A 288,358-nucleotide genomic window follows, 5' to 3' on the forward strand; every position below is an offset into this window, starting at 1 on the left:
AAGCTGCTTACTGACGGATAAACTGCTACCGTCAAACCACATTTATTACAGTCTTAAAGGGCCGATCATAAATCTGACTTGGCTAAAACTGACTTTAGCCATATGTGAAAGTGGAGTGAGCTGTCAGAGTCATGTAAGACATAGTGTTCATAGTAAGACATAGTAAGAATAAAAGGAATTTCCCCAATGAATCATACCATATCTTGAGTTACACACAATAAGATTCACTTGGAATTCAACTCCTTCCTTTGAGATCACCATTGCTACACTGTTACTTTTTATGCACATGAGATTTTTTTTATTTTCTTGCTATACGTTGCAAACACTGAAATATATTGATTTAGTTAGCCTCTATAGCTTTCATAGTATGTAAGCAACATATTTTATTCTCCGAATTCTTCCTGTATAAGATATATTGTTTCCACTATTGGCAGTTTTAAGGAAAATAATTATCTCTTTTTTGGGGTTGCCTGCTTGTATAATCTACTCTAAGTTTTCTTACACAAATTGTATTTTTAAAATTGGGAGGATATATCTACAGATACATGCGACACCAGTAAAGAATGCACTCTACATATATAATTGTAAAATGACACAATAATAGCAGCACTATATAATCAAGTACAGCAGAGCATAGATCCAAATTGATATACAAAACTGCACACACAAGTAATACAGACCCAGTTTGGTGCCTTGTTGTTGGGGGTTATTCTTTTTTAAAGAAACAGCTCTAGCTGCCACTTGTGTATAAACCCTAAAAGTTGGCTGGTGGACAAGGTGTTCACAAGTTTAGGATATGGTGATAATTATGGAGCAGATTCTGCACCAAAATCCTCATCAAATCACCTTCAACATCCAACACAAGTGAAAATGGTTTTTGTATCCCCACATGCACTAGGGAAAAAAAACATCTAGAAGAATGAGCAGGCAAAATTCCACACGGAAAAGTTGATGGACTAGCCCAATTGAATAGATCTAATTATCATATAGGAAGGTAGGAAGGTGGGCATATCTGAAGCACATGCATGGTGGCAATCCAAGCATCAGCCTCTAGTAAATACACGCCTATATTGACCATAGAAGGATGTGGAGCTGGTGCTGAGCACAGACTGAGATTGCCTGCAGTGGCATCGTTTTTACAAAACTTAAATGATTTGTAATTGTCCATATTGCCTCCTTCGCTGGATTCATTCACTTTTCCATCACATTATACACTGGTCATATCCAAGGGTTATAGTGATGGACTATAGTTAAAAGCGCCGGCCTCTCTGGTGGCTGGGATCGCAGCACTGTGCAGAGGCCAGTGCTTTATAGTCTGCAAGCACGACCACCGCTGCTGGACTGTAGGGTGGTCATAAACCCTGGGTACATGCAGTGTATAATGTGATGGAATAATGAATCCAGCCAGCAAAGGAGGCAATAAGGACAATCACAATACATTAGTAAGCGCCTTGTATTAACTTTCTGTACATGATAAATGTAATTTGCTGAAGTGAGACAACCCCTTTAATAAAATAAATAAACAGTTATAGATTAGGCAACCTACTATGAAGCAGCCCAAAAGAAATCTACCTGGTAGGGTAGGTTGTCAGTTCCTCTGGTGATCTAAATGTGGCCATATTGGGTTTGTATTGGTAACATACATCACACACAAATGGCATCTCTCTCACACCAAGGTTGGGTTCACATATAGACTTTTGATGTGGTTCTTTGAGCCAAAGCCAGAAGTAGATCTAGCAGGAAGGAGAAGTCTAAAGTGTCATATTTTTTATTTTATTTGCTAGTTTATTAGAGCCAGGCATGTATATATGAGTTAGTCTGTCAATGGTTGCCAAACGATCTGTAATTACCTTATAATAACAGCTTTCATTAATGTGCTCTGTCCCTTTCCACTGCTCCCTTAAAAGACAGTTGCTATGGCTTGTTTGTCTCTGGCTAGAATGACGGAGGGGCGGTCCTTCACACTGCATGCTTGCATTAGGCTTCAGAGTGAGGAGGCGTGTCTCTCAGTAATCCAATCTGATTGGCTGGCAGGGAGCTGCTGGCTACAGCAAGTGTGTATGGGAAGTGAGGGGAAGCAGTTTTGGCTTCAGAGAACTGGCAGAGGAGCCATCTTGAGAAGGTCCTCATATTGGAAATGTTTAAACAGCCGTAACTAGGTGAAAAACAGTGGTATGTGAAGAAACTAAAGATTGCTTTATGCATAATGCTGCTGCAGCAGTAACATATGCTAAAAAGTTTTGGGATGAAAACATGACGGTTACACTTTAAGTCTTTCCTTAAAGGGGCTATCCCACCATCTCATTTCCATGCCGTGGCTGCTCTCTCATGTTCGAAAAACTGCTCAGTCAGGGGGCGCTTACATTTCTATTGACTGACAGCAGGATCAGCGGTCTTCTGATCTACTGACTCCGCCTCCTTGCTTGGCGTGCTCGTTCCCGTGTGACCTGGAAATCATTCGCTCAAACGCCCCAGCTACAATTCTACTTCTGCCATCCATAACCTAGACTTACAAGCGCAGGAGAACTAACAAGCGCGCAGGCGCACAGAGTTCTCTGCAAAAAAGACACAGGATTAATCAAAGGAATCCATTGTGCAAGCGCGAAAATGGACAAGCCCGAGAGTCAGGTCGGGCTGCGTAGAAAAAAAAGTGGATAGCGCGCAAGCGCGGCCAATGCTCTGGTGTCACTGGGGTGGCCGTAACCTATAACAACCGGCAGTAAACAAGGCCACAAAAGAAGGTCAAATATATAAGAAGGGAGGACGAATCTCTAATAACTTCTATTTGGTAAGTTGATACTGTGTCACGGCTGGCGGTGGGAGAAACCCCCAGCCGTGCGGTGCCAGGAGATGGTGGGGTTACCCCTTGGCCGGGACCACAGAGTTAGGGAGCAGGTCACCTCCTATAGCGTCCCTAACGCTGACCCTGTCTCCTGTCTGTATGAGCCAACCTCGGTGGTAGGAGGGCTCATACGCCGGAACCTAAGAGTCCCTACAAGCCCTCAAGTCGGCCCTGAACTAGGGGACAGAGTAAGACGACCTGCTCCTCCTAGACACGGAGGAGCAGGAGTCTCAACGGCCAAGCAACACAGGGGGAACATCAACAGACATATGGAAATGACAGGTAAGTGAGACTAGTCCTGCACTTACCTGCCACAGACACACAAACCTGGAACCCATGAACAAGTGCTGATGTCCACAGCAACATAAAGGACACAGCACACACCAGACATACAAGGGAAACCAGGAAACCATAAGCAGCACTAACAAGATAACCCCGCACACACCTAGATAACACCATGAAACACAGAATAAACTGACAGAGGTTTATGACCAGAAGGATGGTCCTCACCAGGCAGATGGAGGAAACAGGAGGCTGCTCCAGCCAGCATGGCTGAGAGCAACCTACTGAAGCCTGCAGGAGTCTCAGGCTATATAGGCCGAAAGGCCACACCCACCAGTCAACCACACCCAGTGACAACACACACACTGGGAAGGGAGTTAACCCTTCCTACACCACAGAAGGGAAAACACCAACTTAAAGGGGAATAGCACACACACTCACTCACCTGTCACCGCTGGCAACGGCATGCGTGGCCACCGTGTCCTGCAGAACAACCAGCAGGCAGAGACCCTGCCACCACATGCACAACACCAGACGTTGCCGCGGACAACCGCAGGTGAAGGGAGGTGTCCAAGTGCATACAATCTCGTGCACAACAAACAGACAAGGAAGTGCACACAAACACAGACGAAGGACGTGCACACCAAAACACGTTGCCAAGGGCAACCGCACGCATGCCTGTTATTCGCGGCAACCGCACCTGAGGCAAACCACTAAGTGCCCCCAGCTGCGGTTGCGACAACACCAGACCGCGGATAACTGCATGCGGCTCCCAAGGAGTCACGACCATGACCAGGGGTCGTGACACTCCCTCCCCTCAAAGCCCCCCCCAACCGAAAAGGGAAGCTGGTGGGACCAAACAACAGGGAGGGGGGGGGGAGGGGCAATGCCTGATAACCACCAGTGTCTCCCTCCAGAGCTGCCGCCAACGGACCTGGACCGTACACAACAGTCCCAGGTCGCCAGCCAACAGAGCAGACTGGAAGAGAGAACACTGGAGGCACTGCCAGATAGATGCCCGTATCTCCCCCCGGAACTGCCGCCAACAGACCTGGACCGTACACAACAGTCCCCAGGTCGCCAGCCAACAAAGCAGTCCGGAGGAGGAACACAGGACACCAGACCGATGCCCGTATCTCCCCCCAGAACTGCCGCCAACAGACCAGACCGTACACAACAGTCCCCAGGTCGCCAGCCAACAAAGCAGTCTGGAGGAGGAAAACAGGACACCGCGTCCAACTCAGGAGGACGTTCCTACTCCAGGTCGCTGCCAGCAGACACTCCCCAACCAGCACACCTGCCGGAACACCGAAGGAATGCTGCCAGCAGACGACCAGAGATAGGAACCCTGAGAGGGACGAGGGGTCACCAACACGGACACGGTTAGCAAGGTGGCGGGGAAAAGCCACCAACCGCGCCGTTAACGGTGAACCCCGTAACGCTCTCCCTCCGGAGAACGCGCATGCACCCCAACGGTCAATGGATGCATGCTTCACCCTCTTTCGAGGGAAACCAGGTGAGGTGCCAGTTCTGGTCATACTGTCACGGCTGGCGGTGGGAGAAACCCCCAGCCGTGCGGTGCCAGGAGATGGTGGGGTTACCCCTTGGCCGGGACCACAGAGTTAGGGAGCAGGTCACCTCCTATAGCGTCCCTAACGCTGACCCTGTCTCCTGTCTGTATGAGCCAACCTCGGTGGTAGGAGGGCTCATACGCCGGAACCTAAGAGTCCCTACAAGCCCTCAAGTCGGCCCTGAACTAGGGGACAGAGTAAGACGACCTGCTCCTCCTAGACACGGAGGAGCAGGAGTCTCAACGGCCAAGCAACACAGGGGGAACATCAACAGACATATGGAAATGACAGGTAAGTGAGACTAGTCCTGCACTTACCTGCCACAGACACACAAACCTGGAACCCATGAACAAGTGCTGATGTCCACAGCAACATAAAGGACACAGCACACACCAGACATACAAGGGAAACCAGGAAACCATAAGCAGCACTAACAAGATAACCCCGCACACACCTAGATAACACCATGAAACACAGAATAAACTGACAGAGGTTTATGACCAGAAGGATGGTCCTCACCAGGCAGATGGAGGAAACAGGAGGCTGCTCCAGCCAGCATGGCTGAGAGCAACCTACTGAAGCCTGCAGGAGTCTCAGGCTATATAGGCCGAAAGGCCACACCCACCAGTCAACCACACCCAGTGACAACACACACACTGGGAAGGGAGTTAACCCTTCCTACACCACAGAAGGGAAAACACCAACTTAAAGGGGAATAGCACACACACTCACTCACCTGTCACCGCTGGCAACGGCATGCGTGGCCACCGTGTCCTGCAGAACAACCAGCAGGCAGAGACCCTGCCACCACATGCACAACACCAGACGTTGCCGCGGACAACCGCAGGTGAAGGGAGGTGTCCAAGTGCATACAACCACGTGCACAACAAACAGACAAGGAAGTGCACACAAACACAGACGAAGGACGTGCACACCAAAACACGTTGCCAAGGGCAACCGCACGCATGCCTGTTATTCGCGGCAACCGCACCTGAGGCAAACCACTAAGTGCCCCCAGCTGCGGTTGCGACAACACCAGACCGCGGATAACTGCATGCGGCTCCCAAGGAGTCACGACCATGACCAGGGGTCGTGACATACTGGTGTCAAAAACTACACAATTAGGCAGACTTCAAAAGATGGGATAAACCCTTTAATATTTTTCATTCAATTCTAACTGACTTCTGACTTTGGCTCAAAAAATTCATCACAATTTGCCACTAAAAGCTGTGTCTGACACCACCAACAGTGTCATTGAGTAACAGACCATTGTATTAGGTAAAGTTATCTCGGATAAGGGCATTTATACAGAGGGGAATAGACTGGATAGAGATCAGGAATAAGGAAGTTTATTCCCGATCACTGCAAATGTGTCCAAGCTTATATACAGCAATGACTGGTAATGTATGGGGATGAACAGCAGTTACAGTACTATCATTGTTTAAACATTTGTTCCCAATAATTGCCCCAATCCTCAGCCTCTGTAAAAGGATCTTAAGAAACAGTCAAATGAGTTTCCTGAGGTTTAATCCCATTTCGGCTTTGGAGCACAAGCAAGGCAACAATAAATAGATAAAATATAGAATAAAACATTTTATTTTTCATTGCTCTCCATAATCACCTCATGTTGTAAAAAAAAGCTGAACCTAGCCTCTCGCACCTGAAATTTAGAACTGCTAGTAGGACACATTGCAGGAGTGGTAGGGCGACAAGTTGCTCAGGTAAGTGGCAGATGTCAAAGCCTTGCAAATGTCTTCTTCTGCATGTCTGGCAACCGACCTACTCTGCCTCAGACAGTTGTATACTTCAGGTGGGAGTGTCTGTGTGCTTCATGAGTGGAGCTACGTAAGCTTTATTGGGTATGTACATTTTTAAACATCTTCTGACATGTCACATATTTTCTTTGGAGGCCTGGAGGCTGAGACCCTCACTGTACTACAGTGCACTATGCCACTTCCGCTAGCTGCTGTTCAGATTTCCAGTGGGTGCTTTTCAATCCTGTTAATTTTAACCTGAAAAGGTCAGCTTTGCTTGGAGAGACCAATATTTTTTGGTTGACAATCTGCCAAACAAGTGGCGCAGCACAGAAGAATATTGATCTTGCTTTGCTTGGAGAAACAGATCTCTCTGCGTGAAGCCAACGCAAGCTGAACACACAGCCCCTTCTATTTTAATGATCAGTGGGGGTGCATGAGCCGTGGCCCGTGACCATCAAAGATGTCAGAAGATGTTTCAAGCTGCATGTATCCTTTAAACAATTTCCTTTAAAACACAGATGTAAATTGTCAGTTCTGTTCACCTAATTCTTGTCAATTTGCTCAATTTCCTCAAAATCCAACATAATTAAAGGGGTTTTTGAAGTCTCTATATATCGATGACCTATCCTCAGAAAAACAAAAGGTCATCAATATCAGACCAATGTCGGTATGGCACTTAGCATCCCCACTATGAACTGTTCTCTGCAGCCTCCGTCACTGGAACTAGCACTTGTAACCCATTCACTTGAATAGGAGCTGATCTGCAGTAACCTGACATGGCTACTATACTTTGAGCAGCTGATCATTGGGGGTCCTGCATGTCGGGCTCCCACCCTTTAATATTGATGACCTATCCTGAGGATAGATCATCAATATCTGGAGCCCAGAATACTCCTTTAGTAATAGGAGCATATAGCACAGAGAAGCACATTTATGAAGACCGATAATTTAGACACCGGTCTTCGTCCCTCCTGCGGTGGCGGTTCATCCGCCCAAGTTATGTAAAAGTGTCGGCCTCTACATAACTTAGGTGTCTAAATCTACGCCGGCTCCCTATTCCTTGAAGTTTTTTCTCCAATGTACAACACTGAGGCCACAGGCTGCACAAATATTCACTCCAAACATCTAAGTGGGGTTGTTTCTGCTGCATGGGAAATTTCTGCGACAGAAACCTGCCATGTGTGAATATACCCTAACACCCCTGTCATGCCCTTTTCTACTGAGGTTGTACCCACTAGCTGTCAGCATAGCTGATCAGGTTTCATTGTGTATTTCGTTCAGGTATATTTTTAGGGGCAGCTGTTGCATGCCACATAGAGCAGCGCTCCTTAGTAATTATAGGTCTTGGAGGTAGGTTTGGTCCGGTAACACCAACTTTTCCACTGGAAATGTATTTCTGTTTCCTAGGGAACCAGATTGTGCATTGTGTGGGACTATTATTGTCTTTTCCGTGTCCATTGTTATCTAGTAAGCCTCATGGCATGGTCTTCATATAAATAGTATGGCTGGCTGTAACTTAGAAATGTGCTGCTATATGAAATCCATAGCTATTGCCATTACTGTAGATATGTTGAATAATCATTGAGTTTTCTGGATGTATATTAGTCCTGCATTAAACAATATTCCAGACAGTGCAGATATGTTTCTATATTCCATAGGTCATTTTAGTGAATCATTATATTATACTCTGCGCTGTATTTGATAGTAGACAAATAAATGCATTCTGTGCTGGAAATACGATGTACAGAGAAGATGGGATATGTAATGCAAAAATCTTTGATACACTGGGTATTTTACAAACAGTTCTGTGGGGGATTCAATGGTCTTTGATTTCTTTGCTGCATCAACGACCTGCCATATACAAGGCGAGACTGCGGCGGATAATCACTGCCCTCAGTGATGACGTCAGCATTGACTACATGTAACCAGTATGCATAGAGATTGGCTGCATCATTGTAGTCAAGTAAAAGAAAATATTTTTACCCATATGTAACATATACAGAGGTTTAACAGCAGGTTAGAGACCCCCTTTAAGTCATTTGTCCTAAACCAGAGAGAATGTTACAGTCCATAGTTTTGACAGTGTAATACATTTACATGATATATTAATTATTAATTCAGTGCAGGCGGAACTATCCTCTGGCTGTTATAAAACATAGAACAGCTGAAAAATATTATTTGAAGTCTGCATGGACGTGTGGGAATAATTGTTCAAGGATGCAGCCCGTAGTATTTTGCTTAATTTTTGACATTCTGAAATATCCAATGTTCTTTATTCATTTACAACCTACAGTATGAACACTATTTCAATATTAGGTCCAACAAATTCCGTGATTTCTTTATAATGGCTGGAGTATGAGTTTTCTGATATTACGTTAAAAAAAAATCCATGATATGTAAAAAAATCAAATCCTATGTGCCTGCAGCTGCCACTAGAGGGAGCTTACTACACCCTGTACACAATAGAATATGTACTAGAGGGAGCTTAGTGGGCAAAATAGACCATGCACATGTGGACATCATAAAGTAGAGACCCTCCCTCCTCCCCATCCCCTTTCAGCAAATGGCAACAAATCCGGCCCATCCATGTGGACACGGCCAAACGTTGATTTGAATAGTCATGTAATACTACATTTCCTCTACAGTGGATACTGCAGTGGACATGTATGCCCAGCTTCACTTGGTGATAACAGTTAATGGCCAGGGGTTTATGAAACCAATTACTTTATGACCAGGCTGGCTTCAACTGCAATAGGTTGTGTTAAGGGAGAGACCACCTGGTCTGGCTGCCACCTACAACCGAAACCCTGCCCACACACAGTGGCCTATGACCCGGCCATTTTGAAATAAACTTGTGTGGATGTTAGCCGCCAAGGGTTAGTTAAAGTTTCAGCCGTGAGTGACAGCTGAACAAAGTAATTTTATTTTATTTTTTTTAAATCTACCGTATTTTTCGCCGTATAAGACGCACTTTTTCTTCCCCCAAAATGGGGGGAAAATGCCCCTGCGTCTTATACGGCGAATGCAGCCAGTTTTACATCGCTGGCAGCGATGTAAAGCGAGCGGGGACTCTGGGAGGGACTGGGAGGAGGAGCTGGGGCCAGCAATAGCGGCGGGGCGGTGCAGTCACTGTACTAAAGGCCCGCCCCGCCGCTCCGGTGTACTAATAAAATATGTCATATTCAATTAATGGTTATTAAATATGCCCCTTTATGCCTAATAGTACCTTAAATCCTAAGCGCATCCGTACAATGCAAGCCGGGCGGGCGGCAGCGTAACTCCCTGATGTCACGTGCCTGCGCCGCCTACTTTATGAATGAAGCAGGCGGCGCAGGCAAGTGACGTCAGTGAGTGACGCGCCGCGCCGGCTGCCCGGCCTGCCGGCATTGTACTGAAGCGCTTAGGATTTAAGGTACTATTAGGAATAAAGATGCATATTTAATAACCATTAATTAAATCAGACATATTATATTAGTATACTGGAGCGCCGGGGGATCTGTGGATGGCACAGTTATGGGCTGGGAGGGTCTGTGGATGACACATGTATAACAGTGCCATCCACAGATCCCCCCCCTGTAACAGTGCCAGCCACAGATCCCCCCATAACAGTGTGTGTCATCCACAGTTCCCCCATAACAGTGTCCGTCATCCACAGTTGCCCCCATAACAGTGTCCGTCATCCACAGATCCCCCCATAACAGTGTCCGTCATCCACAGTTGCCCCCATAACAGTGTCCGTCATCCACAGATCCCCCCATAACAGTGTCCGTCATCCACAGATCCCCCCATAACAGTGTCCGTCATCCACAGATCCCCAGTAATAGTGCCATCCACAGACCACCTAGTTCCAAACCCACAGCACACCTTTTGGTTAAAAATATTTTTTTTCTTATTTTCCTCCCCAAAAACCTAGGTGCGTCTTATACGCCGGTGCGTCTTATACGGCGAAAAATACGGTACATAAAATTAATCCATCAGCCTGCATCTAATTCACTGCATGCATTATACAGGCTGCCACAAACAGTGGCCTGGATTATGCAGAAAGACAATTTTACACATTTTGGAAAGTAAAAAAATCGATAGACACTGCTTATCTCCAATAAAGCATGTTGCTTCTGTACAGCTGAATCACCCAGAAAGCTAAGACACTGGCTATGTCATTGACGGATGATTTAACTGGTGTATGAAATTAAGTGCAGATATAGCAGAGCTAAGTGTGTCAGTTCATCACAGCAGAGTTTATCATTTCACATAACTGATCATGATATCCTGTGCGTCGCCAGGGGGGGGGCAGAGGGGGCCACGGCCCCCCCTATATCACGCTATTCCCCCCCATGTGCCCCCCCAACTAAAATGCCCCCCCCCAACTGAGCGGCTGCAGCCGGGCACAGGGAGATGAGCGCTTCCATTGCACTCATCTCCATAGTCATCTGTCTGTGCTGCGAAGGTGCAGGGGAGGGAGAGGCGTGTCCCTTCCCCTTCCTCTGATAGGTTGCAGACACTAGGCCGTTTTTTTTTTTGTTTTTTTGTTCGTTTTTTTGTTCGTTTTTTTTTACAATAGTTTTACAGGCACATTAGGGGGGCTCTTGTTACTGGCACATTGGGGGGGCTTATTACTGGCACATGAGGGGGGCTTTATTACTGGCGCATGATGGGGGGCTTTATTACTGGTGCATGATGGGGGGCTTATTACTGGCACATGATGGGGGCTTATTACTGGCACATGATAGGGGGCTTATTACTGGCACATGATGGGGGCTTATTACTGGCACATGATGGGGGGTTTATTACTGGCACATGATGGGGGGCTTATTACTGGCACATGATGGGGGGCTTATTACTGGCACATGATGAGGGGCTTATTACTGACACATTATGGGGGGCTCTTGTTACTGGAACATTGGGGGGCTCTTGTTACTGGCACATGATGGGGGCTGGGCTCTTATTGCTGGCACATTGGGGGGCTCTTGTTACTGGCACGTTATTGGGGGCACATATTACTGGCACGTTATTTGTGGGCACTATAGGAGCATCTACTGAGACCACAAAGAAGGGGTATTTTATATGGGGGGCTCTGTACAGTAGCATTTTATACTGGGACACATTATAGTGGGTACTATGGGGAAGGGGGGAGAGGAGTACTATGGAGTCATCTACGGGGGGCACTAAGAAGGAGTATTTTATACTTGCAAATTATGGGGGACACTGAGGGCATCTACTGGGGTACGATATATGGGGCATTTTATACTGGTACACTATGGGGGCACTAGGAGGAAGGGGGAGAGGAGCACTATGGGGCATTTACTGGGGGCACTATATAGGGGGATTTTATACTGGCACATTATGGGGACATTAGCTCAACTGGAGGCATTACAAGGGGGTATTTTTTGCATTGTCAAATTATAAGGAGAATTATTTCTACTCGGGAAGGGGGGGCATTATGGTGGACTTTATTACTCCCCCATGGTATGACCCCCTAGTAGCAGAACCAGCCTCTCCCTGCTCTGCTATCCCTCTACCCCTTCTCCAAATCCTTATTAGGAAATCTAAGTAATTGTAAGTTTTCATGTGAAATATGTTTGTTATACACATATAGCATACACGGTGCCACACAATATACAGTATACCGCTACACTGTGCCACACAATATACAGTATACCTCTACACTGTGCCACACAATACACAGTATACCATTTGGCACCAGGAGACATATAGTTGTGGACTCTCATTGCAGTCTTTGGTGGCCTTTTGGCACCAGGAGTGGTGTGGAGTGGGCCCGACATGCATGTTGGTACCTGCATTCCTTGGATATAATGGAGGCCAATTTGGCACAAAAAATTACAGAAATTAAAGCAGGCCCAGCATGCATGTGGAATCTACACTCCCTGAATTGTATGGTAGCCGTCATGGCACATAACAGGTAGAATTTAGTGTTAGGAACCCGTCTTACAGAGATCGCCTTGACGTGCGGCAGACGGGCTCAAATAATTTTGTACAAAATTATTTGCCAAGCTTCTCTAATTTATAAGTATAGCACTTGCAATTATTATGCAATTTTGTACTTTATTTGGTTTGCAGAGAGCTGTTGCATTGCTTGCAACGTGCCCCTGCGCTTTGGGATGTGCTGACTGACCCCCTTTTTCTTTGCAGTTTCTACACTCTGCCACACAATGTATAGTATACCTCTACACTGTGTAGTCTGTTCTATAAGCACCCTTGTTCTGTGGCGGCAGACAGAAAATAATCTGGAAGTGCCCCTCCCAAGACCAGGCTCTAGATCCGCCACTGGACCGCTCACAGGAGTGTACATTTCTTGTAAACTGTAATCCGTTTCCTCTGACCTGCAGAAATCAGCGCTCGCTTAGTAACAACTAACAGGCAGTACCTGTAGGCTGTAGCCTGACCCTGTTACCGAAGCTAGCCGAGTGGTGTAAGGTTAAGGTACTAGTAGAGATAAGCGGCCGCTGAATCCTGATTTAAAGTTAAAGTTACTGCAGGATATGGATTACAGTTTAGAAATGTCAAATGTACACTCCTGTGAGTGGCGGGGAGGGAGATCTGTCGATGAAACTGTTATATGGAGGGGAATCTGTGGATGACTCTGTTATAATGAGGGAGATCTGTGGATGACACTGTTATAGGGAGGGGGATCTGTGGATGACACTGTTATAGGGAGGGGGATCTGTGGATGACACTGTTATAGGGAGGGGGATCTGTCTATGACACTGTTATAGGGAGGGGGATCTGTGGATAACACTGTTATAGGGAGGGGGATCTGTGGATGACACTGTTATGGGGTGGATCTGTGGATGACACTGTTATAGGGAGGGGGATCTGTGGATGACACTGTTATAGGGAGGGGGATCTGTGGATAACACTGTTATAGGGAGGGGGATCTGTGGATGACACTGTCATGGGGTGGATCTGTGGATGACACTGTTATAGGGAGGGGGATCTGTGGATGACACTGTTATGAAGGGTGAAATGGGGATGTCACTGTCATGGGGTGGATCTGTGGATTACACATATAGCATAAGATGCTATATACGGTATGTGTCATCCACAGATCCCACTCCCTATAAAAGTGTCATCCACAGGCAACTAGGACATGTTGAAATCTGAGTGATTGTTTTTTTTTTTTTTTTAAACCACAGACAGAACGACTTTTCTTCCCTGTTGTTGTTTTAGGTATTGGCCGGTAAAGTATCGCAGCATTTCTAAGCATACTTGTGTAAATGTATTGTTGTTATAGCTGCCCCCCCTACTTTTGTCCTGGCCCCCAGTGTGCCCCCCAAAATTTGAAAGCTAGAGACGCCACCGCCTGTGATGTTAAGTATAAAGACAACAACACGGGAGGCTCAGTTGCATATATTAAAACTTCATTTTTCTCAGCAATGCGGGCACATATGAACCTGGGACCAACACAGATGTCTTCAGCTGCCAAGCGCACATGCAACAGGTCAGCCAGTCTCATAGGTACAAATCTGCTGACAGATGTCCTTTAATATGTGCTTTCATGGGTAAGAAAATGGTTAAAGGTAACAACAAAGTAGACAATACAGTCATGACCAGTGGTCTTTTGCTGCATATTACAAGCAGGATTGTAGATATTAGCAGTAAAATATTTTTCTGTTTCAGCGCAGTGATTTTACAGGGAATGACATGGGGTGATATCACTCCATTAAGTCAGCGAAGCACATTACAGACTTATTTAATGCATGGCTTGACTTTTTGTTTCATTTAAATATGCTCCTTGGTTGAAATTCATACAAAATCAAATGTGGTTTTTGTGAATAGGTTTTGTGATATCAGGTGTGCCCTTAGTAAAATGTAATTAATTTTGACACAAGCTTGTGCCAGTTTAATACAGACGGTATCAAATAATACTGCTGAGCTGCAGCCCATAGATTTTTCTGGTAGCCTGAGAATTGTTTTACTAAGCCTGTATAAGGTCTAATGTGCAACATAGGTGCATAATGAATATATAGTTTGATGCTACCTATGTGAAATATGAATAGAAGTGTGAATTCTGTGTGATTTGTCACTCATTGTAGACATTTGCTTTATAGAACACCTGCCGCCTCTCCTGACATGTCTGTTTTAGTAATTACTTACTTGTTTTTATTTATAACTCTGTGTTTTGACATTTCCCTGCTATTCCTTCTAGAAGTCTATAAATGAACTGGACATTACCAGTTGGGGGTTGTCCCTGCACAATCTGACATGATCCAATTAGTGCTGCCAGTCTCAGGCTGTGCAGGAAGACACTTCCAACTTGTAACACCCGCTGGGACCTGCTGGCACATTTACACTCGCTGACGAGCAGGCAATTATCGGGAAGGAACTGTTCCTTCCTGATAATTTCCTGCTCCTCAGTGGAGGTGAAGAACTGCATTTAGATGCAGCAATCACCTCCACTGCCTGGGGTGAGTGATGTCTACTTGTATCGCTCATCCTCATGCTGGTTCATTGTTTCTGGACAGCAGATCGCTGTTCACACAGCACGATTTCCTGCCCAGAAATAAGATGCCTGCATGGGTGATGATTTCACCCAATGGATGAGCCTTTTGCTCGTTCATTGGGTGATTACTGGCACCTTTACACAGACTGATTATTGGGAACAAGCATTCATAGTAACATTCATTCCTAATAGTCAGCTCGACTATTGGGCCGTGTAAATCAGCTGTAAGAGAGTAATGGCTCAACAAAGAGTTATATGAAAAGATGCTACAGAATTATTGCTAGTGGGAGGGCATGGGCGATTATTTTTCAGCTGGCAATAAGTTATTTAACCCCAACTGGTGCAATGAGTTGCTTCTCATTTCTTAAACAACCATGTCAAAAGACACATCTCGTGGTCGTGGAAAAGATGTTAGTCTGTTTGAGAAGGGTCAAATCATTGGCATGCATCAAGCAGAGAAAACATCTAAGGAGATTGCAGAAACTACTAAAATTGGGTTAAGAACTGTCCAACGCATTATTTAAAAACAGGAAGGATAGTGGGGACCCATCGTATTCGAGGAAGAAATGTGGTGGGAAAAAAATCCTGAATGATCGGTGATCACTTAAACATTTGGTGAAATAAAATTTAAGAAAAATAACAGTAGTACTCAGGGCTATGTTTAATAGTGAAAGTAAGAGCATTTTCACACACACAATGCAAAGGGAACTCAAGGGATTGGGACTGAATAGCTGTGTAGCCGTAAGAAAACCACTAATCAGTGAGACAAACCAGAAAAAAAGACTTCAATTTGCTAGGGAGCATAAAGATTGGAGCAATGGAAGAAGGTTATGTGGTCTGATGAGTCCAAATTTACCCTGTTCCAGAGTGCCATCAGGGTAAGAAGAGAGGCAGATGAAGTGATGCACCCATCATGCCTAGTGCCTACTGTACAAGACTGTGGGGGCAGTGCTATGATCTGGGGTTGCTGCAGTTGGTCAGGTATAGGTTCAGCAACAGTATGTGCTCCAAGAATGAGGTCAGCCGACTACCTGAACATACTCAATGACCAGGTTATTTCATCAATGGATTTTTCCTTCCCTAATGGCATGGGGATATTCCAAGCTGACAATGCCAGGATTCATCGGGCTCAAATTGTGAAAGAGTGGTTCAGGGAGCATGAGACATAATTTTCACACATAGATTGGCCAGCACAGAGCTTGTCCTGGCCATAGATTGGCCAGCACAGAGTCCAGAGCCTAACTCCATTGAGAATGTTTGGGATGTGCTGGGGAAGGCTTTGTGCAGCAGTCAGACTCGATTGGATGAAAATAAATCTTGTGACATTGCAGAAGCTTATCGAAACAATGCCACAGCGAATGCGTGCCGTAATCAAAGCTAAAGGCGGTCGAACTAAATATTTTTGGTGGCGACTTTTTTTTTTCAGCTAAATGGTACTGAGCGGCAAGATGCACCCATGAACTAAAGAGGCGCTGTTCCAGAAAACAATTGCACCCTATTTTGTAATTCTGAACAATCCCTTTAAATGGTATTAGTGTACTGCGACTTATCAAGTGCAGTTAACCTGAGGCTGGAATTACACACTATGATATTGCAGATTATGGCACTGATCACAATCTGACTCCTGTTTACTCATGTCAAGCTCCACAATTGGTCCTGTCTGGTACAAACCTTTAACTTGTCAGACTAATTTTAATTAAGATGACAGTGATTATTATCAATTAGCGTTGATCGCTTCAGGTTATTTACACAAAGTGATTGCGGCTGGAATTAATCATGTCACATGCAAAACCGTAGTGTACGTAAACCCTCCATTTAATGTCCAGTATTACTGGGAGAATAAAATTCTATCTGGGGTAATCTGAACGGCCATTACTATGTCAATTAAAAAACGCAACAAGAAACCGTATCATACAGTCCTGATCAAAAGTTTAAGACCACTTGAAAAATGGCAAAAAAACATATTTAGCATGGCTGGATCTTAACAAGGTTCCAAGTAGAGCTTCAACATGCAACAAGAAGAAATGAGAGTGAGACAAAAAAAAATTTGAGCATTCAATTTAATGAAAATAACGATTAAACTGAAACAGGCTGTTTTTCAGCTGATCAAAATTTTAAAGGCCAAATCTGTGCAAAGATGTGGATTCATTGTCATTTTCTGTCAGGTAGTCACACGTTGTGATGGCAAAGGCAAAAAACCTCTCCCTTTTTGAACGTGGTCGGGTTGTTGAACTGCATAAGCAGGGTTTCTCACAGCGCGCCATCGCTGCTGAGGTGGGACGCAATAAGACAGTCATTTAGAATTTCTTAAATTCTTTTTATGGAACAAAAAATTCCATCAGCACTGAGCCGGAGGATCCAATTGGCTGTCCGTCAAGACACTGGACGATCTGTTTCACCCACCAGTTTACCATTAGGTATTATTCTGTAGCCATTGACATATTGCAGTGACCTACAACTACTACTTTCCCTCAACTTGCAACCCGTCCCCCAGGATGCCTCACCCATCCAAGAATTTGCCGGATTAATTGATCACTCTTAACATGTATGTCTGACAATGCCATGTTTCTGATTGTATCTGTAATTCAATCTATGCCTAGATACTTGGCCTGCGTGCCTGTACCTGTAACCCTGTTACTCCATGTTCTTTACTGAAAACCAATAAAAAGTTAAACAATAAAGACACTGGACGATCCTCGACCCAAATTAAGGCCCTTACTGGTGCTGACTGCAGCCCCATAACCATCAGACGGCATCTGAGACTGAAGGGCTTCAAAAACAAAAAACCTTGTCTCCTTGAACGCCACAGAACTGCTCTTTTGGACTTTGATAGAGAGCACCAAACATGGGACATTCAAAGGAGGAAGAAAGTTTTATTCTCTGATGAGAAAAAATGTAACCTTGATAGTCCTGATGGTTTCCAACGTTACTGGCATGACAAGAAGATCCCACCTGAGATGTTTTCTACGCGCCACAGTGGAGGGGGCGCCATATTGGTCTGGGGTGCTTTTTCCTTCAGTGGAACATTGGAGCTTCAGGAAGTGCAGGGGCGTCAAACGGCCGCTGGCTATGTCCAGATGTTGCAGAGAGCATTGACTGAGAGCCCTCGTCTGTGTGGTAACGACTGAGGGCCCTCATGACATTCCGCTTCCATATGTCTGCATGGCCGTTCCGCGCAAAAAAGATACAACATGTCCTATTCTTGTCCATTTTGCTGACAAGGATAGGCATTGTTACAATGGATCTGCAAATAAACGGATGCAATACGGATGTCATCCGTATTTTTTGCTGATCTGTGTTTTGCGGACTGCAAAATACATACGGTCATGTGCATGATCCCTTATTTTGCATGTAGCTGCCATGGCACCCTTACGCAGGTTTAAAAACCCTTGATGTTTGAGGGGTTGTCCAAGATTTTGACATTGATGGCGCTTCTTCAGGATGGTTCATCAGTATCTCATTGGCAGGCATCTGACTCCTGTCTTCCCTGCCAAACAGCTGTCTGAAGAGGCTGTGGCAGTCCGGTGAGTGCTGCAGACTCCTTCTAGGTCAGTGACATCATGTTCATCAGTCGCACGGTGCTGTACGTCGCAGTTTACCCCGCTTATCACCGCGGTCCCGGGCGCCACGTTCAGTGGTGATCTGTGGTCGGTGCTTCCCATTTCACCACTGCGATCCTGGGCTCTGTGTCTGTAGGTGGTATTGCCTTTGAGGATTCTGCTCCACAACTTCCACTCAGCCCTGGACACAGTATGAGGTCGGCCGGTTTCATATTATACTGCTCTAAGGGCGGAGCGCATCACTTCCAGGGCTGTGTGTGTTAGATCAGGTGACCTCGCTGACCAAAACTGGCTCGCCTGCAGGTATTTAAGTGGCTCAGCCCTCTTCCCAGATGCCCTAGTGTCAAGGTGCACTGTTGCTCCTGGTAACGACCCCGCCTGCCTGACTACGCGTGTACTTCTGGTACCTTCCCAGGTATCTCCTGGTTTGCCTGGACCAGCTGCCACTGACTCTGGGATTGCTCTGGAGTATCCCCTGGCAACTACCTTAACTGCTCAAGTCTATCCTCACTATCTGAGGCTCTAGTGAAAACCAGGTAGTTGCTTAGACATGCCACTCCAGAGTGTAGCCAGTCTGTGGCACAGTGGGTTCACACCCATTGATCTGTGACACACAGTCTATGTGCAGCTCAGTTCAATACACTGAATGACCCTAGGCTGCAATACCAAGCACAGCTACTATACAATGTACGGCATTGTGCTTGGTGTAAATTTAGACTAGAAGGTCTTGGTGAGCTGGCAGAGCACCATAGCGTCTTCAGACATCTGACTAGAGGTGTTGCCGGGAGGCGGACTGCCACCAATCAGATATTATGACCTATCCTGAGGATAAAGCCATAAATATAAACATTTTGGACAATCCCTTTAAAAATTGCATGTGCTTTTTTCCATCAGCTTGAAAACACAACAAAACTTTTTTTATAACCACTTTTTGTCTTTTATAACACTATGTATAAACTCAGCCTTATCTTCTCTATCAATTATGATGAATGATAGAAATAGGTTAGCAGATATTGATTCAATGTGCCTGAGCCACAGAATCAACCCATTAGTCTAAAAGTGAGGGTGGCCATACACTAGAGATTTTGGACACCCGAAAAGACGGATTGAGACAATTTTTTCGCCACCTATTGGGGTCTTTTCATGAAACTAGCTGATATTTTGCATTACATTTTTTCGGTTGTTGGGTGTTATATTTGAAAATCGTTCATTCCACATGACAGATATGCATCCTATTAAAGAGGTTGTCTGGGCTTTTACTGTTGACCTATCCTCAGGATAGGTCATCAATATCTTTGCGCTCAAATGGATATGGAGGTAAGTATGTTTTTTGTTATTTTTTTTGTTTATGGCCATTTCTGTGTAAATTGATTAATTATCACAAAGCACGAGGAAATTTGGCTTCACGGAGAATACAATTTTCTCTGAAATTCGGATCGAAGTCCACTTCGGATACTTCGATTCGCTGAACACTAACTGCTACCATAGAAGAACTGCTTGACTCACAAAAAATCCTCTATGTGTCACGACCCTTGGTCATGGTCGTGACTCCTTGGGAGCCGCATGCAGTTATCCGCGGTCTGGTGTTGTCGCAACCGCAGCTGGGGGCACTTAGTGGTTTGCCTCAGGTGCGGTTGCCGCGAATAACAGGCATGCGTGCGGTTGCCCTTGGCAACGTGTTTTGGTGTGCACGTCCTTCGTCTGTGTTTGTGTGCACTTCCTGGTTTGTTTGTTGTGCACAAGGTTGTATTGGTTGTATGCACTTGGACACCTCCTTTCACCTGCGGTTGTCCACGGCAACGTCTGGTGTTGTGCATGTGGTGGCAGGGTCTCTGCCTGCTGGTTGTTCTGCAGGACACGGTTGCCACGCATGCCGTTGCCAGCGGTGACAGGTGAGTGAGTGTGTGTGCTATTCCCCTTATATGTGTGTTTTCCCTTCTGTGTGCTGGAAGGGTTAACTTCCTTCCCAGTGTGTGTGATGTCACTGGGTGTGGTTGACTGGTGGGTGTGGCCTTTTGGCCTATATAGCCTGAGTCTCTTGCAGGCTTCAGTAGGTTGCTCTCAGCCATGCTGGCTGGAGCAGCCTCCTGTCTCCTCCATCTGCCTGGTGAGGACCATCCTTCTGGTCATAAAACCATTGTCAGTTAATACTATGTTTCACGGTGTTATCTAGGTGTGTGTGGGGTTATCTTGTTAGTGCAGCTTATGGTTTCCTGGTTTCCCGTGTAATGTCTGGTGTGTGCTGTGTCCTTTATGTTGCTGTGGACATCAGCACTTGTTCATGGGTTCCAGGTTTGTGTGTCTGTGGCAGGTAAGTGCAGGACTAGTCTCACTTACCTGTCATTTCCATATGTCTGTTGATGTTTCCCCTGTGTTGCTTGGCCGTTGAGACTCCTGCTCCCCCGTTCCTAGGAGGAGCAGGTCGTCTCACTCTGTCCCCTAGTACAGGGCCGACTTGAGGGCTCGTAGGGACTTTAAGGTTCCGGCGTATGAGTCCTCCTACCACCAAGGTCGGCTCATACAGATAGGAGACAGGGTCAGCGTTAGGGATGCAATAGGAGGTGACCTGCTCCCTAACTCTGTGGTCCCGGCCAAGGGGTAACCCTACCATCTCCTGGCACCGCACGGCTGGGGGTTTTCCCCACCGCCAGCCGTGACACTATGATTTAGATCTTTGTACTAATATACATTTATAGCCAATTCATGATAGAGTCCCTTTGACTTGTAAATTAATAAAATGCACTGACTGAAATCAGTCATGTAAAGCAATACGCGACCGTGAAAGCTTTTAGCTGTGTTCCCTAACATCCTCCCTCCATGATTTAATTTTCAGCGATTCGGATGCAAAAGCTAAAATACTCTGAAGTGCTTGATCTTTGAGATCCTGTTGAGTAAGAGTTTAATTCTCAATAGCGCAATTGTTTTCTTGTTAAAGTATAACATTACAAATAATAACCGTTAATAAAAGCAAAAACAAAGTTAATTCATTTACCGCACATTTTGTGTAATTGTGAAAATTATTTTATTGTTTAATTCATAAGACCAAAATCTGTGAAAGCATTACACACATATCTACAGTAAACATTGCCTTCTTGTCTCCAGCAATTACTTCACACTGAGAAGCTAATCACTCTATACTGTAAGGAAGATAACAATGAAATCTCTCATCATTTACAAAACAAGAAGTATAGCATCATTCTGCATGGAAGACTCTAGAAGCGCATGCTTGTCGAATATCTTAATCTAGAGAAAATACTTCAGATATACAGTAACAAGCTACCCCTGTTGAAATGGGAATCAGTATCAATCTTAAAGGGAGACTGTCAGCAGTTCTGATACAGCAAAACGGCTGACAGAGCTAGGTTAGGGTTGTCGCAAAGTGGGTAATCTTCTCTTCTATCATTTCCAGCAAATACAGATATCCACCTCAGTACATATGAGTCATTCAAAATATATCAAGTTGAGTCCAGCAAAAAGTAAGGCCCTTAAAAACACACTTTAATTCATATAGTTAAAAAATAACCCTAAAGTTTCCCAATACATTATTCTGATGGTCAGTTTGAAACCTGATTTACTATACATTAAGATGATATATACTATACACCAGGATGGTAGCTCAGAGATGCATAGGAACACTGGGGTGGAAAAAACTTTCCCTGTGATGACCCTATAGTGTCCCTTAGCCCAGAGACGGCCCCTAAAGGTGGAGACTCTCTGTCCTTGTACCTATTCTGCCAAAACCCCTAATTGGCCCTCATGGGTCCCTGTGCCTAAGGGCTAAGGGACACTGTAGGGTCATCACAGGGAAAGTTTTTTCCATCCCAGTGTTCCTATGCCGATGCATTTCGGAGCTACCATCCTGGTGTATAGTATATATCATCTTGGTGTATAGTAAATCAGGTTTCAAACTGACCATCATCGGAATAATGTATTGGGAAACTTTAAGGGTCTTACATTCTGCAGGACTTCATTTAATCTTCTCTTCTCTATTACTTGCTTTTATTATTAGCAGAAGTGAGAAAAAACAAGGGCATATCAGCTGCCCTGAAACGGGAGCCACAGATGGCTTGGCACCCGAGGATTGCAGCCACTATTAATCCCCTTCATGGAAACTTAACCCGTCAAGGAATTCACCACAAGGTATATTGATTGGCTTGACCCCACCGGTGTTTCAAAGATTTTTTTTTAAGATCGGGACATGAAATTTAAAATGATAATTTTCACAAGTTGTAATAGGAGAAAAAGTTCCCCAAATTTGGTTACATAATTTTTCCTGAGTTCGACAATACCTCTTATGTGGTCGTGAACTGTTTGAGTACACTTCAGGTTTTAGAAGAGAAAGAGCATTCCAGGCCTAGTTTGCTGATTTGTACAGTACTGGCCAACAACTGCAGAGACTCTGAGGTGAAATAGGAAAATAAACTCCCAAGAAGTGACTCCATTTTGGGCATTTTTATCCCACAAATATTTCGCAAAAATTAATGAACAGCAGATGGTGCAAAGTAAAATTTGCAATTTTTACACAGATATGCCATTTCAGGGCCCAAAATTTTGTGTTCAGCGTGTGCCAATGGGAAAAGCAAGCCTTCTTATTTTTATGATGTGTTTCCTGGTTTTAGAAACATCCTATGCGTGGCCCTTTTCATTTGACAAAATGTTCCAGAGTGTTCAGGACTCAGGAGTATAAGAGCACAATGCGCATTTTAAGGCCCAGTGTGGTGATTTACACTGCTTGTGCTGATAACTGTGGAAGCTCTGGGACAAAATAATAAATGGAATCCCTGAGAAGTGACCTTATTTTGGAAACGCTGCTGTGGGGTGGAGTGAGCCACAGGTGCCAAAGGTATTTTGATGCCACATGTATTTGCAGAAATTAATTTACAGCAGACCATGCAAAATGAAAATTATTCCACAGATATGGCATTTCAGTGCCCAATATGTTGTATCCAGCTGCTCATGCTATCTGAGATTTACACCACACTGCTTAAACACACTACTGGCTTTTGGAGTGCAGATTTTGTTGGAATGGTTTCCGGGCGTTACATCACATTTGCAGAGATTCTAAGATACCCCATACAGTGGAAACCTCCAATAGACATTTTAAAAACTACACCCCTCAATTTATTTATAACGGGATTGATTGAGCCTTTTGACACCACAAGTATTTTTCAGAAATTAATGAGCAGGGGACTGGGAAGGTCTGTTTCAGTGCAGTACAATACATGCTGTATTGTACTTAAAATACAAATGAACTCAAAGGCACAGGACTCTTTAACCACCTCCGGACCGCCTAACGCACATGTGCGTTCCGGAGGTGGCAGCGCTGCGCACAGTCACGCATATACGCGTCATCTCGCGAGACGCGAGATGACGTGAGTATGCGCCCGCGCAGTTCGCGCCGGCATTTCGTTCAGGACCATTTCGTCAGCAACCTGCCAGCCAATGATCGTGGCTGGCAGGTTGCTGATTTTTTAAAAAGCCAATCACAGAGCCATATAGCAGATCATATTTGTAAATATGATCTGTTATATGGCTGCCTGCTCCTCTGCTGGTTCTTTTCGTCGGTTGGATCCAGCAGAGGAGCAGGCTTCACAGTGAGTACACCAAACACTACACTATAGCCCCTGATCACCCCCCTGAACCCCAATTAACCCTTTGATCACCCCTATCAATCACAAGTGAAAAGAAAAAAGTGATCAGTGCAAACTGTCACTTTTTTTTTTCACTGTTATTGACCGTTAGGTTTTAGGTATAGTTTAGGTCCCTTGGTTAGGTAGTTAGCGATCAGTTAGCGCCCAGCCCACCGCACCGCAGTCCGTTATTCGCTGATTAGCGTATCGCTAATCAGCATTTGTACTTTTATAGTATCTGGAAGTGATCAAAACTGATCACGGTCAGATCTATAATTGTATTAGTGTCACTTTAGTTCGCCCTCCACCCAAAACGCAGTGTTTGCTCGATCAGGCCTGATCGGTCGCCCACACGTGCGTTCGCCCACACCCGCCCCACCGCAGTGACAAAAAAAAAAATTTTTTTTGATCACTGCACATTCACTTTACACGCACTGCGGCGATAAAAAAATCAGTTTTGATATTTTTTATCAACCGCAGCGGCCTCCGGTACTTCGCTAGCCTCCCCTTTGTAAGACAGGCTTGCTTTTTTTTTCTTGGGTAGTCTCAGGGAATACCCCTAAATTTAGTTGCCCACATGTCTAACAGGGGGTATTCCTCTGAAGAGGCCTACAGGTTTCTGACCCAGTCGGATGAGGAGTGGGAACCCTCATCTGATGAATCCAGCGGGTCAGAATACGAACCTGTAGAAAGCAGTGGCTCTCTGACCCAAAGTTCGGACGAGGAGGCTGAGGTCCCTGATACCACCAGGCGTACCCGGCCCCGTGTCGCTAGACCGCAGGTTGCGCAGGATCCGCTTCAAGAGCAGCAGAGTGGGGCTGGTGCTGTCGGATTACGTGGTGAGGCATACACCAGCAGCCCAGCCCTCCCTGGACCTAGTACCAGCACTGCCGTACAACCTGGTGAAGTAGCGAGCACCAGAAGGGCAGTTGAAGCTGGTACGGTGGCACGTGCAGTAGTGACCCCGTCGCAGCCACCGCAAAGACGTGCCCGTAGAGCCCCTAGAATCCCAGAGGTGCTGGCAAACCCTGATTGGCAGTCCCCAACTTCAGCCGCACCTGTAGTTTTCCCTTTCACTGCCCAGTCTGGAGTTCGGGTTGAGACGGCTCAGATCGGTTCGGCCCTGGGATTTTTTGAGCTGTTCTTGACTGCGGAGCTTTTAGACATAGTTGTGGCCGAAACAAACAGGTATGCCACACAATTTATCACCGCTAACCCGGGAAGCTTTTATGCCGAGCCTTTCCGGTGGAAACCAGTCCAAGTTTCCGAACTTAAAACTTTTCTGGGCCTCCTCCTCAACATGGGCCTGACAAAAAAGCATGAATTGCGGTCATATTGGTCCACGAACCCGATTCATCACATGCCCATGTTCTCTGCTGCCATGTCCAGGGCACGTTTTGAGGCCATCCTGCGGTTCCTGCACTTTAGTGACAACACCGCCTCCCGTCCCAGGGGCCACCCTGCTTTTGACCGGCTCCACAAAATTCGGCCCCTCATAGACCATTTCAACCAGAAATTTGCAGATATTTATACCCCAGAGCAAAACATCTGCATAGACGAGTCCCTGATACATTTTACCGGGCGCCTTGGCTTCAAACAATACATCCCAAGCAAGCGCGCCCGGTATGGGGTCAAATTGTATAAGCTCTGTGAAAGGGCCACAGGCTATACCCACAAATTTCGGGTCTATGAGGGAAAAGATCAGACCCTGGAGCCGGTCGGTTGCCCTGACTACCTGGGGAGCAGTGGGAAGACAGTTTGGGACTTGGTGTCACCCTTATTCGGCAAGGGGTACCATCTTTATGTGGACAATTTTTACACAAGTGTGGCCCTCTTTAGGCATTTGTTTCTAGAACGGATTGGCGTCTGTGGTACCGCGCGAACTAGTCGCGCGGGCTTCCCCCAACGGCTCGTTACCACCCGTCTTGCAAGGGGGCAGAGGGCCGCACTGTGTAACGAAGAACTGCTCGCGGTGAAATGGAGAGACAAGCGTGACGTTTACATGCTCTCCTCCATTCACGCAGACACGACAATACAAATTGAGCGAGCAACCCGTGTCATTGAAAAGCCCCTCTCAGTCCACGACTATAACCTCCACATGGGAGGGGTCGACTTCAATGACCAGATGTTGTCTCCGTATTTAGTTTCCCGATGCACCAGACGCTGGTATAAGAAGGTGTCTGTATATTTAATTCAATTGGCTCTGTACAATAGTTTTGTTCTCTACAGTAAGGCTGGGAGAACTGGATCCTTCCTCAAATTTCAGGAAGAGATCATCGAGAACCTCCTGTATCCAGGAGGTTCCGTGGCCCCAACCACCAGTGTAGTTAGCCGTCTACACGAGCGACATTTCCCCAATGTCGTTCCTGGTACCTCAACCCAACCGTCACCCCGAAAAAGATGTCGTGTCTGTACCAGGAGTGGAATAAGGCGTGACACCCGCTATTTCTGTCCTGACTGTCCGGACCACCCTGCCCTATGCTTTGGAGAGTGTTTCCGGAAGTACCACTCACAGGTACACTATTAGCATAGGGATCATCTCACCAGGATAGGCACACAGGGCTATTAGGGCCCATTCACTCACTGCTGCTGCAAACGTCTCCTTTCACATGGGACAAAGTGCATAACGCACTTCGCCACATCTTTGGGCGATTTGCGCTTTGCACATTGTCCCATGGGGAAGGAGAGGTTTGTTCTATAAAGGTAAAAAAAACCAAAAAAAAAACAGGTAAGCAAACAGGTTAATGTTTAGTTCCAAAAGTTAAAGTTACATGTTCTGTTCCAAAGTTAATAAAATTATTGCGTTGTGGCCTGGTTTTTTGTTTTTTTTTTGTTTTTTTACCTTCCAGGTGGACCAACCGATCGACCAGCTGCAGCACCGATGTGCATTCTGACAGAAGCATTGCGCTGCTGTCAGATTACACGCAAGTCGGTGTATGCGGCGCTGCAAGACGGGATTTTCTCCTCTGCAGTGACAGATACGTTTGCCGAGGCATACGAGCTGAGGAGGAGGCGGCGTTCCTATGCTTTGGCAAGCACTTTGTGTATATATATATATATATATATATAAATAAAAAAATCCCGGCAATGATTTATTCATCCACATCGATTGATGTGAATGGAGAAATCTGGTTTGCCAGGGCATACGAGCTAAGTGGGTATGGATGTAGGGCGGAGCTCCTATGTCCTGGCAGACACCTTTCCCCTCCATTTTTTTTTTTTTGGCAGAGATTTTTTCATCCACATTGATCGATGCGAATGAAGAAATCTCTGCCGTTCATTTTTTTCTTTCAGCCCAGAGGCTGAACGGAAAAAAAAATCTCATTACCTGTATGCTCAATATAAGGAGAATAGCAGAAACTCCTAATGCTGGCCATACATGTAATGATTGCGGAGACCCTCAAATGCCAGGGCAGTACAAACACCCCACAACTGACCCCATTTTGGAAAGAAGACACCCCAAGGTATTTGCTGAGGGGCATATTGAGTCCATGAAAGATTGAAATTTTTGTCCTAAGTTAGCGGAAAGTGAGACTTTGTGAGAAAAAAAAATAATAATCAATTTCCGCTAACTTATGCAAAAAAAATAAAAAATTCTATGAACTTGCCAGGCCCCTCATTGGATACCTTGGGGTGTCTTCTTTCCAAAGTGGGGTCACATGTGGGGTATTTATACTGCCCTGGCTTTTTAGGGGCCCTAAAGCGTGAGAAGAAGTCTGGGATCCAAATGTCTAAAAATGCCCTCCTAAAAGGAATTTGGGCCCCTTTGCGCATCTAGGCTGCAAAAAAGTGTCACACATCTGGTATCGCCGTACTCAGGAGAAGTTGGGGAATGTGTTTCGGGGTGTCATTTTACATATACCCATGCTGGGTGAGAAAAATATCTTGGTCAAATGCCAACTTTGTATAAAAAAATGGGAAAAGTTGTCTTTTGCCAAGATATTTCTCTCACCCAGCATGGGTATATGTAAAATGACACCCCAAAACACATTCCCCAACTTCTCCTGAGTACGGAGATACCAGATGTGTGACACTTTTTTGATGCCAAGGTGGGCAAAGGGGCACATATTCCAAAGTGCACCTTTCGGATTTCACCGGTCATTTTTTACAGATTTTGATTGCAAAGTACTTCTCACACATATGGGCCCCTAAATTGCCAGGGCAGTATAACTACGCCACAAGTGACCCCATTTTGGAAAGAAGACACCCCAAGGTATTCCGTGAGGGGCATGGCGAGTTCCTAGAATTTTTTATTTTTTGTCGCAAGTTAGTGGAATATGAGACTTTGTAAGGAAAAAAGAGAAAAAAAAAAATCATCATTTTCCGCTAACTTGTGACAAAAAATAAAAAATTCTAGGAACTCGCAGTGCCCCTCACGGAATACCTTGGGGTGTCTTCTTTCCAAAATGGGGTCACTTGTGGCGTAGTTATACTGCCCTGGCAATTTAGGGGCCCAAATGTGTGAGAAGTACCTTGCAATCAAAATGTGTAAAAAATGGCCTGCAAAATCCGAAAGGTGCACTTTGGAATATGTGCCCCTTTGCCCACCTTGGCAGCAAAAAAGTGTGACACATCTGGTATCTCCGTACTCAGGAGAAGTTGGGGAATGTGTTTTGGGGTGTTATTTTACATATACCCATGCTGGATGAGAGAAATATCTTGGCAAAAGACAACTTTTCCCATTTTTTTATACAAAGTTGGCATTTGACCAAGATATTTTTCTCACCCAGCATTGGTATATGTAAAATGACACCCCAAAACACATTCCCCAACTTCTCCTGAGTACGGCGATACCAGATGTGTCACACTTTTTTGCTGCCAAGGTGGGCAAAGGGGCACATATTCCAAAGTGCACCTTTTGGATTTCACCGGTCATTTTTTACACATTTTGATTGCAAAGTTCTTCTCACACATTTGGGCCCCTAAATTGCCAGGGCAGTATAACTACCCCACAAGTGACCCCATTTTGGAAAGAAGACACCCCAAGGTATTCCGTGAGGGGCATGGCGAGTTCCTAGAATTTTATATTTTTTGTCGCAAGTTAGTGGAATATGAGACTTTGTAAGAAAAAATAAAAAAAATAAAATCATCATCATTTTCCGCTAACTTGTGACAAAAAATAAAAAGTTCTATGAACTCACTATGCCCATCAGCGAATACCTTAGGGTGTCTACTTTCCGAAATGGGGTCATTTGTGGGGGTTTTCTACTGTTTGGGCATTGTAGAACCTCAGGAATCATGACAGGTGCTCAGAAAGTCAGAGCTGTTTCAAAAAGCGGAAATTCACATTTTTGTACCATAGTTTGTAAATGCTATAACTTTTACCCAAACCATTTTTTTTTTGCCCAAACATTTTTTTTTTATCAAAGACATGTAGAACAATAAATTTGGTGAAAAATTTATATATGGATGTCGTTTTTTTGGCAAAATTTTACAGCTGAAAGTGAAAAATGTCATTTTTTTGCAAAAAAATCGTTACATTTTGATTAATAACAAAAAAAGTAAAAATGCCAGCAGCAATGAAATACCACCAAATGAAAGCTCTATTAGTGAGAAGAAAAGGAGGTAAAATTCATTTGTATGGTAAGTTGCATGACCGAGCGATAAACGGTGAAAATAGTGTAGTGCCGAAGTGTAAAAAGTGCTCTGGTCATGAAGGGGGTTTCACCTAGCGGGGCTGAAGTGGTTAAATAACGTCAATTTTAGAGATTCATATAGTAATAGCTCACCGAACTTCAGTTTTCTTTATTACCAATCCCAATAAGCCTGTATATGAATGTACTGGCTGAATCCCATGTGGAGTTCCCTTGCCGGTTTGCAGAGTGTAGTCTCCTCTGTGGATGAAAAAGTAACATGCTTCCCTGGCTTCACAATATCAAATTATTGCCTAACACACTTCCATGCTTGCACCGATGATCTTCATACACTAGGCGGGTTCTCCTATGTGGGTATTCAGGAGGCAAAATACCAAAAACTTGTGCCATCTCAATATGGGCTATCCTCCTTTTTTATTTGTCATACTCACAAGATAAAAATGATTAAAAGCTTTATCATTAAAAGAATATTCCACTTTGCCCAACTGGTTTCGCCATGTGGCTTTCTCAAGGACTGCAGATTGTATTGTACTGCATTGAAACTGTGTACATTACACAGACAGTTGCCTATGAGACCCAATTTTGGGCCTGGTCCTCAAAGGCTTTCATACATGGCAGGCCTGGAGACTTTTTTTAAGGCTTCCAGGTGCCATGACAACCATCATTACCCTGCAATCTCATCGCAAGGAGCCGATGGAGTTAGCTAGGGAGCTCCATCTGTCTAACCCTCAGATGCTGCAGTCAGCATTGACCACTGCATCTATGGGGTTAATCCACTGGCCAATCACAGCACTGTACATGTATGGCGGAATGCATGAATGCTTTGTTCACTGCATTGTACATGTACTACTCTGGTACTTTACAAGTTAAACAAAAAAGTTCTGTTTTTGGTCCAGTAGCTTTCTTTTCTTGTCCAAGTGAACTTTAGCATGATGCAGACTTGCAGCAATGTTCTTTTTGAGAACAGTGACTTTCTGTTTGGAATCCTAGCATGCACTCCATTGTTGTTCATGGTCCTCCTGATAGTGGACTCATGAACATTAACATTAGCTAACGTGAGAAAGGGCTTTAGTTACTTAGAAGTAACCTTGGGTTCCTTTGAGACCTTGCGATCACACACCTTGCTCTTGGCATGATCGTTGTTGGCTGGCCACTCCTGAGGAAGATAATAATGGCCTTGAATTGCATCAATTTGTACATAATCGTACTGTGTTTTGGTGCAGTCTAAACTGTTTAAAGATGTTTTTGTACATCCTGATGAGCATCAACAACTCTTCTGAGGTCCTCAGACATCTCCTTTATTTGTGCTATGATACCCTTCCAAAAACATGTGTTGTGAAAATCAGACTTTAATAGATTCCTGTATTTAAATAAAACATTCACACCTGTCATGTCACTGATAGAAAACATCTAACCCTAAAGGCGCATTTACACTGCGCCGATCAGCAGACAATTGTTGGGAAGGAAGTGTTCCTTCCTGACAGTTGGCTGCTCGTTAGTGGAGGTGAAGCACATCATTTACATTCAGTGATCACCTAAATAGTATGAGGACAAGCGATTACCATAGCTCGTCATCATGCAGCTGCATTGTTTCTACTGCCCAGAAATAATGATTGAAGTGTCTGCACCTCAGATCACTTCACCCAATGAACAAGTGTTTAGCTTGTTCATCGGGTGATCTGTGGCTCTTAGATGCGTAGATTATTGGGAATGAGTGTTCATAGGAACGTTTATTCCCAATAACCTGCCCAACATTTAGTCAGTCTAAACAAGGCTTAATTTCACCTTCAAATTATCTGCTCTTTCTAAAGGATCACAGACCTTTGCCACTCACAGATGTGATATTGAATTATTTTTCTCAATAAATAAATGATAGTCTTATATTTTTGACTCATTTGCTTGATTTGGTTATCTTTATATACTTATAGAACTTGCGTGAAAATCTAAAATTTTAGGTCAAATGTATTCAGAAATATAGGGTTTACACTGCAGTGCACCACAGAGATGCCTATTTGCAACACAATGTGCCACGTGTATTTCTACTAACAGAATTTTAATTCATTTTTATACCAACTTGAAGCTCGTATACCATTAGTCAACCAGATGCAACTTTACATGGCTTAGACTAGTATAAGACAAGACACAAACTATGGGGCACATGTATTAAGACTGGCATTTTAGACACCGGTCTTAATAAAGGCCCATAGCTGGGAGAGGATCCGCCGAAGTTATGAAGAGGCATCTGCCTTTCCATAACTTCGACAAATCCAGCGCCAGTTTTAAATGTAAAACCGCTTCCTAGCTGTCTTACTGTCATTGTGACACTGTGACACTGTTACATTCCCGTGACAGCTGGCAGGAGATCGTGAGACTGGCAATACATGGTTTGATCTGACATGTTTTCTGTTTGGATCAAATCCCCAGTTGTGGCTATTATGGTAATTTAACCTTCTCTGTTTTTTGGTGTTTCTCCCACTATGCTGAAACAGGCGTAGAAAATGGTAAATGAGACAGGCCTGCCAGCCAGTCCCCTCTCCTGTCCACATCAAGCCCACAATTCTAGACCTGGCGTGAGCTGGAAGAAGTCATATATAGCGATCTAACTAACTAATTAACTAAGGTGTATTTCAGATGATTAAATTATCCCCTATGTTTAGACAAATATACAAAAAGACTCAACAAAGATATCTAGCATGGTGCACTTTAAGGTGCAGAATATTAACATATGCCATGCAAGTGATGTGTGCCAGATGTATGTTGGATTCTATGCACAGTGGATGCGTGTCCTTCTTGTTTTAGATTTTTTTTACCAGTTGTCATCCATATATTTCGACCAGTGACTGGGTGCAATTCCCAGAAAGGTGTTTAGGGCTTTCTGTTCCACTTAGTCCTAAAGGCCTCTCTAGTAATTAATACCCAGTCATCAGATAAGTGGATGACATCTGGGTAAAAATTCTAAAACAAGAGGTTTGCACGTTCATTGAGATTTACACCGGAAGATGTACAGAACAACACCCTGACTTTCTTGGACTGCTTGGTAATAGTTGGAGAGTGAAAATGGCTGGAAACAGGAGTCTACAGAAAACCTACATATGTATACTGACTAGTACCTGCTGTTTTACTCCCATCATCCTCTAAATCACATACTTGGGGTAATCAGAACTCTACACCACCAGACAGGGAAGATCTCAACCAACACAAATGCTAAAACACAGGAATTCAAACACCTGACAGAGGCTCAGTCTCAACATTTACATAGTAACATAGTATATAAGGCCGAAAAAATACATTTGTCTATCCAGTTCGACCTGTTATCCTGCAAGTTGATCCAGAGGAAGGCAAAAAAAAACAAAAAAAAAACTGTGAGATAGAAGCCAATTTTCCCCACTCAAGGGGGAAAAAATTATTTCCCGACTCCAATCAGGCAGAATAACTCCCTGGATCAACGACCCCTCTCTAGTAGCTATAGCCTGTAATATTATTACACTCCAGAAATACGTCCAGGCCCCTCTTGAATTCCTTTATTGTACTCACCATCACCACCTCCTCAGGCAGAGAGTTCCATAGTCTCACTGCTCTTACTGTAATGAATCCTCTTCTATGTTTGTGTACAAACCTTCTTTCCTCCAGACGCAGAAGATGTCCCCTCCTCACAGTGACAGTCCTGGGGAAAAAATAGATGATGGGAGAGATCTCTGTACTGACCCCTGATATATTTATACATATTAATTAGATCTCCCTTCAGTTGTCTTTTTTCTAAAGTGAATAACCCTAATGTTGATAATCTTTCAGGGTACTGTAGTTGCTCCATTCCCGTAATTACTTTCGTTGCCCTCCTCTGAACCCTCTCCAGCTCTGCTATGTCTGCCTTGTTCACAGGAGCCCAGAACTGTACGTAGTACTCCATGTGCGGTCTGACTAGTGATTTGTAAAGTGGTAGGACTATGTTCTCATCACGGGCATCTATGCCCCTTTTGATGCAACCCATTATCTTATTGGCCTTACCAGCAGCTGCCTGCTTATTTTGCTGTTTATTAAAATTCCTAGGTCCTTTTTCCATGTCAGTGTTACCAAGTGTTTTACCATTTAGTATCTACGGGTGATTTGCATTATTCCTTCCCATGTGCATAACTTTACATTATTTAAAAATCAAAAAGAGTAAATAAATTGCATCGAAACGGCACTGTGTGTACACAAATCAAAATGATCAGATCCAGCTATCAATGTGTTAGGGAAAGGATGTGCATTTGGTTTAAAATACACGGATAAAGTGAAAATAATCAAGCCCCTTTAACCCCTTAAGGACCGAGGACGTACCGGTACGCCCTATTTCCCGAGTCCTTAAGGACCGAGGACGTACCGGTACGTCCTGACTTAAAATCTGCATTCCGGCGCCGCAGGGGTTAATCGGAACGGGACGCCGGCTGAAATCATTCAGCCGGCATCCCGTAACAACGCAGGGGGGGGTCATTTGACCCCCCCGTGTCGGCGATCGCAGCAAACCGCAGGTCAATTCAGACCTGCGGTTTGCTGCGCTTTTTGCAGTTTCTGATCCCCGCGGTCCCTGACCGCGGGGATCAGAAACTTCTGAGTGCCTAAAATCAATATTGCGCACCCCCCCCTGCACCCCTGTATGATTTGATGGCGGCGGGAGGTGCAGGGGGGGTGTCGCAGGCAGTGGGGGCGTTGCGGGAGGCGGGCGGTGCGGCAGGCGGGATCGCGATCCCCCGCCCGCCTCCCATTGCATAATCGTTGGTGTACAGTGGGTATACCAGGGTGCCAGCACATTGCTGGCACCCTGGTATAAACGGCTGACATCGTTGATGCGATGTCAGCCGTTTAACCCTTTCCATACAGCGGTCCGTATGGACCGCTGTATGGAAAAGGTTAACAGCGCAAGGAGCTCCCTCCCTCTCCGATCGGGGGGCTGCTGTGCCTTTGCAGCCCCCCGATGGGAGAGGGAGAGAGCCCCCAGACAGCCCCCCGAAGCCCCGTCCTCACCCTTCCCCGGCTGCGAAGTTCTGACCATAACTGAGCAGACGGGGAAGGTTCCCATGGCAACAGGACGCCTGCTCAGGCGTCCTGCTGTCCATGGTGCTGAACAGATCTGTGCTGAAAGCATAGATCTGTTCAGACAAAGTGTAAGTAAAATACAGTACTGTACAATATATATTGTACTGTACTGTATTATACAGACATCAGACCCACTGGATCTTCAAGAACCAAGTGGGTCTGGGTCAAAAAATAAAAAGAATAAGTGAAAAAAGTTAAGAGAAAAAAAAAAACATTTATCACTGAATAAAAATTAAAAAAATAAAATAAACTACACATATTAGGTATCGCCGCGTCCGTAACGACCTGATCTATAAAACGGCCATGTTACTTTCCCCGCACAGTGAACGCCATAAAAATAAAAAAATAAAAACTATGAGAAAATTGAAATTTTGCCCACCTTACTTCCCAAAAAAGGTAATAAAAGTGATCAAAAAAGTCGCATGTACGCCAAAATAGTACCAATCAAACCGTCATCTCATCCCGCAAAAAATGAGACCCTACTCAAGATAATCGCCCAAAAACTGAAAAAACTATGGCTCTTAGACTATGGAAACACTAAAACATCATTTTTTTTGTTTCAAAAATAAAATCATTGTGTAAAACCTACATAAATAAAAATAAAGTATACATATTAGGTATTGCCGCGTCCGTATCGACCAGCTCTATATAAATATCACATGACCTAACCCCTCAGGTGACCACCATAAAAAATAAAAATAATAAATTGTGCAAAAAAAGCAATTTTTTGCCATCTTATGTCACAAAAAGTGTAATAGCAAGCGATCAAAAAGTCATATGCACCCCAAAATAGTGCCAATCAAACTGTCATCTCATCCCGCAAAAAATTAGACCCTACTCAAGATAATCGCCCAAAAACTGAAAAAACTATGGCTCTCAGACTATGGAGACACTAAACAATTTTTGGGTTTTAAAAATGAAGTTATTGTATAAAACTTACATAAATAAAAAAAATTGTATACATATTAGGTATCGCTGCGTCCGTGACAACCTGCTCTATAAAATTACCACGTGATCTAACCTGTCAGATGAATGTTGTAAATAACAAAAAAAAAAACGTGCCAAAAAAGCTATTTCTTGTTACCTTGCCGCACAAAAAGTGTAATATAGAGCAACCAAAAATCATATCTACCCTGAACTAGTACCAACAATACTGCCACCCTATTCCGTACTTTCTAAAATGGGGTCACTTTTTTGGAGTTTCTACTCTAGGGGTGCATCAGGGGGGCTTCAAATGGGACATGGTGTCAAAAAAACCAGTCCAGCAAAATCTGCCTTCCAAAAACCGTATGGCATTCCTTTCCTTCTGCGCCCTGCCGTGTGCCCATACAGCGGTCTACAACCACATATGAGGTGTTTCTGTAAACTACAGAATCGGGGCCATAAATAATGAGTTTTGTTTGGCTGTTAACCCTTGCTTTGTAACTGGAAAAAAAATATTAAAATGGAAAATCTTCCAAAAAAGTAAAATTTTGAAATTGTATCTCTATTTTCCATTAAATCTTGTGCAACACCTAAAGGGTTAACAAAGTTTGTAAAATCAGTTTGAATACCTTGAGGGGGTGTAGTTTCTTAGATGGGGTCACATTTATGGAGTTTCTACTCTAGGGGTGCATCAGGGGGCTTCAAATGGGACATGGTGTCAAAAAACCAGTCCAGCAAAATCTGCCTTCCAAAAACCGTATGGCATTCCTTTCCTTCTGCGCCCTGCCGTGTGCCCATACAGCGGTCTACAGCCACATATGAGGTGTTTCTGTAAACTACAGAATCAGGGCCATAAATAATGAGTTTTGTTTGGCTGTTAACTCTTGCTTTGTAACTGGAAAAAAAATATTAAAATGGAAAATCTGCCAAAAAAGTGAAATTTTGAAATTGTATCTCTATTTTCCATTAAATCTTGTGCAACACCTAAAAGGTTAACAAAGTTTGTAAAATCAGTTTTGAATACCTTGAGGGGTGTAGTTTCTTAGATGGGGTCACTTTTATGGAGTTTCTACTCTAGGGGTGCATCAGGGGGCTTCAAATGGGACATGGTGTCAAAAAAACTGTCCAGCAAAATCTGGCTTCCAAAAACCATACAGCGTACCTTTCACTCTACGCCCCGCTGTGTGGCCGTACAGTAGTTTACGGCCACATATGGGGTGTTTCTGTAAACGGCAGAGTCAGGGCAATAAAGATACAGTCTTGTTTGGCTGTTAACCCTTGCTTTGTTAGTGGAAAAAATGGGTTAGAATTGAAAATTAGGCAAAAAAATGAAATTCTCAAATTTCATCCCCATTTGCCAATAACTCTTGTGCAACACCTAAAGGGTTAACGAAGTTTGTAAAATCAGTTTTGAATACCTTGAGGGGTGTAATTTCTTAGATGGGGTCACTTTTATGGAGTTTCTACTCTAGGGGTGCATCAGGGGGCTTCAAATGGGACATGGTGTCAAAAAAACTGTCCAGCAAAATCTGGCTTCCAAAAACCATCCGGCGCACCTTTCACTCTACGCCCCGCTGTGTGGCCGTACAGTAGTTTACGGCCACATATGGGGTGTTTCTGTAAACGGCAGAGTCAGGGCAATAAAGATACAGTCTTGTTTGGCTGTTAACCCTTGCTTTGTTAGTGGAAAAAATGGGTTAAAATTGAAAATTAGGCAAAAAAATGAAATTCTCAAATTTCATCCCCATTTGCCAATAACTCTTGTGCAACACCTAAAGGGTTAACAGAGTTTGTAAAATCAGTTTTGAATACCTTGAGGGGTGTAGTTTATAGAATGGGGTCATTTTTGAGCGGTTTCTATTATGTAAGCCTTGCAAAGTGACTTCAGAGCTGTAGTGGTCCCTAAAAATTGGGTTTTTGTAAATTTCTGAAAAATTTCAAGATTTGCTTCTAAACTTCTAAGCCTTGTAACATCCCCAAAAAATAAAATATCATTCCCAAAATAATTCAAACATGAAGTAGACATATGGGGAATGTTAAGTCATCACAATTTTTGGGGGTATTACTATGTATTACAGAAGTAGAGAAACTGAAACTTTGAAATTTGCTAATTTTTCCAAATTTTTGGTAAATTAGGTATTTTATTATGCAAAAAAATTCATTTTTTTGACTTTATTTTACCAGTGTCATGAAGTACAATATGTGACGAAAAAACAATCTCAGAATGGCCTGTATAAGTAAAAGCGTTTTAAAGTTATCAGCACTTAAAGTGACACTGGTCAGATTTGCAAAAAATGGCCTGGTCCTTAAGGTGAAAATGAGCCTGGTCCTTAAGGGGTTAATGTATCTAATATATTAAATCAATAATACAGGTATAATCACCCTGTGTAGCTCTAGCCCAAACCCCAATACAAAAGTGAAGCAGCTCTACCAATGGTGTTCATAAAAATGTCTTCCCATTTTGTGTCTACGGCTCCTATATATCCTATTGTACCTTCATGACAGACTACAAATTCTCTGTGTAGTCTGTATTTGAAAACATGTATTACTCTATCATATATTCCTCTTCTAATGTTTGTAATTTGGGATGAAGAGGGTGCAGGTAGCAGAGAGGACCAAACTATTGTGCTCCTGGAGTTTGATCCAAAGAAAGGAAGATGCAACACCACCACTATGTTTAAATCTTCTTTATTTAAATTCCATACAAGATGAATATAGCAGGTGAGAGAATTAAAACTCAAATTGCAGCTTTCACGTCCTGTGACTCTTTGTCAAAGCCTTGCCTGTAATACTGGCAGAGCACCATTGTTTGATTTGCATTTACCACATATAGAATAGTAGTCTGGCGGCATTGGCAGTGATTTGTCCATTTGGATAACATACGCAGAGTTTGGCTGTAGTCATGTAGACACATAAGAGCTGTACATACAATGGTAGGATATTATTAATCAAAAATACTATTTGATATTCACTGGAACAGTAAAAATAATTCGCTGCAATGGTGTACAATGAATACCCACATGTTATGTATCATGTAAAGAAAACAGTAGTATATTATATTTAAAAATATATATTTATAGTATTTAAAAAGACTTTTTAGACTACAAAAATAGAAACTATTTGATTTTTACTGATATTTATTTGGAATTTATTATAATTCCATTTTAAATAGGCCAATGGTATTTAGACACAAAATACTATGATCCAAACTTATACAATGGAGCTCACAGTTTTTATTAATGTAACAAATGCTCATTTTCTAGGGGTTTTACATCTATTCTGTTCCATAACCATGAGGAAATCATCTGTTATTTGGTGGCATATTTTAGCTAAGATAAAACAACCTCTTTAGGGCTCATGCACTTGACCGTATGTATTTTGCGGTCTGCAAAAGTCCTGTAAAAATACAGATGATGTCTGTGTGACACCCACATTGCATCCATTTTTTTGCGGATCTATTGATATCAGAAGTGTTCTTTACACACACTACTTTTGACAAACACCACAGTCCTATTTTTGGCTATATAAGATGCACTGGACTATAAGATGTACCCAGGTTTAGATAACAGAAAATTAGAAAGAAAAAAAAAATTACGTCCTCTTTGATGGGAACACGGTTTACTCGTGTTTTACTGAAGTTGGGTTTATTGAAGAGGGTTTAAGGTCAATAAGTCCTAATTTATACCAGTTGCAATGGATTTTTCATCTGGGCGAAATTATATTGACAACAAGTCGGTCATATAATAAATGCCAATTAAAATCCATATTTACATTTGTACTAACAGGGAATAAAGTTTATGATTGTGTAGTTCCATAAATGTGCATTACAATGACAAGGTATTGCAATCAGTTGATGATTTTCGCATTTCCACGGAAACTGATGTTATACATCAAAAGCATAACATTTGCCTTTTGGCCTGTAATCAATGGTTATATTCAGCTACATTTAATGAAGAAAAAGCATGATTGCTTATGTTTCAGCTTTGTATTAACCCCTTTGTGACCAGCCTGTTTTGGATCATAGTGACCAAGCATTTTATTTTATTTTTCCAAGAGCTATAGCTTTTTTATTTGTCTAATGATATAGTTGTATGAGGGCTTGTTTTTTTTTCTGAACAAGTTGTAGTTTTTAATAGCACCATATTGGGGTACACATAATGTACCAACTAACTTTTATTAACTCTTTTGAGGGGGAGATTGGAATAACAGCAATACTTCCACTTTTACATTATAAGTTTTTGGTGTTCATTTTTCAGCAGAAATAACATAATAACTTGATTTTCTGTTCCAGTGCGTTTACAATGATATAAAATGCATATAGTTTTTTTTCTTTTTTACGTTTTACTACTTTTGCACCATGAAACCCTCTTTAAAAAAAAAAGTAAAATGTTTTTCAATGGCTACATCCCAAGACCCATAACTTTTTTTATTTTTATTTCTACGAAGCTGTGTGAGCGCTTGATTTTTGTAGGCTGACTTATAGTTTTCATTGGTATCATTTTGGAATACATAACACTTTTAGATTTTTTTTTATTCCTTTTTTTGTTTCACTTTTATTCTTTTTTTTGTGTCACTCATGAGCTAAAAGTAAGTGCTTGCCGGGAACCAGCATCATAATCATTGCAGCCCAGGCCTTGACAAGAGTCAAATCTACTTGAGAAAAGTCTCTCGGCAGGAGACTGCAGATGGGCGGGAGAGCAGGAGATTATGAATAACCAGGACTCTTCTCAGGTAGATTTGACTCTTTTCCAGGCCTGGGCTGCAATGATTATGATGCTGGTTCTCGGCAACCACTTACTTGTAGCTCATGACTGACACACCGCTGAAATCAGCGCGTCTGTCACTACTTTATGCTGCTCTGAGTGAGGGCAGCATAAAGTTAATGCCAGGTTCCCTTTAAAGGATGTAGTCCACTGCTTTTATTTTGATATTTATTGACCATTATTTGATCAGTTGGGGCCCGACACCCCGCACCCCTGCTGATCAGCTGTTCTGAAGTAGCTCCAGTGCAGAAACCACACAGCTTTTTCCATTGTGTAGAAGACGGAGCTAGTCACTGCCATGCTGCTTCCAGGGAACTGAATGGGAGCAGTACTGCAGTAACCCTCTTGTCCAAAATGGATGAAGCTCTGTAATCTTCATGCCAGAGTTCCAGAATAACTGATTGGCAATGGTATGTCAGATGCCCGTTGATCAAATGTTGATGGCCTATCCTGACATAGACCATCAGTTTAAAAGGACTGGACGTCCCTTTAAGTCTTTTGTACGCATTCATATTACAACTCTGTACAACTGTAACTGCTGTATAATAACTGTCATCCATGGGTCCATACTGTACAATTATACTGGTATGCCTCTGATTTTATGCAGATATTTTCACAGATTCATACACTCTTAGTACAAACAAAATGTGCTGTGCTCGATTAGATGACATATCTCAGTAATTTGGTGCCATGCCATGAGACAGTACCTATGGCTTTGTAGTACAAGGCCGCAGGAACGTCATGTGTCAGCAGATGCTTGCGTAAAGTTGTACTACACCACACGGTTACAGTTTGTATAGTTACAGTCCCACAAGTGGATGTTACACTATTGCATTGTGCTCCATTGGGTGCCTTTGTCAGAGATATTCTCTTCTAGGATATCCTTCTAAAGGAGAATATCTCAGTATTACAGCATACCACCATGCAGCATGTCGCAATTTATTTTTATATGGAACGCAACAGAAAACTCTCCTCCATGTAAAATCAAACGTATACAGAGGTATAGTCAGGTCCAATGCAGTCTATGTCCACCCAACTATGTTGCCTACAGCCCTGTACATATTGCAGTATTTTTTCAACAGCAGCCAAAGAAATAGTTACCAAAGACATAAAAGGAAAATTGGTAATAACCCTGGGTATACAAGCTTTGACCAGCTCCAAAATGTTCGGTGTTTTTTTGTGTTACATTTACTTTATTGCCATTTATACATTTCAAACCATAATCCATTTTAATCCATAGCAATTAACTGCAATGAAAGTGCAGTTCCTCAGCCATACCACGTGCTGCTACTCTTCTGCTGTATGTGTTACCATTATGTGAATACAAAAGTAGTAAGAATAAGAATAATTGTATATAAATATGCATTCTGCAGTTTCTTGTTTAATTAGATGCTGTGTCAGAGCAATAGGATTGGGTTCTGTATAAAGGATAACATGCTGAAATCTTTTAAAATGGTGACTAAATGCCAAGATTATTGCTGCTGTGGAGGCCCTCTCTTTATCAATGTAATATCTAAGGATATAAACATTAGGCTCATATTTGACAGCATGGTGTTAGCAGTAGTTGCTCCTTCCTGAGAGCTGAGTGGTAAAGGAATGCAGTGCATTTAGAAAGTCTTCAGACCCTTTCAAGTTTACACCTTGATTGGAGTCTACCTTTGGTAAATTAATTTGATTGAGCATGATTTGGAAAGACACATCTGTGTTTCTATAAGCTCTCGCAGCTGACACTGCATATCAGAGCAAAAATAAAGCCATGAAGAGGAAGGAACTGCCTGTAGAGCTCAGTGACAGAATTATCAGAAGGCAAAGAGCTAGAGAAGGGTTCAAAAACATTTCTGCAGCACTGAAAGTTCTAAAGAGCACGTTGGCCTCTATACGTCTTAAATGGAATAAGTTTGGAACAACCAGGACTGTTCTTAGAGCTGTCAATCCAACAAGTAACCAGGAAAGAAGGGCCTTTGTAAGAGATGTGACCAAGAACCCAATCGTCACTCTGGCTGAGCTCCTTGTGCACATGGGAGAAACTGACAGAAATAAGACTCTCCTCAGTAAAACACACTTGAAAGTCCACTGTCACGGTCCCTTCTGTGACAGATATCAGGAGATCAAGGAGACTGGCAGAGCGTGGAAGAATCTAACAGCCTCTTTGATTACTCTTTATTCAGTGTTTGTGACCTCATCCCCTGTTTTAGGTGTAGCTTAGTACTCATTACTCTACCCTATTTAGTGTTGCCCCACCCTTCTGATTGTGCGGTAGATAGCTTAATTTGGGTTTGGCTGAGCTGGTGTGAGGTCGTCTCTGGTGATCTGGTCAGTCCATCACTACAGATGCGTTTGTTTATGTTTTGTTTTCCCTTCCTTGCTTGTTGTTCCTTCATCAGGGAAGGAACGAGTTGCCTCAGCCCTGACAATATTCTTAGGGCTCTCTAGGATCTTCAGGGTCCCAGGTTACAGGGTATGGGCATTTCTACCTTCAAGGGGTGCCCATACAGTTAGGAGTCAGGGCCAGGAGTAGGGTTACTAGGAGGTGACCTTTTCCTGTCCCTAGTGTTGAGGCCTAGTGGCTTTCCCTTTCCCTCCTGGTTGTCAGTTTGGTGTTTCCTCCTATACCTCATCCATGACATCCACCTGGAGTTTGCAAAAAAAAGCACCTAAAAGATTCTCAGACTGGGAGAAACAAAAGCCACTGGTCTGTTGAAATCAAAATTGGTCTTTTTGGCCTCAATTTTAAGAGTCATATCTAGAGGAAACCAGGCACTGTTTATCACCTACCCAATATTATCCCTACAGTGAAGCATAGTGGAGGCAAGATCATGCTGTGGGGATATTTTTAAGCAGTTAAAAGGTGACTTTTCAGGGTTGAGGGAAAGCTGAATGGAGAAAAGTACAAATATATTGCTAATGAAAACCTGATCCAAAGTAAATTGAACCTCAGACTGGGCTGAAGTTTCCCCTTCCAACAAAACAATGATCCTTTGCACACATCCAGGAAAACACAGGAGTGGCTTTGAGTGGCCCAGTCACAGCCCTGACTTGAACCCGATAGAAATTTCGGAGGAGACCGGAAAATGGCTGTCTATTGACAGTCCCCATCCAATATGACAGAGCTTAAGAGGATCTGCAGAGAATAATGACAGAAAATCCCTGAATCCAAGGGGTGCAAACATTTGAACTGTCTGTTTTTATTGAGTGCAGAATGATAGCGAAAAACTAAATTTTTTTACATTTTTGCTCAGGGCCGCAACATTAGAAACAAACTCGGACTGGCGCACAGGGAAACCGGGGGAGCCACTGGTGGGTCACTGAGCATAGTGGGTCCCAAGTCCCTTAACCCTTGCATAAGTGGCACATGGCACAACATACTGACTGCAATACATACAGAGTACCTCTACAGGATATCAACCAGGCTAGATGTCCATATAAAAAACTGGGTAGATTATTTAAGAAACTAACTTGTTTATTATTATAGACACATCAGGTGGCTGAGATGACTTGTAGGTAAACAGTTAGGCTACAAAGCACCCTCTTTCTCCAGGGACCTGCCTTCTCAAAATCATTGAGGGATCCCACAATCAATCATCTTTAGCATCTTGTTGCTGTCTGTCGCTGTGCAAGCAGGTAGCATTTATATGTAGCTATACAGGGTGGGCCATTTATATGGATACACCTTAATAAAATGGGAATGGTTGGTGATATTAACTTCCTGTTTGTGGCACATTAGTATATGTGAGGGGGGAAACTTTTTAAGATGGGTGGTGACCATGGCGGCCATTTTGAAGTCGGACATTTTGAATCCAACTTTAGTTTTTTCAATAGTAAGAGGGTCATGTGACACGTCAAACTTATTGGGAATTTCACAAGAAAAACAATGGTGTGCTTGGTTTTAACGTAACCTTATTCTTTCATGAGTTATTTACAAGTTTCTGACCACTTATAAAATGTGTTCAATGTGCTGCCCATTGTGCATTGTGTTGGATTGTCTATGCAACCCTCTTCTCCCACTCTTCACACACTGATAGCAACACCGCAGGAAAAATGCTAGCACAGGCTTCCAGTATCCGTAGTTTCAGGTGCTGCACATTTCGTATCTTCACAGCAATTGCGGACAAGAATAGGCAGTTCTATGGGGGTTCCGGCCGGGTGTATTGCGGATCCGCAATACACTACGGACGTGTGAATGGGCCCTAAAGGTGGGCTTTTTCTTTAGGAATAGACACTGTAGGAAGGCACAAGGGTCCGTCATTGACGGAAGGTACGTGTCACCGAGGTTCCTTGGCCTCGGGGAGATAAGAACCGGTAATTTTGTGTGTCAGTGGCAGCTAGTGCTCGCTGACACTGTTTTACTTAGTGTGGCTGTAAAGCCAATCCGGGCCGGTTCTTATTGAGAGCAGCCAAAGAGCAGGGTGGGTGGCTGTTCCCCACGTTCCAGGCCAGGTTTTGGGCTGGGAATAAAAACCCAGCCAGCAGTCACAGCTGGGTGTGGATTACCCTGCATTTTCATAGTGGACCTGTGAATCACTCTGGTTTTTGGGTTCCAACCAGTTGGTAGCGTGCTGGAGAGCCGCACGCTGAAAATCAGGCACCCTAAAGCCTGCAGTGGGCGGCTGTGGATTGCCCTGGACAAACAGTCCGCCAGGTGACACATTTGTGCTGTGGACTTTATGTTGTGTGAATTAACACCAGGACTCTGCAAAGTGTTATTTTTGCTTTATTGCTTTTTTGTGTGAACAAAACACTGAACTTTTGCTTTATTACCGTGTTCTTGCCTCTGTCCTGCGTCCGCTTACCCTGCCTACCAGAGCAAATCCCTACAAAACATGCTGACCCACTAGGCTTTTATACAATAATTTGTAGAATAATCGAAGGGTTAAAGCGGAAATTCTTTTGAAATTGTGGCTATATTTCATTTACATTTTTATCAGCTAGGCAATATGGATATGTATAAGAGTATAAAAATGACATGAAGTGTATTAAAGAAGCTCTCCCACAAAAATCTTTATTCTCTGAAATGTACATGATGTAAACTGTAGTAAAGGTAGTTTTCTTACTAGTGACATTATTTGTGAGTGTTAATCTCCCTTCTGATCCTCAGCTGACTCTCTAAATAACATTTAGCATTTTATGTGTAGACAGGAAGTCAGTTTCTCTATGTATTCCTATGGGAGCCTCAATGTCAGTCTCATAGGAATGAATAGAGAAGTAACTGACTTCCTGTCCTGTGTCAGTTGGAGAGGCAGAGTGTTGATCACATGACACAGCTGAGGATCACAAGGGAGGTGATAACTCACAAATACAGTCACTGGTAAGAAGATTACCTTCACTACAGTTTACATCATGTACATTTCTAATAGATCACAGAATATATATTTTTGTGGTAGTGAGTGTGACTTTAAGTAAAACATGTTCATAGAAAAATGTTTTCTTACTCTACCTATAATTTTTTAAGCAAATGCTACAAATATTTTGCTATGCTTATATTGCTTTGCCTTTTATTTCAGACCAACAGCAATACGCATGGTCACCTTCCCAGCACTTCAATGAAGAAAAATATTCTCCCGCCCTTAGGAATATGAAAGGATTATCTGGTAGCAGGAATCAATCACAGTTATGCGCCAGTCATACTTGTGGCTTAGCATCTCCTGAGGATTGTGAACATGTGCATGATCATGGGCACCATGGGCAAGAAACTAGGCAATCATATCTACTTAGTCCTACAGAGAGCTGTCAAATGGACCACCACCGTTGCTCCCCAAGGAGTTCCATTCATTCCGAATGCATGATGATGCCTGTGATGATGAGCGATCACATGTCAAGTAGCACTTTTCCAAGAATGCACTATAATTCCCATTACGAAACCCGTGATGACTGTGCTGTCTCACATACTAGTAGTAGTAAAATTAACAGAATTCCTGCAAACTTACTGGATCAATTTGAAAAACAACTTCCTCTACACCGAGATGGATTTCACACGTTACAATATCAGAAGACATCCACCTCTACAGAACAAAGAACAGAAAGCCCAGGAAGAATACGTCACCTTGTTCATTCTGTACAGAAACTTTTTACAAAATCCCACTCTTTAGAAGGATCATCAAAAGGCAATGTAAATGGTACAAAAGGAGACAGTCGTGGAGATGACCACCATCATGGCCATTATTCAAAGCATAGCAAAAGGAGTAAAAGTAAGGAAAGAAAACCAGACAGCAAGCATAAGTCTGGGATGACAGGGTGGTGGAGTTCGGATGATAATTTGGACAGTGATAGCACTTACAGAAACCCTAGTGTAATGAATAGACATCATGTAGACCATATATCTCATTGTTATCCTGAATCTCTGCAGGGACACTTTGGAGATCTTTCCCTTAAAACTTCTAAAAGTAACAACGATATGAAATGTACAGCATGTGAAGGTCTTTCAATGACCCCAGAAGGAAAATATATGAAAAGGAGCTCCTGGTCGACACTTACCGTAAGTCAAGCAAAAGAAGCCTATCGAAAATCATCCCTTAATTTGGATAAACCTCTAGTCCATCAGGAAATAAAATCTTCCTTGAGACCATGCCATTACCTTCAGGTAAGGTACATAATGATGGGTGCCACTTTAATAGTTAATGCATGAATGACAGTTTTTTAAATATATTAGCTTCTTATACTTGAAAGACTTTAACCTTTGTGTGGTTAAATTTTCATGCAGGCATAGCATTATGAATTTATAGTGAGTTTTATAAAGGAACCCTTTATCATAGTGATGGCGAACCTATGGCACGGGTGCCAGAGGCTGCACTCAGAGCCCTCTCTGTGGGCACCCGCTCCTTGGTATGGTGTACTAGTATGCCTTAGACTTTTCCTGCCATTCATCAGCGCAGGGCTCACTATGAACAGCACAGGCAGCGCACTGAATGTAGGTAGGCTATTACAGCTACATGATAAAGTACATGGAAGATATACTATATTGGCATTCAGGTTAAAGTGCGTGTTGGCACTTTGAGATAAATAAGTGTGTTTTGGGTTGCCGTTTGGGCACTCGGTCTGTAAAAGGTTCGCCATAACTGCTTTATCATGTTTTTTTTTTTAAAGTTGAAGGATGGCATTTAAAATCATTGCAATGAAAAGTAATCTTTTTTTCTGTAAGCAAAGCTTGAACATTATTGGAAAATAGGAAATTTTACTTGTTAGGGTCCATTCACACGTCCGCAAAATTGGTCCACATCCGTTCCGCAATTTTTGCGAAACAGGTGCGGACCCATTCATTTTCAATGGGGCCGGAATGTGCTGTTCGCATCCGCATTTGCGGATCCGCACTTTCGGATCCGCACTTTCATTCCGCAAAAAAATTGCGGACAAGAAGAGGGATTTTCTATGAGAGTGTCGGCGATGTGCGGTCCACAAAATGCGGAACGCACATTGCCAGTGTCTATGTTCTGCGGATCTGCAATTTGCGGATCCGCAAAACACATAGGGACGTGTGAATAGACCCTTTGGCTGCTTTCACATCAGCGCTATAGCTTTCCATTCTTCTGCTCTGTTTTAGGAGCAGTAGAACAAAAATGACTGAAGTGCCGTATTCGGCACTTAACAGAAGTGAACGGAGCCTACATGCACGACTTTTGTCTCTGCTACAAAACTTTCTCCAGAACGTAAACGAACAAATCCCATTATGGTCAATGGGGTCCATAGGCTCTGTTCGCTTCTGTTAAGTGCTGAATCTGGCACTTCCATTATTTTTGTTCTTCTGCTCCTAAAACAGAGAAGAACGGAAAGCTTAAGCACTGATGTGAAAGCAGCCTTACATGAAATAACTTTTTGGCCAACCATTATATTGTTTCAAGTGGTTGTCCATTTTCTGGTTACCATTGACTAATGTGTATGTAAGATGATTATATGGTACTTATATTTTCTTTATTTCATAAGGTATTACCCCTTGTTTGTCAAGTTTTTTGTACTGTCCACACAGAGGTCTTGTCCATACAATGGCTGCTTATGGAAGGTCAAGTGACCAGGCGAGTCACCTCCATGTAATGTCTCCTTTATTCAAATACACTGTACCTGCCATCTGCACATGCACTGTTGGGAATTTAGTGCAGGTCCAGTGTGTTAGAAGAGTCATATGGAGGTAATTTGCCTGGTCACATGACCCTTCAGCATCCATCTTATGGACAGCAAAAAAAATGATTTTCTTTCCTAATAAGGGGGGCTTGGCTTATGAAATATAACACTTTCTTGAATTCCTATAGAGATGAATGGAGCGGCAGTGCACATGCTCCACTGCCGCCACATTCATACTGGAAGACACAGAACCCCTGTTCAGTAGGGGTCCAACCTTTGGGATACCCACTGATTTGAAAATTCCTAAGCTCATCTTCTGCCATCCAAGATGCCTGCACTGCTTCTCAGACTAACTTGTGCATATTGTGCATTTGATAGCCCAAGACACTCACTGCTGTCCTTGGATTGGCCAGCACTACTCACGTGAATTGGATTGGCCAACACTACTCACATGAATTGGATTGGCCAACACTACTCACATGAATTGGATTGGCCAACACTACTCACATGAATTGGATTGGCCAACACTACTCACATGAATTGGATTGGCCAGCACTACTCACATGAATTGGATCGGCCGACACTACTCACATGAATTGGATTGGCTGACACTACTCACATGAATTGGATTGGCCAACACTACTCACATGAATTGGATTGGCCAACACTACTCACATGAATTGGATTGGCCAGCACTGCTCACATGAATTGGATTGGCCGACACTACTCACATGAATTGGATTGGCCGACACTACTCACATGAATTGGATTGGCCGACACTACTCACATGAATTGGATTGGCCAGCACTGCTCACATGAAAAGTACTGGCCAATTCAAGAGCAGGGCGATAAGTAGGAAGTGTCTTGGGTTACCAATTGAACAGTTTAACTCAGATCTGAGAAGCAATGCAACCATCTTGGATGGCAGATGAAGAGCCCAGGAATTTATGGATCTGCAGCTAAAAATATGTAAAGGAGGGCACCAGGTAAGTGGTCTATTCATTCTCCAGTCAATTGTTTTCATGAACTTGGGGTCATTTAAACTTCTTACTAAATACATAAGTCTGAACCACAAAAAAGAACAAAACCAATGCAATATTGTAGTAAACTACTGTGTCATAGTTACAGTATTCGTTTTGACATATAATACTCAAATACACCCTTTTTATATTTATTCCTGTGAATGGATCTCTTATTCCAATACCAACAGAGAATTCACTTGATGCATGAAGAATGTTTATTTTATTTTTTAGAAGGCGGCAAGTGCCATGAGTTTAGATTTCGAAGTTTTTAAGTGTTACATGTATAAGTGTAAAAAAAAGGTATATCTTTTATCTTGATCTGGAGGACTGCTTTAAGTTAGAATTTTCTCACCTCCTGTGTGATGTCTATTGAAATCTTGTTAGGACAACAAGATCAGCGGTATCATCGTTTTTTTCTGCTGTGTTAGCTATTCCTAGATTATAGTGAATTCTTCCATACGCATGAGTCAGCTTTAGTAATTGACATTTAGACCAAAAATACATCATCGTTAAGAAAAGTAGAAGTAAGTCACGTTGTTTTTCTATGTACTCTCTGGCAATACAAGCTATTCAGGGAAAATGCATTCACTCCAGATGAGACAATGAATAGAAAAAATTACCTTTTTATGTGGCAGTAACGTTATACCAGTAGCACAGTTTGCTTGCATACAAACCGGAGGAGAATTACAGGATTTCATATAATAAAAAAGGCAGCATGCTCTTTTCCTTTTGCCAATAGGAATATTTAGCAAGTAAAATAAATGCAATAAATACATAAGAATATTGTGGAGACTTTTATGTTTCATCTCATAGATGTTTTACTTATTCTTTCCAATTGTAAAGTTCGAATTCTGAACAACTGTATAAATGCATAACCCATGTAAAGTTCAGCTTGTGAACCCCCATAAAGCTCAAATAAAGTAAAGGAAGCAGGAGTTCCAGAATGTAATATAAGCTGGCTTTATTCACCACGAGCACGCAGCGTTTCGACTCTGACAATGTGCCTTTCTCGAGCTGAATTGTTACTAGACTCTTTATTTGATGTGTTCCAAGGGATTGATCCCGTCCTTGCAGTAACGTGCATTAGGCATACAGCGTTGTGCAGGAGAGTGCCATATGCATTATTGGTGACTTTGTGCCTGTAAATAGTGGTCAGCGACTCGAGCTTCAGATCCAAGATCCAAAGTCGATTCATTCAAAAAGTCGTTTGAATGCTATACAGAGATTATTCTCTGTACAGCATTCAAATGTATGGGCTCCAGCGAGAGATATTCGTTATCACAGAAATTCTTGCGGGACTTCAGTGAATAACTTCAATTATTAAGCTTGAAAACCATTTTAAAACTTGGATCCGAAGTCGGCTTCAGTACCAAGGTACCAGCCGGTTATCGCGAGACTTCGGTGATAAAAAATGTCACCTTGCCTGAGCCCATACATTTAAATGCTGTACGGAGACAGATCTCTGTACAGCATTAAAACAAAGTTTTGAACTAATCGACTTCGGATCTTGGTTCCGAAGCTCTAGTCGCTCAACACTACCTGTAAAGCTCAGATTGTAAACCCCTGTAAATTGCTTATTTTATGAAGTTTTGTGTTGCTGATCTCCGGAGTAGAGCAATCATACTAAGATGTGAGGTCTAAGTACTAAGACCCCAGCTGATCAGGGAAAACAAGGAGAGAGAAGTGCTCACTCTTCTCATTGCAGAAGACGGGCTCAATAGAAAGTCTGTGGTCTATTGTCTCCTGCAGTGAGGACTCAAACAAAACAATAGCTGATCTTGGGTAGTGTTGAGCGCAAATATTCGAATTGCAAATTTTTTTCTCGAATATCGTAACTTTGAGATTTCGAGACTATTTCGAATATAATTCTATATATTCGCTTAATCGAATATTTGTTTTTTTTTTTCATCCGAAAATATGATTTCTCCCCTGCTTCTTGCTTGTGGGTCAATAAGCCATTGGCCCACAAGCAACTTAAGCAGGGGGGAATCATGTTTTCATGGAAAATAAAATGACCAATATTCTAAAAAACGAATACATAGCAATATAGCGAATATATTCGTTATTTAGAATTTTTGCATAATTTTTTTCCTATATGTACAGTTGTTCGCATACTCCTCCCCGACAAGCGTCCCCGTCATCATGAGAACGCCTGTGGGTTAGAAAATACCATCGGATCTGAGTTTTCCCTGAGATCGTGAAAGCTCAGACCCGATGGTATATTCTAACGCACAGGCGTTCCCATGGTTACGGGGACGCTTGTCGGGGAGCAGTATGCCAAAGTGGAATAACAGTACACATAAATTAGTCTATATGTGTATTTTACGAATATTTGTAATATTTCTCTAACTTCGTTTTTTAGAATATTCATAATATTCTAAAAGACGAAGTTAGAGCAATATTACGAAAATTCGTAAAATACACATATAGACTGCAATTTAGCTAATATAGTGCTATAGTAATTTTTTTAATAGTTTATATATTTTCCAAAACTGAAGTTCAGAAGAGGCAAAAAGAATTAGACTAAAAAAAAAAGATTATAGCACTATATTAGCTAAATTACAGTCTATATGTGTATTTTACGAATACTCGCAATATTCTAAAAGACGAAGTTAGAGCAATATTAGGAATATTCGTAAAATACACATATTAGCCTAGCCATAGTCAATGATAGGAACGTTGCCTTATACTGTCAAAAGAAAAATTGCAATACGCGAATAATTAAATCGTATATTATTTGCGATAAATGACGAATATTCAATCGAATATTCCCGAAATATCGCAAAATTGAATATGGCACCTCCCGCTCCTCACTAATCTTGGGGAGACCAACCACAAAAAACACAGTGGAGCATTATTTAAGAGTCTCAACACAGCAATCCAAAGTGCAAAGCTCCTTGGGAAACAGTAACATGCAAAATAACAGTGAAGCCCCAGTTATGGGTCTACAACACCATGAAAGCTAGAAATTTCTCCAGAAAAGGAAAACCAAGCAAAGTCGTGTCTCCATTATATAGATAACCAGATCCACCATATTAAGTGGCCCCTATGTCAAGATCCAGCTCTTTTACAAGCGTTAAGGATGTGACAGGGGAAAACCTAAGCCGGTTATCCATCCACAGGTGTTGCCCCTCATCAGTGTGGAGTAGGATTCTGGCTAACCGGGAGCAATGCCTTGGAGACTACTCAAACAAAACAATAGCTGATCTTGGGGAGACCAACCACTAAAAACACAGTGGAGCATCATTTAGGAGTCTCAAAACAGCAATCCAAAGTGCAAAGCTCCCTGGGAATCAGTGATATGCAAAATAACCATGGAGCCCCTGCAATGAGGAGAGAGAACACGTTATGCGAATGCTTCTCTCTCCTCGTTTTTAGTGATCAGTGGGTGTCTCAGCACTCAGACCTCCACCGAATAAAACCTTTGATAGGTTTTATGTGCTGTAGCTCCTTGCATAACCGTGTTGGTGTGGAGGAAAACTGTAAAGGGGATAAAAAAAATTAGCACTGTGGTCAGTGAGTCCTGGCAGTCAGACTACCAGTGATCAGAGAGTGATGACATATTCTAGTGAAAGGGGCAAACATATGATACATGGAAGGGGCCCAGTAGGTATCAATCTAAAAGCAGTTTTCTACTCTCTTTTAGGGCTCATGCACACGACCATATGCCCTCCGAGACATACGGTCCGTGATCGGGCCATATGTCCCGGAGCGGCATACATCGTGCGCACGGAAGCACACAGCATCATAGGTTATGATACTGTGCGCATCAGGCCACCGGGAGGGCTATTGTCCTGCACTCATATGACCATATGAGTGCAGGACAATAGGCCTGCGGATGGCCCGATGCGCACAGTATCATAGTAACCTATGATGCTGTGCGCACGATGTATGCCGCTCCGGGACATATAGCCCGCTCACAGACCGTATGTCTCAGAGGCCATACGGTCGTGTGCATGAGCCCTTAGGCTGAGATCCAGAGCAAATTCCAGATGTCAGCCAGACAACTAAACATAGACATTATACATATATATACTCACATTACACAAAAATATATTTACATACTACACATATACATACATATAACACATGTATACATACACATTGCACATACTACACACATACTGTACATCCACATTATAAGCATATAGCAGCTGTACTTCCCGCCTCTTGGCACTCTCTCTCCCTCCCTACTTTGTCTGGATAGAGCTGCTTCCCGGATCAAGTTGCAACAGTCAGTAAGAAGCTCTGGGTGTTATAACATTCCATGCAGACAGAAAGGAGCGATGGAAGGCAGAACTTCCAGAGACCCACATCATGTGCACCCCATACACATAATTGTTTGCTTCTGAATAAGGCAAGTGCCACAGTACCCCACCCCAACTATGCCCCTAAACAATAGGTCATTTACTGATTCAGAGCTGAAATCTCCCACTCTTCTGATCAAATAAAATCAGAACTGTAGATTGTGGTGTTTATTAAAAGTGAACATACCTTTAAAGGTGGCTTTAGAAACGCCCATAAAAATACACTATATGGACAAAAGTATTGCTGCATCTACACATCACACTTACAGGTACTTTTATGACATCCAGTTCTAAGTTTTTATGACAGCCACTCTCTTGGGAAGGTTTTCTACAAGACTTTGGAGTATGTCTGTAGGAATTTCTGCCGAGCCATCAAGAAGAGCATTTGTGAGGTTGGACACTGATGTTGAATGAGGGGGCCTTGGAATTGAGGTCAGGGATCTGTGCAGGCCTAACAAGTTGTTTCACACCATACTTGCCCTACCATGCCTTTTATTGACCTTGTGTTGTGCACTGGTGCACAGTCAGGCTGGAAAAGAAAAGCTCTTTTACCAAACTGCTCTCACAAATTTAGAAGCATACAATTGTCCAAAATGTCATGGCATGCTGAAAGATAGCCATTCCCTTCATTGGAACTAAGGAGCCTAGGCCAACTCTTGAATACAAATCCATAGCATTATCCCTCCACCAAACTCTACAGTTTGCACCATGCAGTAAGCATATAGCACTCTCAACCCAGACTCACCCATCAGACTGCCAGATAGAGAAGTGTGATTTTGTCATTCTACAATACTTGTTTCCACTGCTCCAAAGTCCACTGCTGGCATGCTTTAGACCACTCCTTCCAGCGCTTGGCATTGTGCCATGCCATGCCATGAAGCTCCCGGCTCATTTTTTTGTGCTGATGTCAATGCCAAAGAAGGTTTGGCATTAAGAAGTTATTGAGTCAGCAGAGTTTTGGTGACTTTTATGGATTATGTGCAACACAGCTTCGTAACTTTATGTGGTCTGCCACTTCATTTCTGAGTTGCTGTGGGTCATAAATGCATCCACTTTACAATAATACCACTTGCAGTTGATTATAGAATATCTAGAACGGAAGATATTTCACAAACTGAGTTGTTGCAGCGGTGACATCCTATTACAGTACTACACTGGAATTCAATGAGCTCTTCAGAAAAGACTGATTCTTTCACAAATATTTGTAAAGGCAGACTGCATGGCTGGGGGTTGATCTGTTGCAATGAGAGTTAAAGGAGTATTCTGGTTGTTAGAAGTTATCTCCTATCCACAGCGTAGCCGCTCCATTCATTTCGATGGGATTTATGGAGATAGTCGAATACAGCACTCAGCTATCTCCAGAATGCCGAGATCCAACGTTGTGTCACAGGGAATGGGTGGAACAGCTGCATGAATGTCCAACCAGCTGCTCCGTTCATTTCAGGGGGCTGCAGAGGGTACAGGGCCCCCGTTCTCATGATCAGATTGCTGATTTTATTGGAGTTCTATCCATGTGTGTATATGTATCAATAAAGGATTGAAGACTTTTATCTTTGATATGGTTTACACCATGTTCTCCACTTTTCAAAAAAGTGGGCAGTGTGTGACGGGGACTAGGTGGCCCAACACATTTATTATAATTTATACATGATAAATGTGAATTTAACCAGAAAACTCCAGTTCTTGGGCAGCATAATAACTGTGGCATATCTGACGCCACAGATTAAGACCAGCATATAAAATGCAAAGTTCTGTGGCCTGATTTAGCCCTCTCTTTATTCCACAATGTACTGTACTGTCTGAACTTTTTATTTGTACTCCTAGGAGTGTACAGGGACCTGCATTAAGCTTGGTTTTCTCCAGTTAATTTAGTTGCTTCAAATCAAATTTGTGGAGGCTGGAACATTTCCTGCTTTATTCGGCTCATCTATAATTATTATTTAGAATCTCTGTCTACTGGAATTAACAGGATACTTTTCCCTTTATGGACTGCACTTGTGATATCTGTTTGGGTTACATTAATTTGTAAAATAACAACTGCATAATTTTTGCCTTGAGGACATGTAATATGACTATACGTTTTCATGTCATATGAATTAAATTATATTTCCTTGTGTATAGCTTATTATTCCATAGTACTCACCTAGCCCATAAATATTTCCACAGTCTATATAAATAGAGATGAGCGAATCGAAGTTGACAAAGTGGATTTCGATCCGAATTTCAGCAAAAATTAGATTCGCACAGAAGTTGAATTTTCTACTAAAATGGCTGCTGCACATGTTAGGACATGGAGAAAGGAACTCTGGGAAGGCGGGATCACCCATAATGCCATGCATGCAGCCAATCAGCAGTCAGACAGCCCTGTGATGTCACAGACCTATAATTAGCCTCAGTCATCTTAGATTCTGCCATTTAGCAGTGTACTTAGTGCAGGGAGAGACATCTGCAGGCGCTAGGAACAGTGGTAGAAAAAAACTTCATTGTGTTGAAAAAAAACGATTTACAAGTGCAGGGAAAGATTATGCTGCACTGACTGGGGATCCAAATTGCCATTATACAGCTCTGTAATTTCAGCAAACCCTTCTTGTTAGGTTGTAAGTGCTGGCTGATACAGGCAAACGTGGTGCCTATATTCAAAAAAGGATCAAGGTCCTCCACAGGTAATTATAGACCAGTTAGTTTAACTTCTGTTGTGGGAAAAATGTTTTTTGCTGGAATCTTAAGGGACTATATACAGGAGTATGCGACTATAAATAAGATTATAAGTGATAACCAGCATGGGTTTACCAAGGACAGAAGTTGTCAGACTAACTTGTTTTGTTTTTATGAGGAGGTGCGTAGTAGCCTGGACAGAGGGGTGGCTGAGGATGTAGTGTTTCTGGATTTTGCAAAGGCTTTTGATACTGTCCCTCGTAGACGCTTAATAAGTAAAGTAAGGTCTATTGGCTTGGAAAGTATAGTTTGTAATTGGATTGAAAACTGGCTGAAGGACCGTGTCCAGAGAGTTGTGGTCAATGATTCCTATTCAGAATGGTCCTAGGTTATAAGTGGTGTACCCCAAGGTTCAGTGCTGGGCCCTTTATTATTTAATTTATTTATTAATGATATTGAGGATGGGATTAATAGCACCATATCTATTTTTGCAGATGACACTAAACTGTGTAGAACTGCACGGTCTATGGAAGATGTCCACAAACTACAAGCTGATGCACTGCAGCTGGAAAAAGTACAGAGACTAAAATGATAAGGGGCATGAAGGGTCTTAGTTATGAAGAAAGATTAAAATAATTGAATTTATTTAGTCTTGAGAAGAGATGTCTAAGGGGGGAAATGATTAACCTGTACAAGTATATAAATGTGCCATACAAAAAATAAGGCGAAAAGCTGTTCCATGTAAAATGTGCACTGCCTCCGACTGAAGAAGAAAAAGCGTCAAAGCTTCTTTACTGTAAGAACTGTGAATCTGTAGACCTCCTCAGGACGTGGTCACAGCGGGAACAGTGGATAGTTTCAAAAAGGATTTAGACGAATTCTTAAAAGTAAAAAACATAAATGCTTATTAATCTCACTTCCTTCTGGGATTCGTGTCCCCACCTATCCCTTGGTTGAACTTGATGGACGTTTGTCTTTTTTCAACCGTATTAACTATGTATGTAACTATGTAACTTATGTAGTGTAAAAGTGGAAAAAAATTAGGGCTTTTTTCCGTTCAGTGGTGCAGTTATATGTGGTAAAGCCCTTTTTGCGGTATGGACCAAATTACGTAGTGGTAAAAAAAATTTATGTGAAACTGGCTTTTTGGGGAAAATTGATGGCTGATTGTAGACTTTGTTCTGTATGAACCAAATTCCATTATCATTTCATTGGTGAATTTTTTTTTTCAAAATTGATGGGTGATTGTAGACCTCCTTTTGCTGTATGGACCGAATTACGTCGTCGTGGGTTATGCAGTAAAGGCGCTGATGACAACACACCAGCAGACTTTGCCTTTACCATCTATTTAAAATTAAATCAAGCAGCTTCAGTAAGTTGAAAATATTCATGTGTTTTTATCTGCTCTGTCTGCATTTGATCTCCACAGCACACAAGACATGACAGGAGAGCCTCTGCTTTAGAGTCCAAGTCCAGTTTCTTAAGATCAGGAGTTCCATCAGAATTGCGCGTAACATTCTTGCTCCCTGTGCAAAGCCATAACAAATGGACTCCGTAGGCATACACATCAGAGGAAGCTGAAGCTGGTTGCCCCAATTTTAATTCAGGAGCAGTAAACAGCGTGAAGCAAATAAAGGTGGCTGAACTCTGCTGCTCTGTATCTCTTGTGAAGTCAATGTCTCCAACTATGCCCCTCTCGTGATTTACAGAAAATACATTATTTTCATGTAGAGATACAAGAATTATGTTGGAGGCATGTAGTGAATGCAAGCCATGTGCGACCCCTCTAATCAATCTCACGCTGTTCTGCACCTTGTTTGCCTGGGCGAACGGAGTCACACGGGGGAGGAACTGCTCTGTGTCCTTCAGCTAAAAATCCTGGCTTTCTCCGCGACAACTGAAAATCGAGCAGAAACTGAACCAGCAGGTGGTGGCATACTTGGAGTGCACCCGGCCAGCCATCATTGAAGATCCGCTGGACTACTGGACAGCCAAACTTGATTTGTGGCCGCAACTAGCCGAGTTTGCCCTGGAAAAGCTGTCCTGCCCAGCCAGTAGTGTGGCATTAGAGCCGGTGTTTAGTGTGGCAGGGGCCATAGTTACCCCAAGGAAAACTCGCCTGTCCACCCTAAATGTGGAGAGACTGACCTTTGTCATGATGAATCAGGTGTGGATCAGCCAGGATTTCCTCCCACTAATGCCTGATGCATCAGACTAGATCATGCATGGTGCCACACCAACACTTTGACAAAAGAGACCGGTTTATTCTGGCTACCTGCCTCAGCTACTATTCTGATGCTGCTACCCGCCTGATGCCACACATCTGATGCCAAGTATTCCTTCTTTCACCCACCATCTTCAGCTGGTACTGGTATTACCACCTACCTCCACATTATGTCCCCTTGCCACTCTGTGGCCTTCTGATGCTTCTGCCCCCTCCACATTATCTCACCTTGCCACAATGTGGCCTCCTGATGCTGCTGCCTCCTCCACACTATGTCACCCTGCCACTCTGTGGCCTCCTGATGCTGCTGCCACCTCTACACTGTCACCTTGCCACTATGTGGTCTCCTGATGCTGCTACTACCTCCACAATATGTCACCTTGCCACTCTGTGGTATCCTTATGCTGTTGCCACCTCCACACTGTGTCACCTTGCCACTCTGTAATCTCCTGGTGCTGCCTCCACCTCCACACTATGTCACCTTGCAACTTTGTGGCCTCCTTATGCTGCTTCCACCTCCACACTCTGTCATTGTGCCACTCTTTGGCCCCCTGATGTTGTCGCCACCTACACACTCTGTCATTGTGCCACTCTGTGGCCTCCTGATGCTGCCGCCACCTCCAGACTTTGTCATTGAGCCATTGTCATTGGGCCACTCTGTGGTCTCCTCATCCTGCTTCCACCTCACCACTATGTCATAGGGCCACTCTGTGGACATCTCATGCTGTTCCCACCCACTTCATGACTGGGCCACTATTTAGCCTTTTTGGCTTGGCTGACATCATCATTTATTTGACCCTTCTTCTGATCTGTCAGAAGAAAGGAAAAATGAGACGCACAACGGATTCTCTCTGTGTAGCAGCTGTAAGGCCTGTATGGTCCACTCAGAATTGGCTTATGATTTGGTAGCCAAAAGCAGGAGTGGGTACAAAGCACAGAAGACATGCAAATATTGCGTTCACGTGTCATCTCTGTTTTGGATCCACTCCTGGTTTTATGGCATTAGCAGTACTGATAGATTGCTGACCGAATGAAGGCAGATGCTCCACAGACAAGATCCGTTTTTTGTGGGTTATTGTGATGACGGATCAGAGGAAGGGCAAAATAATCTGTGACGTCAACACAAACTTACTGCTGACACCCTCTCCACTCTGTCGGGGGGGGGGGGAGGGGGCTCTACTTGTATAAGCGTTTAATAGAACAGGTTCTAGAGACATCTATGTGACATCAGCTGACAACAGTGTAAAAGGAGTGAGCTTCTTCTTGGCGCTAACATTGACCTGTAAAGCTAAGTTTATACTTGAGTTATGTGGTCAATTTTGGCCCCGTGACTGCCCAAATAAGTGAAGTGTGCAGTGATTCTAAGAGCGACGCCTGTCATCTGCATGTCATACGTACTCACAGTATTATTTCACTACCAAAGCAGACTCCCTATGTGTGTTACTGCAATGCACAGTGTTCTACACTAGTGTTCCCCAACTCCAGTCCTCAGTGCCCACCTGCCGGCCATGTTTTCAGGGTTTCCTTAGTATTCAGCAGGTGATATAATTAGTGCCCGTGCATCAGGACTTACCTGTCATGGAACCATGAACCAGACGTACAACAAGAGATAAGTGGAAATAAGAAGGCTTTATTGAAAATCAAGCTGTAAGCAAAAGTCCAAACGGATGGCTAAACCGAAGCAGGGTCTTGCGTAGACAGAGGTCAGGAACCAGAAGGGTAGTCAGACGAAGCCTGGATCAGGAACCAGCAGGGTAGTCAGACGAAGCCAGGATCAGGAACCAACGGGGTAGTCAGACGAGGCCAGGATCAGGAACCAGAAGCAGCAGCAGTCTTAGAAGCATGTGAACACAGGAGGACCAAGCAAGGAACTGAAGCCACAGACCTCCTATATATATGAGCTAGGCATCCAGCTCCTCCCAGTGGGAAGGAGAAGCCGCAGGGTGGGAGGCTACAAGAAACCAAGATGGCCGCCAGCACATGTCAAACGAAGGAGAACAGTAAGAAGGTAAGACCATGACAGTACCTCCCCCTCAAGGGCCCCTCCTCCGCGGAGTAAGGAACGGTTTCTGAGGGAAGCGTGCGTGGAAGGCTCGGAGCAAAGCAGGAGCATGGACATCTGCGGAGGGAACCCAGGAACGCTCCTCTGGACCATAACCACGCCAATGGACCAAAAACTGCAACCGACTGCGGACCAGGCGTGAGTCCAGGATATTGCTCACCTCATATTCCTCACGATTGCCCACTTGGACCGGACGGGGCCGAGGAACCGAGGAAGTGAAACGATTACACACCAATGGCTTCAACAGGGAGACATGAAACACGTTGGAGATCCGCATGCCAGGAGGAAGCGCAAGGGCATAGGCTACCGGGTTTACCCTGCGAAGCACTCGGAAGGGACCAACAAAGCGAGGCGCCAGCTTGGGAGTGGGCACTCGAAGGTTGAGGTTGCGGGTGGACAACCATACACGGTCTCCGACCTGGTAGGAAGGAGCGGGCGCTCGTCTGCGATCAGCCTGGAGTCTCTGGCGCTGCGCAGAGACCTCAAGGGACCTCTGGATCTGTACCCAAGAAGCACGTAGGACGGAAAGGTGATCCTCCACAGCCGGAATATCCTGGGGAGAGAATACCTCCGGTAACACTGCAGGTTGGAACCCATAATTGGCCATGAAGGGAGACGTCCCAGAGGAAGAGTTCACCGCCGTGTTCCTGGCAAACTCAGCCCAAGGCAGGAGGTCAACCCAATTGTCTTGGTGATCGGAGACATAGCAACGAAGGAATTGCTCCAAGGCCTGATTGGATTGTTCTGCGGCCCCATTGGACTGAGGGTGGTAGGCCGAGGAGAAAGAGAGATGAATCCCCAACTGGGAGCAAAAGGCGCGCCAGAACCTGGACACAAACTGACTCCCCCGATCCGACACAATCTCCTTGGGCAAACCGTGCAACCGGAAGACCTCCCTGGCGAAAATCGTGGCCAACTCTTGTGCAGAGGGTAATTTCTTGAGAGGAACACAGTGGCACATTTTGGAAAACCGATCCACAATCATGAGAATGACCGTATGGCCTCGGGATGCAGGGAGGTCCATAATGAAATCCATCCCCAGGTGTGACCATGGGCGCTCCCCGGTGGCTATGGGTTGCAAAAGGCCCAACGGAAGGTGCCGAGGGGACTTACTCTGGGCACAAACGGAGCATGCCGCTACATATGCGGCGATGTCGGAACGTAGAGAAGGCCACCAGAACAGACGTGAAACAGCCCAGGACAGCTGATTCTTTCCAGGATGCCCCGCAGCCTTGGAGTTATGGTAGGTTCGCAACAACCGAGTGCGCAACTCCTCAGGCACAAAACACCTGCCGTTGGGTCTCCCAGAGGGAGCACCAGATTGAGCCGCCAAAATCTGCTCACCCAGGGGAGAGGTCAGGCTGGTGCGAATGGCGGCCAGGATCTGATTCGGAGGTATGACCGAAGTCGGAATCGACTCCTCCCCGGACAGCTCGGAGTACTGCCATGATAAGGCATCCGCTCTGATGTTCTTGGAACCGGGTAGGTAGGAGACCACGTAATTAAAACGTGACAAGAACAGAGCCCATCTGGCCTGACGTCTTGTCAATCTCTTGGCCTCAGAAAGGTAGGTCAGATTCTTGTGGTCCGTCAGGATGAGAACCGGAACCACCGAACCCTCGAGCAAGTGCCTCCATTCTTTAAGGGCCTGCACGATGGCCAATAACTCCCTGTCACCAATCTGATAGTTGCACTCCGCGGAAGACAGTTTCCGGGAGTAAAACCCACAAGGAAGCAGAGGACCCTCTGGTGTTCTACGCTGAGACAGAAGGGCGCCTACTCCCGTCTCAGACGCGTCCACCTCGAGGACAAAGGGCAACCCAGGGTTGGGATGCGACAGAATCGGAGCCGACACAAAGGCGGACTTTAGAGCCTCAAAAGCTCGGATGGCCTCGAGCGGCCAGACCTGGAAATTACTGCCCTTCCTGGTCAGATCCGTGAGAGGCTTGGCTAGCATGGAAAAGTCCCTGATGAACTTCCGATAATAATTGGCGAAGCCCAAAAAGCGCTGCAGGGCACGGAGACCACTGGGCTGGGGCCACTGTAAGACAGCCGAAACCTTCTCAGGATCCATGGAGAACCCCTCAGCGGAAATGATGTAACCTAAGAAGGTTACCTGGGATCGGTGAAATTCGCATTTCTCAAGCTTACCGAACAGCCTGTTCTCTCGTAACCGTTGCAACACTCGTCTGACATCCATAATGTGGGCCTCCATGGATTCAGAATATACCAAGATGTCATCCAAATAGACCACCACACACTGCTGCAACAGGTCACGGAAAACATCGTTGATGAATTCCTGGAAGACTGCGGGCGCATTGCACAACCCAAAGGGCATAACCAAGGATTCATAATGACCGGTCCTGGTGTTAAACGCGGTCTTCCACTCATCGCCCGCCTTGATCCTTACCAGGTTATATGCCGCCCTCAGGTCGAGTTTGGTAAAGACCGTGGCCCCTTTGAGGCGATCGAACAGCTCGGAAATCAAGGGTATCGGGTAAGCGTTCTTGATCGTGATGCGATTGAGACCCCTGTAATCGATGCAAGGCCTCAACTCACCGCCCTTCTTTTTCACAAAGAAAAATCCAGCCCCTGCCGGGGACGAGGATTTGCGAATGTGTCCGCGTGAAAGCGCCTCCCTCACGTACTCCTCCATGGCCTCATTCTCCGCTACCGACAGTGGATAGACTTTGCCACGAGGAGGAACGGCACCAGATTGTAACTCTATGGCACAATCGTATGGGCGGTGCGGAGGTAGGGCAACCGCGCGCACCTTATCGAATACATCCCGGTACTCTTCGTATTCAGGAGGCAACAGAGAGTCCGAGGAAGTACACAGCAACTTGACAGGCCCATGGATGCAACTAGCCCCACACTGCGGTGACCACGAGAGGATCTCGGCCGATCTCCAATCGAAAGTCGGATTATGCTTCTGGAGCCAGGGGTACCCCAAGACCACCGAGTAGTGTGGAGACGAAATCACCTGGAGACAGACCGACTCTCTGTGAACGGCACCAATGGCTATCCCCACTGGAAGGGTCTCATGAGTCACGTGTGGCGGCAGAAGGGGTCTGCCGTCTATCGCCTCAAGAGCCAGTGGGGAACCTCGAGGCTGCAGAGGAATGGAATTGGCGGCAGCGAACACACTATCAATGAACAAACCACCAGCACCAGAGTCCACCAACGCCTGGGTCGTCACCGAGCCCCCGACCCAGGAGAGGACAACAGTGATCAGTGGTTTGTCAACACGGGAAACCGGGGATGAGGAGACTCCACCCAAGATCTGCCCCCGACAGGATCTCAGGTGCGAGCGTTTCCCGGACGGTTCAGACATGCCAACCGAAAATGCCCACCGAGACCACAGTACATGCATCGGCCCTCGCGTCTCCGGAGTACCCTCTCCCCCTCGGACAGGCGAGCAAACCCCAGCTGCATGGGTTCACCCCCAGACAAGTCATCCCCAGGAGGCGTGGGAGGAGAGGGAGGCACGGGTGGGACAGCAAACGTAGGCGCCAATCTGTTAGAAGACCTCCGCAGGCTCTCCTTAAAGGAAGGTCTCTCCCTGAGTCTGGTGTCACTCGAAATCAGGAAAGAAATAAGAGACTCGAGCTCCACTGGTAGGTCCTTAGCTGCAACCTCATCCTTCAAAGCATCCGAGAGACCATGAGAGAAAGCAGCGACCAGAGCCTCATTATTCCAGCCCACCTCTGCTGCCAGGGTACGAAACTCAATGGCGTATTCAGCTACGGATCGTGAACCCTGTCTGATGGACATAAGGAGCTTCGCAGCAGAGGCAGCACGAGCCGGCACATCGAATACCTTCCGAAGAGAAGCAACAAAACCGGAAAACTCGGCAACCACCGGATTGTTGTTCTCCCATAAAGGGCTGGCCCAGGCCAAGGCCTTGTCCGAGAGCAGCGAGATCAAGAAGCCCACCTTTGATCTCTCAGTAGGAAAGGCATGTGGCAGCAACTCGAAATAAATGCCCACCTGGTTAAGGAAACCTCGGCACTGAGTTGGCTCTCCCCCAAAGCGCTGTGGAAGGGGGGCAGAACCGGTCATACCCCGAGACACCGCAGGCACAGCAACAGGTGTCGGGGTAGACTCTGGCGCAACAACCGGAGCGGCAGTAGGAGCGGGCCCAGGAGCGACAACCGACCCATCGGCAACGGAAGCGAAATGAGCCGTGTGTTCAAGCAGGGTTTGCAACGCCACAGCGAACCGACCCAACAGGTGATCCTGCTGATCAAGTCTGGCAACCAGCGTAGGTAGCGAGGATGGCCCTGTACCGTCAGAATTCATGGCTTGGTCCTAATGTCATGGAACCATGAACCAGACGTACAACAAGAGATAAGTGGAAATAAGAAGGCTTTATTGAAAATCAAGCTGTAAGCAAAAGTCCAAACGGATGGCTAAACCGAAGCAGGGTCTTGCGTAGACAGAGGTCAGGAACCAGAAGGGTAGTCAGACGAAGCCTGGATCAGGAACCAGCAGGGTAGTCAGACGAAGCCAGGATCAGGAACCAACGGGGTAGTCAGACGAGGCCAGGATCAGGAACCAGAAGCAGCAGCAGTCTTAGAAGCATGTGAACACAGGAGGACCAAGCAAGGAACTGAAGCCACAGACCTCCTATATATATATGAGCTAGGCATCCAGCTCCTCCCAGTGGGAAGGAGAAGCCGCAGGGTGGGAGGCTACAAGAAACCAAGATGGCCGCCAGCACATGTCAAACGAAGGAGAACAGTAAGAAGGTAAGACCATGACATTACCAGAGGTATTCATTCATGGGATAATCTCAAATCATGACTGGTAGTTGGGCCCTGAGGACTGGAGTTGGGGAACACTGTTCTACACCACTATAAAGGCTCTCTGCAGCCAGGAATTAGCATTTTTTTTATATATTCAGATCAAACCAAATTGTTTCAAAAAAAATTGGCGAACCGGCAAATCGAATGTTTCAAAAATTTCCTCATCTCTAACTACAACCCTAATTCCAAAATAGTTGGCACATTGTCTAAAATGTAAATACATGTAAGTAAAAACAGAATGCACTGATTTGCAAATCTCATTTTGTTAACAGTAGAACATAGAAAATATATATAAAATGTTGAAATTGAGATATATTACCATTTCATGGAAAAATTAACTCATTTATAACTTGATGGCAGCAACAAATCTCAAAAACGTTGGGATAGGGTCATGTCTACCACAGTGTAGCATCCGCTCATCTTTTATCAACATCTGGGAGGTGAGGAGACCAATTGCTGGAGTTTTGGGAGAATGTTGTTCCGTTCTGTTCTGATTTAGAATTCTAGTTGCTCAGCACTCCTTGCTATACCAGCCTTCGTGCAGTTTTCTGCAACAATTTAAAAATATATTACAGACTTTGGCATCACTGCCACAAGAATAGATGTGTCATCCAAGCAAAATTGGTTCCGCAGTTTTTTTTTTCTTCTTCTGTAGTATATTCTTGTGGTACCCAGCGAGTGTGATACTGCCAAAAAATTTATTACATAATTGCATCTATAGGATTGTAAAAAAATAAAAATAAAATTTTTAATAACTCTTACTATAGCAGGACACGAGGACTAGCTTACACTATAGGAAAGAATAGAACCTTGCACATCAGCTAATAATAATGAGCAATCCTTTATATAAGAGTGCCTGTTAATGTAATTGTTTGTCACATTTTCCCAGGTGCCTCAAGATGAATGGGGAGGGTATCCCTCTGGAAGTAAAGATGAGGAAATTCCATGTCGAAGAATGAGAAGTGGGAGTTATATAAAAGCCATGGAAGAGGATAGTGGAGATTCTGATACAAGCCCCAAAACATCCCCTAAAATATCAGCAAGACCTGAACCTTTATTGAAATCAATAGTACACCGATCGCATGGAGAGATCCAAAAGTAAGTCCTTTCATACCTGAAATACTGTTTCTATCATAGTCAAACAAAAATTATATTTTTGAAAAAAAGGTACAAAAAGTATTGTTAGCAATAATCTGGCATCTAGCAGTGAGGATATCTTATACTATTTATAATATCTTTTGATTTTCCTATAAATTCCACCAAACTTGGCATTTAACAATTGTATCAATTGTCCATGCTAGTGAGAACCTACAATTTATCGAGGGCTGAGTTATCGGGCTCTTACAGTTATATATATATAAAAAAAAAAACTGTATAAAGAAGCACCCCAGTAAAAAACAAATATGTGATATAGTGCTGCACAGGCTGTTATTAAAGGGAACCTGTTAAGTTGAACTTGGTGTTTATGCTGCAGGCAGCATGTTATACAGCAGGAAGATCTGCGCAGACTGATATACAGTGTTGTGAAAAAAGATTCAGTAAAACTTATATTTCATTCATTTAAATTCCTGCCAATTCTGGGCTTTAAAGTCCAGGAAGCAGTCCTATCAGTGATTGACAGATATCTCTGCATGCATACCGAAGTCATAGAGGAAAGGCTGTCAGTCACTGATGGGACCGCCTCCCTGACTTCAAAGCCCAGAATAGGCAGAAATTGGTGCACTACTTTTCATGATGACAGGTTCCTTTTATAGAATAATGAAGAGGCTGTGTATGCTTTGTGTATACCTGTTTTATTTAATGCGTAATTTATGGGTTGTCTGCCATCTTGATTCCTTCTCTCTATGATATGGTTCCCCTCATGCAGCCTACATTTCCCTTTATACCTCTGGTTTAGCCTCATCACAATCTACTTGTTCTGAGATGAGTGCGATCTAAGTGCAGAAGTGATATATCAGTGACATAGAGCTTCTGTACCCTAACCCACACTGCAGAGTCTTGGTGTATTCCAATATGAAGCAGCTTCAGCCTGTCTCCCCTGCCCCCTGCTTGTGATAGGTTTCAGGATCTCTGTTCTTACAAACAGGAGGCAGGGACAGCAGTGTAAAATTACATTTCATAAAAATACACTAGAGAGTCTGCACACAGCACTCACAGATATTCTAGACAGTGTGAGTGAGCGGAGTTTTATAACACGGCAGACAATCCTTGTATAGACTAATTTACTATATCACTGCATTCCAGGTCTTTTAGGACAAAAATGTTATCTTCAACAGCACTCTGCATCAGATACATACAGAGAAACAATGAGGGAGGGCTGAGCTTAGTTGCAAAGAGGAGAGCTGCCAAAAGGTATTTGATAAAAACCGATGGCCTAATCAATGTGTTGGATCTCCTTAAAGAGAAAAGACCTGTATAGGGACTTACTGTAAGTACTCCATGGTATGGAGATTTATGTTTCCTAAGGAACAGAATCCAACTCACTAGTGCGACCTTGTGTAAGTAGCTCCCCATAAATGATTTTCCATCTTAATAGACATATATAGAGAAAACAACCCAAATAAATATCCCCAAAGGGTGTTCTGTGCCTGTATCTCTGCAGTAAGAGGTCATATGTTCAAACCATGTGAGAGGATCGCTAAAGTAGCATATTAAAAATGCCGAATAGTGGGCCCAGAGGATGTGATGTCACAGGAGGAGTGATGTCAGGGGCATGCACTGTAGCAGTCTAGTAAATATTGTGGGAATGGGAAAGTATGTGTAAGTGATGTAGTGTGTTACAGACATGTGCAATAGTAATCAGTTAAACTAAGGGGAACTATGGGCATAGATATGTGGACATGCGCTACATATAATAGAGGAAAGAAATCAATCCATTAAAATTTATAGAAATGAATGACTGTTCAATTGTATATCTGTATTATTATGGGAAAGGCAATGCTACACAAAATATGCATATGTTGAATGATGGCATAACCACACAGAAATGGTACACAAATGGTTAGTGTATAGGAATTAGACATGCTATAATTGCTAGATGGAGGGGAGAAAGAAAAAGGAATGAGGAAGAGCAGAAAGGAGCAAAGGGGTAAAGTAAGGGGGAAAAAAGGAGAAGAGGGGGAAAGAAGAGTTAGAGGAAAAGGAAAGAGAAGGGTAAAAAAAAAGGGAGGGGGGAGGGGTTAATCGTTCTCACCCTCCAGCAATAGTATCCATTCAACGTGTCTGTAAAAAAATTAATCACAAGTTAATATGGAATCATATTCTCTATTTAACCATTTAGGTGACAGGTCATCCAATCAGGTCAGATTTTAACTCATAGGGAGCAACTTCCACAAGGGGATGCTAGCTAGAAGGTTCTCTTCCTTGTGAAATACCTATTTGCATATTCGTTCTCCTTGGAGCATTGCCAATAAGTCTCTATACCATGGAGTACTTAGAGTAAGGCCTCTTTCACACGGGCGAGTATTCCGCGCGGATGCGATGCGTGAGTTGAACGCATTGCACCCGCACTGAATACCGACCCATTCATTTCTATGGGGCTGTTCACATGAGCGGTGATTTTCACGCATCACTTATGCGTTGCGTGAAAATCGCAGCATGCTCCTCTTTGTGCGTTGTGGTGCAATAATCCACGCAACGCAGGCCCCATAGAAGTGAATGGGGTTGCGTGAAAACCGCGGTGCGATTTTCACGCACGGTTGCTAGGAGACGATCGGGATGGAGACCCGATCATTATTATTTTCCCTTATAACATGGTTATAAGGGAAAATAATAGCATTCTGAATACAGAATGCATAGTAAAATTGCGCTGGAAGGGTTAAAAAAAATATTTAAAAAAATTTAACTCACCTTAATCCACTTGCTCGCGTAGCCCGGCATCTCCTTCTGTCTTCATTTGAGCTTTGTGCAGTAACAAGGACCTTTGGTGACATCACAGTCATCACATGATCCATCACCATGGTAAAAGATCATGTGATGGATCATGTGATGACCGGAGTGACGTCATCACAGGTCCTGTTCATGTATTTAATGCTCACCCCAGGTCCTGTTCAGCAAAGGAGCCAGAACGAGATGCTGGCTACGCGAACAAGTGGATTAAGGTGAGTAAAATTTTTCAAATTTTTTTTTTAACCCTTCCAGCGCAATTTTACTATGCATTCTGTCGTCAGAATGCTATTATTTTCCCTTATAACCATGTTATAAAGGAAAATAATACAATCTACAGAACATCGATCCTAAGCCTGAACTTCTGTGAAGAAGTTCAGGTTTGGGTACCAAACCCGTGCGATTTTTCTCACGCGAGTGCAAAACGCATGACAATGTTTTGCACTCGCGCGGAAAAATCGCGGGTGTTCCCGTAACGCACCCGCACATTTTCCCGCAACGCCCGTGTGAAAGGGGCCTAAGGCCTCTTTCACACGAGCGTGACGGATGAGGTCCGGATGCGTTCAAGGTGCGCTTAGGATGCATTCAGGAAAACTCGCACCACTTTGCAGGCAAGTTCAGTCAGTTTTGTCTGCAATTGCGTTTAGTTGTTCAGTTTTTTCCGTGCAGGTGCAATGCGCTTTGATGCGTTTTTCACGCGCGTGATAAAAAACTGAATGTTTACAAGCAACATCTCTTAGCAACCATCAGTGAAAAACGCATTGCCTCCGTTTTTCACACAGCTCCATTCACTTCAATGGGGCCAGGGCTACATGAAAAACGCAGAATATAGAACATGCTGCGTTTTTCACACAACACAGAACTGATGCGTGAAAAAAAACGCTCATGTACACAGACTCATTGAAAATAATGGGTCAGGATTCAGTGCAGGTGCTATGCATTCACTTCACGCATCACACCTGCGCGGAAGACTCGCTCGTGTGAAAGGGGCCTAAGTCTCCTAACACTGGTGTCTTTAATGAGATCCAGCACCCTGCCTAAGCCGCATCGCACCCAGCCAGCCAAAATCCTACTCTTTACTGAAGAGGGGCAAGTACCCCAAAACAACTGTCTACAGATGGATATCTGGCTTCAAATTTTCTCTTGTCATATTCCAAAGCTTAACAAGTTGGATTTTGACTTATAGGGACCCACTTCCACAAAGTGATGCTAGCGAGATGTTTTTTTTCCTTGGGAGATACCTCTTTGCATAAATGATGATGTAATCCTAAACACCCAGGAAGTCAGCCTCACAGGGGAAACTGACTTCCTGTCTACACAGTGTAACAGCATCTGCTGTGCACCACTATTCCCCTGCTTACCACCGCGGTCCCAGGTGCTGTGTTCAGTGGTGATATGCTGCCAGTGCTTTCCATTCACTGCTGCAGTTATGGGCTCTGTCTGTGTAGGTACTGTTGTTCTGGGATCCGCTCCATAGTTTCCTTTCAGCCCTGGCCACAGCATACTTGCTGCTTGTTCCCTGCAGCACTTCCCTAAGGGCTGGCGCTCATGACTTCCTGTGCTTTATGGGCTAGGTCATGTGACCTCGTTGACCAATCCTATCCCTCCTGCACATATATAAGTGGCTCAGTCCCCTTCCTAGATGCCTCAGTGTCAAGGTCCTTGTGTCCTGCTAAGGTTCCTGATATCTGCTTATGTTCCTGTGTACCTGACTTGTACTTGTATTCCTGGACTCTACTACATGTTTGATCCCTGCCTGTTTGCCTTGACTCTCCTGTTGCTGATCCAGATTGTCTGACCTGTTCCTGTGCCACCTGCCCTGACCTGACCTATAGCCTGTTTGACTTTGCCTCTGTCTCATCCTTCGTTCCTGCACTGTTGCTCCTGGTTACACCTCAGCCTGTTGACAACGCCTGTATCTCTCATACCTTGCTCAGGCACCTCCTGGTAGCGACCTGGTGTTCCCCTTGTGAAAGTCTATCCCCACCATCAGAGGTACTGTGAAGATCGAGGGGTTCACTTAGACAACGCCCTTAGAGCAGGTAGGACACACAGAAGAGTAAGCTCTGGACTTGAAGTCAGAATGGGGAATGAGGTGTCACATGACACAGCTGACAATAAAGTATACAGAAAATACAGAATGTATGGAGGCAACTGAGCTGGGATGAAAAACACTGTTAAAATTTTGTTGGTCAGTTCATGTTATGGGGCAGATATATTAAGGTAGGTTTATTTTGCACCAAAATATAGTACCCTGCACTATTTTTACTTAGTGTCAAGTTTATGACCAGTATTTGGATAGCTAAATATGTCTAAAGCAGTGTGATTTAGTTTTAGAAAGTCATAGTTTATTTGGTGTAATTGAGTCTGAAGCGAAGATGAGACACAATACGCTGCACAATGCCTATTTGCAACGCAATGCACCACGAGGCTTTATATTAACTGAATTTTATACTTATGTAGTTTTTGACTACAAGATTTGCCAAAAATCTGTCAAAGACTCCCACAAAAGAAGAAGCTAATTAGGACTAAGCAAAAAAAAAATCTGTCTTCAAGAAAGTTGTGTCTACCATGTCACAAATGAAACAAAATGAAACAAACAGGTTCTGGAACAAATCAATACACTTTCCAATGTTGTCAAGTGCTCTTTTTAATCCCTATATAAATGAAAATGATACAACCTTCTAATATACTATGTCTCAATTTGTCACTATTTTCAAGGCACTTGTTTGGTCTCAGTCAGTGAAGCACTCAGTAGATCACCATCTTTTGACTATAGTGATAGTAATAACAAACAATAAAGATATAAAAAATTGATAATATTGAATAAACTACGCGGATCTGACATTGCTTCCCCATTAGTAAATGTTCTACAGCTTGGTATGATGCAAAGCAGATAGAACCATCCAAAGCAGTGGCTGGTCTCCATGTTGATGCAGCAGTGTCCCTTAAGGCCCCCCCATGCATTAGGGTATTGTCGGCCAAACCCACTGAGAACGACATGTTTGGCTGACAGACAAATCTGTGTTGGGAGCTTCTCAATCTCCCCCAAAAATTATTTCAGGGTACAGAAGGATCAGGCATAGTCAATATTTTTGCCTGATCCTCTTGTTCTCTGGCAGATACGCCGCTCTCAGAAGTGTCTGGCATTGTCTTTCTCCCCTCTCCCCATTGAATACACATATATGTTCGCCTGAACTAGTAGGTAGTCAGGAGAGATAGTTGTTGGCCAAACAGCTATTTGATTTGTATGGCTGCCTTTAATATAAGTTTCTCTCAGTTGGACATTTGGAAAGTCCTTTCCAACCTAGCCCCCAGTCTCAATTAGGTGCATGTTCTGATATAGAAAAAGTTAATTGGGGACTGTTACATTTAATTATAAACCAGAGACTGACTTTAATAAGTGCTCAGCAGTAGATAGGTTACTAATTTGTAGAATATAGGGTCTTTTTTATTAAATCATCCTCCCCAGAAAAGGAAGGAAAGGCATTAAGGCCACGTGACTGAAATTTAATTGGAATGAAATACTGTTTATCATCAGTAAACACATCGACCTTACAATGCATTAAGTGAATTACCCTTGCAATTGCATTAAGGAAACCACACAGGGCCCCAAGGAAGTGGGATTCAATTAGAAGGCTAATGGACACATGTAGGTAGCATAGGCCTGACTCCCCTTCAGTCTGCTCCAGAACAAACAATATGCAATATATGTAGTATGTGTGTGCAAAAATCACCCAGTACCAATACCATCATTCATTTGTACAAATGTCACTGAAAACCCCCCACACATAAAAGCATTTCTGGGGAGATTTATCAAACTGGTGTAAAGTAGAACTGGCTTAGTTGCCCATAGCAATCAATCAGATTCCACCTTTCATTTTTGACAACTCCTTTGGAAAATGAAAGGTGGAATCTGTTTGGCTGCTGTGGGCAACTAAGTCGTTTCTACTTTACACCCGTTTGATAAATCTCCTCCTTCCTCTTTAATGATTTGTTGGTCTCAAACGACCTCCGAAGACAAAATATCTATAACTTGTATGGATCAATTGGAATAGATAATTACAGTAAAAAAAATATCCTAAAACCAAGAGCATACATGCCATAGAGACAGCCCTTACAGCTTCTTATGGGGTACCACCGATTGGGTCTGTTTTCTTTTGTAGTGAGAATCTGTATAGAGGCACTGCATTGTTAGTAACAGGGTCAACTATCATGGAGGAAGAAAAGAACACTAGGCCCTAAACCTTGATGAAAAAATCCACCAAAATACCGGAGGCCCTATTTGATTTTCGAATTGGCATCCTTTTCAGAATGTGCAGTAGTTGACGTATTTTGGATGTCATTTACACTATATGACGTGCAACAACAACAAAAAAATATGCCATTCAGCTAAAAAAGAAACACGTATATAGCTTCACTACTACCCACTTCCCACTTAACAAAATCAAAAACTATTGTGAGAAAACAGAAGGATCAAAATGTAGATGCGTCATCTTGGCTGTGTGCATCAATAAGTGTCCTTTATTAAAAACATGTAATTTCCAGTTAAGAAGCCTACCTCGATTCAACATAGTGCACATACTCTATACAAATATAATGTCCATGTGTCCACATTAGTTTACAATGGCAATCTTTCATGAAATGGATTCATGGCATAATTAGTGGACACTGTCTTTCCCAGCTGTACAGTAGGATGGGAAACATGTGTATATAGTGTGAAGCATGTACAGGCGCAGATAGCCTCTTAGCTATCAACATCAAAAGCATAAAATAAATAAAGGTGAAAAAAAACTTCTGTAGTATAAAAATCTATATGCACACGTCAACAGGATCTTGTGAAAAGAACCCATCATATAAATGCGTTTCCTTCCTTCCCTCTCTCAGCTCATATGCATGGCATTATCATGAGAGCTAGCTACCAGGTAAAGCTAGTCTTTTGTATCATTATGGATTAAGGAAAAAACAAATATAAAGCATACAAAATCCTGGAAATAAGATCTCTTTGATTTATAAGGTCATTCATTCATTCATCTTAGTATTTAGAGAAGTGGGCTGGTAACAATTTACAGTACGAACATCTGCATACATCTACATATATTCATAAGATGTATCCATTATCTGAAATTATCTTGTCAGTGTAGCCAACATTCAAGCCGTCCGTAGAAATGTTATACCAAGCACATGATTCATCGCTACATAATGAATTAATGAAATATATAATTCTCTAGCATATTTAGAAATGGGAGTAGACTTTTTTTGTTTAATGTAAGTATATTTAAAGGGATTACGCCACTAATAACACCTTTGCCCTATCCACACTGTTGCTGAGCTCCCCATGAGAATGGAGCAGTGGTTTGCTTGTACATGTCCTCTCCATTCACTGCTATGGCACTGCCGAGTCCCATAGAAGTGAGCGGCAATGAGGACATACATGTGCACCACCCCTCTATTCTCATAGGCCAGTTTGGAGGCACTTGTTTGCTGGGAGTCTCAGAGGTTGGACCACTACCGGTCACTAATGCCCTCTTCTTGTGGCTAAGGAATAAGTGTTATTAGTTGCACAACCCTTTAATCTAAGTAATCAAGTTTATGTCTACCAAAAATAAAAAGCAAAACAAGGAAAACATTACAATACATATGATATTATTATATAATAGTGGATAGATTTAATTTAATAACCTATCTCCATTATATAGCACAATAACAAAACATAAAATGATGCCATGGCTTTTTCGGATTGCGGTTGGTATGCACAATTCTGTTTGGTATCATACATGAAACACGGCCCATTTAAATGAAGAGGGAACAGCAGTTTAAATGGGTCCAAGACTGGGAACCCTTTTTCATATGGCCAGGCAGAGTGCAGGAGTTAAGCCTCATTCACACGTCGGTGTTCTACATGTGTGTGAGGTATATGTTCTCCACGGATAGCACATAAACCCATTCATTTTAATGTGTGTATTCACACATCTTTTTTTATTCACCATGGTCCGTGTTTTTAACATGGAAGCATGCTCTATTTTGTCCGTGTTCGCAAATCCGTGTTTCATGGATTATTAGGAAGAGATTCTTTGAAAATTATTTTTCAGCTATGCAGTGTCAGTGAAACACGGATGACACATGGACAGCAAAAAATGGACACACGGACCACACACGGATCCTTCACGGGCATCTTTCACAGATTTAAGCATGGACAGTGGTACCATGCATGTAGTTAGCACGTAACACTTCTGGGCCAGCAGCGACTGAAAACAGAGAAAAAGCGAGCTTGGTGCTGGAACCAGAGTGCTGGTAGCAAGCTTTTTTTAACCCCTGCATCCTGCCTGGTTATATGAAAAGAGGTTCCTGGTCTCCAATAGCTCCTTTAAAGCCAGCCATACACATGACAGCTACATTATCTCACCTGACTCCATCATAAACACATATTCCATAGGTTTATTTCAGTGGAGAAGATTTAGACCACCTTTATGTTTTGTGCAGGTATTCATGGTAATATGTGTCTCCCGTGATAAGGACTATATAAAGGCTTTCTAGTCAGCCTTGCATTGCCTCTCCCCAATCCTAAAGGAAATTTGTACCTTTACATGCTTATCACCCACCAACAATTATTCACCTGTGAAACTATAAAGCAGGAAGAGCCAGGGGCCACTAGAAAGCTGTACCTGCTAGTACAGTACTAGTTCTGTAGGTCTTTAGATCAACCCCTTTATTTCCCACCACTGACCAGCTTTTGTGGTAGTGTGCCTTCTCACTATTATTTTGGTCTGCAATCCCATGCTCACCTTCTTTTAATAAACCTGGTCATATCATGGTCTCTGTATGTGTTCTGTATATCTATGTTACAACTAAACATTGAGAAACTACACCTGACAATTAGTGTCCTCTCAAAATATCATAAATTATGCTATGTAATCCCGCATGATGAAGTCTCCTAATGCAGCCCTGACACGTCTGGTGCTGTGTTTCACAATCTGATGAAAGATGGGTTTTTAACTTGTATGAAAAGAGCAATTTCTCATCCTTTATCTTGCAGCTGCCTAGCACTGCTGCTTCCTCTTCCTCAATCAATTATTACTGAATACGGTTCTGATTATGGTTCATTATCACTGTAGCCAAGGCCAACCATTTATATAAATCATTACTTTTTTGGAGTCTTAGTTGGAGATGTGTAGATACTATACAAGTACAAAGTATATGTTAGAGAGAATCTGTCACCAGTTTTATGCTGTCCTATCTGAGGGCAGCACAAAATGTGGACAGAGATCCTGATTACAGTGAAGGGTCACTTACTTATTCCTGTTCAACCGTGGTGAGCAGCTCCAGTAGGACCAGTTTAGACTCCTTCAATAATCCGTGGATATACGGAAGCAATAGGGCCACAGAAAGCAGCAGAGTCTCCACTCATTCGCCTCTGTCAGAGACCAAAGGATAGCCACAATAGTGAAATACCATCACATAAACGGAATAATAGTATTTATTCTACCCAGGTTTCGCTTCGAAAAGCTTCGTCAGGGGCATCTGATCCGCCCATTCCAGGGAGGTCTTTTTAAATCACAGGAGGGCGTATGCTCCAGCTCTCAAACCACAATAAATATATTAAAACAACAAATAAGTCTAATACATACATAAAGAAGTTGATCTGCATTACATCATGAGCCATAAAAATAATATAAGATCATAAAATTGTACTAAAACTCCAGTAATTTATCATTCATATAGATCTATTCCCAATGTCACAACCAATCATAGACCGCTACCTCACAGGTCCTGCCTACTTTCATTCAGAACAACAATTGCATCAAAAACCACATGACCCCTCCCAGCCAATCAACTCTCCTTCCCCTCCTCCTCTCTAAGGTCCTAGAGCAAACTCCTAAATTCATACGAGGTATGATTTTAGATCAAAATCAACATTCATACCTCTCGGTTGTAGTGTGTCCAACCTATAGATCCACTCAACCTCCTTTTTATTGATATGCTTGATGATATTTCCTCCTCGCCAGTTTGGCTTGACAAGTTCGACACCTACAAATTGTAAGCCCCTAGGACCTTTGTTGTGCGCTAACTTGAAGTGCATCAAAACACTGTGAGTTTCCAGACCCTTTTTTTATATTCCTCACATGTTCCTGGATCCTCACCTTAAGTTTCCTCACAAGGGCACTCCAACATGTACACAACCCCCACACTTTCGCAGGACATAGACCCTTTAACTTTGGTTTCTACAGGTGAAACTCGAAAAATTTGAATATCGTGCAAAGTTAATTTATTTCAGTAATGCAACTTAAAAGGTGAAACTAACATATGAGATAGACTTAATTTATAGGTAATTGTCTATTTTTCAAAATAACTAGCTTTTTCTGTAATGTCTGATTTTATATTACTATGCGTAGAATTATTAAGGTAAAGGTTAAGAAATAAAGCATTCGTAGGTAGGAGAATGTTTTCCATTGAATATAATAATATTGTACAGAGCTGTGGATACATTTGCTTTGTTAGCAATCTCCCTAAATAGAATTTACTGTAGAACGCACAATAGAGTCTTTATGTAGAGAATATTCTGTATTTAAGTAATGACATACTGTACTGCAAAGAAAAGCAATTTTGGATAATAAAGTGATTCATCACATGTACTGTTTCACTTACCTAACTGGCCACATTGTGATTCCTGGCAGTCAGTCCACTTAAACATATGGTGAGCTAAATATTCCTAGGAAACCATCTGAATATTTGCATTCAAATATGGCTGCTATGGGACATTATTAATTGTATATGATGCTAAACACCCGAGCTCTCCATGCTTTGTACACTAACCATCACCTACAAGTTATTGCTTTCTTCAATAATAGATAAGAAAAGTGTTTATACGATTCTTTTACTGAACTTGTATAAATTGTATTTTTAGACAGTGATTGTTCTAAGAACTGTTGATGGAAGAGATGGATATGCAACTAGTTTACAGAAACATGTGCAATGTTCATCACTATGTTTCTCTTTCATGCTATGTAGCCAGAGCTACCTACAAGCAGCAAGTGAAATGGCCGCAGGACAAGTTCTGGACCCTTCAGGAAATTATAATTCTCCAAAGTTTCGTTCAAGGAACCAGAGCTACATGAGAGCGGTCAGCACGCTTAGCCAAGCCAGCTGTGTCAGTCAGGTTAGAGACTTGGACTTTCTTTGGGTCTTTAAATATATTTTCTTTTTACAGTATTTTAGCAATGATGATGTAACATCATTCAGTCTAGCCAAATGATAACATCTACATTTTTCCTTCCAGTTTACCAATTATACTTGAGTAAAATGGAGAATGAAGGTATTCACCATTCATTGTCCGTGTGATTTAATGTTTTTACGGAAAGCTAAGAATGGTGTAAAATAACAAGTCATACTCCCCTTACTGATCCCCCACCATTCTGCTTCCAGTACTTCCCTATTCCATGGTTCCTCATGATGCCCAGGAAATGACTGCTCAGCGAATAGCCATTCAGCTCGCATTACTGAGAAAAATGCAAATGAGTCTCTAGGAGCAACAGGGGGCATTATGCCTAGTGATTCTGCTCTCTCTGCAGCTGCCGCACCCTCTACACTTGGATTGACAGGGCTAGGCATTATGATGTTTTCACTTCCTGGCCCCGTCAATCAAAGTGCAGAGGGTGCGGCAGTTGCAGAGAGAGCAGAGCCTCTAGGTGTAACGCCAACACCCCTGTTGCTCCTAGAGGTTCATTTGCATATATTAAAAGGTCATTTTTCTCAGCATTGCGGGCACATATGAACACAGATACCTTCAGCTGCCAAGTGCACATGTAACAGGTCAGCCAGTTTTAATAGGTACATATCTGCTGACAGATGCCTCTTAAGCAGTTATCCACCCTAAATAACTGCTGATATGACTTTTTACACCGGTTATTTAGGGGCCTTATTCTAGGCCACCACCTTTTTATTGTGGCCTAGTGTAAGCACTGTACAGGTCTCCTATTCAGCTCAAAGCAGCAGGTCAGCTCTATCATGACATCCAAGCTCCTGCTCTATTGACAGATCAGCAGAAACTACGATCCCAGCCATCTAACGCTTAGATTCCGCAGACAATAGCGACTATGGTATTAAAGTGCGTTCAGCCATTGACAATGCTATGAATGAGATTGAGAGGTGCCAATGTCTCTACATGGCAGCTTGGGACCCAATATGCATATCGTCTATTAGGCTGTGCCAGAGGCTCCTTCCTATACACTTAAATAGGAAGGAGCCGCCCTGCAGAAATGAATGGGATGGCTTTTTGTAATTACACCTGCTCACCTCTGTGATGTTGATGGCGAGCAGGTAAACAAAGAAGAGAAGGTTGCCTGGCCTTCTCTTCAAACAGCTGATCAGGGATCCCGGAAAACTCCTTTAATTCCCACACCTGGCACTTGGATTGAATGCCGAGCGAAGAACTTGATTGGCATGGCATCCAGACTCACAGATAGGTTGACCAGCCATGTCTTGCAAGGTTGACATAGCAGCCCTCCTAGAACAGCCATGCACTGGATCATGGCTGAGTAATTTCATAAAGTAAGTGTGTGAATGTCTGTTAGACTTGATATTTTATGGTATGGTCGTCTCCTGATCTCCCTTCTTAAAATGTGCAGGAGTCTCCATAACGACAAAAAGTGCAGGGAAGGGTAGTTGTATGATGATGATGGAAGAAAGTGTTTGAGGGATATTACCATTCCTAGATTGTTTTAAAGCAATAATCCTGAATTTATTAGGATTTCCTCACTACAAGGAAAACAATTTAATGATCTTTCTCTCCATATTAAAAAATATAGTATAGACCCCTTTATGTAGGGTAGAATACAATTTGATGAGAATGTTGACTTTTTTTCACATGAATAAGAATTGACTGGATAAATATAACCTAATAATGGCATCTTATTATTTCCTTTCTTCATTCTGTGTATCATTTTTTAGTTATACATTTCAGTTCTTGGCTGTGACAAAATACACTGTGTTCTGCTTATCCTACTGTTAAATTAAAGCTGCCAACTAAAATAAGAAATTCAAAGAATATAAATGGACACTGTTCCAATTGCAAGCTGAATCTGAATATCTGAATCTTTTACCAGCCAGTATCCTGAGGTGCAAAATGTATACATAGCTAAAGCTCTTATATACGGTAGCTATCATGTGAGGATGCATGTTTATTATAGTAGGGTACCAATCATAAAATGTACCATGCCCATCAACCTGTGGATATTTTCAGCCCCTTTCTCAGTGAGAGGGTGCCTGAGCAATAATGTTCTTAGGTTGCTAGTTTACAACAAAGGTATGCTGTTTTGTTGTCTGCCTGTGTACCAAACTATGTCTGTTTTCAGACTCTGACCCTCCACTGCCTGACCTGTGCCTGATTTACTGTGAGAACTCTGCTGCCTTCCCTGACTTTGGTTCTGTTTGCCATCCTGACCTCGGCCTGTTAATTACTTCGAGTTTTGCCTTTCCTTTTGGTGCTACACACCGCTGTCTCATGACCCCCGTCAGTCAGCAGCTAACCACATGGAGACTAATCTATGTGGGCGACTATGGTCTACTGTATTCCCTGCAGCAAAGTCAAGAGCCCTGTATAGGTAAAGGGTGAATACCAGGGAACTGCCAGGATAACGCCCTTAGGTTTATACCAAAGTCAAATCTGTTGACTGGCACAGTGGTTTAATACCCACTGCATTTAGAGGATACTGAAGATTAACGCAATAGACAGGCTAAACCACAGCTATCTGCACAAAGTATAATTCTGTCTGTGGAGCAGAGTTCCACTTCAAAAAACAATATGACCTATTGAACTCTTTATTGAAAACAGTACAAAAAACAAATATTTAGCATCAACGGTAATTGTTCAGAAGAGATACAGCAGAGTGGTGAACTATTAGTATAGAATAAAACTTGTTTACTACATTTAAGAAATTTCCAAGGGACAGAACCTGAGATTTGAACTTTAGACAAGAGATGTAAAGTTGCAAACAACAAATCTGACATCACTGCTTCTAGAAGAATCCTCCAGACAATTAAAGTACTGTACAATGTACTTGCATATAGACATAGTTAACATTACATTTCTATCCTTTTCAGTAATGTTTTATGAAATTTCTATTGCTAGTAGCTTTAAGCCATTGGATAGTTCCTTAAGAATTATTCCACCCAGAACCGTTTATCACCTATTTTGTGGAATAGCAATAAATGCTAGATTAGTTCAGGTCCAAACTCTAGGACCCCAACCAATCACAAGACCACAGTTAGGAGGAATCTGAATGGAGCGGCATTTGAACATACACTCTGCTGTTTTATTGAAAGTCTATGATAATGCCATTGATGTAAACAGCCAAACTGTCACTGAAATAGACTGAATGGAGTAGTAGAGCGCAAGGTCACCCACCACTAAATTCATTTTCCTTCAAGTCATATCAGTGGGGATCTCAGTGGTTAGAGCCCAACCAATATAACATGTATCCCCTATCCAGTGGCTAGGTGATAAAGGTCTTTGCTTGGAATACCCTTTAAGAAGAGCCTCATTAGGAAAATAAAACTGTGTGCATGGAGCCTGTATGGTGGTACATAGAGTCCCTATGGTTCCATATTGCATAAGTTGTAAGCGCTCCATATGCGGCCATATTGTGTCCCCATTAGGGACCATATTCTCTTTGAAGCAATGAATAGAGAAATAAAATATCTCCATAATTTGATATTGAGTATAGAGGTACAGTAATGGCCCATAGACTTCTATGGGTAATGTGTTATGGATCTGTACTATGGGTTATATTAGAATTATAATGAAATGTTAAGACACAGACAATATGCACTGCTATGATATTATACATAATTTACTAATCATTCCACGCAAATAGTAATCATATGTTAATATTAATCTTATTTCCACCCATCATATTACAGTAGGGCTTGGTTTCCACTTCCAGTTTTTTTATGCAGTTTTTCAAGCCAACGCCAGGATAGGTTTCAAAAAGAGAAAAATACTCAGGCCCTGATTTATCTAATTGGTTTTGTCTTCATTTTGGAGTAAATTTAGACTTTTCTGTTGTTTTCATTGAAAGACGCATTTATGAATTGTCTACAGGACAATGTTATTTTTTGTGCCTGCTAAGGTAATTTCAGATGTTCAGCTTTTTTGTTGGAATTACTATGGAGTATGTATATTTTTAGTCTTATTTATCACTGGACTATTCGGAAAAGTCGCAAAAAAAATTCTCAGCTACACTCCACTCATGCCAAAGCTGTGGCATGTGAAATTAAGTCAAAATGTGATAGTTTGCCTGTGCTAAATTTAACAAGTACTATGCACCACTTTCAGAAATTTGGCGCATTAACTTTACACAAATAGACAAATGTGAAGACTAGCTTTAAATTGTCCTCTGTTGATAAATCATGGCCTATGAGTAGACATTCTCGATAACTGTCAGATCATCAGCGGAGATGTTTGCTGCTTTTACAGTCAGCAATCATCTCCACTGTATGGGGACAAGTTAATGTTACTATAATCGCTTGTATCCATATAAAAAAAAAATTGCGCAGCAGATCTTTCTTTATACACCATAATCTGCTGAGCTGGAACAATGATTTTCATGCTGGCAGAACGACACGGTCACCCGATGATTGCCGGCACCTTTCACACAAACAGATTATCGGGAATGAATGTTTATATAGGAGCTCATCTCCAATAATTAACCTTATAATCGGTCAGTGTAACTGTCATTTTGACAAATTTTTAATATAGTCTAGGGATAGGGTGTAAATCTCTAACAGCATTGCTAAGGAGAGTCTGTCTTCAGCATTTTACTGAGCACGGAAGATGCCTGTGTGTAACATTCAGACGCTTCCAGCCTGATTCTGGTCATTACCCCATTCCCTGGCATCTTCAGTACTTAGAAAAACGCTGAAGACAAACTCTTCTTAGCAATGCTCAGTTACTGACTTTTTAAAGGATAACTGTCATATTTTCATCAAAAAAATAAATTTTTGCATATGCTACTGCTGCAGCAGCATTATGCATAAAGCAATCTTTAGATTCTTCACAAAATTTTGACTTTTCTGTTGTTTTCATTGTAAGACGCATTTATGAATTGTCTACAGGACAATGTTATTTTTTGTGCCTGCTAAGGGAATTTTAAAAATATGACAGTTATCCTTTAAACTGAGACAACAGTTACTCTTTAAGTCTTTCCTTTATACATCTTTTATTTATGATCCACTCCTGGCTTTGGCTTTAACCACAGCATCAACAAACTTAAATGTGGATATCCAGCCTAATGGAAGGTACGCTATTACCCTCCCACCAAGACACATACCATAAGGAGCTCCATGGATCATAGCACAATGTAATATAATATAACATAATACATAAGAATCATGGTAAAATGTAAATTCTCTTGCCATGATCTTTTAAGAGCAAAGTATTTCTCTATAAGCTGTATTTTAGTATTTTGGATAAAGTCTTAAAATTGCGATATTAGTGTAATATATGTATGAAGTATTTTTTTTAAAGTCACCAGGGCAACTAAGGTGATTCTGCAGATCAATCGAGTGTCTTGAAGAGACTGTACATGGTAATTCCATTAAGATCTCAGTGAAATCTAACAAGAGAATGTTTTCTTCTTTTTTTGCAGGATTTCCTCATTGAAAGTCTGCAAGAATGCTTTACCTCAAAGGATTATCCTGAGATCAAGGTGGCAGTACCCTGTATATTCCCAGGCTAGGAGAAATCTTTACTTCACTGCTTCAAACCTAGACAGTCACCTGTGTTCATTTTCTACAGCTGTGATGAGCTTATTTCACTGCTGTGTGAAAGTAACATAGCCTATTGCACCTTCCTCGAGAGCGATGGCTATATACATCATACCACAATACACTGCAAATTCTGAGCAATGCAAGAGAAGCCAGAACGCCTCTGCTGTTCCTCATAGCAATAAACTACGATAAAATGCAATAAAAGTATGCTAATATGTCAGCCTAGAAAGTATATTCTCTGCTGGTTTAAGAAATTCAAGCTAAATAGCATTTTGTATACACAATCATTTTACAAAACCATTTTTTTCAATCAGTGTAAATACTTGAAATGGCACTTTAAAAAAAATAAATTCTAATTTGGATTTACCATGCTCGCAGATCAGTGTAAAATAGAGGCTTGATCAGTGATGTATTAAAAGTATTGTATGCCATGTTTTAAGATGTTCATGGTTGGATGAAGTGGTCATTTACTACCATATACGAAAGCATTGCATGCTGTATGGGTACCTTCAATTGTAGTGTAATTTCTGCAGTGGAATAATCTGCTTAGGAAATTTACACAATATATTCCTATGGGGGAATTCTGAAATTTTAGATAGAAACATAGAATGTGTCGGCAGATAAGAACCATTTGGCCCATCTAGTCTGTCCAATATACTAAATACTATGGATAGCCCCTGGCCCTATCTTATACAATATATACAATACATGGTTTAAAATACTTTTCACTGTTTTTACATTGATTAAACTATTTTCGCAGAACTTTCTATACGTGTTGCAGATTTGGGAAGCAAAGTTTCATCATGGATTTCAGCGCTATATCCAATTTTGCATCCTAATATGTAACACTATTCAGCAGCAAATACACTACAAAATCCAATAAGAAAAAATAGCCACCACTACACCTAACCACCCAGCAACACAAGCGTGTTTGTGACCAGTAGTCCCAGCAGTGCTCAGTGAGTAAATGACAGCCCAACAAAGTACTCAACGAGTAGAGCAATAGACCACGGCACTCACCGATACATCCTCGTGGCAGACTTTCTTAGAAAGTGCTCATTTGCAGGTTAAAACAGGATACAGACACAGTTGGTGCAGCCTATGGCCATTTTTTATCCATGGCACTTTCTCAAGACCTGATGCCATACCAGCAAGTATAGATTTACTAATCCTATACTTAGCCCGGCTGTCTAGACCAGCACCAGATTTATCACGGTTGCTCAGGCTGGATGGTAAATGTGGTGCAGGGATAGACACTTCTCTCTGAGAAGTGGCACACAATTGCACATCTCAGGCCATGCCCATGAACTAGTGAACACCACCCCTTCATAAATCTGGACCTGCTTGTCAATCCACATTATACAGCAAACATTAAAATGTGTCACTGTAAAAAGATGCTAAACATTATAAAAATGACAAGTCATTCTGATTGTTCATCCTAGTTGTCCTAAAGCATCCATTCTAATGATCCAAAATACTTCATTCTTTAGCAGTTTTATATGTCTGTCCTGCCCATTTGCTGGTACAGACACTTGTAATCCTGCAAACCTTGAAGGGGCTTTCCAGGATTACTATAGTTTTTGACAGATATGCTCTTGTAGTTGCTTACCTCATGTACATTTCCTGGTGATTGTCCTCAGTTTGGACTCTACTGAACCATTTTGACCTTGTAAAGAGATCACTCTGAGATGGTTTCTTTCCATCCTGTTTTTAACGCTTCCTGTTGCTGTCTCCAACCAAGCCCATGATGCACTTCTCCTTTCTCTGCCACAGATCCAGCACCGCCCCTCACAATACCCAACTAGTTTAAAGCTTCTCCCACCTAGCTAGGTACATAGACACACTATTATGACTAGGGTGCCTATGGCCCACCTGTAAAATTAATTCTGGGGCTCACTGTAAAGCCTCATTCACACATCATTGATTTGGTCACTGATTTCCATCAGTGATTGTGAGCCAAAACCAGTACTGAAGCCTCCAAAGAGATAAGGTATAAGGGAAAGATCTTCACCTGTTCTATGTTTAGAGCCGCACCTGGTTTTGGCTCAAAATCACTGATGGAAATCACTGACCAAAACACTGAGTGTGAATAAGGCATAAAGTTACAACAAATACTAATGCTCACACAGTAGTAGAAGCAAGACCCTCAAGATGATCATGGTGACTTCCAGAAGGCAGATCCCTAGAGAGAGAGATGATACTGGCTGGCCTTTCTCTATAACTAGAAGTCATCTCAGCCACCTGATGCATCTATAGTAATAAACTGAGTAGTTTGCTTAATAATCTATCCAATGTTAACATCAACATAGGCTGATTGATGTGCTGTATGCTGCTATGCTGCTTATCTGTATGTGGTGCAGTCACTCTACTGAGCCATGTGCTACTTGAGCAGAAGGTGGGGGACTAGTGGTCCACCTTGCTCAGAGGCCCACCAGGGGATTAACATGTTCCCCTGTGGGCCAGTCTAAGCCTGCATATGACCACAACCCAAAACAGAAGATAGGAGCAATGAAAGAAATACATTACAGAATAGCTAACTTCATAAATGATTATGTTAAAGGATGTTGATCCAAACTTGAAAACCCCTCTAAACTCAAGTAGTGCAAAAAGTGATGAGAGTTAGTTACCACGTGGTGCACCTCAACCTCAATCTGTATTCTCTGACAAGTGAACAATGTCCACATTTGTAATTTCCCACTGGGAGTAAATGCCTTTGGGAGCAATATTTCTGTAATTTCATTTTTAAAGTATCTCTTTGGGAGTACATCAAAATTGCTGATGCATATTTTTTTGGGTATTTTTACGTCATGTATGAAGGTACCCTACTACGAGCACTAAAAGCCCTCTCATATTGGAAAGGGAACAAAAGAATTCTCTTGGCCCATCAGCACTGAGACTGCTTCCCAATGGGAAGAAGACATTGGGACACATGCAAGACTCTATGGTGGTAAATATCACTTCTCTGATCAAGCTCTTCACTGATAGCTATAATAAATCCCATCAATAATGGAAGGTGGACAGTAATGACACATGCTGCAATAAACAGCAAGTTATTTGCTATGACAGAATTCTGTGTATAAAGTATGCATCACAGCCAAGTTCCCATCACATTCTACATTGCCTTTATAGTCGATCCCTTGTCATTTACATTCATTGTATTGTACGGGCACTTTACACTTGATTCATGTCTCCATTATATGCAGTTATTAGTAGTGTAAGATATTTTTGCCTTTTTTTTTTACAATTGCCCTTTTCCAGATGTTACTAATATGTGATACCTACTTATATGTGGTGGGGTATGGCAACAACACATTTCATTAAAAAAAAGGTAGAAAAAAATCAGACTATGAGAAGAAATACCAAAAGTCACAAAGGAAGCAATCAGAAAGCAGCTTTCTTAAGATTAAGAATATTTTTTAAATAAATAACCAATCCTCCTGTTCTTATCCTTTTCTGAATTCCTGACATAAGACTTCTTCTTCTCTGGGAGTGATTTGCTGTAACAACTGCCATCTTGGGTACTCTAAAGGAATGAAAAAGGGAATAGCTTCACAATGTAATGATATATCTTCAGTAGATCAGAATATCATATAATCCATAATAACTGTGATCTGACAGCCATAGAAAAAATCTAGGCAAGTTGCCGCTGTGAGACTTTTCCTAATTTAGATGTATATTGATCAGTTATCTCTATTCCCTTCTTCTTTCAAAGACTGTGAAGTCATTTGCATTTGGTTTATTATTCTCTTTTCAGTACAGGGCCTGATACAAAGAATGCAGATTCTAGTTCCTCACATTCTTCTTATTCAGAACATACCATCCCATACATTAAACCAACACCGTGAGATTTCCACTGGGAGGTCACAGCACAAACTGTATACTGTATGAATACTGAATTTGATTTTTCAGTACTACATTATTTGTATTAATGGTCTATATATGGCATATGTCTACACAGTGGTGTGTGTGAGGGGGATACAAGGTGCTTTGCCTCTGTTAGGTGTAGTAATCTTAAACTTGTCACCTAACATGTTATATACACAGATGCAGCAAACCTTAAATAGAAATGTACAGCGCCACCTGCTGTTTGTTCTCTTCCTTATTTCTCTGTCCACCTCAGTAATATCACTGAGGTGGTTGCACATGTTCAGATCCATCTTTCAACTGCTACCAGCCACACTTAGAGGGAGAATGTAAGGACTTGCCCCCTGAGAAGGGACAAACCCATGAACTGCAAGCTTGATAAAAGTCTAGCAAAGCAATTGGAGCAATGAGTGGGGAGATCTGTGGCATCTAGCTTTGTTAGAAAGAGGTTATCATGTACTATATGATGTCTGATTTTCATTTTTACATTAGTAATGCGATTATCCCTTTGATACAACAAAACATTTACAAAAGCCATTGAAAGTTTGCTGCAACTGTGTATTTAACACATTAAGTGTCCTGATAAAGTTTGTTCCATCTACATACTTATTAACATTTGTGCTAGTATATTTGATGTTTTTCCAACCCATTTTCATCTGGAACATGCCATATTAGCCAGGAATGGTGACAACTAGGCATCTGTATACCCACTCCTTGCCCTCTGCTTCTATACAGCGATCCATACCATTGAAATGAATGGGACGGTTGGGTGTAATTACACCTGCTCACCACTGCAGATGCAACGGCTAGAAGGTAAACAGTGAAGAGGAGGCTGCGCTGGCACAGCGCGCACCTTTTCTTTAAACAGCTGATCGGCGGGGGTATCAAGTGTCGGACCGCCGCCGATCTGATATTGACCTATCCATCAATAAATATAACTTGGACAACCCCTATTAAGAGCAGAGGTTATTGAAATGCTGGAATATCTGTCAGTGTAATATTGCACTTTTTATAATCATTGAAACACTCCCTATATTTGATCACTGGGTCAGGCTGAAGATTCAGGCCAAGTACAGTATACAGTCAGTGACAGTCTTGGTTAGAGATGAGCGAATTTTTTCAAAAATTCAATTCGTCTGGTTTGCCGAATTTTTGGAAAATATACGTTTCGATCCGAATTTATTCGCATCGAATCGTGTTAAAAAACTGCTATTTCCTGGCTGCAGAGAGCCTTTATACACTGTGCCTTGTAGTATTGCAGTAACACGCATAGGGAGTCTGGTGTGGTTGTTAAATAGTACTGTGAGTCAGTATTACATGCAGATGACAGGCGTCACTCTTATAATCATTGCACATTTCACTTATTTGGGCAGTCACGGGGCCAAAACTGACCAAATAACTCAAGTATGAACTCAGCCGTACAGGTCGATGTTAGCGTCAAGAAGAAGCACACTCCTTTTACACCGTCGTCAGCTGATTCCACATAGTTGTCTACAGAACCTGTTCTATTAAACGCTTATACAAGTAGAGCCCCCCTGACAGAGTGTAGAGGGTGTCAGCACTAAGTTTGTGTTGACATCACATCATATCGTCAGAACAATAACCCCTAAAAAACGGATCCTGTCTGTTGAGCATATGCCTTCACATGGTCAGCATTTGGTCAGTAATCCATCAGTATTGCTAATGTAAAAAAAAGAAACAAAAAACAGGAGTGGATCCAAAACATAGATTACCGTGTCAACCATTCAAGAACCGCTGGGTTGCAGGTCAAGACACGACCGCTAGATGACACCGGGAGCTCAGGCCTCTCGCTGCTACTCCTGCTGCCACGCCCCCTTACTCTGCTGCAACCTGTGCCAGAAACATTTAGACCTCTGCCACTCCCCTGTGCAGGGCCTGGCACTTCTCTGTCTAAAATACTGTTAGATCAGATAAATAAATAAAAAGGAAATTAAAACACCCCCAAAAATTGTGTAATTTTCTCACTTCACCACACAACGGCTAATAAGCTCTTTTTTTCCCACTAATACATGCCAAAAAGGGCTGTAATTTTCTCACTTCACCACATAATGGCAAATACTTTTTTGTGCCATTTATACATGCAAAAAAGGGCTTTAGGACATATAACTGCACCGCTGAACGGCAAATATATTTTTCTTTTTTCCACTTATACACTCCGCAGAAGGCTTTAGAACATATAACTGCACCGCTGAACGGCAAATATATTTGACTTTTTTCCACTTATATACTCCACAAATATATTTAACTTTTTTCACTAATGCACGACAAAAAGGGCTTTAGAACATATAACTGCACTGCTGAACAGCAAAAATATTTTTATTTTGCCACTATTACACGCCAAAATGGGCTTTAGAACATATAATTGCACCGCTGAACGGCAAATAGGCCCTTATTTTTTTCCACTTATACACTCCACAGAAGGCTTTAGAACATATAACTGCACCGCTAAACAGAAAATATATTTTTCTTTCGCCACTATACACGACAAAAAGGGCTTTAGAACATATAACTGCACTGCTGAAAGGTAAATATATTTTTATTTTGCCACTAATACACGCCAAAAAGGGCTTTAGAACATATAACTGCACCGCTGAATGGCAAATAGCCCCTTATTTTTTTCCACTTACACACGCCACAGAAGGCTTTAGAACATATAACTACACCACTGAACAGCAAATATATTTTTCTTTTGCCACTAATACACAACAAAAAGGGCTTTAGAACATATAACTGCACCACTGAAAGGCAAATATATTTTTATTTTGCCACTATTACACGCCAAAAAGGGTTTTAGAACATATAAATGCACCGCTGAACGGCAAATAGGCCCTTATTTTTTTCCACTTTTCCACGCCACAGGAGGCTTTAGAACATATAACTGCACCACTGAAAGGCAAATATATTTTTATTTTGCCACTATTACACGCCAAAAAGGGTTTTAGAACATAAAAATGCACAGCTGAACGGCAAATAGGCCCTTATTTTTTTCCACTTTTCCACGCCACAGAAGGCTTTAGAACATATAACTGCACCGCTGAACGGCAAATATATTTTACTTTTGCTACTAATGCACGAAAAAAGGGCTGTAATTTTCGCCCTTCACCACACAATGGCTAATTAGCCCTTTTTTCCCCACTAAAACAAGCCAAAAATGCTTTAAAACATATAACTGCACCGCACAAGGGCAAATAAGACATAGAAATATTTCCTTGTAATAGATCCTGGTAATGGCTGTATCAAACAGCACTTGCACCCCAATAAGAAGAACAGTTTGCTGGAATTACAGAGCTGTATAATGGCAATTTGGGTCCCCAGTCTCCAGTGCAGCGAGGTGTAATAGGATTGTTCCTATTACCCAGGCTGTAACCTCCCCTACTGAACCTTGTTCAACATAAATGCTGTGGAATGATTCCTCCCTATCCTTTCCCTACACCTTGAATAATCTTTCCCTCAACTTGTAAATAGTTTTTTTTAGCACAATTATGTTTTTTCTACCACTGTCCCTAGCGCCTGCTGACATCTCTCCTTGAACTAAGTTCACTGGAAAATGGCAGAGACCGGTCAGGATGAGGCTATTTATAGGGCTGTGACATCACAGGGCTGGCTGGCTGCTGATTGGCTGCATGCATGGCATTATGGGTGATCCCGCCTTTCCAGAGTTCCTTGCTCCATGTCCTCACACGTACAGCAGCCATTTTAGGAAAAAAATGTATTCGTTATTACGAAGCGTGAGGAAATTTGGATTCGGTGCGAATAGAATTTTTCCTGACATTCAGGATCGAATTCCACTTTGTCAACTCGATTCACTCATCTCTAGTCTTGATGCTAACCTCTCAGGTGTCATTCATATAATCTATTTCTGCCCATTGCTCACAGCATAGCTATACATTAATCTTCCTTCTTTCTTTTAAAGGGGTTGTCCGGGATCAAACTTATTTTTTTTAAAACATCTTACTCACCTTTAGTAGCCGAGTCTATGTTCCCCAGATGGTTTTAGGTAGCTTTTACACTGAAGCTTGGCTCCTACAGTCCACAACAGATTGTTTACATATCTGTGCGATCACTTGCTGCCGCACTGCACTATGGGTCCCAGTGCAGGGCGGCATCTCCTGGTTTCTACTGTCCAACATTGCGTCCCTCCACTCGCCCCCCCCCCCCCATACATATTCATGCCTCCTGCACATCATCCACTCCTCCATCGATCCGCCCCCTCATAAATATTCATCATCCTACATGGGAGGAGTTTTTTATGCTAACTAGCATAGTGATCTGCCTCTATTCAATATAAAGCTCCATGCTTTGTGACGCCACCGGACTGTCGGAGGGGCTTAGCGCAATGTCGGCAGGCCTAGTTACCTCCCCTCCATCCTCTATGCATAATTACCTAAACTGCCAGTGACGTCACCGGGCTCCCTGAGCAGCGGAAGAGGAGGCTTTGCTCGCCTGCCAGGTACCCGGTACGTCACTGAAGACAAGAAAATACTCACTTCTGGCCAAGAATTTACTGGATGAAAACAGGGCTTGAGAAAATGTTCAAAAGGTAGTACATGCATGTTTGTAATGTGTATGTCAGTAGATTACTATTAGACCAATGTCCCCAATCCCGGACAACCCCTTTCACTGCTTTTATGAAATTAACTTTCTCAATGACTAATACAAACCTTCGCACTGTGTTTCATAGTTATTATTGGGAACATTTTTGTACTATTGCTTGGTTTCTACATGAAGGTGAAATCTGACATTGCCCATTCTACAGTATAATACAGTTGGAAATTTACAGTGACTGTACTTCATGCTGAATCCCTCAAATCGTTGTTTTCAATTTATTTAAAAGGTTCAGTTTTTTTCTCTGCAACTTTCAGTTTCTGTGCATCTACTGACTATTTCTCTCTGAATCGGTCAGAAACCAGCTCTGGCAGTTTGATCTGTAGCCCTTACCTCTGAACTTCTGACAGTTCGTAAACACACATTTAACCCTTTTGTTGCTAGGAGTGCATGTACAAAGCAAACCTAATTTACAAAATTAAAAATAATCCACCATACCCATAGATTTCTGAAAGAAGATACCCGGCACGTTGTCAAAAATGCCAGTCAGCACTTTATACACACAGACACATTCATGCAACTTTGTTGTAAAGTGTAATTTTTTTATAAAAATAGCATAAAAGTTGATATTAGTGCGTAAAACTGTCACTCAAGCAGAAAGTTATATGGAACACATCTCATCACATCAATAAGCATTCAACATGTGCAGAGTTCACACACACATCATACATACATTAGGCCTAAATGTACATGCACATATCTTCATAAAATTACCCGAACTGGAACGACCAAAAATCTGGTTTTAAGCTGGAAATTTAAAAAGAGTAGCAACCTATAAAACACAGTGATTACAGTCCTGACCCCCCAAAACCTGTATATTTCCTGAAAGCTGACAACTTCATGAATGTAGTTGATTGTAAAAACTGCAAGAATGCGCTAACCAACATTTACATGCAAGTATTGGGAATTATGTAGTATATAATTTCCATTCTCTATACAAACTGTAATCATAATAAACAACATAGATTCCTAAACCTAGTATAATGCATTAACTTAAGCTGCTTTCAGAAAGGTATAATATGGGTGATTTTTATTGTGGGAGGCCCTGGTGTTGTATACAAAATATGGGCACAAAAAAGCCTCTGTATAACACCTGTCTGAAAAGTGAATGTTGTTGTTTTTTCAAAAATGTATTGAAAACTATTGTTTATGGTGATAGTCAATGAAAATAATTTCTTCTCTGACTGAAAAAAGTTTTCCATCTGTCAGAAATATATTAGATATTTAGCTCTAGTGATAATTGTTATCGGAAGGGTAGGAGGGCTGCTTTCTGCTGTCATTTCCCTGGCTATGTAACAGCTATTAACTGGCAAGTTCAGACTTAAAACAAGAGCAAGATTGAGGCTCTATCTCTGATAAATCGTGAGTTAGAGAGATAGGGTTGGAAATGAAAGCTGCAGGTATATGCAGCTTTCACTTGCACTTTTTTGCAAGGCTCCAACTCACTATATATATCAGGGCTAGAATCTTAGTCTTGTCTTTTAAAGCTGAGATTGTCAACTTTAAAACAAGACCTAGCTTGAATCTTTAGCTAGCTGTTTCACAGCCGGAGATCCAGGACGTACCTGGGACTTCCTTGGCTATTGAATTGCCACTCTGTAAGGATTTATAATATATGTCCTCTACAGGGAAGGGGTTAAGCTATAGTCGTAGCAGTTTGATAAGACTTTAGCTATAATAAGTGTATATGAACTGTCAGGAGTTCAGAAATAAGGACTACAGATCAGAACAGCTCCCTGAAAAATTCAGTGTGAGGTAGAGAGCAACCGTCTGTAGATGCAATAAAACTGAAAGCTGTAGAGGAAAAACTGCTGAAAATGTTTAATAAAAACCATTAGAAAAATAATTTTTGCCTAACATAAATAAATAAAATGCAGTGATAACAATTCTCCCCAAATGAGCCCGTAGCTTTTAAATTTGTAACCTTACTGAGAACCATCTGACAGCAAGCCAAATAGTGCATCCCATGGCTTTTCTGTCAGGTTTCTATAATGTTATATAGTCATTGTACAGCACAGTCCCATATGTTATATTAGTACATTTGTCATTTGCCTGCTAGGTATTGAATACACCATTCTATAACCAAACAGGTGAAAAAAATAGAATTGTTTCTAGTTTCATCTCAATATTAATTTACATTTCAAATAATTAAAATGTATTTTAATAATAGAAATTACAATAGCATTTAATGGAAGAAAATCCACATTCTCTAATCAGCATCGATGGTATGGAGAAACCTACTACAGCAAAGTCTGCTGTTCCCACAGTGATAACGCATTTTCTCACTTTTCCATTCTGCTCCTTTAATTAAAGCACATTTTATCACCATCTTCTGATATAGCAACGTTTTCTGCTGTAATTGGACAGGCTACTCTGCACAATAATTTGCAGCACCAACTCTATGTATTCTTTTCTTTCAGATGAGTGAAACAGAAATTAATGGGCAATATGAGTCGGTGTGTGAGTCGGTGTTCAGTGAAGTTGACTCTCATGCAATCGACGCTTTAGACCTCCCAGGATGCTTCCGAACTAGAAGTCACAGTTATCTGAGAGCAATTCAAGCTGGATATTCCCAGGATGATGATTGTGTTCCTGTAATAACCTCTTCCAATGTCACTTCCACAGCCAGGTCGACAACAGGTAAAGAATATTTGAGAATGTTAATATTTAAGAACTTGTGTGCAATGTTATATGCCAACTGTATTTGGACCATAACACGATGAGGATTAAAGATGTTGTCCAATAATGAACTCCTATCACCTACCCACAGGACAGGTTATAAGCCTCTGATCATCGGGCATCTGACCACAGGGACCCTTAAAGATCACCAAAAAATGAAGGTCCTTTGACCCCAATTTGAATTCTACGTCTGAGGATAGGTCATCAATGTCATGAAACCAGACAGCCCCATTAAGAGTACTGCAAATTTTATGGGGGCTCACTGGATGTTGTTGTTATGTTTCCATGGGATAAATTACTTAGTATTGTATCACAGACAGCCTAAGCTACATTAACACTCCTCCTTGCACATAACTCATCTATAGGGCCTATACAGGAGCAGACTGGCCATAAGAGGGCCACCTGAGCCCTCCTCACTGCTGCTGGCTGGGTACATACTACTGGGGGAACTATAGGGATCATTATTAGAGAAAGACCAGGCAGTATGCTGAAGTTAGGGCTGGCTTGGTGTTGTTGCCTGCATCTCACCTCCTAAGCCCCCTGCTCCATATCCATATTAGATACAGTTGAAGAAGGAGGAAGAGGACAGAACAGGGCAACTAATTGATGGCCACCACAGTGGGACAACTTCCGGGGAAGGTATTTTGTGCTGCAGTATTGTATTACTGACTGACAACTTGTATTGGCCCAATCTACCAGCTTTGCCCCACTTTCTGTCAACCTGGACCCACCTACAACATTGGGGCCACTTTTATTTTTTTCCAGGGCCACAGGTCCTATATGTTGATATACCTTTTTTACTGCTGTATGTCACAGTGCAGTCTGCTGTAGTATTCCATACAGAGGCATCCCCCCCAAAAACTATATTTCAAGAGGTTCTCTAACCATATTGTTTGAAGTCATAGGTACCACTGTCTTTCTTTCTGTCTTCTCAATAAACATTAATCTGGCAGGCAGTGTAGGCCTTACTGACTTTTTTTGCTGTATCACAGGGCCAACACGGGAACTTGGTTCTTATTCTTTTATACCACCTTTCCTCTAAAAATGGATTCAAGTACAATTGATTATTTCTCCACGAGATCCCTTGACAATCATGTGGCTATCCCCACCTCACTATCCGGCAATTGTGGCTACTCACTGTCCATGACTATTACAGACATACCTTTGTTAACTAGCAACCTTCTATGATTTTTAGATGTCTTTATAATTTCATTAATTTGTTGTCCATTCTGGGACCTCTTACTCCAATCTCTGACAACCCTCTCTTTTATATGGCTTGTTTTGTGAAGGAGCAGACCTTCCTTTTATGTCTAAGTAGGGAGGACCTTCAGAGACTGCTCTAAGATGTTACTTCTTATTCACAAATTGTATGTCTGTTGCCACAACTATGGGAAGAGCTATAAAATCCTTTCTAGGTGGTACAGATGGCCGAATACATTGCATGCCATGTTTCCATCTGCTTCGACCACCTGCTGGTACTGTCTGGGACAACCCCTTTAATCCTTCACTTAATGTATACCTGCCCTGATATATACTTGTAATGTACAATGGAAATGCAGTGTAAATAGACTCTGATATTCCTTATGATAAAGATACTGTCTTATATCACTATATTTAGAGGGTCTTATATGGACAATCAATTAGAAGTTTTATACTTTTTATAACAATGTACTGTGAAAGAAGAAAACACCTCACTAACATGTCTTCTTAACATATAGTTAACAGATAGTTAAAACATAATTTTCTCTGAGTGCAAATAGATTGGGCAGTTTTTGCCGTTACAATGACAGTATTTTCAGAGAACAGATTGTAGCTGCCAAATATTCTTTTTTCTTTGTATTAAGTAAGATAAGTGCACCTGGATATTTACACTATAGTGTGTGGTCCACCTCAAACTGTAGTAGCGCTTGCTGGCTTTACTGATGAGACTGCTGTGTGTGATATTAAAAATGTCCAAAAAAATCCACAAAATCATGACCTAAGCACAATAAATGGCCCTTATGATCAAAACTGTCTAATGTGTTACCCATAATAACCAATCCATTTCCTAAAGGGTTTGCCCGGTCTCATGATATTGATGACTTATCTTCAGTATTGGTCATCAATATGAGCTCGGTGGAGATTCAACTCCCACCGGTCAGCTGTTTGAAGAGGCCACAGCACTCCTGCGAGGACTGCAGTTCAGTGCAGTTTAATTACAGCTTCCTCTTCCATTTTAGTCATTGGGAGAGGAAGCTGTAATTACTCTGCATCACTGCTACACTCATTGTGGCCTCTTCTAACAGCTGACCAGTGAGGGTGCTGGACCCCCACCAGAGGCATGAGACCGGTCAACCCCTTTTAACTGCTTTGGAAAAATGAATTCTGCACTGTGATTGGTTGCTAGGGGTAATAAGACCAGTTTCAGGCTACATGCACATGAATATTGCGTGTTTCCGTGTTCCGATTTTTTTGGCGGATAGGATGTGGACCTATTTATTTCAAAGGGTCCGCAAGAAATGAGGACAGCACACTGTGTGCTGTCCGCATCAGTATGTCCGTTCCGTAGCCCCGCAAGAAAAATAGATCATGTCCTATTCTTGTCCGTTTTAAGCATTGTTACAATGGATCCGCAAAAAAAAACGGATGGCATACGGATGTCATACTTTTTTTTTTTTTGCGGACCGCAAAACACATACGGTCGTGTGCATGTAGCCTTAATGTTAGATAATTTTGATAAATCAGGGCCTAAGTGTGAATGCAGCCTAAGGCTTCGTGCACACATTGCATATTATGTGTGTATCTGCTGAGTATATTTGTATGTGGTAAATCCACAGCGAAATACAGTTTCAGCTAAATAGATGCAATTCTAAAAATCTCATCTACACTTACCTTTTCCATGCATGCTGCGGATTTGGAAATTTACAATGTAGAGGGTGAAATTCAGGGCAAATTCGTCAAAAATTAATAAATAACAAAATCTGCATGTAACACGTGCAGGTTTTACAACTGTATATTCATGCGAATTTGCATGGGAAATCTGCATCAAGTTCATTGAAATATAAAAGTGTATCCTAGGTCCACTTTCGGATGGCTGGAGAATGAGCACATTCTAGCAGGGCATCTGGATATTGTGGCTGTAATATGAGTGCTAAAATCACATTGTCTTTACAGACCTCTGTATGTGGTCAGAAGCTAGACTCACACATGCAGATTTTAATGCACCATAAAAAATTTACCTGCATCAAAAGCTGCACGTGTGAACCTAGATTTAGAGAAAAAACATTGCTGATTAACGTAAGGTCTCATACATACAGTTTTAAGGCTACATGCACACGACCGTGCCGTATTTTGCTGTCCGCAGATCTGCAAAAAAAGGGAGCCGCCCGTGTGCCTTCCGCAATTTGCGGAACGCAACGGGCGCCATTGATATAACTGCTTATTCTTGTCCGTTTTGTGTACAAGAATAGGACATGCTGTCCGCATCTTTTGCGGCCCCATTGAAGTGAATGGGTCCGCATCCGAGCCGCCAAAACGGCGGCTCGGATGCGGACCCAAACAGCGGCCGTGTGCATGAGGCCTTAGGCTACATGCACACGACCGTTGTGTGTTTTGCGGTCCGCAAATTGCGGATCCGCAAAACACGGATTAATATAACTGCCTATTCTTGTCCGCAAAACGGACAAGAATAGGACAGATTAAAATTTTTTTGCGGACCACGGAACGGAGCAACGGATGTGCTGTCTACATCTTTTGAGACCCCGTTGAAGTGAATGGGTCCGCACCCGAGACCCAAAAACTGCAGCTCGGATGCGGACCAGAAATACGTTCGTGTGCATGAGGCCTTATACTCACAATCAGTAACAATCAGCATTCTGTATGGAGGCGCAACCTGAATTTTGTTCTGCATGTTACTGTCATTTTGACTTTATGTTTGGATATTTCATGAGTTCTCTGTACTTACTCATGAGTTCCTTTTGTGTTAGAGAAGGATTTCATGTTCTCCTTGACAATATTTATGGGGGAAAAGATCAGTTCTTGCACCATTCCTTCAAGAAGTACTATAGTAATTAAATCAAAAGCACTCAAGCACAATCAATGGATGCCGTCGGGAATTGATTAGGAAAGCTTTCTGGTACTTACTTGGTACAATGAGCTGCTTTTGTGTGTTCTTTGTGTAATAGAAACATATTAAGTAAATGATTCTATCTAACTAATACTTGAATGTGGGTAACATATTAAAAGGGCAATGGGTATCTGTCAGCAGATTTGTATGTATGGCACTGGCTGACCTGTTGCATGTGCACATGGCATCTGAAGACATCTGTGTTGGATCCTGTTCCTATGTATCCGTATTGCTGAGAAAAATTATGTTTTACTATATGCAAATGAGTCTCTAGGAGCAATGGGAGCGTTGCCATTACACCTAGAGGCTTAGCTCCCTCTGCAACTGCAGCGACCTCTGCACTTTGATTGCTAGGGCCAGATACTAGTTTAGGGTACATATGATTTTTGGTTGCTCTATATTATACTTTTTGTTAGGCAAGGTAACAAGAAATAGCTGTTCTGGCACAGTTTTTATTTTTTGTTATTTTCAACATTCGTCTGACAGGTTGGATCATATAATATTTTTATAGAGCAGGTTGTCACGGACACGGCGATACCTAATATGTATACTATTTTTTTTTTATTTATGTAAGTTTTACACAATGATTTCATTTTTGAAACAAAGAAAATCATGTTTTAGTGTCTCCATAGTCTGAGAGCCATAGTTTTTTCAGTTTTTGGGCAAATATCTTGAGTAGAGTATAATTTTTGCGGGATGAGATGACTTTGATTGGCACTATTTTGGGGTGCGTATAACATTTTGATTGCTTGCTATTACACTTTTTGTGATGTAAGGTGACAGAAAATAGCTTTTTTTACACTTTTGTTTTATGGTATTCTTTTATCACTTTTATTACCTTTTTTGGGAAGTAAGGTGGGCAAAATTTCAATTTCATCATATTTTTTTTTTTTTTTTTTTTTTTTTTTTATGGCGTTCACCGTTCGGGTAAAGTAACATGACTGTTTTATAGATCAGGTCTTTACGGACGCGGTGATATCAAACATGTGTAGGGAATTTTATTTTTATCATTTTTAATCAGTGATAAATGTGTTTTTGGATTTTACTTTTTTTTTCACTTTTTTTTTACCCAGACCTACTTGGTTCTTGAAGATCCAGTGGGTCTGATGTTTGTATAATACAGTACAGTACACAATATAGAGTATTGTACTGTATTTTACTTACATTTTGTCTGAACAGATCTATGCCTTTAGCACAGATCTGTTCAGCACCTGAGAAGGCGTCCTGTTGCCATGGGAACCTTCCCCGTCTGCTACAACTGAGCAGATGGGGAAGGGGAAGGAGGGGGGTTCCCTCCCTCTGTGACACCATCCTGTCTGGGGGCTGCAAAGGCACAGCATTTTTAGTCACCTAACATCATTTAAAGTGCAACAGCAAGCGATCAAAAAGGCGTGTGCCCCCCAAAATAGAACCAATCTGTCATCTCATCCCACATGCTATTATTGTGTTAGAGTGAGAAAAAAAAAAAAAGTATACATATTAGGTATCGCCGCGTCCGTAACAACTAGCTCTATAAAAATATCACATGACTTAACCCCTCAGGCGAACACAGTAAAAAAATTAAAATAAAAACTGTGCCACAAAAAAAAATGTTGTCACCTTAAATCACAAAAATTGCAACACGAAGCGATTAAAAAGGCGTATGCCCCCCAAAATTGTACCAATAAAACCGTCACCTCATCCCACAAAAAAAGAGCCCCTACCTAAAACAATCACCCCAAAAATAAAAAAAATATAGCTCTCAGTACATGGAAACACTAAAACATAATTCTTTGGGTTTCAAAAATGCAATTATTGTGTTAAAGTGAAATAAAATAAAAAAGTATACCTATTAGGCATCACCGCGTCTGTAAAAACCAGCTCTATGAAAATATAACATGACTTAACCCCTCAGGTGAACAAAGTAAAGAGAAATTACAACAACAACAAAAAAGTGCCAAAAAAAGCCATTGTTTGTCACCTTACATCACTAAAATTGCCACACCAAGTGATCAAAAAGGCATATGCCCCCCCAAATAGTACCAATCAAACCATCACCTCATCCCGCATAAAATGATATCCTGCCTAAGACAATCGCCCAAAAAAGAAAAAGAAAACAATGGAGACACTAAAATGTGATTTTTTTTTTTTGCTTCAAAAATGCTATTATTGTGCTAAAGTGAAATAAATAAAAAAAAGTAGATATGTTAGATATTGCCATGTCCATAACAACCTGCTCTATAATATCACATGACCTAACTCTTCAGGTGAACATAGTAAAAAAATAAAAATAAAAACAGTGTCAAAAAAGCAATTTTTAGTCACCTAACATCATTTAAAGTGCAACAGCAAGCGATCAAAAAGGCGTGTGCCCCCCAAAATAGAACCAATCTGTCAACTCATCCCACAAAAAATAAGCCCCTAACTAAGACAATTGGTAAAAAAATAAAAAAGCTATGGTTCTCAGGCTATGGAGACATTAAAACATCATTTTTTTTGTTTCAAAAATGCTATTATTGTGTAAATAAGTAAAAGTATACATATTAGGTATTGCCACGTCCATAACGACCTGCTCTATGAAAATGTCACATGGTCTAACCCCTCAGTTGTACACTGTAAAAATAAATAAATAATCGCAGCACACAGCTCATAGACTGGCTATGAGCTGTGCGCTGCGATTGGCCAGTGCTGCAGCAAGGGACACGCCTCCTACAAAAAATCAGTCCAGTACAACAGACGGAGCTGAGACAGCGAAGCCTATACCGGGGCGAACGGAGCGGCGCCCAGGCATACTAGTAAGTGCAGGGGGACCCCTGGGAGCCGCTCTGCCAACAGATAGTTAGCTTTTAGTTTGTATACGAGTGAAAGGTCCTCTTTAAAGAAAAAAATGGATAAAAATGGAAAATCTGCCAAAAAAGTGAAATTTAGCATTCTTATTCCAATGCTGTTCTGACAGTCAGCCTGACTGTCCTCAGGATTTAAACTGGAGATGTAGATGCTTCATGCTGTCTCCTACACCTATTACAAAGGTGCCTAATAAGTCTTTAGGTAATGACTATCTTGCTGATCCTTTGTCTTACATAAAAACGTGGTAATTCCTTAGATACTTGGCTGCATGCAGTTTGGACATTGGTCACCCCAGAAGAGCGATCTATAGGAGTGGATTGCTCACCTCTAGGTAGAATTGTTGCAGGCATTAACCCTGGACTGTCGAGCCAACAGGGGCAGAGCAGAGAGGCTGTGACTAGGCCTCCCTCCAGGTATTCAGCTACATTGCTGTTGCTTTCTGACTAAACTCATGAGAGAACTGCTTTGAACTGAACTGAACTCTCAACCGGATAAACCTGAGCTCAACTGAACATTTCTGAAATCCCTAACTTAGGTCTGAGCTAAGCTATATATACACTGACACTGCTCCATCTTGTGGAGAAACAAGTGTAGTGCACCCTGACTAGGCCTGTGTAAAGGATCTTTGCATATAGAATCACATTGTGACATGGGAGAATATGACAGGAGATAAAATACAAAATGCAGGCATATTACATGACATTAATATATAATTAAAACACGTTTGCGGTGCCCGCGGTCACGTAGTGGGACACTGCACATGTCCTACCTTTGCCACATATTTCTGAAGCTTTGTTTTCATATAGGAAATTCTTAGCCGGATGTGACTGTTTTCTTATACTCGGTGAGGTACCGGGTCCCTTCCAGCTGCTCAGGGAGCCTGGTGACGTCACCGGCACTGATGGGCGGGCTTTTGCGTTGCCCTGGCCAGTAAAACGGCTAGGGCAGTGCTAAAGCCTGCCCATCAGAGCCAGTGATGTCACCGGTCGTCACCGGTTTTGTTATAAACAAAGGAGCCCTTGCCCTGCACTATCTAGTGCAAGGCAAAGGAGAGCATCGGAGCATGCACTGCTCCGATGCTCAAGTCAGGGGGGCTGCCTGGGTAAAAATATTTCTCATATGGATCCTGTAGTTTTTGTCCCTTGAAATATTTTGAATTAAAATAGAATTTGGGACCACTTTTAATAAATGCTGGGCTGACATTTGGAGGACTTATATAGGTTTTCTGGAACTATGTTATTGATGATCTTTGTGTAGCATTATGCCTGTTAAGCAATCAAGGGGGAGCAGCTTATTGGTGGGATGTTGGGAGTCATACATTCATCAATCTGATATTGATGGCCTATACTGAGGATTGGCCATAAATGTAAAAGTCCCGGACAACCCCTTTAAGAAATGTTATTGCACAGAGTTTAGGTAATAGATAGTTCGTTAACTATTGAATGACCCAAACATTCTTGTGCCTGAAAGGATAATGGAGCTATGCTTCCGATAACACTACCGATGTACCTCTTGAATTTGTTCCAAGAATCTTGAGGACAAAACCACCTTGCACAAAGTAATAGACTGTTACAGCCACAGGATCACTATGATGGAAGAGATTGCTGTTCCTAAAGCAAACGCAAGCTAATACCTGAGCGAGTGATTTATTTTTTTTGTGCTCTTCTACTGAACAACATAGATACCTAAAGTCTGGCCTCGCTTCAAGGAATGTACAATAATTAGAGCTACTGGTATTCACACTAGAAGGTAAAAGTCTATATATATAGTCTATATATACCATATATATATATATATATATATATAATATTAGCTCATAGCAGTGTTGATCTGTTGCAGCAAAATAATTTTTGCAAATAATTTTTATTAAATACAGAGGAAAAAAATTGATAAAATCAAATGATTAAAACAGTATACGTCCTTAAAGGTTGTTCAGGATTAGACAGTCATGGTTTCTTTCTTCCAAAAAACGCACAACTGTTAATTTGTTGTGTGTGGTATTGCAGCTCTGCTCCATTGACTCCAACGGAGCCGAGCTGCAATATCATACACAACCCTTGGACAAGGGTGGTGCTCTTTTAGGAAGAAAGCAGTCATGTTTAAGGTAGCATGTGCTTGAGATTACAACATTCATAATTTTGAATATTACAGTATCTTTATCGACCAGTAACTAGTTATCATTTGTATGCATGGGAAGTACATGGTAAGTATTATTATCCATGCTGTTTTTATTAGTATAATTAACAAAAATGCTGTTATTAGTGATAATAATGTCAGTGGGCAGCATGCCACACCACCACGCATTGCACACATATACAATGGTGTCTGAAAGTGTGTGAATCCTTCTGAATTTTCTGTATTTCTGCATAAATCTGACCTAAAAACTACAACAGGTTTTCACATTACTCCTAAAAGAAGATAAAAATCAGACAAACAAAGGAGATTTTGAATACCTCAGAAAAAGAGTTACTGATGTTCATCAGGCTGGAAAATGTTACAAAACCATCTCTAAAGAGTTTGGACTCCACCAGTCCACAATTACATTGTCTACAAATGGAGGAAATACAAGAACATTATTACCTTCCCAGGAGTGGTTGACCAACAAAGATCATGCCAAAAGCATGGCATGTAATAGTCTGTAAGATCACAAAGTAGATCAAGGTATCCTCTAAGCAACTAAAGGCCTTTCTCATATTAGCTAATGTTCATGGGTCCATGATCAGGAGGACGCTGAACAATAATGGTGTGCAGGCCAGGATTGCAAGGAGAAAGCTGCTGCGTTCCATAAAGAGCATTGCTGTCCATCTGCACCTTGCTAAAGATCACCTGGACAAGCTAGAAGGTTATTGGAAAAATGTTTTGTGGATAGATGAGACCAAAATAGAACTTTCTGGTTTAAATGAGAAGTGTTATATTTGGAGAAAGGAAGACACTGCATTCCAGCATAAAAACCTTATCCCATCTGTGAAACATGGTGATGTGGTGGTGGTAGTAACGTGGTTTGGGCCTGTCTGCTGCATCTGGGCCAGGACAGCCCCTTATCATTGATAAATTATACTAACAAACTCTAAAGGAAAAGCTGAATTACAAGAGAACATGGATCATGTTGTAAGACATTGACCCTAAGCACACAAGTCATTCTACCAAAGAATGGTTAAAGAAGAATAAATATCAAAGTCCAATAGAAATATTGTGGAAGGATCTAAAGTGAGCAGTTCTTGGGAGGAAACCCACCAACATAACAGAAGCTGAAGCTGTTTTGTATGGAGGAATGTGCTACATTTCCTCCAAGCTGATGTGCAGGACTAATCAACAATAATGACAAATGTTTACTTGCATTTATTGCTGCACAAGGGAGTCACACCAGATACTGAAAGCAAAGGTTCACATAATTTTGCCACTTACAGACATGTGCTATTGGATAAGTTTTCTTAATAAATACCACGTCTAATATTTTTGACTTATTTCTTTAATTTGGTTATCTTTATCTACTTTTAGGACTTTTGTGAAAATCTGATGTAGTTTTGGGTGAAATTTATGTAGAAATATAGAAAATTCTGAAGGGTTTACAAATGTTTAAGTACCACAGTATTTGTATAGTTTTTTTTGTGTAGACAAAAATGTGGGAGACAATTCATAGACTCAAGTAGTGCACCCTCCAATAACCATATTAAATAAGTGTATGTGTGATGGAAATAAATTCTTTGAGAGGACCTTGACCTAAACCAAACCTCGACCTAAACTAAAATCCATTTTATTTCCAGGTTTTGATAAAACAAACTAGAAATCACTGGCAGCCAAACAAATTACAGCAACAAATGGATGAATGCTCCTCTCAAAGAAGAATGCTAATATCATAGAAAAACTATGATATTAGCATGAACACCAAGAAGCTTTCCAAACAGGTTAAAGACAATGTTGTGTTGAATTATTGATTAGGGTTGGGTTTTAAAAAACATCAGAACATTCGAACATCCTACAGATCAACATTAAATCCTTAATAACAACATGCAAAAAATATGGCACAATTACAAACCTGGCAAGATAAGGCTTCCCACCAAAATTCAAATACCAGGCAAGAAGGGCATTAACCAGAGACTGAAAAAAGACACCAACAATAACTTTGAAGGAGCTCTAAAGATCCATAGCTGATATAAGAATAGAATTTGGAGTTCACTATCATGTGGCAGAAGAAGGTTCTCTGGTCAGATCAGACTACAATTGAACTTTTTGGCCATCATGGCAAAGGCAATGTTTGGCACAAACCCAACATTTCCCATTGCTCCAAGAATACCATTCACACAGTGAAGCATGGTGGTGGCAGCATCCTGCTGTGGTTATCTTTTTACTGTCAGGAATTGGACAAATGGTTGGGATTGAAGCACATGTCAATTCTTGACGAAAACCTGTTTTAGTCTGCCAGAGATTTGAGATGGAGGCTCACTTCCAACAAGAAAATGACCCTAAACACTTAAGGTTTTCAGCCAGACCATCACTCTGACCAGAGAAATTAGTGCTTCACACATTACACTAATCAGTGCAATGATTTTTTGTGGGCATCTTTATCTAGGACAGGGGTTTCACTAGATCAAAACATTTGGGGCCTGGGACAAACATGTATGCACTGGCCACTGGAGATACAACTGTATCGCTATCCTCAGGACGATGATACAATTGAATCACCATAATGGGAGCCAATTGCTCCCTGTCTCTTAGTTCTCTCTCCCATGTCTGTTAGGGAAAATAGTACTGTGCAGCATGGGAGCACTACCGGGGTCACTATAAGGTCTGGGAGCAATATGATGGGGCACTATAAGGTCTGGGGCCAGTACAGATGGCACTGTGAATTCTGTGGGCACTAGAGGGGACATTATAAGATCTGTGGGCACTGCGGTGTTGTACTAAAAGGTCTGGGGCAGTACAGGGGGCACTATAAGGACTGTGGGTACTTCAGGGGGTACTAGAAGGACTGTGGGGGGGACTACAGGGGGCATTACAAGGACTGTGGGAACCACAAAGGGTACAAGGTTTGGGGGCACAATAAGGTCTATAGGGGCAGTTTAAGGACTGGGGGCACTGTTAGGTATGGGGGGCTGTTTAAGGACTGCGGGCACCACAGGGTGTACTATAAGGTTTGGGTGCACGATAAGGTCTGGGGGCACTATTAGAGACGTTTTAACTACTGGGGCACTATAGGAGACATTATAACTACTGAAGGCACTATTAAGGGGCCTCAATACTACGGGGGGGGGGGGTTCTATAGGGGTGCCTTATTACTACTGGGTGCACTATGGTGGGCATTATTATTTGGCACAATATAGGAGCACTACCAATAAGCCCTCTTGGGGAGAATCATCATTATTGAGGATACTGTAGAGGGCAATGTTACTAATAAGGGCACTCTGAGAAAGAATTATTGCTTTTGGTGGGACTTTTATATTACTATGGGTGACTATCTGTATTTATATTATTTCTGCAGCATAGTATTTGGGGACTTTTGGGAGCACAGAAGGCACAGTATTGGGGCTAGGCACAGGATAACACTGATAGAAAAGTGAGGAACCTAAGATATCTGTGTGTCAAACTCTGTGGTGATGAAAGGTGGAAGATAAGGAAAGAGAATGTCTACATTAGATGAGACAGCACCTGTGTGGCACTGGATGTGAGAGGTATGTGCTGCTGTATAGTCCTGGATGTTTGCTAGTGTTAATCCAGCAAGTAAAATGTCTTTAGTGCTAAAGTGCGTGTGTGTGTTGACGGGGAAGGGGGGGGGGGGGGGGCAGGGCGGATCTTGCAGCTTAGAGAATTAACCCATATGCATTGGGGCTTGGGCCCCAGACCTTTTGAGACTCTAGCAACACCTCTGATCTAGTGCAAGAGAACATTAGAGCTGTCACACTGTCAAACCAATTCTATAATATATTCTTATTCTGACTGATAACATATTCCCACCAGATCAGCAGTAAACTAACAATGGATTACTTGTTTATATAGGAGTTTTATCTTTCATTTTCAATGCTATAAAACTGCCAAAATAAAAACTAAAAAACTACCAGAAAAATTGTTTAAAAATGTTTCTATGTATATTGAATAAAAAAAATACTTTGTCCTGTTGGAAGTGTCCTTCCAAACTTTAACTTCATGCTTAATGCCTTACAGTATATACCATGATGCAGCAGACAAACTGATATTTAAAAACACATAATAAACTCGAAATAAAATCGATGTAAGGTATTCTGCAGCATTGCACAAAAATTGTCATCATGCTCATCAGTCCTTGTATCAAATGGGGATCTAAATTACTTTCCCTAATATCAGGCTCATATTAGGACCGTAGAAAAAAAAGAGTTCCAATACGTATGGCAATGGTATGTTGCAGCTATTCCCAAATGTGAAGTGGGTACAGATCACAGTTCAGAACATGCGTTTTTGAAGGACCGTTCCCTATCCAGAAGGTTAAACCTTTTCAATCTTGGGACATCCAATGTTTCAGATACAAGCAAGTTATCAGGTCCCACTGTCACCAAGGCTCTTATGGGATGTCAGAAAATACGCAAATAGTGAAGCACTGCAGATCACCAGAAATTCCTTGTGTGATTGATTGTACTCACAAGCGCAGCTTGGTATATAGGCACATCAGGTACTCCACGGCAGTGGCGTCGCCAGGGGGGGGCCAGAGGGGGCCACGGCCCCCCCAACATCATGCTGGGCCCCCCCATGTGCCCCCCCAACTAAAATGCGCCCCCCGTCCCGTCCCGTCCCTGCTGCCAGCAGCATTCACTTGACTGATCCGAGTTCAGCTCAGCTCAGTCACAGAGAGTCTCTCACCTCACGCTGCTGGCAGCAGGGACGCAGGGAGCCGAAGCCTGAGGGAGGGACGGGGAGGAGCGTAATATGATCTCAGAGTGGAAGCTGGCTTCTGCCAGCCCCGCCCCTCCACACCCACCAACCAATCACCGACCAGAGCTGAGGGGGCAAGGCAAGCACAGCACACTAGCAGCTCTGACTCGAGTCGTCTGAGTCACACAAGTGCAGGGAGTCTAAGAATAGAAAGGAATTGAATGAGTCACAAGTTAAAGGGGTTGTCCGGGTTCAGAGCTGAACCCGGACATACCCTTATTTTCACCCCGGCAGCCCGACTGAGCCTGGCATCGGAGCATCTCATGCTCCGATGCGCTCCCGTGCCCTGCGCTAGATCGCGCAGGGCACAGGCTCTTGTGTTTACAATAACACACTGCCGGGCGGTAACTTCCGCCCAGCAGTGTGTTCGGTGACGTCACCGGCTCTGAGGGGCGGGCTTTAGCTCTGCCCTAGCCGTTTTACTGGCTAGGGCAGAGCCAAATCCCGCCCATCAGTGCCGGTGACGTCACCGGGGTTCCTGTCAGCCCCATAGAGAGCCCCGGTACGTCACCGGAACTCAGAAAAATGCCTTTGCCCTGCGCGATTTAGCGCAGGGCAAAGGAGAGCATCGGAGCATGAACTGCTCCGATGCTCATGTCAGGGGGGCTGCCTGGGTGAAAATGGAGGGCTGTCCAGGTTCAGCTCTGAACCTGGACAACCCCTTTAAAAGAATCTAAAGATCCGACTTAGTTTGTGACTCATTCGATTCATTGAGTTAAAAGAGCCGTGAGTCAGAGGGTAGAACAGCTTAGGCTACTTTCACACTTGCGCTTGATCGGATCCGTTCTGAACGGATCCGATCATATTAATGCAGACGGAGGCTCCGTTCAGTACGGATCCGTCTGCATTAATAACTTAGAAAAAATTCTAAGTGTGAAAGCAGCCTGAGCGGATCCGTTCAGACTTTCAATGTAAAGTCAATGGGGGACGGATCCGCTTGAAGATTGAGCCATATGGTGACCTCTTCAAGCGGATCCGTTCCCATTGACTTACATTGTAAGTCTGAACGGATCCGCTCGCCTCCGCACGGCCAGGCGGACAGCTGAGCACTGCAAGCAGCGTTCAGCTGTCCGCCTGTCCGTGCGGAGGCGAGCGGAGCGGAGGCAGAACGCCGCCAGACTGATGCAGTCTGAGCGGATCCGCTCCATTCAGACTGCATCAGGGCTGGACGGAGGCGTTTGGGTCCGCTCGTGAGCTCCTTCAAACGGAGCTCACGAGCGGACCGACGAACGCTAGTGTGAAAGTAGCCTTACACTGAGGCTGAGGCTGCTTTTGTTGCAGCAGTGATAAGATTAAGGGACAGGAGAAGTGACAGATGACACAAGAGTTTAGATTACAGGTTGAATTAAATTAACCGTTTAGAATCAAATTGGCTTCTCAGGAGATATATATGTTAAAGGCATCTCATTCAGTAGCTATATAACTAAGGGCCCTTTCACACTTGCGTTGTCCGGATCCGACGTGTACTCCACTTGCCGGAATTACACGCCGGATCCGGAAAAACGCAAGTGAACTGAAAGCATTTGAAGACGGATCCGTCTTCAAAATGCTTTCAGTGTTACTATGGCAGCCAGGACGCTATTAAAGTCCTGGTTGCCATAGTAGTAGTGAGGAGCGGGGGAGCGGTATACTTACAGTCCGTGCGGCTCCCCGCTGCACTTTACCATGGCTGCCAGGACTTTAGCGTCCCAGCATCCATGGTAACCATTCACAAAAAGCTAAACGTCGTATCCGGCAATGCGCCGAAACGACGTTTAGCTTAAGGCCGGATCCGGATCAATGCCTTTCAATGGGCATTAATTCCGGATCCGGCCTTGCGGCAAGTCTTCAGGATTTTTGGCCGGAGCAAAAAGTACTGCATGCTGCGGTATTTTCTCCGGCCAAAAAACGTTCCGTTCCAGAACTGAAGACATCCTGATGCATCCTGAACGGATTTCTCTCCATTCAGAATGCATTAGGATAAAACTGATCAGGATTCTTCCGGCATAGAGCCCCGACGACGGAACTCTATGCCGGATCCGGACAACGCAAGTGTGAAAGGGGCCTAAGGGTGGGTTCACATCACCTTTATGGATTGTACTGTCAGTGTCAGACTGTTGTCACTGTGGGTAACAATGCACAACAGACAACAATTCACATTGCACACCACAGTGACAGCTTCTGACTCCTGTCTGACTCCTGAGTCCTCCTGTCCGGCGTCAGCCTCAGCTTCCCTTTACTATAATAAATCACTCAATACTAGTAATCAGAGTTCAGAGAGAGCTGAAGAAGACGAGCCGACTGCACTGAGTCAGCAGCGCAGCAAGTAGTGAGTGAATCGAATGTATCAAGCATCTGCGCATGCGCACCGGCACCTAGAGTCTTCGGTTCACTTGCGAGTCAGCTCAGCAGTCTGACTCACCAAGTGAACCGAATATCCGATTCATGAATTGGTTCATTTGAATGAGCTGATTCAAATGAACCGATTCACCTAAAAGATCCGAACTTCCCATCACTAAGCGGCGGTGCAGGGGAGGGAGAGGCGTGTCCCTTCCCCTTGCTCTGATAGGCTGCAGGCACTAGACCGGCAGCCTATCAGAGGCCGGCGCAGGCGCGCGATGATGTCATCGCGCCGCCTGAGCCATACAGCGTGGGACACAGGCCAGAAGAGGCCTGCATCGCATCGCTGACACTGAGGTAAGTATAATTATTATATTTTTTTTACAATAGTGATACTTGGGGGGGGGGGGGACGACTTACCTAATAATGGCACATGATGGGGGGGCTTACTTAATAATGGCACATTGGGGGGGACTTAATGATGGCACATTGGGGGGGACTTACTTAATAATGGCACATGAAGGGGGGGGTACTTACTTAATAATGGCACATGAAGGGGGGGGTACTTACTTAATAATGGCACATGATGGGGGGGCCTTAATACTGGCACATGATGGGGGGGATTAATACTGGCACATGATGGGGGGGACCTAATACTGGCACATGATGGGGGGACCTAATACTGGCACATGATGGGGGGCTTATTACTGGCACATGATGGGGGGCTTATTACTGGCACGTAATGTGGGTCTTATTACTGGTACGTGGAGTCATCTATGGGGGCACTAAGAAGGGGTAATTTATACTTGCAAAATTATGGGGGACATTGAGGGCATCTACTGGGGCATTTTATACTGGTACATTATGGGGGCACTAGGAGGAAGGGGGAGAGGAGCACTATGGGGCATTTACTGGGGGCACTATATAGGGGTATTTTATACTGGCACATTATGGGGGACATTAGCTCAACTGGGGGCATAAGGGGGTATTTTTTGCATTGTCACATTATAAGGAGAATTATTACTACTTGGTGGGCATTATGGTGGGCTTTATTACTCCCACATGGTATGACCCCCCCAGTAGCAGCAACGGCCTCTCCCTGCTCTGCTATTCCTCTGTCCCTTCTCCAAATCCTTATTATGAAATCTTTCTCATTAGGATAAAACACATCAGCTCCGCCGAGCCCCCGGCCAAAGTGTGGAAGTGGCGTCCGAGACCCCCAAGGGCCAAGCCAAGTAACTGTAAGTCTTCATGTCAAATATGTTTGTTATACACATATAGCCTACACTGTGCCCCACAATATACAGTATACCGCTACACTGTGCCACACAATATACAGGGAGTGCAGAATTATTAGGCAAGTTGTATTTTTGAGGATTAATTTTATTATTGAACAACAACCATGTTCTCAATGAACCCAAAAAACTCATTACTATCAAAGCTGAATATTTTTGGAAGTAGTTTTTAGTTTGTTTTTAGTTTTAGCTATTTTAGGGGGATATCTGTGTGTGCAGGTGACTATTACTGTACATAATTATTAGGCAACTTAACAAAAAACAAATATATACCCATTTCAATTATTTATTATTACCAGTGAAACCAATATAACATCTCAACATTCACAAATATACATTTCTGACATTCAAAAACAAAACAAAAACAAATCAGTGACCAATATAGCCACCTTTCTTTGCAAGGACACTCCAAAGCCTGCCATCCATGGATTCTGTCAGTGTTTTGATCTGTTCACCATCAACATTGCGTGCAGCAGCAACCACAGCCTCCCAGACACTGTTCAGAGAGGTGTACTGTTTTCCCTCCTTGTAAATCTCACATTTGATGATGGACCACAGGTTCTCAATGGGGTTCAGATCAGGTGAACAAGGAGGCCATGTCATTAGATTTTCTTCTTTTATACCCTTTCTTGCCAGCCACGTTGTGGAGTACTTGGACGCGTGTGATAGAGCATTGTCCTGCATGAAAATCATGTTTTTCTTACCTTGCAGACTTCTTCCTGTACCACTGCTTGAAGAAGGTGTCTTCCAGAAACTGGCAGTAGGACTGGGAGTTGAGCTTGACTCCATCCTCAACCCAAAAAGGCCCCACAAGCTCATCTTTGATGATACCAGCCCAAACCAGTACACCACCTCCACCTTGCTGGCGTCTGAGTCGGACTGGAGCTCTCTGCCCTTTACCAATCCAGCCATCTGGCCCACCAAGACTCACTCTCATTTCATCACTCCATAAAACCTTAGAAAAATCAGTCTTGAGATATTTCTTGGCCCAGTATTGACTTTTTAGCTTGTGTGTCTTGTTCAGTGGTGGTCGTCTTTCAGCCTTTCTTACCTTGGCCATGTCTCTGAGTATTGCACACCTTGTGCTTTTGGGCACTCCAGTGATGTTGCAGCTATAAAATATGGCCAAACTGGTGGCAAGTGGCATCTTGGCAGCTGCACGCTTGACTTTTCTCAGTTCATGGGCAGTTATTTTGCACCTTGGTTTTTCCACACGCTTCTTGCGACCCTGTTGACTATTTTGAATGAAACGCTTGATTGTTCGATGATCACGCTTCAGAAGCTTTGCAATTTTAAGAGTGCTGCATCCCTCTGCAAGATATCTCACTATTTTTGACTTTTCTGAGCCTGTCAAGTCCTTCTTTTGACCCATTTTGCCAAAGGAAAGGAAGTTGCCTAATAATTATGCACACCTGATATAGGGTGTTGATGTCATTAGACCACACCCCTTCTCATTACAGAGATGCACATCACCTAATATGCTTAATTGGTAGTAGGCTTTCGAGCCTATACAGCTTGGAGTAAGACAACATGCATAAAGAGGATGATGTGGTCAAAATACTCATTTGCCTAATAATTCTGCACGTAGTGTACAGTATAACTCTACACTGTGCCACACAATATACAGTATACCGCTACACTGTGCCACACAATATACAGTATACCTCTACACTGTGCCACACAGTATACCTCTACACTGTGCCCCACAATATACAGTATACCGCCACGCTGTGCCCCACAATATATAGTATACCGGTACACTGTGCAGTCTGTTCTATAAGCACCCTTGTTCTGTGGCGGCGGACAGAAAATAATCTGGAAGTGCCTCTCCCGAGACCAGGCTCTGGATCCGCCACTGGTCTGGACCGCTCACAGGAGTGTACATTTCTTCTAAACTGTAATCCGTATCCTCTGACCTGCAGAAATCAGCACTCGCTCGATAAGAACTAACAGGCAGTACCTGTAGGCTGTAGCCTGGCCCTGTTTCCGAAGCTAGCCGAGTGGTGTAAGGTTAAGGTACTAGTAGAGATGAGCGGCCGCTTAATCCTGATTTAAAGTTAAAGTTACTGCAGGATATGGATTACGGTTTAGAAATGTCAAATGTACACTCCTGTGAGTGGCGGGGAGGGGGATCTGTGGATGACACTGTTATAGGGAGGGGGATCTGTGGATGACACTGTTATGGAGGGGGAAATGGGGATGACACTGTCATGGGGTGGATCTGTGGATGACACATATAGCATAAGATGCTATACATTACACGGTATGTGGCATCCACAGATCCCCCCCATAGCAGTGTCATCCACAGACAGCAGGACTTTTCTTCCCTGTTGCGGTTTTAGGTATTGGGTAAAGTATCGCAGCATTTCTAAGTGTACTTGTGTAAATGAATCGTTGATATAGCTGCCCCCCCCTACTTTTGTCCTGGCCCCCAGTGTGCCCCCCCAAAATTTGAAAGCTAGAGACGCCACTGCTCCACGGCTCTCCTCCTTTCCGTCCTCCTTCACCACCACTAAAACATATGATCGCTCCAATAGTGAAGCACCGCAAACAAGGTCGGCGTTTAATAAGGTTTATTATACTCACAATCATGAGATAAAACAAGCAGTCAGAGCTGTCTTTAAAATTCGGCCCGACCCGGCTTTCGCTCCACGCTTCGTCAGGGGCGTCATCATCCTCTTACTCACACATGTTTTATACCCCCTCCCCCATAAAATTAATCTTATACAAAAAATAAAACTTCATAAAACATGTAACCAGCTGAATGACAGTCCCCATCAGTACCTAAAATAAACTCATAGACATTCTTTTTTCTGTTTTCCACATTCTTTCAGCTTCTAATTCATTTATTCTTAAGTTCACTCATAATCACTCCCCTAATACACACACTCTTTCCTGATTGGTAGAAGGCCATTCCTACTCCCTCCCACAGTACACAGCTCCCTATTCTGATTGGTAAGTGTTTTCTTTCAGCCTTCCCACAGCACACACCTCCCTCTCCTAATTGGCTAACAATGAGCAGCCACATACCACTCTTGTAATCGAATTACTCTATTCCACCAGGCACGATTTTAAATCTAGTTTAACATTAAGTCCCTGTGGTTGGATGGTATCCAACTCATAGATCCATCTGACCTCCCACCGGTCTATCTTCTTAATCGCATCTCCTCTTCGCCAGTCATTTTTCACCACTTCTAATCCGGCAAATGCAAGTCCCTTCTGATTTTTTTTTGATGAGCCTTTTTGAAGTGCATAGATACCCCATGTGTCTCCAGCCCCTTCTTAATATTATTGATTTAAAACTGCATATTGGTTAGACAATATATGGAGTATTTGGTGGGCTGTATATGATAGTATTATCTGGGTACTATATGGCAATATTATGTTATTGAAATTGGCAAGCACGGAGAGCTACATTTCTCGTTGCCCGTTGTGCTACTTTATTTTCTTTTTTTATAAAACAGTGCATGACTTCAGAATCAGACTACACAGGGTTTGTTTGTAGTCTGTAACCATGGAGACACAAAGATCTGTATAGGAGCTGTTGATACAAAATGGTGGGAGCTCCAGGTCAAAAATGGTGGGAGGTCAGTTTTATTTATTTTAGATTAATTGAAGAAAAATGTATTGCAACGCATATCCTTTAAGAATAATTATACTAAGGCCTCATGCACACGACCGTGGTGTGTTTGGCGGTCCGCAAAACACGGATGGCGTTTGTGCGCGTTCTGCAATTTGCGGAACGGCATGGACAGCCTTTAATATAAATGCCTCTTTTTGTCCACAAAGCGCGGACAAGAATAGGACATGTTATATTTTTTTTGCTGGGCCACGGAACATAGCAACGCATGCGGACAGCACACGGAGTGCTGTCCGCATCTTTTGTGGCCCCATCGAAGTGAATGGGTCCGCATCCGAGCCGCCAAAACGGCGGCTCGGATGAGGACCAAAACAACAGCCGTGTGCATGAGGCCTAAGGTAAATAAAAGGAGGGAACATATATTGTTGGTATTACAATTTGGAGAGGTCATATATACAGTATCAATGACATTAGCACTGCAACGTTTCCATAAAAGCTTCCTATTAGTACAACAAATAGCTTTATGACATTTAAATCTGTATGCCTAATGGTCTAGATACTGGCTCTATACGGTAAATCACTATAGAGGTAATTATATGTTAACTGTTCAAAAATGTTAGGGAACAATGATTAATATGTAATGGGGCTTGATTCAATGCATTCCTGTCCTCATTACCAAGTCTGCTTCCACAAGCACTTTTAATATGCCAATAGATAATTAAATGTAGATGAATTTCATTGACATGTTTCAGTGCTGGTTTCTTAGTCCTAACACGTTCAATGGCAAGAATTAATTACATGTTCGTTGCTTGGAAATTACATAACTGGATTCATTTAGATAAATTATGTAACATGGCTTACGGTAATTTTGTTCTTTCCTAATCAGTGGAAGGCCTCGTAACAAGATGTTATAAATGGAAATCTGTTTGCACTACTAGCTGGTTCTGGAGGGTTATTGATACTGTATGTGTCGCACACAAGTGCCCCAAGACAGTTACTATTGCAGCTGATAAATACAGGATTTCTTATTTGCAACATAATAGTCAGCATATAATGCAATATGAGCAGCCCTAAGTCAGATATGATTATGAAAGCAGCCCTAAGTCAAATATGATCTATGGAAGAATAGAACATCACACAACCTTTACTTGCATCTGAGGCCTGCCTTCATTGCATTCTTGGCAGGCTGCACCTGTCTGGCACAGCCTGCTGGTGGATGTCAGTATAGTACTGACAGAATAATACAATGCATTGCATAAGCAATGCACTGTATTATAGAAGCAATCAAAAGATCACCCATTAAAGTCCCCTTGTGGGACTAGTGATTAATTTAACCAAAAAAGGTTTAAAAAAAAAGTTTTATTTGTTTTATTAAAAAATGGAAAAAAGTTTTATTAAAAAAGCTTTTCAGTGAAAAGAATATAAAGTTAAATCCCCTTCAAAAATGTGGTATCGCCGTGTCCGTAATAAACTGCACTACCCAATTATCTTCTACATTATTCCACATGCTACTTTTATGCTGTAAAGACAAACAAAACAAAAAAATGCCAGAATTTTTTATAAAATGGGATCAAAAAGTGTTATGTACTCCAAAATGACACCAATGAAAATTAAAAGTATTCCCGCAAAAACAAAGCCCCCACACACCTACATAAAAAGTAAAAGATTTATCAAAACTGGCACTTTCTCTAGCAGTCCATGCACCTAAACAAAAATCTATGACAGCTCAAAGCTGCCATAGCTTTCTGGCTTTATTCACACCAGAGAACTGTCAAAAATGAAGATGCATTTGTTGCGGCTGCTGGCCATGCCCCCTTCCCACCCTTGGCACTCCCCCTATAGGAAAAGTGGTGAGGGCAGCATAAAAATGTAAAAAATTTGCAGTTAAAAAGTCGCAAACACATTTTTTAACACTTTTCAGGCGCAAAGGAGATGATAAATTTCCCCCTATATGTATTTGGTATCGCTGTAATCACACTGACCCAGGAAGTAAAGTTTTCATGCTATTTATTCTGAAAAATGATGGCAACAAAATTTATAATGTAAAAACTCAATGGCTATATTGCATTTTTTCCCCAATATTCCATCCACCGAAAAGAGTTAATAAAAGTTAATCAGTAAGTTATGTGCACCCAAAAATGGTGACATTAAAAACTACAACTTGTCCAGCAACAAACAATCCCTCATAAGGCTACGTCGATGGAAAACATTATAGCTAACTAAGACCCAAAACAGGCTGGTTACTAAGGGCTTAATTCGGGCACTAAGCCCTGCACTCTTAGAACAAGAAAATAAAGCTTCTCCTATGAAAATTGCCTATGACATTGGCACTGGAAGAGGAAGTTACACACAAATGTCACTGATAAGATGCTTTTGTATCACTTCCTGTCTACTGACAATATACGCAGGAACAGATTGTGATGCTAATTATGAGGCCAGCACTATGGGCTGCATTTTCAGCCTGTCAGTTTGGTAACTACTGGTACTTGGCTTTTATTTCAATTACTATTTTCAGTATTGTCTTGAGAGCATGACCAGGAGTATTTTTAAGTCATGATTAGACATTGACAAATTTGACAAAAAAGTTCACCTTGTGACAAATTACTTTGTCAGTAAGTGTTCTGTCTTCATACACGTTCACACAGTGTGCAGTCTAATATTCAGCATAACTTATTCCTGTCTTACAAATAAGAGGACAGGTCTTTGTAGTCTAACTTTTTTATTGGTCAGCAGGTCGTACTCTCTGCGTGGTGCGCGTGTGTGAACGATTGTACATTTGATTGATTGATTGATTGATTGGCAAAACTAAAGTGTTTGGTAAAACTACAAGAATACAAATAACATGTATAAGTATTAAGCATGGATAGCATGTACTATAGCATTTGCATTGACAGTGAAAAAGATGGTAAAATGGCTGCCTATACATATGATTACATGTCTAACATCTAACAGTTATAACTCCTTGATTAACAATTACAACTGACTGAACAGCTCTGCATCACACAATATCACTGAAACAAAGGTAGATCTCTCACCAGAATTTATTTTACAAGGATGGTGGAGTTTGAAAAGGAGACATGCATAGGACAGCTCTGTACTGTGTCCTGGAGACTGAAGACTTCTCTTTCCCAGAATGCATTGCACTCCCAAAATGCATTGCACCACTCAAAATGCAGTAGTATTGTAACAGGAAAAACAAAGTGTAATTCAACTTAACACCGCTAGATGGTGCTATAGCAACCCATTTTGGTCAATGATGGGATTAAGCTTCTTCAAAGCGCTATCCTTGGAGACTGTTTTGCCTTTGCTGAAGTAGTCTATTTCCTTAGCATAACAATTATGTTGTATAGTGCAAATTATTATGTTTTTGGACTTTTTAAGCGGTAAAGGCATGTTTGCAGTGATGCCAACCTTTATAGGGCTTCTGGCTCACAGGTAATGTTGACTTGTAAGACTGAGCTATATGAACTAGACAGGCTATAGCACGAACAAGCGACATCCAGGTGGAGGACCTGTTGAAACAATGGGATTTAAGTTTATGGTCTGAAGTCAGTGTGCGCAGAACAGATACTTCAGGTCAGATTTCTTCATCGGCATCTAGGTCTACCTTTATAAACGGGTCGGTTTTGATAATGCAAGACATTGAACAGTACAGGAATGCAAGACCCGTAAACCATGTTGTGTCCTTAAGGTGGCTCCCTGTGACAGATCTAGTCGCGTGGTCCACAGGATTATGGTGTGTGGGCACATAGTGCCACTGTTTAGGACAAGTGGATCTCCTGATCCTTGGCACCCGATTGCTGACATAGATGTAAAAGTGCCTGGTTTCATTGCAAATATATCCTAGGAATACCTTGCTATCCATGTAAAACTCGACTTCCTCGATTTCCAGGTTGATTACTGTTGTTATAAGTTCAGCCAACTCCACTACAAGCATAGCAGCACAGATTTACAGTCTGGGTATTGTGTGTTCATTGAGTGGTGCCAGTTTGTTCCAGCTCATAACAAACCCTATATCGTTCTTTGACGTCTATGGTCTTTAGGTATGCTATGGCTGCAATTGCCTTGACTGAAGCATCGCAGTAGATATACAGTCTTTGCATCCTGACTTCAGTTTAGTGTTGATCGAGCACCAAAGTGTTCGGGTGCTCGGGTCGAAGACCTCTGGAAGCTCGGGTGCTGTACCGAGCACCCGAGCACAATGGAAGTCAGTGGTAGAACCCGAGCATTAAACCAGGCACCCCCTGCTCTGAAGAGGGGAGGGTGCCTGGTTCATAGGAAAAGGTCAGAAATTGATGGAAACACCATCAAAATGGTTCGGGAACAGCATGGAGAAGATGTCTGGATGCATCTTGGACTCCCAGGTTGCTGCTGGGAACGATGTTGTTTGAGTAGTACACCAATTTTACAGATTGACAATAATACGCACAAAACCAAAGATAAACATTCTTTCCTGTATATTTACTTGTATATAAAGTACAAGTGCTGCCAAAAATTACAAGTAAGAGGCACTCTGATACAACCTGTATATCACATAAATGAAGGCCTCATTTACATTGTGGTAAAATTGTTCAGGTAGTGGGACTCCTACACTCATAAAGCCTTTGCAATAAGGGAAAGGGCTGCCAAAAATTACAAGGAACCGCCACTCAAATACACCCTTTATTACACATAAAGGATGGCATCATACACACCCTTGAAAAATGATGATTGATGGCCTGCTGGTGACCCTCAAAAACATTAGGAGCAAGGGCCTGCTGGTGACCCTCTAAAACATTAGGGGCGAGGACCTGCTGTTGATTTGACCATCTAAAACATTAGGGGTGAGGGTCTGCTGCAGAGCTGACTCTAAAACATTAGGGGCTATTGTCTGATGCTGATCTGAGCATCGAAAAAATTATGGGCGAGTGCCTGCTGCTGAGCTGACTATTGAAAAAATTATGGGGTACCGCCTGCTGCTTAGCTAACCATTGGAAAAATTATGGGCGAGGGCCTGCTGGTGAGCTGACCCTCTAAAAGATTGTAGGTGAGGGCCTGCTGGTGAGCTGACCATGTAAAACATTATGGTTGAGGGCCTGCTGGTAAGCTGACCCTCTAAAACATTATAGGTGAGGGCCTACAGGTGAGCTGACCCTCTAAAAGATTGCAGGTGAGAGCCTGCTGGTGACCTGACCCTCTAAAACATTACATGCGAGGGGCTGCAGGTGAGCTGGCCCTCTAAAACATTGTAGGTGAGGGCTTGCTGGTGAGCTGACCCTCTAAAACATTATATGCGAGGGCCTTCAGGTGAGCTGACCCTCTACAACATTAGGAGCAAGGGCAGACTAATAAGCATGTTGATATAATGGAAGAGAAGGAGGAGGAGGAGAAAAGGAAGATTGAACCATATACCCTTTTTTTGGTGGAAGGGGTGCATGGGAATACAGTGTATTCAGTACATTATAAAAAACACATTTAAAGTGCCTTTATGTTCAGCCGCTTTCCTCTTGTGACACTAGGCCACGCATCAGGGTGAGGGTGCTGGCGGGGTGTCATGAAACTGTCCCAGGCTTTGGAGATTGTTGCCCTGCCTCTGTTGGAACTGCTGTGTTCCCCTCGTCTCCCCTCCTCGGTTGCCCAAGGAACTACATACTCTGCCGCCAGCGTTGTTAGCTGGAAATATTTGGAGCAATTTTTCCACAACGACCTTCTAGTATTGCACCATTTTGCTCGTCCTCTCCATCACAGGAATGAGAGATGAGAAGTTCTCTTTGTAGCGGGGGTCGAGAAGGGTGTACAACCAGTAATGGGTGTTGTCCAAAATGCGAAAAATGCGTGGGTCACAGGAAAGGCAGCCTAACATAAAGTCAGCCATGTGTGCCAGAGTCCCAACAGGCACGACTTTGCTGTCGTTATCAGGAGGATGACTCTGAATCTCCTCATCCTCCTCCTCCTCTTCTGCCCATCCACGCTGAACAGATGGTATTAAACTTCCATGGGTACTACCTTCTGTAGCAGAGGCAACCGTCTCCAGCTCTTCCTCATCATCACCATCCTCCAATTTGCGCTGAGAAGGGTGGTCTGGCTATCACCCTGTGTAATGTCTTCCCCCATTTCCACCTCTTCCACATGCAAAGCGTCGACCTTAATTGTGAGCAGAAAGCGTTTGAGTAGACACAGAAGTGGGATGGTGACGCTGATTATAGCGTTATCGCCGCTCATCATCTGTGTTGATTTCTCAAAGTTTCTTAAAGCTTCACAGAGGTCAAACCTCATGCCCACTCCTAGCTTGTGAATAGCGGAAGCTGACTGGAAAGGTGACGACCATTTTGCTGCTGGTAATCCACTACTGCCCTCTGCTGCTCTCAAAGCTTGGCCAACATGTGGAATGTCGAGTTCCAGCTCATGCTCACGTCACACAACAGTTGGTGAGCTGGCAATTGTAATCGCTGCTGCAGCGTTGACAGACCGGCAGAAGATGTTGATGACTTGCGGAAATGGGCACACAAGCGGCGCACCTTCACCAGTAGCTTAGGCGAATTGGGGTAGGTTTTGAGAAACCGCTGAACCACTAAGTTGAAGACGTGGGCTAGTCATGGGATGTGTGTGAGCTTCCCAAGCTCGTGCACGTTCGCGGCTCTGTACTATAGGCCAGGAAGAAGTCATCATGGCGCATGCGCGGCGGCGTGCGCGTTCAGGACATTGCCCGGTCAGGAGAGAATCTTCAGTCTTCTGCGCAAGTGCGGCCCGGCGGGATTCGACAGGAGAGGTGGCCGTAACCAGGGGAGACCAAAGACAACATTAGGTAAGAGGGGACTTATTTTCTAAAAAAGGGTGGGAATTGGGTAATAAAATGTATTTAGAAAAATGATCACTGTCAAATCATTAACAGATTTAACAGTGATCATTAAGATGAGAATACCCCTTTAACTCACAGCTGCTGGAGGCGATTTTGTGCAACCTCTTCAGGAGACTGATTGCGGGTGTGGATTTCAAGCAGTCGTCCACGTAGAAATCTTTTTCCACAAAGGATCTGACATATGACCCATACTTCGCTTCACCCTCTTGGGCTGAATGTCTTAGACGATAGATAGCGACTGCAGGGAAAGGACTGTTTCCGAAGATGTATACTCTCATCCGGTACTCTACAATGTCTTCATTGGGGTCATTGTTGCGGTACCAGAATAACCTCAAGTAGTTTCTATGTTCTTCCTTGATGAGGAAGCAGTCGGACATCTGTTGTATGTCGGCCATAAATGCTACAGAATCTCAGCGGAAGCGGAGAAATACCTCCAGAAGTCTGTTGTTGAGCTCTGGACCAGACAGTAAGACATCGTTTAGGGAGACGCCTTTGCACCTGGCGCTCGAATACTACTCTTATCTGCCCTGGCTTTTTAGGATGACACACGCCGAATATGAGTAAGTAACAACACTCCTCTTGGAGCAGTGGGTGCCATTTGTGCATATGCAATATTCTTTCCATGAAGGTAAAGAAATGCTCTTTCGTCTCTGGTGTCCTCTGAAGTTTGTGTTTGAGGGAGACGGCTGTAGACAAGTTCTTTGTTGTTAGGTAAGCATTGTCTCCGGGGTTTAAACGGTAAAGGTGCGACCCAGCTTTTTGACTTGTCTTTTACTATACCTTGATCCATGATCTCCAAGAACAGCCTGTTTTCTATAGACATTCAACCCTGTTGTCCTTTCCTGTCCTGTGAAAAACTGTGCACCCTAAGTGATCTTGCTCACCATCGCAGGCTTGGTCTTTACAGGGGCTATCTGCAAAAGGACAAGGCACAGGAGCGTTGTGTGGCAATTCTTTTATCAGGAAACTGCTCTGACATGGCTGGAATAAGGAAGGACATCCATTTTCAAGTGTGCTGGTGAGTAGGGATGAGCGAACTCGAACTGTATAGTTCGGGTTCGTACCGAATTTTGGGGTGTCCGTGACACGGACCCGAACCCGGACATTTTCGTAAAAGTCCGGGTTCGGGTTCGGTGTTCGTCGCTTTCTTGGCGCTTTTGTGACGCTTTCTTGGCGCTTTTTGAAAGGCTGCAAAGCAGCCAATCAACAAGCGTCATACTACTTGCCCCAAGAGGCCATCACAGCCATGCCTACTATTGGCATGGCTGTGATTGGCCAGAGCACCATGTGACCCAGCCTCTATTTAAGCTGGAGTCACATAGCGCCGCCCGTCACTCTGCTCTGATTAGCGTAGGGAGAGGTTGCGGCTGCGACAGTAGGGCGAGATTAGGCAGATTAACTCCTCCAAAGGACTTGATTAACTGATCGATCTGCAGCTGTGGATCATTGAGCTGCTGATCCTCAATTGCTCACTGTTTTTAGGCTGCACAGACCGTTTGTCAGTCTCATTTTTCTGGGGTGATCGGCGGCCATTTTGTGTCTTGTGGTGCGCCAGCACAAGCTGCGACCAAGTGCATTTAACCCTCAATGGTGTGGTTGTTTTTTGGCTAAAGCCTACATCAGGGTGAAGCTGTCACACCAAGTGCATTTAACCAGCAATAGTCTGTTCATTTTTTGGCCATATACAAAATCAGGGGCAAGCTGCGCCTGTCACCAAGTGCATTTAACCCTCAATGGTGTGGTTGTTTTTTGGCTAAAGCCTACATCAGGGTGAAGCTGTGACACCAAGTGCATTTAACCAGCAATAGTCTGTTCATTTTTTGGCCATATACAAAATCAGGGGCAAGCTGCGCCTGTCACCAAGTGCATTTAACCCTCAATGGTGTGGTTGTTTTTTGGCTAAAGCCTACATCAGGGTGAAGCTGTCACACCAAGTGCATTTAACCAGCAATAGTCTGTTCATTTTTTGGCCATATACAAAATCAGGGGCAAGCTGCGCCTGTCACCAAGTGCATTTAACCCTCAATGGTGTGGTTGTTTTTTGGCTAAAGCCTACATCAGGGTGAAGCTATCACACCAAGTGCATTTAACCAGCAATAGTCTGTTTATTTTTTGGCCATATCCCAGTCTAATTCTGTCACTAAATCCATACCGGTCACCCAGCGCCTAAATACTAGGCCTCAAATTTATATCCAGCTAAATCTGTCCCTAGTGCTGTAGCTGGGCGAGTTATTTAGTGTCCGTTCAAGCACATTTCTTGTTCTGGGTTGAAATACAATTCCCAATTTAGCAATTTCATAATTTAGTGGTTCCTGCTATATCAGAGCTATTTGAAATCTATCCCAAAAAGGGTATATAATATTGAAGGTGCACATTGGGTCATTCAGAATAACTTCACACACACCCGCTACTGTGTATTTCCAAGTCTAATTCTGTCACTAAACCCATACCTGTCACCCAGCGCCTAAATACTAGGCCTCAAATTTAAATCCCTCTAAATCTCTCGTTACCGCTGTACTGTTGTTGCTGGGCAAGATATTTAGTGTCCGTCAAAGCACATTTTTTGTTCTGGGTTGAAGTACAATTCCCAATTTAGCAATTTCATAATTTAGTGGTTCCTGCTATATCAGAGCTATTTGGAATCTATCCCTAAAAGGGTATATAATATTGAAGGTGCACATTGGGTCATTCAGAATAACTTCACACACACCCGCTACTGTGTATTTCCAAGTCTAATTCTGTCACTAAACCCATACCTGTCACCCAGCGCCTAAATACTAGGCCTCAAATTTAAATCCCTCTAAATCTCTCGTTACCGCTGTACTGTTGTTGCTGGGCAAGATATTTAGTGTCCGTCAAAGCACATTTTTTGTTCTGGGTTGAAGTACAATTCCCAATTTAGCAATTTCATAATTTAGTGGTTTCTGCTATATCAGAGCTATTTGAAATCTATCCCTAAAAGGGTATATAATATTGAAGGTGCACATTGGGTCATTCAGAATAACTTCACACACACGCTTCTGTGCATTTCCAAGTCTAATTCTGTCACTAAATCCATACCGGTGACCCAGCGCCTAAATACTAGGCCTCAAATTTAAATCCCTCTAAATCTCTCGTTACCCACCGCTGTACTGTTGTTGCTGGGCAAGATATTTAGTGTCCGTCAAAGCACATTTTTTGTTCTGGGTTGAAGTACAATTCCCAATTTAGCAATTTCATAATTTAGTGGTTTCTGCTATATCAGAGCTATTTGAAATCTATCCCTAAAAGGGTATATAATATTGAAGGTGCACATAGGGTCATTCAGAATAACTTCACACACACGCTTCTGTGCATTTCCAAGTCTAATTCTGTCACTAAATCCATACCGGTGACCCAGCGCCTAAATACTAGGCCTCAAATTTAAATCCCTCTAAATCTCTCGTTACCCACCGCTGTACTGTTGTTGCTGGGCAAGATATTTAGTGTCCGTCAAAGCACATTTTTTGTTCTGGGTTGAAGTACAATTCCCAATTTAGCAATTTCATAATTTAGTGGTTTCTGCTATATCAGAGCTATTTGAAATCTATCCCTAAAAGGGTATATAATATTGAAGGTGCACATAGGGTCATTCAGAATAACTTCACACACACGCTTCTGTGCATTTCCAAGTCTAATTCTGTCACTAAATCCATACCGGTGACCCAGCGCCTAAATACTAGGCCTCAAATTTATATCCCGCTAAATCTCTCGTTACCGCTGTACTGTTGTTGCTGGGCAAGATATTTAGTGTCCGTCAAAGCACATTTTTTGTTCTGGGTTGAAGTACAATTCCCAATTTAGCAATTTCATAATTTAGTGGTTCCTGCTATATCAGAGCTATTTGAAATCTATCCCAAAAAGGGTATATAATATTGAAGGTGCACATTGGGTCATTCAGAATAACTTCACACACACCCGCTACTGTGTATTTCCAAGTCTAATTCTGTCACTAAACCCATACCTGTCACCCAGCGCCTAAATACTAGGCCTCAAATTTAAATCCCTCTAAATCTCTCGTTACCGCTGTACTGTTGTTGCTGGGCAAGATATTTAGTGTCCGTCAAAGCACATTTTTTGTTCTGGGTTGAAGTACAATTCCCAATTTAGCAATTTCATAATTTAGTGGTTTCTGCTATATCAGAGCTATTTGAAATCTATCCCTAAAAGGGTATATAATATTGAAGGTGCACATTGGGTCATTCAGAATAACTTCACACACACGCTTCTGTGCATTTCCAAGTCTAATTCTGTCACTAAACCCATACCTGTCACCCAGCGCCTAAATACTAGGCCTCAAATTTAAATCCCTCTAAATCTCTCGTTACCGCTGTACTGTTGTTGCTGGGCAAGATATTTAGTGTCCGTCAAAGCACATTTTTTGTTCTGGGTTGAAGTACAATTCCCAATTTAGCAATTTCATAATTTAGTGGTTTCTGCTATATCAGAGCTATTTGAAATCTATCCCTAAAAGGGTATATAATATTGAAGGTGCACATTGGGTCATTCAGAATAACTTCACACACACGCTTCTGTGCATTTCCAAGTCTAATTCTGTCACTAAATCCATACCGGTGACCCAGCGCCTAAATACTAGGCCTCAAATTTAAATCCCTCTAAATCTCTCGTTACCCACCGCTGTACTGTTGTTGCTGGGCAAGATATTTAGTGTCCGTCAAAGCACATTTTTTGTTCTGGGTTGAAGTACAATTCCCAATTTAGCAATTTCATAATTTAGTGGTTTCTGCTATATCAGAGCTATTTGAAATCTATCCCTAAAAGGGTATATAATATTGAAGGTGCACATAGGGTCATTCAGAATAACTTCACACACACGCTTCTGTGCATTTCCAAGTCTAATTCTGTCACTAAATCCATACCGGTGACCCAGCGCCTAAATACTAGGCCTCAAATTTAAATCCCTCTAAATCTCTCGTTACCGCTGTCCTGTTGTAGCTGGGAAAGTTATTTAGTGCCCGTCAAAGCACATTTTTTGTTCTGGGTTGAAGTACAATTCCCAATTTAGCAATTTCATAATTTAGTGGTTCCTGCTATATCAGAGCTATTTGAAATCTATCCCAAAAAGGGTATATAATATTCAAGGTGCACATTGGGTCATTCAGAATAACTTCACACACACGCTTCTGTGCATTTCCAAGTCTAATTCTGTCACTAAATCCATACCGGTGACCCAGCGCCTAAATACTAGGCCTCAAATTTAAATCCCTCTAAATCTCTCGTTACCCACCGCTGTACTGTTGTTGCTGGGCAAGATATTTAGTGTCCGTCAAAGCACATTTTTTGTTCTGGGTTGAAGTACAATTCCCAATTTAGCAATTTCATAATTTAGTGGTTTCTGCTATATCAGAGCTATTTGAAATCTATCCCTAAAAGGGTATATAATATTGAAGGTGCACATAGGGTCATTCAGAATAACTTCACACACACGCTTCTGTGCATTTCCAAGTCTAATTCTGTCACTAAATCCATACCGGTGACCCAGCGCCTAAATACTAGGCCTCAAATTTAAATCCCTCTAAATCTCTCGTTACCCACCGCTGTACTGTTGTTGCTGGGCAAGATATTTAGTGTCCGTCAAAGCACATTTTTTGTTCTGGGTTGAAGTACAATTCCCAATTTAGCAATTTCATAATTTAGTGGTTTCTGCTATATCAGAGCTATTTGAAATCTATCCCTAAAAGGGTATATAATATTGAAGGTGCACATAGGGTCATTCAGAATAACTTCACACACACGCTTCTGTGCATTTCCAAGTCTAATTCTGTCACTAAATCCATACCGGTGACCCAGCGCCTAAATACTAGGCCTCAAATTTAAATCCCTCTAAATCTCTCGTTACCGCTGTCCTGTTGTAGCTGGGAAAGTTATTTAGTGCCCGTCAAAGCACATTTTTTGTTCTGGGTTGAAGTACAATTCCCAATTTAGCAATTTCATAATTTAGTGGTTCCTGCTATATCAGAGCTATTTGAAATCTATCCCAAAAAGGGTATATAATATTGAAGGTGCACATTGGGTCATTCAGAATAACTTCACACACACGCTTCTGTGCATTTCCAAGTCTAATTCTGTCACTAAATCCATACCGGTCACCCAGCGCCTAAATACTAGGCCTCAAATTTATATCCCGCTGAATTTGAATACAATACATTGGGCCAAATAATATATTTGTTGTTGTGGTGAACCATAACAATGAGAAAAACATCTAGTAAGGGACGCGGACGTGGACATGGTCGTGGTGGTGTTAGTGGACCCTCTGGTGCTGGGAGAGGACGTGGCCGTTCTGCCACATCCACACGTCCTAGTGTACCAACTACCTCAGGTCCCAGTAGCCGCCAGAATTTACAGCGATATATGGTGGGGCCCAATGCCGTTCTAAGGATGGTAAGGCCTGAGCAGGTACAGGCATTAGTCAATTGGGTGGCCGACAGTGGATCCAGCACGTTCACATTATCTCCCACCCAGTCTTCTGCAGAAAGCGCACAGATGGCGCCTGAAAACCAACCCCATCAGTCTGTCACATCACCCCCATGCATACCAGGGAAACTGTCTCAGCCTCAAGTTATGCAGCAGTCTCTTATGCTGTTTGAAGACTCCGCTGGCAGGGTTTCCCAAGGGCATCCACCTAGCCCTTCCCCAGCGGTGAAAGACATAGAATGCACTGACGCACAACCACTTATGTTTCCTGATGATGAGGACATGGGAATACCACCTCAGCATGTCTCTGATGATGACGAAACACAGGTGCCAACTGCTGCGTCTTTCTGCAGTGTGCAGACTGAACAGGAGGTCAGGGATCAAGACTGGGTGGAAGACGATGCAGGGGACGATGAGGTCCTAGACCCCACATGGAATGAAGGTCGTGCCACTGACTTTCACAGTTCGGAGGAAGAGGCAGTGGTGAGACCGAGCCAACAGCGTAGCAAAAGAGGGAGCAGTGGGCAAAAGCAGAACACCCGCCGCCAAGAGACTCCGCCTGCTACTGACCGCCGCCATCTGGGACCGAGCACCCCAAAGGCAGCTTCAAGGAGTTCCCTGGCATGGCACTTCTTCAAACAATGTGCTGACGACAAGACCCGAGTGGTTTGCACGCTGTGCCATCAGAGCCTGAAGCGAGGCATTAACGTTCTGAACCTGAGCACAACCTGCATGACCAGGCACCTGCATGCAAAGCATGAACTGCAGTGGAGTAAACACCTTAAAACCAAGGAAGTCACTCAGGCTCCCCCTGCTACCTCTTCTGCTGCTGCCGCCTCGGCCTATTCTGCTGCTGCCGCCTCGGCCTCTTCCTCCGCCTCTGGAGGAACGTTGGCACCTGCCGCCCAGCAAACAGGGGATGTACCACCAACACCACCACCACCACCTCCGTCACCAAGCGTCTCAACCATGTCACACGCCAGCGTTCAGCTCTCCATCTCACAAACATTTGATAGAAAGCGTAAATTCCCACCTAGCCACCCTCGATCCCTGGCCCTGAATGCCAGCATTTCTAAACTACTGGCCTATGAAATGCTGTCATTTAGGCTGGTGGACACAGACAGCTTCAAACAGCTCATGTCGCTTGCTGTCCCACAGTATGTTGTTCCCAGCCGGCACTACTTCTCCAAGAGAGCCGTGCCTTCCCTGCACAACCAAGTATCCGATAAAATCAAGTGTGCACTGCGCAACGCCATCTGTAGCAAGGTCCACCTAACCACAGATACGTGGACCAGTAAGCACGGCCAGGGACGCTATATCTCCCTAACTGCACACTGGGTAAATGTAGTGGCAGCTGGGCCCCAGGCGGAGAGCTGTTTGGCGCACGTCCTGCCGCCGCCAAGGATCGCAGGGCAACATTCTTTGCCTCCTGTTGCCACCTCCTCCTTCTCGGCTTCCTCCTCCTCTTCTTCCACCTGCTCATCCAGTCAGCCACACACCTTCACCACCAACTTCAGCACAGCCCGGGGTAAACGTCAGCAGGCCATTCTGAAACTCATATGTTTGGGGGACAGGCCCCACACCGCACAGGAGTTGTGGCGGGGTATTGAACAACAGACCGACGAGTGGTTGCTGCCGGTGAGCCTCAAGCCCGGCCTGGTGGTGTGTGATAATGGGCGAAATCTCGTTGCAGCTCTGGGACTAGCCAATTTGACGCACATCCCTTGCTTGGCGCATGTGCTGAATTTGGTGGTGCAGAAGTTCATTCACAACTACCCCGACATGTCAGAGCTGCTGCATAAAGTGCGGGCCGTCTGTTCGCGCTTCCGGCGTTCACATCCTGCCGCTGCTCGCCTGTCTGCGCTACAGCGTAACTTCGGCCTTCCCGCTCACCGCCTCATATGCGACGTGCCCACCAGGTGGAACTCCACCTTGCACATGCTGGACAGACTGTGCGAGCAGCAGCAGGCCATAGTGGAGTTTCAGCTGCAGCACGCACGGGTCAGTCGCACTACAGAACAGCACCACTTCACCACCAATGACTGGGCCTCCATGCGAGACCTGTGTGCCCTGTTGCGCTGTTTCGAGTACTCCACCAACATGGCCAGTGGCGATGACACCGTTATCAGCGTTACAATACCACTTCTATGTCTCCTTGAGAAAACACTTAGGGCGATGATGGAACAGGAGGTGGCCCAGGAGGAGGAGGAGGAGGATGAGGAAGAGGGGTCATTTTTAGCACTTTCAGGCCAGTCTCTTCGAAGTGACTCAGAGGGAGGTTTTTTGCAACAGCAGAGGCCAGGTACAAATGTGGCCAGCCAGGGCCCACTACTGGAGGACGAGGAGGACGAGGATGAGGAGGAGGTGGAGGAGGATGAGGATGAAGCATGGTCACAGCGGGGTGGCACCCAACGCAGCTCGGGTCCATCACTGGTGCGTGGCTGGGGGGAAAGGCAGGACGATGACGATACGCCTCCCACAGAGGACAGCTTGTCCTTACCCCTGGGCAGCCTGGCACACATGAGCGACTACATGCTGCAGTGCCTGCGCAACGACAGCAGAGTTGCCCACATTTTAACCTGTGCGGACTACTGGGTTGCCACCCTGCTGGATCCACGCTACAAAGACAATGTGCCCACCTTACTTCCTGCACTGGAGCGTGATAGGAAGATGCGCGAGTACAAGCGCACGTTGGTAGACGCGCTACTGAGAGCATTCCCAAATGTCACAGGGGAACAAGTGGAAGCCCAAGGCCAAGGCAGAGGAGGAGCAAGAGGTCGCCAAGGCAGCTGTGTCACGGCCAGCTCATCTGAGGGCAGGGTTAGCATGGCAGAGATGTGGAAAACTTTTGTCAACACGCCACAGCTAACTGCACCACCACCTGATACGCAACGTGTTAGCAGGAGGCAACATTTCACTAACATGGTGGAACAGTACGTGTGCACACCCCTCCACGTACTGACTGATGGTTCGGCCCCATTCAACTTCTGGGTCTCTAAATTGTCCACGTGGCCAGAGCTAGCCTTTTATGCCTTGGAGGTGCTGGCCTGCCCGGCAGCCAGCGTTTTGTCTGAACGTGTATTCAGCACGGCAGGGGGCGTCATTACAGACAAACGCAGCCGCCTGTCTACAGCCAATGTGGACAAGCTGACGTTCATAAAAATGAACCAGGCATGGATCCCACAGGACCTGTCCGTCCCTTGTCCAGATTAGACATTAACTACCTCCCCATAACCATATATTATTGGACTCCAGGGCACTTCCTCATTCAATCCTATTTTTATTTTCATTTTACCATTATATTGCGATGCTACCCAAAGTTGAATGAACCTCTCCTCTGCCTGTGTGCTAGGCCTAAATATATGCCAATGGACTGTTGCAGTGGTGGCTGACATGAAGCCTGATTCTCTGCTATGACATGCAGACTAATTCTCTGCTGACATGAAGCCAGATTGTCTGTTACGGGACCTCTCTCCTCTGCCTGGGTGCTGGGCCTAAATTTATGACAATGGACTGTTGCAGTGGTGGCTGACGTGAAGCCTGATTCTCTGCTATGACATGCAGACTGATTCTCTGCTGACATGAAGCCAGATCCTCTGTTACGGGACCTCTCTCCTCTGCCTGGGTGCTGGGCCTAAATTTATGACAATGGACTGTTGCAGTGGTGGCTGACGTGAAGCCTGATTCTCTGCTATGACATGCAGACTGATTCTCTGCTGACATGAAGCCAGATCCTCTGTTACGGGACCTCTCTCCTCTGCCTGGGTGCTGGGCCTAAATTTATGACAATGGACTGTTGCAGTGGTGGCTGACGTGAAGCCTGATTCTCTGCTATGACATGCAGACTGATTCTCTGCTGTCATGAAGCCAGATTGTCTGTTACGGGACCTTTCTCCTCTACCTGGGTTCTGGGCCTAAATTTATGAAAATTGACTCTTACAGTGGTGGGTGACGTGAAGCCTGATTCTCTGCTATGATATGAAGACTGATTCTCTGCTGACATGAAGCCAGATTGTCTGTTACGGGACCTTTCTCCTCTGCCTGGGTTCTGGGCCTAAATTTATGAAAATTGACTCTTACAGTGGTGGGTGACGTGAAGCCTGATTCTCTGCTATGATATGAAGACTGATTCTCTGCTGACATGAAGCCAGATTGTCTGTTACGGGACCTTTCTCCTCTGCCTGGGTTCTGGGCCTAAATTTATGAAAATTGACTCTTACAGTGGTGGGTGACGTGAAGCCTGATTCTCTGCTATGATATGAAGACTGATTCTCTGCTGACATGAAGCCAGATTGTCTGTTACGGGACCTTTCTCCTCTGCCTGGGTTCTGGGCCTAAATTTATGAAAATTGACTCTTACAGTGGTGGGTGACGTGAAGCCTGATTCTCTGCTATGATATGAAGACTGATTCTCTGCTGACATGAAGCCAGATTGTCTGTTACGGGACCTTTCTCCTCTGCCTGGGTTCTGGGCCTAAATTTATGAAAATTGACTCTTACAGTGGTGGGTGACGTGAAGCCTGATTCTCTGCTATGATATGAAGACTGATTCTCTGCTGACATGAAGCCAGATTGTCTGTTACGGGACCTTTCTCCTCTGCCTGGGTTCTGGGCCTAAATTTATGAAAATTGACTCTTACAGTGGTGGGTGACGTGAAGCCTGATTCTCTGCTATGATATGAAGACTGATTCTCTGCTGACATGAAGCCAGATTGTCTGTTACGGGACCTTTCTCCTCTGCCTGGGTTCTGGGCCTAAATTTATGAAAATTGACTCTTACAGTGGTGGGTGACGTGAAGCCTGATTCTCTGCTATGATATGAAGACTGATTCTCTGCTGACATGAAGCCAGATTCTCTGTTACGGGACCTCTCTCCTCTGCCTGGGTGCTGGGCCTAAATTTATGACAATGGACTGTTGCAGTGGTGGCTGACGTGAAGCCTGATTCTCTGCTATGACATGCAGACTGATTCTCTGCTGACATGAAGCCAGATTCTCTGTTACGGGACCTCTCTCCTCTGCCTGTGTGTGTGCTGGGCCTAAATATATGCCAATGGACTGTTGCAGTGGTGGCTGACGTGAAGCCTCATTCTCTGCTATGACATGCAGACTAATTCTCTGCTGACATGAAGACAGATTCTCTGTTACGGGACCTCTCTCCTCTGCCTGGGTGCCGGGGCCTAAATATCTGAGAATGGACTGTTCCAGTGGTGGGTGACGGGAAGCCAGATTCTCTGCTATGGAACCTCTCTCCAATTGATTTTGGTTAATTTTTATTTATTTAATTTTTATTTTAATTCATTTCCCTATCCACATTTGTTTGCAGGGGATTTACCTACATGTTGCTGCCTTTTGCAGCCCTCTAGCTCTTTCCTGGGCTGTTTTACAGCCTTTTTAGTGCCGAAAAGTTCGGGTCCCCATTGACTTCAATGGGGTTCGGGTTCGGGACGAAGTTCGGATCGGGTTCGGATCCCGAACCCGAACATTTCCGGGATGTTCGGCCGAACTTCTCGAACCCGAACATCCAGGTGTTCGCTCAACTCTACTGGTGAGCATACTGTTGACTGAGGTCGACTTGTGTGCTCCTCCTAGACAGACGTCTCCTATGATGACCCATCCTAGGTCAAGTCTCTCGGCGTATGGAGCGTTTTGGGGGACATTAATCTGTCCTCTAGCCTTATGAACTTATAGTATGTCTCTTCCAAGGTGTAAGACTATTGGGGCTTCTGGGTCCAGTTCCGGTATCAGGTGAGCTATACGACTCAGGTGGAGGTGGTATGCCGCTACATCTGGTGTTGGTATCTCAGAACGCTTGTCAGGAATGTGGTTGCACTCCAGTATGGCTGGCAGGGACTGTTGCTTTGATCATTTAAGATTGCATATACAGTACAGACCAAAAGTTTGGACACACCTTCTCATTCAAAGAGTTTTCTTTATTTTCATGACTATGAAAATTGTAGATTCACGCTGAAGGCATCAAAACTATGAATTAACACATGTGGAATTATATACATAACAAAAAAGTGTGAAATAACTGAAAATATGTAATATTCTAGGTTCTTCAAAGTAGCCACCTTTTGCTTTGATTACTGCTTTGCACACTCTTGGCATTCTCTTGATGAGCTTCAAGAGGTAGTCACCTGAAATGGTCTTCCAACAGTCTTGAAGGAGTTCCCAGAGATGCTTAGCACTTGTTGGCCCTTTTGCCTTCACTCTGCGGTTCTGCTCACCCCAAACCATCTTGATTGGGTTCAGGTCCGGTGACTGTGGAGGCCAGGTCATCTGGCGCAGCACCCCATCACTCTACTTCATGGTCAAATAGCCCTTACACAGCCTGGAGGTGTGTTTGGGGTCATTGTCCTGTTGAAAAATAAATGATGGTCCAACTTAACGCAAACTGGATGGAATAGCATGCCGCTGCAAGATGCTGTGGTAGCCATGCTGCTTCAGTATGCCTTCAATTTTGAATAAATCCCCAACAGTGTCACCAGCAAAGCACCCCCACACCATCACACCTCCTCCTCCATGCTTCACGGTGGAAACCAGGCATGTAGAGTCCATCCGTTCACCTTTTCTGCGTCGCACAAAGACACGGTGGTTGGAACCAAAGATCTCAAATTTTCATTGGTCTAATGTCCATTCCTTGTGTTCTTTAGCCCAAACAAGTCTCTTCTGCTTGTTGCCTGTCCTTAGCAGTGGTTTCCTAGCAGATATTCTATCATGAAGGCCTGATTCACACAGTCTCCTCTTAACAGTTGTTCTAGAGATGTGTCTGATGCTAGAACTCTGTGTGGCATTGACCTGGTCTCTAATCTGAGCTGCTGTTAACCTGCGATTTCTGAGGCTGGTGACCCGGATGAACTTATCTTCCGCAGCAGAGGTGACTCTTGGTCTTCCTTTCCTGGGGCGGTCCGCATGTGAGCCAGTTTCTTTGTAGCGCTTGATGGTTTTTGTGACTGCACTTGGGGACACTTTCAAAGTTTTCCCAATTTTTCGGACTGACTGACCTTCATTTCTTAAAGTAATGGCCACTCGTTTTTCTTTACTTAGCTGCTTTTTACTTGCCATAATACAAATTCTAGCAGTCTATTCAGTAGGACTATCAGCTGTGTATCCACCTGACTTCTCCACAACGCAACTGATGGTCCCAACCCCATTTATAAGGCAAGAAATCCCACTTATTAAACCTGACATGGCACACCTGTGAAGTGAAAACCATTTCAGGTGACTACCTCTTGAAGCTCATCAAGAGAATGCCAAGAGTGGGCAAAGCAGTAATCAAAGCAAAAGGTGGCTACTTTGAAGAACCTAGAATATGACATATTTTCAGTTGTTTCACACTTTTTTGTTATGTATATAATTCCACATGTGTTAATTCAGTGTGAATCTACAATTTTCATAGTCATGAAAATAAAGAAAACTCTTTGAATGAGAAGGTGTGTCCAAACTTTTGGTCTGTACTGTACCTTAATTGCTTTATCTTGGTGGCCGACTGGATAAACTCTGACAAGGCAGATTTTTGAGCAGGGACTTCCATCCTGCGAGTCATTTTTTTTTTTTATCAAGTCTTTCCCACACCATCTTTAGGCCTTTGCGCGGATAGTTTAACGTTGTATGTTAATGTCTCTGATTCTTTTGGCATGTTCAGCAGACTTGCTTCCAAGCCACTTTACCAAGAGATCTAACTCCTCACTACAAGAAAGATCTAAATCCCTGATGGCGTTCTGGAAGAAGGCTCACCATGCCCTGTATTTCTCGACCCGATCAGTGAACTTTGTAAGTCCTTTAGTAACCACCTCTTATTTAGCAAAGAACTTAGAGAAGTCCATGGCAGCCTGGTTAACGCTGATACTACCCGGTGTGCTGTTGTTATGCTGCGTGTTTGGTGTATCACCATACCTTTTAGGGGTTTCTGGCTTAGGGCAGTCTGTATAACACCATTCTGACGCAAAGGGTGTCCCTTTAAGTCAAAGTGAAGGTTGTAGCTTTCGTTCTGTAGAAAAGTAGTTGTGGCTGGGGTCGCCTTGTCGTATACTGTCCTGCTCGAGTTACTGCGGTTCAAGGTAGGATCTTTAGAACTCTTTATAAGCTGACTGATGTGCTGGATCATAGTTGTCATCTGTCTTTGGATACTGATGGACATATTCTGAGGTGCGTTGTGCTAGATCTTGTTGATCTAGGTCTGGTCAAAGTACTTTGCTGTGTTTCTCGAATCTGGGGAACTCCATGGCTTTTAGGAACTCTGCTTTCGCTATTGCAGCTGCCGCTTCTTCCTCTGCTGCAAGTTTTTCCAGTGACGCTTGCAGGCATGCTCTCTCTATTTCCAGTGATGCTTGCAGGCATGCTCTCTCTATTTCCAGTGATGCTTGCAGGCATGCTTTCTCTTTCTTTAGTTGCATCTCTTGTGCAGCAAAGGAAGACTTTACTTTTGCAGCTTCAGCTTCTGCACGGGCGAGAGCAGTTATTTTTTTTATTGAGGACTTGCTAGAGAGGCTTGCATGTGACCTGGTCCTGAATGATGATTCCCGGCTAGTGGACATTATGTGCCTGTTTGCTAGCTGCTTAATGTCTCTGTGCAGACTCAGTCTAGGTAGGAAAGGACTTCAGAGTGGTCTGGATCATGCTGCGCTTGCTGGGGGCTGCCCTCTCGCTTCTTGTGACTGTATGGCAGCCTCTGTAATCGTGTACTCAGGACCGCATTGCTGATGTCGGCTCCATATAGTCACATCCACTACCGCTGGTGACTAGCATCTGTTTTACTGTTCTGTCTTCTTACACGTTCACACAGTGTGCAGTCTGACATTAAGCATAAACCATTCCTGTCTTACAAATAAGAGGACTGTTCTTTGTAGTCTAACTTGTTTATTGCTCTACGGGTTGTACTCTCTGCGTGGTGCGCTGTGTGAGAGATTGTACATTTGATTGATTGACTGGTAAAACAGAATTGTTTGGTAAAACTACAAGAATACAAATAACATGTATAAGTATTAAGCATGGATAGCATGTACTATAACATCTACATTGACAATGAAAGCACATGATAAAATGACTGCCTATACATAGGATTACATGTCTAACATCTAACAGTTATAACTCCTTGAATAACAATTACAACTGACTGAACAGCTCTGCATCACACAATATGCCTGAAACAAAGGTAGATCTCTCACCAGATATGATTTTACAAGGATGGTGGAGTTTGAGAAGGAGACATGCATAGGACAGCTCTGTACTGCGTCCTGGAGACTTCTCTTTCTCAGAATGCTTTGCACTCCCACAACGCAGTGCTCCACCCAGTGCACCACACAGGAAAAACAAAGTGTAATACAACTTAACACCGCTGGATGGTGCTATAACCAAACTAAACACTTCAGAAATACCAATACTGAGGCAGATGTGATCTGTAATGATTCTCTAACGCTGCTGGGTAGAACATTAAGTGCATTTCTTTGTAATAGTGGGTGCATTGTACCCCGCAAATGCTGCGTTCATAGCTGATAGTGGAATCTGACAATAATAACACAGTGTAAAATAAAAATAAAATAAAATTAAATCACACTTAACCTCATCCATTTGCTCACAAAGAGCTGGCCGCCACCATCTTGATAGAAGATTGATGATCTCATCACGTCGGCCGGCGTTGTGATGTCAAAATACGTCACATCTTCAATCAAGATGGCGGCGGCAAGCCCATTGAAAGCAAATGGATGAGGTAAGTATGATTTATTTTTTATTTTTTACTGCCATTCAGGGAAAATCTATTCGCTACCACGAAACAAGAGGAAATTCGGCTTTGCGGCGTATCAAATTTTTTCTGAAATTCGGGTCAAAGTCGTTTAACTTTTCACTTCAGTCTACTATGAATTGCACCAAGCACCTTGTAGGGCCCCAGACCCCCATGTGATTTTATGGTGGTGTAAGATGGTTATATGTCCACCATACCAGTGCACTAGCTGAGTCTGGATGTATAGAAACGAAGGTAAACTCTTTACTATGTTTCTATAAGGGTTTGCGTCCTATTAGTGCACACAAAACCTGTACTAATCACACAGTAGGGCAAGTTACTTCACATCACTGAGATAAAGAGCTGCTTCATCCTCCTCTCTGCTTGTCAGAGATTATGGTCCTGAATACAGCTGATAAGATCTTCACCTGAATCTCTGTGGGAATGGAGTTCAAGAGGAGACATGAAGTACAGAGAGGACGGACAGGACAGACTGTGGTAATGTGGGGCTGTGGTAATGGCGACTACAGACAAGTGCTGCTGCTCATTAGCTACATCCGCTCATGAACTCCATTCCTACAGAGATTCAGCTGAGGAGCTTATCATCTGTATTCAGGATCACAATCCCTGACAAGTAAGAGAAGAGGATAAGGCAGCTCTTTACCTCAGTGTGGTGAAGTAACTTGTCCTGCTGTGTGATTAGGACAGGTTTTGTGTATACTAATAGGACAGTGGCAATTTTGTTTCTCCTAATGGTTGCTCCCTAGACAAAACAAGCCATTATGACTCAAGTATGGTATTTGGGCATATACTTATAATAAAGTAATATTTAAGTATTTTCATTTTCTTAATTCCCGGAGAACCCCTTTAAGTATTTGTGATCTATCGTCAGGAATGGTCATCAATATCTGATCAATGGGGTTCTGACTCCCAGTAGACCAGCTGTTTGGAAGAGTCCTGAACAGGGACTGACTGGGAATTTAAAGAGGCCCTGGGAAAAAAAAACTAAAAGTGGCCTTATGTTGTAGGTGGGTCTAAATTGACAGGGGGTAGGGCAATTCAAGTACACAGTGTCAGAATATGTAGGCAGGGACAACAGAAGTAGGCAGAGCCAGCAATACAGTAGTATATCATAAAATACTGCCCCAACAGAATTAAATGCAACAGTGCAGCACAAAATACTGTCGCTCTGATCACAGTATGTAACCATATCACCGTCTTGAGGATAGCAATACAGTTCAGTTCAGGAGGGCACCTGCGGCTGCCGGCCAGGTGCATAAGTACTTAATGCTCCTTGCATTAATTAATGCTGAGAAGATCATTATGTACCTGGCCAGAGGCTCTGAAGAGGGCTCGGGCAGTACTCTGGGCATTGGCCCAATGTGAAATCTCCCTGTAGTCCACCCCTGGTCCATTCTATGGCAGCTGTGCTTGGTATTGCAGTTCAATTCCATTCACTTGATTGGGAGTAGGCCAAGTGACCAATGGAGGTGACATTACAAGTCAGGAAAAGCCTCAGAGTACACCCAAGCTTCCTATAACTGCCCAGGAGTCAGACCCCCAACAATCACAGGTTCAGGAAAAGCCACAGAGCACCACCAAGCTTCCAATAGCTCACCAGAAGTTAGACCTCACTGGTAAGAGCTGCAGAGCACACCTGAGCCTCCTACAGCTGAGCAGGAGTCAGAACCCCACCAATCAGCTATACTGCATACTGTTGGGTGCTGTATACTATGAGGTGCTATACTTCATACTGTGGGGTGCTATAAACTGTTTGTTGCATACTGTGGGGTACTGTACACTAAGCAGTGTTATATACTGCATACTGTGGGGTATTAACCTGTATACTGCGGAGTGTTGAATGCTATACACTATGAGGGTCTGGGCGTGTTATATAATAGACATCAATTCAACAAATCTGACCTAGATGAATGAAGGGTATTAGGTTCTCCTAAATAAAAACTGCCCCACCCCACGGCTGATAGCCCCCAATTTACATTTATCCTATAATCTGTAATAATAATTCCACTCTATTTCATTTAAAGTCCTCCGACCACTAAACACCGGTGAGCTATCGTAGTGTATTATTCTGCGTTCATTCCTGCACCAGGGATGTGGTTCTGTGCACGGTCACCACTCGTCTCTCTATTGCTTCCTTTTCATTGATTAATCACATTGATTATATGGTTTAGGGTCAGCACTGACGATAGCCCTCCCTCTAAAATCGCTTCATACGCTGCCCCCAAAATATTTGCCAGATCCCTGGCATCCTCAGGGGTAATGGGCAACGACACTATATACGCGTGCAAAGTTTTCTTTAATATTTACCAGGAAAAAAATAAACATGGGGCACAACGCGAAAGAGGGGACGGTCGGGGCAAATGGACAGAGGAGGCTCAAGATGGGTAAACAGCCCCCGGCCTATGATATACTTAATCCGCCCCTGGTGCACGCTCTGATAAGCCAGGGAGCGCTCTCACGCCTATCTCACTTTTATGCTCACCGCCGGCCGCGGTTTACCTTCCAGGCGGAAAAACCTCCTATCTTCCTTGTAGCCGCTTGATCCAGTGCTCCTGAGCAAGAAAACGGCTGGGCTGTGCTGTGCGGACTGTGCCTTCTAGTAAAGTGACCACCTCACCAGTGTTGTGTGCCACAGTATGTGTCTGCAGATACACTGCTGCCAAGCTGACCCTGCAAAAAGCACTGGTGTGTGGCAGTTAGAAGTGGTGCAGACAGTCACAGTGGCACTGTGGTGTGTGTCAGTTAGGAGTGGTGCAGACAGTCACAGTGGCACTGTGGTGTGGCAGTTAGGAGTGGTGCAGACAGTCAAATATGGATGGGAAAGAACCTGGATTATGAACCTGTAGGATACCAGTGCCGTACCTGTACGGCACTGCAGGACGTGACTTGAGTCCCAGCGCTGTACAGGTATTGCGGGCTGTTCGGGCAAGTGCAGGAGCTGTGCCCGTCCGATCAGTGGCACGGGTCTGGCTGCCACTGTCAGCTGAGCCCCGACTATCAGGGCAGGGTGCACCGGCATCAGTGAAAACTCCAGCCCGCTCTATAAAAATATAACATGATCCATCCCGTCAGGTGAACCTGAAAAAAAAAATATAAAATCTGTGCAAAAACAGCAATTTTTTCTTCACCCTCCTTCACAAAATGTGTAATACCAAGCTTACATTGTATTTTCAAAAAAATTTATATTTCTGTATATTTAAATGTAAAAATAAAGTTTCTTATGGTTTTGGTGGGGGGAATACCCTAGAAACGCCACTGGCCAAGAGGCACTATATATAAAGGGGCCACAGCCATGTGGCACTATAAATAAAGGGGGCACAGATAAGAGGCACCATACACAGGGTGCACCAAGAAGAGGCACTAAAAAAATGGGCCAAAGATAAAAGCATTGACTGTGTCTTAACACTGCTGTAGTCACCTGTATGATGGTTGCTAGCAGCAACTTCTATCATACCTTTAAAACTTTTCAGGTCATACTAAGAGCTTTAGTTTCACACTGTACAAACTTACATGGGAAGGGCTAAGCAAAGTATGCAAATGGTATCTATACTAAACTTTTTAAGCTGGTGATGTGTATATGTAATGGGCTTAGTTCTGAGGCTCTCTATATATGTACCAAGTTAAAGGGGTTCTCCAGGAATTAAGAGAATGAAAATACTTAAATATTACTTTATGATAAATATATTCACAAATACTTTTGTTATTATGGCTCATTTTGTCTAGGAAGCAATCATTAGGAGAAATAAAATGGCTCCGTCCTATTAGTACACACAAAACCTGTCCTAATGACACAGTAGGACAAGTTACTACAGAACAGTGAGCTAAAGAGCTGCCTCATCCTCCGATTCTGAATGCAACTGATAAGATCTTCAACTGAATCTCTGTGGGAATGGAGAGGATGAGGAGACATGAAGCACAGAGAGGAGGGTGGGAATGTGGCTAATGAGCAGCAGCACTTTTATGCAGTCTCCATTACCCCAGCTCCATATCATCACAGTCCATCCAGTCCGTCCACTCTGTACTTCATGTCTCCTTATGAATTAAATTCCCCAGAGATTCAGCTAAAGTCCTTATCAGTTGTTTTCAGGATTATAATAATCCCTGACAAGTAGAGCAGAGAGGAGGATAAGGGAGCTATTTACCTCAGTGTTGTGAAGTAACTTGTTCTCCTGTGTGATTAGGACAGGTTTTGTGTCTACTAATAGGATGGCAGCCATTTGATTTTTCCTAATGATTGCTCCCTAAACAAAATAAACCATTATAAATAATGAAAGGTATTTGGGAATATATTTATTATAAAGTAATATTTAAGTTTTTTAACTTTTTTTTTTAATTCCCTGAGAACCCCTTCAATTCTGGTTCTGGTACTTATGGTATGAGCTCTTGGTGCTGCGGTTGACTTATGGTCTTAGTATTGATGAAAAAATCCACAGAAAAAACTAAGATAAAAACATCCTGCATGATATGATATACAGGTGTGCGGATGTCCCTGGCCATAATTTTGAAGAGAGCCACAGAAATAAGATAATAATGCACTTAGTAAAGTAGATGCAAGCATTATATATGGACAAAGTCCTCACTCTGATATGATAATATCTGAGACACTTAGTCAATATATATCTTAGTACTGATGCTTTATTGCATTATGAGCTTGGTTCGGGTGCTGTATTTATGTATTGTACTTATTTCTAGTGTTGTATTTATGTAGTGATCTTGGATCTTGGATTTGTGTGTTGAATTTGAATGTGATACGATACATTGATCTTATATCTATTCACATCTGTGTTGGAAAGTCCTTTTCTGTTAAAAAGGTTGGACAAAAAAGTAACAAACTAAACGGAAACTGAATGGTCTCTATTGTAGTCAATGTAGTCTTTTTAGCTCATTTTGCTTTAGTTTTGTGCCCAATCCAACACTTCCAAAATTTTCGTTGTTCTGCTCCTATACCAGAAAGTGATAATGCTCTAGTGAACCCAGCCTAGCAGTAAAACTTGCATTTAGGGTCCATTCACACGTCCATCTTGTCGGGGGGTAATAATTCAATTAAGAATTATTAATTATGGTCATAAAAATAATTAACCATAAAAAATAAAATTTATAAAATGTGTCATAAATTATTAAAATCATGACCTGGTGAATTGTAGACAAACTAATCGATACAATTCACATCTGAGTCCGACTATTTCCTCAGATAAATAAGTTCTTTTGACGTGAGATGACGTTAATGATAAACGTGTAGTTCTGCATTATACAACAATACACAGGTATAAAAATATGCAGATTTATTGGTTACAAGGTTATAAACATATATAAGTAAATAAACACAATGATACATGCAAATTAATATATATAGCGTTAATATAAAGCATTACAAGCTTAACAATACATGTGAGTGGAAATAATTTGTCACATTATAACCAAGCTATTATTAGGTTAGGATATCAAAATAGGAACATAAGTTATATACATTACCCCTGTTCAGGGAAAACCTAATGATATCAGGATGGGCATGACTAATCCTAGACATCAATATAGAATGCTAAATACATTCTGCCACCCCTCTAACCAACTACACATCACATGCCTTCCAGAATGGGCAAATCTATCCAAGGATATAACTTAGAAGAGATAACTGTATCCTTCCGCCCCATCCTGGACTATTTTCACACATATAACTTTGGTAAGAATATTAAGACAAATAACAGGTCATATCTTAAATGGGAAGGACTTGAAACAAGTCTTTCCTGTGGGAATCCATCATTTAGCTTGGCAAAGAATGTTCTATCAATATATATACACTCACCTAAAGAATTATTAGGAACACCTGTTCTAGTTCTCAATAACGCAATTATCTAGGTCAACCAATCACATGGCAGTTGCTTCAATGCATGTAGGGTTGTGGTCCTGGTCAAAACAATCTCCTGAACTCCAAACTGAATGTCAGAATGGGAAAGAAAGGTGGGCTACAACAGCAGAAGACCCCACCGGGTACCACTCATCTCCACTACAAATAGGAAAAAGAGGCTACAATTTGCACGAGCTCACCAAAATTGGACTGTTGAAGACTGGAAAAATGTTGCTGGGACTGATGAGTCTCGATTTCTGTTGAGACATTCAAATGGTAGAGTCCGAATTGGGCATATACAGAATGAGAACATGTATCCATCATGCCTTGTTACCACTGTGCAGGCTGGTGGTGGTGATGTAATGGTGTGGGTGATGTTTTCTGGGCACACTTTAGGCCCCTTAGTGCCAATTGGCCATAGTTTAAATGCCACAGGCTACCTGAGCATTGTTTCTGACCATGTCCATCCCTTCATGACCACCATGTACCCATCCTCTGATGGCTACTTCCAGCAGGATAATGCACCATGTCACAAATCTCAAATCATTTCAAATTCGTTTCTTGGCCATGACAATGAGTTCACTGTAGTAAAATGGCCCCCACAGTCACCAGATCTCAACCCAATAGAGCATCTTTGGGATGTGGTGGAACGGGAGCTCCGTGCCCTGGATGTGCATCCCTCAAATCTCCATCAACTGCAAGATGCTATCCTATCAATATGGGCCAACATTTCTAAAGAATGCTATCAGCACCTTGTTGAATCAATGCCACGTAGAATTAAGGCAGTTCTGAAGGCAAAAGGGGGTCCAACACCGTATTAGTATGGTGTTCCTAATAATTCTTTAGGTGAGTGTATATATATGCAAGTCTTTAAAACTTTGCTAGATTATGAGCCTAGATTCTTCTGCAGGTAGAATGAAGCCTCACAATATCCTAAGACTACATCTCAATATGAAGATGATCACTTAATTTAATTATTTATTTACCAATCTAGATGGTATAATTTCACCCACACTATCAAATTAGTCTTAATAAAATGAAATATAATTTTCTGTGTCTCTTACCAAGTCCTAGTAGGAATCTTACTTCTGCTCCTAGGAAAGCTGGGCGCATCTCACCATGGCTTTCATTTTGATAGACCCCTCTAGAGAGCTCCACTTCTCTTTCCTCCCCTTTTCCTCCTCTTGTGTGTGGTTTATGATCACAAACTTATCAGTTAGGCACACCTTCCTAGTTTGGAGCTTTCCAATCATTGTCAGATGGGCGTGACCTTTTATAAAAATGTGACATCATAACCTTACCCAGAATGCACTTTTGCTACTGTTGTATTGTCACCTACTGATACCTAGGTGGCACTGCTGTATAAGCTATTTGCATCATAGTATAAAGGGCTAACTTATGTAAGTCTGAATAAAACATATTCTATACATTTAACCTTAGAAGCTTTAATTCAAAGCTATAGGGATTAATTCTGACACTTGTAGCAATTAGAGACAGACCTCTAGGCGTTACTCTGAATGTTTCTCACACTGTTGATTTATGGACCATGATGATATGAATGGCCTTGTTTTCTCACAGAGATATCAGTACCTCCTGTCATACCAAAGATGTGATTCATTGTTACAAAATACACATCTTTACAGACACTGTTTTAGAGACAAATATTCTCCTAATGAGAAATATATATAATATACTGGATACATGTTGTCTTCATAACATATAACAATATAATATATATTATTTGTTCTACTGATTGTCTTATGCTAAGGACTAAGGCTCATTAAATGAATACATACATAATATATATTTTGCTTCATTAATAAATACCTAATTGTATAGCTAATTATCACCAGCTGCATAGAGCTTATCTTTATCTCCTGTCATAAATTTATAAGTAGACAAGCAGTATTCTTCTCAGACTGGTACATTCATGAAAAGAATAACACTAAAAAGTAGAAACCTTTGTGTGACCTTACTTTGGCCTACTCAAGACATACAAAATTGTAACTATAGTCGAGCATGGCTCTTAAAGGCAATGGACATTCATCTTAACTAGAATGAATTGGATATCAATGCATTTACCTATGAAAAGGCACAACAGTATGTGTATTGCGGATCCAAAACCAACTTGTTTATGTTGGCAAGTATGTTACAGTATGGGGCACAGAAAATTCCTCCTGGTTTACTCCAAAGAAATGTAATCTTACTAAAGTCTAATAGTCCTTATAGAGATATTGTCACTTTTCTATTAAGTTGTGGCAGCCATTTTTGCAAATGTGACAATCACTATGATTATTCTTAATTATCAATTATAATAAATAACGACTTTACTTATGTTCTGATTTACAGGTGTTTCATACCCAAATTATAAGAAGACACCCCCTCCAGTTCCTCCACGCACCACCTCTAAGCCGCTTATCTCAGTGACAGCACAAAGCAGTACAGAGTCTACCCAGGATGCCTATCACGATAGCCGGACTCAAAAGATATCCCCATGGCCTCATGATGGCCGGGGCCATTACAACTCAACAGACAGCCTGGATAGTAACAAGGCCATGCATCTCGCCTTGGAATCAGCTGCGGCACAGCGCCATGCCTCTGAGAGCAAGAGCAGCTCTGTTAAGAGCACCAGTGACAAGGCTGTTCTTGTGAAGAAGTCAGATGAATTTATTAGGAAACGGCGTTCCTCAATAGGAATCCAGGTATGATTCCACTTGTATGTAAGATACTATGCTGGCAGGGCTAATATTTTGGAGGAGGTTATAAATGAACATAAAATTAGCTTGGCGTATGAATTTGGGTGATATTTATATTAGTTACTAATGTTAGTTATTATTTATAAATGTCTCCTTAAAGGGAACCTGTTATGTGGATGATTGATTATAATCTAATTAATTATATACAATCATTAACTACTAAAAAGTGCCTTAGATGTATTCACTTACTGGTGTGACAGATGGTTACCTTATAATATACAAACAAAGATGCCTCATGCTAATGAGCTGATTTGAGTCCAGCTTGATGTCAGTGAGTCCAGCGTTTTTTTAATTCATAGCTATAGCCACTCCCCTGCCCACCTGCTGCTGATTCATATGGAAAATAACTGTCAATCAGCAGCAGGTAGGCAGGGAGAGTCAGGAGCTCATAAATATTCATGATTCATCATTATGAACTGGAGCTTTTCAATACAAGAAGTTGGTAGATTGACTGGGTCAATTAAAGAAAGTGACACAGCATTTTGCTAAGAGAATGTCATTTATGTTGCCCTTAGTTACGACACCATAAAACTGGTGACAGGTTCCCTTTAGGCTACATGCACTCGACCGTATGTGTTTTGCGGTCCGCAAATTGCGGATCCGAAAAAAAAACGGATGGCGTTCCGTATGGCATCTGTTTTTTTTGCGGATCAGTCTTTTTTTGCGGATCCATTGTAATAATGCCTATTCTTGTCCGCAAACTAGAAAAAAATAGGACATGCACAATTTTTTTTGCGGAGCAACGGAACGAACATACTGATGCGGACAGCACACGGTGTGCTGTCCGCGTTTTTTGCGGACCCATTGAAATGAATGGGTCCGCATCCTATCCGCAAAAAAAACGGAACGGACACGGAAGCAAAATACGGTCGTGTGCATGAGGCCTTAAGCAGAAAGATATATCATAGGTATTTTAGATGCTTAATGGGAATCTCTCACCAGCGACCTCCCTATTAAACTGTCTGCATAGACACATCGCTGTGATTCGCCTGATTAAAACGCTGTTTTGCAGCAGTTAAGATACTTTTTCCAATATGCTAATTTGCACCCACGCTCCACTCCTTTCTGTGGGCAGCCCCTCTGTCACTGCTTTGTGAGTTAGGGTGCAAACTGGCAACAGAAATAGGGAGAGTTTGGGTGCAACAAGAGCAATGGTGATTGCACCAAATGCCTAATTTGCATATTAAGAAAAACTACCATAACTCAGGAACAGAATCTCAACAAAAGAAAAACAGAGTTTTAACCAGGTGAACTACAGCAATGTGTCTCTGCAAACAGTTGGATAGGGAGGTCGCTGGTGACAGATTCCCTTTAATGTCTACAAACAAAATAAAGTGCCTCTTCCTATTATTACTTGAGGAAGACCCTAAAGGAGCTAAAACACAAGATGGATTCTGTTGCTTTTGAAAATGAAGGCTATCTGTGCAAAAATATAGGCATTTTTAGAATTCATAAATTAGAAATATCATGTGCGTTTCCAGATAAGTAGTGATTTCAATGTATTTGAAATTGGAATTTTATAAAGTTACTAATAATTACTTTATGATAGCTGCCCGATGTCCTGATAGATGCACCGGTCTGCACCATTTCCAGGTTTGTTTTGACTCAGAAAGGGAACCTCCCCCCTCTTTGTGTTGGTATTTCACTATTGATGTGCTGAAAAGGGCTGGGCTGGTTCAGTTTAATAGATAAGCCAGCCTTAGCTTAGCCAGGCTTAGCCATCAAACTGAGCCACATAGCATAGGGTTACTATTCACTGGCCAACAGAGAAAGGAAGAGAAGCTCCCTATGTTAGAATGGACCCAGAAGTGGTCTAGACTGGTCTGGATATTGTGACACTGGTAGCACTGATTCCATAGTGTCAGACTGTGCAGGGACACCCTTCCTCCGACTGGTAACACCCATCTGGACCTTCTTTGCAAACTGCTGGTAATTCATTCATAACTTCTATCAGACATAATAAAGAAATGACACATCATGGTGTTATAACAATAGATGCTCCAAAATGTATATTACAAGAGGAATGCAACTACTTTCTAAAACAGACATGTCAGGAAAGGTTACAGACCCACTTTATGTTTTAGGCCTAATATTGTATATTGGTAATACATTTAGAAAGTTGTGTAACATATTGCACTGTATAAATAAAAATTCAGTTATACTGCTATGAATACATACAGTATATTGTAGGGAAATAAGAAAAAATATGATGTTTTTGGAGGGATGGAATTAATAAAATACAATGCTATTAAGATTGGAATATTCAGTATAAATCAAAATATGGGTATTTGGTTTTATTGACTTAATATACAGTATGTTATGGGAAACCAGATGAGTGCTTTTATAGATGTGGCTCATAAGGGTATCCCAGTGCTAAACAAGTCAAGGATAACTTCAAAGAGTGGATTGGTTTCAGAAAGATAATCTCATTTAAACCTCACTTATACTGTACTATGGGTCTATTGAAGTTCTCAAAGGGAAGATTCTGGGAAAATATTCTTCTTGTGAACAACATCCACTTAAATGTCAAAGGATTTGTCATGTTTTAAACAGAGGTCTGTGTAAGAGTTGAATTTTTTTAAACAGTTCTTAATATATCTGACCTACTTGAACTTTTAGTATTGAGAAGGCTGTGACTTAAAGAAAACTATAGTATATTAATATAGGATACATTGGTAAGGGGTGGTCTGCTACGTTTGATAAGCTTGTAAATGACATTACGATAACCATGACAGGGTTAGGCTACATGCACACGACCGTTCAGTTTTTTGCGGTCCGCAAATCGCGGATCCTCAAAACACGAATGGCGTCCGTGCGTGTTCCGCAATTTGCGGACAGCCTTTAATATAACTGCCTATTCTTGTCCGCAAAGCACGTACAAGAATAGGACATGTTATATTTTGTTTGCGGGGCCACGGAACGGAGCAACAGATGCGGACAGCACACGGAGTGTGAATGGGTCCGCATCCGAGCCGCCAAAACTGCAGCTCAGATGCGGACCAAAACAACGGCCGTGTGCATGAGGCCTTAGAAACAGAACAGAAGAATTATTGTTTAATAATAATATCTTTAGGACCTAGGGGTTATTGAACAATATCCTTGGTAAGTGAGTGTAATAGGGAGTCTAATATTTATATTAGCTATTTGAGAAGGCATGGCGCTCCTGTGAGACCATGGCCTTCTCTCTGCTTTTCCTAGGCCAGTGACGACACGTTAATGTGTCATGTGGTCTAGGAGCAGCTCAGCCCCAATCAAGTAAAAGGGGTTTAGCAAAATACCAAGCACACCTGCTATACAATGTATGGCGTTGTGCTTGGTAAGCTGCGAGAAGGCAGCAGTGTTCACAGAAACACCGGTGCCTTCTCAAAACAGCCGATCGCGGCAGTCCCGGGTGTCGGACCCCCACCAATCAGATGCTGATGATCTATCCTGAGTATAGGTCATCAGTAGTGTAGAGCGAAGCAAAGCATTCAAAGCAGAATTTGGTCCAAAGTTTAGGAAAACTTTAACTCGCAACAAATCCGAATTTCCATGATTCATATGGAAAATAACTGTCAATCAGCAGCAGGTAGGCAGGGAGAGTCAGGAGCTCATAAATATTCATGAGAGAGAGAGGAGGATCTGGATGTTTCTGATGACATTCTCATCGATATTAGATGATGTAGAAAAGGATAAAAAGCAGATGGCAGAAGAAGGGCTACCACCTGTAGGGAAGAAGAGTGCTGAGGTTGGAGAAGTGGGTATGCCAGAGCTGATTAATATTCTGTATTTACTGTCAAATAACCTGCAGACCAGAACAGCAATAATTAGCTTATCCCCACCTAACCAGCCAAATCACATACCAGCAACAGTCTCTGTTCTTAACAGCTGCGCGGTTCTTAACTGCAGCATGTAGCTGTACCCTATGGCAGAGTGACCTGGGCATACCTGGTTTATAGCGATTCATAAAAAAATAATTTGTAACGGATCAAATTTTTGGGCTAACTTCAGCGAAGTTGCCAAATCAACTTCACTCATCTCTAATCATCAGTATACAAATCTTGGAAAACTCTTTTAATTCAGTAAGATGTTTCTTTAATTAGAATAATTTCTCTTATAAAATGAGAATCACATATTAAAACTGTAAGGCCCCTTTCAAATGAGCGAGTATTCCGTGCGGGTGCAATGCGTGATGCGAACGCATTGTGCCCGCACGGAATCCGGACCCATTAATTTCAATGGGTCTGTGTTCATGTGCGTTGGTTTTCACCCATCACTTGTGTGTTGCGTGAAAATCGCAGAATGTTCTATATTCTGCGATTTTCACGCAACGCTGGCCCCATAGAAGTGAATGGGGCTGCGTGAAAATCGCATTCCACCAGCACGGATGGTTGCTAAGAGATGTTGTTTGTATACCTTCAGTTTTTTATCACGCACGTGCAATAAAAACAAAACTGAATGACTTTGTTTGCGAAATCACCCATTTTTCACTGAACGCATTCGCAATGCATCCGGACCTAATGTGCACATGCTTATCTTCAAGGAGCCTAAAATGTAATGTATGCAGGTACCTTCATATCAGCACACCAGGGGACCCACAGTCTGCTTTACAGCCTGTGTCTTATGTGATATAGGCAGCACATAGGATGTTGCCCTAATGCCACTCTGAATGGAAACATTCCAAGCGAAATTAGGTACAACTGCATGTGTCGCCAATATTAGGTAACTGTACTACATGTGGCCACATTCTCTCTGGGTGACATAAAGGACAAACAGGAAGAGTTAACAGGTATTAAGGGTAAGATTTGTAGACATTTAAGTCATTACATTTAAGCTCTACAAAATGTAAAAAAACGGAACAATTACCATTCACGCATTAAATTGGATTGTTTAAAGGGGCCAAACTAGTTAACTATCACTTAAGAATAAATTACTTACATTCCCATTTGCCAGTCAGAGGCCAGTGTCGTTAAAGCATGTACATTTTGAGCCATTTAACAATGCTCCGGTGACTGCTTATCTCTCACAGTACATTGGCACCAACAAATAACAACATCCATCCATTGTTCTAAGGAAGTTCTTAGCAAATTGCAAGAATTTCTCAAAACTGATGTAATTGGCAGAGAATTATATAAAGCATAACTTTGCCAATTATTTTTTCTTATTTAGGCCTGTGTCAGGAGGCTGTGTGATTGCCTATGGAGCAATATGTTTCTAAGGAGGGTCTCTGTGTGCCACTGTATTGTGCACCACAGGGCAGATGTTAGTTGTTTTGTAGGGGAAAATATCTGTGTTCACATGGACTTGGCATGATTTGAAATATGATGTGAAAGAAATATGCCTCTAGAGTCATACAGAGATAAAGTAGTGTCCCTTAGAATCATATGAGCACCGTATTATAGCACCATTCATAGGTGGACAAAGCTGTAATGCTCCCATGTGTTTGAAGCCTTGGACTTTATTAAGATTTACACATGGACAAAATTGTTGAAACCCTTCTGTCAAAGAAAGAAAAACCCACAATGATCACTGACAAGAGTAATAATACTAATGTACTGAAAACCAGCTAATGAAAATCACACATCGCTTTTGAATTGTCATTCAGCAGAATAGTTTATAAAACAGAGTAATGGAATTGGCCTGGAAAAAATAAATTGGTACCCTTAACTTAATATTTTGTTGCCAACCTTTTGAGGCAATCACTGAAATCGATGAGACTTCTGCACTTGTCTACAGGTACGTATTTTGGCCCACTCCTCGTGAACAATCTGCTCCAGTTGTCTCAGCTTTGAAGGGTGCCTTCTCCAGACCTATATTTCAGCTCCTTCCACAGATGTTCAATAGGATTTAGATCCGGACTCATAGAAGGCCACTTCAGAATAGTCCAATGCTTTGCTCTTAGCCATTCTTGGATGTTATTAGCTGTTTATTTTGGGTCATTATTCTGTTGGAGAACCCATGACCTGTGACTGAGACCAATTCCAGATTCATGGGTAGAGAGTGGTGGAAATGTCACAGCAAAAGGCTAGCATCCAGGCTTATCAAATATTTAATCTGACACATTTTTATTTCACTAAAAAATTGACTTTGCTGTCACAAGTGGCAACAAGTTAAAGGGGTTGTCCCATGAAAAATATTGTACAGTTTTCAAACCAGCCCCTGGATCTGAATACTTTTGTAATTGCATGTAATAAAAAAATTAGCATAGACACAGAGTTATTCAATAAAATGTATCTGTATAGCGCCACCTGCTGTTTATTTTTTTCTTATTTCTTTGTCCTGCTCACTGAGATGGCCGCACATGCTTTCCTGAGCTGTGATAGGGAGAGCATGGACACACCCCCTTAGATGCAGCAGAAAAGACACTCCCCTTAAGCTGTCAGCTTGATATAAAGCTTGCAGAGCAATGAATGGGGAGATCTCTGGACCCATGTGAGGTACAAGGCTGGTTCTAGCTTTGTTAGAAAAAGGTTGCCATGTACTATATGATCTCTGATTTTCATTTTTTACATTAGTCATGGGATAACCCCTTTGGGCGTTTAAGTGCTGTTCTAGCACATGTGATCACCAGGGCCAGTGACTGGCAGGCTAGCAACCCAGATGGAGCACAGAGAGAAGGATGGCAGTGGCAGTGGTCGCAGTACAATGGCTGGATCCTACTCCCTCAATCCCAGGTCTAGTACAGTGATGAGGGGGGGCAGAGGATTGGATTAGTTGTAGTTTCCCCAGGGCAGAACCTGTGCAGAGTCTTCTAGCGAGGGAAGGTGGGGTGCCCTTGATGGTCAGGTGCAGAATGATGCAGGCAGTAAAGTAGAACGGTTAACTTATAGTATTTGCTGAGCTGAAAGATGCAAAAACCTTCCATACATGATGGAGGCACAAGATCTTGGAAAATGGTTCCAACAAAGTTTGACTTGACTGTAACAAAGGTTTTCCAATATTCTCTGAGATGTAATTTATTAGATAGCAATTCCTTACAATTCCAGCTGAGGGGTGCACAACGAGTCCACAGTTTTCTCTGCAATTCCTTCTATGGTGCATATTCACAAGCAGTAAGTCAAGCTGCAGACAAATGTGACTGGGAGTCTGGAAGCATTAACCAAGTTAAGTGCTTTGAGGTCTAGTAGCCGATGCATTACCCTCATAGACAGTACCTTGCAATCCCTTACAGCTGCAGTTCTCATGAATTCACTGGAGTCCTCGGGAATAAAACTGGCTGGACTGGCTGACAGGGACTGGCAAAACTGGAGTTACTCCATCAGCAGCCTTGGTTCAACACATACTGTACTCAGTGAACATGCCTAAGTTTTGCCCTCCTACTAGAACACATCTCAGATGAATTTGGGTAACCCATGGGTCAGCCAGCAATACAGATTGTGTAGAAAAAGTATTGCTAATAACCCCAACAGCACGTTGTTGAAAGAAAGGGGTAGGAGTTAGTGGAGGGCGCCAAGGTGCAATCAAGCTATAGTAGTGTGCCGATGAGTCCCACACTAGTTGATAAGAGTGATTGCCATTACTGTCATAAAGTCGAAATTAAAATTAAATTAAATACAGAAGACAAAAGATATATTGATATCAAATTAAAAACTAATTGAAAATTAGAAAAGGAGTCTCAGTTAGAAAGTTACTTCACTAGGGAGGGAGGTATAGGATAAGTACATAACACCTATACCTTCTCCTCCCCCGCCGAGGTTGCTTATCAGGTGGTCAGACTTTACTTCCATGTCCCCAAAGAATAGTAGCCAGGGTTTCAAAGGTGGAGAAGTCCTTTCTTTATTTAAAAAGAGCTCAACGCGTTTCAGGGTAGAGTCCCCTTTATCAAGAGCAAAATAAAATATAATTACATACCAGAAATACACACATATATATACCCCTTGGTACAATCCCATTAGATGTTGCTTTTTGGCGGGGGTCGGAAGTAGGCGGAGCCACACATCCATCCCTGTGTCCTAAATAAATACCAAATAAATCTGAATTATATACTGATCATAGTTTAGCCCATTAGGGCGATAAGTTAGTGAAGCTTAAGGCATGTTTTTCTTGGAGGGGATGAATGCTGGTACCCTTTACTGTTATCGATGCATTCCAGAGTGGAACGCATGCCTCTAATTATATGGACTGCAGCACCTCCTACGTAATATATATGCTACAATGCCCATGTGGGCTCCAATACATCGGCCGCACAACCCAAAATTTGAGAGACCGCGTAAATTTGCACGATTCTAGCATCACAAAAGAATATACGAAACACAGTATTTCCAGACACTTTTCACAAACACATTCAGGTGATGCATCCCTTTTGAAACTAACCCCCATTTAATGGGTACCAAGATCCTTCCAGCACCTTTGTCGCAAAGAGATGTACTAGATATTTCGCTTCAATTCCCTTTATCTGTTTGGTTTAAATGAAACCCTGGAACGTAGTAACTATTAATCAATAACCCCTCAAGATTTTAGTCCCCACACTCACATATGTGGCATGTGTCTGGTTTCTATATGTGTATATGTATATCCATGTGTGGCCTCGTGCACACACATGGCGGTGTGTCTGTCTGTGCGTATACATGTGTGTATATGTGTACGCACATGCATGTCTATACACCATCACATATATATATTCTACATGGGAAAACATATATGTTTTTTATGTATTTATACACATATTTATATCTATAATTAGATATTTATACGTCTGTGTGTGTCTCAGTATAGCTTATAATGCACAGTATAGCTCTCTGTGATATGTAATGGATGCCAGGGCTGTGCCCACATGTAACTGTGCAGGCTGTAAGGGTTATGTAGTGTATATTAGTGTACATACAGTCTTATAATATATATACTACATAACCCTTACAGCCTGCACATGTGGGCACAGCCTGGCCCCTTCTTACCCCCAGTATTTGCGGCTCCTCAAGTCCTCTCAGGGCTGTTTACATCAGGTCGGGCTCTGCTTCCGGTCTGCGGCCTGAGCCCCGCATATTGAATTATGAATCTGGAGGTTAGGCGGCGGCCCCGGCCGTAGCCCCGGGCTAGGGAGGCGGCGGGAGCCTGAGGCCACTTGCAGGAAGAGAGGGGCGGCCACACACAGGACAGCCAGCCAGGCCGGGCCAGGAGGATCACGGGCTGCCGCTTCCGGGACTGAAAGGGACGCAAAGCACAGCGACACCAGGTGGTCGGAGGGAGCAATGCCGCTCCCACGGAGGCCAGCCGGCCTGCTCAGCTCCACCCACCACTACATCAGAGCTTTCGGATTCAGCCCGCCGGCCGCCGAAAAAGTGCAGGCACATCTTAAAGCGGCCCCAGGGTCGGCGGCCTACCTGGAAATTTCCCGGTATCCCGGTAGGCCAGTCTGGCCCTGAGTGTTGGACTCATCACCACACTACTATAGCTTGATCGCACCTTGGCACCCCCCGCTAACTCTTACCCCTTCCTTTCAACAACACGCTGTTGGGGTTATTAGCAATCCTTTTTCTACACACTTGCAACCTTCGCAGTGTATTCCTGTACACTGCCCAATTTAGGGTGCAGCCTCGGAATACGGTCATTCATCTTTCATTCACCCCCCCTTTTCCTGCTATCCACTTAATAGCTCCCTTGGCGCCTTGGCGCTCCTCAATCCATTTTGCTCATTTTTCTCTTTTTTTCTCTCCTTGACCACAGCAATACAGATTGTAAGGGATAGCTCTCTCACAGGCGGTCGGCAATGACAAACTTCTCTCAGACAGCGGGGGTTCTAAGTCCACAGGATGCTTAATTTTGTTACTTCCACAATAAAGTTGAACTTTCCCAGTTATAACCTCACTGGGTGAGGTGAGGTTCCAGTACCACAAATAAACACAAAATAAACACCTGCCCGTAGGCTCTAGCTCATACATAGGTCTCCCTAATTCACCTCTAAGATGCAGTTCACACATGGGGAAAGATCAGGTGTTCTGACACTTTTCTATACCCGGACAAGAAGTCACGTGGACGCGTTGGAATCGGCTGGAGAGGGGGTGTGCGCGCTGCGCAAGCGCATTCGGCTAAAGTATGTTAATCTGGCAGAATGCCCCTGCATTTTCCCAGCCCTCTATTTCTTTACTATCCATCTATTTCTTTACTATCCATCTCTTTCTTTACCATCCATTTCTTTCTTTACTATCAATGGCGGCATAGAGTTAGTTTTAGCAAATGGCGAGCGCAGCGAGGCCGAGCCCGATGTGTGGAGAGCGAAGCGAGCACGCGAGGGTACAAATTAATGTAGATTACTGGCTCGCCGCGTTCTACCAGATTACTAAACTTTAGCCGAATGCGCTTGAGCAGCGCGCACACCTCCTCCTCCAGCTGATTCCAACGCGTCCACGTGACTTCCAGTGCAGCTACATCACTTCTGGGTATAGACTTTTGTCGGGGTATAGAAAAGTGGCAGAACACCGACATTACTCAGCCATACGGTACTCAGCAGTCTCCTGGCTGTGACCAACGTGCGACCTTGGGGATCACGGTCCAACAGCCCTCCTGGTTGTGACCACATCAAGCCTCTCAGGCTTCCCTCTCTCTCTAGGGTCATTTCCCCTCCCCAGACTCATACACAGAGGGTTGTTTTATCCGTCTGTGATTATCCCAATCAGGCCTCACCTGTGATCACCTTAGCTAAAGGAAATACTTGTACTGGAAGGGTGTGGACTGGTAGGTCCTACTACTAAACCTACCCACCAGTCCAAATAAAATCCAGCCCAGAACAGAATCTAGACAAACCTGTCTCAGCAAACTACACTTGGCTGAAACCACTGCAGCTTTCTGGATTTCATTTATCTCACCCAGCTGAGATATCTGGGTGCAATAGACACGCCCTCCAGCACTATACTGTGCACATTACCACAAGATTTAAAGCTACAATGCAGCATTTCTATGCAAGCAATAGCAAAACAGTGCAAAACATTGTAACACTTTAGAAATGCTAATGAAAAAGATACTCATCAGTCACTAGCAGTATCCAGTGGAACATTGCACCAGCAATCGTAACAGGAGAGGACTAGCAGTAGCACTGTAATGGCAATCCTGGGGACTGGTGATTTTTATATTTTTTGTAATTGGGCACAGGTTCCGACCATTGGGGTTGTCTGCTAGATGACATTTTGAATAAAGGACCCTAACAGTTCCCATCAAGTTTACAAGGTTTGCAATTTCTTTTATATAGTTAGTAGTCTATTACAACTATTCTTGTCATCCCAAATAATGGAAGTCGTCAGAAAAATTCCATGGAGCTGAATTTAAAGAGTTATTGTGGTTATGTTACTTTATCCCCTATCCACAGAATAGGGCATAACTATTAGATCGGTAGGCGTCCTGCCTGGCTGGCCACTCCGTTTATTTCAGGGGGTTCCATTGAGGTCCCAGCAGTAGGACCCCCACCGATCCAATAGTTATCCTCTATCCTGTAGATGGGGGATAACATAACTGGAATACCCCTTTAAGGCAAACTGTTTTCTACATTTGTTCTGTTAAATTAATGGAGCTGAATAATGTAGGCCAGTGTGAATGAACCCTAATTTATTATTCCACGTTTACGCACGGCAGTATACAGATTCTAGGCTGATGTATACAAGGGTGTGAAGGGCTTAAAATAGCCTTCGTTATGGTTATAGCCTTCTACAAAAACGGGGGTGAGTAGGACTGTCCTGTTGTAGTGTCATATTCCTTCTACAAGACAATGAAACCTATAAGAACAATATATTAGGATATTGCTCTGCACAGTATTCTACAGGATTGCCTGGTAGGCACTGTCAGTGTCTGCTGTGTGACTGATCCAGCACTGCATCTTGCTTACCAATTATAATGAAAAGTCTGTTTTCAATATGTAAAAAATCCTATTGTAATAAATGCTAGTGAGCACAACCTCTCTCTGCTGCTTCACGACTGCCATCTGTTGGCCAGAATTTTAAATACATTTCAGTATTTTCAGATGTCCTGGAAAATAAGTAATATACAAGTATCTCACAAAAGTACACCCCTCAAATTTTGGTAGATATTTTATTATGTCTTTTCATGGGACAACACTGAAGATATGACACTTTCATACAATGTAAGGTAGTCAGTGTACAGCTTGTATAACAGTATAAATGTGGTGTGCCCTCAAAATAACTCAACACAGCCATTAATGTCTAAACCGCTGGCAACAAAAGTGAAAATGGACAAATTGTGCCCAAAGTGTCAATATTTTGTGTGGCCACCATTATTTTCCAGCACTGACTTAATACTCTTGGTCATGGAGTTCACTAGAGCTTCACAGGTTGCCACTAGAATCCTCTTCTACTCCTCCATGACGACATCTTGGAGCTGGTGGATGTTAGAGACCTTGCACTCCTCCACCTTCCGTTTGAGGATGCTCAATAGAGTTTATGTCTGGAGACATGCTTGGCCAGTCCAGCAACTTTACCCTCAGTTTTTTTAGCAAGGCAGTGGTCATCTTGGAGGTGTGTTTGGGGTCGTTATGCTGGAATACTACCCTGCGGACCAGTTTTCGAAGGGAGGGGCTCATGCTCTGCTTCAGTATGTCATTGTACATGTTGGCATTCATGGTTCCCTCAATGAACTGTAGCTCCTCACAGCTGGCAGCACTCTTGCATCCCCGAACCATGACACTCCCACAACCATAAGTTATGGTCCATGGTAGCAGAATCCATAACGGAATTCTTAGATAACCCTAACCATGTACACCGGACTTGAAACACAAGTTCACTCATCCCTAAACATTTCCTATTCTTGTTCGTTTTGTGGACAAGGATAGGAAATTTCTACTGAAGTTTAAAAATAAATGATGACATACACTCGGCTGGGATCTGTGTTTTGCGGATCATTGATTTGTGGACCACAAAACACATACTGTCATGTGCATGAGCCCTGAGACTGAGAGAACAATAGGTTTGGTAACAGGAGCGCAGTGATTTCAGGTGTACTGTCCTCAGCTTCATTTCTCTATACAACAGTTACAGCTGGAGATAAGTCCGGAAAGCATTTTTCAAATTTCACCACAAGATGTGCATACTTTACATCTATTCTATGCATACTACTGTGTATTAATGTATAAATAAGTAATGCCCTTTGTGTTTGAAAAGTCTTTCATCAATTTGGCCATGAGTGAGCCATCGAGCTAGGCTCCATGTCGGGTTTAAATCTGCTGATGATAGATGTCTTAGATTGTGAGCTTTAAGTAATCTTTGAGAAGAGCTGTGATCTGTGACTACTGCTTGGCGGCAGGGACTACAGGAAGTCTGTCACATCATTGGTCCAGGCCACTGCTCTCTCCCTCCCCCTGCAAATCCATCCCAAGCTCACTAAGGAATCAGTACTATGAGGGCTGTATGACAGAGTGGTTATAAATTACAAATAACAAAACTACCGTACCTGAGATAATAGATTATCAGGAAACTGCCGCACATATAATGAGACAAATGAGCCTTCAAAGGCAGAGAGGAACAGGGCCCTGAAGATTTAGCTTAATAATTAATTAACCCTTATAGTCAATACATTCAGAATTTGCTTCATCTTTAAAGTTACATTAAGTCAGAATTATCTCGTGGAAACACAAATAATCAATGGAATTCAAATCATTTATAATTTGCTAAATATCATTAAGATTTAGTAGATGATTTCTGATGACAGCCATAGACTGGACTCAGCTTTCTAATATCTCCAGTATGAATACCTTAATGCCAATGTCCCTGTATGAACACCATTTCTTTCTACTTTTCCTGATATGCCTGCTTGTGGACTAGCAGGTTAACACCTTAAAGAGGACTGGTCAGGTCTACAAAACAGGTTTACGAAAATACTCTATTTGAAGGAAGCATATGATAGAGGGGAAGATGTTTAAACTTTTTGGCTCCTGTTCATCAGTGTGTTTGTAAGATGACTTTATTGCACTTACTAATATAACCTTTGTTGATATTTCGCACCAATTCCTATATTTCCGAAAGTATTCTCCCTTTTTGGCCAAGTCTTTTGTGTTGTCCACATGGTCCTGTCCATAAAATGGCTGCTGATGGAGGGTCATGTGACCAGACAAATCACTTAGTCTTCTTTGTTAAAATACAATAAACCTGCACTAAACTCTCAACATTACAAGTGCAGATGTGGTGTATTTGTGTGGAGAAGGCTAAATGATGTGTCTGGAGTTATTTTGCCTGGTCACATGACCCTCTATCACTGGCCATCTTATGGACAGGTGTCCAGTGTGGACAGTACAGAATATTTGCCCAACAAGGGACATAAAGCAAACGGCAAGAAAAATCAACATTTCAACATATTAGTAATTGCCATATAGTCAACTTACATACACATTGGCCAAAGTAGCTAGAAAGTGGCTAAACTCTTTAAGGGCTCATGCACACGACAGTATTTTGCGTTCAGTATACTGGACGTTTTTTTAGCTCAGTATACGGAACATATACTGAACCATTCATTTCAATGGTTCCGCAAAAAAAACGGAATGTACTCCGTATGCATTCCGTTTCCGTATTTCAGTTGCTGACTGACCTCTCCAGCTGATCACTCTCTTAGTTTGGTGGGAAACATACTTACCCACTATCTCCCCCTTTTTATGACACTGCCTAGTAATCTGGGACGGTTGGCAAGCATAGCTTTGGCCAACACTACTGTTCCATCTTGGACTGTTTTTTGTTTTTGTTTTTGCAAACAAGACTTTCATTTCTTGTGTGGATAAAATTAACCTTTGGGTCTTTAATTACCACTCTATTGTTTTCTTTTTGCAGTGAACGCTCCCATGTTGTTCTTTTTAAATTATTGTTATTTTGTTTTTGAATATCTGTGATGCGTAACAAGCAATTGTTCAGTCTTTCATTCAGCCTTGATTTTTCATATTAAGAATAGGTGTAGGTGTCAGAAAAATCCTCATCACATGGACTTTTTTTTGAGTGGGAGATAGTGACTTGTATTGTATTGTCTTATTTTGTCCCTCGGTGCAATAATTTTTGTTGCCTAGCACTGTGTACTCCCTTTTCATATTAAATGAGTGGTGTTCCAGCAGTACAGAGAATTTTGTCTAATAAATAGCAAATGACAATCAGTAGTATACAGGTTCATAGACACTACAAAATGGAACATTCTGTCATGTCCTTTAATGCGTATTTGGAAATCTCAACTATCTTGTGATGGCCACCCTACTATTAGCCACCCTACTATTACATTGCATTGATGGCACAGACTCAGGAGCTTGCGGATACTATGTGGATTACATTCTTGTCACTTGGTATACTTATAGAGAAAAAGTGAACACTTACTGAAAAATGCAAAGGGGAAGAAAAGATATCATATCTACCGTCAGATGCATCATTTCTGGTTTCCTTATGTTATTATTATTATTCTTACACTATTACACGTGTACAGCCACCTAGAAAGTCATTCTAATTCCTTTTTCATTTGGAATAGTAGGTAAAAACCCTGGCAGTTTGCTGTGCAAGTTTCCTGACTTACTGCACCGCAGGCAGGAAAGAATAAATATATTTGTATTTAAGGGGTCCTGTAAATGACCCATTTGATTATGACTGATTTTATTTGCTTTTATGTTTCAGGATATAAGTAGAACGGCTGCAATGATAAATTATTATACTATATATGGTAATAGCTAAGCCCTTAGGTGTTTTACAATTTACATAAGTAAGCTTGGTATTTTTGTAGAAATCAATATGCCGAGGCAAAATTGTAAAACAGGCTGCTAATGAATAATACGTTCCTCTTCAACCCAGTGAATAAAAATAGAAGGCAAGGTTTAAAAAAAAAAAAAAAAGTACAGCAATTTGTTGTGCTGTTAAATCAAAATGATCCACAGTAAAGTCTCTAAAGCATAAGAAATTAATCTTAATAATTAAACTCCTTAAAGTTAAGTGAACCAAAGAGTTGCAGCGTATATATAATGATTTTACTGGGTCAGATGGTTTCTAAAAATGCAAATATATCCCTTGCTATCTCCATTAATAACAGTTTGTTTGACACATTGTGAAATTATTGCTGTACTCTAAAAACTGCACACAGGGATGCAAAAAGAGCACAGAGGGCCATAGGAAAATCCACATGGCCCTTCTTTGTTGGTGCTGGCCCATACCACCTTATAATAGGAGTAGCCAGTGTATTCTGTCATCCCTCACTTTATCTCATTTTTATAGGATGAATTTGGGACCTGACCCTTAGGCCATTTTTCTAATTTCTCAATACAACCCCATCAAACAGGGAGATTGGATTGTCATGAGAAGGGTCTGCTTTTTGTTTAGGCCCCATAGCATCTGTAGATTGTGCCTTATTGGTATGTAGGTCCTTGTTAATCATCAAAAAATTGCCACATAAACCCAGCCTCCATTGGAAGACTAAATTTATTTCAAAAGTTTTATTGAAACATAACCTTTAATAAATACAGCCAGGCTAGGACTGGCCATAGACCCTACAGAAAATTTCCCAGTGGGACGATGCTCAGGACGTCATTGCCAATGGCTGGGAACAATGATCTGATGCTTTCAGCATTCATTAATGCTAGAAGCATCAAGTACTTATACACCTGGCTGGTGGCCACAGGTGCCCTCCTGAATTCAATTGAATCATTGTCCTTAGGACAGTGTACAGCAGAATTCTGTGGTTAGGGTTGGTATTGGTTCTGCTGGGGTGGTATTTTTGGTGCACTACGGTGCTTCTCTATTCCCTGACTAATTGTGTTGGCCCCACCTACTGGTGTTGCCTGCCATCTGTCTATTTGGACTTACCTACATGATAGGGCCACTTTTATTTTTATTTTTTTCCATGTCCGCTTTGAGTTCCCAGTCCATGCCTGAATTCAGCATAAAATGCATAGCTGTGTATAAAAACCTATATTGCATTCATTGGAGGCCGATAACCAGTCCTAGGTGATACCTGTACTGTGTGCGGTAGGGTGATGGCTATAACTGGTACATTTTTGTTTAGTGGCTGCAGCAAACAGCATGAATTGCCTAAGTGTCACTAGAAAGAGTATACCCTGTGACTTTTCCTCTTTATGTTTCTTTTGTAATGGCAGTAATAGACATGCCAGCTGGAAAAAGCCACCTCAAGTAATACCAGCATCCTTATAGTCTTTATACTCCCAGAAAAATAGCCCACCACCCCACTTCTGCCACATTTACTGATATACATGTATTTTTAGCCTCTATTACTGAAAATACATCAATAAATTGATACATAAGTTTGTTAAACAATCCTTTATATATACCTGGGGGGAGGGCCTTTTTAAGTATTATAAGCTCATTAAAGAGATTTGTATTAATGCATGTGTAGCATTGACCAGATTTGTTTGAAGATGCCCGAATTTCAGCTACTGGGTGAAGAAGAATAAAGAGGAAACAGCATATAATCACCTAACCTATGCTGCTACTACCCTCAAACAGATGTTACACATGTCCAGCGTAATCAAGATATAGATATGTGTACTATAAAACATACATCTCACATAGTGGCCAGCCAATTATACCACATGGGTATGTCCACCTTTATACGTCTGATGTTTCCTCTTTATTCTTATTTTTATATTGTGATATGCTATGTATATGGATTTTTTTATGCAATAAAATGGATTTATATTTTTTTAACTATTTTGGGCATATGTCGTTGTTTGTGAGGGAACAATATTGTAGGTATGTGTTGGTTATTGCATTTATGTCCTGATTTAATGTTGGTATATTGAGGCCTGTGTTGGTCTTGTTAAAGTTACATTTGTTAAATTCAATTATATCACCCTTGGTACATTTACATAGAAATAAGGGTCTGGCCACACAGTTAGGTTTCTTGATGCAGTTTTGGAAACTAAAATCTGGAGTGACTTCAAAAAATAGAAGAAGCTGTATCTGTCTTTTATATTTTTTTCTCCTTTTATGATTTACTCCTGATTTTGGCTTCCAAAACTGCATCAAGGAACCTGACCATGTGGGCGTACTATAAGAGTGTGGCCACACAGTCAGGTTTCCTGATGCCGTTTTGGAAGCCAAAATCATGTGTGAATTCAAAAAAGAGAAGTCATAAATGTCCTGTGTACTTTCTATCCCTTTGCGATTCCCTCTTGATTTTGGCCTCCAAAATTTTATGCAGAAACCTGACTGTGTGGCCGGACCCTAATGGATATAATTTATTGACATGTCCATCTAACGATTTTATAAGAATAATTCCATTCGTTTCTCATTTAGGTGGAAGCTGCTGATTCGGACACAGAAAGCAAGGGAAGGGAATATCATTCTGTGGGGGTGCAGGTAGAAGATGAAAAGCGGTAAGATCAGCCATACCTCCTATTTCTCAGTTTGGTTTGTATTCATGACTGTTTCATTTTCGGCAATGATAGAATTGCATCAAAGTGAAATATAGGCTCAAAATACAGTACAGAAGCTATAAGCCTAAGAAATAGACAGCATGGCGCCTTTATCAGATTAAAAATGCATCGTTCCCAGGACTTTATTTTATTTATTTTTTTATAACTACCTGTAAATAACTTGCAAATTAATTCAAATCAGTTTACTATGAGGATCAGTCAAGGGTCAATACTGTATAAGAGCAAAATGTCTTTTATCTACCCTATGTATTTGTTTTGTAAAGTTGACCAATCGTGCCACATAGTCTCATACAGAGGGCCAGCCTTAGAAGAGTGTGAGCTGTGTAGTCACACAGGGTGCATCACATGTCACTAGTAAAGGGGCGCACTGGCCTGGCCATCCAGAGCTTGCATCTTGGATCCCTAACTTTCATTTGAAACCTATAGAAAGGCAGAGGCAAAGGATGCATGTCACTACACCAAAAGCTTAGTTGTCACATCAAAGAACTAAGGGTCCATTCACACGTCCATTCACACGACTGTTGGGTGTGGCTACTTGGCCCTATAAAGTCTCAGTGGAAGGCAGTAGTCAGAGAGGGTGCTTCAGCCATGCTTGCTGGAGACATCCTCCTGGTTATTTACCACCTGCCAGCGAGGGCCACCCTGGTGGTCATAAACTTTATGTCTGGTGTTAGTTTATGGTTTATGTGTTATTGCAGCATATGGTTTACTGGGTTCCCGTGTGATTTCTGTCGTGTGCTGTGTCCTTGGTGTTTGTTGTGGATAACAGCACTTGCACGTGGGTTCCAGGTTGTGTGTCTGTGGCAGGTAAGTGTGGTACTAGTCTCACTTACCTGTCAATGCCATATGTCTGTTTATGTTCCCCCTTTCTATGTAGCTTGGCCAGTGAGACTCCTGTTCCTCCGTGTCTAGGAGGAACGGGTCGTCTTACCCTGCTCCTAGTCCAGGGCCACCCTGAGGGCGAGCAGGAATATCAGGTTCCAGAGTATGAGCCCTCCTACCTTCAGGGTTGGTTCATACGGATAGGAGACAGGGTCAGAATTAGGAACGTGTAGGAAGTGATCAGCTCCCTAATTCTCTGTCCTGGCCTTGCAGCGACTCAATCTGCTGATACCGCACGGCTGAGGGTTTTCCCCATCCTCAGCCGTGACACCTTCTCTGCTTGTATTAGCACTGTGAAGCACGATATTACAATTTCACAATTTTTTATGTAGTAGTAATTTGCCAAAATAAAAAATCGAGTTTTTCTTCATCAGTCTGCACCCAATGACCCATAATGACAAAATGAAAACAGAATATTAGAAATCTTTGCTAATTTATTGAAAATAAAAAACTAAAATCTTGCATTGACATAAGTATTCAGACCCTTTACTCAGTATTAAGTTGAAGCACCTTTGGCAGTGACAGTCTCCAGTCTTCTTAGGTATGATGCTACAAGGTTTGAACATCTCGATTTAGGGATTTTCTGCCATTCTTCTCTGCAGATCCTCTCAAGCTCTATCAGTTTGGATGGTGAACGTCAGTGGACAGCCATTTCCAGGTCTCTCCAGCAATGTTTAGTTGGGTTCAAACCAGGGCTCTGGCTGGTCGACTCAAGGACATTCACAGAGTTGTACCTAAGCCTCTACTGTGTTCTCTTGGCTGTATGGTTAGGGTCATTGTCTTGTTGGGATGTGAACCTTTGGCCTAGTCTGAGATCCAGAGCACAATGGATCAGGTTTTCATTAAGAATATCTCTGTACTTTGCTCCATTCAGCTTTCTCTCAACCCTGACCAGTCTCCCTGTCTCAGCCACTGAAAAACACCCCATAGAATGATGCTGCTACTACCATCCTTCACTGTAGGGATGTATTGAGGAGAGGGTGATGAGCAGTGCATGGTTTACTCCAGACATGATGCTTAGAATTGAGGCCAAAAAGTTCAAACTTGGTTTCATCAGACCCAAGACACTTGTTTCTCACAGTCTCAGAGTTCTTTAGGTGTGGTGTCATGTGTCTTTTACTGAGGAGAGGCTTCTTTCTGGCCACTCTGCCATAAAGCTCAGATTGGTGGAGTGCTGCAGTGGTGGTTGACTTTCTGGAAGTTTTTTTCCATTTGCACACAGGATCTTTGGAGTTCAGCTAGAGTTACCACTGTGTTCTTGGTCATCTCTCTTACCAAGGCCCTTCTCCTCTGATTGCTTAGTTTGTTGGGTAAGTGAAAGATCTAGGAAGAGTCCTGGTTGTTCCAAATGTTACATTTAATAATGATTCAGGCAACTTTGCTCCTGGAAACCTTCAGTGCAGCACCATTTCCTTTCCAGATCTGTGCCACCACAAAATCATGGCTTGGTTTTTGTTCTGATATGCATAGTCACCTGTGATACCTTATATAGACAGGGGGGAAGCTATTTCCAAATCATGTCCAATCAACTGAATTTACCAGTGGACTCAATTCAAAGTGTAGAAGCATCTCAAAGATGATCAAGAGAAATGGGATGTCCCAGAGCTAAATTTCAATTGCCATGACAAAGAGTTTGAATACTTATGTCCATGAGAAACTTTAGTTCTTCCTTTTTAATACATTTGCAAAAATGTCAAAAATTCAGTTTTCACTTTGTCATTATAGGGTCTTGAATGCAGAATGTTGGTGAAGGGAGCAGGGCTTACATAGGGCTCCCACTCTGTGCTCTGCATTTTGACAAAGGCCGTCCTGCTGTATGATTAGGACAGATTCCTTCTGAGGAATCTGATAGAGGGCATTTCAATTCCTCCACTGATTGCCCCTAGACAAAGCAAGTCATTATAAATAAATCTGTCACCATAAAATGCAGTACATTCGGCTGGCAATATGCTATAGAGCAGGAGGAGCTGAGCAACTTGATACATACAGTAGTTTTGCTGAAAAAGATTTGGTAAAACTTCAGCACACTTCTTTTTGAGTTCAGTTGTACACAGAGACCAACATAGTGACTGACAGCTATCTATGTATATACACTTAGGGCTCATTCACACGAACGCGTGCTGCCCGTTGCAGTTTTGCGGATCCGCAATACACGGCCACCGTTCTGTGTACATTCCGCATCACGGATGCGGACCCATTCACTTCAATGGGTCCGCAAATCCGGAGATGCGGAACGGAAACATGGAACGGAACACTACGGAAGCACTACGGAGTGCTTCCTGCGGTTCTGTACCGTGCCTCCGCACCGCAAAAAGATAGAACATGCTCTATCTTTTTGCGGAACAGACAGTGCCCATGCATTGCGGACCACGGGCACGGGCTTAACACGTTCGTGTGAATGAGCCCTTAGGCCTCATGCACACTACCATATGTATTTTGCACTCCGCAAAAAACAGATCCGCAAAAAATACGGATGACATCCGTGTGCATTCTGTATTTTGCGGAACGGAACAGCTTGGCAGTAATAGAACAGTACTATCCTTGTCCGTTATGCAGACAATAATAGGACAAGTTCTTTCTTTTAGCAGAACGGATATACGGAAATACGGAAACTGAATGCATACGGAGTACCTTCCCTTTTTTTTTTTGTTGCGGAACCATTGAAAAGAATGATTCCACATATGGACCGCAAACGGAAACCGCAAAAACGGAATGGAAATAAAATACGTTCGTGTGCAAGAAGCCTTGCACAGAGAATGTTATCAATCACTGATAACACCTACACTGTGTGCAACTGTCAGTGACAGCTATGTATACACACTTAGGCCTCTTGCACACGAACGTATTTTCATTCCGTGTCCATTCCGTTGTTTTTGCGGACTGTATACAAAACCATTAATTTCAATGGGTCTGCCAAAAAAACGGAAGGTACTCCGTGTGCATTCGGTTTCCGTATTTCCATTCCACAAAAAAAATGGAACATGTTCTATTATTGTCCGCATTACGGACAAGGATAGTACTGTTCTATTAGGGGCCAGCTGTTCCGTTCCGCAAAATACGGAATGCACACGGATGTCATCTGTATTTTTTTGCGGATCTGTTTTTTGCAGACCTCAAAATACATACGGTCGTGTGCCTAACACAGAGAATGCTACCAATCACTGATAACACTTCCCCCGTGTACAACTACGAGCGATTGACAGCTATCTATGTATACACACTTACACAGAGAATGCTATCAATCACTGATAACACCTCCCTGTGTACAACTATCAGTGACTGACTACTTTCTATGTATACACACACAGAGAATGCTATCCATCTCTGATATCACCTCCGTTGTGTACAACTATCAGTGACTGACAGCTATCTATGTATACACACTTACACAGAGAATGCTACCAATCACTGATATCCCCTCCCCTGTGTACAACTATCAGTGACTGACAGATATCTATGTATACACACTTACACAGAGAATGCTATCAATCACTGATAACACCTCCCTGTGTTACAGCTATCAGTGACTGACAGCTATCTATGTATACACACTTACACAGAGAATACTATCAATCACTGATAACACCTCCCTGTGTTACAGCTATCAGTGACTGACAGATATCTATGTATACACACTTACACAGAGAATGCTATCCATCTCTGATATCACCTCCCCTGTGTACAGCTATCAGTGACTGACAGCTATCTATGTATACACACTTACACAGAGAATGCTATCAATCACTGATATCCCCTCCCCTGTGTACAACTATCAGTGACTGACAGATATCTATGTATACACACTTACACAGAGAATGCTATCAATCACTGATAACAGCTCCCCTGTGTACAACTATCAGTGACTGACAGCTATGTATACACACTTACACATTGAATACTATCAATCACTGATAAAAGCTCCCCTGTGTACAACTATCAGTGACTGACAGCTATCTGTATACACACTTACACAGAGAATACTATCAATCACTGATAACACCTCCCTTCTGTACAACTATCAGTGACTGACTGCTATCTATGTATACACACTTACACAGAGAATGCTATCAATCTCTGATATCACCTCCCCCATGTTCAACTGACTTCAGAAAGAGGAGAGATTTAAAGGGATCTATCAGCAGATTTGTACCTATGAGACTGGCTGACCTGTTACATGTGCGCTTGGCAGCTGAAGACATCTGTGTTGGTCCCATGTTCATATGTGCCCACATTGCAGAGAAAAATGAGGTTTTGATATATGCAAATTATTCTCTAGGAGTAATGGGAGCATTGTCATTACATCTAGAGGCTCTGCTCTCTCCTCAACTGTCGCACCCTCTGCACATTTATATGCATGCTCCTATTGTGCCTAGAGCCTCATTTGCATATATGTTAACATCCTTTTTCTCAGCAATGCGGGCACATATGAACATGGGACCAACACAGATGCCTTCAGCTGCCAAGCGCACATGCAACAGGTCACAGTGCCATAGGTACAAATCTGCTGACAGGTGCCCTTTAAATGTATAAATTACATAAAGTTTTACTAAATCCCCCCCCCAAAAAAAAATGATATATCAATCTGCTCAGCTTGTCCTGCTCTACGACGTGTTGACTACAAATTACACTGCTTTTGTGGTGACAGGTCCTCTTTAAATAGTATGAATAAAGTGAATTGTTTGAAGCCATTCACTAGAAGGCAAGTGTCTACTGTGCTCCATATGATTTCCAGATACAGGCTATTATTATATGATAACTCACTTTCTTCTTTTCCATATCTTAGCCAAGGACGATTCAAGAGGTCAAACAGCGTGACAGCGGCTGTTCAAGCAGACTTAGAATTAGAAGGTTTTCCTGGTCATATCACAATGGAAGATAAAGGCCTCCAGTTTGGATCCTCATTTCAAAGACATTCTGAACCTAGTACTCCAACTCAGTATGGTGCAGTAAGAACAGTGCGGACTCAGGGTTTGTTTAGTTACAGGGAAGATTACAGGACGCCTGTAGACACTTCAAATCTGCCCCCACCAGATCCCTGGCTAGAGCCTGCTCATGATGTGGTGGACTCAGGCAGAATATCACCCACTCGACAAGATGGAACATGGTTTATGAAGTTGCTTCATGCTGAAACCAAAAGAATGGAAGACTGGTGTAAGGACATGGAGAGGGAGGCAGAGGAGAATGACCTTTCTGAAGAAAGTAAGAAACCTTTCTGTTTATTTTGTTATACTTTGTTCTATATTTTGGTTCTATATTAGTATATATTTATCTTAATCTTCTTATTTTTAAAAATGCATTCCAATGATTACCACCTAATCATTAAAATGTAACATATCTTAGTGGTTGGGCTGTATCTGTCAAGTAACATTCCTAAATTTTTTTTTTTTTTTTTTTAAAGGGGTTGTACAGGATTAGAAAATAGAAACTGTCCACCGGCTGTATGTGGTATTGCAGCTCGGACATGTTCACTTCTGTGGATGTCGGCAACCTATGGACAAGCCTGGCATTATTTCTGTAAGGCTTCATGCACACGACCATTTTTCGGGTCCGCATCCGAGGCGCAGTTTTTGCGGCACGGGGGGCGGACCCATTCACTTCAATGGGGTCGCAAAAGATGCGGACAGCACTCCGTGGGCTGTCCGCATCCGTTGCTCCGTTCCAAGGCCCCGCAAAAAAAATATAGCATGTCCTATTGTTGTCCGTTTTGCAGACAAGAAAAGGCATGTCTACAATGGGCCGCCCGTTCCGTTAATTGCGGACCGCAATAAAACGGCATGGTTGTGTGCATGTAGCTTAAGAAAGCAGCTATGTTTTCTTAATCTGTACAACCTCTTTAAGGCCTGGCAACCACCATCTAATCAAACATCTTAGAGATTACCAGTGACTACTTGTTTCAATTCATACTCATCAAGAGCTGTGGCTGATTTCAACAACCAAGATTAAAGGATTAACATCTAGTGGGTATATGGTGCTTGTTTTCTGTTCAGCCAGTATTACTGTTAGTGCCCTTTATAAATCTATCCCGCTGACTCACATTATGCTTCTTAACCCCTTAAGGACACAGCCTTTTTACACCTTAGGACCAGGCCATTTTTTGCAAATCTGACCAGTGTCACTTTAAGTGCTGATAACTTTAAAACGCTTTGACTTATCCAGGCCGTTCTGAGATTGTTTTTTCGTCACATATTGTACTTCATGACACTGGTGAAATTAAGTCAAAAAAATATTTTTTTTTGCACCAAAAAATACCTAATTTAACAAATTTTTGGAAAAATTAGCAAATTTCAAAGTTTCAGTTTCTCTACTTCTGTAATACATAGTAATACCCCCAAAAATTGTGATGACTTTACATTCCCCATATGTCTACTTTATGTTTGAATTGTTTTGGGAATGATATTTTATTTTTTGGGGATGTTATAAGGCTTAGAAGTTTAGAAGCAAATCTTGAAATTTTTCAGCAATTTACAAAAACGACATTTTTAGGGACCAGTTCAGGTCTGAAGTCACTTTGCGAGGCTTACATAATAGAAACCACCCAAAAATGACCCCATCTAAGAAACTACACCCCTCAAGGTATTCAAAACTGATTTTACATACGTCGTTAACCCTTTAGGTGTTGCACAAGAGTTATTGGCAAATGGGGATGAAATTTGAGAATTTCTTTTTTTTGTCTAATTTTCCATTTTAACCCATTTTTTCCACTAACAAATCAAGGGTTAACAGCCAAACAAGACTGTATCTTTATTGCCCTGACTCTGCCGTTTATAGAAACACCCAATATGTGGCCGTAAACTACTGTACGGCCACACAGCGGGGCGTAGAGGGAAAGGTGCGCCGTTTGGTTTTTGGAGGGCTGATTTTTATGGACTGGTTTATTTACACCATGTCCCATTTGAAGACCCCTGATGCACCCCTAGAGTAGAAACTCCCTAAAAGTGACCCCATCTAAGAAACTACACCCCTCAAGGTATTCAAAACTGATTTTACATTCGTCGTTAACCCTTTAGGTGTTGCGCAAGAGTTATTGGCAAATGGGGATGAAATTTGCAAATTTCATTTTTTTGTCTAATTTTCCATTTTAACCCATTTTTTCCACTAACAAATCAAGGGTTAACAGCCAAACAAGACTGTATCTTTATTGCCCTGACTCTGCCGTTTACAGAAACACCCAATATGTGGCCGTAAACTACTGTACGGCCACACAGCGGGGCGTAGAGGGAAAGGTGCGCCGTTTGGTTTTTGGCGGGCTGATTTTTATGGACTGGTTTATTTACACCATGTCCCATTTGAAGACCCCTGATGCACCCCTAGAGTAGAAACTCCCTAAAAGTGACCCCATCTAAGAAACTACACCCCTCAAGGTATTCAAAACTGATTTTACATTCGTCGTTAACCCTTTAGGTGTTGCGCAAGAGTTATTGGCAAATTGGGATGAAATTTGCAAATTTCATTTTTTTGTCTAATTTTCCATTTTAACCCATTTTTTCCACTAACAAATCAAGGGTTAACAGCCAAACAAGACTGTATCTTTATTGCCCTGACTCTGCCGTTTACAGAAACACCCAATATGTGGCCGTAAACTACTGTACGGCCACACAGCGGGGCGTAGAGGGAAAGGTGCGCCGTTTGGTTTTTGGCGGGCTGATTTTTATGGACTGGTTTATTTACACCATGTCCCATTTGAAGACCCCTGATGCACCCCTAGAGTAGAAACTCCCTAAAAGTGACCCCATCTAAGAAACTACACCCCTCAAGGTATTCAAAACTGATTTTACATACGTCGTTAACCCTTTAGGTGTTGCGCAAGAGTTATTGGCAAATGGGGATGAAATTAGCAAATTTCATTTTTTTGTCTAATTTTCCATTTTAACCCATTTTTTCCACTAACAAATCAAGGGTTAACAGCCAAACAAGACTGTATCTTTATTGCCCTGACTCTGCCGTTTACAGAAACACCCAATATGTGGCCGTAAACTACTGTACGGCCACACAGCGGGGCGTAGAGGGAAAGGTGCGCCGTTTGGTTTTTGGAGGGCTGATTTTTATGGACTGGTTTATTTACACCATGTCCCATTTGAAGCCCCCTGATGCACCCCTAGAGTAGAAACTCCCTAAAAGTGACCCCATTTTGGAAACTACGGGATAAGGTGGCATTTTTTTGGGGACTATTTTTAGGGTAAATATGATTTTTGGTTGCTCTATATTACATTTTTGTGACGCAAGGTTACCAAAAATTGAAATTCTGAAATTTCATCTCCATTTGCCATTAACTGTTGAGGAACACCTAAAGGGTTAATGAAGTTTGTATAATCAGTTTTGAATACCTTGAGGGGTGTAGTTTCTTAGATGGGGTCAGTTTTGGGGAGTTTTTACTCTAGGGTACATCAGGGGGGCTTCAAAAGGGACATGGTGTCAATAAAAAAGGCCATCAAAATCGGCCTTCCAGAAACCATGTCGGTCCTTTCCTTTTGCGGCCTCCCTTTTACTGATACAGCAGTTTACGACCACAAATGTGGTGTTTCTGTGAACTGCAGTATCAGGGTAATAAATATTAAGTTTTGTTTGGTTGTTAACCCTTGTTTTATTACCGGAAAAAACTGATTGAAATGGAAAAGTGCCAAAAATAGCGGTTTTGGCACAGTTTTTTTTTTTTTTTTTTTACTGTGTTAATCTGGGGGGTTAGGTAATGGGATATTTTTATAGAGGAGATTTTTACGGACGCGGCAATACCTAATAAGTCTACTTTTTTTTACAATTATTTAGGTTTTTGACTATATTATCTTTTTTGATACAAATCTTTTTTTGGGTATCTCTAAAGTCTAAGGGTCATTTTATTTTTTTTTTTTATCCAATTATCTCATGTGGGGACTCATTTTTTGCGGGATGAGCGGACGGTTTTATTGGCACTATTTTGGGGGCTATATGACTTTTTTATCGCTTGCTATTAAACTTTTTGTTATGTAAGGTGACAAAAAAATTATTTTTTTGCACCTATTTTTTTTTTTTTTTGACCGTGTTAATCTGGGGGGTTGGGTCATGGGGTATTTTTATAGAGGAGATTCTTACGGACGCGGCAATACCTGATAAGTCAACTTTTTTTACAATTATTTTGGTTTTAGACTATATTATCTTTTTTGATTCAAATTATTTTGGGGGTATCTCTAAAGTCTAAGGGTCATTTTTGTAAAAAAAAAAATTATCCAATTATCTCATGTGGGGGCTCATTTTTTGTGGGATGAGTGGACGGCTTTATTGGCACTTTTTGGGGGGCTATATGACTTTTTGATCGCTTGCTATTAAACTTTTTATTATGTAAGGTGACAAAAAAAACCTTTTTTTGCACCTTTTTTTTTTTTTTTTCCTTGACCGTGTTAATCTGGGGGGTTAGGTCATGGGGTAGTTTTATAGAGGAGATTATTACCAACGCGGCGATACCTAATATGTCTACTTTTAATAAATTATTTTAGTTTTTTTTGGGTGTCTCAAGTCTGAGAACCAGTTTTTTTTATCCGATGTCAGTGCTAAATTGGGATATAAATTTAGTACTCCATGGAAGTGTGATACTCCCTGAAGCAACCGTCAATGCAGAGGCCCGGATGATCGGGGCAAGTGTCGCACTGAGTAGTTGTGTCCTTCCGTATCCCCCTCCTGCGACACACTCTGCACTTTTTTTGGGTTCGTCCCTTCTTTCCAGTATGGGGGACCACACCTGGAAAGTGTTGGCCAGGGACGATCCGGGCACCTACAGTTCCCGAGGTACTCCGGCCTGCTCTTTCCCGGTCCGAAAAGATCAGGGCCTTGAGGACTGCCTCATAGAACTGGAGGAATGTCCCTGTGCTGCCAGCGCTTCGGGATAGTACAAAAGAGTTGTACATGGCAACCTGCACCAAGTAGACCGCAACTTTTTTGTACCATGCCCGGGTTTTGCGCATGGCGTTATATGGCTTGAGGACTTGATCAGAGAGATCAACTCCTCCCATATACCGATTGTAAGCGACGATACAATCGGGCTTGAGGACCGTTGCCGCGGTACCTCGCACAGGGACAGGGGTGATGCCGTTACCATGAATTGTGGACAGCATAAGGACATCCCTCTTGTCCTTATACCTGACCAGCAACAGGTTTCCAGTGGTAAGGGCACGGGTCTCACCCCTGGGGATAGTTACCTGGAGGGGGTGGGCAGGGAGGCCGCGTTGATTTTTCCGCACGGTCCCACAAGCGGACGTGGATCTGGCGGCAAGGGACTGGAACAAGGGGATACTGGTATAAAAGTTATCCACGTAAAGGTGGTAACCCTTATCCAGCAGTGGGTACATAAGGTCCCACACAAGTTTCCCGGTAACACCCAGAGTGGGGGGACATTCTGGGGGTTGAATCCGGGAATCTCGCCCCTCGTACACACGAAATTTGTAAGTGTACCCTGAGGTACTCTCACAAATTTTGTATAGCTTCACGCCATACCTCGCCCGCTTGGAGGGCACATACTGGCGGAAAATGAGTCTCCCCTTGAACGCAATGAGAGACTCATCAACCGCGACCTCTCTTCCAGGTACATAGGCCTCCATGAATTTGGCCCCAAAGTGATCGATGACCGGCCGTATCTTGTACAGACGGTCATGGGCAGGATCACCTCGGGGGGGACATGCTGCATTATCGGAATAATGCAGACATTTCCGGATGGCCTCAAACCGGGAGCGTGTCATGGCTGTACTGTAAAGTGGGGCCTGGTATAGGACGTCCCCACTCCAGTACAGCCTGACACTGGGTTTTTTGACCAGGCCCATATGCAGCACGAGGCCCCAAAATGTCCTCATTTCGGCTGCACTGACCGGCGTCCAGCCACCGGGCCTGGCCAAAAAGGAGCCCGGGTGTTGAGCGACGAACTGTTGGGCGTACAGATTCGTCTGCTCCACCATCAGATTTACCAGTGGGTCACTGAAAAAATGACAAAAAAAGTCATATTCAGTGTAGCCCACTGTGGAAATCTGGATTCCTGATTGGCCTACAAAATCAGGAATCACAGGCTCGTATCGCTCTGGGCTACACCAGACAAGTTCACCGGCAGGGGGCTCCGGTGGATTTAACTGGTGGGCCGGGAAACCAGTACGAGCCCCAGAGCTGCTCGTACTAGTGTGGGCCACAGGGTCCCTAACATGGCGGTCCCCTTGCTCCGCCTGGCGGCGTCTCCGCCGCCTTGGGGGCTCATCATCATCGCTAGATGATGAGGAGGATGCGGATGACAACAGGAATGTGGGGTCATCCTCATCCTCACTGGGACTCTCGGAGTCAGAGGCAATCTGGGCGTATGCCTCCTCGGCCGAGAACGTCCGGCGGGCCATAGGGGAGTGTGTGTCTGCGTGTATATGTGCGTGTGTGTAACTCTTTATTTTGTGTGCGTGTGTGTGGGGGCACGGGTGTTCACGAACTCACCCTAAAACTAACAGAAAAAAAATAAAATAAACTAACTAAAAAAAAGGGCAAAAAATGTGGGGAAAAAAATTCAAAACCGCTGATCAACCGTCCGAAGTTGATCAGCGGTGGGGTGTGCGATGCGCTAACAGTGGCCGGACACTAAGTGCCGGCCACAGTCAGCGTACACGAAAAAAAAAAAAAATGCACCCCAAAAAAGGTGGGGGGGGGCAGGGGGGGGGGGCAAGTGGCAGCACCCCTGGGGGGTCTAGGGTCACACAGCTGTGCTGTGGACCCCAGACACCCTAACTTAGGGTGATGCAATCAAAGTTCAAAAACTAACTTTCCCTTTTTTTTCCCTGCCTAAACCAAACTTTCCCTAGCTGTCCCTATGTACCTGATGGGGTCCTGGGGGGCACAGATCGGGTCCTGGGGGGCACAGATCGGGTCCTGGGGGGCACAGATCGGGGTGCAGGCAGCGGTGGCAGACACGTGCAGGCAGCTCCTCTCTCCTCCGGCTCCGGAACACAAAAGGAGGAGGAGAGGAGCGCCTGCCTCTTTTGAATCTGCCGCCGGACCGCCCACAGACCAATCAGAAAGCGATCCTGAGTGGTGATGTCACCATCACCACTCAGGATCGCTGGATGGTGATTGGTGGGGTGAAATCACACCACCATCACCATCCTGTTCCGGGTTATCGGGACTTCAAAGACCCGAATAACCCGGAAACGCAGAAAACCGCAGGTCTGAATTGACCTGCGGTTTTCTGCGATCGCATACATGGGGGGGTCACCGGACCCCCCGGCGCATTTGCTCCAAGTGCCTGCTCAATGATTTGAGCAGGCACGGGGTTCCGATCACCGCCCGCCGTGCGGCGGTGATCGAAAATGCACAGGGCGTACATGTACGCCCTGTGTCCTTAAGTACCAGGGCACAAGGGCGTACCTGTACGCCCTATGTCCTTAAGAGGTTAATGTGCACAAAATACTGCCATATAGCAACCTCACATTACTATGCTGTATAATCCAAGGGATTTTCAAATAGAGTGAAGATTTGTACTATAATTATGTGTTGATGTAGAGCAGACATTTCATTCCGTACAATGCTCTGACCCGCTCTCTCATGCTGCCCTCACTATTAGCATTTAAAGAGGACTTGTCAGCTCTCGAATTATGTCAATTTTAATAATCATTCTATTACCCCTAAATATTACATTTGTGGATCATAATTTCATACTGCTGTTTGTTGTACTGTTCCTCTTCGTTCTTACTAGAAATGTATGAACTGTGATACCAATTAGAGGTGTGCCCTTCCACACTCTGACATTGTCCAGTGAGTACTGACGGTGTCACACACCCCCTGCCAAGATAAATGGGGACAGCCTGCTGGTAATTTATTCATACATTTCTAGAAGACATAACAGAGGAGTTAACAGAAAGTTATTGTTTTATGGGAAATACAAGTATTTACTTAGACATGTCATCAGTGTCGACTGGTCCCCTTTAAAGCAAACGGTCATCAGAAAATGACGTATTGTTTAAACTAAGTTTTTATGTTAAATACATTTTTAAGATATTTTTCATGTTGCTATCTATTTAAAAAAATCTTAAAACCCTGCATTTTTCAAACTGGCCACTAAGCCTAATAATTAGTGATGAGCGAACTTCTGTTTTAAGTTCGGCGTCTAAAGTTCGGCTTCCGGTTAGCGGAGAATCCCGATATGGTTCCCGATATGGATTCCGACTTCTGTTGTGGTCCGTGGTAGCGGAATCAATAATCGGCCATTATTGATTCCGCTACCACGGACCACAACGGAAGTCGGAATCCATATCGGGAACCATATCGGGATTCTCCGCTAACCGGAAGCCGAACTTTAGACGCCGAACTTAAAACAGAAGTTCGCTCATCACTACTAATAATATGTTGAGACTTCCTGTTCATTATACAATACTCACAGGCAGGATTACGATGACAGATAATACCTAGATAACACTGGATCCACCATTTATAAAAGATGTTGGTTAGAGCCTATCTACTCTCCCTTCCTGCACAATGACCTCTGCACAGGTCACAGAGCGTGGCTAGAAAACTCTCTCATAGAAGTCAATGAGGCCCATCCAAACTATTGTATCTATGACTCCGCTGGCTGCTGTAAAGCATATCTGTAAATACCGTTTATAGCTCAGGGAATATGGCTTCCCCTAGAACCATGTACTGGAAATACATTTTAAAAAATCTTCAATCTAAATATATTAAGAAGGAGGTATGTATGTATGTTCCACGACCACTCAAAAACACATTTTTGATTTCAACGAAACTTGGTATACACATCCCCTGCTACCTGGAAAGAAATCTTGTGGAGTTCACAGCTCTCTAGGACGGACCGTCCCTAGATAAAAAAAATAAAAATGACCTGCATTAGCCAATACAAGCCTGCAAGTCTTTCTCTTCATATCCCAACTGCCATACACACGGTCACATGTCCCTTATCAGCCAATAGAAGCTCGCAGGGCCTTAGTCTCCACATATACACAGTTTTACTCCAGGTTTCCATAAAAACAAAGCCATTTTTCTCCACTGCTGTAGGTCAGCTTTAGGCTAGGGATACACGACGACATGTGTCGCACGACAATAAGTTGCACGACACATAAGGCACAACTGCACTGCTACATGTGTCGCATGATAGTGGCAGATAAATACATCTGTGTCACAGTCGCAGCATGTCACATGTCGCAGTGCGACACCATAACCTAGAATTATAAAAATTATTAAGACAAAATGTTGCGCGACTTGTCGTCATGTAGCCCTAGCATTAAAGGGGCAGGGCGCTGTACAGGTCACTGTTAAAGGGGTGGCCACTGTGGAGGTCACTGTTAAGGGGTCAAAGGCCACTATTAAAGGGGCAACTACTGTGGAGGTCACTGTTAAGGCAGCGGGGTACTGTGGAGGTCATTGTTAAGGCAGCAGGGTACTGTCAGGTCACTGTTAAGGCAGCAGGGTACTGTGGAGGTCATTGTTAAGGCAGCGGGGTACTGTCAGGTCACTGTTAAGGCAGCAGGGTACTGTCAGGTCACTGTTAAGGCAGCAGGGTACTGTGGAGGTCATTGTTAAGGCAGCGGGGTACTGTCAGGTCACTGTTAAGGCAGCAGGGTACTGTCAGGTCACTGTTAAGGCAGCAGGGTACTGTGGAGGTCATTGTTAAGGCAGCGGGGTACTGTCAGGTCACTGTTAAGGCAGCAGGGTACTGTCAGGTCACTGTTAAGGCAGCGGGGTACTGTCAGGTCACTGTTAAGGCAGCGGGGTACTGTGGAGGTCATTGTTAAGGCAGCAGGGTACTGTGGAGGTCATTGTTAAGGCAGCGGGGTACTGTCAGGTCACTGTTAAGGCAGCAGGGTACTGTGGAGGTCATTGTTAAGGCAGCGGGGTACTGTCAGGTCACTGTTAAGGCAGCAGGGTACTGTCAGGTCACTGTTAAGGCAGCGGGGTACTGTGGAGGTCATTGTTAAGGCAGCAGGGTACTGTGGAGGTCATTGTTAAGGCAGCGGGGTACTGTCAGGTCACTGTTAAGGCAGCAGGGTACTGTGGAGGTCACTGTTAAGGCAGCAGGGTACTGTCAGGTCACTGTTAAGGCAGCGGGGTACTGTCAGGTCACTGTTAAGGCAGCGGGGTACTGTCAGGTCACTGTTAAGGCAGCAGGGTACTGTGGAGGTCATTGTTAAGGCAGCGGGGTACTGTCAGGTCACTGTTAAGGCAGCGGGGTACTGTCAGGTCACTGTTAAGGCAGCAGGGTACTGTGGAGGTCATTGTTAAGGCAGCGGGGTACTGTCAGGTCACTGTTAAGGCAGCAGGGTACTATGGAGGTCATTGTTAAGGCAGCAGGGTACTGTGGAGGTCATTGTTAAGGCAGCGGGGTACTGTGGAGGTCATTGTTAAGGCAGCGGGGTACTGTGGAGGTCACTGTTAAGGCAGCAGGGTACTTTGGAGGTCACTGTTAAGGCAGCAGGATACTGAGGAGGATACTGTTAAGGCAGCAGGGTACTGTCAGGTCACTGTTAAGGCAGCAGATTACTGTCAGGTCACTGTTAAGGCAGCAGGGTACTGTGGAGGTCATTGTTAAGGCAGCGGGGTACTGTCAGGTCACTGTTAAGGCAGCAGGGTACTGTCAGGTCACTGTTAAGGCAGCAGGGTACTGTGGAGGTCATTGTTAAGGCAGCGGGGTACTGTCAGGTCACTGTTAAGGCAGCAGGGTACTGTCAGGTCACTGTTAAGGCAGCAGGGTACTGTGGAGGTCATTGTTAAGGCAGCGGGGTACTGTCAGGTCACTGTTAAGGCAGCAGGGTACTGTCAGGTCACTGTTAAGGCAGCGGGGTACTGTCAGGTCACTGTTAAGGCAGCGGGGTACTGTGGAGGTCATTGTTAAGGCAGCAGGGTACTGTGGAGGTCATTGTTAAGGCAGCGGGGTACTGTCAGGTCACTGTTAAGGCAGCAGGGTACTGTCAGGTCACTGTTAAGGCAGCAGGGTACTGTGGAGGTCATTGTTAAGGCAGCGGGGTACTGTCAGGTCACTGTTAAGGCAGCAGGGTACTGTCAGGTCACTGTTAAGGCAGCAGGGTACTGTGGAGGTCATTGTTAAGGCAGCGGGGTACTGTCAGGTCACTGTTAAGGCAGCAGGGTACTGTCAGGTCACTGTTAAGGCAGCGGGGTACTGTCAGGTCACTGTTAAGGCAGCGGGGTACTGTGGAGGTCATTGTTAAGGCAGCAGGGTACTGTGGAGGTCATTGTTAAGGCAGCGGGGTACTGTCAGGTCACTGTTAAGGCAGCAGGGTACTGTGGAGGTCATTGTTAAGGCAGCGGGGTACTGTCAGGTCACTGTTAAGGCAGCAGGGTACTGTCAGGTCACTGTTAAGGCAGCGGGGTACTGTGGAGGTCATTGTTAAGGCAGCAGGGTACTGTGGAGGTCATTGTTAAGGCAGCGGGGTACTGTCAGGTCACTGTTAAGGCAGCAGGGTACTGTGGAGGTCACTGTTAAGGCAGCAGGGTACTGTCAGGTCACTGTTAAGGCAGCGGGGTACTGTCAGGTCACTGTTAAGGCAGCGGGGTACTGTCAGGTCACTGTTAAGGCAGCAGGGTACTGTGGAGGTCATTGTTAAGGCAGCGGGGTACTGTCAGGTCACTGTTAAGGCAGCGGGGTACTGTCAGGTCACTGTTAAGGCAGCAGGGTACTGTGGAGGTCATTGTTAAGGCAGCGGGGTACTGTCAGGTCACTGTTAAGGCAGCAGGGTACTATGGAGGTCATTGTTAAGGCAGCAGGGTACTGTGGAGGTCATTGTTAAGGCAGCGGGGTACTGTGGAGGTCATTGTTAAGGCAGCGGGGTACTGTGGAGGTCACTGTTAAGGCAGCAGGGTACTTTGGAGGTCACTGTTAAGGCAGCAGGATACTGAGGAGGATACTGTTAAGGCAGCAGGGTACTGTCAGGTCACTGTTAAGGCAGCAGATTACTGTCAGGTCACTGTTAAGGCAGCAGGGTACTGTGGAGGTCATTGTTAAGGCAGCGGGGTACTGTCAGGTCACTGTTAAGGCAGCAGGGTACTGTCAGGTCACTGTTAAGGCAGCAGGGTACTGTGGAGGTCATTGTTAAGGCAGCGGGGTACTGTCAGGTCACTGTTAAGGCAGCAGGGTACTGTCAGGTCACTGTTAAGGCAGCAGGGTACTGTGGAGGTCATTGTTAAGGCAGCGGGGTACTGTCAGGTCACTGTTAAGGCAGCAGGGTACTGTCAGGTCACTGTTAAGGCAGCGGGGTACTGTCAGGTCACTGTTAAGGCAGCGGGGTACTGTGGAGGTCATTGTTAAGGCAGCAGGGTACTGTGGAGGTCATTGTTAAGGCAGCGGGGTACTGTCAGGTCACTGTTAAGGCAGCAGGGTACTGTGGAGGTCATTGTTAAGGCAGCGGGGTACTGTCAGGTCACTGTTAAGGCAGCAGGGTACTGTCAGGTCACTGTTAAGGCAGCGGGGTACTGTGGAGGTCATTGTTAAGGCAGCAGGGTACTGTGGAGGTCATTGTTAAGGCAGCGGGGTACTGTCAGGTCACTGTTAAGGCAGCAGGGTACTGTGGAGGTCACTGTTAAGGCAGCAGGGTACTGTCGGGTCACTGTTAAGGCAGCGGGGTACTGTCAGGTCACTGTTAAGGCAGCGGGGTACTGTCAGGTCACTGTTAAGGCAGCAGGGTACTGTGGAGGTCATTGTTAAGGCAGCGGGGTACTGTCAGGTCACTGTTAAGGCAGCGGGGTACTGTCAGGTCACTGTTAAGGCAGCAGGGTACTGTGGAGGTCATTGTTAAGGCAGCGGGGTACTGTCAGGTCACTGTTAAGGCAGCAGGGTACTATGGAGGTCATTGTTAAGGCAGCAGGGTACTGTGGAGGTCATTGTTAAGGCAGCGGGGTACTGTGGAGGTCATTGTTAAGGCAGCGGGGTACTGTGGAGGTCACTGTTAAGGCAGCAGGGTACTTTGGAGGTCACTGTTAAGGCAGCAGGATACTGAGGAGGATACTGTTAAGGCAGCAGGGTACTGTCAGGTCACTGTTAAGGCAGCAGATTACTGTCAGGTCACTGTTAAGGCAGCAGGGTACTGTCAGGTCACTGTTAAGGGGTGGGCCCCTGAGGAGGTCACTGTTACGGCAGCAGGGTACTGTCAGGTCACTGTTAAGGCAGCAGATTACTGTCAGGTCACTGTTAAGGCAGCAGGGTACTGTCAGGTCACTGTTAAGGGGTGGGCCCCTGAGGAGGTCACTGTTACGGCAGCAGGGTACTGTCAGGTCACTGTTAAGGCAGCGGGGTACTGTGGAGGTCACTGTTATGGGGGCAGGCCCCTGAGGAGGTCACTGTCAAGGGAGTGGGGTGCCGTAAAACTTATTGTTAAAGGGGTGGGTGCTGTGAAGGTCAAAGTTAAGGGGGTGGGCTGCTGTGGAGGTCCCATTTTAAAGTGGCGGGGCACTGTGGGGGGTCAGTGTTAAGGGGTGGGGGACTGTGGAGGTCACTGTTTTGGGGGCGGGTGCTGTAGAGGTCACTGTTATAAGGGATACTGTCGATATCTTTTAACGACACACAGAAACATTAAATGAAACAGATGGAATATACCCATGCGAAGCCTTCTGCTAGTCAGAAAAAAAAAAAGATTATAAAAAAGGGAAAATTCATCACTATCTGATTTTAAGTAATAAAAGAATATAGGTGATACACTTCCTTTTAGACAATGGTGTTCACTATGCCTTGTTTGAAATCAGCATTATCTATTATGGATTGTTAGAGGAATTTCCCAGTATAGACATAATGGTTGGCTCACATTATTGTTACCTTTTCTGTATTTCTACTAATATTATAATACATACTTTTGATATCTTTGGCTTTTCTTGATGGGTCCTAGGAGAGATGAGGGTACAGTTATAGTCACTAAGGTTGTCCTGTGTGCTACAGGAGTCGGTGTGGACAGCCTCAAAGGCATTAATCAATGTTTCTTCCACAAAAAAGACAATAAGAGCTGTGTTTCATCAGAGCCTATAAAGTTAATGAACAGAACTGCAGGGCATAAAATCTGCATTATGTCCTCTGTTCCATGACATTCTCAAGAGCTGTAATTTAGTTTGTTGGATGCATATAAACGGATTTGTCTTTGGATGGTAAGATAAAGTGACATTGGTTTACATGGCTTATCTTACATTGTCAGATGAATCTGTTAGTATGTGATTAGGTCAAAATGAAAGCAACATAATAAAAAAAGTCAACCCGATATTTCAGCTACAAAAAGAAATGTCATAGTTACAATTTTATCAGTGTTGTTGTAGTCGGCTCCTGTTTATTTCTCTACTGTATGATGATACGCTGTATGATGAACTAGCAAGACGAGAACAATGGGGCACGCATGGATATTATTACAACCATAGCAGAAACCCTCCATCCAGGAGGCTGCGGCAGACCACTTAGGCAGGGGAAGGTGGTTACATTGTGTAAAGCAAGGTGGTGGCTTTCTGCCGTTTGTAAATTCAGTGTATTGTCGACTGTTTGGTGGTGGGGCACCCCTGCCGATTGGCTGTTTAAAGGTGTTGTAGTTCAATGAACGTTGCAAAATGCCAAGCGCATTGTGTGGCTGTACTTGGTATTACAGCCTGGGACCATTGACTTGGAACGTCATGTCGCTGGCCTAGAAAGAGGCCGCAGCACTCCCTCTTCAAACAGCAGTGGGGGTGCTGGGAGTCGAACCCTTACCGATCAGATATTGATAACATATCCTGAGGATAGGTTGTCACTATTCAATATTGTACTCCTGGAAATACACTGTTAATGCTTCTTTGTGTGAGGTGCCCAGTAGTAACAGGGGCATGGTGGCACATGGCATACATGTGAAAGTTATGGTAATTAGCCATCTATAATTATATACATAATTCATACATATTGATATAAATATCAACATGATCATCCTTCATAAGTGTTCATCATATATAGTGCATGAGTATATCTGTGATGATTAAATCGCTGTAGTGCGTATGTGCCCTAAAACCATAAAATATGGCTTGATAGTTCAATAATCAAGTAATCCCAAATTTACATCAAAGGGAGGAATTCATGGATGATACAAAACTAACAGATGTAACTTGTAATCACCAGTAGTAAGGCAGTGGCTTGGCGCCATAATCTCAGCATTTTTCATCTAAATAGATACATGATAGATATATAGATATTAGATAGATAGATAGAAAAAATCTGGCAGCACTATAAAAACGAAAAAGAAAAGCGGGTGCAAGCCCAAAGTGACTAGACTATTGCCAATGTACATAAACAGCAAACAGGCAGTACTCCAAAAATAAAAATGAAGATTTTTATTATCCCATGTGGATAAGCGTATTTTTGGAGTACTGCCTGTTTGCTGTTTAGATAGATAGATAGATAGATAAATAGTAAATAGATAGATAGATATTCGATAGATAGATAGATAGTAAATAGATATTCGATAGATGGATAGATAAATAGTAAATAGATAGATAGATAAATAGTAAATAGATATATAGATAGATAGAAGATATATAGATAGATAGTAAATAGATATATAGATAGATAGATAGACAGACATATAGATAGAATAAAATAAAATGCTTTAGTATAAAAAACAAATTCAATGAAAAAGCAAAACTGCATAAACAGCGCTATATATGTCATGTTGCACCAGATCCGGGTGATTTTGCCATGCCTATGTGGCTGTTCAAACATAACATGCCAGGCTTGCTTTGACTCAGGATAATGAACACCTGATGTAGAGTAATGCATTCTGCTGTCACGCCTGTGGTTGGAAATGTACATTTAAGCTATTAAGAGACATAATTACACATCCCTTAGAATGGCTTCATCAATCTGTTTCACGGTTCCTACACATTCGCATTTAGCAGGATTTATTCCGACTTGGTTGCTGCTGGCGGATTTGTTTTACGTTTGTTAAAAAGTTTACTATAGGCCCGTTTTACACAGTGACTCTTGTTCAGATCCAAACGACTACCAGATTCTGTAACGATATGATGAATGACTGATAAAAATGTTGTTGATGTTGTCTAAATTTCCAGTGCAGAAATGGACACATTTTTTTTCAGATTTAAATTTTACCCCTTCATAACCAGGCCATTTTTCATATTCATTTTTTACTCCCAGCCTTCCCAGAGCCATAACTTTTGTAATTTTCCATTCACATAGCCTTATAAGGGCTTTTTTTGTGGGACAAGTTGTACTTTGTAATGCCACCATTTACAGTTGCATACAATGTAGTGGGATGCTGGAAAAAAAATTCAGATGGGGTGGAATTAGAAAAAAACAGTTTTAGGTTTTTTGTTTTTACAGTGTTTCCTATGCAGTAAAACCGATCTGTTAGCAAACATTTATATAGTTTTTCTTGTGTTTTAACACTGAAAAAAAAAAAACTGAGAAAAAAAGGTCTTTGCTTTGCCATGTATAACTTTTTATTTTTATGTCTATGGAGCTGTGTGAGGTCTGATTTATGATTTGTGTGTATGACTTTTGATCACTTTTTATATATTTTTTAGTGGTGGAGGTGTAGTGACAAAAAAAAAAAAGGTGAATTTACGTTTTTCATGTTTTTCTCCATTACTTCGTATGGGATAAGTATTTTTGTATTTTAATAGTACAGGCAATTTCAGTCAAAGTTCCCTTAGGACACTTGAACATGCAATCATAGATTCCAATGAATTAGCATTGGAGTCTTTGAGCATTTCACTATGTTCCTATGAAGTCCTGCGACAGGCCAGGTCTCCAAAGGAACGTAGCTATCACAGGATCCTTGAGGGGGACCAAGGCTGCCTCGAGGAATTAACAGCTGCCCTGATTGCCACTAGGGTGAGCCATTTCATCCCCGGAGGTGCTGCGCTTTCATGTATTCGTCACTTAACCGCAAAATCTGAAGGGTCAAATGTCTGTGACCGTTGTTATCGCTGGTTGCAGACATTAGTCCCGGGAGTCTGCTATTTAAAACAGCAGGCACTCAGTAGTTACAGTATGGTGCCAGCTGCACTCACGAGAGGGCGCTATTTTTAAATTTATGATGGGCGGTCAGGAAACAGTATTGCTTAGTGACTTATCACTTATTGGTGATTGCTTCATGTAAACTGCATAGTTGCCAAGGGTCCTGGATTTGCAGGGACTGTCCCTAATTTTCAGAGCAAATCCTAGCAAATTCTGGCGGTCCTGGACCCAAAATGGGCAAGGTTATGTTTTGCTCTGCCTGTGAGTGGGTAGTCATGTGTGGGTATGCCGGCGTTCCCAGGGGCAGGTGTCACATGTCATGAATTTACCAAGTGCAATGTTAGTAAATATGTAACAGTCCTGAACATGAGTTGGCAAAATAACTAAATTCAGAAGAGGAACCCCAAAGTTGCAAGGTGCAAAGATACCATTAACAGAAAAATTATATTTTTCACTTATACCCAATAAGAGAGAATACTGTGTTTTCTGTGAGGTTGACTTCCTATAAACTACAAGATTGCATCATCAACATCCATCAAATCCCTTCTGATGGGTCTCAGACACTTCCTCACCCCAACCAGCTCCACCATCCTTGTTTCTCATATCTCTCCATACATTGAGTGGTGCTGAAAATAAAGGCCCTAAAGGATCAGGAGTTCAGTGATAAAGTAAATGAGTTTCTACGATGTTTAGTTGAAGTTTCCCTGACCGACACTAACAGTCTATACATATCAGTGTGTGTTGTATGCAGAATCTCCGGTGTATTTCTATGAGGTGTAGCTTCACGCTGCTCTCCCTTGACTCCTGCTTGTAAGAGCTGACAGGAAGTAGTAACCTGTCACAAGCAGGAGGCAGGGAAGACAGGCTGAAGTTGAATAACATAGGAATACACTGAGGCTCTGAAGTGAGTTAGGGGACATTAGTTCTATGTCACTGATTTATCACTTGCTGCATTCTGAAAGGAATCAGAGCAGAGCAAGCGCATTATGATGAGACTCTGTCCCCTCTGTCACTTAAAAGCTACAAGTTTATTGGGAAGATGTAGGCTGCATTAGTCGGGAAGTAGTAGCCAAGATGGCTGGTGACTCATAGAACAGATATACAAAGGTACATCCAAGAGCCTTTACATTACATTATTCTTTAATAATCGTCTATGTGACACTATATAGTACAAAAAAGGTGGAGTGACATTTTAAACTGTATCCAGCCTAGAGAATTCTATATGACCTAAATAGATCCTCAGCACAATCTCACTCTTGCCCTGAAATTTGGCGATAGCATATCAGTCTGGATCAGAAGGGCATCTGGTTAGGGCACAGTGCATTGCCTAGACTAGATACCCTTGTTTCAACAGTGGTGATACAATGGTAAAACACTGTGCAGCAAAATGTGTTAGAAAGTTGCAGTACTTTTCATTAAATTATGCCCAAATAATTTCAATTTTTTTTCAGAAACTGCACCACTTTTGACCATGGGTTGCATCAGGTATTAAAGTTCACCCTCATTTACTAGAATAAGTATAAGTTGCAATACCGGATACAGCTCATAGACAAGGGTGATGAAAGCAGACCCTCAACGACGTGACTAATATAATTTACAAATGTGTCTAGAAATGTCAACGGGAGTTCCCAGATTCACAATAATAGCTATCATCAGCTTACAATGAAATAACTCTGCGGGTGCAAATCTGCTGTTACAACCACACAAATGCTGCAGGACCCCACAAGAGTTAAATCAGGGTTCAAGAGCCACTGATTTAGCATAAGCCCTTTAAGATATTCTCTTAGTTTTATTGTATTCCTTGAGTTGTCGCTTCTTCTCATTTTGCTGTTGCATTAAATTGTTAACATGAAGGTAATATGTGCTTTTATGTTCAGATCTAGGGAAAATCCGGAGTGCAGTGGGAAGCGCACAGTTGCTCATGTCCCAAAAGTTTCAACAGTTTTACTGGCTGTGTCAGCAAAATTTGGTAAGTGAACATTGCAGTATTTTATATCACTTTATTTCTATGTTTAAGGTAAGGGCTACACGGCGACACCTGTCACGGCCAGGATTGCTGAGTAGCAGTGATTCTATAGAAATGAATGGGATCGCCGTGGCAGTCGCAAGAAATCCAACACAGCTAGATTTCTTGCGACTGCCACAGCTATCCCATTCATTTCTATGGTATCACTGCTACTCGGCGATCCTGGCCGGGACAGCTGTCGCCGTGTAGCCCTTGCCTAAAGGTATGATCAAGCGGTCAGGATTCTGCATGCAGTTATGGAAGCCAAACCAGGAGTGAATTCAAGAAAAGAGGAGAAGTTGTATCTGTCATTTATACTTTCTCTCCTTTTATGGTCCGCTCCTGATTTTGGCTTACAAAACTGCATGCAAAAACCTGACTGCGTGCCCATACCCTAATGCCCCACGACTGATACAATCAGATTTCATGCTTACACTAAAAAAAGATAAAAAGTGCAGTCAAGAGAAGGAGCTCTAGAAAAATTGTTCAGTTGGGCCTCTTCAGTCTTTTATCTCAGTAGGCTTATAAGACACATTGTGAATGAATGTTCCAAAAGAATTAACTTTATGTGACAAACCCGAATCAGATCAGTTGTGATGTATTAATATGATCTACAATCATCTATATAAAGACACATGTTGTCTAGGATTGACAGTTCCTTGACATCTACCAGAATAGCTGTCAGTTCATCAGCCTCTCAAATAGAAAACAAGAAAATGTGTTCTCATACATTGCTATAAGGTTTGTGTTAGATCAGCATAGGTTCACACTTCCGATCTAGAGATCCGGCAAGCTGTTTTGACAGAGAATAGCCTGCCTGAGCGCACCACATTCAGCCTAGCCGGATACTGCCATTCACCGCCAGACAACATTGACTATAATGGGATCCGGCCACTTTCTAGCAGGACTCCCGTGTCTCAGACAAAAACTGGTGCATAAAGTGGCTTTTGTCCGCCATTAATGCCAGAAACCAGCAGGATCCCTTCATAGTCAATGGGGTCTGACTGTGAATGACAGTATCCAGCTAGGCCAGAGGTGTGAACCTACCCTTACAAAACTGAGTTTGTTTTTTCCCTGGAAACAGTGGAATTCTTGTTCATTGGCTATTTCTGGTATTCTAGCCTAGCCCTATTCACGTGAGTTACAATACCATGCACAACCCATAGACAAGCTTAGAGATTTTTTTTTAAATTTCCCCAAAATGCCGCAAATTTCCACTCCTTAGTCATCCTTTCTGCCGGTGACCTCACTCAGCCGCTGCATCCACATCTTGTGCACTAAGGATATCAGCGGTATGGGGCATGCACAGTATGAGGTCGATGCCCACAGTATGGACTGTAATACACGGGTACAGGCAGGTTGCCAGTAATGCACCCATACATGCAAGATTTGGATGCAGAGTCTTAGAGATGTCAAAGGCATAGAGGAATGGGGTCAATGAAGTCAGACCACCCTTTTTTTAAAGTGGCTAGAAAAGATGCTATAACACTTGTATTCTAGAAAATTGGCATACAGCCTTTTATATATTATCTCCAATTTAGTTTATTTAGTGTCTTTTATCATTGCCAAAGTAATTCATGTATAAAACAGCATCTGCCACATGCTAACAAAATGTAAAGATGGAACTTCAGGTATGACCACACAGCGAAGCCGTGTCGTGGTTGCAATGCGGTTGAGTACCTTGTGGCTGAAGGGGCCGCAGCATGCTCTAATTGAACTAATGAAGATTGCAATAATTAGTCGATCTGCACACGTGGCCACATGGCCTTTAACAATGCTGTCCAACTAAACATTACTTGACCACGACGCCTACACAACCGCACTATGTGGTCATACCCTAATGGATTGTAGCAGGACTTCTGTCCTCTGGATAGGTCATGAGCATCTTCTTGCTGCTTTTCCCAGGCCAGGAGATGTCACGTTCATAGATCATCAGTATATAACTCACAGACAACCATTTTAAATGCAATGTCCACATAATTACTCCAATGCATCAAAATTAAAAAAAATTGCTACTTTTCAAATAATTTGGATGGTGACACAATCCTTTGCATTGGAGCTATAGACTATTTGCAAAGTGTATTCTTTATATTAAGGATTTTGGATCCTCATTCGGATGGCTGAAGGACCCCTGTTATGCAGCTCCTGAATTGTTATATTTCCTGCCCTATGGAATCTTACATTCTAACGCACGTTGGTGTCCAGAAGAACAGTCACACTGTAATGTCAGTCAATAGTTTGAAACACAAGACAGTTCATAAATCAATGATGCTGATGTGCCTTAAATGTCAGAATAGATTTAGCTTCCATCAGGCCATGTGTTAAAAGCTTCCTTGCTGTCTGAGAAGTTGGCTGTTAAGATGAAGTACCTGAAATGCGAGTAAGAAAATGGGCTTCTTTTGTGATGGGTTCTAGATTTTCAGATCTTTCCTTTCTTCTTGTAAAAGGACAGATTTCTTGTGAACTATAGTTACATGTGAGTAAGCAAAATAAATTATATCAAATGTAGATAAAGGGAAATACTGTGGGAGATTTACTAATCAAAAAGGCCTGAATTCTAGTGTAATTTACGTAAAAAAAAAAAAAAGATGGAAAATCAGGATGCATGCTTTGCACTAGATTTTTTTCGAATTCATCTGATAAGGAGGTGTGGCCTACAGGAAAGGGGCGTGACTTAGGATGCAACTGTGTGCACCAAAAATGCACTAAAATAATGACACCTGATTCTACGTAAAGTAAGCCAATAATAGGTGATGTAAACTTGTAAAGGTGCAACAGATCAACAGATGTACAGTATATGGTGTTGGTGCTTTGTTTTATTTTCCCTATACCCATTCACTTAAAGGAATGAGCCCTGGATGGTAAAAAGGGCAAGAATGGTGTATACTGCAAGCTTCTCTGCACAGACCAACAATCCATATGGAAAAACTGCTGTGTGACCAATCACTTTAATGGATACATGTACTATTTGGGTGTAGTCCGGATAGCACATGGACAAAAAAGACACCCGTCTAAATCAGTATTTTTATTTATTTATTTCTATAGGTATTTTAATAAAAAACTCTTTACCTGCTGCTTGGACTCAAAAGGAAAGTCCATGAGTTCTACCGTCCCCACTCATGCAGCGCGATTGACAACTCTCTATGTATACAAACCTATTTTGGAAAAACTGTAAATCACCCTGTGTGGTGCAAATTGAAGCAGGGCTAACAAGTGTAAGGTGGAGGGATCAGGATTCACAAGTGTAAGGTGGGGGAATGAGGACTCACAAGTGCAAGGTGGGGGAATCAGGACTCACAAGTGCAAGGTGGGGGAATCAGGACTCACAAGTGTAAGGCGTAGGAATCAGGACTCACAAGATTAAGGTAGAGGAATCAGGATTCACAAGTGTAAGGTAGGGGAATCAGGACTCACAAGTGTAAAGCGTACGAATCAGGGCTCACAAGTGTAAGGCGTAGAAATTAGGACACACAAGTGTAAGGTGGAAGAATCAGGACTCACAAGTGTAAGGTGGAGGAATCAAGATTCACAAGTGTAAGGTGGGGGAATCAGGACCCACAAGTGTAAGGTGGAGGAATCAGGATTCACAAGTGTAAGGTGGAGGAATCAGGATTCACAAGTGTAAGGTGGGGGAATCAGGATTCACAAGTGTAAGGTGGAGGAATGAAGACTCACAAGTGTAAGGTGGAGGAATCAGGACTGACAAGTGTAAGGCGTAGGAATCAGGACTCACAAGTGTAAGGCGTAGGAATCAGGACTCACAAGTGTAAGGTGGGGGAATCAGGACTCACAAGTGTAAGGTGGGTGAATCAGGACTCACAAGTGTAAGGTGGGGGAATCAGGACTCACAAGTGTAAGGCGTAGGAATCAGGACTCACAAGTGTAAGGTGGGGGAAGCAGAACTCACAAGTGTAAGGTGGGGAATCAGGACTCACAAGTGTAAGGTGGGGGAATCAGGACTCACAAATGTAAGGCGTAGGAATCAGGACTCACAAATGTAAGGCATGGGAATCAGGACTCACAAGTGTAAGGTGTAGGAATCAGGACTCACAAGTGTAAGGTGGGGGAATCAGGACTCGCAAGTGTAAGGTGGGGGAATCAGGACTCACAAATGTAAAGCGGAGGAATCAGGACTCACAAATGTAAGGCATGGGAATCAGGACTCACAAGTGTAAGGTGGGGGAATCAGGACTCACAAGTGTAAGGCGGGGGTATCAGGATTTACACGTGTAAGGCGTAGGAATCAGGACTCACAAGTGTAAGGTGGGGGAATCAGGACACAAGTGTAAGGCGGGGGTATCAGGATTTACAAGTGTAAGGTGGAAGAATCAGGACTCACAAGTGTAAGGCGTAGGAATCAGGACTCACAAGTGTAAGGTGGAGGAATCAGGACTCACAAGTGTAAGCTGGAGGAATCAGGACTCACAAGTGTAAGGTGGTGGAAGGAGCGCAGCAGCCTTCTCACAGTTTACCGCAGGCCCAGTGACGTCACGACTAGTATCAACTGGCCTGGGCTGGGCTAAGCTCCATTCAAGTGAACAGAGCTTAGCCGCGCCCAGGCCAGTTGGTACTAGTCGTGACGTCACTGGGCCTGCGGTAAACACTGAGAAGGCCGCGGCGCTACTGGAGCGCTCGCTGCCTTCTCAAACAGCTGATTGGCGGGGGTCCTGAGGGATGGACCCCCGCCGATCAGATGCTGATGATCTATCCAGAGGATAAATCATCAGTTTAAACAAACTGCAGAACCCCTTTGATGTCTGAAGGGCACTGTAGGGACAGTCTTACAGTGTTGGATCACTAATGGGGTATGTTTACTGCAAGTCTGGCACTATTACTGTGTTGGGGCACAAAGGGCACTAGGCATGTATGGATAAGCATTGGGCAGTGTTAGGCTACTTTCACACTTGCGTTCGGCGTTCCGCTTGTGAGTTCCGTTTGAAGGCTCTCACAAGCGGACCCCAACGGATCCGTACAGCCCCAATGCATTCTGAGTGGATGCGGATCCGCTCAGAATGCCTCAGTCTGGCACCGTCTGTCCTCCGCTAAGCAGGCGGACACCTGAACGCAGCTTGCAGCGTTCGGGTGTCCGCCTGGCCGTGCGGAGCCAAACGGATCCGTCCAGACTTACAATGTAAGTCAATGGGCACGGATCCGTTTAAAGTTGACACAATATGGCTCAATTTTAAACGGATCCGTCCCCCATTGACTTTCAATGTAAAGTCTGGACGGATCCGTCTGAGTAACTTTCAGAAATATAATGCAGATGGATCCGTTCTGAACGGATCCTATCATCTGCATTATAGGAGTGGATCCGTCTGTGCAGACACCAGACGGATCCGCTCTGAACGCAAGTGTAAAAGTAGCCTTAGAGATATGGCTTAGTGTTCAAACATTTGCCCCAGAGCGCTATGCGCCTCTGATATTGCCCCGCGTTGGATCATGCTAGTATAGCAGACCCGGCAGAGCAGCTTTAAAGTATTTTGTAAGACAGTATGACAGAACTGTATAGTGGATTCTAAGCATCACCAGTGTATGCCATTTCTCTAGGCTGCATGATATAGCTCACTCCTCCAAAAGATAAACTACACATCTGATATTTGCAGACTAAAGAAGAAAAAGTATAGCGTGGATTTTCAGCCAGTAGCATCAGTGAAACTAAATAGCAATATCTAGCTTCAAAGTAAGGAGGATTGCAATGCATAAATTAGCCTTACATCACATTGCATGTATTTAGAGGATTTAAATGCCATTAGTGTTTGGCATTGCTACTGTGCTTAATCTGAAAAGCATATCAAACACTCCACAGACTGCTCTTCTATCTATGCAGTCATGCATACGTAATTCTATCATGTGCCATTCAATGACAGGAAGAGCAGCTTGTGCTCTCTGCCATATTACTACAGTCATCCACAAAGCCAATTTCTGGTGTTCGATACAGAGGCATTCTCCCAAAAACTGTAAGCCTCATGGTGTCATTTATTTGATCATGGAAGTCAATGTATATCTTGTAGTGGCGGATGTCAGAAGCTTCTTCTAGTGGTATACATTGGGGATATTTCCAGTGTACACTGATAAAGCAGTGGGAGCAGAGCTTTCTGTCTGCACTATGGCATTACTGTGTGCAGAATGCTTATATTTTATGCTAGCTTTATTATTGCTATGACACAGTTTTGGTTATTAGACTACAGCTGAGACATCACTCATTTTATAACACCTTCTTTATGACAATATCCCTGTTTTGTGACAACACTTTTTGCATCATCCCTGCGCTCCACCGTTACTGTGTGAATGAACTAAAGCTACAAGTGGGCACAGTCCTCACACAAGTCCTTCAAACAGTTGACTGGCTGGGGTACCAATATTCTGACCCTGAAAACTCCCCTATATCTGCAGTTCTAAGGAAAACCACTGATATGACACTCCAAAAGTAGAAAATAATAGCAGAACTGCTTGTCCGGTGCTGCTTCCTCTTTCTTTTATCTTACATACTGATATGACACTGAAAGACTAGGGCCAGATTTATCATTAGCTCAATTCAAAATAATGGAGCGAAAAAGTCACAAATTTTTGCACAATCGCTTAAACTGCGCAAAAATTTGCTACTTTTATTGGCTCTGCGCTATGCTCGCCAGTTTTCTGAAAGTGGGCGTGTTTTCTTATGTAAATGAATCTCTAGACAAATTTACTATTGCGACAATTTAAAAAGTCGCAAAAAATTGTGCAATTTCACTCCAGTGAGGACCATGCTTATCTTTATGCGACTTTTTAATAGAACATGCGACTTTTTCGTAAAGACGTGCGACTTTTGTAAAGCCGCTTACTGAAGGATAAACTTCTACCGTAAAAACAACTTTTTCACATAATTATAGGACCATTAATAAATCTGACTCAGTCAAAAGTGACTTTGGACATATGTAAAAGTGGAGTAAGATGTAAGTGTATTGATAAATCTGGCCCTAGGAGTTCTTTTACAGTGTGAGGAGACACTGACATCTAGTGGCAAATCTAAAGATTACAGGTGTAAAACCATTTCTTCAACAATAATTCAGTGTACCAATGGAAATAGAATGAAAACGTACATGGATGAGCCCTGAGCTAAGCAATTCAGGGCAGCACTGCTTGTTTTTAGTTGTGCCTATAATCTCTATGGTCGTATTATCTGCTAATCATAAAGGCAGTTGTAGGGAGACAGGAAACTAAAGTGGGCTGCGCGTTAGAGAGGTTGTCTTGCATCATATGGACATCATTCAGGGGGTCCTCTGCTCAGAACCTACATGAGCCAGAGCACTAAACTGCTGCAAACAGCAGGGAGTTATGAAACTGAACTTATAGCAATAGTTGCTAGGTTGGCTTTAATGTGACGAAGGGTTGCCATGCGGAGAGAACGCCTTTCATTTTTCATTGCAAGATGAAATAATAGACAGTATAGCAAGAGATGTACCAGATTTATGACAGAGCTGATGCTGGATGAGAAATTTGGAGCAACACTTTTGTATAAGTTTATACCACCTATTGGTTGGCTTACTTTGCACCAAAATATTGCGCCATGCTTCCTTGCCGCATGAGGAGCAAGAGTTTAACACATGATAAATGTGGTGGAAAGCATAAATGCCAGTTTTTTTTTGTGCAAGTTAAGCAATAATTCTTCCACATTTAGCTTAGTAGATCTCCCCCATTAGTCCCACATTTCCCATTCTTATAGCCCCCCACTTATGTGGAAGAGTTCTTATACAGAAATATATTACATCATGAATACATGGTGATAATAATAAAGGGAAGGTAAGGAAGTTATTGATATACACTCATTGACAAAAAAATAATGCACCAAGAAGGTGTAATCAAATGAAACCTTATATGTGTTGGGCATGGAGGCATCCAGGTTTCATCTAGTATCCTGCGGCACATTTGCCCACAGATGTTGCAGTGGGCCCTGTAGCTCCTGCACACTCATAGGTTGCTGAAGCTGGCGTTCTGGGCAGGCCTGATGAATGCTCAATTGGTGATAAATTTGACAACCGGAAAGGCCAAGGAAGGGTTGCAATCTGAGTCATTCCAGGGAACCTCTTGCTGTGTGTGATTTTCCTGCTGCCAGTTGGAAGGTCTGCCGTGAGAGACAACACATGTGGCTGTACTAGTAGGGTGGCCACAGGCTTCACACCAGAAGGCCGGACCTCACCGACCACGCCCCCAAATTTATAACCCACGCCAACCTCTGTGAAGCCACGCCCCATCGCCGGCCGGGGGAAGGGGAGGGGGAAGAACTTTTGGAGGAGCCAGGAGTGTCCTTCAAGGGCCAGGGGTTGACTGGAGCCAGCCAGTCCCTCCTTCACAGTAGTTATTAGCCCCTTTCAGCAGTCCCCCGAGGGGTTAATAAATACTGTGAATGGGGGACTGCTGGAAGGGGTTAATAACTACTGTGAAGGGCCTTTTACAGTAGTTATTAACCCCTCAGCAGTCCCCCATTCACAGTATTTATTAACCCCTTTCAGCAATCCCCGGCGGCCCACAGCACAGACCAGTGAGTACCTAATTTCCCCCCTAGTTATTACAGTCCCCCCATTCACAAACTTCCCCCCTTTCAGTTTCAGCAATCCTCGGCCTGGCCACAGCAAAGTCTTTCAGACCAGTACGAGCAGCCTTGAATACCTCAGTGCAGCTACGCTCCTCAGAGTCTGTTCCTCCTTCCACTTCCCGCAGCGCCTGCAAACCAGAATTGACTGGCGCGAATCTGCAGGCAGCGTGTGATATCAGTGCGCTCTGCTCTGTGACTACTGATCTGGATCATGCGAGTGACTGATACTTAAAGTGCCCCTCACAGTAGTCTCGCAGAGAGTCGACGATAACCACAAAAAAGGAGGACTTCAGGACCAGAAGTTTAAAATCAGACTTTCGGGCCTAAAACCGGACGTCTGACCACCCTAGACTGTAGTATGTCCTGCAATAATCACTGAACTGTTAGTATCCATTCTATTACTACTAGGGGGTCACGACTGTCGTATGCAATGACTTCCCTGATCATTACACCAGCATTTGGGGAAGTGTGTCACTCTACAGCAAAGGCAGGATTGAAGAGCTCACCAGGACGCCACCATGCTCGAACCCGACTATTATGGGATCCCAAACAGAACCAGGTTTCTCATTCAAGACATCATTGCAAACTAAGGCCGCTATCAGTGGCAGGAGATGTAATAAGCACTGTAACAGCAAATTTCCTTCTGGTAAGCACCTGGAAATTGATCGGGCAGAGATAGGGTTGTGTAATGAAGGTGCCACCTGTTTCTGGATGGTGTACAACAAAACTGTGGGAGCTGCTGGTGGTTGTCGACAGATCAAACCATCTTCTCTACTGGTGGTCTTTCTGGGCTGTCCAGAGCCTGTTCACTGTGTTTCTTGTCTTGGCATAACAACTGCTCCTAACACCTTCTAATAGTTAGATCAGAATGGCCTAGACAGCAGGCAATTCAATGAAACGACCATCCTGTTTCTTTCAGTCAAATTATGTGCCCCCTCTCAAAGTCAACTGTTCAAAATCACTTTCAGTGCATCAAAGAGGCATGTCTAGTAATTAAAAATTTCTCACCAAGAGGTACACTACCCAAAAGTAGCCTCTGAGAGCCTTTTTATAGGGCACTGGGGGGAAGCATTTTTACACTCTTTTGTGCAAAACCGTGTCTAATGAAACCATATTTGTAATCATTTACATATCTGCCTGAGACAGCAATCTGTACCAATTCAACGTTTCTATCTGGGTGCGTTAGGGATAGATAGTGTATGTACAGTGTCAGACTGGAGTGCCTAGGGCCCGCCAGTAAAATTCATTCTGGGGGCCCACTGTATAACTACATGCAATAATTGTCAGTTCATATTGGGTCAAACAGCAGCAAGATGCTACAAGATGATTATGGGGGTCCTTGTGGTGACTTTGAGAGGGCAGGTCCCTAATGAAAGATGACACTTGCTGCCTGTTTACCTACAAGTCATCTCAGCCCCCTGATGCATAATAATAAACTGGGTAATTTGTTACATTATCTACCTAGATATCTACAGTATATGTAGTGCAGTCAGCCTATTGTAACTTGTACAAAAAAAAGCAAGGATTTTTACAAGGTAAAAAATCTCATTTTATTCAATATAAATCACATGATCATTACAGGTATTGCTCAAATGGGACAGGACATGGAGACTGAGCCACAAGGGGCTATACAATGTGGAGAATCACAATGGGGGATAATGTGACCATACCCAGCAGAGAACAACAATTTACCAGAGGCCGTGAGCAAAAGTGTAGTTGCTGATCCCCTAGCATAAAACAACTACTAACTATTGCTCACAACCTCTGTCTGGGGATGCTGTGAGGTGTCAATGGACGGTGCAGTACTACTAATAAAGATGGCATATAACAATGAACTGCAAACCTCTCGTCCCACCCTGATCCAGCTACCAAGTTTACCTACCCATGTTGCTGCTGTAGAATGGTAACACGACTCCCCCACTGCTTCAACCTCGACACGTGTTTCGCCACATAGGCTTCGTCAGGAGTAGAGTTGAGCGAACACCTGGATGTTCGGGTTCGAGAAGTTCGGCCGAACTTCCCGGAAATGTTCGGGTTCGGGATCCGAACCCGATCCGAACTTCGTCCCGAACCCGAACCCCATTGAAGTCAATGGGGACCCGAACTTTTCGGTACTAAAAAGGCTGTAAAACAGCCCAGGAAAGGGCGAGAAGGCTGCAAAAGGCAGCAACATGTAGGTAAATCCCCTGCAAACAAATGTGGATAGGGAAATGAATTAAAATAAAAATTAAATAAATAAAAATTAACCAAAATCAATTGGAGAGAGGTCCCATAGCAGAGAATCTGGCTTCACGTCACCCACCACTGGAACAGTCCATTCTCAGATATTTAGGCCCCGGCACCCAGGCAGAGGAGAGAGGTCCCGTAACAGAGAATCTGTCTTCATGTCAGCAGAGAATCAGTCTGCATGTCATAGCAGAGAATCAGGCTTCACGTCAGCCACCACTGCAACAGTCCATTGTCATAAATTTAGGCCAAGCACCCAGGCAGAGGAGAGAGGTCCCGTAACAGACAATCTGGCTTCATGTCAGCAGAGAATCAGTCTTCATATCATAGCAGAGAATCAGGCTTCACGTCAGCCACCAATGCAACAGTCCATTGTCAGATATTTAGGCCCAGCACCCAGGCAGAGGAGAGAGGTCCCGTAACAGACAATCAGGCTTCACGTCAGCCACCAGTGCAACAGTCCATTAGCATATATTTAGGCCCAGCACCCAGGCAGAGGAGAGAGGTCCCGTAACAGAGAATCTGGCTTCATGTCAGCAGAGAATCAGTCTGCATGTCATAGCAGAGAATCAGGCTTCACGTCAGCCACCACTGCAACAGTCCATTTTCATAAATTTAGGCCAAGCACCCAGGCAGAGGAGAGAGGTCCCGTAACAGACAATCTGGCTTCATGTCAGCAGAGAATCAGTCTTCATATCATAGCAGAGAATCAGGCTTCACGTCACCCACCACTGTAAGAGTCCATTTTCATAAATTTAGGCCCAGCACCCAGGCAGAGGAGAGAGGTCCCGTAACAGACAATCTGGCTTCATGTCAGCAGAGAATCAGTCTTCATATCATAGCAGAGAATCAGGCTTCACGTCAGCCACCAATGCAACAGTCCATTGTCAGATATTTAGGCCCAGCACCCAAGCAGAGGAGAGAGGTCCCGTAACAGACAATCAGGCTTCACGTCAGCCACCACTGCAACAGTCCATTGGCATATATTTAGGCCCAGCACCCAGGCAGAGGAGAGAGGTCCCGTAACAGAGAATCTGGCTTCATGTCAGCAGAGAATTAGTCTGCATGTCATAGCAGAGAATCAGGCTTCACGTCACCCAACATTGGAACAGTCCATTGGCATATATTTAGGCCCTGGCACCCAGACAGAGGAGAGGTTCATTCAAATTTGGGTAGCCTCGCAATATAATGGTAAAATGAAAATAAAAATAGGATTGAATGAGGAAGTGCCCTGGAGTACAATAATATATGGTTAAGGGGAGGTAGTTAATGTCTAATCTGGACAAGGGACGGACAGGTCCTGTGGGATCCATGCCTGGTTCATTTTTATGAACGTCAGCTTGTCCACATTGGCTGTAGACAGGCGGCTGCGTTTGTCTGTAATGACACCCCCTGCCGTGCTGAATACACGTTCAGACAAAACGCTGGCCGCCGGGCAGGCCAGCACCTCCAAGGCATAAAAGGCTAGCTCTGGCCACGTGGACAATTTAGAGACCCAGTAGTTGAATGGGGCCGAACCATCAGTCAGTACGTGGAGGGGTGTGCACACGTACTGTTCCACCATGTTAGTGAAATGTTGCCTCCTGCTAACACGTTGCGTATCAGGTGGTGGTGCAGTTAGCTGTGGCGTGTTGACAAAACTTTTCCACATCTCTGCCATGCTAACCCTGCCCTCAGAGGAGCTGGCCGTGACACAGCTGCCTTGGCGACCTCTTGCTCCTCCTCTGCCTTGGCCTTGGGCTTCCACTTGTTCCCCTGTGACATTTGGGAATGCTCTCAGTAGCGCGTCTACCAACGTGCGCTTGTACTCGCGCATCTTCCTATCACGCTCCAGTGCAGGAAGTAAGGTGGGCACATTGTCTTTGTAGCGTGGATCCAGCAGGGTGGCAACCCAGTAGTCCGCACAGGTTAAAATGTGGGCAACTCTGGCTGTCGTTGCGCAGGCACTGCAGCATGTAGTCGCTCATGTGTGCCAGGCTGCCCAGGGGTAAGGACAAGCTGTCCTCTGTGGGAGGCGTATCGTCATCGTCCTGCCTTTCCCCCCAGCCACGCACCAGTGATGGACCCGAGCTGCGTTGGGTGCCACCCCGCTGTGACAATGCTTCATCCTCATCCTCCTCCACCTCCTCCTCATCCTCGTCCTCCAGTAGTGGGCCCTGGCTGGCCACATTTGTACCTGGCCTCTGCTGTTGCCAAAAACCTCCCTCTGAGTCACTTCGAAGAGACTGGCCTGAAAGTGCTAAAAATGACCCCTCTTCCTCCTCCTCCTCCTCCTCCTGGGCCACCTCCTCTTCCATCATCGCCCTAAGTGTTTTCTCAAGGAGACATAGAAGTGGTATTGTAACGCTGATAACGGCGTCATCGCCACTGGCCATGTTGGTGGAGTACTCGAAACAGCGCAACAGGGCACACAGGTCTCGCATGGAGGCCCAGTCATTGGTGGTGAAGTGGTGCTGTTCTGTAGTGCGACTGACCCGTGCGTGCTGCAGCTGAAACTCCACTATGGCCTGCTGCTGCTCGCACAGTCTGTCCAGCATGTGCAAGGTGGAGTTCCACCTGGTGGGCACGTCGCATATGAGGCGGTGAGCGGGAAGGCCGAAGTTACGCTGTAGCGCAGACAGGCGAGCAGCAGCAGGATGTGAACGCCGGAAGCGCGAACAGACGGCCCGCACTTTATGCAGCAGCTCTGACATGTCGGGGTAGTTGTGAATGAACTTCTGCACCACCAAATTCAGCACATGCGCCAAGCAAGGGATGTGCGTCAAACTGGCTAGTCCCAGAGCTGCAACGAGATTTCGCCCATTATCACACACCACCAGGCCGGGCTTGAGGCTCACCGGCAGCAACCACTCGTCGGTCTGTTGTTCTATACCCTGCCACAACTCCTGTGCGGTGTGGGGCCTGTCCCCCAAACATATGAGTTTCAGAATGGCCTGCTGACGTTTACCCCGGGCTGTGCTGAAGTTGGTGGTGAAGGTGTGTGGCTGACTGGATGAGCAGGTGGAAGAAGAGGAGGAGGAAGTCGAGTAGGAGGAGGTGGCAACAGGAGGCAAAGAATGTTGCCCTGCGATCCTTGGCGGCGGAAGGACGTGCGCCAAACAGCTCTCCGCCTGGGGCCCAGCTGCCACTACATTTACCCAGTGTGCAGTTAGGGAGATATAGCGTCCCTGGCCGTGCTTACTGGTCCACGTATCTGTGGTTAGGTGGACCTTGCCACAGATGGCGTTGCGCAGTGCACACTTGATTTTATCGGATACTTGGTTGTGCAGGGAAGGCACGGCTCTCTTGGAGAAGTAGTGCCGGCTGGGAACAACATACTGTGGGACAGCAAGCGACATGAGCTGTTTGAAGCTGTCTGTGTCCACCAGCCTAAATGACAGCATTTCATAGGCCAGTAGTTTAGAAATGCTGGCATTCAGGGCCAGGGATCGAGGGTGGCTAGGTGGGAATTTACGCTTTCTCTCAAATGTTTGTGAGATGGAGAGCTGAACGCTGCCGTGTGACATGGTTGAGATGCTTGGTGACGGAGGTGGTGGTGGTGTTGGTGGTACATCCCCTGTTTGCTGGGCGGCAGGTGCCAACGTTCCTCCGGAGGCAGAGGAAGAGGCCGAGGCGGCAGCAGCAGAAGAGGCCGAGGCGGCAGCAGCAGAAGAGGCCGAGGCGGCAGCAGCAGAAGAGGTAGCAGGGGGAGCCTGAGTGAGTTCCTTGGTTTTAAGGTGTTTACTCCACTGCTAGAGTTGAGCGAACACCTGGATGTTCGGGTTCGAGAAGTTCGGCCGAACTTCCCAAAAGTGTTCGGGTTCGGGATCCGAACCCGATCCGAACTTCGTCCCGAACCCGAACCCCATTGAAGTCAATGGGGACCCGAACTTTTCGGCACTAAAACGGCTGTAAAACAGCCCAGGAAAGGGCTAGAGGGCTGCAAAAGGCAGCAACATGTAGGTAAATCCCCTGCAAACAAATGTGGATAGGGAAATGAATTAAAATAAAAATTAAATAAATAAAAATTACCCAAAATCAATTGGAGAGAGGTCCCATAGCAGAGAATCTGGCTTCCCGTCACCCACCACTGGAACAGTCCATTCTCAGATATTTAGGCCCAGCACACAGGCAGAGGAGAGAGGTTCCGTAAAAGACAATCTGGCTTCATGTCAGCAGAGTATCAGTCTTCATGTCATAGCAGAGAATCAGGCTTCACATCACCCACCACTGCAACAGTCCATTTTCATAAATTTAGGCCCAGCACCCAGGCAGAGGAGAGAGGTCCCGTAACAGACAATCTGGCTTCATGTCGGCAGAGAATTAGTCTGCATGTCATAGCAGAGAATCAGGCTTCACGTCAGCCACCAATGCAACAGTCCATTGTCAGATATTTAGGCCCAGCACCCAGGCAGAGGAGAGAGGTCCCGTAACAGAGGATCTGGCTTCATGTCAGCAGAGAATCAGTCTTCATATCATAGCAGAGAATCAGGCTTCACGTCACCCACCACTGCAACAGTCCATTTTCATAAATTTAGGCCCAGCACCCAGGCAGAGGAGAGAGGTCCCGTAACAGACAATCTGGCTTCATGTCAGCAGAGAATCAGTCTTCATGTCATAGCGGAGAATCAGGCTTCACGTCACCCACCACTGTAAGAGTCCATTTTCATAAATTTAGGCCCAGCACCCAGGCAGAGGAGAGAGGTCCCGTAACAGACAATCTGGCTTCATGTCAGCAGAGAATTAGTCTGCATGTCATAGCAGAGAATCAGGCGTCACGTCAGCCACCAATGCAACAGTCCATTGTCAGATATTTAGGCCCAGCACCCAGGCAGAGGAGAGAGGTCCCGTAACAGAGGATCTGGCTTCATGTCAGCAGAGAATCAGTCTGCATGTCATAGCAGAGAATCAGGCTTCACGTCAGCCACCACTGCAACAGTCCATTGTCATAAATTTAGGCCCAGCACCCAGGCAGAGGAGAGAGGTCCCATAACAGACAATCTGGCTTCATGTCAGCAGAGAATCAGTCTTCATGTCATAGCAGAGAATCAGGCTTCACGTCACCCACCACTGCAACAGTCCATTTTCATAAATTTAGGCCCAGCACCCAGGCAGAGGAGAGAGGTCCCGTAACAGACAATCTGGCTTCATGTCAGCAGAGAATTAGTCTGCATGTAATAGCAGAGAATCAGGCTTCACGTCAGCCACCAATGCAACAGTCCATTGTCAGAAATTTAGGCCCAGCACCCAGGCAGAGGAGAGAGGTCCCGTAACAGAGGATCTGGCTTCATGTCAGCAGAGAATCAGTCTTCATATCATAGCAGAGAATCAGGCTTCACGTCACCCACCACTGCAACAGTCCATTTTCATAAATTTAGGCCCAGCACCCAGGCAGAGGAGAGAGGTCCCGTAACAGACAATCTGGCTTCATGTCAGCAGAGAATTAGTCTGCATGTCATAGCAGAGAATCCGGCTTCACGTCAGCCACCAATGCAACAGTCCATTGTCAGATATTTAGGCCCAGCACCCAGGCAGAGGAGAGAGGTCCCGTAACAGAGGATCTGGCTTCATGTCAGCAGAGAATCAGTCTTCATATCATAGCAGAGAATCAGGCTTCACGTCACCCACCAGCTGCAACAGTCCATTTTCATAAATTTAGGCCCAGCACCCAGGCAGAGGAGAGAGGTCCCGTAACAGACAATCTGGCTTCATGTCAGCAGAGAATCAGTCTTCATGTCATAGCAGACAATCAGGCTTCACGTCACCCACCACTGTAAGAGTCCATTTTCATAAATTTAGGCCCAGCACCCAGACAGAGGAGAGAGGTCCCGTAACAGACAATCTGGCTTCATGTCAGCAGAGAATCAGTCTGCATGTCATAGCAGAGAATCAGGCTTCACGTCAGCCACCACTGCAACAGTCCATTGTCATAAATTTAGGCCCAGCACCCAGGCAGAGGAGAGAGGTCCCGTAACAGACAATCTGGCTTCATGTCAGCAGAGAATCAGTCTTCATGTCATAGCAGAGAATCAGGCTTCACGTCAGCCACCAATGCAACAGTCCATTGTCAGATATTTAGGCCCAGCACCCAGGCAGAGGAGAGAGGTCCCGTAACAGAGGATCTGGCTTCATGTCAGCAGAGAATCAGTCTTCATATCATAGCAGAGAATCAGGCTTCACGTCACCCACCACTGCAACAGTCCATTTTCATAAATTTAGGCCCAGCACCCAGGCAGAGGAGAGAGGTCCCGTAACAGACAATCTGGCTTCATGTCAGCAGAGAATCAGTCTTCATGTCATAGCGGAGAATCAGGCTTCACGTCACCCACCACTGTAAGAGTCCATTTTCATAAATTTAGGCCCAGCACCCAGGCAGAGGAGAGAGGTCCCGTAACAGACAATCTGGCTTCATGTCAGCAGAGAATTAGTCTGCATGTCATAGCAGAGAATCAGGCGTCACGTCAGCCACCAATGCAACAGTCCATTGTCAGATATTTAGGCCCAGCACCCAGGCAGAGGAGAGAGGTCCCGTAACAGAGGATCTGGCTTCATGTCAGCAGAGAATCAGTCTGCATGTCATAGCAGAGAATCAGGCTTCACGTCAGCCACCACTGCAACAGTCCATTGTCATAAATTTAGGCCCAGCACCCAGGCAGAGGAGAGAGGTCCCATAACAGACAATCTGGCTTCATGTCAGCAGAGAATCAGTCTTCATGTCATAGCAGAGAATCAGGCTTCACGTCACCCACCACTGCAACAGTCCATTTTCATAAATTTAGGCCCAGCACCCAGGCAGAGGAGAGAGGTCCCGTAACAGACAATCTGGCTTCATGTCAGCAGAGAATTAGTCTGCATGTAATAGCAGAGAATCAGGCTTCACGTCAGCCACCAATGCAACAGTCCATTGTCAGAAATTTAGGCCCAGCACCCAGGCAGAGGAGAGAGGTCCCGTAACAGAGGATCTGGCTTCATGTCAGCAGAGAATCAGTCTTCATATCATAGCAGAGAATCAGGCTTCACGTCACCCACCACTGCAACAGTCCATTTTCATAAATTTAGGCCCAGCACCCAGGCAGAGGAGAGAGGTCCCGTAACAGACAATCTGGCTTCATGTCAGCAGAGAATTAGTCTGCATGTCATAGCAGAGAATCAGGCTTCACGTCAGCCACCAATGCAACAGTCCATTGTCAGATATTTAGGCCCAGCACCCAGGCAGAGGAGAGAGGTCCCGTAACAGAGGATCTGGCTTCATGTCAGCAGAGAATCAGTCTTCATATCATAGCAGAGAATCAGGCTTCACGTCACCCACCGCTGCAACAGTCCATTTTCATAAATTTAGGCCCAGCACCCAGGCAGAGGAGAGAGGTCCCGTAACAGACAATCTGGCTTCATGTCAGCAGAGAATCAGTCTTCATGTCATAGCAGACAATCAGGCTTCACGTCACCCACCACTGTAAGAGTCCATTTTCATAAATTTAGGCCCAGCACCCAGACAGAGGAGAGAGGTCCCGTAACAGACAATCTGGCTTCATGTCAGCAGAGAATCAGTCTGCATGTCATAGCAGAGAATCAGGCTTCACGTCAGCCACCACTGCAACAGTCCATTGTCATAAATTTAGGCCCAGCACCCAGGCAGAGGAGAGAGGTCCCGTAACAGACAATCTGGCTTCATGTCAGCAGAGAATCAGTCTTCATGTCATAGCAGAGAATCAGGCTTCACGTCACCCACCACTGTAAGAGTCCATTTTCATAAATTTAGGCCCAGCACCCAGGCAGAGGAGAGAGGTCCCGTAACAGACAATCTGGCTTCATGTCAGCAGAGAATCAGTCTGCATGTCATAGCAGAGAATCAGGCTTCACGTCAGCCACCACTGCAACAGTCCATTGTCATAATTTAGGCCCAGCACCCAGGCAGAGGAGAGAGGTCCCGTAACAGACAATCTGGCTTCATGTCAGCAGAGAATCAGTCTTCATGTCATAGCAGAGAATCAGTCTTCATGTCATAGCAGAGAATCAGGCTTCACGTCACCCACCACTGTAAGAGTCCATTTTCATAAATTTAGGCCCAGCACCCAGGCAGAGGAGAGAGGTCCCGTAACAGACAATCTGGCTTCATGTCAGCAGAGAATCAGTCTTCATGTCATAGCAGAGAATCAGGCTTCACGTCACCCACCACTGTAACAGTCCATTTTCATAAATTTAGGCCCAGCACCCAGGCAGAGGAGAGAGGTCCCGTAACAGACAATCTGGCTTCATGTCAGCAGAGAATCAGTCTGCATGTCATAGCAGAGAATCAGGCTTCACGTCAGCCACCACTGCAACAGTCCATTGTCATAAATTTAGGCCCAGCACCCAGGCAGAGGAGAGAGGTCCCGTAACAGACAATCTGGCTTCATGTCAGCAGAGAATCAGTCTTCATGTCATAGCAGAGAATCAGTCTTCATGTCATAGCAGAGAATCAGCCTTCACGTCACCCACCACTGTAAGAGTCCATTTTCATAAATTTAGGCCCAGCACCCAGGCAGAGGAGAGAGGTCCCGTAACAGACAATCTGGCTTCATGTCAGCAGAGAATCAGTCTGCATGTCATAGCAGAGAATCAGGCTTCACGTCAGCCACCACTGCAACAGTCCATTGTCATAAATTTAGGCCCAGCACCCAGGCAGAGGAGAGAGGTCCCGTAACAGACAATCTGGCTTCATGTCAGCAGAGAATCAGTCTTCATAGTCATAGCAGAGAATCAGGCTTCACGTCACCCACCACTGTAAGAGTCCATTTTCATAAATTTAGGCCCAGCACCCAGGCAGAGGAGAGAGGTCCCGTAACAGACAATCTGGCTTCATGTCAGCAGAGAATCAGTCTGCATGTCATAGCAGAGAATCAGGCTTCACGTCAGCCCACCACTGCAACAGTCCATTGGCATATATTTAGGCCCAGCACCCAGGCAGAGGAGAGAGGTCCCGTAACAGAGCAATCTGGCTTCATGTCAGCAGAGAATCAGTCTGCATGTCATAGCAGAGAATCAGGCTTCACGTCAGCCACCACTGCAACAGTCCATTGTCAGATATTTAGGCCCAGCACCCAGGCAGAGGAGAGAGGTCCCGTAACAGAGGATCTGGCTTCATGTCAGCAGAGAATCAGTCTGCATGTCATAGCAGAGAATCAGGCTTCACGTCACCCACCACTGCAACAGTCCATTGTCATAAATTTAGGCCCAGCACCCAGGCAGAGGAGAGAGGTCCCGTAACAGACAATCTGGCTTCATGTCAGCAGAGAATCAGTCTTCATGTCATAGCAGAGAATCAGGCTTCACGTCACCCACCACTGCAACAGTCCATTTTCATAAATTTAGGCCCAGCACCCAGGCAGAGGAGAGAGGTCCCGTAACAGACAATCTGGCTTCATGTCAGCAGAGAATTAGTCTGCATGTAATAGCAGAGAATCAGGCTTCACGTCAGCCACCAATGCAACAGTCCATTGTCAGAAATTTAGGCCCAGCACCCAGGCAGAGGAGAGAGGTCCCGTAACAGAGGATCTGGCTTCATGTCAGCAGAGAATCAGTCTTCATATCATAGCAGAGAATCAGGCTTCACGTCACCCACCACTGCAACAGTCCATTTTCATAAATTTAGGCCCAGCACCCAGGCAGAGGAGAGAGGTCCCGTAACAGACAATCTGGCTTCATGTCAGCAGAGAATTAGTCTGCATGTCATAGCAGAGAATCAGGCTTCACGTCAGCCACCAATGCAACAGTCCATTGTCAGATATTTAGGCCCAGCACCCAGGCAGAGGAGAGAGGTCCCGTAACAGAGGATCTGGCTTCATGTCAGCAGAGAATCAGTCTTCATATCATAGCAGAGAATCAGGCTTCACGTCACCCACCGCTGCAACAGTCCATTTTCATAAATTTAGGCCCAGCACCCAGGCAGAGGAGAGAGGTCCCGTAACAGACAATCTGGCTTCATGTCAGCAGAGAATCAGTCTTCATGTCATAGCAGACAATCAGGCTTCACGTCACCCACCACTGTAAGAGTCCATTTTCATAAATTTAGGCCCAGCACCCAGACAGAGGAGAGAGGTCCCGTAACAGACAATCTGGCTTCATGTCAGCAGAGAATCAGTCTGCATGTCATAGCAGAGAATCAGGCTTCACGTCAGCCACCACTGCAACAGTCCATTGTCATAAATTTAGGCCCAGCACCCAGGCAGAGGAGAGAGGTCCCGTAACAGACAATCTGGCTTCATGTCAGCAGAGAATCAGTCTTCATGTCATAGCAGAGAATCAGGCTTCACGTCACCCACCACTGTAAGAGTCCATTTTCATAAATTTAGGCCCAGCACCCAGGCAGAGGAGAGAGGTCCCGTAACAGACAATCTGGCTTCATGTCAGCAGAGAATCAGTCTGCATGTCATAGCAGAGAATCAGGCTTCACGTCAGCCACCACTGCAACAGTCCATTGTCATAAATTTAGGCCCAGCACCCAGGCAGAGGAGAGAGGTCCCGTAACAGACAATCTGGCTTCATGTCAGCAGAGAATCAGTCTTCATGTCATAGCAGAGAATCAGTCTTCATGTCATAGCAGAGAATCAGGCTTCACGTCACCCACCACTGTAAGAGTCCATTTTCATAAATTTAGGCCCAGCACCCAGGCAGAGGAGAGAGGTCCCGTAACAGACAATCTGGCTTCATGTCAGCAGAGAATTAGTCTGCATGTCATAGCAGAGAATGAGGCTTCATGTCAGCCACCACTGCAACAGTCCATTGGCATATATTTAGGCCCAGCACCCAGGCAGAGGAGAGAGGTCCCGTAACAGAGGATCTGGCTTCATGTCAGCAGAGAATCAGTCTGCATGTCATAGCAGAAAATCAGGCTTCACGTCAGCCACCACTGCAACAGTCCATTGTCAGATATTTAGGCCCAGCACCCAGGCAGAGGAGAGAGGTCCCGTAACAGAGGATCTGGCTTCATGTCAGCAGAGAATTAGTCTGCATGTCATAGCAGAGAATCAGGCTTCACGTCACCCAACATTGGAACAGTCCATTGGCATATATTTAGGCCCTGGCACCCAGACAGAGGAGAGGTTCATTCAACTTTGGGTAGCCTCGCAATATAATGGTAAAATGAAAATAAAAATAGGATTGAATGAGGAAGTGCCCTGGAGTCCAATAATATATGTTTAAGGGGAGGTAGTTAATGTCTAATCTGGACAAGGGACGGACATGTCCTGTAGGATCCATGCCTGGTTCATTTTTATGAACGTCAGCTTGTCCAAATTGGCTGTAGACAGGCGGCTGCGTTTGTCTGTAATGACGCCCCCTGCCGTGCTGAATACACGTTCAGACAAAACGCTGGCCGCCGGGCAGGCCAGCACCTCCAAGGCATAAAAGGCTAGCTCTGGTCACGTGGACAATTTAGAGACCCAGAAGTTGAATGGGGCCGAACCATCAGTCAGTACGTGGAGGGGTGTGCACATGTACTGTTCCACCATGTTAGTGAAATGTTGCCTCCTGCTAACACGTTGCGTATCAGGTGGTGGTGCAGTTAGCTGTGGCGTGTTGACAAAAGTTTTCCACATCTCTGCCATGCTAACCCTGCCCTCAGAGGAGCTGGCCGTGACACAGCTGCCTTGGCGACCTCTTGCTCCTCCTCTGCCTTGGCCTTGGGCTTCCACTTGTTCCCCTGTGACATTTGGGAATGCTCTCAGTAGCGCGTCTACCAACGTGCGCTTGTACTCGCGCATCTTCCTATCACGCTCCAGTGCAGGAAGTAAGGTGGGCACATTGTCTTTGTAGCGTGGATCCAGCAGGGTGGCAACCCAGTAGTCCGCACCGGTTAAAATGTGGGCAACTCTGCTGTCGTTGCGCAGGCACTGCAGCATGTAGTCGCTCATGTGTGCCAGGCTGCCCAGGGGTAAGGACAAGCTGTCCTCTGTGGGAGGCGTATCGTCATCGTCCTGCCTTTCCCCCCAGCCACGCACCAGTGATGGACCCGAGCTGCGTTGGGTGCCACCCCGCTGTGACCATGCTTCATCCTCATCCTCCTCCACCTCCTCCTCATCCTCGTCCTCCTCGTCCTCCAGTAGTGGGCCCTGGCTGGCCACATTTGTACCTGGCCTCTGCTGTTGCCAAAAACCTCCCTCTGAGTCACTTCGAAGAGACTGGCCTGAAAGTGCTAAAAATGACCCCTCTTCCTCCTCCTCCTCCTCCTCCTCCTGGGCCACCTCCTCTTCCATCATCGCCCTAAGTGTTTTCTCAAGGAGACATAGAAGTGGTATTGTAACGCTGATAACGGCGTCATCGCCACTGGCCATGTTGGTGGAGTACTCGAAACAGCGCAACAGGGCACACAGGTCTCGCATGGAGGCCCAGTCATTGGTGGTGAAGTGGTGCTGTTCTGTAGTGCGACTGACCCGTGCGTGCTGCAGCTGAAACTCCACTATGGCCTGCTGCTGCTCGCACAGTCTGTCCAGCATGTGCAAGGTGGAGTTCCACCTGGTGGGCACGTCGCATATGAGGCGGTGAGCGGGAAGGCCGAAGTTACGCTGTAGCGCAGACAGGCGAGCAGCAGCAGGATGTGAACGCCGGAAGCGCGAACAGACGGCCCGCACTTTATGCAGCAGCTCTGACATGTCGGGGTAGTTGTGAATGAACTTCTGCACCACCAAATTCAGCACATGCGCCAAGCAAGGGATGTGCGTCAAATTGGCTAGTCCCAGAGCTGCAACGAGATTTCGCCCATTATCACACACCACCAGGCCGGGCTTGAGGCTCACCGGCAGCAACCACTCGTCGGTCTGTTGTTCTATACCCCGCCACAACTCCTGTGCGGTGTGGGGCCTGTCCCCCAAACATATGAGTTTCAGAATGGCCTGCTGACGTTTACCCCGGGCTGTGCTGAAGTTGGTGGTGAAGGTGTGTGGCTGACTGGATGAGCAGGTGGAAGAAGAGGAGGAGGAAGCCGAGAAGGAGGAGGTGGCAACAGGAGGCAAAGAATGTTGCCCTGCGATCCTTGGCGGCGGAAGGACGTGCGCCAAACAGCTCTCCGCCTGGGGCCCAGCTGCCACTACATTTACCCAGTGTGCAGTTAGGGAGATATAGCGTCCCTGGCCGTGCTTACTGGTCCACGTATCTGTGGTTAGGTGGACCTTGCTACAGATGGCGTTGCGCAGTGCACACTTGATTTTATCGGATACTTGGTTGTGCAGGGAAGGCACGGCTCTCTTGGAGAAGTAGTGGCGGCTGGGAACAACATACTGTGGGACAGCAAGCGACATGAGCTGTTTGAAGCTGTCTGTGTCCACCAGCCTAAATGACAGCATTTCATAGGCCAGTAGTTTAGAAATGCTGGCATTCAGGGCCAGGGATCGAGGGTGGCTAGGTGGGAATTTACGCTTTCTCTCAAATGTTTGTGAGATGGAGAGCTGAACGCTGCCGTGTGACATGGTTGAGACGCTTGGTGACGGAGGTGGTGGTGGTGTTGGTGGTACATCCCCTGTTTGCTGGGCGGCAGGTGCCAACGTTCCTCCAGAGGCGGAGGAAGAGGCCGAGGCGGCAGCAGCAGAAGAGGCCGAGGCGGCAGCAGCAGAAGAGGTAGCAGGGGGAGCCTGAGTGACTTCCTTGGTTTTAAGGTGTTTACTCCACTGCAGTTCATGCTTTGCATGCAGGTGCCTGGTCATGCAGGTTGTGCTCAGGTTCAGAACGTTAATGCCTCGCTTCAGGCTCTGATGGCACAGCGTGCAAACCACTCGGGTCTTGTCGTCAGCACATTGTTTGAAGAAGTGCCATGCCAGGGAACTCCTTGAAGCTGCCTTTGGGGTGCTCGGTCCCAGATGGCGGCGGTCAGTAGCAGGCGGAGTCTCTTGGCGGCGGGTGTTCTGCTTTTGCCCACTGCTCCCTCTTTTGCTACGCTGTTGGCTCGGTCTCACCACTGCCTCTTCCTCCGAACTGTGAAAGTCAGTGGCACGACCTTCATTCCATGTGGGGTCTAGGACCTCATCGTCCCCTGCATCGTCTTCCACCCAGTCTTGATCCCTGACCTCCTGTTCAGTCTGCACACTGCAGAAAGACGCAGCAGTTGGCACCTGTGTTTCGTCATCATCAGAGACATGCTGAGGTGGTATTCCCATGTCCTCATCATCAGGAAACATAAGTGGTTGTGCGTCAGTGCAGTCTATGTCTTCCACCGCTGGGGAAGGGCTAGGTGGATGCCCTTGGGAAACCCTGCCAGCAGAGTCTTCAAACAGCATAAGAGACTGCTGCATAACTTGAGGCTCAGACAGTTTCCCTGATATGCATGGGGGTGATGTGACAGACTGATGGGGTTGGTTTTCAGGCGCCATCTGTGCGCTTTCTGCAGAAGACTGGGTGGGAGATAATGTGAACGTGCTGGATCCACTGTCGGCCACCCAATTGACTAATGCCTGTACCTGCTCAGGCCTTACCATCCTTAGAACGGCATTGGGCCCCACCATATATCGCTGTAAATTCTGGCGGCTACTGGGACCTGAGGTAGTTGGTACACTAGGACGTGTGGATGTGGCAGAACGGCCACGTCCTCTCCCAGCACCAGAGGGTCCACTAACACCACCACGACCATGTCCACGTCCGCGTCCCTTACTAGATGTTTTCCTCATTGTTATGGTTCACCACAACAACAAAAATATTATTTGGCCCAATGTATTGTATTCAAATTCAGCGGGATATAAATTTGAGGCCTAGTATTTAGGCGCTGGGTGACCGGTATGGATTTAGTGACAGAATTAGACTTGGAAATGCACAGTAGCGTGTGTGTGAAGTTATTCTGAATGACCCTATGTGCACCTTGAATATTATATACCCTTTTAGGGATAGATTTCAAATAGCTCTGATATAGCAGAAACCACTAAATTATGAAATTGCTAAATTGGGAATTGTATTTCAACCCAGAACAAAAAATGTGCTTTGACGGACACTAAATAACTTGCCCATCCACAACAGTACAGCGGTAACGAGAGATTTAGCGGGATATAAATTTGAGGCCTAGTATTTAGGCGCTGGGTGACCGGTATGGATTTAGTGACAGAATTAGACTTGGAAATGCACAGTAGCGTGTGTGTGAAGTTATTCTGAATGACCCTATGTGCACCTTGAATATTATATACCCTTTTAGGGATAGATTTCAAATAGCTCTGATATAGCAGAAACCACTAAATTATGAAATTGCTAAATTGGGAATTGTATTTCAACCCTGAACAAAAAATGTGCTTTGACGGACACTAAATAACTTGCCCAGCCACAACAGTACAGCGGTAACGACAGATTTAGCGGGATATAAATTTGAGGCCTAGTATTTAGGCGCTGGGTGACCGGTATGGATTTACTAACAGAATTAGACTTGGAAATGCACAGTAGCGTGTGTGTGAAGTTATTCTGAATGACCCTATGTGCACCTTGAATATTATATACCCTTTTAGGGATAGATTTCAAATAGCTCTGATATAGCAGAAACCACTAAATTATGAAATTGCTAAATTGGGAATTGTATTTCAACCCAGAACAAAAAATGTGCTTTGACGGACACTAAATAACTTGCCCATCCACAACAGGACAGCGGTAACGACAGATTTAGCGGGATATAAATTTGAGGCCTAGTATTTAGGCGCTGGGTGACCGGTATGGATTTAGTGACAGAATTAGACTGGGATATGGCCAAAAAATAACCACACTATTGCTGGTTAAATGCACTTGGTGTGACAGCTTGACCAACCACACTACTGAGGGTTAAATGCACTTGGTGACGGGCGCAGCTTGCCCCTGATGTAGTATATGGCCAAAAAATGAACAGACTATTGCTGGTTAAATGCACTTGGTGTGACAGCTTGACCAACCACACTACTGAGGGTTAAATGCACTTGGTGACGGGCGCAGCTTGCCCCTGATGTAGTATATGGCCAAAAAATGAACAGACTATTGCTGGTTAAATGCACTTGGTGTGACAGCTTGACCAACCACACTACTGAGGGTTAAATGCACTTGGTGACGGGCGCAGCTTGCCCCTGATTTAGTATATGGCCAAAAAATTAACAGACTATTGCTGGTTAAATGCACTTGGTGTGACAGCTTCACCCTGATGTAGGCTTTAGCCAAAAAACAACCACACCATTGAGGGTTAAATGCACTTGGTCGCAGCTTGATGCACTTGGTCGCAGCACCGCACAAGACACAAAATGGCCGCCGATCACCCCAGAAAAAAGTGACTGACAAACTGGTCTGGGCAGCCTAAAAACAGTGAGCAATTGAATTTCAGCAGCTCAATGATGCACAGCTGCAGATCGATCGATTAATCAAGTCCTTTGGAGGAGTTAATCTGCCTAATCTCGCCCTACTGTCGCAGCCGCAACCTCTCCCTACGCTAATCAGAGCAGAGTGACGGGCGGCGCTATGTGACTCCAGCTTAAATAGAGGCTGGGTCACATGGTGCTCTGGCCAATCACAGCCATGCCAATAGTAGGCATGGCTGTGACGGCCTCTTGGGGCAAGTAGTATGACGCTTGTTGATTGGCTGCTTTGCAGCCTTTCAAAAAGCGCCAAGAAAGCGTCACAAAAGCGCCAAGAAAGCGACGAACACCGAACCCGGACTTTTACGAAAATGTCCGGGTTCGGGTCCGTGTCACGGACACCCCAAAATTCGGTACGAACCCGAACTATACAGTTCGAGTTCGCTCATCCCTATCCACTGCAGTTCCTGCTTTGCATGCAGGTGCCTGGTCATGCAGGTTGTGCTAAGGTTCAGAACGTTAATGCCTCGCTTCAGGCTCTGATGGCACAGCGTGCAAACCACTCGGGTCTTGTCGTCAGCACATTGTTTGAAGAAGTGCCATGCCAGGGAACTCCTTGAAGCTGCCTTTGGGGTGCTCGGTCCAAGATGGCGGCGGTCAGTAGCAGGCGGAGTCTCTTGGCGGCGGGTGTTCTGCTTTTGCCCACTGCTCCCTCTTTTGCTACGCTGTTGGCTCGGTCTCACCACTGCCTCTTCCTCCGAACTGTGAAAGTCAGTGGCACGACCTTCATTCCATGTGGGGTCTAGGACCTCATCGTCCCCTGCATCGTCTTCCACCCAGTCTTGATCCCTGACCTCCTGTTCAGTCTGCACACTGCAGAAAGACGCAGCAGTTGACAACTGTGTTTCGTCATCATCAGAGACATGCTGAGGTGGTATTCCCATGTCCTCATCATCAGGAAACATAAGTGGTTGTGCGTCAGTGCATTCTATGTCTTTCACCGCTGGGGAAGGGCTAGGTGGATGCCCTTGGGAAACCCTGCCAGCGGAGTCTTCAAACAGCATAAGAGACTGCTGCATAACTTGAGGCTGAGACAGTTTCCCTGGTATGCATGGGGGTGATGTGACAGACTGATGGGGTTGGTTTTCAGGCGCCATCTGTGCGCTTTCTGCAGAAGACTGGGTGGGAGATAATGTGAACGTGCTGGATCCACTGTCGGCCACCCAATTGACTAATGCCTGTACCTGCTCAGGCCTTACCATCCTTAGAACGGCATTGGGCCCCACCATATATCGCTGTAAATTCTGGCGGCTACTGGGACCTAAGGTAGTTGGTACACTAGGACGTGTGGATGTGGCAGAACGGCCACGTCCTCTCCCAGCACCAGAGGGTCCACTAACACCACCACGACCATGTCCGCGTCCCTTACTAGATGTTTTCCTCATTGTTATCGTTCACCACAACAACAGAAATATTATTTGGCCCAATGTATTGTATTCAAATTCAGCTGAATATAAATTTGAGGCCTAGTATTTAGGCGCTGGGTGACCGGTATGGATTTACTGACAGAATTAGACTTGGAAATGCACAGTAGCGTGTGTGTGAAGTTATTCTGAATGACCCTATGTGCACCTTGAATATTATATACCCTTTTAGGGATAGATTTCAAATAGCTCTGATACAGCAGAAACCACTAAATTATGAAATTGCTAAATTGGGAATTGTATTTCAACCCAGAACAAAAAATGTGCTTTGACGGACACTAAATAACTTGCCCAGCCAGAACAGTACAGCAGTAACGACAGATTTAGCGGGATATAAATTTGAGGCCTAGTATTTAGGCGCTGGGTGACCGGTATGGATTTAGTGACAGAATTAGACTTGGAAATGCACAGTAGCGTGTGTGTGAAGTTATTCTGAAGGACCCTATGTGCACCTTGAATATTATATACCCTTTTAGGGATAGATTTCAAATAGCTCTGATACAGCAGAAACCACTAAATTATGAAACTGCTAAATTGGGAATTGTATTTCAACCCAGAACAAAAAATGTGCTTTGACGGACACTAAATAACTTGCCCAGCCACAACAGTACAGCGGTAACGACAGATTTAGCGGGATATAAATTTGAGGCCTAGTATTTAGGCGCAGGGTGACCGGTATGGATTTACTGACAGAATTAGACTGGGATATGGCCAAAAAATAACCACACTATTGCTGGTTAAATGCACTTGGTGTGACAGCTTGACCAACCACACTACTGAGGGTTAAATGCACTTGGTGACAGGCGCAGCTTGCCCCTGATGTAGTATATGGCCAAAAAATGAACAGACTATTGCTGGTTAAATGCACTTGGTGTGACAGCTTGACCAACCACACTACTGAGGGTTAAATGCACTTGGTGACGGGCGCAGCTTGGCCCTGATGTAGTATATGGCCAAAAAATGAACAGACTATTGCTGGTTAAATGCACTTGGTGTGACAGCTTGACCAACCACACTACTGAGGGTTAAATGCACTTGGTGACGGGCGCAGCTTGCCCCTGATGTAGTATATGGCCAAAAAATGAACAGACTATTGCTGGTTAAATGCACTTGGTGTGACAGCTTGACCAACCACACTACTGAGGGTTAAATGCACTTGGTGACGGGCGCAGCTTGCCCCTGATGTAGTATATGGCCAAAAAATGAACAGACTATTGCTGGTTAAATGCACTTGGTGTGACAGCTTGACCAACCACACTACTGAGGGTTAAATGCACTTGGTGACGGGCGCAGCTTGCCCCTGATGTAGTATATGGCCAAAAAATGAACAGACTATTGCTGGTTAAATGCACTTGGTGTGACAGCTTGACCAACCACACTACTGAGGGTTAAATGCACTTGGTGACGGGCGCAGCTTGCCCCTGATGTAGTATATGGCCAAAAAATGAACAGACTATTGCTGGTTAAATGCACTTGGTGTGACAGCTTGACCAACCACACTACTGAGGGTTAAATGCACTTGGTGACGGGCGCAGCTTGCCCCTGATGTAGTATATGCCCAAAAAATGAACAGACTATTGCTGGTTAAATGCACTTGGTGTGACAGCTTGACCAACCACACTACTGAGGGTTAAATGCACTTGGTGACGGGCGCAGCTTGCCCCTGATGTAGTATATGGCCAAAAAATAAACAGACTATTGCTGGTTAAATGCACTTGGTGTGACAGCTTCACCCTGATGTAGGCTTTAGCCAAAAAACAACCACACCATTGAGGGTTAAATGCACTTAGTGACAGGCGCAGCTTGCCCCTGATGTAGTATATGGCCAAAAAATAAACAGACTATTGCTGGTTAAATGCACTTGGTGTGACAGCTTCACCCTGATGTAGGCTTTAGCCAAAAAACCACCACACTATTGAGGGTTAAATGCACTTGGTCGCAGCTTGTGCTGGCGCACCACAAGACACAAAATGGCCGCCGATCACCCCAGAAAAAAGTGACTGACAAACGGTCTGGGCAGCCTAAAAACAGTGAACAATTGAGTATCAGCAGCTTGCCCCAAGAGGCTGTGACGGCCTCTTGGGGAAAGTAGTATGACGCTTGTTGATTGGCTGCTTTGCAGCCTTTCAAAAAGCGCCAAGAAAGCGTCACAAAAGCGCCAAGAAAGCGATGAACACCGAACCCGAACCCGGACTTTTACGAAAATGTCCGGGTTCGGGTCCGTGTCACGGACACCCCAAAATTCGGTACGAACCCGAACTATACAGTTCGAGTTCGCTCATCCCTAGTCAGGAGGTATTGTTATTGTTTCAGTCAGCCTATTGTGCCATGTGCCACTTGCTTGCAGGATATGGGGTCTATGGGCTCACCTTTCTCAGTGCGAGCCTGTGTATGTATGTGTGTGTACATATATATATATATATATATACACACACACACACACATATGTGTTTTATTGATTCCTTTTGTTTATACAGTTATTCTGTTTTTAACTTAAGGATCCAAGTGCAATGCCTAGACCTACTTCACAAGACTTGGCAGGATTCTGGGACCTATTGCAGTTATCCATTGAAGATGTAAGCATGAAATTTGACAAGCTGCACCAGTTGAAAGCCAATGATTGGAAACCAATGGATTCTCCTGAAAAGAAGGTAGCATTTCAAATGTATAATGTACGTAGCATTTAAAGTTTATATTGTACATATACTGTATATACTTGCAGGCAATAATGCTTTGGAATGCCGACAAACTGTTAGGCAATGCCTTGGCATGGCCCTATAGGCAGGCGCTTATAACAGATCTGGGGGCTTTAGTTAGGTTTGTGACTGTCATAGTAACCTAGTTTCCTCCAACCTCATCCAAACAACTTACTGTGGTTGTCATCCTGTGGCATCTAAGAGGTTAGACAGTCAGGGGGTTTTGTGTCGATCGCCACCAAGGTTACTGCTGTTGATTGCATGGACACAACTTCTGGTTCATGAAAACAAATTCACATTAACTGGGGAAAGAATTGGTACCCTCCTTTTCAGCTGCAGATCTACCAGTTCCCAGGATCCTCTTCTGCCATCCAAGATTGCTGCACTGCTTCTGAGACTACCTGTGTACATCGGAAATCCAAAACACTTCTTGCTTGTCTAGCCCTGTGCTTGGATCCAAGGGCAGGAGGAGGTTGGCGGGCTACCAATTGCACAGTGTGCATCAGGTAGTCTGAGAGGTGGTGTGGCCATCTTGAATGATAGAAGGGGAGCACGGGAATTGGCAAATCTGCAGCTGAAATGATGAAAAGGAGGGCACCAGGCAAGTGTTCTGTTCCTTAGGCCTCTTTCACACAAGCGTATTTGCAATCCGTATATAGTGCGTATTTTGTGTACCAGAATGTGCTGCTAATGTTAATGAATTCACATGGGCTTATAATTTCTGTCAATATTTGAAATACGCAGTATGTCCCAGTTTTGTGTGTATTTGCTTCCAAATACACCCATAGAAAATGCTGGAAGGAAAGAATACGCATGTAAATCCAGATGAATTACTGAAGCAATACTGATGACAATACAGATGGTGTATCATCCGAAATCCGATACGGAAGGCTACGCTCGTGTGAAAGAGGCCTTAGGACTCATGCACACAACTATATAGTTTGCAGTCCACACACAAAATTCAGATATTGTCCACGTTGCATTCACATTTTTTGTGGGCCTATTGACTTCAGTGGGTCCTTGGTCCAAGTATAGGACATGTTCTATCTTTTTGTAGAATGGACATATGGACACGGAAAGCACACGGATCATCCATGTGCTTTCAGTATCCATATGTTCATTCAGCAAAAAAGATAGAACATGTCCTATACTTGAAAGAATATGTCTGTAAAATGAAGACCATGGACCCATTGAAGTCAAAGGGTCTGCAAAAAAATGCAGACAGAACACGGACCACATTCATAATTTGCAGATCCGCGATTCGTGTGAATGATGCCTTAATTTTTTCTTCTTGAACCAGAGAGTCGCTTTAACCACTTGCTCCATGAAATAACACCATTTTCATATCATTTTCAGGATGACAAGAAACCCCCAACTCCAATACCAAAGAAACCTTCCAGGGGAAAGTTCCCTATCACGCGAGAAAAGTCTCTGGACCTACCGGACCGGCAAAGACAAGAAGCCAGAAGACGTCTAATGGCTGCAAAAAGAGCGTCTTCATTCCGGCAAAATTCAGCCAGTGAGCGTGCAGACAGCATTGAAATATACATACCGGAAGCCCAAACTAGGCTTTAAGAACAAAGCACTGTATAGGTCTTTTTTAAACAACATATTTGTACAGTTTGTAGCACACCTGGTCATTTTAGTTAATCTCTCTACTGAATATGCCCTTGTCATTGTGCTCTTTGTGCCATAAGCGCAGTGGAATGCTATTTCATTTCCTCCGAGTTTGCTAAACTCATTGCAAGAACTCCTTGTTTTGTTACTCCTGACTTCAGATCAGCTACATGCATAGGGCTTGCTGAGACCTGACTTCTCCAATATGTTCTCAGAGGACAACGAGAAAAACCTCTCAAGATGGAACCCAGCATAAATTCTTGGTTATTTCTATTTTTATAAATTACATGATCTTTAGAAACAAGAATAACTAAATGGGTTCTTCTCACCACTCGTTAGAGGCATTAGCTATTCCAAGTAGAAGGTGCTACACATTAGAAATGCAGGGGAAAATGAATGCAATGCTCTCTGACCTCCTGTTTATTTAATTTAGATGTAATAATATAGGTTCCTATGCTGCTCCTAGTCACGCTACCGGGTTGTATAAAGCAACCAAAGATCACCAATCACAAATATTTTAATGCATTCGGTTCCTTGGGAAAATAGAAGCCCCAACAACCAGTTTGTCTCCTTGCATCTGATATGGAACCATCTGTTGGGTGAACCCTTTCCACTCTTCAATCCAACTATGTATTTCTAAATGCAAGAAGACTTCATGAGTATACCTGTGGAAAGAAAGTGAATGCCTTAACAAAAAGATCTTTTAAGACCCAATGTGAAATCGATAGTCAAATGTCCTCCCATGGAACTATACTTCTGTTTACATCCATCTATAGTTTTAATACCTATATGATTTAATACATTGATGTATATGCTATATAGACACACACAAAGCTATTACTATGTTGACAGGGCATCCTTACAAATATGAATGTTTGCTGTTTAAAATGCCAGTTGTGATGTGGTAAGAATTTTTAAAATCATGACTATAAAGTGGTAAATATTTTTTCCGTTTTGATGGTTATTTTAAGGTATAGTAATGGTGATAATGTGGTTTACACCTGTAATTTATTAATTTATTTATTTTTATATAAAGTATTTTTCTTCCTTAAGAGAATTAATTAATATCTTGATTGTCTCGGCATATGGCAGCAAGGCACATGCAAAAATAAGGGAATGTAGCAATTTTTTCTCATCTCCAATTGACTGTATGCAACACATAAAGAGGGACTGTGTAACCTCAAAGTTCATTTCAGTTTTTTCTTGTCCAGTTTGTCATGAAGCTTCCCTTTATGTGTGTGACTGACTAGCAGAAAGGGCTCATTTTTTATCATCTTAGCAACTCGGTTGAGTTTCAGGAATTTAAAAAATAACTGTAAATGTCACTGGCATTAGCTGCTATATCCTTCCAAGATGGCATTTATTTATGGTTGGGAAATGAGCTGGACAAAAAGAAAGCAATCAGACAAAGATATATCAGTCCCTTAATATTTTTTGTTTTAATGAAGCAAATTAGAATTCCATTATTAATATTAAATAAGAATACTAACCCATAAACTACCTACAGTGTATTTAGTATGTATTGTCAGTTTATTGCTTCATTAAAGGAGTTGTCTCTACTCCTACATTGATGTGAATGGAGAGCAGCTGCGCATGCGTGGCTATCCTCAGTTCACCACTATGGGAGTTCTGTAAATAATAATTTTCTTCAGTCCCATATAAGTGAATGGAAAGAGGGCCGCACTTGCACAGTGCGCTCTCTGTTCATCGATATGAAACTTCTGAAATTAGGCGACCACACTCGCTGAGCAATTTTCAGAACTCCCTTAGTATGTGCGGTGTGCTTTTCTTCATTTTGGGGACCTTGATCTGGAAATAGGAGCAGATCCCAGAGGTGGGACCCACACCTATCTGACATTGATGTCATATCCTAATAATAAGCCATCAATGTATGAGATGAGCCAATCCCTTTAAGGGGGTTTTCCGACATTTTCATACTGATAACCTATCCTCTGGATAGATCATCAGTATCTGCTCGGTGGGGTTACGACACCAGGGACCCCGGCCAATCAGCCCACTCGCAGTAACGCCACGGCCTTGACTCTGCTTTTCCTAGGCCTAGTGAAGACGTGTTCATCTGTCATGAGGCATAGGAGCCATTCAGCCCCAGAAGATGGGTCATCAGTATAAAAATTCTGGAAAACCCTTTTACATTTTTCTTTATTGTACCTCCATCTTATCACTACCCTGAGTCAAGCCTTTCAGTTAGTCTGATTTAGTCAGGCCATTTCTATATGCTCTGCTAGAGGAGGCCATATTATCAGAAGCCCTTCATGCTTACACTCCTTATCAGCTAGAGTTGAGAGTCACATCCACTACAGTTGCTGGCTCAAAGTCACAGATGACTACTGAAAATAATGAATATCCAATTATTTTAATTTTTCACCACTGAATGTCTCCTTTTCCCAATTCCCAGTAGTGTCTGGATCAGCTGCTGTAAGGTTTCCATAAACATTATACTATTGTTAGCCAAACCCGCTGTTTTTGGTGGGACCAGCCAACAATCTAATGTGAATAGGAAGCTTCTGACTCCTGAGAGAAGGATCGAGTGAGTGGAATTTCCACATGTGATCCTCCTGCACTTCTGGGAAATAAGCCACTGTCAGAGGTGTCTGGCAGCAGCTTTCTCCTTTTTCCCCACCGAAATAACTTACATGCTCCGCTAAGCTAAGCGTGTACTTGTATGAAGGAGTCAGGAGAGATATCCTTCAGCCAAATGAGCCAACAGTTATTGAAGGTGTATGGGCACCTTCAGAGAAAGTATTTTCCTAACTTGACAACCTTTTTAATGGCTTTGAACAGCGAGGCATGATTCATACATGTAGTTTTTTTCAGTCAAAGCCAGAAGTGGTAACAAAAGGCCACTGTCAGGCTAAATCACTATGTCAATAGCCCTAAAGAGGTCCTTTCATCAGGCTAGCTCTAGTCTAATTTTTATCCTACCTTATAGGGCGGCCTCCACTGATGCCATGGCACTTTTTTTTCCCTACAGAACCCCCCTGTCATCCGCTGTTGGCCCTGTATATTTTGGCGTATTATATTATAATAAGGCGACTCAGTTATACTAGGCGGAGACTTGTATTTTCCCTAGGAGTGGTTATCTTCTCCCTGGCTGTGAGCGCATCCAATCAGAGCGCCCTGCTCCTAGCCAGGCAGAAGGAGCTCAAGTTCTCGTGTGTAGACATCCTTGAGCTCATTCTCCCTGGCTAAGAGCAGGAGAAGATAACCACTCCTAGGGAAAATACATAATTAGACTAGAGCTACCCTGATGAGAAGTCTTCTTTAAGTACTCAGACTGATTTCATACAACATTCAGCATTCACTTTGATGGGCACTATTTAAAACAGTGCTGTTGAATGTGTGGTTAGACATAAGCAGCTGTATGCCTAAATGCTTGCCACTAGCCTCCACATTCTGTACTTTTTTATAGTTGTAATGAAACAGTCGTTTCTTTTGTATCCACTCCTTTGCCTCCAAAAAACTGCATCTATAGAGGTTGAATCTATATAGAAAATGTAAATGCTAAAAAAAAATGCAACACTTGTGATCTAGCAATTTGGTTTTAGTGAAACAAATACAGTTTTATTTTTAAAAAATTAAGGGGGAAACTGTATAAACACAGTGCATACATATAATAGTAAATAACCAAATAATTGCATTTAATAAATTTTATTAATATATATGAACTCTTTTATTATTTTTAATGATATTTTGACATAAATACGAAAGACCTGTCTAGAGGGTTATACAATTATTGAAAGGCCTTAACATTTATTGTATTAAACGTATATTCACGCTAAGTGAATAAATCTTTTAAAAAAGTCAAAGACTACAAAGATGTGCAGACAGTGAGTGAGTGCTCATTAAAGATGACCGGTCTCCACAAAATGCAGTGCAATCTGCAGGCAGTATGTTATAGAGCAGGGGGAGATGAGCAGATTGAAAGCTTGTAATTTGTACATTTATATCTCTGCTTTTTCATAAAATACTGGTTTCGTTGAATCTTTTCCAAGATTGATTCAAATGTAATTTCACTTTCCATTATCCCAGAGCATGTCAGTAGTAAAAACATTGTCAATATGAAGTCTTGCTGAAGAAAACAAGACAAAGTCCTGAAAAAGGTCAAGGGAATTTTTACCTTATGTGTTGTAAATACCAGCTCCTATATAGACTTGTGGCATTTTAGACGCCGGTGTTAATAAGCTCTCGATCACCGAAGTTACGTAGAGGCACCGGCAAACCCTGTGTGCAGTCTGATTCTCCAGACATGTTGCACCACCTCCTCTGCCATCTTAAAAAGGACAGGAGAAAAGCATATCTGCAGGATAAGACCACAAGATATTTTTTAATAAAGTTGCAGTTTTATTTTTAATTTTAGATGGATTTGAGCAATAATAAAGGTTGTAAAAGCCCACATTAAAACTGTGCTTCTTGTGTCATATGACAAAAAAGTAAGTGTAGCAAACAGATTTATTAAATGGCTCTATCCATAGAAACCTATTGATTTCATCTGAACACAGTCAAGGCATACATGAAAGTAATAGCAGCTGTTCTCCAAGTCATTAAAAGGGGTCCTCCAGGCTACAGATATTGATGACCTATCCTCAGGACACTACAGTGTATGGAGCTAGAGGAAGATGGTTCTGTACACTGTGTAGTGGGTGTGCTGCGGTACTACAGCTTAGCTTTTATTCAAAAGCTTCAGTACAGCGGTGTTGGAAACTACACAGGGTATGGAGTCTTCTGCTACTACACTGCGGGCACCCGGCACAGCGGCAGCCCAAATCAGCTGATCGAAAGGGGTGCCGAGTGTTGGACCTCCACAGATCTGCTGTTGATGGGTCATCAATATCTGTAGCCTAGAGAACCCCTTTAATTATTAACATGTCACATCAAGTGACACATCAAAATGAAATAAAATTGGACCCCCTTTTGATAAATTGCAGTAATCATTACAGTACATTACAGTAATTATTTGATTAGGGAAGAAAATGATATTTCACCAGAAGTAAACATCTAGATAAGTACAAACCATTATTTAGAACTTTAGAATTAGCATTTAGAATTATTTTTGTATCATTTTTAGAAAAGAGAAGAGAAAATAAAACATATGTTAATACGAAATGTGTTGGCGTGCCAAACAGGACTTTGATTGTATCAACCTTATAATGGGGTACTTTGTCTGACAAGCCCAGTGTATGCGACCTAAGTGTATTATTCGTAATTACAGATCACAATGAAATATTGAGTGAAGTAGCTATACAAAGGAGCAAAATATATCATATAACGCTACCATCTTTTTTGCCATGATAAGCACTTTACCTATATATCAGCATATCACCAAGCTTGTCATTTGCTTAAACACACCAAGGAATGAGGGTTGCAATATTACGTTACCCATTTCTGGAAAGCGGATATTTTATTAAGCATGTGACATGTATGGAGTAAACACAAATATGCATGCTTCACCTCAGATCTCAGTGGTCTTAGATCAACTAGTTAGGAGATCATTGAATAGATGGAAATCTTTTGAATTATGAAATTTCTTATCCAGAAGGATAAATTACCAAATCGCCTTAAATTATAACTTAAAGCAAAATTACAAAAAAGGATGAATGTAATTGTATACATTTTAAAATGTAATGATATATGTCTATTATATTTCTGCATATATGTAAATATATATAGTTATCAAAGGGAATTAGAAGAAATCAGTGTCTTATTTCACTCGAGCAATCGGCATATAACTACTGGCAGATAGCCTTACCCGTAACTACATCCACCAAATTCACTACAGACTACAATCTGTGTCTGACTTTGGTCCTAGTATATAGCTAGGGAATATCAACCCCACCATGAAGAGTAGCAGTGCTTAAAATCAATATCAAACTCGCACCAGCAAGGATATAAATACTATTTTCCACCCAGACAAGTGAGTATAAGCTATAAAACACAAGTCAGTAGAAGAATGACTACTGGTGATGTTAACCTTTGTAACTATTCTAAGCATAGAAGATAGCAATATCTGGAGAACACAGAATCTGTGGAAATAGATAGGAGAACAGGGACAATAAATAAAATTAGTTTGGACCTCTTATAGTTCAGATATCAGTAAAATGAAAACCTGTAGTATAAATGTACCGCAGCTGAAGAACAAGGACAAACTATATAATGCATCCTCCAGCACAGATAAAATGGTGATTTATCCAATGTTCCTCTTTTACTCAGTGCCAAACATTATAGTGAATGCATGAGCGCATAAACTCATAGAAAAGGTGAAGGATTTTTACACAACATTCCATCATCATATTTTATACGGCAGTTAACGTAGAACATTTATGATTACTGTAAAACATGACAAGTGAAGGTATATGAGGTCTGCTACTCCATTTTGTATCTGAAGGCCATGCTGTGAAGGTCTGTAATGCATTTCCACAAGCCGCTGCTTCTTACAAATCCTGCATCTCCTTCCAGTAGTAGCATTAAGGCTGTCCAGTCAAGCAGCTAAATTCATATTTGAAAGATTCTGCACGTAACAATGATAGTATATGTAACAAGGGATCTATAGCCAAGAGACGGGTGAATGTCTTCCAGTAAAGTTTGAGGGACAATCTGAAATCTAAGGCTGGCCATATACACTAGTTATCTGCCAACCAAATGGTCTCTTCTGACCCTGCCATATACATGTAAGGTCAGCGGAAATAGGGAGAAAGCCAAGGTCAGACACCTGGCTTATCTCCCCAAGGACAAAAAGATGGGACAGTTGAAATCCAACTGCCCAATCCTTATTTCAACTGGCATATGTCTTTAGGGGAGAGGCGAGTCAGAAGGCCCCATACTTATCCGGTAATTGGCTAGTCTTGCCAAAATAGGTGAGTTTGGCTGACATTTATCTAATGTGCATGGCCAGTAGTTATATTGAGTTGACTTAAAAGAGTTTTCCAGCATTTTATAACTGATTACCTATCCTCTGAATAGGTCATCAGTATCTGATCAGTGGCAGCCTGACACCCGGGACCCCCGCCGATCAGCTGTTTGAGAAGGCACAGGGGCTCCTGTGAGTGCCACGGTCTACTTGCAGCCTACCAAGCATAGCGCCATACATTGCATAGCGGCTGTACTTTGTATTGTACTCAGCCCCATTCACTTCTATGGGGCTGAGCTGCTCCTAGGCCACGTGACTGATGAAGGTGTCATCACATGGCCTAGGTAAAGCTGTAAGAAGGCCGCAGCACTACCACAAGCACTGTTGCCTTTTCAAACAGCTGATCGTCGGGGGTCTTGCGTGTCGGACCCCCACTGGTCAGATACTGATGATCTATCCTGAGGATGGGTCATCAGTATTAAAATCTCGGAAAACACCTTTAAAAAACATAATGAGGGGAATAATTTAAGACAGGCATATCTGAAGCCAGTCTTAATATGAGAATTAATAAGAGGCAAGCCTCTTAAAGAAGTTATCCTGGAAATTGTATTGAAGACCTATCCTCAGGATAGGTCAATTATATCAAATCGTCAGGAGTCTGACACCCGGCATCCCCACTGATCAGCTGTTAAGGGAGGCCAGGTCATCATTATAGAGGATAAGTCATCATTATAATTTCCTGGATAATCTTTTTAATAATTTAGGTGAATCCACAGCTGGTCTGTTTTCTGGCGCACATGTTAAGTGGATCGGGCAGCCCGTCCCCCTCCTAACTCACTGTTTCTAAAACTGTGGTGGGGAAAGTAGAAAAGTCCTAAATTTTGCACAAACCGGGACTTGCTCTACAATTTATGTTTTTTGTAAGCCGGTTTTCTGGAATACAAGTTTAATACATTCCCCCCATGAAGTGTACAACATGTTCCAAAAATGATGATGAATATGAAAAACCACTAATGTAATTGCATTCAATTTCTTGCCATCTTTATTTTTTTTACACTTCGCAGTGTTGAAAATCCGAGTTTGGAATGATCAGTTTGGCCTTGCAACCTAGAAAAAAAAGATTCTCAAACTCTGAACTTTTTTGCTCATTTCTTGTTCTACTGCTTTTCAATAAATATAGGTCATAAGGCAAATTGCACCAGTGTACTCTAACCTACTGTAACAAAATCCCAAATCCTGTCCAACTAGTTAGTTTGGTTTAGTGTACACTTCTGCTATTGGTAATAACAAATATATCTTATAGTGTAAACTAGAATACAAAGAGTAATGTATGGCTTATACACTCGCACTATGGAATCATTCATGGCTGCTTCTTTCATATCATGTGAACACACTTTTGCTATTATCTGTAACTATTTTTACTGTATGATCAATAAACCAGCCACTACTATTTGAAACAGGCCTGTAAGTAAAGCAGATTCCATTGACTCATTTAAGTTGTATTTATTATGGTATTAAAAAAAATCCACTACTTTGGACATGTAAAATTCATGGTTTGTTTCTCTTTGCTCCAATAGAAGCTATATAAATATATATAAATATATATATATAATGTACACATAATGTCTACTGCTCTTGGTAAAATGTTTCGGTACTAGATAACATTTTTAAGTGCAATATATACATCTTTATAAACCGCTAACATTCTATCAACAAGGGCAGCAAAAAAGCCATGTTTATCTATGTATTGTATATATTAATAGCGAAAACAAAAAAAATAAAATTAAATGATGTTTCTAAGTGTTGTGGTGTTTTGGGTTCAATCTACTGGAACTAGCTTTAACTTTGTGATTGTAATCTTTTACTCTGAAAAATGCAGTTTTTATATATTTAAGGGTTTTTCTGGATCTTTAATATTCATGACCTATTCTCAGGATAAGGTATCAATATCTGATCGGTGATAATCCTATTCTGGCTCTCCTGTGAATGCCACAGCCTCCTCACAGCTTACCAACCACAGCATTGTCCATTGGATGGCGGCTGTGATTGGTATTACTGCTCAGACCCAATCACATGAAGGGGACTGAGCTGCACCTAGGCCATGTGACTTATAAATGTTATGTGACTGGCCTAGGAAGAGGCTATAGTGCTCACCATGGTCTCTTCAAACACTGGATCGGCCAGAGTGTCGAGAGTCAGACCCACACCAATCTGATATTCATGACCTATAAAGAGGATAAGCCATCAATATCAAAAGCTAGGAGAACCCTTTTAAGACTAAGGATGAGCATGGAGTTCACAACTGAATTCACATCAGTGTAATGTAAGTATTCCAAAAGGTTCAGCTTCACTGGACACTTGGGGTTGTTGCAGAGATTTGAAACCATGGTAGCCTATGCCTCATTTCTGAAAAGGAACTAAAAACAAAGTTGGTTTCCAGTCTTCTGACTTTGCCTAATGATGTGACATGCCTGAAAATGTGGCTTTGTTACTTTTCTCAAGGCAAAGCTCTTATTTTTTTATTCTGTATTATTCTATCTGGACTTCCATTACCGATAGAATGAGGCTTAACAGTGACATGAATTTTGAATAGTCCTAACTAGAATAATTACTATAATTACATTGGAAGCCCACAAAGTAGTGGAATAATCCCCAAAGAAAACCTACCTACAACATTTGATGCTAAATGCTTTTGACCTCCATGCAAACTACTCATTGAGATGCCAATGATATTGTCAATGAGCTGCTCAGAGGAGTAGCATGACACTCAGAGTTTGTGGCCAATTAAGTAGAAGATATGCAGGACACCATGGTAAGTCACTGTGCGGCCTTTTTAATTATGTGTTCTGCAATCTCAATATGCCAGAGCAGGCAATATCCTCAGAATGTGAAAAGTACATTCAACATGTCAGTAAATCTTTAGTAAACATATTTATTGCATTTTGCTCAAATAATTTCAGTTGTAACCCATTCCATATCAAAGATTCTACAATGAAACTACACTTTCCATAAAACCTACTAAGATTTTTCTTTTATCTTAGTAGCACAATACAGTACATTATGCATTTTCTTTTTTTATGTCTATAAAATGTGGATTGATTTGTAACTGTTTGAAGGTTTTCTAAGGACAGTGAAAAAAAAGTCTGTCAAAACGGATAAACTGTACATTTTTAACAGATGTTTTATTCACTGATGCCTTTCTGAGAAACGGACTGTGAGGAATATGGATTATTATTTTATGTCAGCCATGTTCCCACAGCAGACAGCAGCTGTCAGATAGCAGAGGTAGTGAACTCCACGGGGGGGGGGGCCCTGCTTCAAAGCCCAGCCAAGTGGCCTCGAACTACTAGCAGGCCACAGTTTTTTACAATTTCTCACCTCCATTCAGCCAGGCAGGAACCCAGCTAATGGAACAGGAAAAACCTCTCTGCAGGGAGTCTAGGCAATTCCCCAGTTCAATGAACATTATCAGACATCATGGAACCAGTGATTCATAAGGAATTATGAATCTCCCGTCCACCATGGACATAAACCAGATGCATATTTGTGTCCCTGTGGCCACGATGAATAGGCCCGTGGTCATAGTTTGGTGGTGGGATGCCAGGGAGGGGAGATATACAAATCTCCCCACAGAAACCAAATAATGCTACCATGCTTGGACTCTACTAGTAGCCGGAACCCAGATGGATCCATTGGTCCCAGAACCACCTCCCTGCAACATTCTGGTCTGGAGCCATGATGTCACGAGGTGCCAGCTTCACGTTTCTCTTCCTCAGTGCCACCGGCGCCCTGCGGCTAGTACGGAGCGAGGACGTGTGCTGCATCCTCATCTCCATAGCAACAGGGGGCGGGGAGGACCTGGCCACACTCACTTCATTAGCACGGTCGGCGTCCTCCACTCACATGGCAACTGTAAGGAGTCCGAGCTGAGCACTCAGCGCTCGGCTGGTTGCAGGGGAATGAGTCATGTGGCGCTGGCCCATGTCACATGACTCCTCTTGCTGGGAATGCGTCATGTGGCGCTGGCCATGTCACATGACTCCTCTTGCCCACTATATATACAGGCAACCTGCTGACCACAGGTTGCCTGTGAACAAGGTCCTATCCATAGTTCCTAGTGTGATTCCGTGGCTTTTGACTCCCGACTCGTTGATCGTCTCTGTCCTTGCTTGCTCCTTGTGTCTGCTTCGCTTCTCCTGATTTTTGACTTTGGCTTGTTTTTGACCCGTCTTTGCTTATCCTCTTGTACTGTAGTTACCTCCTGGTTCTGACTCGGCTTGTTGACCATTCTATGTTTGTCTGTCTTGTTTGTCCCTCCGTACTTACAAAGGCTAGGGAACACCGCCCAGTTGCGCACCGTTACTTAGGACGGATAGTGCAAGTAGGCAGGGACAGGGGTGTGGGTGGAGTCAGTGGTGCACCATCCCCTCCCCCACTTTGTGACACATGAGCCCTAATCGGTTTTGTGGTTCATGTGTATATTCTCTATTTGATGTTGTCCATCTTCTCATCCACAGGGTCTTTGACATCCATTAGCGAGCGGAGACTCTCGTGAAGCATGTCCTATGGACCCCCCCTCCTTTGTTTTTGTGCTATCCCTGATGGGTTCCTGGTCTATCCAGATGGTCGCTCCAGTGAATTACCAGTTTGTACTCAGAATTTATGGTTTTCCAATTTTGTAGTTCAAGTGGCAACAGCATTGTTCATACATGCCATGGGCAGCAGATGTGCGCCATAACTCCTTTTTTTCCTAACCTGAATCACTTTAATATGAGGGCACTGGAAATGTGGTCATTTATGTGACTCATAAAAAGTCTGTATATAATATGTCCAGGAACAACCCTTTCTCATGCTGGCTTCCACCCTTATGCTATCCTCATATCGGGGTAAGTTTATATGACCGCTGTTGTTGTCCTGCTGTACCCATGTTCTAGCTAGCCAGTTAATTACTCCCTAACTTTTTGTCTCTTTTCTTCCCCTCCTTTGGTTTTTTACTAGCCACCCCCCAGGTCTTTTTGGTGGCACTTTCTTGTGTATTAGTTTGTGTATTGAACAGGTTTTTTGACTGCATGATCGCACTGTCACTTGTAGTCACTTCACCATATGCATTGCATTCAGCTTATGTACTTATGTATTCAGCTTATGAGTTTATGTATTCAGCCAGTATGATCCCTGATGTATATATGTGTTTTCATGTATGGCTTCACCTGGCATTTTAGGATTTCTTGTATTTCTTTATTATAAGATATATGCTGTCTCGCTATCTCGTATAATATACACTCACCTAAAGAATTATTAGGAACACCTGTTCTATTTCTCATGAATGCGATTATCTAGTCAACCAATCACATGGCAGTTGCTTCAATGCATGTAGGGTTGTGGTCCTGGTCAAGACAATCTCCTGAACTCCAAACTGAATGTCAGAATGGGAAAGAAAGGTGGGCTACAACAGCAAAAGACCCCACCGGGTACCACTCATCTCCACTACAAATAGGAAAAAGAGGCTACAATTTGCACAAGCTCACCAAAATTGGACTGTTGAAGACTGGAAACATGTTGCCTGGTCTGATGAGTCTCGATTTCTGTTGAGACATTCAAATGGTAGAGTCCGAATTTGGCGTAAACAGAATGAGAACATGTATCCATCATGCCTTGTTACCACTGTGCAGGCTGGTGGTGGTGGTGTAATGGTGGGGGGATGTTTTCTGGGCACACTTTAGTGTGAATTGGCCATTGTTTAAATACCACAGGCTACCTCAGCATTGTTTCTGACGATGTCCATTCCTTCCTGACCACCATGTACCCATCATCTGATGGCTACTTCCAACAGGATAATGCACCATGTCACAAAGCTCGAATCATTTCAAATTGGTTTCTTGAACATAACAATGAGTTCACTGTACTAAAATGGCCCCCACAGTCACCAGATCTCAACCCAATAGAGCATCTTTGGGATGTGGTGGAACGGGAGCTTCGTGCCCTGGATGTGCATCCCTCAAATCTCCATCACCTGCAAGATGCTAGCCTATCAATATGGGCCAACATTTCTAAAGAATGCTATCAGCACCTTGTTGAATCAATGCCACGTAGAATTAAGGCAGTTCTGAAGGCAAAAGGGGGTCCAACACCGTATTAGTATGGTGTTCCTAATAATTCTTTAGGTGAGTGTATGTCACATCGCTTTTTGAGTGGAGACACTCGTGAAGCATGTCCCATGGACCCCCCCTTTTGTTTTTGTGCTATCCCTGATGGGTTCCCGGTCCATCCGGATAGTCGCTCCAGTGAATTACCAGTTTGTACTCAGAATTTATGGTTTTCCAGTTTTGCAGTTCAATTAGCAACAGCATTGTTCATACATGCCATGGGCAGCAGATGTGCGCCATAACTCCTTTTTTTCCTAACCTGAATCACTTTAATATGAGGGCACTGGAAATGTGGTCATTTATGTGACTCATAAAAAGTCTGTATATAATATGTCCAGGAACAACCCTTTCTCATGCTGGCTTCCACCCTTATGCTATCCTCATATCGGGGTAAGTTTATATGACCGCTGTTGTTGTCCTGCTGTACCCATGTTCTAGCTAGCCAGTTAATTACTCCCTAACTTTTTGTCTCTTTCCTTCCCCTCCTTTGGTTTTTTACTAGCCACCCCCCAGGTCTTTTTGGTGGCACTTTCTTGTGTATTAGTTTGTGTATTGAACAGGTTTTTTGACTGCATGATCGCACTGTCACTTGTAGTCACTTCACCATATGCATTGCATTCAGCTTATGTACTTATGTATTCAGCTTATGAGTTTATGTATTCAGCCAGTATGATCCCTGATGTATATATGTGTTTTCATGTATGGCTTCACCTGGCATTTTAGGATTTCTTGTATTTCTTTATTATAAGATATATGCTGTCTCGCTATCTCGTATAATATACACTCACCTAAAGAATTATTAGGAACACCTGTTCTATTTCTCATGAATGCGATTATCTAGTCAACCAATCACATGGCAGTTGCTTCAATGCATGTAGGGTTGTGGTCCTGGTCAAGACAATCTCCTGAACTCCAAACTGAATGTCAGAATGGGAAAGAAAGGTGGGCTACAACAGCAAAAGACCCCACCGGGTACCACTCATCTCCACTACAAATAGGAAAAAGAGGCTACAATTTGCACAAGCTCACCAAAATTGGACTGTTGAAGACTGGAAACATGTTGCCTGGTCTGATGAGTCTCGATTTCTGTTGAGACATTCAAATGGTAGAGTCCGAATTTGGCGTAAACAGAATGAGAACATGTATCCATCATGCCTTGTTACCACTGTGCAGGCTGGTGGTGGTGGTGTAATGGTGGGGGGATGTTTTCTGGGCACACTTTAGTGTGAATTTAAATACCACGGGCTACCTCAGCATTGTTTCTGACGATGTCCATTCCTTCCTGACCACCATGTACCCATCATCTGATGGCTACTTCCAACAGGATAATGCACCATGTCACAAAGCTCGAATCATTTCAAATTGGTTTCTTGAACATAACAATGAGTTCACTGTACTAAAATGGCCCCCACAGTCACCAGATCTCAACCCAATAGAGCATCTTTGGGATGTGGTGGAACGGGAGCTTCGTGCCCTGGATGTGCATCCCTCAAATCTCCATCACCTGCAAGATGCTAGCCTATCAATATGGGCCAACATTTCTAAAGAATGCTATCAGCACCTTGTTGAATCAATGCCACGTAGAATTAAGGCAGTTCTGAAGGCAAAAGGGGGTCCAACACCGTATTAGTATGGTGTTCCTAATAATTCTTTAGGTGAGTGTATGTCACATCGCTTTTTGAGTGGAGACACTCGTGAAGCATGTCCCATGGACCCCCCCTTTTGTTTTTGTGCTATCCCTGATGGGTTCCCGGTCCATCCGGATAGTCGCTCCAGTGAATTACCAGTTTGTACTCAGAATTTATGGTTTTCCAGTTTTGCAGTTCAATTAGCAACAGCATTGTTCATACATGCCATGAGCAGCAGATGCGTGCCATAATTCCCTTTTTTTCTTAACCTGAATTACTTTAATATGAGGGCACTGGAAATGTGGTCATTTATGTGACTGATAAAAAGTCTGTATATAATATGTCCAGGAACAACCCTATACATATAATTTCCCTTACTTTGTTCTGTCCTTTTTCTGCTCATTTTCCTCCCTGTGGAGTTAGAACTGTCAGAACGATATATATGGCCGACATACCATTTTCCCTGGGCATGCGCCTTCTCCATCATCGCTCCTCGCCATTTTCTTGGAGCCTTAGGATGAGAGCGCTCCCTCTAACGATCCATTTAGGTTGTGTGCAGGCGCGGTCTCCTACGCCGCCCCTTTGGGGTATTTAAGATGGCGCCGTCTCATTTCTCATGCCGGCTTCCACGCTTATGCTCCTCTTTCCAGGGTAAGTTTCTATGACCACTGTTGTTGTCTTGCAGTACCCACGTTCAGTGGGCGCATTGCTGGCTTCCACCCTTATGCTATCCTCATATCGGGGTAAGTTTATATGACCGCTGTTGTTGTCCTGCTGTACCCATGTTCTAGCTAGCCAGTTAATTACTCCCTAACTTTTTGTCTCTTTCCTTCCCCTCCTTTGGTTTTTACTAGCCTCCCTCCGGGTCTTTTTGGTGGCACTTTCTTATGTATTAGTTTATGTATTGAGTGAGTTTTTTTACTGCATGATCGCACGGTCACTTTTAGTCACTTCACCATATGCTTAGCATTCAACTTATGTATTCAGCTTATGAGTTTATGTATTCAGCCAGTATGATCCCTGATGTATATATGGGTTTTCATGTATAGCTTCACCTGGCATTTTAGGATTTCTTGTATTTCTTTATTATAAGATATAAGCTGTCCCGCTATCTCGTATAATATATGCAACATCGCTTTTTGGGGTCTCCTTTTTATTAAGAAACCCCCTGTGACTGTAATCTCTTTTTGAGATATTTGGTACAGCATAATATCATGATTTCTCAGGTTTTTAGACAGCACACCCGGTCTCTGGAAATAGTCAGTATACATGTATTGTTATTGATTTTTCCTGAAATACACCGTATACCTGCATTGCCATTTCAGTTATCCTGACATGTTCATAAAATATGTTTCATGGCATGATTATGCATGGGTACAGTAACTTAGTATGTCCGAGAATTGAAGGTACCTTGCATTATTATACATGATTACCAATTCCCTTGGCATGATTTGTACATTATGTTATATCATAGAGATCTACATTATATACTATCATGAATTATTCTCTTTTTTGTTTGTTACCCTGATGAAGGGCTACATATAGCCCAAAACATTTCCTGAAATTATGTCCGACTGAATAAAATCATTAATTACTTCACCTTCAACTTTGGAATGCTGTCTATTTGTATATATAAAGACAAAGTAGTTCCCGAGGTGTAGTTGGGGACCAACGCAGACGTGCACCCTGTGAAAACCAGTGATAGATGAGTGCTGTGATAATTTGAATCTTAACACTAAGCCCATCAAAGGGGGGTGGACCCCTCCCAGAGGACGGGAGGGGAGGGGCCGGCTACAGGTTAAAAGGCTGGTGCCCGCAAGCGGGCGTGTCTTTTCTCTGAAGGGGGGTCACATCGTGCCATGTGTTTAGAGGGACCTGCACCCAGCTGACATCACTGCCTTCCATGTGACTACAGCTAATAACTCATCACAACCCAAAGGACACCTATACCTGGTAAACTGACGTTTGTTCTGCTTAATGAAAACCAACCAAAGATAATGGGTCAATTAAGTACAAAAACACATGTAAAACTAAAGTAATCACAACATAGCATAATTTTATTGAAAATCACATAAAGACATAATTAGCACAAGCCACAATAAACAATTAACACAGGCCACAATACATTTAAAATATTAATAACCAAGAGGACCGATGGTGGGCTGTCGGTATATGTTGGTTTTCATGATATAGTTAGGTGTGGGTCCTGGACTCTGATTTTTTGCTATATATAGGTTTCTTATCATTATTTTTGTTCTGCTTAACCCCGTTTGTACCACGCCATCTGTATTTACCACTCAGACCACTGTATATATTTATGTGTATATTGTGTTATGTCTAGTGAGCCCTTAAGGCAATTAAACATATAATGTAATCTTGTGCTGTTCTTGTATCTCAATCACGAATCCCCACGTCCGTGTTTCGGCCCAGTAATACACTACCGCGGGTTGGTTTCTTACCCTATATAATCCCGTTAGCGGACCTGGCTTATAGCAAACAAGAAACTAGTGGCAGTATACACAGGCTGAGAAGGCACTGTTTCACTGGGGCAGTGAAAAGGTTCTCTCAGCTTGTTGCTTCTCTGTGCCCATGTGGACAGGAGGAGTCTGTGAACACTGTACCAAGCTGACCTTACCTGCTCCTCAGGTACGGTGTAACGTCACATCTTGGTAACCAGTGACCATACCGTATCTCGCTGGCTCTACGTAGTTGACGTCCGACGTCAGTCGGGGTGTGGTATTCGTCACACGGACCCATTCAATTGTATGGGCAGTCGGTCAGTGAAAAAACGGACAAGATACATGTTGTATTTTTTTACGTCCGTTTTTCACTAACCGTCAAAAAAACTGCCATGTGAATAACCCCATAGACAACCATTGGTCTTAAAATGGACATGTGATGGCCGTTAACAAAATGTACATCGCATGTCCGTTTTTCACTGTTGTGTGCATGTAGCCTTAGAGATGCTATCTTGGAGCACCTCAATCAAAATAACCAAATAACACCATATCAGCATGCCTTCATGAGGGATCAGTCATGTCAAACTAATTTAATCAGTTTCTATGAGGAGGTAAGTTCTAGACTTGACCGCCACAAATCAATGGATGTCGTATATCTGGACTTCTCCAAAGAATTTGACACTGTACCACATAAAAGGTTAGTATATAAAATGAGAATGCTCGGACTGGGAGAAAACGTCTGTAAGTGGGTAAGTAACTGGCTCAGTGATAGAAAACAGAGGGTGGTTATTAACGGTACACACTCAGATTGGGTCACTGTCACTAGTGGGGTACCTCAGGGGTCAGTATTTGGCCCTATTGTCTTTAATATATTTATTGATGATCTTGTAGAAGGCTTTCACAGTAAAATTGACATTTTTGCAGATGACACTAAACTGTGTAAAGAGAACAGTATACTGCTACTAGTGGATCTGAATAGATTGGAGGCTTGGGCAGATAAGTGGCAGATGAGGTTTAACACTGACAAATGTAAGGTTATGCACATGGGATGGAATAATGCAAATCACCTGTACATACTAAATGGTAAAACACTGGGTAAGACTGACATGGAAAAGGACCTAGCAATTTTAGTGAACAGCAAACTAAGCTGTAGAAACCAGTGTCAGGCAGCTGCTGCCAAGGCCAATAAGATAATGGGTTGCATCAAAAGGGGCATAGATGCCCGTGATGAGAACATAGTCCTACCACTTTACAAATCATTAGTCAGACCACACATGGAGTACTGTGTACAGTTCGGGGCTCCAGTGAACAAGGCAGACATAGCAGAGCTGGAGAGGGTTCAGAGGAGGGCAACTAAAGCAATAACTGGAATGGGTGAACTACAGTACCCAGAAAGATTATCACAGGGCTATTCACTTTAGAAAAAAAGACGACTATGGGGAGATCTAATAACTATGTATAAGTATATCAGGAGACAGTACAGAGATCTCTTCCATCATCTATTTATCCCCAGGACTGTGACAAGGGGACATCCTCTGCGTCTGGAGGAAAGAAGGTTTGTACACAAACATAGAAAAGGATTCTTTACGGTAAGAGCAGTGAGACTATGGGACTCTCTGCCTGAGGAGGTGGTGATGGTGAATTCACTAAGAGTTCAAGAGGGGCCTGGATGTATTTCTGGAGTGTAATAATATTACAGGCTATAGCTACTAGAGAGGGGTCGTTGATCCAGGGAGTTATTCTGATTGCCTGATTGGAGTCGCGAAGGAATTTGTTTCCCCTAAAGTAAAGAAAATTGGCTTCTACCTCACTTTTTTTTTTTTGTTGGCTTTTTCTGGTTCAACTTGCAGGATAACAGGCTGAACTGGATGGACAAATGTCTTTTTTCAGCCTTATCAACTATGTTACTATGATTTTAACTTATTAACATTGATAACTAGAGTTGAGCGAACACCTGGATGTTCGGGTTCGAGAAGTTCGGCCGAACATCCCGGAAATGTTCGGGTTCGGGATCCGAACCCGATCCGAACTTCGTCCCGAACCCGAACCCCATTGAAGTCAATGGGGACCCGAACTTTTCGGCACTAAAAAGGCTGTAAAACAGCCCAGGAAAGAGCTAGAGGGCTGCAAAAGGCAGCAACATGTAGGTAAATCCCCTGCAAACAAATGTGGATAGGGAAATGAATTAAAATAAAAATTAAATAAATAAAAATTAACCAAAATCAATTGGAGAGAGGTTCCATAGCAGAGAATCTGGCTTCCCGTCACCCACCACTGGAACAATTCTAGTAAGAAGCAGGGCGGCAATACCAGAGGGTTAGACGGATCGTTAGTGATAGGGATATGTGTCAAACAAGATTAGACGATATGACCAATAAATTTAGAGAGCGAGGCTACCCCCCTGATCTATTGAAAATACAGCGTAATAAAGCTGAGATTACACCACCAGATAGAACTAAGAAAGAAACAAGGATCCCCTTAGTGATTAAATACCATCCCTGGTCCCAGCGCCTTAGGACTATTGTTAATCAACATTGGCACATATTATCTAAGTCCTATCCACGGATAGGAGAGTTCCAGAGGCCACCCATGATATGCTATAAACGGGCAGAAAATATTAGGGATAAAATAGTCCGGGCGGATGTGGGAAGTAATAAAATAGAAAGAGGACAGAGTACTTTATCTACACCTAGACGGGGCACTTTTCCTTGTTTAAACTGTGTCAATTGTTCCAGCGTTATAAAGGGTTCATGTTTCTCCCACCCTCACTCAGGTGAAAATATTCCAATAAGGGGCACGTTCACTTGTGATAGTAGATTTGTGGTTTACATTCTTAAATGTCCATGTGGATTACTATATGTGGGGGAAACCTCAATGAGAATGAAGGACAGACTAAGTAAACACAAATCTACTATCCGTAAACAGAATTTATTACTCCCAATACCCCTTCATTTTTATGATAAAAAACACAACATCTCGCAGTTGAGGTATCAGATTATTGAAGGTGTATCATTACCCCGTCGAGGGGGTGACAGAAATAAATTGTTATTGAAAAGGGAGGCTTACTGGATCCATCGTCTTCAGACAATGGAGCCCAGGGGCCTCAATCGTGAGTACAATGTGTCCTGCTTCCTATAAGGCATTCGGCCTTATGCAATCTGATAAATATATTTCTTTTTTTCTTCAGCGTGATTAATCACTGCAAGAATGGACTATGTGACTGAAAATCTTCGCCAGTATAGAGTGGATATGTTTTTTGCGAATTTTCAATTGCGAATTTTCAGTTGCGAATTTTCAGTTGCGAATTTTCAATTGCGAATTTTCAATTTTCAATTGCGAATTTTCAGTTGCGAATTTTCAATTGCGAATTTTCAATGCGAATTTTCATTGCGATTATTTGATATGCGAATTTTATTTAATGAGGGAGGCGGAGCTTCTTTGATGATGTCAGTTCCTTTGTGTTTCATTTATGTATAAATAGCTGGAGTGTAAGATGTTTTATGCAGTCTGATGAAAGCACATCTGTGCTGAAACGCGTCACTATGCCATTTTGAATATGTGACTGAATAAATCTACATTGTGATCTACATCAGCGAAGTGCCGGTCCTTTCCTTTGAAACCACCACTGGAACAGTCCATTCTCAGATATTTAGGCCCCGGCACCCAGGCAGAGGAGAGAGGTCCCGTAACAGAGAATCTGTCTTCATGTCAGCAGAGAATTAGTCTGCATGTCATAGCAGAGAATGAGGCTTCACGTCAGCCACCACTGCAACAGTCCATTGGCATATATTTATGCCCAGCACCCAGGCAGAGGAGGGAGGTCCCGTAACAGAGAATCTGTCTTCATGTCAGCAGAGAATTAGTCTGCATGTCATAGCAGAGAATGAGGCTTCACGTCAGCCACCACTGCAACAGTCCATTGGCATATATTTAGGCCCAGCACACACACAGGCAGAGGAGAGAGGTCCCGTAACAGAGAATCTGGCTTCATGTCAGCAGAGAATCAGTCTGCATGTCATAGCAGAGAATGAGGCTTCACGTCAGCCACCACTGCAACAGTCCATTGGCATATATTTAGGCCCAGCACACACACAGGCAGAGGAGAGAGGTCCCGTAACAGAGGATCTGGCTTCATGTCAGCAGAGAATCAGTCTGCATGTCATAGCAGAGAATCAGGCTTCACGTCAGCCACCACTGCAACAGTCCATTGTCATAAATTTAGGCCCAGCACCCAGGCAGAGGAGAGAGGTCCCGTAACAGACAATCTGGCTTCATGTCAGCAGAGAATTAGTCTGCATGTCATAGCAGAGAATGAGGCTTCACGTCAGCCACCACTGCAACAGTCCATTGGCATATATTTAGGCCTAGCACACAGGCAGAGGAGAGAGGTCCCGTAACAGAGAATCTGGCTTCATGTCAGCAGAGAATTAGTCTGCATGTCATAGCAGAGAATGAGGCTTCACGTCAGCCACCACTGCAACAGTCCATTGGCATATATTTAGGCCCAGCACCCAGGCAGAGGAGGGAGGTCCCGTAACAGAGAATCTGTCTTCATGTCAGCAGAGAATTAGTCTGCATGTCATAGCAGAGAATGAGGCTTCACGTCAGCCACCACTGCAACAGTCCATTGGCATATATTTAGGCCCAGCACACACACAGGCAGAGGAGAGAGGTCCCGTAACAGAGAATCTGGCTTCATGTCAGCAGAGAATCAGTCTGCATGTCATAGCAGAGAATGAGGCTTCACGTCAGCCACCACTGCAACAGTCCATTGGCATATATTTAGGCCCAGCACACACACAGGCAGAGGAGAGAGGTCCCGTAACAGAGGATCTGGCTTCATGTCAGCAGAGAATCAGTCTGCATGTCATAGCAGAGAATCAGGCTTCACGTCAGCCACCACTGCAACAGTCCATTGTCATAAATTTAGGCCCAGCACCCAGGCAGAGGAGAGAGGTCCCGTAACAGACAATCTGGCTTCATGTCAGCAGAGAATTAGTCTGCATGTCATAGCAGAGAATGAGGCTTCACGTCAGCCACCACTGCAACAGTCCATTGGCATATATTTAGGCCTAGCACACAGGCAGAGGAGAGAGGTCCCGTAACAGAGAATCTGGCTTCATGTCAGCAGAGAATCAGTCTGCATGTCATAGCAGAGAATGAGGCTTCACGTCAGCCACCACTGCAACAGTCCATTGGCATATATTTAGGCCCAGCACACACACAGGCAGAGGAGAGAGGTCCCGTAACAGAGAATCTGTCTTCATGTCAGCAGAGAATTAGTCTGCATGTCATAGCAGAGAATGAGGCTTCACGTCAGCCACCACTGCAACAGTCCATTGGCATATATTTAGGCCCAGCACCCAGGCAGAGGAGGGAGGTCCCGTAACAGAGAATCTGGCTTCATGTCAGCAGAGAATCAGTCTGCATGTCATAGCAGAGAATGAGGCTTCACGTCAGCCACCACTGCAACAGTCCATTGGCATATATTTAGGCCTAGCACACAGGCAGAGGAGAGAGGTCCCGTAACAGACAATCTGGCTTCATGTCAGCAGAGAATCAGTCTGCATGTCATAGCAGAGAATGAGGCTTCACGTCAGCCACCACTGCAACAGTCCATTGGCATATATTTAGGCCCAGCACACACACAGGCAGAGGAGAGAGGTCCCGTAACAGAGAATCTGGCTTCATGTCAGCAGAGAATCAGTCTGCATGTCATAGCAGAGAATGAGGCTTCACGTCAGCCACCACTGCAACAGTCCATTGGCATATATTTAGGCCTAGCACACAGGCAGAGCAGAGAGGTCCCGTAACAGACAATCTGGCTTCATGACAGCAGAGAATCAGTCTGCATGTCATAGCAGAGAATCAGGCTTCACGTCAGCCACCACTGCAACAGTCCATTGTCATAAATTTAGGCCCAGCACCCAGGCAGAGGAGAGAGGTCCCGTAACAGACAATCTGGCTTCATGTCAGCAGAGAATTAGTCTGCATGTCATAGCAGAGAATCAGGCTTCATGTCAGCCACCACTGCAACAGTCCATTGGCATATATTTAGGCCTAGCACACAGGCAGAGGAGAGGTTCATTCAACTTTGGGTAGCCTCGCAATATAATGGTAAAATGAAAATAAAAATAGGATTGAATGAGGAAGTGCCCTGGAGTCCAATAATATATGGTTATGGGGAGGTAGTTAATGTCTAATCTGGACAAGGGACGGACAGGTCCTGTGGGATCCATGCCTGGTTCATTTTTATGAACGTCAGCTTGTCCACATTGGCTGTAGACAGGCGGCTGCGTTTGTCTGTAATGACGCCCCCTGCCGTGCTGAATACACGTTCAGACAAAACGCTGGCTGCCGGGCAGGCCAGCACCTCCAAGGCATAAAAGGCTAGCTCTGGCCACGTGGACAATTTAGAGACCCAGAAGTTGAATGGGGCCGAACCATCAGTCAGTACGTGGAGGGGTGTGCACACGTACTGTTCCACCATGTTAGTGAAATGTTGCCTCCTGCTAACACGTTGCGTATCAGGTGGTGGTGCAGTTAGCTGTGGCGTGTTGACAAAAGTTTTCCACATCTCTGCCATGCTAACCCTGCCCTCAGAGGAGCTGGCCGTGACACAGCTGCCTTGGCGACCTCTTGCTCCTCCTCTGCCTTGGCCTTGGGCTTCCACTTGTTCCCCTGTGACATTTGGGAATGCTCTCAGTAGCGCGTCTACCAACGTGCGCTTGTACTCGCGCATCTTCCTATCACGCTCCAGTGCAGGAAGTAAGGTGGGCACATTGTCTTTGTAGCGTGGATCCAGCAGGGTGGCAACCCAGTAGTCCGCACAGGTTAAAATGTGGGCAACTCTGCTGTCGTTGCGCAGGCACTGCAGCATGTAGTCGCTCATGTGTGCCAGGCTGCCCAGGGGTAAGGACAAGCTGTCCTCTGTGGGAGGCGTATCGTCATCGTCCTGCCTTTCCCCCCAGCCACGCACCAGTGATGGACCCGAGCTGCGTTGGGTGCCACCCCGCTGTGACCATGCTTCATCCTCATCCTCCTCCACCTCCTCCTCATCCTCGTCCTCCTCGTCCTCCAGTAGTGGGCCCTGGCTGGCCACATTTGTACCTGGCCTCTGCTGTTGCCAAAAACCTCCCTCTGAGTCACTTCGAAGAGACTGGCCTGAAAGTGCTAAAAATGACCCCTCTTCCTCCTCCTCCTCCTCCTCCTCCTGGGCCACCTCCTCTTCCATCATCGCCCTAAGTGTTTTCTCAAGGAGACATAGAAGTGGTATTGTAACGCTGATAACGGTGTCATCGCCACTGGCCATGTTGGTGGAGTACTCGAAACAGCGCAACAGGGCACACAGGTCTCGCATGGAGGCCCAGTCATTGGTGGTGAAGTGGTGCTGTTCTGTAGTGCGACTGACCCGTGCGTGCTGCAGCTGAAACTCCACTATGGCCTGCTGCTGCTCGCACAGTCTGTCCAGCATGTGCAAGGTGGAGTTCCACCTGGTGGGCACGTCGCATATGAGGCGGTGAGCGGGAAGGCCGAAGTTACGCTGTAGCGCAGACAGGCGAGCAGCAGCAGGATGTGAACGCCGGAAGCGCGAACAGACGGCCCGCACTTTATGCAGCAGCTCTGACATGTCGGGGTAGTTGTGAATGAACTTCTGCACCACCAAATTCAGCACATGCGCCAAGCAAGGGATGTGCGTCAAATTGGCTAGTCCCAGAGCTGCAACGAGATTTCGCCCATTATCACACACCACCAGGCCGGGCTTGAGGCTCACCGGCAGCAACCACTCGTCGGTCTGTTGTTCAATACCCCGCCACAACTCCTGTGCGGTGTGGGGCCTGTCCCCCAAACATATGAGTTTCAGAATGGCCTGCTGACGTTTACCCCGGGCTGTGCTGAAGTTGGTGGTGAAGGTGTGTGGCTGACTGGATGAGCAGGTGGAAGAAGAGGAGGAGGAAGCCGAGAAGGAGGAGGTGGCAACAGGAGGCAAAGAATGTTGCCCTGCGATCCTTGGCGGCGGAAGGACGTGCGCCAAACAGCTCTCCGCCTGGGGCCCAGCTGCCACTACATTTACCCAGTGTGCAGTTAGGGAGATATAGCGTCCCTGGCCGTGCTTACTGGTCCACGTATCTGTGGTTAGGTGGACCTTGCTACAGATGGCGTTGCGCAGTGCACACTTGATTTTATGGGATACTTGGTTGTGCAGGGAAGGCACGGCTCTCTTGGAGAAGTAGTGCCGGCTGGGAACAACATACTGTGGGACAGCAAGCGACATGAGCTGTTTGAAGCTGTCTGTGTCCACCAGCCTAAATGACAGCATTTCATAGGCCAGTAGTTTAGAAATGCTGGCATTCAGGGCCAGGGATCGAGGGTGGCTAGGTGGGAATTTACGCTTTCTATCAAATGTTTGTGAGATGGAGAGCTGAACGCTGGCGTGTGACATGGTTGAGACGCTTGGTGACGGAGGTGGTGGTGGTGGTGTTGGTGGTACATCCCCTGTTTGCTGGGCGGCAGGTGCCAACGTTCCTCCAGAGGCGGAGGAAGAGGCCGAGGCGGCAGCAGCAGAATAGGCCGAGGCGGCAGCAGCAGAAGAGGTAGCAGGGGGAGCCTGAGTGACTTCCTTGGTTTTAAGGTGTTTACTCCACTGCAGTTCATGCTTTGCATGCAGGTGCCTGGTCATGCAGGTTGTGCTCAGGTTCAGAACGTTAATGCCTCGCTTCAGGCTCTGATGGCACAGCGTGCAAACCACTCGGGTCTTGTCGTCAGCACATTGTTTGAAGAAGTGCCATGCCAGGGAACTCCTTGAAGCTGCCTTTGGGGTGCTCGGTCCCAGATGGCGGCGGTCAGTAGCAGGCGGAGTCTCTTGGCGGCGGGTGTTCTGCTTTTGCCCACTGCTCCCTCTTTTGCTACGCTGTTGGCTCGGTCTCACCACTGCCTCTTCCTCCGAACTGTGAAAGTCAGTGGCACGACCTTCATTCCATGTGGGGTCTAGGACCTCATCGTCCCCTGCATCGTCTTCCACCCAGTCTTGATCCCTGACCTCCTGTTCAGTCTGCACACTGCAGAAAGACGCAGCAGTTGGCACCTGTGTTTCGTCATCATCAGAGACATGCTGAGGTGGTATTCCCATGTCCTCATCATCAGGAAACATAAGTGGTTGTGCGTCAGTGCATTCTATGTCTTTCACCGCTGGGGAAGGGCTAGGTGGATGCCCTTGGGAAACCCTGCCAGCGGAGTCTTCAAACAGCATAAGAGACTGCTGCATAACTTGAGGCTGAGACAGTTTCCCTGGTATGCATGGGGGTGATGTGACAGACTGATGGGGTTGGTTTTCAGGCGCCATCTGTGCGCTTTCTGCAGAAGACTGGGTGGGAGATAATGTGAACGTGCTGGATCCACTGTCGGCCACCCAATTGACTAATGCCTGTACCTGCTCAGGCCTTACCATCCTTAGAACGGCATTGGGCCCCACCATATATCGCTGTAAATTCTGGCGGCTACTGGGACCTGAGGTAGTTGGTACACTAGGACGTGTGGATGTGGCAGAACGGCCACGTCCTCTCCCAGCACCAGAGGGTCCACTAACACCACCACGACCATGTCCACGTCCGCGTCCCTTACTAGATGTTTTTCTCATTGTTATGGTTCACCACAACAACAAATATATTATTTGGCCCAATGTATTGTATTCAAATTCAGCGGGATATAAATTTGAGGCCTAGTATTTAGGCGCTGGGTGACCGGTATGGATTTAGTGACAGAATTAGACTTGGAAATGCACAGAAGCGTGTGTGTGTGAAGTTATTCTGAATGACCCAATGTGCACCTTGAATATTATATACCCTTTTAGGGATAGATTTCAAATAGCTCTGATATAGCAGAAACCACTAAATTATGAAATTGCTAAATTGGGAATTGTATTTCAACCCAGAACAAGAAATGTGCTTGAACGGACACTAAATAACTCGCCCAGCTACAGCACTAAGGACAGATTTAGCAGGATATAAATTTGAGGCCTAGTATTTAGGCGCTGGGTGACAGGTATGGGTTTAGTGACAGAATTAGACTTGGAAATACACAGTAGCGGGTGTGTGTGAAGTTATTCTGAATGACCCAATGTGCACCTTGAATATTATATACCCTTTTAGGGATAGATTTCAAATAGCTCTGATATAGCAGAAACCACTAAATTATGAAATTGCTAAATTGGGAATTGTATTTCAACCCAGAACAAGAAATGTGCTTGAACGGACACTAAATAACTCGCCCAGCTACAGCACTAACGAGAGATTTAGCAGGATATAAATTTGAGGCCTAGTATTTAGGCGCTGGGTGACAGGTATGGGTTTAGTGACAGAATTAGACTTGGAAATACACAGTAGCGGGTGTGTGTGAAGTTATTCTGAATGACCCAATGTGCACCTTGAATATTATATACCCTTTTAGGGATAGATTTCAAATAGCTCTGATATAGCAGAAACCACTAAATTATGAAATTGCTAAATTGGGAATTGTATTTCAACCCAGAACAAGAAATGTGCTTGAACGGACACTAAATAACTCGCCCAGCTACAGCACTAACGAGAGATTTAGCAGGATATAAATTTGAGGCCTAGTATTTAGGCGCTGGGTGACAGGTATGGGTTTAGTGACAGAATTAGACTTGGAAATACACAGTAGCGGGTGTGTGTGAAGTTATTCTGAATGACCCAATGTGCACCTTGAATATTATATACCCTTTTAGGGATAGATTTCAAATAGCTCTGATATAGCAGAAACCACTAAATTATGAAATTGCTAAATTGGGAATTGTATTTCAACCCAGAACAAGAAATGTGCTTGAACGGACACTAAATAACTCGCCCAGCTACAGCACTAACGAGAGATTTAGCAGGATATAAATTTGAGGCCTAGTATTTAGGCGCTGGGTGACAGGTATGGGTTTAGTGACAGAATTAGACTTGGAAATACACAGTAGCGGGTGTGTGTGAAGTTATTCTGAATGACCCAATGTGCACCTTGAATATTATATACCCTTTTAGGGATAGATTTCAAATAGCTCTGATATAGCAGAAACCACTAAATTATGAAATTGCTAAATTGGGAATTGTATTTCAACCCAGAACAAGAAATGTGCTTGAACGGACACTAAATAACTCGCCCAGCTACAGCACTAACGAGAGATTTAGCAGGATATAAATTTGAGGCCTAGTATTTAGGCGCTGGGTGACAGGTATGGGTTTAGTGACAGAATTAGACTTGGAAATACACAGTAGCGGGTGTGTGTGAAGTTATTCTGAATGACCCAATGTGCACCTTGAATATTATATACCCTTTTAGGGATAGATTTCAAATAGCTCTGATATAGCAGAAACCACTAAATTATGAAATTGCTAAATTGGGAATTGTATTTCAACCCAGAACAAGAAATGTGCTTGAACGGACACTAAATAACTCGCCCAGCTACAGCACTAACGAGAGATTTAGCAGGATATAAATTTGAGGCCTAGTATTTAGGCGCTGGGTGACAGGTATGGGTTTAGTGACAGAATTAGACTTGGAAATACACAGTAGCGGGTGTGTGTGAAGTTATTCTGAATGACCCAATGTGCACCTTGAATATTATATACCCTTTTAGGGATAGATTTCAAATAGCTCTGATATAGCAGAAACCACTAAATTATGAAATTGCTAAATTGGAAATTGTATTTCAACCCAGAACAAGAAATGTGCTTGAACGGACACTAAATAACTCGCCCAGCTACAGCACTAACGAGAGATTTAGCAGGATATAAATTTGAGGCCTAGTATTTAGGCGCTGGGTGACAGGTATGGGTTTAGTGACAGAATTAGACTTGGAAATGCACAGTAGCGGGTGTGTGAAGTTATTCTGAATGTCCCTATGTGCACCTTCAATATGATCTACCCTTTTAGGGATAGATTTCAAATAGCTCTGATATAGCAGAAACCACTAAATTATGAAATTGCTAAATTGGGAATTGTATTTCAACCCAGAACAAGAAATGTGCTTGAACGGACACTAAATAACTCGCCCAGCTACAGCACTAAGGACAGATTTAGCTGGATATAAATTTGAGGCCTAGTATTTAGGCGCTGGGTGACAGGTATGGGTTTAGTGACAGAATTAGACTTGGAAATGCACAGTAGCGGGTGTGTGAAGTTATTCTGAATGACCCTATGTGCACCTTGAATATTATATACCCTTTTAGGGATAGATTTCAAATAGCTCTGATACAGCAGAAACCACTAAATTTTTAAATTGCTAAATTGGGAATTGTATTTCAACCCAGAACAAAAAATGTGCTTTGACGGACACTAAATAACTTTCCCAGCCACAACAGGACAGCGGTAACGAGAGATTTAGCGGGATATAAATTTGAGGCCTAGTATTTAGGCGCTGGGTGACCGGTATGGATTTAGTGACAGAATTAGACTGGGATATGGCCAAAAAATAACCACACTATTGCTGGTTAAATGCACTTGGTGATGGGCGCAGCTTGCCCCTGATGTAGTATATGGCCAAAAAATGAACAGACTATTGCTGGTTAAATGCACTTGGTGTCACAGCTTGACCAACCACACTACTGAGGGTTAAATGCACTTGGTGACGGGCGCAGCTTGCCCCTGATTTAGTATATGGCCAAAAAATGAACAGACTATTGCTGGTTAAATGCACTTGGTGTGATAGCTTGACCAACCACACTACTGAGGGTTAAATGCACTTGGTGTGACAGCTTCACCCTGATGTAGGCTTTAGCCAAAAAACAACCACACCATTGAGGGTTAAATGCACTTGGTCGCAGCTTGTGCTGGCGCACCACAAGACACAAAATGGCCGCCGATCACCCCAGAAAAATGTGACTGACAAACGGTCTGGGCAGCCTAAAAACAGTGAGCAATTGAGGATCAGCAGCTCAATGATCCACAGCTGCAGATCGATCAGTTAATCAAGTCCTTTGGAGGAGTTAATCTGCCTAATCTCGCCCTACTGTCGCAGCCGCAACCTCTCCCTACGCTAATCAGAGCAGAGTGACGGGCGGCGCTATGTGACTCCAGCTTAAATAGAGGCTGGGTCACATGGTGCTCTGGCCAATCACAGCCATGCCAATAGTAGGCATGGCTGTGATGGCCTCTTGGGGCAAGTAGTATGACGCTTGTTGATTGGCTGCTTAGCAGCCTTTCAAAAAGCGCCAAGAAAGCGTCACAAAAGCGCGAAGAAAGCGACGAACACCGAACCCGAACCCGGACTTTTACGAAAATGTCCGGGTTCGGGTCCGTGTCACGGACACCCCAAAATTCGGTACGAACCCGAACTATACAGTTCGAGTTCGCTCATCCCTATTGATAACGCCTTTGGAACAACGACTGACTGGATCGATGCAATTTACTGCTGTGGGAAAGAGCAGTTATACTCTGTCTGCTCCTTCCCAAGTGAATGGGACGGAGAAGCTGTAATAATACCTTCTCACCACTGCAAAGTAGATGGCGAGCAGTTAAACAATAAGGAGAAGGCAGGGCTTACAATAGCACTACGTTCTCTTCAAACAGCTGCAATCCCTGGAATTAGATCACTCAAATTAGCAGCCTACATGGCACATATCTGCCATCTAGTATCTGTCCTGCTGGTTGCCTACATATTCCCCTCCCCCCCCCCCCCCCCCCCCTTTTCGGCCCAAAGCCAGGGGACTAGGCACTTAACTATGACAGTGAACTCTTGATAAGGCATCAGCATTGACATGATGCTCAAGTGCCTAGTCCCCTGGCCCTGCCCTGTGCTCTACCACAAAATTAAAGTCCTGTAATGCCAGGAACCACCTTGTCACACTTGCACTATTTCCTTTATTTCAGCACATCTACTTTAAAGGAGCATGGTCTGATACCAACCGGAAATTTCTACCTGCTAAATAGTACCGTTGAGCCTCAAGGGCCCACTCACTCCCTCTCCACGATTGAATAGTTCCTTTCACAGGAGGTCAGTTTTCTGCTCAAATATGTAATGGGATGTACTTCCCCATTAACCTCTTGTGACATTACTGCCCCAAAACCAACCTCTCAGGCATTCGCCTGGACAATAAACTCTTTTGAGAAGTCTGGTCCGACCAGCACAGGCTAACTACACACGTTTTTTTTAAGGTCCTGAAACACCTTTTCTGCTTCCTGAGACCACTGGACCATTACTGACTTTCTACCTTTTGTAAGGTCTGTTAAAGGGGTTATCCCACTTTGCGTTTTTATACTTACCTGCTGCCACCGCGCGTTCACTTCCTGGATTCTGGCTGGGGGCTGGCTTCATCTTGATTGAAGTCTTCTCCCGGCCGGGCCATCGCTGGACTGAACGCGCACGCCGCCGCACATGCTCCATGGTGACTTATTTCTGGCCAGTATAGTACAGAGCCGGCGTGCGCGTTCGCAGCTCTGTACTATTCTGGCCGGGAAGAAGTCACCGTCGCGCATGCGCGGCAGCGTGCGCGTTCAGGACAGCGAGCGGCCCGGCTGGGAGAAAAGAAGGAGTCTTCTGGGCAAGCGCGACCATCGGGATTTTGGAGAAGAGCGGTGGTCGTAACCAGGGGAGACTCAACAATAAGGTAAGTGGGGATGAATTTTATCCTAATCGGTGGGATTTTGTTAATAAAGTATATTTACAAAAATGATCACTGTCAAATCATTAACAGATTTAACAGTGATCATTATAATGGGATAACCCTTTTAATGGCGCTGCAATGGAAGCAAAGTTTGGCACAAATCTGTGATAATAGCCAACAATCCAATCCCCAAGAATACCATCACTTGTTTTTTTGCCTCCACTTTGTTTACCTGGGGTCTTATTGTGCCCTTACCTACGATGTACCCCAGATAACGAGCCTCCTCTAACCCAATATCACACTTCTCAGGATTAGCAGTAAAGCCAGCTTTACTAAGAGAATCAAGTACTGCCTGTTCCGTACCTAGATGGGTTTCCTAGTCAGTGCTAAATACCACAATATCATCTGAGTATGCTGCTGCATACCTTTTATAGGGTTTCAAGACCCTGTCCATCGCTCTCTGGAACATGACGGGTGCACCTTGTAATTGCATCCTGATATATTGAAAGAGCCCGTCTGGGGGAGAGAAGGCGATCTTTGCCTCCTCTGATAGCCGAATCTGCCAGTACCCTTTGGTGATGTCCAGCGTGGTAATATACCTTTCGATTAATTAATCCACACGGGCATAGGATAGGAATCAGATTTAGAGACTTCAGTTAGCCGGCAGAAATCATTACAGAACCGCCAGGTCCCATTTGGCTTAGGCCCCAATACCCGCTTTTGGATTCCTCAATAACCTGCAGAGCTAACATACGCTTTACCTCTTCAGAGACCAAGCTTCAGGGATTCTGTATGGTTTAATGTTTATTTTTACCTTGGGGTCAGTGACTATGTCATGCTTAATGATACCTGTAGTGCCTGGCAGGTCCATGATAATATCCCTGTTCCGCTGTAGAAACTCCTTGGTTTCTTGTTTTGGGAGCTTGGACAGGGCATCGCTGGGGAGATGGCCTGCGCCCTGAGGCTGGAGCCTCCCCAGCCTCTGTGTCGGCCCGACCCTAGCATCACCTATTGCAACCTTTTTAATATCTGAGTAGGAGTCCATTTGGGGTTTTGAGTTCGCTACCAGGGACTCTCTATCCTTCCAGGGTTTGATTAAATTAACGTGATACAGTAGGATGGGCTCTCTTTTTTCCAGGCTGATGGATTTTATAATTTACCTCTCAAACCCTCTCCACCACTTCAAAAGGGCTTTGCCACTTGGCTAGAAATTTACTTTCCACCAAGAAAGCACTAGTATACGATCACCAGGGTTGAACTGCCTCAGCCTGGCTGCTCTATTGTACACCTTGCTCTGGGACTCTTGGGACTTTTGCATGTGTTCCTTCACGAAGATCCTGAGATCCTGCATTTAGGACACTTGCTCTATCACACTTCTATAAGGGGTACCTCACTCTCCCATGTCCCCTTGGCAACATACCACAAACCCTTGGGTTGTCTCCCATCTAATAACTCAAATGGGGAGAAGCCAGTGGAGGACTAAGGGACCTCTCGGATGTAAAACATGAGATACGGCAACAGACAATCCCAGTCCCTCCCATCCTTTTCTACCACACTTCTCAACATCCCCTTTAAGGTTTTATTGAACCTCTCCACTAGGCCATCTGTTTGGGGATGATATACAGAGGTTCTTAGCTGCTTAATTTTCAGCAATTTACTGAGATTTTTCATAACTTTGGACATGAAAGGTGTACCCTGGTCAGTCAGTATTTCTTTTGGTAGGCCATTTCTGGAAAATATATAAAATAATTCCTGAGCAATGCATTTGGAGGAGGTATTCCATAGTGGAATGGCCTTAGGATACCTGGTGGCATAGTCCAGCACTACCAACATATATTAGTGGCCTCCGGCAGATTTGACTAATGGCCCCACCAAATCCTTAGCTATTATGTCAAATGGAATCTCAATTATTGGCAAGGGAACAAAGGGGGCTGTAAAGTGACACATAGGAGCAGTTAGTTGTCAGGTTGGGCAGGAATTACAATACTTTTCAACCTTTTGGTAACAACCTGTGTTTATTTCATGTGTTTTGTCAGTCCCCAAATGACCTCCTAGCAAATGAGCGTGAGCCATATCAAGGACCATCCTTCTATAAGGTACTGGTACCAAAAATTGTTCTAAAACTTCATCCCACACCTTAGTAACACAATACAATAAATTATTGCTTACAGCAAAGTGAGGAAACCCTTGATCAGCATTAGGCTCCTGGGGTACCTTGTTCGGTAGGCAATACTATAGTCAGGAGGTAACCAGTGGTTGATGCACAGGATGAGCGCCATAATTAGAGGAGTAGGCAATACCATAGTCAGGAGGAGGCCAGTGGTCGATGCACAGGATGAGCATCAGGATTAACAGCAGCGCAGGAGAGAGTAGCTTTATTACAGGCTGAGAGCACAATAATCTAACAAAGCAGGAAGTGCAAGGCTGGGTTTAAATAGGTTGTCCAATCAGGGAAGGTGGGGCAAACCAGGGAGTCGGGAACAGAACAAGAGGCACAGGGAACTAGGCTTCAGTTCAGCACAGGAGCTATCCAGAAAGCTGAATAGCTCAGTTGGAAGAGCTGCTGTCTGGAACATATCGGTCCCTGGGTTCAAGTCCTAACACCCACCTTATGGGTCACTTTCCTGCAGCCAGTGTCTACAGTCACCTTGGCAAGCGAATAGTGCTTTTTGTCACTGTGAATACACACAACCCTCACCCGCCTTTCAGGGATTACCAGGTTATGGGGTACCGCAGCATGTAAGAGGGTGGCCAGGCTGCCTGAGCCCAACAGAGCCACAACACTGACCCCATTTACCTGGAGTTGACACTCCTGGGGACCTGGTTCCTGCAGGGGTGTAGCACTGCAGACAGGATGGGCAAACATGGAGATATGGCAGGTGAAACCCCATTCCATTGGCTCCTCTCCTCTGGGATAGTGTGCTGCAATATGCCCCAGTTTCTGACACCTCCAGCAACGCACCTCAGCTCTGCCTCCGAGAGGGGCTTCAGAACGGGAGGGTACCTTGTTTTCTCCCAGGGTGGACCACCCAGGCTTGGTAAGCTGGCTCAGTTCTCCTGGTCAGATGCAGAGGGGGCTTTGGAGTTTGATCTCTGTCGGTGAACACCGGAGGGTCCGACGAACTGCTACGGTTTATTTTCAGGCCTCAGACAAGCCTCGGTAGTCGTAAACCACTCCACAATTGAAACCAACTGATCCAGTGTGTTGGTGTCTCCTTAAGCAACCTAGCGGTGAATGTCCCAAGAAAGTCCGCTCACATAGCGGTCGAGCATGATTCGGTCGACAACAGCTGCTGGACTCAGAGTCTCGGGTTGTAGCCACTTGCACACAAGGTGTAGTAAATCAAACATTTGGGAGCGGGGCGGCTTATTTTTCTCAAACCGCCAGTCATGGACTCAGCGAGCCCACATGGATAAGGTGAATCCGAGCCGGGCAATGATTTCTGCCTTAAGGATATCATAGTCTTTAACCTACGGCTCCCCAGTCAAATAAGGTGTCAGAACCTCAGTCCATTCAGCAGTAGGGAGTTTCTCTCTTTCAACAATCCTTTCAAACACTGCCAGATCGGCCTCTATGTCGTCATCTGGGGTCACTTTTTTGCACGGCGTGGTGCACTGCCCTCTTTACATTCAAAGGCTCAGATAAGTAATCCATATGTATGCAGCCATTACCCTTAGCAACCTCCACCATATGTGGGAGTTAGCTTTACAAATGGTAAGCAACTAGCAGGATTGAATGAAGCATAAGGGTTTTATAAAAAAAATATATAACAATACCACCATGTGTCTTGTCACAGTCTGTTCGCAAACAGCCAGAAATGCTAGAGTCACCTTGTGCAGGGTCTCGTTCTCTCTCTCTGGTGCACTGTGGAGAATAATGCTCCCAAATCCTCTCCATTACAGTGTTTCTTCCCCCCTGCTCCCAGGCAGCCTTTCCATTTTTAACTACCTCTGGGAACTGCACCTGGACTCCTTTGTCAGTGGTGTGGAAAATCCGGGGTGTATGTACTGTATGTACTGCCAGAATAGCTGCACTGCAATCCCTGGAATTAGATCACTGAGAACAGCAGCCTACATAGCACATATCTGCCATCTTTCCTGCTGGTGTCCTACACTCTTGATAAATTCCTTGAGGGGTGTAGTTTCCAAAATAAGGTAGGTGTACTGTAGGGGTACCTCAGGGTCTCTTCAAATATGACACAGTGTCCGAAAACCATTTTAACAAAATCTGCCCTCCAAAAACCATATGGAGCTCTTCCCATGGTGTCATATTTACCCATCCTTTTATACCTTGATATTAAATAAAATAAGACCAGACCACCGCCTTGGTTATAAACATTTTATTGATATTGTTAATCTTTAATGGAATTAATCGGCCACGGTGTTTTAGGTTATTAAAACTTATGTCAAGCAATATGATCAATTAATACTATAACTTCTGTATTTATGCAAAAGTTTACTAACCATAACATGACCATCCATTTAGTCCTCTCCTATAGCGACTATTACCCCATACAAACACCGTGGCGTAAAATGGAAGGGGGTGGGGTGGGGATTCCTCCGTGTGCCTTCCGTAAATGCACTCCAACTAACCGTTGCTTCAGGTATCTCGTGCTGATCGTTACTACCATCACCAATCAGCTTCTTCTCCAGCAACTCGCTCGAGGATCCCAGACTGCACCTGTAACCCAGGTAAGTAATTCACATCACATCTGACTAATTCCACTTGCCAATTGAGGGCTTATGACACCATGTCCCCCTTGTTGCAATTGCAATAAATAAGGTCTGCTCATTCTGATCTCCGCTGTGTTTCTGTAAATTACAGAATCAGAGAAAAAAAAAATTTACATTTTAACTCCATTTTGCTTTCATTCCTGTGCTTTTTCCTATATTTTGCAAGCACGACCACCGCTAATGGATTGCAGGGTGGTCTGTAACTATGGAAACGAGCAGTGTATAATGTGATGGAAAAATGAATTAAGCCAGCAAAGGAGGCAATATGGATAATACCAATATATTAGTGAGTGGCTTGTATTAACTTTCTCTACATGATTAATGCCACTTACTGAAGTGAGACAACCCCTTTAATACAAGGCACTTACTATTGTATTGTGATTTTCCATTATGCAGCAAAGAAGGCAATATGGACTATCACAATACATTAAGTGCCTTGTAATATAAGGGTTTTCCAAGATTTTCATACTGATGACCTATATCTGATTGGGGGGTCCGACACCGGGGACCCCTGCCGATCGCCTGTTTGAGAAGACAGAGGCACTCCTGTGAGACCTTCGGCCTTCTCATAGTTTACCAAGCACAGCACCGTACGTTGTACAGCGGCCGTGTTTGGTATTGCACTCAATGGGGCTGAGGTGCTCCTAGGCCATGTGATGTCACTGGCCTAGCAAAAGCTGAGAGAAGGCTGTCTACTTTGTCTACACGATAAATGCCATTTGCTAAAATGAGACAACCCCTTTGGAAATTTTCTTGAAAATATTAAAAGTTTCTTCTAAAGTTATAACTCTTCTAAAATCCTAAAAAAATAAAATGACATTTACAAAATGATGCCAACATAAAGTAGACATATGGTAAATGTTAATTAAAGGGAACCTGTCACCTTAAAAACGCATATAAAACCGCCAGCATTACCTTATAGTAGCCCCCAGCCTGTTCATAATCATATGTTTGATCCGGTAGTCTGATGCTCAATAGCTTAAAAAAAACTATATTTTAAGCGTCATCAGCGCTATCTTGCCAGTCAGCTTCAAGTCAAGGGGGCCCCCCCTAACCGGATGCCATTTTTGGAGTATGCTGTTCATGCCAGGCTTCTTCCCTGAGGAATTTTCACATTCAACTGTGCCAGGTAATTATTGTGCTTCTTATTTAAATTAGTTAATGTCACGACCATGGTATGGTCGTGATTCTTTGATCGCATGCAGTTGTCAGCGGTTTGTTCTTTGTTGTCAACCACAGGTGAGGGCTCTGGGTTTGTTGCCTCACGTGTGGTTGCCGTATGGTGTTTGTGTGGACAGCAGTACTGGTGCATGGGTTCCAGTCAGCGAGGCTGTGGCAGGTAGGTTTGGAACTGGTGTAGTTCACCTGCCATATCCATATGTCTGTATATGTTCCCCCTTCTGCAGCTTGGCCAGTGAGACTCCTGTTCGTCCGTATCTAGGAGGAACAGGTCGTCTTACCCTGCTCCTAGTCCAGGGATCCCTGAGGGCTAGTAGGGACCCGAGGTTCCGGTGTATGAGCCCTCCTACCATCTGGGTTGGCTCATGCGGTTAGGAGTCAGGGTCAGAATTAGGGATGTGATAGGAGGTGACCTGCTCCCTGATCATGTGATCCTTGCCTAGAAGCTACCATCCACCCTCTTACATTGCACGGCTGAGAGTTTCCCTCACTCTCAGCCGTGACAGTTAAATAACATGAATCTTTCAAAAATTGCATATCTTACATGAATTCCACATTAGTTGTTATTTCTGTCAGTGATATTTTTTATGTAGAGCCACTTACATTTACAGGTATGATGTGTATTGCTTTCCTCTATATACCTTTTTCACAAAATCAGACTGTGTATTCCATATTCAGCAGCATATACAGTTCCCATTGTGTTTCTTTCCATGTATTTGTTCTTTCTCTTTTTTACCTCTTTACATGCTCATATATCTGGTATTCTACTTACTGAAATTGTACCCTCCATTGGTTTACTGTAGCCATGTTGTTTTTGGCTCAGTCACTACTTTATTTAATGTGGTTTGTGAATAAAGTAGTGTGTATCGCTTATGTTTTCTATTGAAGCCGGGCACACCTACCGTCTAACATCCTGCTAGTTGTCCCTTACTTGGCCCACTAATTGGACCTGCTATTTTCAGCATCTTAAACATTTCACAGTGGTGTACATTGTGGCAAAGCTTATTGCTCCTAGATGGGATTTTTGGGTGATATATAAGGTTGGCTCAGACTGACTTTGAATGTATACATACAATTTATGAACATTGTCTTGGTGCTTGTCTTTGAGCTGCAAGTCTATATAGTTGAGCAGTGTATGCAGTGGTGCCGGATGTGTGCAGTGTTGTTTAGTAAGTTGGATTTGAATTGTCACAGTGTCTTATGTTATTTCTTTCTTAAATGTGGCTCGTCATTAAAGTGTAACTGTCGTATTTTATTTATTTGCTAGTTTATTACAGCTAGGCATGTATACAAGAGTTAGTCTGTCAATGATTGTCAAAAGATCTGTAATTACCTTATAATAACAGCTTTCATTAATGTCCTCTGTCCCTTTCCACTGTTCCCTCAAAAGGGTATGGCTTGTCCGTCTCTGGCTAAGAAGACAGGAAGACGGAGGGACAGTCCTTCACATTGCATGCCTGCATTAGGTTTCAGAGTGAGAAGGTGTGTCTCTCAGTAATCCAAGCTAATTGGCTGGCAGGGATCTGCTGGCTACAGCAAGTGTGTATGGGAAGTAAAGGAAAGCAGTTTTGGCCTCAGAGAACTGGCAGTGGAGCCATCTTTAGAAAGTCCTCAGTAACTAATGGAAAAACTCAAGAAAAACGGTGGGGAACCCCTGTATATGTTCTTACTGGGTCCCATACACTCAGGCGCTAACTAATTGTATTATTTCTATCTCAAGCCTAGTTATTATCCTATTATTATATTGGGCTGATTGTGACGCCTATACTATCAGTGTATGCTAGCTACGACTTTGGGTCTACCTATTGTCTGTGGTACCGTGTGTACCATACCCCTATTGGGGTGACTACTATATGTGATATCTCTTTGGTTTCCCAGAGCCTTAGCTTTAGCCTTACTTTTTGATCGTATCTAATTGCGCATTATCCTGCGCAGCTCCATGGTGCTTCTTTTGAACTGACTTACCCTGTGCTTCTCCGTGTACTGTACTACAACATCCCGTTGTTCTCCATTTTTCATATTTTATAATAAATGATATTTTTTGATACAATATTCCACTTGGTTGGTTTTTAGTTTACTCTGGATTTGGTACAAGTGGTCATTATAGCTGTCTTAGTTGACAGAGCTGCCTTGTTGTAGGTTAATAATGTTGGTTATGCAGATTGTGACCAAAAAATCAAAGCGTGGGACGAAGTTGTGACTGCTGTGTTACCGGAATAGCCCTCACTATCATACAGCCAACAAATTATTAAAAGTAAGATTTCAATTAACATTTTATATTGTAATTATCGTGTCTGTTGAGATTTTGTGTGTTTACTCCCAGGGTGTACTTTAAAACTAAAGAGGCCCTGGGCCCCCTAAGCTATACATGACACCATGTAGTAGGCTTGTGCAAATTGAACTAAGTTTCAGTTAGGCCCAACTTGACGCGTTTGAAATTATACCGCGCCCTCCTTTACTTCCACAGACTCCTTTTTTAAAAGTGCATTTTCAGGTGCAAGTTTAACTTATTTGCAAAAAACTCAGCAAAAACATCCTAAGCACTAAATGCATATCCAAGGCCACATGTGCCATTTTTGTGTGAGAACTAAACATTGGCTTTCCAAACAAAAAGTGCATGCTATTCATAATGTGACGTTTCTCAAAATACAGGAAAGGCAGTGCAAACACGTTGGTGATCTCTAAAGGACTGCTACATTCGGGAGTTGCGCCAAATAAGAGATGTTGGAAGAAGTGGAAGTTCGCCATTTAAGCGCAAACAATACATTTATTTTGATCAACTTGATTTTTTGCGACCAGTACTGGAAACAAGAAGGTAAATGATTATATTATATAGTTTATGTGTTGTTGTCTCCTAATTCACATGTGATTGATTTTGCTCACTGATTTCCATCAGTCATCGTGAGTAGTGTTGAGCGAGCATGCTCGGCCGAATACCGGTTCGGCTCGAGCATCGCTATGCTCAGCACATGGCGGTACGCGGCCGAGTACCACATGTGCTCGAGCGCCATGCTCGAGTCTCCCTTCCTCACGTTTCACGGCTGCTAAGCAGCCAATAAACGCGCAGGTAAGTACTGCCATCACTGTAATGCCAGTAGCCATATTTGCTACTAGCATTACAGTGATTGGCTGGCCGGAATGCATCATCGGGTGCTACATGATGACCCGATGACGCGGGTTTAACTCATTGTGAGTCAGAGATAGCTGCGCTTAAGAAGGGACAGATAGTGTAGGGAGTGTGATTGCAATATATTCAATAGAAAAACGTTTCAAAGACCCAAAAGTCCTTTTAAGGACTATTTTGTGTGGTGGTAGGCTGGCAGCAATATAATATAGCCAGCTAATTTTTTTTTCAATACTTTGCAATACTTTTTCGATATAGGGTGTGTGTCAGGGCCAGATATTGGGAAAAATATTACTGACACAAATATATTTTTTCCATAATTTATCCACACTTTGCCTATAAACGGTGTCTGCAGTGAATTGTCACATTTGCGCTGCAATAGCGTGTGTGTCAGGCCCAGATATTGGGAAAAATATTAGCGAAAACAATTATATTTTTTCCATGATTTATCCATATTTTTCCTATAAACGGTCTCTTATAACATATAACATTTAATATGAAGACGGTGAGGATTAAGGGACAGGGAAAGGGCCGTGATCCTCATGGTGCACGCAGAGGCCGTGGCTTCATGTCCCAGTTTGCAGGGCGGCACAGGAGACCACTCTTGAAGTCAGCCCAGAGCGAGCAGGTGGTTGGTAGGATTGCAGCAGATAGTGCTTCAAGTCGGTTAAGCACCACCCTGTCTTCCACCAAGTCCAGTCTCAGTAGCCAGGAGTCTGGTCCACACAATCCTCACCCTAACCCTCCTTCCTCCCACCATTTACAGTCTGGCCAAACAAGTGATCCCACACTCGGATATTCCGAGGACCTCTTTGCATCGCCATTAATTGATTTGGCCCTCTCGCCAAGCACACTTGAAGAGGGACCGGAGATCTTGTGCCCCGATTCCCAACCTCTTGAGCATCCAGAGTCACAAGAACATGACGCTGGGGAACGTCAATTAGTGTTTAATGAGGTGGATGATAATGAGACACAGTTGCCAATGACTCAACCGCAATTACTGTTTCAAGAGGTTGAGGAAGAGGATGACACACAGTTGTCAATCACTGAGGTTGTGGTTAGGTGAACAAATCAGGAGGATGATCAGAGTGAGGAAGTGGAAGAGGAGGTGCTGGACGATGAGGTCACTGACCCAACCTGGGAAGGTGGCAACAAGCAGTGCAAGGAGAGCAGTACAGAGAGAGAGGGATCTGCAGCACTGCAACAGGCTGGAAGAGTTAGTGGGGTGGCAAAAGGTAGAAGGCGGGCACCACCGAACAGGCCCGCAACTGTTCCATAGGGCACCCCCTTGCGTAAATCTCCCGTGCCAAGGGGTAGGTGTTCGGCAGTATGGCACTTTTTTTAGGAAAGTTAAGACGACAAAACAATAGTAGTTTGCAACTTGTGCCACACCAAAATGAGCCGGGGTGTGAACACTAGCAACCTCACCACCACAGCATGATCTTCCACATGTCATCAAAGCACCCTAATAGGTGGGCCAAACACCTGGGTCCACAATCTGTGTCTGCGGGTCATTAAATAATAAGAGAAAAGAAGAAATGAATCGCACATCCACTGCTAATGCTATGATCTCATCCCTGCATTCCTGCAGGAGACAGCGCTGAATAACGTATGTGTACTACCTCCATGCTACATGGTAAATGAGGCATTTGTGTACATTTTGATCAAAAGGCAATAAGCCCACTCACCACGCCAAGGTTGCCTCTATGAGTGGGTCCTAACCTAAAATTGGTGCGGCGCTGCACGGCGACCACCAACGCTGTGGCGCCATTCCGGCCGGCGGCGAGACCCAGTGGCCAAACAGCACCCCTGCTGCCTGACCATGCCATACCTAGCTTTGGGCCCCACCAACCAGCCCAGCACCATGTGAACAGTTGTCAAAGCTCACCTGCTCTGAAGCTCACAGGAACTCCAACTGAGAGCATGATAAGCTAATTTAACCCCTACTACAGAATACTGGGCTAATTAAAATCACCTGGCTAGTGGAAGGAGTGCAGATCCAGGGACAGAATTCTATGCATTAAATAATAAGAGAAAATAAGAAATGAATCGCACATCCACTGCTAATGCTATGATCTCATCCCTGCATTCCTGCAGGAGACAGCGCTGAGTAGCGCTTGTGTACTACCTCCATGCTACATGCTAAATGAGGCATTTGTGTACATTTTGATCAAAAGGCAATAAGCCCACTCACCACGCCATGGTTGCCTCTATGAGTGGGTCTGCGGGTCACACCACTGCCTCCTTTTCCCCTGTGTTATGTGCTGGCCAATCCCAATTCCAAGACGCAGGCCCAGATGCCTCCCGCCCTGCACCTGGACCTTCGCAAGTACCATCAGTGACCACATACACTTCCCTGTTCCAGCGCAGCATCCAAATGTCATTACCCCAGGCATTTGAACGCAAGCGCAAATACCCAGCCACCCACCCACAGGCCATAGCACTAAATGCACAGCTTTCCAAATTACTGGCCCTGGAAATGTTGCCATTTAGGTTTGTGGACACTGAGGCCTTCCGCAGCCTGATGTCGGCGGCCGTCCCTCGTTACGCAGTCCCCAGCCACCACTATTTTTCAAGGTGTGCTGGGGACTGAAACATGTGTCCCTTAACATCACACGTGCCTGCCCCTGACCAATGCAGTTACCGGGAAGGTCCACTTAAACACGGACACATGGACAAGTGCTTTTGGCCAGGAACGCTTCATTTCCCTGACGGCACACTGGGTGAATGTTGTGGAGGCAGGGAGCGACTCGTACCCTGGGATGGCACAGGTGCTACCGACGCCAAGGATTGCGGGCCCCAATTCCATTACGTTAGTGGCTCCAACCCCCACTTCTCCTCCTCCACTTCCATCTCCGAAGTATCCGCGTGCAGCACCAGTCAGTCATCAGTCAGTAGCTAGAAGCAGTGCAGCACTGCAGTGGGGAATCGGTAACAGGCCGTGCTGAAGCTGATCTACCTAGGTGACAAACAGCACACCGCTGCAGAGCTGTGGCAGGGGATAAGAGACCAGACGAGCTGTGGCTCTCGCCACTCAACCTAGAACCAGGCATGGTTGTGTCTGATAATGGCTGTAACTTGGTGGCGGATTTGGAGCTGGGCAACCTTAGACACATCCCATGCCTTGCCCATGTATTCAACCTTGTGGTTCAGTGGTTTCTAAAAACATACCCCAATTTGCCTGAGCTACTGGTGAACGTGCGCCGCATGTGTGCACATTTCCGCAAGTCACTGACAGCTTCAGCCGGTCTGTCAACGCTGCAGCGGCGCTTGAAATTGTCAGCTTACCGTCTGTTGTGCGACGTAAGCATGCGCCGGAACTCCACATTCCACATGTTGGCCAGGCTTTGTGAGCAGCAGAGGGCAGTTGTGGAATACCAGATGCAACATGGTCATCGCCTTTCCAGTCAGCTTCCACTATTCACAAGCGAGGAGTGGGCATGGATGTCTGACCTCTGTGAGGTTTTACGCAACTTTGAGGAATCAACACAGATGGTGAGCAGCAATAACGCTATCAGCGTCAACATCTCACTTCTGTGTCTTCTCAAACGCTCGCTGCTCACAATTAAGGACGACGCTGTGCATGTGGAAGAGGTGGAAATGGGGAAAGACATTACACAGGTTGATGATAGCCAGACCACCCTGAGTTCATCTTCTCAGCGCGAATTGGAGGCTGAAGAGGAGGAGGAGACGGTTACCTCAGCTACAGAGCGTAGCAACGATTGGAAGTTTAATTGCATCTGTTTTGTGTGGGTGGGCAGAAGAGGAGGAAGAGGATGAAGAGATTGGGAGGGATCCTCCTGATGATGACAGCGAAGTCCCGCCTGTTGGTACTCTGGCACACATGGCTGACGTTATACGCATTTTAAACAACACGGATTACTGGTTGTTCACCCTTCTCGACTCCAGCTACAAAGAGAAGTTCTCATCTCTCATTCCTCTGGTGGAGAGGACGATCAAAATGGTGCAATACCAGAAGATCCTTGTTGGAAAATTGCTCCAAAATTTACCATCTGACAACGCTGGCGACAGAGTCCGTACTCCATTGGCCAACCGGGGAGGGGAGACAAGGGGAACACTCAGCAGCTCCAATAGAGGCAGGGCAACACTCTCCAAAGCCTCGGACAGTTTTACGACACCCCACCAGCACCCTCACCCTGATGTGCGGCCTACTGCCACAAGGAGAGAAAATTTTTGGAAGATGGTGAAGGAGTACATAGCAGACCATGTCAGCGTCCTCAATGATCCCTCAGTGCCTTACAACTACTGGGTGTCCAAGCTGGACACGTGGCATGAACTGGCTCTCTACTCTTTGGAGGTGCTGGCCTGCCCTGCCGCCAGCATTTTTTCTGAGCATGTATTTAGTGCTGCTAGTGGCATTATAACAGATAAGCGTATCCGCCTGTTAAGTGAAAATGCTGACAGGTTGACTCATAAAAATGAACAAGGCCTGGATTGACCATGACTTCTCAACTCCACCAGAGAAATGCTGATGAACATAAGGGCACTTTACATGTGTTGGTTTTTAATGTAGTTATGTAGTTAATAGACTGTATTCCCATGCACCCCTTCCACCACGAACAAGGGTATATGGTTGAATCTTCCTTTTCTCCTCCTCCTCCTCGTCTTCCGTCATATCAACATGCATTGCTTATTCGTCACATATAATGCCCTCGCATATATGGCCTTCGAATATAATTTTTTAGAGGGTCCGCTCACCAGCAGGCCCTCACATATAATTTTTTAGATGGTTCGCTCACCAGCAGGCCCTCACATCAATTTTTTTACAGGGTACGCTCATCAGTAGGCCATCACATATAATTTTTTACAGGGTCCGCTCACCAGCAGGCCCTTACATATAATTTTTTACAGGGTCCGCTTACCAGCAGGCCCTCACATATAATTTTTTAGAGGGTCAGCTTACCTGCAGGCCAATGTAATGACCGGCGTCACGCATAGGGAGGGAAAAGGGAAGGCCCTGCCCAAGGGAGAGGGAAAGGTGGTGACCCCTGACTCACCTTGCGGCTGGCACCTGACTGCCCTGACGTCCCTAGACGGGTTCCTCACCCGTACGCCGATCACGTGCCTAAACCCTGGCTTTCCCTAAGATGAGCCCTAGGTAGTGAACGGGGCGGTGGGATCACTAGTCCGCACCACTGACACTAAGAGGCAAACACCAAGGAGAGGACAGACAATACAGACAAACATATAATCCCAGGTGGGCTACAACAGCAGACCACAAAGGCCCAACAGGGATCCGGAGGGTAACGTTCTGGAACAACAACCAGGGAACGCAGCAACACAGCTCCAGTGGGTCAGTATAGAAGTCCAGGCAGGAAGCTCTATATCTGGCAACCAGAGAAGTGGGAGAGGGGAATATAAGGAGGTTGGGAGTGCTGGAGAAGGAACAGCTGAGGAGAAAGAGCTACGGATCCCTGAGTGAGCCAAAAAGGGTTGCAAAGCAAACCCAGAAAGCTACCATAAAGAAACAGCCCTATCTTTCTACATAGAGCGCGCAGCCAACCGCTGCGATTTCCTGACCCCGGGTATAACGGAGTCAGGCGTGGTTCTTGACACCCTCGTGACAGTACCTCCCTCTCTACGAGGGGCCTCCGGACACTCAGGACCAGGTCTCTTGGGATGAGAGGCATGAAAAGCCCGAACCAGCCTGTCGGAGTTTACCTCAGACGCAGGAACCCACATTCTTTCCTCGGGACCGTAACCTCTCCAATGCACCAGATATTGAAGAGAGCGGCGGACCCAACAAGAATTAACAATTTTGGATATCTGAAACTCTAGATTACCATCCACAACAACAGGAGGGGGTGGCAGTGGTGACGGTTCTAGAGGTGGAACATATCTCTTGAGTAACGACTTATGAAAGACGTTATGGATTTTAAAAGTCTGAGGTAGCTCCAAGCGAAAAGCCACGGGGTTAATGATGGCTACAATTTTGTAAGGGCCAATGAACCTAGGACCCAGTTTCCAAGAGGGAACCTTTAACTTAATATTCCTAGTAGACAACCACACATAGTCATTCACTCCTAGGTCCGGACCTGACGACCGTCTCTTATCAGCCATGCATTTGTATTTACCTCCCATATTTTTCAAGTTAGCTTGCACCTTCTGCCATACCGATGAAAGAGATGCCGAAAACCGTTCCTCTTCGGGAACCCCAGAAGACCCCCCCTCTTTGAAAGTACAGAATTGGGGATGAAATGGCAAACTCAGCTAACGGTAAATATGATGACCATAACTCTTGGTTTTCAGACACAAAACATCTTAGATATGTCTCAAGGTTTTGGTTGGTACGCTCAGTCTGTCCATTAGACTGAGGATGGAAAGCTGAGGAAAATGACAAGTGTACTCCCAAACGGGAACAAAAAGCTTTCCAAAATTTAGACATAAACTGGGTACCCCGATCCGAAACATCGGAAGGGACCCCGTGAAGCCTCACGATTTCACTGATGAATACCTGAACAAGAGTCTTAGCATTAGATAGTGCGGGTAACGCAATGAAGTGTACCATTTTGCTAAACCTGTCCACTACTACCAAAATAACTGTTTTACCCGCAGACAAAGGTAAGTCAGTGATAAAATCCATTGACAGATGTGTCCATGGCCTATTGGGAATGACAAGTGGTAATAAAGACCCTGCAGGACGTGTATGAGAGACTTTCGCGCGCGCACAAGTAGAACAAGAAGACACGAAATCCATTACATCCTGACGCAACCTTGGCCACCAAAAACGACGAGACAATAGCTCCAATTTGCTTTACTACCCGGGTGCCCAGCAAGTGCCGAATTATGATGTTCCTTTAATAATTCGAAATGCAGGTTCACCGGTACAAACAATTTCTCTGAGGGGCAAGAGACTGGGGCGTCCCCCTGGGCCTCTAACACCTTTCCCTCCAGAGCAGAGTGTACCGCAGAGACAACCATTCCTCTTTTGTAGAATGGGTACCGGATCACTCACATTACCCCCTCCAGGGAAACAACGAGATAATGCATCAGCCTTGGTATTTTTTGCCCCAGGACGATAGGTAATAACAAAGTTAAACCTGGTAAAAAATAGCGACCACCTAGCTTGTCTAGGGGTGAGACGCTTAGCTGATTCGAGGTACAGAAGGTTTTTGTGGTCCGTAATCAAAGTGACGGGGTGGATTGCCCCCTCTAAAAAGTGACGCCATTCTTCAAACGCTAGTTTAATAGCTAATAGTTCCCTATTGCCAATATCATAGTTCTTTTCTGCTGCAGATAGTTTTTTTGAAAAGAAAGCACAAGGACGCCATTTGCCAGGAGACGGACCCTGAGACAGCACAGCCCCACCTCTGACGCATCGACTTCAACAATAAAAGGCTGGGAGACATCAGGTTGGACTAGTACAGGTGTCGAGGTAAACCTCTCTTTTAGAGAGGAAAAAGCAATTTTAGCGGCATCAGACTATTTAGAAAAATCAGTCCCCTTCCTAGTCATGTCAGTAAGGGGTTTTACAATAACTGAATAATTTTTAATGAATTTCCTATAGAAATTTGCGAAGCCCAAGAACCGTTGCAGTGCTTTGAGGTTCTCAGGAAGATCCCAATCTAAAATTGCCTGGACCTTCCTAGGGTCCATACGGAAACCTGAAGCAGATAATAAATAACCTAGGAATTGTATTTCCTGAACGGCGAAGGCACACTTTTCAATTTTAGCATATAATTTATTCGTCCGTAGGACCTGCAGTACTTGTCTAACATGCACCTCATGTGTCAGCTCAGGAGTGGTATGTGTCGACAACATAGTTCCCAGCAGCGACCATCGAGTCCAAGATGCATCCATACATTCTCTCCATGCTGATACAGAACCATTTCGTCGGTGTTACCAACAATTTCTGACATTTTCTTATGAACCAGGCACCCTCCCCTCTTCAGAGCAGGGGGTACCTGGTTTAATACTCGGGTTCTCTCATTGACTTCCATTATACTCGGGTGCTCGGTCGAGCACCCGAATATCATGATGTGCTCGGCCCGAGCCCCTGATCAACACTAATCGTGAGCCAAAACTAGGCCTCACCTTGTTTAAGCTCACAATCAATGATGGAAATCACTGACCGAACACTGACGTGTGAATGAGGCATTATTTTTTGAAAATATTTATTTTGCAGTACTAGCGGGAATCTCCAAAGATCCAGTGGTCCAGAACCTGACCATGACAGCTCAGATGCACCACCAGAGTCAACAGCTGAGGCGAAAACTGAAATATCCACTGAGGCCCCTTCTGCTAGTTCTCTACGAGGATGAAGGAGACAACCCAATGAGCCCAACATTCCACTATCAGGCCAGTTAAGCTCACTTCTGGGTGAGTGCAGGGGACTAATGGATGATCCCAACTACCATTTCTCAATGTTTGCCTTCACTGTCCTTAAAAAGGTACCAAAGAAAGAATGGATGCATGTTGCAAAGAGTTATGGGAGATTCTAAATAAATATATTTTAATGTCTGAACAAAAACAGGGAAACCCAAATAATCCTACACAAACAACTACCTTACCACAAACCCAATTTCCAACTTCTGCACCACTCCATTACTACCCTGCACCACCAGACACCTACCAAACAACATACCCATCCACAACAAACCCACACAGCCAATATAACCCAGCACCTGCTGATTTTTAAAATATCCATCCAACTCCATATGCTTCAAACTTCCAGACTAACCCATATCCAAGCCAATATCAAACATACCATGCACAGTAATCAGCACCATTACCAAACACTATACCACAAATATCCACCACTGTTCCACCACCCAGCATTCAATCATTTCTGCCACAACAGGAATTTGAGCCCATCTAGCCAAATCCAACACAACAAACATCATTACAATCAAGCCAGCCTTGGAGCCAATCCACAACTCAAGAGACCCGTCCTTCATCCAGACACTCCACAGCTGGTGGGTCACATTCCACTTCATCTTTTGGCCAATTGCGGACACCATCGACACATACCACTCCTGAGCCATATGACATGTACTAACATTTCATGCTTGGAAATTTCTGGGCCCGTGTAGTAACTAATGGCTGCAGGGGCGTAGCTAGAAATGACTGGGCCCCATAGCAACATTTTTTTATGGACCCCCCCTCCCGGATCTCCCACCCCCACATACCTCTCAGACCCCCACCCCTTCCAGAGCTCCCACCCAAACACCCTTCCAGGACCTCCCACCCCAACATCCCCACACCCCTCCTAGACCTCCCACCCCCAACCCTAAATCTCCCACTGCCAGTTCCCAGATATAATGGTCCAGACATCAAATGTCCTGCTCCCCCCTCCTGCCTATATAATGGTCCAGACCTCCAGGTTCATGCTTCCCCCTACTCCCCATATATAATGTTCCAGACCTCCAGGATCCTGATTCCCCCTACTCCCAATATATAATGGTCCAGACCTCCAAGGTCCTGCTCCTCCCTATATAATGGTCCAGACCTCCAGGGTCCTGTTCCCCCTAAATAGAATGGTCCAGACATCCAGTGTCCTGTTCCCCCTTATATAATGGTCCAGACCTCCAGGATCCTGCTCCCCCCTACTCCCAATATATAATTGGTCCAGTCCTCCAGGGTCCTGCTCCCCCCTCCTCCCTATATAATGGTCCAGACCTCCAGGGTCCTGCTTCCCCCTCCTCGCCAAATATAATGGTCCAGACCTCCAGGGTCCTGCTCCCCCTAAATAGAATGGTCCAGACCTCCAGTGTCCTGTTCCCCCCTATATAATGGTCCAGACCTCCAGGATCCTGCTCCCCCTTCTCCTTAAATATAATGGTCCAGGCCTCCAGGGTCCTGCTCCCCCCTTCTTAAATATAATGGTCCAGACCTCCAGGGTCCTGAACCCCCCCTTATCCTTAAATATAATGGTCCAGACCTCAAGGGTCCTGCTCCCCCTCCTCCCCAGATATAATGGTCCAGACCTCTAGTGTCCTGTTCCCCCCTATATAATGGTCCAGACCAGACCTCCAGGGTCCTGCTCTCCCCTTCTCCTTAAATGTACTGGTCCAGACCTCCAGGGTCCTGCTCCCCCCTTCTCCTTAAATGTACTGGTCCAGACCTCCAGGGTGCTGCTTCCCCCTCCTCCCCAGATATAATGGTCCAGGACTCCAGAGTAAATTTTACCAGTCCCAGAGTCAGCCAGCCCTCACCTCACAGCCACTTGAATGTCTGCGCGCCCACACTCCAGCAGCGCTGCCAGGCCCAGCAGCACGCAGCTTCGCTGTACGCTCCGCATCCTCCACTTTCAGCCAGTTTTACTGCCGCCCAGACTGGGAGCGGGACCACTCCATCTCCTCATTGCAGGTATGCCCCTCTGCCTCCGGCCACGCCCTATCGCACCACCCACAGCCTGCAGGCCGTGCAGATAGTGCTTTCTCTGTCTGTCCTGGAGGGGCCTGCGACCCCTGTAGCTACGCCACATGAATTAAAAAAAAATATATAATCCTCAGCCGGCAGCCCGGGCCCCCAGTGGTGTAGGGCCCCATAGCCATTGCTATGGCTGCTATGGTGATCCCTACGCCCATGAATGGCTGTATTTTACTGGCTGAGAAGGCAGACAATTGTCTGGAGGGAAGTGTTCCCTCCTGGCAAATGCCTATTAGTTAGCGTATTCAAATCTGGCAATTACATATAGGGATTTCAAAATCCACATGGGGATTGCTGATTGTCTTCATGCTGTTCATCGTTCATAATGAGCCAATAAGCAATTACAATGCACAATATTCGACTTCCACGTTGTGTTTTTGAAACATGATTAAGGGTCCATTCACACGTCTGCAATTTCGTTCCGCATTTTGCGGAACGAAATTGTGGACCCATTTATTTCTATGGGGCAGCACAATGTGATGCCCGGATACGGAATTGCGGACCCGCACTTCCGGGTCCTCAATTCCGTTCCCGAAAAAAATAGAACATGTCCTATTCTTGTCCGCAAATACGGAACGCACATTGCCGGTGTCAGTGTTTCGCGGATCCGTGGATCCGCAAAACACACACAGATGTGTGAATGGACCCTTAAACTGTAACAAATATGTTTTACTATACACCAGTATAATTGCTCTCTGCTGGCAGAACACTGCTGGACAGCATGGAGATGATCAATTGCAGAGTGATTGCCCCTCACTATGATGTGTCTGAAATTTCTACATGTAATAGCAGCATTTGAATGTGAACTCTATAAGGTGATTGTCTACAGGAAACGCTTCACACGCCACAGTCACCAAAATAAGATACTATTGATGAGAAATAAAAAGATAAAAGTCTCTATTAAAGATACTTGTCCTCTCTAGCGCTGCAAATCCAAAAGACAATGTGGGAAAAGTCCGCTATGTAGGCAAATGTGAAGGAGGATTGCGCTGCAGGAAAGGAATCTTCTTGTAAATGTAAGCTCCCTTATGAAAGTCTTAAACCATTGGGATCACAGACCAACTTTACAACCTTCACTGGTATGGAAATCTGTGGTATAGAAAAACGCACTATGGTGTAGCGAGTTCAAACATCTAACGCACCATGTGAACAGGATATACTCACAAGATTCCAGATGGGTAAGTGCACGTAGAGATCTAAAAGGTGTTTCCTATAGGGCTCTGCTGAGAGGAAAACACTATAGTGTAGTATGAAAAGACACGGTGCACGCCTGCAAGACGATTGTACTTACAGAACTTCTCTGGAAAAATGCATAAAGGATCCTGGCAAAATCTTCACAGGCAGCTGGGCAGATCAAACAGACGGAGGTCCAAGGACGTCGGTCTAGGACTTTTCAATCAGCCGATTGAATACTCCTACACCTAGATGGTAACGGACCACAGCTTTCAGAATAATCTCGGTAGAGGGATCGCAGATGTAATACGCACCAAGGGGTCAGATGAAAATATATTTAATATACTTGATAAGAACAAAAAGTTACAGCTAAAACTGTTTATAAAATATCTCTAAAAAGCCCGACCCGGGTTTCGCAATGCTGCTTCGTCTGGGGCATTGATAGGTAACAGGATACCGCTGGGTTTTAAATTAGCAGAAACACCTCCCCCATCCCACGTCATAAACATACAAAAGACTGGGCAGATTTAAGACTAAGACTTTCTTCAAAAGCGTGGATGTGAATACATATATTGAGCTGACAAGTTGCCATCATCCATCATGGCTTAAAAACATTCCCAAAAGCCAATTCCAACGCATCTCAAAAAACTGTAGTAAGGTGGAGGATTATAGAGAACAGGGACAGATGGTCAAAAATAGGTTTCTGGAAAAAGGATACGAAAAAGAATTCTTAGATAATTGTAAGGACGAAATAGAACAAAAACGCACCAATACCAAACCACAGGCAATCAAGAACAGAAAAGAATTTAATAAGGATTTTAAATATACATTTCTGACCCAATATAACAGCAAAATGGGCTGTATTAAAAATATGATCCAAAAAAACTGCCACATCCTTCAAAATGACCCTATTCTGAAAAAAGACTTGCCAACAAGGCCTCCTGTAGTTTTTAAAAGAGCGGACAATCTTACCAACAAACTAGTTCGTAGTGCCAGTCTTGCCACTAGCAAAAATAAAAATCTTACTAGTACCAATAAAGGCAGGTTCACATGGTGCGGCTTTTGTCTACCATGCAAAAACCGCAACCTAAAAGACCGAGCAAGATCTGTAGACACCATTTCAATTAAAAAAACAAAAGACACTACCTTGAAAATTAGAGGCCGTTTTTCCTGTAATAATGTTGGTGTAATCTATCTGTTGGAATGCCCTTGTGGGCTCCAATATGTTGGCCGAACCACACAGAGTCTAAAAACTCGGGTGCAGGAGCATATCCGCAATATCAAAAAGGGTCTTGAGACAATTACATTTTAAGATCTCACATAATAAAAATCCCAAAGGTTTGCGGTTTTTTGGATTAGAATTAGTACACACCCCAATTCGAGGAGGGGATTACATTGCCTTAATAAATAAAAAAGAGGTGGAATGGATGTTCCTTCTGGGCACCATCCAACCGCAAGGGTTAAATATTGAGTGCGACGTTAATGCTTGCTTATTTTAATGTTTATTTTATTTTCGATTTTTATTTTCGCCAGTCTATTAGTTTCTGTCTTTTTGCTGTATTTTATTTGTTCAATTTTAGTTTGTCTACTTATGTCTGTTCCATGCCCAGTCTTTTGTATGTTTATGACGTGGGATGGGGGAGGTGTTTCTGCTAATTTAAAACCCAGCGGAATCCTGTTACCTATCAATGCCCCAGACGAAGCAGCATTGCGAAACCCGGGTCGGGCTTTTTAGAGATATTTTATAAACAGTTTTAGCTGTAACTTTTTGTTCTTATCAAGTATATTAAATATATTTTCATCTGACCCCTTGGTGCGTATTACATCTGCGATCCCTCTACCGAGATTATTCTGAAAGCTGTGGTCCGTTACCATCTAGGTGTAGGAGTATTCAATCGGCTGATTGAAAAGTCCTAGACCGACGTCCTTGGACCTCCGTCTGTTTGATCTGCCCAGCTGCCTGTGAAGATTTTGCCAGGATCCTTTATGCATTTTTCCAGAGAAGTTCTGTGAGTACAATCGTCTTGCAGGCGTGCACCGTATCTTTTCATACTACACTATAGTGTTTTCCTCTCAGCAGAGCCCTATAGGAAACATCTTTTAGATCTCTACGTGCACTTACCCATCTGGAATCCTGTGAGTATATCCTGTTCACATGGTGCGTTAGATGTTTGAACTCGCTACACCATAGTGCGTTTTTCTATACCACAGATTTCCATACCAGTGAAGGTTGTAAAGTTGGTCTGTGATCCCAATGGTTTAAGACTTTCATAAGGGAGCTTACATTTACAAGAAGATTCCTTTCCTGCAGCGCAATCCTCCTTCACATTTGCCTATTGATGAGAAATGACTACAAAAATACCCCATACCTCTTGACAGCTAAAATATAAAATAATTTTAAATCTTTTAAGAGATAATCTAACATGATTAACAGAGATGTTAAAACCACCATAGCAAAAGTGTGGTTCTCCTGAGGGATGGTATGGAAGTGTAATAATAATCTACATAAAGAAATAGTAACAATAGGTGGTAACAGTTAGTTTGTCCTGTATGCCATAAGCAAATAATTGGTAAGTACTGGTAAAGTGCAAGTGCCAGGAAATATTAGCATCCAACTCTTATTCATTGAGGCAAATTAAACTCCTACATAACCACAAAAACATACATAAATAAGGTAACACAGTAACTATTATCAGAACATAGTACCCTCTGGCGAACCACACACCCCAACCTAAGTTTCTGCAAAGCCTTCCTCTGGGGGGGGCGCCACCATGGAAAGGCTTTGCAGAAACTTACGTTGGGGTATGTGGTTCGGCAGAGGGTACTGTTTTCTGATGGGAATGTAGTTACTGTGTTACCTGTGGAGGTGTGTCCCTGCAGACACTCACTCCATCCAGTCTGTGCTGGGGCACACCCCCAACTGGTTACCTCCCCTCTGTATTCTTCTTACAGATTGCTGCCAAGTCATTCCTAACTTCTAGTAGAAATAATAAAGGAATGGCACAACATAGAGCCATAAGGATAGATGCTCCAGAATTGTTATTACATGGGGAATGCATAAAGCTATTAAAACAGGCATCTCAGAAGTGGTGAAAGGTCCTCTTTAACACAAGGTTAAAGGCTGTGTTGAAAGAGCCATTTTGCAAGAAATAATATTGAACAGGTTCAATACCTCAAGTTACTAAGTACGCAAAACAGAAAACACAAAAAAAAACATAAAAAGGGAGTTTTTTGTTTAAAGAAAATAGAGCTTACAGCACATAAAGTGCTTAGTTGACACGCTGATTACATAATGTATTACTGCCAAAATAATTGAGTTTATTTGATGTTACATAAAAGGGAATTGGTCAAAAGTGACCGCTGCCATCCCTTCTGAATAAATCTGTTTGCACATCAAAAAAGTGTATGAGCATTATTGTTGCACAAAAGACACATTGGTACAGTAGGCCACAAGATCAAATCAATGTCAATCACATCTTAAATAGAATCAAGCTCCCAGGGTACAGAGCCTTCTGGCGACATAAAATAGGCAGCAAATTGATCACGAAGCAACATTGAACGTCATGTCAAATGGTAAGGCCTCCTGCACGCGGCCGTTTTTTTTTCCCCGTTTACTGGCCGTTTTTTGCGTTCCTTATACGGTCCGTATACGGAACCATTCATTTCAATGGTTCCGCAAAAAAACGGAATGTACTCCGTATGCATTCCGTTTCCGTATTTCCGTTTTTCCGTTTTAACATAGAACATGTCCTAATATTGCCCGCAAATCACGGTCCGTGGCTCTATTCAAGTCAATGGATCCGCAAAAAAAACGGAACACATACGGAAATGCATCCGTATGTCTTCCGTTTCCGTTCCGTTTTTTCCTGAACCATCTATTGAAAATGTTATGCCCAGCCCAATTTTATCTATGTAATTATTGTATACTGTACATGCCATACGGAAAAACGGAACGGAAAAACGGAACAGAAATGGAAACACAACGGAAACAAAAAACGGAACAACGGATCCGTAAAAAACGGACCGCAAAACACTGAAAAAGCCATACGGTCGTGTGCAATAGGCCTAAGAGTGATGTGGTAATCCTGGGAGGGGAATAGTTAAAGTGTCTGAATCCTGGCCTTCATCATGAAGGCGCAACAAATTGTGCAAAACACAAGCACATTTCACAATAATTTCAGCACTAACAACAGAAACATTCATTGCAGTGTGAAAAATCCGCCATTTAGCGGCTAAGATCCCAAATGCACATTCAACAACCCTACATGCACGGCATAACCTATAATTAAATACACGCTTAGCCACAGAGAGATTCCTTTGTGGGTAGGGGCGCATTATATATTGGGATAATGCAAACGCCACATCCCCCTGTAGGGAGGCGCAAGGGTCCATCGTTGATGGAAGGGTTCCTGGCCTCGGTGAAGTAAGAGTCGGTATTTTCAAGTGTCAGCGGCAGCTAGTGCTGGTTGACACACTGCTATTTTAGTATGGCTGTAAGCTGATCTAGGCTGGCTCTTACTGGGAGTAGCCAAAGTGCTGGGTGGGTGGCTTCTCCCCACGCTCCAGGCCGAGTCTTTACTGGCCTATATCAAACCCAGCCAGCAGCCTCAGCTGTGGGTGGATTACTCCTCTCTAGAGTTGAGCGAACACCTGGATGTTCGGGTTCGAGAAGTTCGGCTGAACTTCCCGGAAATGTTCGGGTTCGGCATCCGAACCCGACCCGAACTTCGTCCCGAACCCCATTGAAGTCAATGGCGACCCAAACTTTTCGGCACTAAAAAGGCTGTAAAACAGCCCAGGAAAGAGCTAGAGGGCTGCAAAAGGCAGCAACATGTAGGTAAATCCCCTGCAAACAAATGTGGATAGGGAAATAAATAAAAATAAAAATAAAATAAATAAAAATTAACCAATATCAATTGGAGAGAGGTCCCATAGCAGAGAATCTGGCTTCACGTCACCCACCACTGTTAGGCTACTTTCACACTAGCGTTCGGGGCTCCGCTTGTGAGTTCCGTTTGAAGGCTCTCACAAGCGGCCCCGAACGGATCCGTACAGCCCTAATGCATTCTGAGTGGATGCGGATCCGCTCAGAATGCATCAGTTTGGCACCGTTTGGCCTCCGCTCCGCTCAGCAGGCGGACACCTGAACGCTGCTTGCAGCGTTTTCGTGTCCGCCTGGCCGTGCGGAGCCAAACGGATCCGTCCAGACTTACAATGCAAGTCAATGGGGACGGATCCGTTTGACGTTGACACAATATGGTGCAATTTCAAACGGATCCGTCCCCCATTGACTTTCAATGCAAAGTCAGGAGTCCCCATCAGATCGGAGTTTTCTCCGATCCGATGGTATATTTTAACTTGAAGCGTCCCCATCACCATGGGAACGCCTCTATGTTAGAATATACCATCGGATTTGAGTTACATCGTAAACCTCAGATCCGACAGTATATTCTAACACAGAGGCGTTCCCATGGTGATGGGGACGCTTCATGTTAGAATATACTGAGAACTGTGTACAGACCCCCCCCCTCCTCCTGTAATTAACTTATTGGTGGCCAGTGCGGGCCCCCCTCCCTCCCCAGTATTAAATATTACCAGTGCGGCGGCCTCCCCCTCCCTCCCTCCCCAGTATTAAATATGACCAGTGCGGCCTCCCCCTCCCTCCCCAGTATTAAATATTACCAGTGCGGCGGCCTCCCCCTCCCTCCCCAGTATTAAATATGACCAGTGCGGCCCCCCCTCCCTCCCCAGTATTAAATATGACCAGTGCGGCCTCCCCCTCCCTAGTATTAAATATTACCAGTGCGGCCCCCTCCCTCTATATTTATTGGTGGCCGGGCCAGTGCGGATTCCAAGTATTGTGAGCAGTGCGGCCTCCCCTCTCCCCCCCTAATTAAAATCACCCCCCCCCCCCATCATTGGTGGCAGCGGAGAGTACCGATCGGAGTCCCAGTTTAAATCGCTGGGGCTCCGATCGGTTACCATGGCAACCAAGACGCTATTGCAGTCTTGGCTGCCATGGTTACTTAGCAATAAATACAAGCATTATACTTACCTGAAGAGCTGCGATGTCTGACCGGCCGGGCGCTCCTCCTACTGGTAAGTGACAGGTCTGTGCTATAGGCAATGCGCCGCACAGACCTTTCACTTACCAGTAGGAGGAGCTCCCGGCCGGTCAGACATCGCAGCTCTTCAGGTAAGTATAATGCTTGTATTTATTGCCAAGTAACCATGGCAGCCAAGACTGCAATAGCGTCTTGGTTGCCATGGTAACCGATCGGAGCCCCAGCGATTTCAACTGGGACTCCGATCGGTACTCTCCGCTGCCACCAATGATGGGGGGGGGGGTGATTTTAATTAGGGGGGGAGAGGGGAGGCCGCACTGCTCACAATACTTGGAATCCGCACTGGCCCGGCCACCAATAAATATAGAGGGAGGGGGCCGCACTGGTCATATTTAATACTGGGGAGGGAGGGGGGGCCGCACTGGCCACCAATAAGTTAAATACAGGAGGGGGGGGGGTCTGCCCCCTGCTGCCTGGCAGCATCTGCCAGGCAGCAGGGGGCAGTCGTGTACACAGTTCTCAGTATATTCTAACATGAAGCGTCCCCATCACCATGGGAACGCTTCTGTGTTTAGAATATACTGTCGGATCTGAGTTTTCCGAAGTGAAAAATCAGATCTGAAATAAACAGTTATGCAAACGGATCCGTTCTGAACCACTGGCCATGTTGGTGGAGTACTCGAAACAGCGCAACAGGGCACACAGGTCTCGCATGGAGGCCCAGTCATTGGTGGTGAAGTGGTGCTGTTCCGCAGTGCGATTGACCCGTGCGTGCTGCAGCTGAAACTCCACTATGGCCTGCTGCTGCTTGCACAGTCGGTCCAGCATGTGCAAGGTGGAGTTCGATCTGGTGGGCACGTCGCATATGAGGCGGTGAGCGGGAAGGCCGAAGTTACGCTGTAGCCCAGACAGGCGAGCAGCGGCAGGATGTGAACGCCGGAAGCGCGAACAGACAGCCCGCACTTTATGCAGCAGCTCTGACATGTGGGGGTAGTTGTGAATGAACTTCTGCACCACCAAATTCAGCACATGCGCCAAGCAAGGGATGTGCGTCAAACCGGCTAGTCCCAGAGCTGCAACGAGATTTCGCCCATTATCGCACACCACCAGGCCGGTCTTGAGGCTCACCGGCAGCAACCACTCGTCGGTCTGTTGTTCTATACCCCGCCACAACTCCTGTGCGGTGTGGGGCCTGTCCCCCAAACATATGAGTTTCAGAATGCCCTGCTGACGTTTACCCCGGGCTGTGCTGAAGTTGGTGGTGAAGGTGTGTGGCTGACTGGATGAGCAGGTGGAAGAAGAGGAGGAGGAAGCTGAGTAGGAGGAGGTGGCAACAGGAGGCAAAGAATCTTGCCCTGCGATCCTTGGCGGTGGAAGGACGTGCGCCAAACAGCTCTCCGCCTGGGGCCCAGCCGCCACTACATTTACCCAGTGTGCAGTTAGGGAGATATAGCGTCCCTGGTCGTGCTTACTGGTCCACGTATCTGTGGTTAGGTGGACCTTGCCACAGATGGCGTTGCGCAGTGCACACTTGATTTTATCGGATATATGGTTGTGCAGGGAAGGCACGGCTCTCTTGGAGAAGTAGTGCCAGCTGGGAACAACATACTGTGGGACAGCAAGCGACATGAGATGTTTGAAGCTGTCTGTGTCCACCAGCCTAAATGACAGCATTTCATAGGCCAGTAGTTTAGAAATGCTGGCATTCAGGGCCAGGGATCGAGGGTGGCTAGGTGGGAATTTACGCTTTCTCTCAAATGTTTGTGAGATGGAGAGCTGAACGCTGCCGTGTGACATGGTTGAGATGCTTGGAGACGGAGGTGGTGGTGTTGGTGGTACATCCCCTGTTTGCTGGGCGGCAGGTGCCAACGTTCCTCCAGAGGCGGAGGAAGAGGCCGAGGCGGCAGCAGCAGAAGAGGCCGAGGCGGCAACAGCAGAAGATGTAGCAGGGGGAGCCTGAGTGACTTCCTTGTTTTTAAGGTGTTTACTCCACTGCAGTTCATGCTTTGCATGCAGGTGCCTGGTCATGCAGGTTGTGCTAAGGTTCAGAACGTTAATGCCTCGCTTCAGGCTCTGATGGCACAGCGTGCAAACCACTCAGGTCTTGTCGTCAGCACATTGTTTGAAGAAGTGCCATGCCAGGGAACTCCTTGAAGCTGCCTTTGGGGTGCTTGGTCCCAGATGGCGGTGGTCAGTAGCAGGCAGAGTCTCTTGGCGGCGGGTGTTCTGCTTTTGCCCACTGCTCCCTCTTTTGCTACGCTGTTGGCTCGGTCTCACCACTGCCTCTTCCTCCGAACTGTGAAAGTCAGTGGCACGACCTTGATTCCATGTGGGGTCTAGGAGCTCATCGTCCCCTGCATCGTCTTCCACCCAGTCTTGATCCCTGACCTCCTATTCAGTCTGCACACTGCAGAAAGACGCAGCAGTTGGCACCTGTGTTTCATCATCATCAGAGACATGCTGAGGTGGTATTCCCATGTCCTCATCATCAGGAAACATAAGTGGTTGTGCGTCAGTGGATTCTATGTCTTCCACCGCTGGGGAAGGGCTGGGTGGATGCCCTTGGGAAACCCTGCCAGCGGAGTCTTCAAACAGCATAAGAGACTGCTGCATAACTTGAGGCTCAGACAGTTTCCCTGGTATGCATGGGGGTGATGTGACAGACTGATGGGCTTGGTTTTCAGGCGCCATCTGTGCGCTTTCTGCAGAAGACTGGGTGGGAGATAATGTGAACTTGCTGGATCCACTGTCGACCACCCAATTGACTAATGCCTGTACCTGCTCAGGCCTTACCATCCTTAGAACGGCATTGGGCCCCACCAAATATCGCTGTAAATTATGGCGGCTACTGGGACCTGAGGTAGTTGGTACACTAGGACGTGTGGATGTGGCAGAACGGCCACGTCCTCTCCCAGCACCAGAGGGTCCACTAACACCACCACGACCATGTCCGCGTCCCTTACTAGATGTTTTCCTCATTGTTACCGTTCACCACAATAAGAAAAATATTATTTGGCCCAATGTATTGAATTCAAATTCAGGCCTTTTTTTACAGACACCTAACACTATCTGGCTATCTATTTAGGTACCGTATTACACTAATACAGGCACAGCAGTAACGACAGATTTAGCTGAATATAAATTTGAGGCCTAGTATTTAGGCGCTGGGTGACAGGTATAGGTTTAATGACAGAATTAGACTTGGAAATGCACAGTAGCGTGTGTGTGAAGTTTTTCAGAATGACCCTATGTGCACCTTGAATCTTATATACCCTTTTAGGGATATATTTAAAGTAGCTCTGATACAGCAGAAACCACTAAATTAGGAAATTGCTAAATTGGGAATTGTATTTCAACCCAGAACAAAAAGTGTGCTTTGACGGACACTAAATAACTTGACCAGCCACAGCAGTAACGACAGATTTAGCTGGATATAAATTTGAGGCCTATTATTTAGGCGCTGGGTGACAGGTATAGGCTTACTGACAGAATTAGACTTGGAAATGCACAGTAGCGTGTGTGTGAAGTCATTCAGAATGACCCTATGTGCACCTTGAATCTTATATACCCTTTTAGGGATAGATTTAAAGTAGCTCTGATACAGCAGAAACCACTAAATTAGGAAATTGCTAAATTGGGAATTGTATTTCAACCCAGAACAAAAACTGTGCTTTGACGGACACTAAATAACTTGCCCAGCCACAGCAATAACCACAGATTTAGCTGACTATAAATTTGAGCCCTATTATTTAGGCGCTGGGTGACAGGTATACGTTTACTGACAGAATTAGACTGGGATATGGCCAAAAAATAACCACACTATTGATGGTTAAAAGCACTTGGTGTGACAGCTTGACTAACCACACTATTGAGGGTTAAATGCACTTGGTGACAGCTTGCCCCTGATGTAGTATATGGCCAAAAAATAACCAGACTATTGATGGTTAAATGCACTTGGTGTGACAGCTTGACCCTGATGTAGGATTTAGCCAAAACACAACCACACCATTGAGGGTTAAATGCACTTGGTGACAGCTTGCCCCTGATGTAGTATATGGCCAAAAAATAACCAGACTATTGATGGTTAAATGCACTTGGTGTGACAGCTTGACCCTGATGTAGGATTTAGCCAAAAAACAACCACACCATTGAGGGTTAAATGCACTTGGTGACAGCTTGCCCCTGATGTAGTATATGGCCAAAAAATAACCAGACTATTGATGGTTAAATACACTTGGTGTGACAGCTTGACCCTGATGTAGGATTTAGCCAAAAAACAACCACACCATTGAGGGTTAAATGCACTTGGTGACAGCTTGCCCCTGATGTAGTATATGGCCAAAAAATAACCAGACTAATGATGGTTAAATGCACTTGGTGTGACAGCTTGACCCTGATGTAGGATTTAGCCAAAAAACAACCACACCATTGAGGGTTAAATGCACTTGGTGACAGCTTGCCCCTGATGTAGTATATGGCCAAAAAATAACCACACTATTGCTGGTTAAATGCACTTGGTGTGACAGCTTGACCCTGATGTAGGATTTAGCCAAAAAACAACCACACCATTGAGGGTTAAATGCACTTGGTGACAGCTTGCCCCTGATGTAGTATATGGCCAAAAATAACCAGACTATTAATGGTTAAATGCACTTGGTGTGACAGCTTGACCCTGATGTAGGATTTAGCCAAAAAACAACCACACCATTGAGGGTTAAATGCACTTGGTGACAGCTTGCCCCTGATGTAGTATATGGCCAAAAAATAACCACACTATTGCTGGTTAAATGCACTTGGTGTGACAGCTTGACCCTGATGTAGGATTTAGCCAAAAAACAACCACACCATTGAGGGTTAAATGCACTTGGTGACAGCTTGCCCCTGATGTAGTATATGGCCAAAAAATAACCAGACTATTAATGGTTAAATGCACTTGGTGTGACAGCTTGACCCTGATGTAGGATTTAGCCAAAAAACAACCACACCATTGAGGGTTAAATGCACTTGGTGACAGGCGCAGCTTGCCCCTGATGTAGTATATGGCCAAAAAATAACCAGACTATTGATGGTTAAATGCACTTGGTGTGACAGCTTGACCCTGATATAGGATTTAGCCAAAAAACAACCACACTATTGAGGGTTAAATGCACTTGGTGGCAGCTTGTGCCTGCGCACCACAAGACACAAAATGGCTGCCGATCACCCCAGAAAAAAGTGACTGAAAAACGCTCTGGGCAGCCTAAAAACAGTGAGCAATTCAATAGCAGCAGTTCAATGATCCACAGCTGCAGATCGATCACTGGATGGAGTCTTTTAGAGGAGTTAATCTGCCTAATCTCGCCCTAACGTCGCGGCTGCAACCTCTCCCTACGCTAATCAGAGCAGAGTGACGGGCGGTGCTATGTGACTCCAGCTTAAATAGAGGCTGGGTCACATGGTGCTCTGGCCAATCACAGCCATGCCAATAGTAGGCATGGCTGTGACGGCCTCTTGGGGCAAGTAGTATGACGCTTGTTGATTGGCTGCTTTGCAGCCTTTCAAAAAGCGCCAAGAAAGCGACGAACACCGAACCCGAACCCGGATTTTTACGAAAATGTCCGGGTTCGGGTCCGTGTCACGGACACCCCAAAATTCGGTACGAACCCGAACTATACAGTTCGGGTTCGCTCATCCCTACTCCTCTCTGACAGTGGAGCGCTGTCAGTCCCTGGGTGTTTTGTGATCTGAAAACTTGTGCAGTGCAAAAGGGCTGAGAACATGTCCTATTCTTGTCCGTTGTGCAGACAAGAACAAGCATTTCTACAACAGGGCCCACGGAAAGTGCAGGATGGCCAGTGGTGCACCTAGCCTTTTTGCTGCCTGAGGCGAAATCTGAAATGTCCCCCCCCCCCCCCAATTTCTTAACCTAACCCCTTTTCCAGAATGAAACCACTTACTGCCCATGGCCCTTCTGCTGCCCCCTTT

General features: G+C 43.9%; 1 protein-coding gene across 1 annotated transcript; it reads left to right on the forward strand.

Moving 5' to 3' along the window:
* The first annotated feature begins 46,014 nt into the window (after positions 1 to 46,014).
* DLGAP2 (DLG associated protein 2) lies at positions 46,015 to 223,987 on the forward strand. Its single transcript, XM_044290863.1, has 10 exons — positions 46,015 to 47,034; positions 66,474 to 66,682; positions 78,479 to 78,626; positions 95,146 to 95,365; positions 147,659 to 148,011; positions 166,248 to 166,327; positions 172,053 to 172,468; positions 191,072 to 191,163; positions 222,215 to 222,367; positions 223,769 to 223,987. Exons 1-10 carry the CDS (start codon positions 46,030 to 46,032, stop codon positions 223,985 to 223,987), a joined length of 2,895 nt encoding a protein of 964 aa, XP_044146798.1. The 5' UTR covers positions 46,015 to 46,029.
* The last annotated feature ends 64,371 nt before the right edge of the window (positions 223,988 to 288,358 follow it).

The sequence above is a fragment of the Bufo gargarizans genome, chromosome 4 (assembly GCF_014858855.1).
Source record: "Bufo gargarizans isolate SCDJY-AF-19 chromosome 4, ASM1485885v1, whole genome shotgun sequence".
NCBI classification, from domain to species: domain Eukaryota; kingdom Metazoa; phylum Chordata; class Amphibia; order Anura; family Bufonidae; genus Bufo; species Bufo gargarizans.

Coding starts and splice junctions, on each gene's coding strand:
- DLGAP2 (XM_044290863.1), top strand. CDS start 46,030: ATGAAAGGATTATCTGGTAGCAGGAATCAATCACAGTTATGCGCCAGT. Junction 78,627..95,145: donor AAGCCAGCTGTGTCAGTCAG/GTTAGAGACTTG, acceptor CTTTTCTTTCAG/ATGAGTGAAACAGAAATTAA. Junction 191,164..222,214: donor GGCTGTGTCAGCAAAATTTG/GTAAGTGAACAT, acceptor TTTTAACTTAAG/GATCCAAGTGCAATGCCTAG.